We start from the raw sequence: 206,892 nt of genomic DNA, 5'->3' as shown, positions 1-206,892 counted from the left end.
TTTCCACCTCAGGGGTGGAGATGGAGAGTGACCGCATTTCAGCCATGCGTAATTGGCCGACTCCCACCACGGTAAAGGAGGTGCAGAGGTTCATAGGGTTTGCCAACTACTACCGGAGGTTTATCCGGGTGTTGGTTAGGTAGCGGCTCCCATTACCTCACTGCTGAAGGGGGGCCCAGTACGTTTGCAGTGGTAGGCTGAGGCGGACAGAGTTTTGGTCACCTGAGGGCTCTGTTTACCTCGGCTCCCGTGCTGGCCCATCCAGATCCCTCTTTGGCTTTCATAGTGGAGGTGGATGCGTCCGACGCTGGGATAGGAGCTGTGCTCTCTCAGCCCTTGGGGACGCCACCGAAGCTCCGCCCCTGTGCCTTCTTCTCGAAGATGCTCAGCCCTGCGGAGTGAATCTATAACGTGTGGGACCGGGAGCCATTGGCTGTCGTCAAGGCCTTGAAGGAAGTGGAGACATTGGCTTGAGGGGGCTAAACACCCTTTTCTCATCTGGACTGACCACCGCAATCTGGAGTACATCTGGCCAGCGAGGAGACTGAACCTTCGCCAGGCAAGGTGGGCCATGTTTTTCCACCCATTTTGTGTTCACCCTTTCCTACAGAGGTAGTGGTGGCCTACCTTGGCTAAGGACGTGAGGGTTTATGTTTCCTCCTGCTCGGTGTGCGCCCAGTGCAAGGCTCCTAGGCACCTGCCCAGAGGGAAGCTACACCCCTTACCCATTCAACAACGGCCTTGGTCGCACCTGTCGGTGGAATTTCTTACCAATCTCCCCCCTCACAGGGTAACACCACGATCCTGGTCATTGTGGATTGCTTCTCTAAGTCCTGTTGTCTCCTCCCTCTGTCCGGTCTCCCTACAGCCCTACAGACTGCGGAGGTCATGTTTACGCACGTCTTCCGGCACTACGGGGTGCCTGAGGATATAGTGTCTGGTCGAGGTCCCCAGTTCACTTTGAGGGTCTGGAAGGCGTTCATGGAACATCTGGGGGTCTCAATCAGCCTTCACCCCGAAAGTAATGGGAAGGTGGAGAGAGTTAACCAGGATGTGGGCAGGACCGGCCGGGGGTGTGGGTGGCGTTCGTGCCCTGGACTGAGATGGCACAGAACTCGCTTCGCCACTCCTCCACTAACCTCTCTCCCTTCCAGTGCGTACTGGGGTATCAGCTGGTTCTGGCGCCTTGGCATCAGAGTCAGACCGAGGCTCCTGCGGTGGACGACTGGTTCAGGCTCTCGACCCGAAACCTGCCACTCCGCCTGCCCTGTCGGAAGCTGGGTCCGTGGTTGGTTTGGCCATTTAAAGTCCTGAGGAGAGTGAACGAGATTTGTTATAGGCTTCCCCCCGATTACCGTATTAACCCCTCGTTCCATGTGACTCTCCTCAGGCCGGTGGTGGCTGGCCCGCTCCAGGAGTCTGAGGTGTGGGAGGTTCCTCCGCCCCCTCTGGACATCGAGGGGGCCCCGGCGTACTCCATTCTCTCCATACTGGATTCGAGGCATCGGGCGAGGGGCCTTCAGTATCTCCTGGAGTGGGAGGGGTACGGTCCGGAGGAAAGGTGCTGGGTTCCGGTCGAGGACATGTCGGACCCTTCAGTGCTGCAGGAGTTCCAACGTCTTCGTCCGGATCGCCCTGCGCCTCGCCCTTTGGGTCGTCCCCGAGGCCGGTGTCGGCACTGCTGGAGCCGTGCATCAAGGGGGGTACTGTCACGTCTTCCGCCGAAGTTGGATCCTCTTCTTGTTCGGATGGCTTTCGGCGTCGCCGGTCTTCTAGCCATCATCGATCCACTTCTCATTTTCCATTTGTTTGGTCTTGTTTCCCACACACCTGGTTTCAATTCCATCATTACATGTTGTGTATTTAACCCTCTGTTCCCCCCATGTCCTTGTCTGGAATTGTTTATTGTAAGTGCTTATGCACGTTATTCTGGTGTGCGTCGGGTTTTGTAACCATTGTATTGATCGTTCTGTTTATGGTGATATTCATTTTTAAACTGCCCCGTTGTAACACAGTTTTGCTCTCCTGCGCCTGACTTCTCTGCCGCCAGTACGCACCACTTACAGGTATAAATCATTTCACATTCCTTATATTAAGCAAACCAGACAGCACAATTTTTTTATTTTTTTTATTTATTTATGGATCCAACATTTACACACCAACACTCAGACATAATTTACAAACGAAGCATTTGTGTTTAGTGAGTCCACCAGATCATAGGCAGTAGGGATGACGAGGGATATTCTCTTGATAAGTGTGTGAATTTGACCATTTTCTTGTTCCTGTCCTCAGACTCCTGGAGCGGGCCAGCCATTTAAAATATAACAAGTACTTTTGATTGTCAGGGAAAATGTATGGAGCAAAAAGTGCATTATTTTCTTTCGGAATGTAGTGGAGTAGTAGTAAAAGTTGTCAAAAATAGAAATATTAAAGTGCAAAAAAAACATCAACTTAAAAATTATTTTTACTGAAGTACTTTACTCGACTGGCGTGTGTGTGTGTGTGTGAGAGAGAGATAGAACGTTGTGGTGTGGTGTGTTGGTTGAGTACTGTGAAAGCAGAAAATAAAGAATGGCCATGCAAATATGAACATAGATATATTATATTCTGATGGATTCCCCCTACCCTTATCCCTACATTCCCTACAACACTATAAAACAAGTATTGCTACTGAAGGTGTGGACGTATTTGATATACCTAAAACAACAGACACCCTGCCTGTCCTCTGTTTGGGTTACAACCATAAAGCAGTCAGCTGCATTTTCCCCTCCATCCAATCAGCACAGCCCGAACAAGAGTCATGTTTCCTCGTTCCTCTGTCCTTATATGGCAGGAAGTAGGCTGGGACTCCAGGAAAATGGTGGCTTGGAAACACTGACAGCTTGTGTGAAGAGAAGTATAACAATAGCTTGAATTCAGGTAAAAATAAGAAATGTAGTAATACATTTGGCTTTGTATTATCTTTTGGGGGTTTATCTGAAAAGGAACACTGTTTAGATATATTTAATTCAAAAGGGAAATCAGTGGTTCATGATACACGTTTGTGGTTGGAGATACAGGAAATGAATTTAGTTAGACCAAAATGAATGTGATTTACTAATGGCAAAAGAATCTCTGAATTGATGAAAATTGGCATGGGCCTTCATCATTTTGTTAATCTTTAGAAAAACTTGCACTGTAATAGGAGATCAATGATCGTACTTAACGTACCCTAGAGACACCCACTGATCTTCCTGATTTTTTTTCTGCATTGCCGGCTTGGGCATGATGAGTAAGAGCTAAGCTATGAACTATGATTATAAATGTTTTGTGTGTTTGGCCACAGCCACACATATCAGTTGGTGTACATGAACAGGACAGCAGCCACTCCCTTTAAACCAGTTACCCAAATGGATGTCTGTGTGGGGTTTTGAATTTAGAAGCATTCTATGCCCTGTATTTGAATGAAATACTCTACTTGATTAGAACTGATCATTCATAGACATAAATATGAAATTACTTTTTGCCCTGGCCTATAGACGTGTTGCTTGCTACACAACTAGGGGCTTTATGAGTGGTGTCACTCAGGAGTATTACGACTGTAACTTGATACCTGAAGCTAAAAGACACAGTGACATAATGCATATATAGAATGTAACTTGAACTAAGATGCCTGATTTTGCCTGCAGCATTAAAAGTAATAAGATTTGAATTCTACTGAAACATTGGTCAATCCCCCATCTACAAGAAAAACAGAAACAGTTCAGTTCATTGTCTACTCTTACAACAGCCTGACAGTGTCTGCTCTGCTCTGCTCTGTCTGTCTGTCTGTCTGTCTGTCTGTCTTGCTCACTGTTTGTCAGAGTCAGAAGCTCACAGCGATGGCGGATGCCGGGCAAATCAGAAAGACAGCGGTCAAGGTGCTGGGCTGCGTGGAGAAAGTATCCTCTTTCGCCTCGTCCATCAACCCCCTCTTCGGCATCGTCTCCTCCCTGGTGGGGGTGGTGCGCATAGGCCTGGTGGGCGATGAGGCGCACGCCCTGGACAAGGACTTCCAGGTGGTGCACGGCAAGCTGGAGAGCATCTCTGCGAAGAACCGCCAGTGCCTGCGGCAGATTCGTGTGGACGAGGTCAATGAGACATTTGGTAAGTATGAGGAGTACATCAAGCACCAGTACGCCGCCTTCAGCTCCATGGTGGCATTGGTGAGGAAGGACCCAGAGGGAGCGCGGCGCCACATGGCAAACTTCGAGTGGGTCTATGAGAGGGACAAGAGCGACCTGAGCCTGGACGTGTACTACCGGGGAGTAATGGGCACCGGGTCGGTGTTCGGAAGGCCCCTGCTGAAGGTGTACCTGGAGCACTGCAACGGAGACCGCAGGGTCATGGAGCACTGGTGCTCCCAGGTGGGACACCTGTTCCACATCGGCCTGATCTCCCTCATGGCCTACACAGCGGTGACAGAGGACGACGAGGACGAGGTGCGAGAGAAGTGGACCAAGCGTGTGGAGGACATCCAAGCCAAGATGCAGGAGGTTTTGAGTCAGTGCAAAGAGTAGGAGAGGAGTCTTCCCTAAAGCTTGGAGAAGGGGAGAGGTGGGGGCCCTGTCCAGAAATTACCCTTACTCCCAGTCCTGGAGTGCTACCGGGTGTGTAGTATGTCCTGGGTGTTCCTACCCTGCTCTAATATATCTGATTCTACTAATCAGCTGCTGATAATGGGCCTAATTAGCTAAACCAGGTATGTTAGAGTAGGGATGGAATAAAAGCCTGCAGACCCAGTAGCTATTCAGTAAAAAGTCACCCCTGCTCTAACTCCTTTTTAGAACTGGATAGGTACAAGCAATATCGCTGTAGATCCATCTTGCTCTATGAGAGGCAAGGTGGAATTTTTTGCCAAACATTTCTTTGACCTGTCCAATTTACTGTGATCAACACAAGTGCCAAGGGGTAGGGGCTAGGGGTTGATTCTTGACAGGGTCAACGATTTGAGGGGAGGTTAGGTGGGTGAGAAGTGGAGTTTGGTCGTTAAAACTGTGGAGAAGAGGTTCGTTCCCACTTTCTCAGCAACCAGACTCATACAAGTGGACCAAGTAAAGCAAGGAAATCATGTATTATGAATAGATGGGAAACTAAATTCACAGTAAAAGCAATCAAATGTATTGTCATTTATTTGGGTCAACTGAACTCTGTTGTTGTGGCAATAGTTCCAAATTTGAACTTGTGATCATACTGCCTTATATTAGCCTACCTGTCAATACATTCTCTGACTGTCCGTTAATGTTTTATACACTGTCTTCAATAAACAAGTCTATATTATGACCCATATTACAGTATGCACAATAATCATTTGACTGAAACACTAGTATCTATCTCTCGCTCTGTTTGCTCTGTTTGCTATGTGGCCAATGATGTCACCATACATCAGGGGTTTCCAACCTAGGGACTTTCCTTCATTTTAGGGGTACAATTCATAATTGTTTATACCGATCTAAAACGACACAGAAATCTGTGATGCTTTATGCTAGAAACAATGGGTACAATGTCAGATGACGACTGATGCACATGGGAATATCAATCAATCAAATGTAGGCTTTTACAAAGGCCTTTTATAACATTTGGGGCCGGCAGGTAGCCTAGTGGTTAGAGCACTGGGCCAGTAACCGAAAGGTTGCTGGATCGAATCCCTGAGCTGACAAGGGAATAATCTGTCGTTCTGGCCCTGAACAAGGCAGCTAACCCAGTGTTCCCCGGTAGGCTGTCATTGTAAATAAGAATTTGTTCTTAACTGACTTGCCTAGTTCAATAAAGGTAAAAAATAAAAAATAACAGTGAGCAATGCAGATGTAGAAGCATGGTGCCTAGGAATAGCTCCCTAGAAAGCCAGAAACCTAGAGAGGAACCAGGCTGTGAGGGGTGGCCAGGCTGTGCCGGGTGGATATTATAAGAGTGGATGGCCATTAAGGCCAGATCAATGTTCAAATGTTCATAGATGACAAGCAGGGTCAAATAATAATCACAGTGGTTGTAGATGGTGCAACAGGTCAGCAACTCAGGAGTAAATGTCAGTTGGTTTTTCATAGCTGAGCATTCAGAGGTTGAGACAGCAGGTGAGGGAGAGAGAGGGTCAAATACAGCAGGCCTGGCACAAGGTAGCAACATTTCACCAGATAGGACAGACTGACCCTAGCCCCCTGGCACATAGACTATAGCAGGATAACTACTGGAGGCTGAGACGGGGTCAGGGGACACTGTGGCCCTGTCCGATGATATCCCTGGACAGGGCCAACCAGGCAGAATATAAACCCTCCCACTTTGCCAAAGTACAGCCCCCACACCACTAGAAGGATATCAACGGACCACCAATTTACTGCCCTGAGACTAGACGAGGCTGAGTATAGTCCACAAAGTTCTCCTCCACCGCACGACCCGAGGGGGTGCAAAACCAGACAGGAAGATCATGTCAGTGACTCATCCCACTCAAGTCGAGTATAGCGGAAAAAAGCCTGACATGACGCACCCCTCCTAGGGACGGCATGGAAGAGCACTAGTAAGCCAGTGAATCAGCCTCCGTAATAGGGTCTGAGGCAGAGATATACTTGATATGTTTGGCAAAAGAAAGATCAGGGTCCAGAGTAACGCAGAGGTTCTTCACAGTTTTATTTTAGACGACTGAAGCATCAAGATTAATTGTCAGATCAATCAGCATATCTCTTTGATTCTTGGGACCTAGAACTAACATTTCTGTTTTGTCTGAGTTTAAAAGTAAAACATTTGCCGCCATTCACTATTCTCTTTTGTTTGTCTCTGATATTCAGAAACGGAGCTACGACCTAAAGTCGAGGAGTCAAAGAAATTAGACTTTGGGAAGTAATCTTGCACAATAGGTGACTATTAATTGATCAATGCACTTTCTGTAAGAGAATATGTATAATTAAGTTGATGGTTCATGTAAATTATCATACTAAAACACTTGGTAGCAGAATAAGATTTCTGGAAATCGGGTCTAGACTTTATTTTCCTTATCTATTAACATCATTATTATCACCAAATAGCCTACCTAATATATATAATGCGTCTTGTTTAACTTGGTATAATTGCAGGAAATGAGTCTTTAAAAAAAATCATAGGTCCCTCAAATTAAACAAAATCAACCTGGTGTTTGATTCAAATGTGAAAAGGGTGCCCTGTGTAAAAAAGGTTTGGAACACCTGCCATACATAATCTGAAACTAGCAAAAGTGTACCTGGAATTGACTATTTAATATACAAATATTTGGAAACATGCCCGTTCTCACAATTTATACCAGGATTGCCTGAATGCAATCAAATGAATTCAGAACAAAAGTTATGAGTCAAAAGTCACTTGGCCTTATTTCATACCAAAACAAATTACTTTCACATCCAATTTGATTTCTGGATCATTTATTTACATCTGTCTACATTTTCAGAAGAAAAAATATGCGCACTAAGTCCACCCGACCAGCAGAGTTCCCTGTTGTCAAAAGTAGTCAGTATAAGCGCAATGTGACTCTCTTCCATTTCACTTGCTGTGGTCGGCAACCGATGTTATGCTTTTAGGAAATACACAAATATCTGTTTAGAAGTTTGCCGAGCTTATTGTTACTGCGTGTCTATGCCTTATTACACCCGGGAAAATGAAAACACCGACAATTTATACTTTTTGAAGTTTGTGATAGCTCATAATTTCAGGTATGTTTGAAAGCGTTTCTCAAAATGTAACAGTGCGATACCCAAGCCTTCAAGTTATCTGACGTAAAGCTTCACATTTACTTCAAAGGACACAATGAAGCTCAAATGAAAATTCGTGCCGCATAGTACTTTTCATGTTGTATTTTATACTGTATGTGATATCAGCAGTCTTCTAGAGGAAGGCAAAAGTATGCTTGGTTTCCGGGGCGTGACTGTTGTTGTGACAACTTTTGACTTTTGAACGCAATCAAATTTGCCTTTTGAAAAGATTTTCGCCATAATTGTGTTACTATCATTATGCTATTTCATTTTAATGCGTTAAAGTAACAGCCTATGTGATCGTAGATATTACGTAATTAATTTCAAGTTAACAATTTAAAAGTCTTGTCTTTTCAAGATTGATCAGTGATGAGAACCATATCATGTGTAATAGCCTATTTTTAAATAATTAAAAGACACTCTACAATAGAATAGAATATAGATTATTTATGGAATAATCACGTTTTGCTATCTCCCAAATAGATTCTGATGTATTATTTGTAACATTTCAGGCATGGTGCTTCTCACATTCCTCATAAATCAGTCCTTATGTAGGATGCTTGAAAGGGATTGAAGGCAAGTCAACGCCATGGGCAACCAAGACAACTTGGAAGATGTGTTTGTTGCTGTCATTCGTCCAAAGAATCAAGTCAGTCTGAGCTCTAAGGAATATCGGGCTAAAGCCTATGAGGTAAGACTACAGTATATTTCATATGATACAGTAGCGACCATGCAACATCGAGCAACCTCATCCAGAGGTTAGGATCTCTTTGCATAACAGCAAGGGTTTGGAATGACAGTCGCAGAGTACTGTGTTTGTGTCCCAGTCTGGGCTACCTCCTGAATTTGTTACATTGTTTTCAGAAGTGGGATACACATTTCATATACAGTTTAAGTTACACTGCGAGTAGCAGACTATGGTTAATGCAAAGTGTCAATGCCTTTATTAGTACATTTAGTGTAAGGAGGCTCAGTTTTGCAAAGCTCCTTGGAAGTTCATAGTTCTGGAGTGTGGCTTGATCCTGAGTGGCGCAGTGGTCTAAGGCAGTGCTACAGGCATCACTACAGACCCGGGTTTGATCCCGGGCTGTATTACAACCGGCCGTGATCGGGAGTCCCATAGGGCAGCGCACAATTGGTCCAGCGTCAGCTGGGTTAGGGGAGGGTTTGGCCCGTGTAGCCCTTCATTGTTAAGAAGAATTTGCTATTAACTGACTTACCTAGTTAAATAAAGGTTAAATAAGAAATATACAAATATTACCATATCATCAACCCCAAATCTGCTTCAATATAATATAATAATAATATATGCCATTTAGCTGACGCTTTTATCCAAAGCGACTTACAGTCATGTGTGCATACATTTTACGTATGGGTGGTCCCGGGAATCGAACCCACTACCCTGGCGTTACAAGCGCCATGCTCTACCAACTGAGCCACAGAAGGACCATCATTTTACTTTAACCCAAATATTGTTCATGGCCAATTACACTTTTTTTAGCTTATGGTTTGATTTCAGAAATGTATTTCTCGTTCAGTTTATGTTCCCCATCCTCATGGGTAACCTATTACCCATCCTTTAGATCCTGTTGATAGAAGTTCCTTTGGAAGGAAAAGAGAAGAAACGGAAGAAAGTCTTACTGGCGACCAAAATCCAAGCGAGTGGGGACACAGCCAGATCCATTTTGGATTATGTAGACGAAATGACTAAACCCATATCTAACAACCAGGGTTTTATTGGTAAATAAATACATCTTTGCTACTTTTCTGTAATTATGGTATCTTTCCAGGTTTGGATGTGAATCGTTTGTTAATGTAAAATATTTATGAAGAGTAGAAAGACATTTGAAATAACAAATTGTGTCAGAGCACTGATCCTGTTGTTCATCACAGGAAAGCGTGTGGTGCACATGAAGAAATTCCCTCTCGATGTTGACAAAGAAGGGAAAGATGTCTCCCTCTTTATTGTGCCAGTCAATGTCAAAGGTAAGACTTGCCACTAACTTGGCAGCACATAACACATAAAGGCGTACAATGATTATAAATGTTAGAAATGCTCTTTAATTATATACAGTAGGGTCCTGAGTTATTGGATCCCTTGATAAAGATTAGCAAAAAAAAAAGACTGTATAAAATGAATTATGCAAATACTGAGCTACAGTGGGGCAAAAAAGTATTTAGTCAGCCACCAATTGTGCAAGTTCTCCCACTTAAAAAAATGAGAGAGGCCTGTAATTTTCATCATAGGTACACTTCAACTATGACAGACAAAATGAGGGAAAAAAATCCAGAAAATCACATTGTAGGATTTTTAATGAATTTATTTGCAAATTATGGTGGAAAATAACTATTTGGTCACCTACAAACAAGCAAGATTTCTGGCTCTCACAGACCTGTAACTTCTTCTTTAAGAGGCTCCTCTGTCCTCCACCTGTTACCTGTATTAATGGCACCTGTTTGAACTTGTTATCAGTATAAAAGACACCTGTCCACAACCTCAAACAGTCACACTCCAAACTCCACTATGGCCAAGACCAAAGAGCTGTCAAAGGATACCAGAAACAAAATTGTAGACCTGCACCAGGCTGGGAAGACTGAATCTGCAATAGGTAAGCAGCTTGGTTTGAAGAAATCAAGTGTGGGAGCAATTATTAGGAAATGGAAGACATACAAGACCACTGGTAATCACCCTCGATCTGGGGCTCCACGCAAAATCTTACCCCGTGGGGTCCAAATGATCACAAGAAGGGTGAGCTAAAATCCCAGAACCACACGGGAGGACCTAGTGAATGACCTGCAGAGAGTTGGGACCAAAGTAACAAAGCCTACCATCAGTAACACACTACGCCGCCAGGGTGTAAAATCCTGCAGTGCCAGACGTGTCCCCCTGCAAAAGCCAGTACATGTCCAGGCCCGTCTGAAGTTTGATTGAGAGCATTTGGATGATCCAGAAGAAGATTGGGAGAATGTCATATGGTCAGATGAAACCAAAATAGAACTGTTTGGTAAAAACTCAACTCGTCGTGTTTGGAGGACAAAGAATGCTGAGTTGCATCCAAAGAACACCATACCTACTGTGAAGCATGGGGGTGGAAACATCATGCTTTGGGGGTGTTTTTCTGCAAAGGGACCAGGACAACTGAAAGAATGAATGGGGCCATGTATCGTGAGATTTTGAGTGAAAACCTCCTTCCATCAGCAAGGGCATTGAAGATGAAACGTGGCTGGGTCTTTCAGCATGACAATGATCCCAAACACACCGCCCGGGCAATGAAGGAGTGGCTTCGTAAGAAGCCTTTCAAGGTCCTGGAGTGGCCTAGCCAGTCTCCAGATCTCAACCCCATAGAAAATCTTTGGAGGGAGTTGAAAGTCCGTGTTGCCCAGCAACAGCCCCAAAACATCACTGCTCTAGAGGAGATCTGCATGGAGGAATGGGCCAAAATACCAGCAACCGTGTGTGAAAAGCTTGTGAAGACTTACAGAAAACGTTTGACCTCTGTCATTGCCAACAAAGGGTATATAACAAAGTATTGAGATAAACTTTTGTTATTGACCAAATACTTATTTTCCACCATAATTTGCAAATAAATTCATAAAAAATCCTACAATGTGATTTTCTGGATTTTTTTACTTCTCATTTTGTCTGTCATAGTTGAAGTGTACCTATGATGAAAATTACAGGCCTCTCATCTTTTTAAGTGGGAGAACTTGCACAATTGGTGGCTGACTAAATACTTTTTTGCCCACTGTATATGTATGCTAAAAAAAGGAAACATTTTATTATTTTATACTAATACAAATTACTCAGATAAATAGATTTTGTTTAAGAAGTAATAATAAAAATTTAAAAAATATCAAAGATGGGGTCAGAATTATTGGATCTGCTGTTTTCTATACCCCAGCACCCGCCCCTTGCGAGGACCATGACACTGGGCCTTTTTCTAAAATGTTTTTTTTTTTAAATTGGAGAAGACATTTGGAGGGATCTTAGATCCTTCCTCCATGCAGAATCTTTCCAGATTCTAGATATCCTTCGCCTGCGCTTATGGACTGCCTTCTTTAATTCAAAAGAAAGGTTTTCAATGGGGTTCAATTCTGGAGAATAGGATTGCCATTGCAAAAGTTTGACTTTGTGATCAATTGACCATTTCTTTGTGGATTTTGATGTGTGCTTGGGGTTATTGTCTTGCTGGAAGATCCACTTGTGGCCAAGTTTCAGCCTACTGGGAGAGGCAACCAGGTTTTTGGCTCAAATGTCCTGGTACTTGGTAGTTCACGATGCCGTTGACCTTAACAAGTGCAAAATAGCCCCATGACATCAAAGATCATCCACCATATTTAACATTTAGGATGAGGAATCTTCTGTCTATGCATTGTTCTTTCAAAGGCCAAATGCACCGCTGGTGTGTGTGGCCAAAGACCTTTATTTTCGTGTCATATGACCAGGTTCAGGAGGCTGAAACTTGTCTGCAAGTTGATTTTCCAGCAAGACGATAACCCCAAGCACGCATCAAAAACCAATAATTTTGACGTATCTTTTTATTATTTGTTAAACAAATATTGTATTAGCAATTGTATTAGTATAAAATTATATATATATATATATATATATATATATATATATATATATATATATATATTGCATACAATATAGCTCAGTATTTGTATTATTTAATACTATATAAAAAAAACTTATTTTTTGCTCCTTTATTGAGGGATACAATAATTCCGGACCCCACTGTAAGTGAAAGTGTTATTCCACTTTTGTCTGGTGTACTTTTTAAACCATTCCTAATAATATAGTTTAGCTAGCAATGTTTTTTTTATTGTTGTGTGCTGCTTACTGGTCTTTCTGAACAGATAACAGCAAGCCTATCTACAGCCCTGGTAGCCCCAGTTTTTACTGCCTGCAGGATATCATACGTGTGTGTAGCGAGACCAGTGCTCACTTCTCCCCCATCACCTCAAAGATGCTCCTGGCCTTGGACAAGTAAGTCTTTGTCTATGATTTCATATTGAAGTCATGTAGCAGGCACCCTGATCCAGTGTGACTTACTGTTTCTGGTGTGTATCAGAGAGCTGAAAATCAGTGTATATGGTAGCATCACTTACTGTACCATCTGCATGTCTGTTGTATTTAGGCCACTTCAGGGTCGGTAGGTAGCTCAGAGGTAAGAGAGGTGGACCGGTAACAGGAAGGTTGTAGGTTTAATTCTCGGGCCGGTCGATGAAAAAAGTGGGGAACTAGATTGGTTACTGAAGGGCTGCTGGTTTCAGATCATTAATACTATCCACTACTGTTGTGCCCTTGAGCAAGGCACTTAACCCCACTGCACTGTGACTGTCGTTGTGCTGCTTCCAGCCTCCTGTGAGTTTGTGGTGTCTGGGGAGTTGGGATTGGGAATAACAAAATATATTTAAAGCGATTTACAATGCAGTGAGTGGCACATAGTAGATAATTCACCCACCACAGAGACATTGGTGAACCTTACCAGAACGTCACCTACTAAACCTTGACCTTTGAACTTGTCCACCTGCCTTATCCAGGTGGCTGGCAGAGCAGCACACCATGCCTCACGCCGTTCCAGCTCTGTTCCGGCCCACGCCGGCGGACCGAGTCAAGACCAACGTGAGTAACCCTGCCTACATCAGAGAGGGCAAACCCAGTGACGGGGGTTTGCACATGGGTTACACTGCCTTGGAAATCAAGAGCAAGATGCTGTCACTGGAGAAGGCTGACATGTGCATTCAGAACCCTCTCTACGGCTCAGACCTGCAGTATACCAACCGGGTGAGTGCCCTTTGCCCACATATGTTTATTTTTATTTTTAGGGGGTAGATCAGCTTTACAGATAGATTGTAGCTTCCATCAATGTAATTGTCTACATCATTTTCAATCCCCCATATATATATATGTATACGGTGACTTGCGAAAGTATTCGGCCCCCTTGAACTTTGCGACCTTTTGCCACATTTCAGGCTTCAAACATAGAGATATAAAACTGTATTTTTTTGTGAAGAATCAACAACAAGTGGGACACAATCATGAAGTGGAACGACATTTATTGGATATTTCAAACTTTTTTAACAAATCAAAAACTGAAGAATTGGGCGTGCAAATACTTTCGAATACTTTCGCAAGGCACTGTATATATATTTACTTATTTATTCTATTTATTTATAAATATATACAGTACCAGTCAGAAGTTTGGACTCATTCAAGGGTTTTTCTTTATTTGTACTATTTTCTAAATTGTAGAATAATAGTGAAGTCATCAAAACTATGAAATAACACATGTGGAATCATGTAGAAACCAAAAAAGTCTTAAACAAATCAAAATATTTTATATTTGAGATTCTTTAAAGTAGCCACCCTTTGCCTTGATTACAGCTTTGCACACTCTTGGCACACTCTTCTCTCAACATATATAAACTCAGCAAAAAAAGAAACGTCCCTTTTTCAGAACCCTGTCTTTCAAAGATAATTTGTAAAAATCCAAATAACTTCACAGATCTTCATTTAAAGGATTTGAACTCTGTTTCCCATGCTTGTTCAATGACCCATACACAATTAATGAACATGCACCTGTGGAACGGTCTTTCAGACACTAACAGCTTACAGATGGTAGGCAATTAAGGTCACAAGGACTCTGAAAAATACCAAAAGAAAGATGCTCAGGATCCCTGCTCATCTGCGTGCATGTGTCTTAGGCATGCTGCAAGGAGGCATGAGGACTGCAGATGTGGCCAGGGCAGTAAATTGCAATGTCCATAATGTGAGACACCTAAGACAGCGCTACACAGACACAGGACGGACAGCTGATCATCCTCACAGTGGCAGACCACGTGTAGCAACACCTGCCCAGGATCGGTACATCTGAACATCACACCTGCGGGACAGGTACAGGATGGCAACAACAACTGCCCGAGTTACACCAGGAACGCACAATCCCTCCATCAGTGCTCAGACTATCTGTAATAGGCTGAGAGAGGCTGGACTGAGGGCTTGTAGGCCTGTTGTAAGGCAGGTCCTCACCAGACATCACAGGCAACAACATCGCCTATGGGCACAAACCCACTGTCAATGGACCAGACAGGTCTGGCAAAAAGTGCTCTTCACTGATGAGTTGCCGTTTTGTCTTATCAGGGGTGATGGTCGGATTCGTGTTTATCGTCAAAGGAATGAGGCCTGTACTCTGGAGCGGGATCGATTTGGAGGTGGAGGGTCTGTCATGGTCTGGGCCGGTGTGTCACAGCATCATCGGACTGAGCTCGTTGTCATTGCAGGCAATCTCAACGCTGTGCGTTACAGGGAAGACATCCTCCTCCCTCATGTGGTACCCTTCCTGCAGGCTCATCCTGACATGACCCTCCAGCAAGCCACCAGACAATGCAATCTGCTCGTTCTGTTCGTGATTTCCTGTAAGACAGGAATGTCAGTGTTCTGCCATGGTCAGCGAAGAGCCCGGATCTCAATCCCATTGAGCACGTGTGCGACCTTGTTGGATTGGCAGGTGAGGGCTAGGGCTAGGGCTAGGGCCATTCCTGGACCTGTGACCAAAAACAAGCTACATATGGACATTACCAAAATAAATGATCTAATGACTCTTTGCAGCAAAATCTGCAGAGCTGGGAAGGTTGTATCCCCCATATATATAACATTCTATAGGTTGCAAGAATTTTGTATAATAATTTAAAGTTTTGAAAACAGCTTCGTTTTACGTATCAGTTCATAATCCATGTGCTGTGGAATCGGTACGTCAAAACAATCTCTTCCCCACTATTTTGCAATCTATATGGCACAGCTGTAATTTTTTTGGTCTTTAAATGAAACTGGTATATATATGTTTTATTCATCACAATTTACTTGAACCAATTTGTCTTTAATGATAGCGTTTTTTCCAATCCTTATCCTCTCCGGAGAGATGACTTACAAGACAGTTCACATTTTTGTTTTAGCCCTGCACTGATATACTTTTATTTTACACAGTAATACTTTGTATCATCATCAAAATATTTGAACATAAACTAGTGTTTACGTATCCTCTCTATTTTTGCCATTTCTAGGTGGACAAAGTTATCATCAACCCTTACTTTGGCCTTGGTGCTCCGGATTACTCTAAAATCCAGATCCCTAAGAGAGAAAAGTGGCAGCACGGCTCTAACAGTGTGACAGAGGACAAGTGAGTGAGCATCCCAAAATTTTACTTCAAAACAACTTCATGCATTTTCCAGAACAGGGTTCAAATAGTATATGTTTTCCTTCAAATAGTTTGAGCATGTCTGGAGTGCCAAATGGGCAACATTTGCACATTTGGGACAATTCCATCTGTTCCATTGCACCAGGCAACCTCAATCAAGCCCAATTCTGTCTGGCATTCTCTGGATTTTGGGCCTTTTCAAATACTTCATGACATTGTGAAGTCAGTGATTTGAACGGGCCTATTCTCTGTCTCCTCCCTAGGGAGCGTCAGTGGGTGGATGACTTCCCCCTCCACCGCAGTGCCTGTGAAGGCGACACAGAGCTGCTCACCAAGCTCCTGGAAAGTGGCTTCTCAGTCAAACAGCTGGACAGCGACCACTGGGCCCCCATCCATTACGCCTGCTGGTACGTCTCATACGAGGGATGTTGTGTTTTAGCACAGCTGTAGACCAAAACAAGTGGCGGGGCTGCCATTTTGCTGAAAAACAAATCCCAGATTGTAAACCAAGTCCCTAAAGTAAATGTTAAGTCCTCTACGGACAATAACGTTTCTATTTATCTTTTTTTTTAATCGAACAGCTATCGTCAAATAAGAGTCAAACTTTGGTGTTGTTTTGAATGTAGGTATGGTAAAGTGGAGGCGACCAAGCTACTGCTGGAGAAGGGAAACTGTAACCCCAACCTGCTGAATGGCCAGCTGAGCTCCCCTCTGCACTTTGCTGCTGGAGGGGGCCACTCACAGATAGTACAGCTTCTGCTCCAGCATCCTGAGATAGACCGGGTAAGACTGAGACGGGGGTTGCTAAACCTAACCCTTTTCTTAATGTTAACCTCATACTCCTAACCTGCTACGTTAGTTATCCTAACCTGCTGCCTAAGTTTTGCTAACTTATGAAAAAGTAACTTCGGTATCGAATTGGCGTGAAAATAGTCTTTCTCTTATGGCTAAGTTTATGACTAGGGTTAGACTTCAGCCAGGGTGTGGACATGATGCTAGGGTTAGGGTTACGGCAGGGTGTGGACATGATGCTAGGGTTAGACTTCAGCCAGGGTGTGGACATGATGCTAGGGTTAGGGTTACGGCAGGGTGTGGACATGATGCTAGGGTTAGGGTTACGGAAGGGTGTGGACATGATGCTAGGGTTAGACTTCAGCCAGGGTGTGGACATGATGCTAGGGTTAGACTTCAGCCAGGGTGTGGACATGATGCTAGGGTTAGGGTTACATGATGTTAGGGTTACAGGGTGTGGACATGATGCTGTGGGTTAGGGTTACGGAAGGGTGTGGACATGATGCTAGGGTTAGACTTCAGCCAGGGTGTGGACATGATGCTAGGGTTAGACTTCAGCCAGGGTGTGGACATGATGTTAGGGTTACGGCAGGGTGTGGACATGATGCTAGGGTTAGGGTTACGGCAGGGTGTGGACATGATGCTAGGGTTAGACTTCAGCCAGGGTGTGGACATGATGCTAGGGTTAGGGTTACGGCAGGGTGTGGACATGATGCTAGGGTTAGACTTCAGCCAGGGTGTGGACATGATGCTAGGGTTAGGGTTACGGCAGGGTGTGGACATGATGCTAGGGTTAGGGTTACGGCAGGGTGTGGACATGATGCTAGGGTTAGGGTTACGGCAGGGTGTGGACATGATGCTAGGGTTAGACTTCAGCCAGGGTGTGGACATGATGCTAGGGTTAGACTTCAGCCAGGGTGTGGACATGATGCTAGGGTTAGGGTTACGGCAGGGTGTGGACATGATGCTAGGGTTAGGGTTACGGCAGGGTGTGGACATGATGCTAGGGTTAGGGGGTTGGACGATGCAGGGTGTGGAAATGATGCTAGGGTTAGGGTTGGACGGCAGGGTGTGGACATGATGCTAGGGTTAGGGTGTGGACATGATGCTAGGGTTAGGGTTACGGCAGGGTGTGGACATGATGCTAGGGTTAGGGTTACGGCAGGGTGTGGACGTGATGCTAGGGTTAGGGTTACGGCAGGGTGTGGACATGATGCTAGGGTTAGGGTTACGGCAGGGTGTGGACATGATGCTAGGGTTAGACTTCAGCCAGGGTGTGGACATGATGCTAGGGTTAGGGTTACGGCAGGGTGTGGACATGATGCTAGGGTTAGGGTTACGGCAGGGTGTGGACATGATGCTAGGGTTAGACTTCAGCCAGGGTGTGGACATGATGCTAGGGTTAGGGTTACGGCAGGGTGTGGACATGATGCTAGGGTTAGACTTCAGCCAGGGTGTGGACATGATGCTAGGGTTGGACGATGCTAGGGTTAGGTTACGTGTGGACATGATGCTAGGGTTAGGGTTACGGCAGGGTGTGGACATGATGCTAGGGTTAGGGTTACGGCAGGGTGTGGACATGATGCTAGGGTTAGGGTTACGGCAGGGTGTGGACATGATGCTAGGGTTAGGGTTACGGCAGGGTGTGGACATGATGCTAGGGTTAGGGTTACGGCAGGGTGTGGACATGATGCTAGGGTTAGGGTTACGGCAGGGTGTGGACATGATGCTAGGGTTAGGGTTACGATGCAGGGTTAGACTTCAGTGTGGACATGATGCTAGGGGGTTAGGGGGTGTGGACATGATGCTAGGGTTAGACTTCAGCCAGGGTGTGGACATGATGCTAGGGTTAGGGGGTGTGGACGCTAGGGTTAGGGTTACGGCAGGGTGTGGAAGCTAGGGTTAGACTTCAGGGTGTGGAGATGCTAGGGTTAGGGTTACGGCAGGGTGTGGACGTGAAGCTAGGGTTAGAGCCAGGGTGTGGACATGATGCGGTTAGAAGCTAGGGTGTGGACATGATGCTAGGGTTAGGGTTACGGCAGGGTGTGGACGTGATGCTAGGGTTGAGCCGGGTGTGGACGTGACGCTGGGTTAGACTAGGGGGTGTGGACATGATGCCGGGTTAGACTTCAGATGTGATGCTAGGGTTAGGGTTGAGCCGGGGTGTGGACATGATGCTGTGGGTGTGGACGTGATGCTAGGGGGTTGAGGGTGTGGACATGATGCTAGGGTTAGGGTTATGGACGTGAATGATGCTAGGGTTGAGCCGGGGTATGGACGTGAAGCTAGGGTTGAGCCGGGGACATGTGGACGTGAAGCTAGGGTTAGAGCCGGGGTGTGGACGTGAAGCTAGGGTTGAGCCGATGCTAGGGTTAGGCCAGGGTATGGACGTGAAGCTAGGGTTGACATGATGCCGGGGTATGGACGTGAAGCTAGGGTTAGGTTGAGCCAGGGTGTGGACATGATGCTAGGGTTGAGCCGGGTGTGGACGTGATGCTAGGGTTGAGCCGGGGTATGGACGTGATGCTAGGGTTAGGGTTGAGCCAGGGTGTGGACATGAAGCTAGGATTAGGGTTGAGCCGGGTGTGGACGTGAAGCTAGGGTTGAGCCGGGGGTGTGGACATGATGAAGCTAGGGTTGAGCCGGGGTGTGGACGTGAAGCTAGGGTTGAGCTGGGGGTTACGGCAGGTGTGGACGTGAAGCTAGGGTTGAGCCGGGGTATGGACGTGAAGCTAGGGTTAGGGTTGAGCTTAGGGGTGTGGACGTAAAGCTAGGGTTGAGCCGGGATGTGGACGTGAAGCTAGGGTTGAGCTGGGGTGTGGACGTGAAGCTAGGGTTGAGCCGGGGACATGTGTGGGTTACGGCAGGGTGTGGACGTGAAGCTAGGGTTAGGGTTGAGCTGGGGTGTGGACGTGAAGCTAGGGTTGAGCCGGGGTGTGGACGTGAAGCTAGGGTTAGGGTTAGGGTTGAGCTGGGGTGTGGACGTGAAGCTAGGGTTAGGGTTAGGGTTGAGCTGGGGTGTGGACGTGAAGCTTGGGTTGAGCTGGGGTGTGGACAAGAGCAAAGGGTGGAGAGACAGCAGAAGGCCGTCAGCATGGTTTAAACCTATTTCTAACACAGTTGAATTCCCAATTCAACACCTTAATTTATTTGACCTTTATTTAACTAGGCAAGTCAGTTAAGATCAAAGTCTTATTTTCAATGACAGCCTAGGAACAATGGGTTAACTGCCTGTTCAGGGGTAGAACGACAGATTTGTGCCTCAGGGGTTTGAACTTGCAACCTTCCAGTTACTAGGCTACCCTGCCGTGCTGGAATAAAAGCCTGCACACCCAGTATCTCTCCAAGACCTGAACTGGAGAAGCCTGGTTGAAAACAGTATATCCTCCATCCTATTTGCATGATGGCCACATACTGTGCTGGTACCAGTGGAATATCGTAGTTTAGGACTTCAATATGTTTCCAGTAGTAAGTAGCAGTTAGAAAGTAACTTTGTTTGCTTGTATTTATTAGCACATAGAGGATCAGCAAAAGAGATCGCCCATGCAAATCTGTGAAGAGAACAAGCAGAACGAATGGGAGGAGACAGTGAAACTCCTACAGCAAGCCAATAACAAACCAGTGAGTGTGAAGTGTGTGTGCATGTATGCTACTCCAACAGACTTGTCAAAGGCTTTAATTAAGTTTAGAAATGTATACAAAAAACAGTGCTCTCCTTCTGCAGTACGAGAAGGTGCGCATCTACCGCATGGATGGCTCGTACCGCTCGGTGGAGCTGAAGCACGGCAACAACACATCAGTGCAGCAGATCATGGAGGGCATGCGGCTCTCCAAGGACACCCAGCAGTACTTCACCATCTGGATTTGCTCCGAGAATCTCAGTGAGTCACACATACACAGATTCAAAATGGCCGCCCAATATCTAGGCTTAGGTAGTATATGCTTGTATTTGTAGTATCTCATTTCCAGGCTACCTGTGCTTATTATACCCTTTGTGTGTTTCTGTGTCTTGTCTTCTGTCAGACCTGCAGCTGAAGCCCTACCACAAGCCCCTGCAGCACCTGCGTATCTGGACCGAGATCGTCACTGACCTCACTGTCCTGGACCCCCAGAGGGAGAACCCACAGCTCTTCCTCCGTAGAGATGTCCGTCTGCCCCTCGACATTGAGAAAAAGGTTTGTAACCAATTTGATTTTGATAAACCTTATTACCCCCTTGAGGAAATTCTGCATCTGTAAAGCAAGGATTTGGGATATTGAATATATCAGTGTTTCTCAACTCTGGTTAAGTGAGACCCAGAGGTTGTGCATGCTTTTGTTCCAGCCCAGTAATAATACACCTGATTAAACCGATCAAGGGTTTGGTGTTCAAGTTAATCCATCCATGATTGGCTTTAATCTTCTCCCCCAGATTGAGGACCCCCTGTCCATCCTGATCCTGTTTGACGAGGCCAGACACTGCCTCCTCAAGGGCTTCTTCCCCTCCCCAGACAGCAAGCTGATCACCCTGGCCAGTCTTCTGCTGCAGATCATCTATGGAAACTATGAGAGCAAGAAGCACAAGCAGGGTTTCCTTAAGTAAATATCTTAAATCGGTACCTGAATTGAATCAATTTAGCATAATACTCTTCTTTAAAACTGGTGAAATCTTGGTATGGTATTTGAAGATAAGGTACAGTACATAAACCTGTGATAATATGATATACTATTGACATAACCGTAAATGTTTTGTTTTCAACAGTGAGGAAAACCTGAAATCTATTGTCCCGATATCCAAGGTGAAAAGCAAAGCGCATCATTGGACAAACAGGATTCTTCATGAGTATAAGGTCAGGTTTATTTTCATTATTTAGTTTTTGTGTAATATACATTTATCTGTGGGGTCAAACTCTTACCCTTACTTAATCTTTTCTGCCACAGAACCTCAGTATGAGTGAGGGTGTGAGCAAAGAGATGCACCACCTCCAGAGGCTCTTCCTGCAGAACTGCTGGGACATCCCAACATATGGTGCTGCCTTCTTCACGGGCCAGGTCTTCACCAAGGCTAGCTCCAGCAACCACAAAGTCATCCGCGTCTTCGTGGGTGTCAACACCAAGGGCCTGCACCTCATGAACATGGAGACCAAGGTGCCCCGGGGCTATTTGTTTGTTGGGACCAGAGTATATGTATATAGAGAAAACCAATGGTGGAAAAAGTAAAGGTACCTTAATAGAAAATGACTGAAGTAAAAGTGAAAGTCACCCAGTAAAATACTACTTGAGTAAAAGTCTAAAAGTATTTGGTTTTAAACATACTTAAGTATCAAAAGTAAAAGTATAAATCATTGCAAACCAGACAGCACCATTTTCTTGTTTATATTTTTATTTTTAATTTATGGATAGCCAGGGTCATGCTGCAACCCTCAGACATAATTTACAAACAAAGCATGTTTTTCGTGAGTCTGCCAGGCAGTAGGGATGATCAGCAATAGTCTCTTGATAATTGTGTGAATTAGACCATTTTCCTGTCCCTCTAAGCGTTCAAAATGTAACGAGTACTTTTGGGTGTCAGGCAAAATGTATGGAGTAAAAGTAGATACTTTTCTTTAGGAATGTAGTGAAGTAGCCAAAAATAGAATAGTAAAGTACCCCAAAAGATGACTGAAGTAGTACTTTCAAGTTATTTTACTTTATTATTTTACATCACTGGAGAGAACCTTGTTTAACCATGCAGTATACAGAATACAATAGTATACTAAAACGCATGAAACATACTTCAGAAACATACTTAAGCTGAATGCATTGAGCTGTCTGTTTAATCTATTAGCACACAGCTCAGACAACCATGCATACCCCACAATACATACCACCAGAGGTCTCTTCACAATCCCCAAGTCGGGGAATAGACGATGGGAGGCGCACAGTACAACATAGAGCCATGACTACATGGAACTCTATTCCACATCAGGTAACTGATGCAAGCAGTAGAATAGGATTTTAAAAAACATATAAAAATACCTTATAGAACATATTCATATTCATATGTAATGCAAGTGCATTAATGTGTTTGGACCCCAGGAAGAGTAGCTGCTGCCTTGGGATCCCTAATAAATACAAATACATTCTTATCTACTGGTCACAAAGTAAGCATGGATGTAAATATCTAAATATAGAAAGAGGGCCTCAAAAGTATTGATTTTAAAAGCTTTGTATATTTTTTACATGTTCATGTAAAATGCCCTCTTTTACTGATACTTGTGCATATGTTCTACTGTGTAGGTCCTTCTTATCAGTCTGGGGTATGGCTCTTTCATGTGGCAGCTCGGGCACGCTGATCAGTACTTCCAGATTCACAGTCTGGAAAACAAGATGAACTTCATTGTGCACACCAAACAGGTAACTGTAGGACCTTTCCCAAGTCATTCCAATGGATGTACCTGTGATTATCTTCAATCATGTGTTGTAGCCTGGAAAACAGTGCAGATTGTACGATTTGTAAGAAAATGTTAACCGTAGAGCTGTACGCTAACTTTAGAGTTCAATCTGGGCAATATTACATGAAATGTGTTATTCATGTGCTTCTCTTTTTCTCAATAGGCTGGCCTTATTGTTAAACTGTTAATGAAGTTGAGTGGACAAATGACTCCAAATGACAGAAGTTTAACAGACAAGTATGCATATGGTTGACTCACCTTCGAAGACGATATTATTCCTATGTACTTTATTTGTCGATTGCTTTGCTTTCTTGTATTGGACCATTGCTTTTTTTGTTTCACATTTTGTTTTGTTTCACATTTTGTTTATTTGATATTAAGATTTCTGTAACATTTCATGGTTGTAAATAATGTGTATTTAATGGTTCATCTTAATAAAATGAATAATATGAGTGCAAGTAATTCCTTGTTTTTCTGAAAATACAAGTCCGTCTTATGAACAGATTTTATTTTTTTTATCTGTGTGCATGCAGTGCAGTGCAAAGAAACATTAATTATGCCTAATAAATTAGTCAATCAAAATAGTGTGGTGCCAGGACAATAACCTCTCTCCCTCAACATGGGCGAGACAAAGGAGCTTTATCGTGGAATAGAGGAAATGGAGGGCTGAACACACCCCCATTCACATTGACAGGGCTGTTGTGGATTTGACATAGGCCCTCAGATCCTCAAATAGTTATACAGCTGCACCATTGAGAGCATCTTCACTGGCTACATCACCGCTTGGTATGGCAACTGCTCGGCATCTGATTGCAAGGCGCTACAGGGGTAGTGTGTACGGCCCAGTACATCACTAGGGCATAACTCCCTGCCATCCAGGACCTCTATACCACACATTGTCAGAGGAAGCCCCTTAAAATGATCAAAGTCTTGAGCCACCCAAGCCATTGATTGTTTTCTCTGCTACCGCATGGCAAGCGGTACCGGAACGCCAAGTCTGGGACCAAAAGGCTTCTGAACAACTTCTACCCCCAAGCCACAAGACTGCTGAACTGTTAATATAATGGCAGTGTGGACTATTTACATTGAATCCATTTAGAGAGAGAGTGTGTCTGTGTGTACACACAGTACCAGTCAAAAGTTTGCACACCTACTCATTCAAGTTACTGCACTTTTACGACAGTTTCAAAACCGCATTTTTTGTAAGGTGAGGGTGAATGGGCAAGACAAAAGATTTAAGTGCCTTTGAACAGGGTATGGTAGTGTGAAGAACTACTGTTGGGTTTTGCACGCTCAACAGTTTCCTGTGTGTATCAAGAATTGTCAACCACCCAAAGGACATTCAGCCAACTTGACAACTTTGGGATGCCAGCACCATACCACTGCTGGCTTGCTTCTGAAGCTAAGTAGGGTTGGTCCTGGTCAGTTCCTGGATGGGAGACCAGATACTGCTGGGAGTGGTGTTGGAGGGCCAGTAGGAGGCACTCTTTCCTCTGGTCTAAAATATTGCAATGCCCAGGGCAGTGATTGGGGACACTGCCACCTGTGTAGGGTGCTGTCTTTGAGACGGGATGTTAAACGGGTGTCCTGTCTCTGAGGTCATTAAAGATCCCATGGCACTTATCGTAGGGGTGTTAACCCCGGTGTCCTGGCTAAATTCCCAATCTGGCCCTCAAACCATCACGGTCACCTAATAATCCCCAGTTTACAATTGGCTCATTAATCCCCCTCCTCTCCCCTGTAACTATTCCCCAGGCCATTGCTGCAAATGAGAACATGTTCTCAGTCAATTTACCTGGTAAAATAACAGATAAATAAAATTAATTTGCCAGCATCCCCGTGGAACATTTTCAACAACTTGTGGAGTTAATGACCCAACGAATTCAGGCTGGGCAATACTGAGCGCACTCAATATTAGGAAGGTGTTATTAATGTTTTGTAAACTAAGATCCTGATTGCCTAGTCACTTTTACCCCTACCAACATGTACATGCTGAATTACCTCGTATCTCTGCACATTGACTCAATACTGGTACTCCTTGTATATAGCCTCGTTATTGTGTTACTGTTTCCTTTTTTATTTAGCAAATATTTGTCAAACCTTTTAACTCAGCATTGTTGGGCTTGCAGGTAAGCATTTCACAGTAAAGTCTACACATGTTGTATTTGGCGCATGTGACCAAAACAATTCAAATTGTCTTGAAAATGTCAAAAATCAGACCAAGGACTGGCAAGGTGGAGAAAACTATAACAGTGTGAAAAGCTGTCAAAGGCAAAGCGTGGCTACTTTGAAGAATCTAAAATCTATTTTATTTCATAGTTTTGATGTCTTAACTATTATTCTACAAAGTATATTTTTTATTTTAGAAAAACCCTGGAATGAGTAGCTGTATTTAAACTTTTGACTGGTACTGTACATTTACCAAGGGAAGTCCATAACGAAATATTGGTTATTGTTTGACCATGTGAATAAATTCAATTGGATATGTATCAACATTGTATGAGAGTGGGTATTGATGGATTATGAAATAAATTATAATATAGATTTAATCCAGACACTGTATATCCGTGTAAACGACATTAACATAGCCTAGCCTACATCTAGGAATATTGCTTTGAACCGTTCACTGGTATAACAATTTTGATTTCCATTTGACCATATTGTTTGAAATGTCAAGTTTCATGATTTCACAACGGTTTTAGTAGACTACAGTAGCCAATGAACTTTGAGACATCCAGACCTATACTAGTCTGTTTAACCAATGTGATTCTCCTCTTGAGGTATTCTGCTCCACTCGGGCATCTGTAAAATAAAAAAATAAAAAACATAATTTTCAGTGGTGTAAGGTACTTATTAAGGGAAATACTTTAAAAGTACTTTTTACTCCATACATTTCCCTGACACTCAAAAGTACTCGTTACATTTGGACAGCAAAATGGTCCAATTCACACACTTATCAAGAGGACATCCCTGGTCATCCGTACTGCCTCTGATCTGGCGGACTCACTAAACACAAATGAATGTTGGAGTGTGCCCCTGGCTATCCGCCAATACATTTTAAAAATAAAATTGTGCTGTCTGGTTTGCTTAATATAAGGAATTTGAAATGGTTTATACTTTTAACTTTTGATACATTAGTAGATTTTAGCAATTCCATTTACTTTTGATACGTAATTATATTTAAAACCATTTACTTTCACTAAAGTACTATTTTACTGGGTGACTTTCACGAGTAATTTTCTATTAAAGTATCTTTACTTTTACTCGAGTATGACTATTGAGTACTTTTTCCAACACTGTATATTTTGTCTCTGTTTTTTAATATTTTTCCTTCATTTCGCAAGACGCTGAATGTAATCTCACTGGAAAAAGCATCCCAGTGAGCGAAACAGAGCCCCTCTATCTCTGTATGTGTAGGTATCTATCTGATGCTGTCTGGTCAAAAAGAGTATTACATTGTGCTGCCTGCGCCTGTAGCATTGATTGCAAGGGAAGTCAGTGAACATTTGCCCTCCTTTGATTAAAAAAAAAGTATAAAATAATAACCAATCAGTGTTTAGCTAAACTGAGTGAGATCAATTGTGAATGGTCCTGGCGCACCAAAAAAAAGTTCAAGGGAAGGCAATTTGGATTTGTCTTCACACCAATTACATTAAAAGCAAAACGTCATTGACAGAAACACTTGAATTGTTGCATCTCGGTTGTGTCGTTGTCCTGTGGACAGCTAGCTAAAATTGTCCCTTTCCTAAATTAACCATGGATGGAGATTGGGATTTGGATTTGTGATTTTACTTAACTCTCCGTACTGGCCCTGGAATATAATGGTGATTCTGATCCAACCATGAGTGTATACATTGTGCCCCTGGACTGAGAGGATGGAAGTTCTCATTGTGCCCCTGGACTCGCGGTAGGTAAATCTCCATGGTTCTAAATCAATCCTCGTTTAGTAGTCTGAAAATGTCAGAAACATCAACTTGCATGCTGTAGGTCATGTATCTGTTTAATGTTTTTTGCTTTGTGGTGGTTGCCATGGAAGCAAAGAAGGGGAGCGAGGTGTGTATGTTCTCAAACACACATGCATGTGGGGGTCTGGGAGAGTAAGTGTGTCCATCTGATGAATGGAACTCAATTTGATACACTAATTGTAGTCTCGCCCATTCATTTCTATTGACGTCATTTTTGACCGGGAACACCACAGGTGTACAAAAATTCAATAAAACACAACATTTTATGAAAATAATTTAAAAAATGTATTTTGTGTGTTCAGGTGCCCTGTGTGGACAAAGTTATGGAACATTATGACAATCAGATTAAATGAACTACATTTTTCAGAGAGAACTTGTAAATCGCTCCAATTCGACCAGAACACAGCAGGAGGATAAAACATGCATCGCTACTGGACGCAAGCTGATTTGTTGGATAGTTAGCAATCGAAACATTCGTTTTGATACTCTCTAGCATCGCACTGTTTTGAGAAGAAAATAAACTATTTCGGGGGAGGGTCTCTTCGGCACCGTTGAACCAATCCGGTAAATGTGGAGGAGGAGTTAAAATGTGTCGACTGGTCCTCTGCGATGACATCATATAGCCAGACATCAGTCCAGGTTGTGATAGCCAACCAGAGTTCAGGAAGGTAGCCGCGGAGCTGATGGACACACAGCGAATAGCCAATGAAATGCCTTTATTTGTCAGGCGGGGGCAGGACTAATTTAATATCGACAGGTAGAGATGCTGGGTTACAGTACTAGCCGTCACTTATCATTTAGCGTTATAGTGGAATAAACTATGATATTGGAATCAAGAAGGATTTGACTGTGCTTTTGGGAACACTATTTTCCGTTTATACAAGGCCTCGTGCCTTGTAGAAAACCGATTTAGATGGTGTAGAAGTGACAATTGTTTTTATTTGTTTCAAACGCAAGGAGTCTGTCGCAGTGGCCTATAATATTTTACAACGGATTGAAACCAACAGAAGACGTGACAATGGCTATGCATTTATATCAAGTTAGTAGTATGCTACTAGAAAATACCGTCGGGAAAATTAGTGACAACGTGACATCGGTGGTTCTTGCAGTGTTTGTGATCACCCTAACTTTGGGATATATTTCTAAACTGGTGCTCAAACAGTCGCAATCTTCTTCCGACGAAGACAAGGTACGTTATGTGCATAAGCAACACATCAGTTGAGATATATTACATTATTATTAGGGCTGCGACAGTGAATGTTATAGTTTCATGCCGCATTCATAGACTATTGCATATTGTGCATAATCATTTGCCTTGTGTATTTTATTCTCTCAGAAATACCCACCATACATACCTTCTAGCATTCCATTTCTGGGTCATGCCATAGCATTCGGGAAAAGTCCCATTGAATTTCTGGAGGATGCATATGAAAAGGTAAGACTACAGCACTGCTGAAAATAATACCGTTAGTGCTCTAAGTGCTACTTACTTTTGTTTACAAAATGTTACAGTAACGTTTCCTATCATACAGCTTCTGAACCTTACTGGTGTATAGTGCCATTTGAAAGTGTCTGTTATCGTAGGTACTAAAACAAGGTTTATTGTCTTTATATTCACAGTATGGGCCCGTTGTCAGCTTTACCATGGTGGGCAAAACCTTTACCTACCTTCTGGGTAGTGAGGCTGCCACACTGATGTTCAACAGCAAGAACGAAGATCTCAATGCAGAGGATGTCTATTCTCGATTGACCACACCAGTTTTTGGCAAAGGGGTTGCATACGATGTACCTAACCATGTAAGCAAATAAATACTTACTCAGATACTCCCATTTACACTCACAAATATAGAGAATTCCCCCCCACATAATGAAGTCTTGCCAGAAGTTTATGATAGGTTTATGAGCTGAAACAAAGTATTGATTTAGTGAATTCAGTTAATATTTTGCCACTCATTTTCTTTTGTAGATTTTCCTGGAACAGAAGAAGATGTTTAAGACAGGACTGAACATTGCCCATTTCAAACAGCACGTTGAAATCATTGAGGAGGAAACTAAAGAGTACTTTTCAAGATGGGGAGACAGCGGGGAAGAAAGTAAGATGCCAGACATTACAACCGGTCTGATCTTTTCACATGGAATACTGTAGAAACTAAATCCAAATGCCCAGCTCCAAATCGACTTCTAGTCCCTACTGTAGCCACTTAATGTAGACCTAAAAGGATTGAAAAGATGTTAGCAGAATTACACATTTTCCACTTGGCCTATCAGATTGCAGAGCGGAATTATTAGTACAGTATACTTATCTAATCCGTTCAGACCTATAAGAGCTCACGGGGTAGGGACTTTGGTGAAGTACAATGTCAACTGTTAAGACAATTCAGCACAATTTCCCATCAACAAGTTCTCAAGTATATTATAACAAAATCAAATTAAAGTGTATTAGTCGCCTACACAGACTTGCAGATGTTATCGCAGGTGCAGCGAAATGCTTGTTTTTTTTAGCACCAACAGTTCAGTAATACTTAGCAATACAAAACAACACACATGTAATCAATGTGTTGTAACTCCTGAATACAGTTTGAACCTTGCCATCCATTTTAAGATAGTTCCTTTTTTCCCTGTAAAGGTAAGGTAGCGATATGACATTACCAAAAGTAGTGTTTAACAGAGCGACTTCTGACATGAGTAAGAAGCAAGAGGCTAATCTAGTCAAAATTTGTTGTCACGTACTGTAGCTATTACGTGGCTCAAGAGTGCATTGATCACCCATGCACAGATGCTTAATGGGTTGCTAATGACTGCAGTCTTTTGCTTCACACTCTTGCTAGAATCTGTTTGCGAGGCGTTGCTGTTTATGAAGACGTCATATCACTTGTTACACGTCATAACATTTGAGCCGTACTGCACAGTCAAAGTTATCCAGTCCGCAATTCTGACCTCTTTTCTCTTTCTCTCACTCATTCCATCTCTTCCACTCCTTCCTGTCTTTCCATCTCTTCCACTCCTCCCTCTCTCAGACCTGTTTGAGGCCCTGTCGGAGCTGATCATCCTGACAGCCAGTGCCTGTCTGCATGGGAAGGAGATCCGCAGCATGTTGGACGAGAAGGTGGCCCAGCTCTACGCAGACCTGGACGGGGGCTTCAGCCATGCTGCCTGGCTGCTGCCCGGCTGGCTGCCGCTGCCTAGTTTCAGGTAAGAGAAAGACTTCATTCATACTGTCCTCTCAACCAAGGGTCAATTCAAACTGTTCCACCTTCAGGTTAGGTTTTTTGTGTGAAAGACCAAGTTAGACTAAGTTACCAGAATGATTGCTGGAAATTAAAACTCTTGAAACTTCATTTATACGGTCTTATTCTTCTATCCTCAGGTTAGGGTTCTGGGTGATAGACTGAGTTGGAATGAATTCTACTGTATTCATTCTGTAATAGCAATACGAGAATGTCTTATTTCGTTAATTAAGGCAGGAAAAAACAAGTTGTCATTTCTGTACAGACGAAGGGATAGAGCACACAGGGAGATCAAGAACATCTTCTACAAAGTCACCCAGAAACGCAGAAGCTCTGGAGAGAAAGTGGACGACATGCTGCAGACCCTCATAGATGCCACCTACAAGTAAGACATAAGTGGGACAGATGCCAGTAGTAATACATATGGGACAAGCATCTATGCCTCCCCACAGGACTGAAGTGAATGAGCGTTTGGTTTAAAGGTGTTCTACAACTGTTTAACCATTTTAGACTGATTCCTCATTTCATGCCTAACTATTTCTGCCTTTTTTTAAGGGATGGTCGGCCCCTGAATGATGATGAGATAGCAGGTATGCTGATTGGTCTACTCCTGGCTGGACAGCACACATCCTCTACCACTAGTTCCTGGTTGGGCTTCTTTCTGGGCAAAGATAAGGCCCTACAGGACCGCTGCTACGCTGAACAGAAAACAGCATGCGGAGAAGACCTGCCCCCACTCAACTTTGACCAGGTCAGAATCCATAACTGACATTTTGCCAACTGCACATAAATGGCCATAGATTACACTAGAACTTTGTTGTTGAAAATATGAATAATGTTTTTACATTGGCTTACAAATGTACATTAATTTTTATAAATTATTTTGTTAAAACTTATTAAGATCATAGAATATGGTCAAAAAATAAACTATTTAAAACTGGGTAATTGGATATCGTATGTGAGCAACTTCAGTTTAGAACCGTTTTTATAGACTGCTAAACCATACGTTCAGCTATTCATTTGGACGGTTTTGATCGTCTAAATATTTGACATGCTCTTTACTTACCTGGTCTCTTGTTCATTCATCAGCTGAAGGACCTGACTTTGTTGGACCGCTGTTTGAAAGAGACCCTCCGACTACGTCCACCCATCATGACCATGATGAGAATGGCACGCTCTCCTCAGGTAAGATCGATGTCATTATTTGTTGGGCGGTTAAGAATGCCCATTAAATTATTCCTACTACCTTCATAGACATTTTTTCAATTCCCTTATACCAGTAAATAAAAATTAAAAAACAAACATTTTGGGACACTGAATTAGAGAGAGAAATGGCCACAATGTAAATGGTTCATATATATATTTTTTGTTGCATTGAAATGGAATGGAGCCCCAACCCAGATAAATGCATGTGTATAATAGGTGAGTGACCATTGAACAACCCTCACCCTTTACTTCCATCCACCCCCAGACTGCAGCAGGCTACACCATCCCAGCCGGCCACCAGGTGTGCGTGTCCCCGACGGTCAACCACCGTCTGCAGGACACCTGGACAGAGAGGATGGAGTTCCGGCCTGACCGCTACCTCAATGATAACCCTGCCGCAGTTGAGAAATTTGCCTATGTGCCCTTTGGAGCCGGTAAGAATATTTTCTTGTTATTTCCTCCCTTTTAACAGCATGTAATAAGTTAGGTGATCTGCCATCTTTAAGAAAAAACAGAAGTGTCAAAGCATATACACAATGGTAGGGGAAACAGCTGTCATACAGTGTGTTTTCATGTGTAAATAAGTATTTTGTCAGTAGGTGGGGCTCTTGCTCAATATATACAAATATGCACTTTACTACCATACAAAGCTGTCTCATGCAACAAAGTATCACCTGATTTTACCCTCATTACCACGACTCATTAAAAAACACTGACGTTCTCTGTCTTCTAGGCCGTCACCGCTGCATTGGGGAGAACTTTGCCTACGTTCAGATCAAGACCATCTGGTCTACCATGCTGCGCCTTTACGAGTTCGACCTGGTCGATGGCTACTTCCCCACAATCAACTACACAACCATGATCCACACCCCACACAACCCCATCATCAGATACAAGAGGAGGCAACACTAAGAGACACTGAGCGCAAAACAGAGCAGAGAAAAGAGGTTACACGCAGGAGAAGAGCAAGGCTTTGTCCAAAATGGCGTCCTATTCTATAGTGTACTCATTTTTGTCCAGAGTGTCATAGAGCTGCGACCAAAAGTAGTGCACTATATTGGAAATAGGGAGCCATTTCAGTTTTCCCCCAACAAACAACCTAATTTACCTTAAATGGTTTGATTTAGAGGAAATTATTGTACTTGAATTTAGGAACTGTGCAAGTTAATAATGCACAGAGTTCTGGCTGGAAATTAAACAACTTTACTTTGTGTTGCCCCCCACCTTATCTGTGCCTTGTTGTTTAGTTGTTAGAATGTACACGGAATCAGTTTTTCTTCACTAACGGCTTCTCTGTAGTAGTCTAATCCCAAATTAGATCTGTTTGTGCAGTCATGCCAATGGCCATAGGATTTGGCTACAGTATACAGCACAAACAGATCTGGCCAAAAGCTTAATCTTTTGTCCATTCTATTTCAACTGTCATGGTAATACATATACAGTGAGCTCCAAAAGTATTGGGACAGTGACAATTTTTTGTTGTTGTTTTGGCTCTGTACTCCAGCACTTTGGATTTGAAACACTACAATAACTATGATATTTATTCCTCGGTAACTTTGAGGTTGAAGTGCAGACTTCCAGCTTTAATTTGGTCCCCCCAATTTTAGGGGACCAAAAGTATTGGGAGAAATTCTCTTGTGTGTTTTAAAGTAGTCGAAAGTTTAGTATTAGCATGCAAAGATTACATTAACCTTGTGACTGCAAACTTGTTAGATGCACTTGCTAATAATTCTGGTTGTGTTTCAGATAATTTTGTGCCCAATAGAAATGAATGGTAGATAATGTATTGTCATTTTGGAGTCACATTTATTGTATATAAAAACAATGTTTCTAAACACTTATACATTAATGTGGATGCTAACATGATTACAGATAATACTGAATCAATCGTGAATAATCAGTGAGAAAGTTAAGAGGCATAAATATCATAGTATCATTTCAAATCCAAAGTGCAGAGCCAAAACAACAAATGTGTCACTGTCCCAATACTTTTGGTGCTTAGCGTAGGCTTTCAATCTTCCACTGTGTGAAATGTGATATTCTCCTGTGTGTATGAGTGACACTATTACAGTAAGGATGGATATTACTGGAGTAAAAAGCACTGCCTTTTACAGAGCAGTGAGAAATAGTAAAAACCACTGATCCTTATCCATTGATTCAGAGATCAGTGATCAAACTGACGAGCACTGACTTTGTATGTACTACTGTCCATTCATATTATGTACTACTGTCCATTCATATAATTGTACAAAGATAGAGAACCTGGGCTGGGTCAAACAAAGAAAACGGACTTCAAACATGGAGGGACAACCTGCACTTGCTCAATGAGACAAATGTCAGTTTTCTGTTGTGTGCCCTGATAAACACGACTAAGTGTATTGAGTGGGAATGTTAGACGGTCAGGGTAATATGGGTCAGTTTGACCCATGTAGTGCCTTGACAATGGAAAAGTATTCGTCCATTTTGTTTTTGATTGATTTGACTATTTGAAGCCTAGTGTTGTGAACATTGGTCCTTTATATATATATATATATATTTAAAAAAAATCTAAATATCATGTTCAATTTGTCTTCACACCATAATTTTATTGACTGTACATTTCCCCCATACCAGATTCACATTTTAGCTCATTAGAACTAATTAAACGTGTACCTGTAAAATCAAATTGTTGTGTCAGTGGAATTGGAGAAAAAAAACAGTGCGACCACATCTTTCAAGTGTTAAAATTCATATTTATTTCAGTTTTGACAAAATACCCAGAAAATTCAAAGCTCCTACCTTTACAAAAATATGTCTTCTACAAATTGTCCTCTGTCGTCTGTCCAAGAAACCATTCTAATAAAACACAGTGTGGTGTATATAGATCATGTAGCAGCCTCAACAGTAAAGTCAAATTCTCCATGGCAGAGTTCTCCCAATTCCCGTCCTGGAGAGCTACTGGGTGTGCAGGCTTTTGTTCCAGCCCGGCACTAACCAACATTTCCAATAATTCATCAATCATGGACTTCCATTTAAGAAACCAGTTACTTTAATCAGGCATGTTAGTGCTGGGCTTGCGCAAAGACCTGCACGCCCACCCGGTTCCTATCCAGGGCTGGAGTTCTCCGGAGAAGCCTGCTCAACGTAGTCTTCCACCCACACAAAGTAACATACACAGTATAAATTAAATTATTCCAGGTTTTTCGTTTAAATTAGCATTCCACAAATATACATTTAACGCGATTCTGTTCACCCACAACAAAGAGGCAGACCAAAGTTTACAAACATAGAAGCTGTTTCAAGTGCTGGCGACAAAAAGCCTGATTATAAGATGTCTACACACAACAAAATGTTTTTTGGTCCCCACGTAATATACTGTACACAGCAGAATGATACAAAATACCGAAGCTCAGCACAAGAAAAGGCAACTGAGTTTCTTCAAGCCAGTTCCAAAGTAATTTATGGACTTCTATCTTTTTATTCCAAAGTGCAATTGAGCATATGAAGAAGAACCTAGGAAGGGCAAAATGAAGTGGTTTAGATCCCAAGACTGAACTCTTGACAATAACATTTCAAGCATCATCTGCACATATTTTCTTGGGTGATTGAATGAGAGGGCAATTTCTGCTTTTGCATTACATTATTTAACTCTAGATGGTGTGAAGTAGTACAGTTGGAAGTGTGTGTGTGTCTGTTACCTGACTGCACGCTCCCCAGTCTCCTCTGCAGGGCCTCCAGTCTGGAGATGTAGTCGGTGAGCGCTCGGTCAGGGTCGTAGTTCTGGAGGTGGGAGCAGGTCAGAGGGCCAGAGTCCCCAGCCATGTGGAACCTGTGTTGTGCAGAGGAGAGGGCGGACCTGGGGGAGGCCCCACTCCTCTCTCCGTACACCTCCACACTCCCCGGTTGCAGGTAGGGCGAGTCTGTCCTCACCTCATTACCTGAAGAGGAAGAGACAGTTGTCAGTCCTCTGTTTTCTCTCACAAAACAGGATCAATGAGCCAGTCAACGAAAAGGTAATTATACATTTCTGCTTTGCATTGAACCTGGCATTTTAGAATATTCAGGTTATTTATTTAGGTTAGCTAACATTGTGGACCACCTGATCAATCAGCACTTCATTGACTACAAGTGTGTAAGTCTAGGTTAGCCTAGCTTGGTTCTTTACAATTTAACTCAACCAGTCCATTCATTCCATGTGATTCTCCCAGTATATTTTCCTGTTGTTGGGATAGTGTGAGGAAATGTGATTTCCATACCCGTTGACTGCCCCAGGCCATTTCTGTTCACGTTGACAGATGTTATGGAGCTCATCCCCGTAGTTTTATGCCATCGCTTGACCAGGAAACGCATTCTGGAAGAACAGAACAGTCTGATTCAAAGATGTGCTACAGCACGTGTCAAACTCGTTCCACGGAGGGCCGAGTGTATGTGAGATTTCGCTCCTCCCTTATACTAGATTGATTTATTAAGGTCACTGATTAGTAAGAAACTCCTCTCCCTGGTTGTCTAGGTCCTTATCGAAATGAAGACACAGTCCCTCCCTAGAATGAGTTTAACAACTGCATTACAGAGGACCATTAGCCTACAGTACAATCAGAACAATCCATCTGTGTTTATTAAAATAACTACTGATATTATATGATGCTGTATGAACTCATAATAACAGGCGTTCACAATCCAGCACCTGTTTTGAAGTATTAACTAATCAGCTATAAACTTAAATAAACCTAAAGTATAATTTAGCCATAAGCTCCTCATAAAGGTCTTTAAAATGCAGAGCATTATAATTTATCAGCTATAGCCTCACAACAACAACAGTCTACGCTGCTCAGGAGAGGGCGACAGGAGAGGGCGACAGGAGAGAGCGACAGGAGAGGGCGACAGGAGAGGGCGACAGGAGAGGGCGACAGGAGAGGGCGACAGGAGAGGGCGACATGCTAACAATAAAACCCATATGATCATAAGCAACCAGCTATCCTATAGCCTTCTAACAGGTGCAACGCTATCCTACCACTCCAGTTCCAATTGTTTACCTGGAGATGGCGACGGAGACGTGGACGGCCGAGCGGAAGCGCGTAAGCCCCCGGCGGCTTTGTGTCAGGGACTCCAGGCTGCAGTTGGAGGGCCGGCTGCCCATGCGTGCGATGATCGACAGCGTGGCTTCCTCGCACTCCTGGAAGCCGCCGAGCAGCAGCAGCAGGTACTTCTTCTGGTAGATGAGGGCCTTGCGGAAACTCTCAGAGCGTAGGTACTTGCCATATATCTTCTGGAGAAGGGGAATAAGAGAGAGAGAAAGGAGGGTTGAAAAGGTGTGATAGTTAAGTGGGTTGTATAGATGTGCAACAACGTATTTGCTATTCAACTTTGACAAAGAGTGGAAAAGCGGTAGCTTTGAAAGAGGTAAGTGTCATGGAGAAATGCAGGGCAGATTTGAGCTCACCGTCAGTGTGGATTTGTCTGTCTCCGGTCCGGTCATGTCTCTGAGGGACTCTGTCCTGATCTCTCCTCTAAGTCGGGTCACCTCTGCCTGGGCTAGACGTAGGACCTTCTCCAGCCGGCTCCTCTCCCTGGTCCAGGCTTCGCGCTCCGACGAGAACAGAATGCTGGCCGGCTCCTGCTGCTTGTCCGCGCCACCTCTCCTGGACTGGAGGGAATGAGGTAGAGAGGGGTCGTGTTAGGTTGGTGTAAATTAAAGCAATGTCTCCACAAGCTACTTCTCTGCCATTTCTAGGTGCCTCCACAATCTAGCATTGTACTCTGTCCCATGTCCCTAAATTCCTGACCTGCCACTGGCCTTGTATAGTATTTGACTAGTGTTGTACTGATCCCAGACCCGTCACTAGCCCTTAGCTGCGTTAGTTATAGTATTGTAACTCACGCTGCCCCCTGATCCCAGACCAGCCTGGCGGTAACGTCGAAGCTCATCCTCCAGGCAGAGGGTCTGGTTGCGCAGATCGTTCTTCTCCTCTGTTAGACGGCTGACGAAGCCTGTGAGCTCAGCATTCTGCCTCAGCAGCCGCTCTGTCAGGGAGCTGGACTGGCCTCCCGCCACTAGTGCGGTGCTCTGTGGACACAGCAGAGAACAAATACCAGTGCTCACTAGCCACTGAAGTCATACAAATACTATATACATCAAGTAGAGTAGCTTCCTCCTACATGTGCAGGTGATGGGCAGGGGGTGACTATTTAAGTTTGACTAAAACTTTTGTTTGTTTCCTGTTGGGTTTTCTATGTGGTTAATGTATAATGTGTGAGCTGTGCTAAGATATTTTTGTCGGACAATAAACATCAATCTAATCTAAGTAGTCTGAAATGAAAAGTGTCAATTCACCAAGGGGACCAAGGGGAGAGCTGGAGACTGCTGCAGCATAGTGATGATCTCATCAATGTTCGACTGCAGCCACGACAGTCCTTCACTGTCCACCTCCGTAGTCAGCCTGCACACACAAGCATCAATCCACACAACCACAACATAAATCTACACCTGCACATATATTTACCAGTCACTACAACAGTTCACATCAATCAAATGTTGAAGTTGTGAATATATGTACAAATGTTTTGAGAAACTTGTTAAGAAACTGTGACAAACCTGCCAGAGCCCTTGCTGACCATGGTTCGGATCTTGGCTGCGATGAGCTGCAGTTTGCCCAAGACCTTGTCTGAGTGTTTGGGGTCATGGTGGGGGGCGAGGTTGCCCCCTGTCCCAGTGACTTTGAGGAGGGAAGGTGTGCTGGGGTTGACAGTCAGTGTGTCGCCAGACTTCTGCTTGAACACCCAGTCTCTGGTCCGGTCTGTGGGCTCGCCTTGCCACACAGCCTGCTACAGTCACAGACACAGGACAGAAATGTCATTATGATCACTTACCATTCAGAGCCTGAAGGTTATAAAAAATTATAAACTGGGTGGTTCGAGCCCTGAATGCTGATTGGCTGACAGCCGTGGTATATCAGACCATATTCCCGGCTATGACAAAACATTTATCTGTACTGCTCTAATTACGTTGGTAACCGGTTTATAATAGGATTAAGGCACCTCAGTGGAATATGGCCAATATACGACAGCTTTTAGCCGTCGTATATTGGCCATATACCACACCCCCTCGGGCCTTGTTTAAATATACAGACATTCTGAAAGTATTCAGATCCCTTAAATGTTTCCATTTTATTACGTTACAGCCTTCTTCTAAAATTGATTACATCTACAAACAATACCTCATAATGACAAAGCAAAAACAGGTTTATTGACATTTTTGCATATATATATATATATATATATATATATATATATATATATATATAATAAATAAATAAATAAATGAAATATAACATTTACATAAGTATTCAGACCCTTCACTCCGTACTTTGTCGAAGCACCTTTGGCAGTGATTATAGCCTCGAATCTTCTTGGGTATGACGCTACAAGCTTGGCAAACCTGTATTTGGGGAGTTAATCACATTCTTCTTTGCAGATCCTCGAAACCTGTCAGCTTGGATGGGGAGCGTTGCTGCACAGCTATTTTCAGGTCTCACCAGAGATGTTTGATCGGGTTCAAGTCTTGGGTTTGGCTGGGCCACTCAAGGACATTCAGAGACTTGTCCCGAAGTCACTCCTGAGTTGTCTTGGCTTTGTGCTTAGTGTCATTGCCCTGTTGGAAGGTGAACATTTGCCCCAGTCTGAGGTCCTGAGCACCTTGGAGAAGGTTCATCTAGGATCTCTCTGTACTTTGCTCCGTTCATCTTTCATTTGATCCTGACTATTCTTCCAGTCCCTGCAGCTGAAAAACATTCCCACAGCATGATGCTGCCATCACCATGCTTCACTGTAGAGATGGTGCCAGGTTTCCTCCAGACGTGACATTTGGCTTCAGGCCAAAGAGTTCAATCTTGGTTTCATTAGACCAGATAATATTGTTTCTCATGGTCTAGGAGTCCTTTCGGTGCCTTTTGGCAAACTCCAAGCTGTCATGTGCCTTTTACTGAGGAGTGGCTTCCGTCTGGCCACTCCACCATAAAGGCCTGATCGGTGGAGTGCTGCAGAGATGGTTGTCCTTCTGGAAGGTGTGAAGGTTCTCTATCTCCACAGAGGAACTCTGGAGCTCTGTCAGAGTGACCATCAGGTTCTCACTCACCTCTCTGACCAAGGCCCTTCTCCCCAGATTGCTCAGTCTGGCCAGGCGGCCAGCTCTAGGAAGAGTCTTGGTGGTTTCAAACTTCTTCCATTTAAGAATGGTGGAGGCCTGTGTGTTCTTTGGGAACTTCCACGCTGCAGACATTTTTTGGTACCCTTTCCCAGATCTGTGCCTTGACACAATCATGTCTCGGGACCCAAGACAATTCCTTCGACCTCAAGCCTTGGTATTTGCTCTGACATGCACTGTCAACTGTGGGTCCTTTTATAGAGAGGTGTGTGCTTTTCCAAATCATGTCCAATCAATTGAATTTACCACAGGTGGACTCGAATCAAGTTGTAGAAACATCTCAAGGATGATCAATGGAAACAGGATGCACCTGAGCTCAAGTTTGAGTCTCCTAGTAAAGGGTCTGAAAAGGTATCGGTTTTGTATTTTTAATACATTTGCAAAAAAATTCAAAAAACCTGTTTTCGCTTTGTCATTATGGGGCATTGTGTGTAGATTGGTGAAGGAAGAAATGTCAAGGGGTCTGAATACTTTCCGAATGCACTGTATGCTTGATTGTCATACATGGATAGGTGCAGTTTTACATGTGTTGTTTTACAGGGTCAGCAATAGAGCAACACAGCACAACAGAGTTAACAAGGCTATGTACTATAGAATATTTTATCATCATACATAGCTGGGTTCTAACAACAAGACAGGCTAATAGACGCAATATCGTAGTATCAATAGCTAAAACATATTTTCTCTAAAGCATAATTAAATTGTACTATCTGACACTAAAGCGCTGTATTTGGTTCATTCAATGTGTATGAATGTAGGATATATAAATGTGACCTACATTTTGGTTATCAGGCTGCTGCAGCGTCCCGCTCCTCTCCCCCTCTCTCGTCTCTCCCAGCTGGACCACTCTCTCCTGGAGCCTCTCCTTCTCTTGCTCCAGCCGCATCCCCTGCTGGACCTCTCTCTTCAGCTGCTCCATGGCCTCTCGTGCCTGCTTCCCCAGGCTTTCCAGCTGGCCCTTGGCCTCCCGCAGAGCCTCCTGGTCCTTGCATGACCTCTGAGCTGCAGAGATTAGCTCCTCCTCCCGTTGCACCGCCGCCAGCTTCTGGGCCTCCACCTCGTCCAGCAGACTAACCACCTGAAGAGGGAATAGATGGTCACAGGATTTAGTGGGAATGCAGAAGTAGTAAAGGTAAATATAGTCACTATAGCAGTAATGCCTATGTAATGTCGTCATGACAATTTGGAGAAAGCATATGCACCATATGATGAGTCACTTTGTCATGCAATTTAGTGGGGGTGCAGAATCACATCACATAACTAGTCACACTGCCAACACTATATTTTCACTAGCACTTTATGTGAATCTCCTGTGTGCAGGGCATTGATAGCAGACTGGCTGACGAGATCCACGTAGCCACACAGCAAGGAAGAGCTGTGACTCACTGGTCGGGAAGGGAGGCTGTTTGTTAATGCAATATTTGCTCAGAAATTCTGCACTGAAATTCTGACTCATTGATTGGTTCTCTCAAATGTTAATTTGAGACCTCGTTTGGATTTGAAAATCCAACAGTTGTAATGGAAGGGGGGCAATGTGTGGCCCTGCCTGTGAGTGTTGGAGTGAGAAAGACAGAGGAGGAACCAACCAGGATAAACACAGCCCCCTTCATTATCGACACATCGTAACAACATCAAAACAGCCATTCCAGACTAAAGTCAGGTGGACTGAGTTAGGCGTTAGCCAGACTATATTGATAGTTAGTGCCTTGTATCACATACCCATAGAGCATCATACGACTTGCTGTAACTAGTGTGTATGTAGGTGTGCGTCTGCTTCATCTACAAACAAACAGTCCACCTGAGCATGCTTCTTGTCCAGCTCCCTCTGCAGACCCTCCAGCAGACCTTCGGATGACATCGCGCCTCCCACCACTTCATCTTCCCCCTTCTCAGCCACCTTCCCCTCTGGGTTTTCTCTCCAGGAGGAGCCGTAGTGGCGATGCTCCTTCTCTCTCCCCAGGGCGTCACTCAGCTCCTGGGCCCGGGCTCGCTCCGACACTAACTGGACGTGGAGCTGCGAGGCCTGGGTCTGCAGCCTGGAGCGCTCCTGTTCGGCCTGGAGGGACAGCTGGGAGGAGGACTGGCGCTCCTGGCCTAGGGTTGAGGTCAGCTGGGCTACGAGACTCTGCTGCTCCTCCAGGGCCAGTTTGAGATCCTGGAGGGAAGGGGTGTAAAGACAGAGATACTTGTGAAACACACTTGAGTAGATAATATCCCAGTGACTAAGGTAAACATATCAGTAAATCACTACATTCAAGTAAACCCACACTAAAGTGAAGACATGTGGAAACAAGTAGGCAATTATACCTGAACACACTGGGACAGTAGTCTTCTACCTTCACTACAAACTGTCTTACCTCCAGCTCCTCTCTCTCCAGCTCCTCTTTCTTGTCTGATTTACACTTCTCCTTCTCGAAGGCCCACTGCAGCTCTCTGGCCTTCTTCTGTTCGTCTGCCAGTCTGTCCGTCAGGTTGTCCACCTCAGCAGCCTTGTGTGACATCTCCGTTCTAGAAACAAAGACAATGACACTGGGCTGGATCCATCCAACAGCAACTAGAAAGGTAAACTACACGTGTGTAATACCGAGGCTGGGAAGGAGAGTCGATGTTTGTTTCTGTATCCCTAAATAGTCATACCTGACAATGTTCTGCTCTTTCATGCGTCAAACTGTGTGTGAGCGTGCATTAAAACCTTACCTGACTGTGTCCAGCTCCTTCAGGTGTTTGTACTGGGCCTTGAGTGTTGTCTCCAGCTCTAGTTTGGTCTGGGCCAGCTCACCCTTCAGCTCCTCCAGGGCCCTGTCAGCCTGCAGCTCTGGAACACCACCTCTCTCCCTCTGCTGCTCAACACCTGAGGGGGACGAACAGCCAGACAATATCAAATCAAATGTATTCATATAGCCCTTCGTACATCAGCTGATATCTCAAAGTGCTGTACAGAAACCCAGCCTAAAACCCCAAACAGCAAGCAATGCAGGTGTAGAAGCACGGTGGCTAGGAAAAACTCCCTAGAAAGGCCAAAACCTAGGAAGAAACCTAGAGAGGAACCAGGCTATGTGGGGTGGCCAGTCCTCTTCTGGCTGTGCCGGGTGGAGATTATAACAGAACATGGCCAAGATGTTCAAATGTTCATAAATGACCAGCATGGTCGTATAATAATAAGGCAGAACAGTTGAAACTGGAGTAGCAGCACGGTCAGGTGGACTGGGGACAGCAAGGAGTCATCATGTCAGGTAGTACAACATGCAAGGCATTAGAATCAGCTGCTGTTTATCTTTTCTTTTTTCTTACATTTTCTTAAATGAAAATCGGTTGCACTGAGTTGAATAACTGTGACCTTGTCTATTTACTATAGACATTAGTCAATAAATCAATGAATTTATCCATCCATCCAGCCTCCACTCATTCAGCCCCCCCAGCCATTCATCCATCATCCCTATGTGTCCTTACAACTAACACACAAATGGCAGAAGAAACCACTGGAGAGCCAGACTACAGACCATGATTGGATCTGCCTCTCCTGCCAGGCTCCTGGCCTTGGATTTGTTCTAGCTGGGCCCGGAGCTGCCGGACCTCTGTCAGCAAACTGCTTCTGTCTGCAGTCTGGAGCATCCCCATGGCATCTCTGTGATGGGTGTCCTATAGATACACACAGCCACAGTTTAGCCTTGGAACTTAAAAACAAATGTACACAAATACATATGACCAAGTTTTTCTACAAGTGGAGAAACAGGCACTACACTAAAATGGCTCAATATTTTTTCTGTTACCTGTTGGCTATTTCCCCCTCTCCAGCTAGTTAATATGCTAATAATAACATAAGCAGGTAACGCTAACTTGAGTTTCAAATGTTTGTTGCTACCTGCTTGGCTAGCCTGTGCTCCAGCTAGTTGAGGCTAATGCTAAGGTTAGCCAGCAGTTAGGCTAAAGTATAATTCGTTTTTCAGTGACCTGCTCGGCTAGCCTGTGCTCCAGCTGGTTGAGGTGGATGATTGCGTCGCTAGTGTCCAGCAGGTCCAGTCGGGCATAGGTAGCACTCTTCAGCACACTCCGCTCCCTCACAAACACCTGCTGCACTGCCCCCAGCAGCTCTCCACGCCAGTCCGCCCTACCTGGGGTCTGAACATACACAAGCACATAGACATGCCTTAAAAGCTATGTTTAATTTAAACTGCAACCAACAAAATCTCTACTGTATTTAAGAAAGGCTACCAGCACAAAGTATCCATGCTACAATGTACAGATGCTACCAGTCCTGTACCTGTGTTTCCCTGCTGTGTGCCTGAATCTGGGTTATGAGGGCCTTGAGGGACTCCACGGTCGCTAGCAAGGCCTCTCTCTCGTTGGGCCAGCCCTGGGAATGGTCGAACAGGCTGGCTAGGTCAGCCTCGCCCTCTGGGATTGGAAGCGACGACAGGGACAGCACCTGCATGCCCTCCTGGTGCACTTCGCGCAGCAGGTTCTGGAGTGGACACACATGTACAGACATTCATCTCATGAACATTAAACCACGTGCAAACTAGACATCTTCACCAATACACTCAAATTGCCATTTAAAGACATTAAGGTTTTACTTCTAACCTACAAAGCATTACATGGGCTTGCTCCTAGCCATCTCTCCGATTTGGTCTTGCCGTACATACCTACACGTACGCTACAGTCGCAAGACACTCCTTATTGTCCCTTATTTCTAAGCAAACAGCTGGAGGCAGGGCTTTTTATGGAACGGTCTGCCTATCTATGTGAGAGACACAGACTCGATCTCGACCTTTACAGTGGCTTGCGAATGTCTTCACCCCCCTTGGCATTTTTCATATTTTGTTGCCTTACAACCTGGAATCAAATTTGATTTTGGGGGGGTTTGTATCATTTCATTTACACAACATGCCTACTACTTTGAAGATGGAAAATATATATATATATATTTTTATTGTGAAAACCCAAGAAATAGAAACCTTGAACGTGCATACCCCCCCAAGTCAAGCCTTCGTAGACACCTTTTGAAGCAATTACAGCTGCGCGTCTCTTGGGGTATGTCTCTATAAGCTTGGCACATCTAAACACTGGGATTTCTGCCAATTCCTGAAGGCAAAACTGCTCCAGCTCCTTCAAGTTGGATGGGTTCCGCAGGTGTACAGCAATCTTTAAGTCATACCACAGATTCTCAATTGGATTGAGGTCTGGGCGTTGACTAGGCCATTCCAACACATTTAAATGTTTCCCCTTAAACCACTCGAGTGTTGCTTTATCAGTATGCTTAGTGTCATTGTCCTGCTGGAAGGTGAACCTCCGTCCCAGTCTCAAATCTCTGAAAGACTGAAACAAGTTTCCCTTAAGAATTTCCCTGTATTTACCACCACCCATCATTCCTTCAATTCTGACCAGTTTCCCAGTCCCTGCCGAAGAATAACATCCCACAGCATGATGCTGCTTCCCTATGGGGATGGTATTCTCGGGGTGATAAGAGGTGTTGGGTTTGAGGCAGACATAGCATTTCCCTTGATGGACAAAAAGCTACATTTTAGTCTCATCTGACCAGAGTACCTTCTTCCATATGTTTGGGGAGTCTCCCACATGCCTTTTGGGGCTTAAGCAATGGCTTTTTTTCTGGCCACTCTTCCATAAAGCCCAGCTCTGTGGAGTGTACAGCTTAAAGTGGTCCTATGGACAGATACTCCAATTTTCTTTGCAGCTTTATCTTTGGTCCCTTTGCTGCCGCTCTGATTAATGTCGTTCTTGCCTGGTCCGTGAGTTTTGGTGGGTCGCCCTATCTTGACTGGTTTGTTGTGGTGCCATATTCTTTCCATTTGATTTATAAATGAATTTAATGGTACTCCATGAGTTGTTAAAAGTTTTGGATATTTTTTAAACCCCCAACCCTGATCTGATCTGTACTTCTGCACAACTTTGTCCCTGACCTGTTTGGAGAGCTCCTTGGTCATCATGGTGCTGCTTGCTTGGTGGTGCCCCTTGCTTAGTGGTGTTGCAGACTCTGGGGCCTCTCAGAACAGGTTTATATATACTGAGATCATGTGACACTTAAATAACGTCCACCTGTGTGATATATACATTTTGTGACTTCTGAAGGTAATTGGTTGCACCAGATCTTATTTAAGGGCTTCATAGCAAAGGGGGTGAATACATATGCACGCACCAGTTATTTTTTTCATTTCACTTCACTAATTTGGACTATTTTGTGCAGGTCCGTTACATGATATCCAAATAAAAATCAATTTAAATTACAGGTTGTAATGCAACAAAATAGGAAAAATGCAAAGGGTGATGAATACTTAAGCAAGACACTAAGTCTTTATTGAAGACGCATCTCTTCAGTAGGTCCTATGAGTGCAGTCTGGCCCAGGGGTGTGAGGGTGAAGGGCACTGGAGCGATGACCCGCCCTTGGTGTCTCTGCCTGGCTGGTTCCTCTCTCTACTGGGATTCTCTGACTCTAACCCTGAGTCACTGGTGCTCTTCCAAGCCGTCCCTAGGAGGGGTGCGTCACTTGAGTGGGTTGAGTCACTGACGTGATGTTCCTGTCCGGGTTGGCGCACCCCTTGTCTTCATGCCATAGGGGAGATATTTGTGGGCTACACTCAGCCTTGTCTCAGGGTAGTAAAATTGGTGGTTTGAAGATATCCCTCTAGTGGTGTGGGGGCTGTGCTTCGGCAAAGTGGGTGGGGTTATAACATGCCTGTTTGGCCCTGTCCGGGGGAATCGCCCTGGGACCATGCTTCAGGACTACCTGGCCTGATGACTCCTTGCTGTCCCCAGTCCACGTGGTCATGCTGCTGCTAAAGTTTCAACTGTTCTGCCTGCAGCTACAGCACCCTGACCTGTTCACCGGACATGCTACCTTGTAGGCTAGTTGAGAACAAGTTCTCATTTGCAACTGCGACCTGGCCAAGATAAAGCATAGCAGTGTGAACAGACAACACAGAGTTACACATGGAGTAAACAATTAACAAGTCAATAACACAGTAGAAAAAAAGGGGGAGTCTATATACAATGTGTGCAAAAGGCATGAGGTAGGCGAATAATTACAATTTTGCAGATTAACACTGGAGTGATAAATGATCAGATGGTCATGTACAGGTAGAGATAGTGGTGTGCAAAAGAGCAGAAAAGTAAATAAATAAAACAGTATGGGGATGAGGTAGGTGAAAATGGGTGGGCTATTAACCAATAGACTATGTACAGCTGCAGCGATCGGTTAGCTGCTCAGATAGCTGATGTTTGAAGTTGGTGAGGGAGATAAAAGTCTCCAACTTCAGTGATTTTTGCAATTCGTTCCAGTCACAGGCAGCAGAGTACTGGAACGAAAGGCGGCCAAATGAGGTGTTGGCTTTAGGGATGATCAATGAGATACACCTGCTGGAGCGCGTGCTACGGATGGGTGTTGCCATCGTGACCAGTGAACTGAGATAAGGCGGAGCTTTACCTAGCATGGACTTGTAGATGACCTGGAGCCAGTGGGTCTGGCGACGAATATGTAGCGAGGGCCAGCTGACTAGAGCATACAAGTCGCAGTGGTGGGTGGTATAAGGTGATTTCGTGACAAAACGGATGGCACTGTGATAGACTGCATCCAGTTTCCTGAGTAGAGTGTTGGAAGCCATTTTGTAGATGACATCGCCGAAGTCGAGGATCGGTAGGATAGTCAGTTTTACTAGGGTAAGCTTGGCGGCGTGAGTGAAGGAGGCTTTGTTGCGGAATAGAAAGCCGACTCTTGATTTGATTTTCGATTGGAGATGTTTGATATGAGTCTGGAAGGAGAGTTTGCAGTCTAGCCAGACACCTAGGTACTTATAGATGTCCACATATTCAAGGTCGGAACCATCCAGGGTGGTGATGCTAGTCGGGCATGCGGGTGCAGGCAGCGATCGGTTGAAAAGCATGCATTTGGTTTTTACTAGCGTTTAAGAGCAGTTGGAGGCCACGGAAGGAGTGTTGTATGGCATTGAAGCTCATTTGGAGGTTAGATAGCACAGTGTCCAATGACGGGCCGAAAGTATATAGAATGGTGTCGTCTGCGTAGAGGTGGATCAGGGAATCGCCCGCAGCAAGAGCAACATCATTGATATATACAGAGAAAAGAGTCGGCCCGAGAATTGAACCCTGTGGCACCCCATAGAGACTGCCAGAGGACCGGACAGCATGCCCTCCGATTTGACACACTGAACTCTGTCTGCAAAGTAATTGGTGAACCAGGCAAGGCAGTCATCCGAAAAACCGAGGCTACAGAGTCTGCCGATAAGAATATGGTGATTGACAGAGTCGAAGGCCTTGGCAAGGTCGATGAAGACGGCTGCACAGTACTGTCTTTTATCGATGGCGGTTATGATATCGTTTAGTACCTTGAGTGTGGCTGAGGTGCACCCGTGACCGGCTCGGAAACCAGATTGCACAGAGGAGAAGGTACGGTGGGATTTGAGATGGTCAGTGACCTGTTTGTTGACTTGGCTTTCGAAGACCTTAGATAGGCAGGGCAGGATGGATATAGGTCTGTAACAGTTTGGGTCCAGGGTGTCTCCCCCTTTGAAGAGGGGGATGACTGCGGCAGCTTTCCAATCCTTGGGGATCTCGGACGATATGAAAGAGAGGTTGAACAGGCTGGTAATAGGGGTTGCGACAATGGCGGCGGATAGTTTCAGAAATAGAGGGTCCAGATTGTCAAGCCCAGCTGATTTGTACGGGTCCAGGTTTTGGAGCTCTTTCAGAACATCTGCTATCTGGATTTGGGTAAAGGAGAACCTGGAGAGGCTTGGGCGCGGAGCTGTTGGCCGAGGTTGGAGTAGCCAGGCGGAAGGCATGGCCAGCCGTTGAGAAATGCTTATTGAAGTTTTCGATAATCATGGATTTATCGGTGGTGACCGTGTTACCTAGCCTCAGTGCAGTGGGCAGCTGGGAGGAGGTGCTCTTGTTCTCCATGGACTTCACAGTGTCCCAGGACTTTTTGGAGTTGGAGCTACAGGATGCAAACTTCTGCCTGAAGAAGCTGGCCTTAGCTTTCCTGACTGACTGCGTGTATTGGTTCCTGACTTCCCTGAACAGTTGCATATCACGGGGACTATTCGATGCTATTGCAGTCCGCCACAGGATGTTTTTGTGCTGGTCGAGGGCAGTCAGGTCTGGAGTGAACCAAGGGCTGTATCTGTTCTTAGTTCTGCATGCTTATCTAAAATGGAGAGGAAGTTACTTTTAAAGAATGACCAGGCATCCTCAACTGACGGGATGAGGTCAATGTCCTTCCAGGATACCCGGGCCAGGTCGATTAGGAAGGCCTGCTCACAGAAGTGTTTTAGGGAGCGTTTGACAGTGATGAGGGGTGGTCGTTTGACTGCAGCTCCGTAGCGGATACAGGCAATGAGGCAGTGATCGCTGAGATCCTGGTTGAAGACAGTGGAGGTGTATTTGGAGGGCCAGTTGGTTAGGATGACGTCTATGAGGGTGCCCTTGTTTACAGAGTTAGGGTTGTACCTGGTGGGTTCCTTGATGATTTGTGTGAGATTGAGGGCATCTAGCTTAGAATGTAGGACTGCCGGGATGTTAAGCATATCCCAGTTTAGGTCACCTAACAGAACAAACTCTGAAGCTAGATGAGGGGCGATCAATTCACAAATGGTGTCCAGGGCACAGCTGGGAGCTGAGGGGGGTCGGTAGCAGGCGGCAACAGTGAGAGACTTATTTCTGGAGAGAGTAATTTTCAAAATTAGTAGTTCGAACTGTTTGGGTATGGACCTGGAAAGTATGACATTACTTTGCAGGCTCTCTCTGCAGTAGACTGCAACTCCTCCCACTTTGGCAGTTCTATCTCGCTGTCTCTAATTTTGAATGATTGTCTATGAAAAGTCAACTGACATTTACTCCTGAGGTGCTGACCTGTTGCACCCTCTACAACCACTGTGATTATTATTTGACCCTGCTGGTCATTTATGAACGTTTGAACATCTTGGCCATGCTCTGTTATAATCTCAACCCGGCACAGCCAGAAGAGGACTGGCCTCCCCTCAGAGCCTGGTTCCTCTCTCGGTTTCTTCCAAGGTTACTGCCTTTCTAGGGAGTTTTTACTATCCACCGTGTTTCTACATCTGCATTGCTTGCTGATTGGGGTTTTAGGTTGGGTTTCTGTATAGCACTTTGTGACATCGTCACTTTGTGACATGTAAAAAGGGCTTTATAAATTAATTTGATTGCTTAACTTTACATTGCCAAGTGCAGTTCTTGTACCTTAATTCTGTCAGGCAGTGCATCGTCTGTCTCTTTTCTGGCTCCCTCTGGTGTGGTCCTGAACTCCTGCTGCAGGTTAGGCAGGTCGTAGCCTGTCCGCTGACTCCATTCAGAACTGCTGTCTGCAATAGGTTACACACAAGATTAACATTGCATATCAATGGAAGCAAAACACTTTCTTTGAATGGGCAAAGCATCAATCATTATGAACAGCAGAAAACATGTGCATCAACTCAAAAGAGTCATGCCATGACTAACAAATTCTGTGTTTGTTGAAACAGTATGGTATATACACTATATGACAAAAAAAGTATGTGGACACCTGCTTGTCGAACATCTCATCTCATGGGCATTAATATGGAGTTGGTCCCTCCTTTGCTGCTATAACAGCCTCCACTCTTCTGAGAAGGCTTTCCACTAGATGTTGGAACATTGCTACAGGGACAGCCACAAGAGCATTAGTGAGGTCAGGCACGGATGTTGAGTGACTAAGTCTGGCTCGCAGTCTGCATTCCAATTCATCCCACAGGTGTTCGATGGGGTTGAGTTCAGGGCTCTGTGCATGCCAGTCAAGTTCTTCCACATCGATCGCGACAAACTACTTCTGGACCTCGCTTAGTCATGCTGAAACAGGAAAGGGAATTCCCAAAACTGTTGGCACAAAGTTGGAAGCGCAGAATTGTCTAAATGTCACTGTATGCTGTAGTGTTAAGATTCCCCTTTAGTGGAACGAAGGGGCCTAGCCCAAACCATGAAAGACCCAGACCATTATTTATCATCCACCAAACTTTACAGTTGGCACTATTCATAGGGGCAGGTAGCAGGTAGCGGTCACCTGGCATCCGCCAAATCCAGATTCGTCCATCACACTGCCAGATGGTGAAGCGTGATTCATCACTCCAGAGAACGTGTTTCCACTGGTAGCAAGCCAACACTTGGCATTGTGCATGGTGATCTTAGGCTTGTGTGCAGCTGCTTGGCCATGGAAACCCATTTCATGAAGCAACCGACGAACAGTTCTCATGCTGATGTTGCTTCCAGGGGAAGACTAGAACTCGGTAGTGAGTGTTGCAACCGAGGACAAACAATATTTACGTGCTACGCGTCGGTCCCATACTGTGAGCTTGTGTGGCCTGCCATGTCGCTGCTGAGCCGTTGTTGCTCCTAGACGCATCCACTTCACAATAACCGCACTTACAGTTGACCGGTGCAGCTCTAGCAGGGTGTAAATTTGACGAATTGACTTGTTGGAAAGGTGACATCCTGAGCTCTTCAGTAAGGCCATTCTCCTGCCAATGTTTGTCTATGGAGATTGCAAGGCTGTGTGTTTGATTTTATACACTTGTCAGCAACGGGTGTGGCTGAAATAGCCAAATCCACAAATTTGAAGGTGTGTCCACATACTTTTCTATAATCAATCGTCAACATTTTTACAACACCTTACTCATTCAAGGATTTTTCTTTACTTTTACTATTTTCTACATTGTAGAATAATAGGGAAGACATCAAAACTACATTGCTCAACAAAAATAAAGGGAACACTAAAATAACACATCCTAGATCTGAATGAATGAAATATTCTTATTAAATACTTTTTTCTTGACATAGTTGAATGTGCTGACAAAATCACACAAAATTGATCAATGGAAATCAAATTTATCAACCCATGGAGGTCTGGATTTGGAGTCACACTCAAAATCAAAGTGGAAAACCACACTACAGGCTGATCCAACTTTGATGTAATGTCCTTAAAACAAGTCAAAATGAGGTTCAGTAGTGTGTGTGACCTCCACGTGCCTGTATGACCTCCCTACAACGCCCGGGCATGCTCCTGATGAGGTGGCGGATGGTCTCCTGAGGGATCTCCTCCCAGACCTGGACTAAAGCATCTGCCAACTCCTGGACAGTCTGTGGTGCAACGTGGCATTGGTGGATGGAGCGAGACATGTCCCAGATGTGCTCAATTGGATTCAGGTCTGGGGAACGGGCGGGCCAGTCCATAGCATCAATGCCTTCCTCTTGCAGGAACTGCTGACACACTCCAGCCACATGTCTCACATGCATCGTCTTGCAGTAGGAGGAACCCAGGGCCAACCACACCAACATATCTCACAAGGGGTCTGAGGATCTCATCTCGGTACCTAATGGCAGTCAGTCTACCTCTGGCGAGCACATGGAGGGCTGTGCGGCCCCCCAAAGAAATGCAACCCCACACCATGACTGACCCACCGCCAAACCGGTCATGCTGGAGGATGTTGCAGGCAGCAGAACGTTCTCCATGGCGTCTCCAGACCGTCACATCTGTCACATGTGCTCAGTGTGAACCTGCTTTCATCTGTGAAGAGCACAGGGCGCCAGTGGCGAATTTGTGTTCTCTGGAAAATGCCAAATGTCCTGCACGGTGTGGGGCTGTAAGCACAACCCCCACCTGTGGACGTCGGACCCTCATACCACCCTGATGGAGTCTGTTTCTGACTGTTTGAGCAGACACATGCACATTTGTGGCCTGCTGGAGGTCATTTTGCAGGGCTCTGGCAGTGCTCCTCCTTGCACAAAGGTGGAGGTAGCGGTCCTGCTGCTGGGTTGTTGCCCTCCTACGGCCTCCTCCACGTCTCCTGATGTACTGGCCTGTCTCCTGGTAGCGCCTCCATGCTCTGGACACTACGCTGACAGACACAGCAAACCTTCTTGCCACAGCTCGCATTGATGTGCCATCCTGGATGAGCTGCACTACCTGAGCCACTTGTGTGGGTTGTAGACTCCGTCTCATGCTACGACTAGAGTGAAAGCACCGCCAGCATTCAAAATGGACCAAAACATCAGCCAGGAACCATAGGAACTGAGAAGTGGTCTGTGGTCCCCACCTGCAGAACCATTCCTTTATTGGGGGTGTCTTGCTAAATGCCTATAATTTCCACCTGTTGTCTATTCCATTTGCACAACAGCATGTGAAATGTATTGTCAATCAGGGTTGCTTCCTAAGTGGACAGTTTGATTTCACAGAAGTGTGATTGACTTAGAGTTACATTATGTTGTTTAAGTGTTCCCTTTATTTTTTTGAGCAGTGTATAAAATAACACATATGGAATCATGTGGTAACCAAAAAAGTGTTACACAAATCAAAATATATATTTTATATTCTTCAAATAGCCACCCTTTGCCTTGATGACAGCTTTGCACACTCTTGGCATTCTCTCAACCAGCTTCACCTGGAATGGTTTTCCAACTATGTTGAAGGAGTTCCCACATGTGATGAGCACTTGTTGGCTGCTTTTCCTTCACTCTGCGCTCCGACTCATCCCAAACCATCTCAATATGGTTTAGGTCGGGTGATTGTGGAGGCCAGGTTATCTGGTGCAGCACCATCGCTCTCCTCCTTGGTAAAATAGCCCTTACAGAACCTGGAGGTGTGTTGGATCATTGTCTTGTTGGAAAAACAATTGATAGTCCCACTAAGCCCAAACCAGATGGGATGGCGAATCGCTGAAGATTTCTGTGGTAGGCATGCTGGTTAAGTGTGCCTTGAATTCTAAATAAATCACAGTGTCATAAGCAAAGCACCCCCACACCATAACACCTCCCCCTCCATACTTTACGGTGGGAAATAGACATGCGGAGATCATCCGTTCACCCACACCGCTGATCACAGACACGGCTGTTGGAACCAAAAATCTCTAAATGGACTCCAGACCAAAAGGACAAATTTCCACCTGTCTAATGTCCATTGCTCATGTTTCTTGGTCCAAGCAAGTCTCTTCTTCTTATTGGTGTCCTTTAGTAGAGATTTTATTCAGCAATTCGACCATGAAGGTCTGATTCACACAGTCTCCTCTGAACAGCTGATGTTGAGATGCGTCTGTTATTTGAACTCTGTGAAGCATTTATTTGGGCTGCAATTTCTGAGGCTGGTAACCCTAATGAACTTATCCTCTGCGGAAGAAGTAACTCTGGGTCTTCCATTCCTGTGGAGGTCCTCATGAGAGCCAGTTTCATCATAGTGCTTTATGGTTTTTGCGACTGCACTTGAAGAAACTTGAAATTTTCAGTATTGACTGACCTTCATGTCATAAAGTAGTGATAGACTGTCGTTTCTCTTTACTTATTTGAGCTGTTCTTGCCATAATATGGACTTGGTCTTTTACCAAATAGGGCTATCTTCTGTATATCCCCCTACCTTGTCACAACACAACTGATTGGCTCAAACGCATTAAGGAAAATAAATTCCACAAATTAACTTAACAAGGCACACATTGCAATGCATTCCAGGTGACTACCTCATGAAGCTGGTTGAAAGAATGCCAAGAGTGTTGTGATAAAAACATTACGTATTTACCTGTTTTTAATATTAATGGTTAACAATGAATATTTAACCATTTCTGTCCTGTTAGCGTTCGTTTTCATGGGTGCCATTCTAGTTTCTTGCAGCTAATCAGGGCGTATGGTCACTGGAGATGGCTTGAGCTGACAAATTAGTTAAATTCTGCATTACATAGCCAAGAATGTGTTTTACTAGAGAAAGCTTAGGAGTAGAAAAATCCCTCATTGTCTCAAAATCATCCTTGCATCTGGGAAACTAAGCCAGGGTGGGGTTAAGACAACAGCCCACGTGCAGATAATGACAGGATGAAGCCAGGGTGGCTTATGATGCTCCTTGGTTTGCATGAGGGGGGTTGACGCAACCATGACTGAGCGTAAGCTATATATATTACTCTGCATTTGAGTAAAGGTTAGGTTACTCGGTCCAAAAATGGTGAAAGTGTTATATAGGCTAGGGCAGGGTTCCCCAACTGGGGGCGAATTTAGCTAACGGGTGGTTTTATACTGTTCCCAAGTATTCCTACGCATAACAGGGAGACACATGATCGTATACAAATGTAAGCAAGGTTTGAAATTATTATGTTTTTTGTCAAACATATCTGTTTGGGCTACTTGAGGTCAATTTGCAGTCAACAAATTATGTTCCGGACCCCTGACCATCCGCTTCAGAAAACATTGTCCTGCAGCTGAATCTAGTTGATGATCCCTGGCCTAGGGTATTGTGATTACTAGGGAAAACACGTGACCTCAAGAACAATTCGGCATGGAGGTGGGATATGTGACACTACATTAACTTACCACTGGTGTAGCCGTCTTTGAATTGCGATCCTGCGAGATGCTCTGGTCTCGATGAGGGGGCCTAGAGGGCATGAAACCAGGTCAGTATACAGAAGAGTTTGAGTTCCAAAACGGCTTACTCCCCCATAAAAATGTCAAGCTCATCATGTTAAATCATGTGGGTCATGTTAAATTAGGCACCAAACAGAAGAAAACAGACTGAAACCGGGTTTCTGCTGGGATGTTGTGAAGAGTGCACGACAACACCTTTTTCCCCTCAGGAGACTGAAAAGATTTGGCATGGGTCCCAAGATCCTCAAAAAGTTCTACAGCTGCACTATCGAGAACATCCTGACCGGTTGCATCACCGCCTGGTATGGTAACTGCTCGGCAACTGACCGTAAGACGCTACAGAGGGTAGTATGTACGGCCCAGTACATCACTGGGGCCAAGCTTCCTGCCATCCAGGACCTATATACTAGGCGTGTCAGAGGAAAGCCCAAAAAATTGTAAAAGACTCCAGTCACCCAAGTCATAGACTGTTTTCTTTGCTACCGCATGGCAAGCGGTACCGGAGCGCCAAGTCTAGGACCAAAAGGCTCCTTAACAGCTTCTACCTCCAAACCATAAGACTGCTGAACAATTAACCAAATGGCCATCAGATTATTTACATTGACACCCCCTCTATTAGTTTTTTTACACTGCTGCAACTCGCTGTTTATTATCTATTCATAGTCACTTCACCCCTACTTACATGTACAAATTACCTTGACTAACCTGTACCCCTGCACATTGACTCTGTACCAGTATCCCCTGCATATAGCCTCGATGTTAATTAATTGTGTTACTTTCTTATAATCTTTTACTTTAGTTTACTTGGTAAATGTTTTCTTAACTCTTTCTTGAATTGCACTGTTGGTTTAGGGCTTACACATGTTGCATTCGGCGCATGTGACAAAAGGTTTGATTTGATGTTGTCCAATGGACTTACTTCGTGGGAGCGTTGCAGCTTATCGATGACGGTCTTGAGAGCCTTGCACTCCTCCTCCAGTATTTGATTGTCCCGCTTCAGGGCCTCGCTCTCTGCGATGTGCCGGGCCTCCATGTCCAGGATCTCTGCCGCATGCAGCTCCTGCATCTGTACGATCTTCTCCCGGTACTCCCCGATCATCTCCTCCACCTCTTCCTCCTCTGAAACAGATCTGGGCTGGCCAGATGTCTGGGAGGAAAATGTCTCCGTCTGGGTGCCAGCGTCTGTATGTGGAGGACGTTGAGATCCACTAAGATCAGACGATTGACCGGACAATTTGTCGGAAGACTTTTGGTTTGTCGCGGCAGAGTTCTTCCTGGAGAGCGATGGTTTGTCTTTGGCAGCCATTTTTCCCTTGGACCCCTGGCGTTGGTTTTGCGGTTTGCTGCCTTTCTTTTTCGGATGGGAGGGTGGTGCTTGCTGCTGCTGATCGAGTGAGGGAGACTGAGATGGTGATACTGGGGATAGTGTTGACAGTGACTCCGCGGATTTCGCCAAGGCTACTCTGAGCTGTTGTTGCTCCTCTTTGAGCTGAGCGATTGACAGGTCACGGACTTGGAGTTCGGCCTTGAGTTTCTCGCTGCACTCTTTGAAGCTGTTCAGGTGTCCTTTGGTAGCGGCTGCCTCGTCTCGGACCTCCTGGAGCTCATGGAGAAGCTCGGATGTGGAGGCACCGTCACCTTCCAATGAGGCCTGGGAGGTGAAAGGACAGAGATTTATCAAAGATGAATTTAGGGGACACCCAAACAAGTGAAGACATGTCAATAGTCAGATCTTTTTCCATATTGCTGAGTAAAGTTGGAATATTCTGCTTTGCAGCAAGATGTACAGTAGAAGTCGAATGTTTATTGAAGCAACATCTCACGACATCAGTCAAGAAGTTAAAGCTTGGTCACAAATGGGTATTCCAAATGGACAATGACCCCAAGCATACTTCCAAAGTTGTGGCAAAATGGCTTAAGGACAACAAAGTCAAGGTATTGGACAAAGCCCTGACATCAATCCTATAGAAAATGTGTGGGCAGAACTGAAAAAGCGTGTGCGAGCAAGGAGGCCTACAAACCTGACTCAGTTACACCAGCTCTGTCAGGAGGAATGGACCAAAATTCACCCAGCTTATTTTGGGAAGCTTGTGGAAGGCTACCCAAAACGTTTGACCCAAGTTAAACAATTTAAAGGCAATGCTACCAAATACTAATTGAGTGTATGTAAACTTCTGACCCACTGGAAATGTGATGAAATAAATAAAAAGCTGAAATAAATCATTCTCTCTACTATTATTCGGACATTTCACATTCTTAAAATAAAGTGGTGATCCTAAGACTAAGATTATTTTCAAAGATGGTGTAGCAATCAGATGTCCCTTGTCCTCGTCTTGTCCCGTGTATATATATATATTTTATGTATTTTTCTTCACGTAACTTTCTATATATTTTTCTCTAAAAACTCAACTTCAAAACACTCTCCTGCAACCCGCCTCACCAAATGTGGTGCGGATGTTTTTTTTGTTGCTGTTCTGGTTAGCATTTATTGGCTTATTTCACTGTAGAGCCTCTTGCCCTTCTCATTATACCTTATCCAGGCCCTCACTCCCCAAAGCCTTAAACATGGGCACCCTCATTGATATCATCCTAACCAACTTGCCCTCTAAATTCACCTCTGTTGTTTTCAACCAAGATCTCAGCGATCACTGCCTCATTGCCTGCATCCGTAATGGGTCAGCGATCAAACGACCTCCACTCATCAATATCAAACGCTCCCTGAAACATTTCAGCGAGCAGGCCTTTCTAATTGACCTGGCCCGGGTATCCTGGAAGGATATTGACCTCATCCCGTCAGTAGAGGAAGCCTGGTTTTTCTTTAAAAATGCCTTCATCACCATCTTAAATAAGCATGCCCCATTCAAGAAATTTAGAACCAGGAACAGATACAGTCCTTGGTTCTCTCCAGACCGGACTGCCCTTAACCAACACAAAAACATCCTGTGTTGTTCTGCATTAGCATCGAACAGCCCCCGTGAAATGCAACTTCTCAGGGAAGTTAGAAACCAATATACACAGGTAGTTAGAAAAGCCAAGGCTAGCTATTTCAAGCAGGAATGTGCTTCCTGCAACACAAACTCAAAAACGTTCTGGGACATTTTAAAGTCCATGGAGAATAAGAGCACCTCCTCCCAGTTGCCCACTGCACTGAGGATAGGGAACACTGTCACCACCGATAAATCCACTATAATTGAGAATTTCAATAAGCATTTTTCTACGGCTGGCCATGCTTTCCACCTGGCTACCCCTACCCCCGTCAACAGCACTGCACCCCCCACAGCAACTTGCCCAAGCCTTCCCCATTTCTCCTTCTCCCAAATCCAGTCAGCTGATGTTCTGAAAGAGCTGCAAAATCTGGACCCCACAAATCAGCCGGGCTAGACAATCTGGACTCTTTCTTTCTAAAATGATCTGCAGAAATTGTTGCAGGTGTCTGGTTAGATTGTAAACTCTCCTTCCAGACTCACATAAAACATCTCCAATCCAAAGTTAAATCTAGAATTGGCTTCCTATTTCGCAACAAAGCATCCTTCACCCATGTTGCCAAACATACCCTCGTAAAACTGACCATCATACCGATCCTAGACTTCGGCGATATCATTTACAAAATAGCCTCCAACACCCTACTGAACAAATTGGATGCAGTCTATCACAGTGCCATCCGGCCATCCGTTTTTTCCACCAAAGCCCCATATACCACCCACCACTTCGACCTGTATGCTCTTGTTGGCTGGCCCTCGTCACCAAACCCACTAGCTCCAGGTCATCTAAAAGACCCTGCTAGGTAAAGTCCAGCCTTATCTCTGCTCGCTGGTCACCATAGCAGCACCCACCCGTAGCACGCGTTCCAGCAGGTATATCTCACTTGTCACCCCCAAAGCCAATTCCTCCTTTGGCCGCCTCTCCTTCTAGTTCTCTGCTGCCATTGACTGGAACGAACTACAAAAATCTCTGAAACTGAAAACACTTCTCTCCCTCACTGGCTTTAAGCACCAGCTGTCAGAGCAGCTCACAGATCACTGCACCTGTACATGGCCCATCTAGAAATAGGCCAAACTACCACCTCTTCCCCTACAGTATTTATTTATTTTGTTCCTTTGCACCCCAGTATTTCTACTTTGCACACTCATCTACTGTCAAATCTTCCATTCCAGGGTTTTAATTGCTATATTGTATTTACTTCGCCACCATGGCCTATTTATTGCCTTTACCTCCCTTATCTCACCTCATTTGCTCACATTGTATATATTATTTTTCTACTGTATGTTTGTTTTACTCTGTGTTGTTATATGTTTAAAACTGCTTTGCTTTATCTTGGCCAGGTTGCAGTTGTAAATGAGAACTTGTTCTCAACTTGGTTAAATAAATAAAGGTGAAATATATATATATATTTTTTTAAAGACTGGGAATTTTTTAAATTGTAATGAATTTTTCTCAGTTTGCTCCCCAATTTCGTGGTATCTTGTCTCATCGCTACAACTCCCGTACGGGCTTGGGAGAGACGAAGGTTGAAAGTCATGCGTCCTCCGATACACAACCCAACCAAGCCGCACCAACACGGCGCGCATCCAACCCGGAAGCCAGCCGCACAAATGTGTCAGAGGAAACACCGTGCACCTGGCAACCTTGGTTGAAACACCGTGCACCCGGCCCGCCACAGGAGTCGCTGGTGCGAGATGAGACAAGGATATCTTGTCCCTACCCGCCAACCTCTCCCTAACCCGGACGACGCTAGGCCAATTGTGCGCCACCCCACGGACCTCCCGGTCTCGGCCAGTTACGACAGAGCCTGGGCGCGAACCCAGAGTCTCTGGTGGTACAGCTGGCGCTGCAGTACAGCACCCTTAACCACTGCACCACCCGGGAGGCCCCAAGACAGGGAATTATTACTAGGATTAAAATGTCAGGAATTGTGAAAAACTGAGTTTAAATGTATTTGGCTAAGGTGTATGTAAACTTCTGACTTCAACTGTACTTACCCGGTAGAGTTCTCCCTTGAGATGTGTTATGGTCATCTCTCCCTCCTTTGGTACAATTTTTAAAAAATTGTCAGATTGGTTAATCACTAAAATGGTCAACATTTTCAAAATGTACTGTTATCCACACAAAATGTACAATTAATAAATCAACAAATGAAGTTCAGCACTGGAAGACTGCGACTCCCATAGTTCTTTCCTTTGCTGAACACTGGTTGAATGTGACTGTTCATACCCGTAGAAGCTCCTGTAGCTTGTCACAGCTTTCCCTGTAGCTGCTGAGCTCCTCTTTGACCTCCTTCAGCTCCCGATGGAGCTCAGACATCTTCGCCTCACTGCCTCCCGATGACACCTGGGGAATAGTTAGATGTTAGAAATTCTAAAACTTGGATTTCAAGACAATGGATTTAAGATAATGTCAAGAACAAGAAAGTATTGCAATACTTTAGCAAATCTGAGGCAAAGTAGAATTGTACTGTGTCTGGCAATCGGAGGAAATCCCTTTCACATTAGTTAATTACCCTTTGAAGGTCTTCTTGAAGGTTGGTTATTGCGACCTCTTTTGCCTAAAAAAGTAAAACGTGACAATTGTAACACCCTCTCATGCAATAATAACAGAGGATTAATCTAACATGGTTGTTGAGTGTGATATTATATACCTTGAGCTCCTGCTGGAGTTTATTGCTGCTCTCCTTGTAACTGCTGAGCTGTTCTTTGGTGGCTGAAGCCTCGTCCCTGACCTTCTGTAGCTCCTGTAGAATCTCAGACACAGCCAGCTCGTTGCCTCCAGAAGATGCAGTCTGGTTCAGAGTTCAAAGAGACAGCAGCTTGTCAGCATTTAACCTGTGAAAAACGTCTCTAGGCAGTGTAGGTGTAAGCAAATGTATTCATCCATGGAAACTAGAGCAGGCTAACTCTACCCCACAAAAACTAATTCATAGGATGCAGGCTACAGCTAACTTAACCCCAGAGACAATAGTCAAGGCTAAAGTTAACTACCTCTGTGGCTGGAAATGTTCTCTGGCGTCCAACAGGCTTGGTCGTCCTCATCTGATTGAGCAGGTCCATGAGCAAGACCAGCCTCCTCTCGTACTCCAGCACCTCCTCCTCGGAGGTGGAGAGTAACTGCTTCTGCAGCTCTTGGTCCTTCTGCATGCCGCTCAGGCCTACCTCCAGCTCGCGGAGCTTCTCTGTCAGGAGGACCACCTTCCCAGTGGGGCCATGTTTGGCTCCTTGGATCTCCACTGCTCGGGACATTCCTGCAAACCCAAAGTCTGGTATCTCCATCTGTCCCCTGGGATCCTGGTGGACGGATTCTTTGGCTCTCTGGTCCTTGGACTGCTGCGATTGATGCAGCTGTTGCTGGATGGCGCCCAGTTGGGCCTGGCTGACAAGTGCGGTGGCCACCCTCTCCCTCAGCTTGTCCTCCAGGTCCTGGACCTTGCGCTGGAGGTCGTCAGCGTCCTCCTGGGCCCGCTCCACCAGGAACCGGCAGCGGGTCAGTTCAGAGTCTCTCTCTGTGACACAGGCCTCAAGTTTCTGGACGCTAAGGCTCAGCTCCTTCACCCTGGAGGTGGCATTCTGCTCAAGTGCCTGGATCTGAGCCTGCACCACTACAAACGCCGCCGTCTTATCCCTCAGGGCATCTTGCAGCTCCATCGCCATGTCAACCGACAGCTCCTTTTCCGACTCGGCTAATGCTAGTCTACTCTCCTGCAAGCATCGGTACCTCTCCAGGAGCGAGCAGTGCTCGGCTTTGATGGTGTCCAGCTCTTGTGTGGCCAGGTCCATCTTTTGCTTCATTTCGTCATACTCCTCCTTGCTGGGACCTCCGACTTGGCTCTCCAACTGGCGCCTGAGCTCTTCTTCCATTTCCGAGAACTGCTTCCGCTCAATGTTGGCCAGCTCCTCCTGGAGCTTGTCGATAACGGCGTTGAGCTGTTCCAACTCCTCCTCGCTGTTCCTCTTCAGGCGCTGCTGCTCGCTCCGCATGCACTCCACCTGGGACTCCAGATCTCGCAGTAGCTCATCCCTCGCATTGATTTCCTGAAGGGAAGGACAGAGCAGTGAATGTAGGAATAAGGACGAAGGTGAGGAGGAAAAATAAAGGCTCATGCTTTCTGTTAAACCTCTGAGACACAGTTGTGCCACGGCATTATAGTTATTGATAATATTTATGTGATAGATAATATATATGAGTCTCAGCCAATCAGGTAAAATGTTTGGTTGAGACAACTGTAATAATGGTACTTCAGGTACCAATTATGATTTGTTGGACAATTCTAGGGTGTTCCAAGTGTCTCTTCAGTAAGCCAACTTAAAGAAAATGCACAACACAACAGAGGCCTACTTACCAAAGCCTAAAATGAAATGGTGGGTTACGCCACAACAAAAATACTAAATAAAGGGAACGGCTGTTACACAACACAAACACTTATCCACTATCACAAAGATACACATATATGTGAACAGAAGAACAAGTGGTCTGTCTAACGTATATGTATATGGGGTTACCTTGTTGTCAGGGGCTGTTTCCGTGTGTTGAAGCTTAGCCATCTGCTCATTAAGAAGAGCTATTTCCCTGTGTTTCTCCTCCATCACCTTCAAAAGTTTATCATATGTCGGAGATTATAATCTGCAGGCTCTCAACACACAAAAAATATCACCCTTAAACTGGGACTAAAACAGATGGGAACATTAAAAGGGGGGTTCTTTATCTTCGGGTGGGGATACTACCTATCCCTACAATATTAGCCCAACAGGTACCACATTTGGTGCTTTGGCTAATGTGGCATATATATAGCATTTGCTTGTAAATGACTTCTGTAGCATCTATACAGGCAGTATAACGGGTTTATGAAAGCTACATTAAATCTTAAAAGTATATTTTTCATTTAAAATTGCGACTGAAATGTCTATGTAATATACTGTAGCTAGAGGAGTCCATATTAGCCATTTTTAAAGTTGGGTTGTCTTTTAGAATGGACTATGTTAGTGTCACAGTGGACTATTCACTTGATTAGGGCCAGTTTGCACCGGTGCAGTCTGTTAACACTTGTTATTTCCAAAAGGTTAAAAAGGAAAGACTGAAAGGTAAGTTATACATTTAAAAAAAGGTTAAATGTAATGTTATTATCACTTAACACTCTTTTTAATCTATTAACTAGCTACAAACATTGCCCAGGTGCAGACCTATCAGTTTGACCAAAAGAGAAGTCTACATGAACCATTCTACATAAAATGATTGGTCTTAATCTACTAGCAGGTTTTTCAGTATCGATAAACATCGTAATATGTTTTTGTAGTGTAGCAACGCTTAATAGCACACTTGTTTTATCCTTTGATACATCATTTGAATGGTCTGTCTTTATGTAGCTTTGTTTAGCAGATGGATACCACGTGTCAACCTTGCTGCTTTAAGGATTACCTATAGTACAGGGATTCCCAAACTTTTTCGACTCCATTTTGACATCTGAAAATTCTCACAACCCCACCCATGTGAATAAAATCACAGCCAATGTTAACGTTTATCATTTGGGGCTATGGCAGTCAATTGAAAAACATTCTAACAGTATTTCTGATTGTCCTCAACTCACCATCACATACTTTTAATGTGAGGCAGTCAATTGCAAATTAGTCTGACATAATGTCTCTTATCTCACCACCACTAGAGATGGGTGCGCTTGACGCATGTCGTGTCGGAGCTTCTCCAAGTCAGGGGGCGTGGTTGAAAGTGAGCACGCATCTCTGCTGTCTCATCCAACCTGGATCGACAGGCCCATTTGGTTTAAATGCAAATGAGAGCACTAAATCCAGCATCACACAGACATTAGCTAACAAAAAGGGCAGCCAACGATGAGTTTTATGATGCTTTAAAAACAACTAGGAAATCTGAAGGATAGGAGGTCAAATCATGATGCAAGTGATCTTTAGGTCGGAAAGTCAGAGCTCTAGAAAGAGGCCAGAGTTGGAATTCCAATTTTTTCCCAGTCGGAGCTCGTTCTTTCCGAGTTCCCAGTTGTCTTGAACGTACTGAAGTCTGATATGAGTTCCGAGCTCCCGGTTGTTTTGAACCCAGCATTAATGCTCAGCGGGAGACGTCAAGGTATTCCCTTGACCTGTGAATGAGTTAAGTCTGCAGCATTCGGTCACGACAGCTTGATCAGCTATTCGATTTCACTTAACGGCATGTCAACTGATCCAGGATCACATTCATTGGGAAGGAGGTCTAATAGAGTGTATGTTAACTTCTGACCCACTGGAAATGTGATGAAAGAAATAAAAGCCGAAATAAATCTTTCTATCTACTATTATTCTGACATTTTGTATGCTTTGGTACAACTTATATATTTTTTTAAAGAATTGCAGATTTTTTTGTCCATTAAAATAACATTGATCAGAAATACAGTGTAGTCATAGTTAGTGTTGTAAATGACTATTGTAGCTGGAAACGGCTGATTTTTAATAGAATATCTGCATAGGTGTAGAGGCCCATTATCAGCAACCATCTCTCCTGTGTTCCAATGGCACGTTGTGTTAGCCAATCCAAGTTTATAATTTTAAAAGGCTAATTGATCATTAGAAAACCTTTTTGAAATTATGTTAGCACAGCTGAAAACTGTTTTTAGTTTTAGCTAACACAACGTGCCATTGGAACATGGGCCTCTGTACGCCTATGTAGATTTTCCAGAAAAAAGTCTGCAGTTTCCAGCTACAAAAGTCATATACAACATTACCAATGTTAACACTGTATTTATGATCAATTTTATGTTATTTTAATGGACAAAAAAATGCTTTTCTTTCACAAACAAGTACATTACATATATATATAATAATATATATATATATATATTTATGGAATAAGATTCTAAAAACATAGTTTCCTTTGTCATTATGGGGTATGGTGTGTAGATCGATGAGGGATTTATTTTTTAAGAATAAGGCTGCAACATAACAAAATGTGTGAAATGTCAATGAGTCTGAATACTTTCCGATGCACTGTTCTAGCCTGGCTGTGTGGTGGCTAAGGCTACCTACATGCTAGCCTAGCTGTGTGGGGGCTAAGGCTACCTAAACTAAGCAACAAAAAAAGAAATGTCCCCTTTTCAGGACCCTGTCTTTCAAAAATAATTTGTAAAAATCTAAATAACTTCACAGATCTTCATTGTAAAGGGTTTAAACACAGTTTCCCATGCTTGTTCAATGAACATAATAAATTAATGAATATGCACCTGTGGAACGGTCATTAAGACACAAACAGCTTTCAGACGGTAGGCAATTAAGGTCACAGTTATGAAAACATAGGACACTAAAGAGGCCTTTCTACTGACTCTGAAAAACACCTAAAGAAAGATGCCCAGGGTCCCTGCTCATCTGAGTGAACGTGCCTTAGGCATGCTGCGAGGAGGCATGAGGACTGCAGATGTGGCCAGGGCAATAAATTCCAATGTCCGTACTGTGAGACACCTAAGACAGCGCTACAGGGAGACCAGACGGACAGCTGATTGTCCTCGCAGTGGCAGACCACGTGTAACAACACCTGCACAGGATCGGTACTTCCGAACATCACACCAGCGGGACAGGTGCAGGACAGCAACAACTGCCCAAGTTACACCAGGGACGTACAATCCCTCCATCAGTGCTCAGACTATCCGCAACAGGCTGAGAAATGCTGGACTGAGGGCTTGTAGGCCTGTTGTAAAGGCAGGTCCTCACCAGACATCACTGGCAACAACTTCACCTATGGGAACAAACCCACTGTCGCTGGACCAGACAGTACTGGCAAAAGGTGCTCTTCACTGACGAGTCGCGGTTTTGTCTCACCAGGGGTGATGGTCGGATTCACATTTATCGTTGAAGAAAAGAGCGTTACACCGAGCCCTGTACTCTATTTGTGGCTGGAGGGTCCGTCACAGTCTGGGGCGGTGTGTCACAGCATCATCCGGCTAAGCTTGTTGTCATTGCAGGCAATCTCAACGCTGTGCGTTACAGGGAAGATATCCTCCTCCCTCAAGTTGTACTCTTCCTGCAGGCTCATCCTGACATGACCCTCTAGCATGACAATGCCACCAGCCATACTGCTCATTCTGTGCGTGATTTCCTGCAAGACAGGAATGTCAGTGTTCTGCCATGGCCAGCAAAGAGCCTGATCTCAATCCCATTGAGCACGCCTGGGACCTGTTGGATCGGAGGGTGAGGGCTAGGGCCATTCCCCCCAGAAATGTCCGGGAACTTGCAGGTGCCTTGGTGGAAGAGTGGGGAAACATCTCACAGCTAGAACTGGCAAATCTGGTGCAGTCCATGAGGTGATGCACTGCAGTACTTAATGCAGCTGGTGGCCACACCAGATACTGACTGTTAATTTAGATTTTGACCCCCCTTTGTTCAGGGACACATTATTACATTTCTGTTAGTCATATGTCTGTGGAACTTGTTCAGTTTATGTCACAGTCGTTGAATCTTGTTAAGTTCATACAAATATTTACACCTGTTAAGTTTGCTGAAAATAAATGCAGTTCACAGCGAGAGGACGTTTCTTTTTTTGCTGAGTTTACATGCTAGCCTAGCTGTATGGGGACAAAGGCTAGCCTTGCTATGTGCTGGCCGGTTACCTGGAGCATGCTGTCCTTGGTCTCCAGGTCTTGCTGCTGGGTGCTCAGCTCCTTCCTCTGGATCTCCAGCTGCATGTGGAGCTGCTGCACCTCCTCACTCTTGTTCTCCAGCTCTTCCCGGAACTGCTCAAGCTGCTCCTCCAGGTTACTGATCTGGAGGGGAGGAGTGGGAAGGGGGGAGTCAGGCTGGCGTGTTGTTTGTTCTTGTCTAACTGAGGACCAAGGCATCGACACATGAACAGGGGACTTGAAATCCAAGTTGGGACCTGTCTTGTGTACATCATTGGTAATTGAAGGAGTGTGATTTGAGGCGAGGTGAAAGATGGCAGGCAAAGGGATGCAACAAGCAGAGGAATGGCCCATTTTGTGTAAATCATTGGGGGCGTGATAACCAATCAAGATTTTTGCTGGCTAGCTTTGACACTTTGCTGGATTGGCTACTTATATATTCCCTTCCAAACATGTGAAAGAAAGAAACCCCCCATAAGTCTAATACATTACTTCTTTCTCTTTCCTGTCCAGTGCCTCTCTTTCAGTCTGTAGCTGAGCCTCCAGTGAGGAGTCACCAGGCCCACTAACAGACACATCCTGCCTTTTATCCTCCACCTGAAACACACATGCACGCAACGCCACAATATTATTATTTAGCAACCAGGTCATGCGTGGCGAACACACACAATAATACACGCAAGCACACACACAACTGCACAGCCATACATCATATACAGTAGCTGCGATCTCATACACTTAATCATCTGTGTAGTAGCAAGTTATGGGGACATTTCTTTCACTGCTCAGTGTTTCAGCCTGCCAACAGTGATATTGGTTGCGGTACTTCAGGGGTGTCAAACTCATTCCATGGAGGGTCGAGTGTCTGCGGTGAGGAGAGTTCCTTAGTAATTAGTGAACTTAATTAATCAATGAAGTACAAGGGTAGAGCGAAAACCAGCAAACACTGGGCACTCCGTGGAATGAGTTTGATATGTGCAGTACTTGGGTGCAGTACTCATTATTATGGGCGCACACACACATTCTCAGCCCGGACATCAGGGACTGTCTGTACAGTCTCCTTTCTTACTAGTGTACACACACAAACACCCATATACACATGTAGCTTCACGCTGTCATTCTCTCACACTCGACCAGAACATACAAACTCTCATTCTGAAACAGTCACACACTCCATCTTCTCTCACTCACACACCCCCGCTAACATTAACACAGCATCATTAACTATTCCCACTCCATTGTTCCTCTCCTCTCTTTTTCATCTTCCTCCCCTGTCTCTCTCCACCCCTCCCCCCCTTCGTCTCTTTCACCGTCTCTGTGCTGGCCAGCAGAGCCTGCTCCAGCTCGCGGATCCGGCCCTCCAGCTTGTCGATCTCCTCGTTGCGCTCGCCCGCCTCGCGCTGCAGCTGCTCAGACGCCAGTAGCAGCTCGCTGCACCAGTCCGCCTTCTCCCTCAGCTGCTGGGTCAGCTGATCCACCTGGGAGAGGATAGGGTTGAGGAGGAGAAAGGAGCGGGAGGAGAGAAGGAGGGAAAGAGGGGTTTTCAGTGAGGATCGTACAGTCTGTAGCTTCAATGTATCAATGTGGCTAGCTAGTAGCAACACAATACAGTAACTGGGAGGTCAGCTGATCCACCTGCCGTTTGGAAAAGAGGGAGGGAAAGAGGGGGTAGTAGGGCTGGGAATTGCCAGGGACCTCACGGTACAATATTATCAGATACTTAGGTGCCGATACGATATATATTGCAATTCTCATGATTCTATTTGTATTGCTATTCGATACTGCAATCAAATTGCAATTTGATGTTCCAAACATATTGCTCAAAGACCGCATGAGAAAATGTTGATTTTGATTGTTCATGGAAATAAAAGTGCTGGAACCATGTTGGCTCACTATTTTGAAAGATGCAGAGTTTTGGCACAGGTAGAGCCAAATAGCGCTAGCTAATGCTAAGTAACAAAATAAATAAAAAAATAAAAAAATAAAAAATGCGTATTTTACCAATCGATACTTGGAGTCTAAGCATTGATAAAAAAAATTATACTACGATAATTAAATGTAGCGATTTTCCCCCTCCATCACTAGGGGTAGAGGGAATGAGGAGAGCTTCAGCGAGGATGGAAAAGAAAGTCTACCTGTCATTTGCCTTTTGGTAGGCCGTCATTGTAAATAAGAATTTGTTCTTAACTGGCTTGCCTAGTTAGATAAGAAAATTAATCTAAATGCAGAATAGATTATATGCTTCAATATGAGAGAAGCTACATTTCAGTATATGTTAGCTACTAGCAATAGCTACTAGCAATAGCTGTTAGATTAGCTGAGCCACCTGCCGTGTGGGAGAGGGGAGGAGCAGAAGGGAAGGAGAAACAAGGATGGCTTGACTATGGTGCGGCTGAACAACGGCAGTATTAATGTAAGCGGGAGCAATTCTATGAGGTCAGAGGATCCACACCTGCTACATGGTAGAGAAAGGGAGAAAAATAGGGGAAGAGGGAGGGAGAGGTGGGGTTTTAGTGCAGCTAATGATATTTATTAGTAGAGCCTTTTCAATGATGCTAGCAGCACTAATAGCTGGGAGGGCAACGGATCCACCTGCTATGGTGGACAGAGGAATATTTAAAGGGACAAAAAGGAGAAAGAGAGCAGAGGAAGGGAAAATGGGGGGATCTGACGTGGTTTACAATGACAGGTTGCTACCATGCAACTGATGGAGTTTCGCTAATGAGAGAGGCTGTTTCAATGCAACTAATAGCAATACCTGGGAGGTCAGCTGATCCACCTGCCATAGGAGAGGCAAAGAGAGGGAGAGAGGAGGGAAGAGGAGGAAAGGAGAGAGAATGGCCTTTAATGAGCATAGCAGTGACTAATAGGAGAAGGTGGAGGGAGAAGGAATGGCGCTAAGATTATGATAGCAGAGAAAGGCTGCTGTGATAAAGCTAAATGCATTTAGCTTAGCAAAAACAGGCCAGTGCAGTATCTACAATGATGTTTAAAAAGAGACAACTATAATTCAATTCAACTAACTCTGAGTGACTTTTAGTGAAACGTTTCCACAACACATGTCACTATAATACAGCTGAAGACTCTGAACACGAACAGCAGCATGGTAACTAATGTAAAACACAGCTGATGGCAACAGCAAGCAGAGCCACTGCCACAGCATGTCAAAGAAACGTGGAGCTATGATGATAATGACTTTTAGCTGAAACAAGCCACAACAACTCAATTGACGTACAACAAACCAGAGACAAGCAGTATGTCACCGCTGTTATGACAGCAGATGCCATGATAATGCAAAGACAGACCTCCATGGTCAAGATCACGATGATGCTCAGCAGAAATATCATACTGTAATACAGTGGGGGAAGTATTTAGTCAGCCTCCAATTGTGCAAGTTCTCCCACTTAAAAAGATGAGGCCTGTAATTTTCATCATAGGTAGACTTCAACTATGACAGACAAAATTAGGGGGAAAAATCCAGAAAATCACATTGTAGGATTTTAAATGAATTTATTTGCAAATTATGGTGGAAAATAAGTATTTGGTCACCTACAAACAAGCAAGATTTCTGGCTCTCACAGACATGTAACTTCTTTAAGAGGCTCCTCTGTCCTCCACTCGGTACCTGTATTAATGGCACCTGTTTGAACTTGTTATCAGTATAAAAGACACCTGTCCAAAACCTCAAACAGTCACACTCCAAACTCTATGGCCAAGACCAAAGAGCTGTCAAAGGACAACAGAAACAAAATTGTAGACCTGCACCAGGCTGGGAAGACTGAATCTGCAATAGGTAAGCAGCTTGGTTTGAAGAAATCAACTGTGGGAGCAATTATTAGGAAATGGAAGGCATACAAGACCACTGATAATCTCCCTCGATCTGGGGCTCCATGCAAGATCTCACCCCGTGGGGTCAAAATGATCACAAGAACGGTGAGCAAAAATCCCAGAACCACACGGGGGTACCTAGTGAATGACCTGCAGAGAGCTGGGACCAAAGTAACAAAGCCTAAAATCAGTAACACACTACGTGCCAGGGACTCAAATCCTGCAGTGCCAGACGTGTCCCCCTGCTTAAGCCAGTACATGTCCAGGCCCGTCTGAAGTTTGCTAGAGAGCATTTGGATGATCCAGAAGAAGATTGGGAGAATGTCATATGGTCAGATGTCATATGGTCAGATGAAACCAAAATATAACTTTTGGGTAAAAACTCAACTCGTCGTGTTTGGAGGACAAAGAACGCCGAGTTGCATCCAAAGAACACCATACCTACTGTGAAGCATGGGGGTGGAAACATCATGCGTTGGGGCTGTTTTTCTGCAAAGGGACCAGGACGACTGATCCGTGTAAAGGAAAGAATGAATGGGGCCATGTATCGTGAGATTTTGAGTGAAAACCTCCTTCCATCAGCAAGGGCATTGAAGATGAAACGTGGCTGGGTCTTTCAGCATGACAATGATCCTAAACACACCGCCCGGACAACGAAAGAGTGGCTTCGTAAGAAGCATTTTAAGGTCCTGGAGTGGCCTAGCCAGTCTCCAGATCTCAACCCCATAGAAAATCTTTGGAGGGAGTTGGAAGTCCGTGTTACCCAGCAACAGCCCCAAAACATCACTGCTCTAGAGGAGATCTGCATGGAGGAATGGACCAAAATACCAGCAACAGTGTGTGAAACCTTGTGAAGACTTACAGAAAACGTTTGACCTCTGTCATTGCCAACAAAGAGTATATAACAAAGTATTGAGATAAACTTTTGTTATTGACCAAATATTTATTTTCCACCATAATTTGCAAATAAATTCATAAAAATTCCTACAATGTGATTTTCTGGATTTTTTTTCTCATTTTGTCTGTCATAGTTGAAGTGTACCCATGATGAAAATTACAGGCGTCTCATCTTTTTAAGTGGGAGAACTTGCACAATTGGTGGCTGACTAAATACTTTTTTGCCCCACTGTAACTAATGATATTTACTTGAGAAAGGTAGCTTACAACACGGTGTGAGAGTAACCTCGCCATGAAATCTGCTTTTTCGAAAGACTCAAAATATATTAAGTGTTTAGTGACACGGACAAAACCACTTAAAACCTATTATGTCCAGTAAAATATTAAATTAAAAAGCCTTAAATACTACAGTTCTACAAAATGCATTACAAATCACATCATATCCCCCTTACAGTTCAATATAAATCACCATGGTGATGATCGACAAATCAACCCTCGCCTGGAAAAAAACACAACAAAAACAACCCCATCCAGCAAATATTATACGTACATTTTCCTTCACAATACATGTTGATGCAACAGTTCCAGTTGAACTAGTCTGGGATCATATTCTGGTAACCATAGGAAATTATACCTCCCCATTGTCCTGGAAGACACTGAGTCCTCATGTAAAAACCTACAACAGTCCACTTTTACAAGCTGAGCATCTACATTACTGCCTTTCCCATTGTGACAGAACAAAAGGAGGGAGAAACTGACTGTGGAGTCCCACAGGGCTCAATGCTGGGGCCATTGCGGAACTGAATTGTTACCTCTCTGCTTCTTTGTTCAGAGCCGGGCTGCTGCTTCTGGCTGTTCTTTAGCTGCTGCTCCAGTTTCAAGATCTCCTGCTGGAAGACATCCCTCTCGTGTTCCCGGTCGATGGCTTGCTCCTGGGGATCAGATTTTAAGACCAAGCCTTTAAAGGAGAGTGCCTAAGGGAAATACCTTATGCACTGCCTAATCCCCAATAACCAACATGCACATTCATGTAACATGTGTAAATCTGTATACTTTAAAACAACATAGTTCCTAAGGTCCTCCCCCATCCACCCCTCCCCATTCATCCATCTCTCCCATCTCTCTATCCATATTCATCCATCCAGTCATGCATCCATCCCCCCTCCCTCATCTCTCCCTTCCCCTCTTTCTCTTACATCCAGGAACCTCCGGTTCTTCTCCAGTTGTTTCTCCAGGGCCTGGATCTGCTGCAGCAGGTCGCCAGTCTCCGTCTTGCGGGCATGCTCCAGCTCGATGACCCGGTTGACCTGCTCCTCCAGCTCAGCCTCCAGTGTTTTCACCTGGTGCAGGAGGCCCAGACTCTCCTTCTCTGCCTGCCGCTGCACCTCTACCTTCTCAGCCATCAGCTTCTCCGTCTCCTCCAGGAGGTCTGGGGGGAAGGGAGGGAGAGAGGGAGGGAAGGACAGAAGGCGTCACACATAAGGTCGCTTTAGAAGGGAGGAGTCAATGATTTTGGACATAGAGGTTTCATTCGATCAATGGACAGGACAGGATGCTGAGATGGAGTTCTTGTGGACTCAGTTACAGCCTATTAATGTAAAACCTAAGTATATTCAGCGGTTTTTGTCTCAGAAGTTCTAAAATTGTGTTTTATTAATTTTAAAATTATTACATTATTGAGATGGCCGCTTTTAACAAAATGCCCCAAAAACAGTCTGCCATTTCAGCATCACGTATAACATATCTAACAATCTTACTCCCAGTATCTTCCCAACATATACTAATCCGATGCTATCATTTAACCAACATTAAACCAGGAGATCAAAACCCCCATTGTATTAGTTCAACAGATAAAAGGGTAAGAGAGTGCAAACCACAGACCAAGCACATAGACAGTGCTGAGACATTGCAATATCCATGCCTCATATGCAATTGCAGGCAAGGGGTGGGACAAATTCCTAATTGAGCAATCATCTTAACTCCAAAGGTAGTGGACATTGTCACGATGTTAGCATAGATACTGTGAAGTAAGGTTAGGGTGAGCTCAACTCTAGGAGCAAAGATGATTGCCAATGAGGAAATACTTAAGCTTGCAGTATCTTCGTATCAAAATATAGCTTATCCGATTCCTTCAATCATGCTCAATCATAAATCAAATGAGAATGATCACATTGACCCATAAGACATTAACATGACAAACCATGACGTAGAAAAGTGAATCAAAAAAGAAAAAGCGTAAGCAAGGGTTAGTGATTGAGTGAGTGAGCCCATAGCAAGCGCCAACATTGTTTTGTGAGTTGCTGTATTTGGGGGTTAAAAAATATATTTGTGAAGTGCCAATCGACTAGAGACTAAAAGGTAACATAGATAGACTGGCCATGCTCTGATGTGGGACACACCTGCTTCAGGTGCTGCATCGACTGCAGCTTCAACTAGGCCTATGGGAGGAATAAGAAAGCACAGTATTTCAACATGCACTTGTTTTGTCATAAAAAGGAGGAAGACTAGAGGAGAAAGGATGCGAGAGGTGAAAACAAGAGGGCGGTGCCTCCCTGCATGTGCTGTCATGGTATTGGTTAAAGCTGTGTCGGAAGAGGATGGATAAGCCAATGCAGTGAGGTGAGAGCAGGAGTGAGGTGTTATTGAAATGGCTCCCTGTACATTGAATTCATGTCCTTGCTGTATACTTGCCATTTCCTTATGGATTGTTCATTAACCTATGGAATACCGTGAAATTGTACTGGAAAGAGGTAATGCATCGGAAAATGCTTCAAAAATATTTTGCAATGGAAAACAAGTGTGTCATTGGTCAAATCAAGGTAGTTCCTCCCAGTTTCAGTCCACTTCATTACGTTTGGTGCCTAATGAACACAACCCAGGTGAGACTTTTGTCAGATACAGTACATGTGTTCCAGGATTCCGTTTTATCCCAGAGGATTTCCATCAAAAACAATGATCAATTGCAAACTTCATTACAACATGAATGAATCACCACGGTCACCGTTTCTATAGGAATTCAGTAAAGCACAGTAATAACAGAGTATATAAATTAAAATGACAAGGATTTCGTTAAAAAGTTATTGAGTGATAAGATGATAACAATGAGTGGCTTCTCTTAAGCTGACACAGTGTGTGATGATAATGACAATGAGTCACACAAAGAATCAAATGTAGATATAATCAAGAAAATACACCAACCTTCTGTATGCAAAATAACATGGGCCTGTTTTATCTTTGTCATAGGACCCACAGAAATATAATTACTAGAACGGACAATGTCAAATTGCCATGGCCTGAGGGGTTTCTCTCAGTAATGCTAGTATTTCTATTTCAATGATACAACCCCCACTTCACTCTGCCCACTCTTTGGAGTAGTGATGTCATATAAATATGTAGCCATAGCTCTTTAGTATCACCAACTGCATGTTTTTCAGCATCTCTATTGGAATAGGCATTGCGCATATCCAATACACTTTACATGATATGAAGGTAACATTCTCGCCATTATTTCACGGTCTAGAAAACCAATAAAATCAAAGTGTGTCACTTGTGTCAAATACAGACCTTGTGAAATGCTTACTTACAGACTCTAACCAACATTGCAAAAAAGGTATTAGGTGAACACAAGCAATATTTGACTGTTTGTCAAACTGTATATTTTGTTCCATTCAGATCCAACAAGAAAATAAGTGGTGGGGTACATACGTAACTCGCGCGGGCCGGCATGCTCCCTCATGGCATCCTGTTGCCGTGACAGTATCTCTCGCTCCTCCTGCATCTGCAGCCTCTCCTGCTCCAGTTCGTGTAGACGGCTGCTTGTCACCTGCAGGAGCCAATGACATTTAGTTAGAGGCAGGTTGACAATGTGGCTAGCCAATTAAAAACACTAACTCAGACACACAAAAACTGCCCTTGCAGTGTGCGAAGTTGCTCGACATACCGGTAACATTTTAAACAGATGGGAAACAATTTGAAACATAATTGTCCAACGTTTTCTTTAAATCTGCATAGTGGTTGAGATATATTGGACACAAAATATTTACCTAGTATTAGGGTTGCAAAGGGAGGGTATATTAATGGAAACCTACCAGTAAACTACCAGAATTTTGGTATCTTTCAAGGATTTTATGTAATCCATCACAGGACATCTAGTGGCCCTTTTGGGTACTTCATATTGTTACAGGTTTCTAATTATCTCTGGCCCACGGTGTGTCTTTATCACATGTACAATATATTAAATTAAATACGATGATTTTCAAATAAAAACTATAATGAAAGCTGTAAAATATCATCCTAAATCTAAAACCATCAACTTAATATTACAGTTTCAGTGAAAAAAGTAAATAGTTGGAAGAGTTGCAGAGTTAATTGAAAATAATGCCATTGCTGATTAGAAGCTATTTTCAATAAATTATGTTATTTTCTCTTCAACCATATGATCTATCTATTAGAAACTCATGGACAATATGGAGGATGATATAAAAAAAGAACACTATAAATAAATACATAAAAAAAAAGTTAAAGTATAAATTACCAAAGTTTACTGAAGATTACGGTAACTTTGGTAAACTACCAGTAGCATTGCAATCCTAGCTAGCAGGCATTACTGGTTGAAATTTTATCATTATGACAAAGACTGCTAGCTGGGTAGTGGACAGAGCATGTCCCCCTCAACGGTTATAAAACACAGTGATAGGGTGGTTGTAGACTGGACCTGTGACTCACCTGCAGCTCCTGCGCCAGGCTTAGCTGTAGCTCCTCCTTCTGATGCAACTCCAACTCCAGCGCGGCCCGTTCACCCGTGTAGCCATCGATCAGTCCTAAGGGGGAGAGAGAGAGGTGTGGGAGTATTAATATATAGATTTAGCGATCGTTGAATGACACGTTAACACGTCACTCACAGTTAGAGCCCAACCAATATATCGGTTCACCGGTACTATCGGACGATATTGACCTCTACCAATATTCAATAAATAGAATGAAAAAAGGGAACCTCATAATTATCTGAATACTTGCAGCCATTCTCATGATGCATCATTTTTGTCACAAAGTAAGAAATCAACAATTGATGTATATTTCTTGGACAATTGCTATTTTGAGAACTCTGTGAAACAATTTAACTTTTACATTTTTCTCACTGTAAATATCAGATATCAGTAAGATAAGTACAAACTACGGCTGGGCGATACGGCCTAAAAATCCTATAAAATTACAGGCCTCATCTTTTTAAGTGTGAGAACTTGCACAATTGGTGGCTGACTAAATACTTAATTATATAAATTTAACACAGGTCTCAAACAATCTCTCAAGCACAAGCCAACTGCAAGTGAGTAGCCAGCTAATCTTTATATTTAAAGTCTAGCCAATTCAGATCTATTTGCTTGCTAACAAAGTAGAACAGATGAATTGTTATGAATACACCCTCCTGTCCATCTCCAACTGTTTTAACAACATAGCTTGTTTAAATGTTGAAATAAAGTTGCCTCCCTGGATAAGAACATCTGTTGTTTCAACCACTGCCCGTCACCAAGTGAGTACCACCAGGCTCGATCCTTGGCCCCACGCTCTTCTCAATTTACATCAACCACATAGCTCAAGCAGTAGAAAGCTCTCTCATCCATTTATATGCAGATTATACAGTCTTATACTCAGCTGGCCCCTCCCAGGATTTTGTGTTAAACGCTCTACAACAAAGCTTTCTTAGTGTCCAACAAGCTTTCTCTGCCCTTAACCTTGTTCTGAACACGTGAACAACTCCTAAACAAAGTTAATGTGGTTTGGTAAGAAGAATGCCCCTCTCCCCACTGGTGTGTTTACTACCTCTGAGGGTTTAGAGCTTGAGGTAGTCACCTCATACAAGTACTTGGGAGTATGGTTAGACGGTACACTGTCCTTCTCTCAGCACATATCAAAGCTGCAGGCTGAGGTTAAAATCTAGACTTGGTTTCCTCTATTGTAATCGCTCCTCTTTGACCCCAGCTGCCAAACTATCCCTGATTCAGATGACCATCCTACCAATGCTAGATTACAGAGACACAATTTATAGATCGGCAGGTAAGGGTGCTCTCGAGCAGCTAGATGCTCTTTACCATTCAGACATCAGATTTGGCACCAATTCTCCTTATAGGACACATCACTGCACTCTACACTACTCTATAAACTGGCCATCTCTGTATACTCGTCGCAAGATCCACTGGTTAGGCCTCACTCCCCCTTATCTATCTGAGACACCTACTGCAGCCCTCATCCTCCACATACAACACCCATTCTGCCAGTCACATGACATCGTGTCATTGCTACCATGTTGTTGTCATGTTGTGTTGTTGTTTTAGGTCTCTCTTAATGTAGTGTTGTCTCTTGTCGTGAGGTGTGTTTTGTCCTATATTTTTATTTATTTTTTAATCCCAGACCCATCCCCGCAGGAGGCCTTTAATAAAAATTAGTTCTTAACTGACTTGCCTAGTTAAATAATGGTTTAATCATTTATTTTAAAAACATGTTCAACTAAGAAAAAGATTCTCTCATTGCACATTTATAAAACAAAAACTAGACAACTGCGTGCAACAGAAACCGAGCATGAATTTTCCACAATCATGTTAATACTCCTGTCCAAGTAGGGTCTGTACTGTTCAACATTAGAGTTGACACCTAAAAAGGATATTGTTATTAAGGGTAAGTTCTCCTCTAATACAGTAAAATGTCTCAATGTTTTTCGGTGTACATATGACCGATTATGTTGGACCAAACCTCAACTACAAATAGAGAGTTGAAACTGCTTGTTGTCAGAGAAAGAAATGATCTTTAATCTCTTGTTGTTGTGAGTGACAGGGGGAGGGGTGTCTGTGTGCGAGTGGGAAGGTGCACAGTGCACACAACACAGAAGGAGTGAAAGAGACGAGACCAAAAACACACACTCAAAAATACAAACTTTAAAAAAAGTAAAACCTCAATTCTTGCGATACAGGCATTTGGAACAAGACGCTAAATAAAACATACATTAGAACTAATCAAATGAATTTGATATCATCGCCAAGCCCTAACGCAAACAAATATTCAGACAAACAAACAAACACAGGCAGAATGTCCTGACCCATTTTGCTTGACAGAGTGTACTATAGAGGGCTATGCTGCCAACAAACACATTTAAAAATTCTATTATTACCCTTGTTACAGGTCACTAGATAAATGCACTACTGGCATGTAAATTCAGCTGATGATAAATCTGTTTGGAAAACATGACTGCACACTAGCAATGTTCCCAAAGATCTGATAGGTTTTCATTAGTAATCTCTATCTAGTACTAGTATGTAGCAGCTAGACTAAATAGGTGAAGTGAATACGCTTAATCATAGATGACTGTCTGATGTTCTTCCAAGAACATTGTTGTGCTGATGTGTGTTAAGCTTGCTGTGCCTCATTCTGATCTCTTTGTTTACCGTAAACTCAACAAATCATTTGAATGGGTGGCTCTACCCTTGTGTCTTTGTGAATGATGTTATTACTACAAAAGTATACGAGTCCACGTTATAGTGGTAAACACATTTTCACAACAAATTAATGTACCTTAGTACCATCCCCCAAATTCATAATTTGCAGTGGATGAGACCCCTCCCAAGAAAGCCTTCTGCATAATGCTGTCACTAACCAGGTTTCCATCAAACCTTTTATGTGAGTAAAGTACATATTGAATAAACAGCCCTTATGGAAACAACACATTTGTCCGTAAACTTTATAAATGTTGACAAAACAAAATACTTTTTTTTTTTTTCCATTGAACCTTAATCCAGGCGAGTCATTTAAGACCACATTCTTACTTATAATGACTATTTAAGTTCTGATTATTACATGCCAAGACAAATGCAACATTTTTAGTGACAAAACCATGGTGGAAACTCACTTAACCTATATATATATATTTTTTTAATTCGGTAAATGGAAATTTAACCGTATAAAGTTATTATTATGCCCACTACCTCATCACGCACAGCCTTTTATCCGCAACAATTCAATTTGATGGAACATCTCTGGTGGGAAAATGTGCATATTGTTTTTTATGTATATTCGCATGCAAATCTGTTGCCAATTGGATGGAAACCTAGCTAGCGTCATCTTTATAAATGTTGTTTGCGTGTTAAATTGTCAAGTTTTACAAGCACAACAACAGTATATTAATTGATCACTTGTAACTATGCTCCATGTCAGCAACCAGAACTAAAACCACATCAGAGTAGTTCAAACAATAACTCATAATAACTAACTCATACGCTGAAACTTGGAATGCTGCTGCTCGTGGCAAGATGAGAACTTGGGCGTTCACCAGAAACTCAGCACTCTTGGATCTGCATTCCGATGGTCATAAGAGGTTGATTGTCAGAATCAATCCACCAACCATCAATTCACTCTCTCAAGGAAGTTATATTTTATAATAAATCTTGACAAAAATAAAAGGTGATATTAGACGACTGATGAGATGGCTCCGGTCTTAAGCATCGTGTCATTGTATTAAGCCACAGTCATGAACCCTTTACACATCTTGATAATATCCGATTATGTCTGATATAGCCTAACACTGGAAGCTTGTGATGGCCTCCTGGCTTCACCCTCCTACCTGGTACAGCAACAGTCAAAGCTGGTTGACGTGATCTCATTACAACTAGAAATGGCAGTTTTGCCCACTGGATAGTGATGGGGGGGGGGATGTCATCAGCACACATTTCGCAATATTATTTTGGACCATATATATTACTTTGACTCAAATTATAATTATTTGTTTTGTTGCAAGGTAGCGTTAGCTAGCGCTAGTCGTCTGTACCGGCGCCAAAACTCAGCTATTTGTCATTCTATAACTTGTTTTCCATCTTCTTTTTAAATAGTGAGCCAACACGTTTTTAGCACTTATTTCCTTGACTGATCAAATCTCATTTTCTCACCTTTGGGATGGAATCCCTTAAGAATGAAAAGCACAAGGCTCTAGGGGCGGCAGGTAGCCTAGCAGTTAAGAGTGTTGGGCCAGTAACCTAAAAATCACAGGTTCAAATCCCAGAGCCAGTGGTGGAGGGTGGAAACATCTGGCATTCTGCCCTTAAGCAAGGCAGTCAACCCCCAACTACAACTGCTCCCCGGGCGCCAATGACGTGGATGTTGATTAAGGCAGCCCCCTGCACCTCTGATTCAGAGGGGTTGGGTTGAACGCAGAAGACACATTTCGGTTGAATGCATTCAGTTGTGCAACTGACTAGGTATCCCCTTTCCTTTCCTCGTCTCATGAGAGAATCTGTTGTCTCTGTCTCATGGAAACCGATTGAGTACAATTAGGTGCAAACAGAACACCATCAATCAAGCTGCAAAACAAACTAACCACAGTGCTGACCCTGCCACACACACACACACAACACACATCACCTTTCTTGCATTAAAGACAATTTTATAAAAGGCCAACACTCTCTTACCAAATAGGTAATCTTTGCTCAGAATTGTATCAACACACCCCTCTTGCTACAATTGTCCACAATGGCATCACGATGCCATTATATTTCCTATAGGCCTACGTCTCCCTCTAATGCTCTACGATAAACCTATCCTCTGCAAAACATAATACAGAAATACATCCTAACTCCCCCTGAGAGACTTGAGTGGCCTCAGAGCCTGGCTAATGGTTTCTGCCAGAATGGAACATTATTCAGAATTCAAGCAAAAGCAAGCCTGTTCCTCCATCTTCATTGAAACCAGTTTTCCACACCACACCAGGAGCTAGGTATTACAGAGTGAATTAGACAGGACAAAAGGAGGGCATTATTTCGGCTTGACATTAACAATGTTTGAATACGTGGATGGAAGAGCAAACACAACGGAGGAAGACAAGGCATCATTTGGGTTGGAGGCATCTTCGAAAGCTTTTAAGCGCCTGAAATGCATGTTGAAATATGTAGGCTAATACCGCAGGTCACGTGAAATCTGGGTGATGTTTTGTTTGTGTACGAGTCCGTTAATGAGAATGTCCTTCTACCCTGTGTGTGAGTCAAGAAAAAAAGCAAATGCAAACCAAATGTGGAGGCAGCAACATTTATCTTATTTGGCCAGCTACATTTGACTGTGTCTTTAATATTTTTTTTTACTGCGAGTCGCATGTCAAATGAAGACGTATCAGATGTTTTTTCCTTGTTTTACTATCCTTGAGGGGACTTTTGGGGATTGAACAAACTCACCCACCCACACACACACACCCCATCTCCATATATTCACTTTCCCTTTCACCCACAGATTCCCTAGCCACCTGACTCACCAAAACACACCATCCCCCACAAACACCCCAGACACACACTTTCACTGCCCTCCACACACCCACCCACCCAAATTTAAAAACAACCCCCCCCCACTCACCCTCTGCCCTGTGGAGCTCCAGGGCCAGCTGCTCACGGGCACGCCCCTCCTCCCCCAGCCTTTCCTGCAGATCCTCCTGCCGCCGCAGAAGATCACCAATCTCCTGGTTGTGATGGAAGGACTCGCGCATCAGCTCCGTCTGGGTGATCTGCGCATGTTCCAGCTGATCAGGGTTGGGAAGATAGGTGGCGAGACAAAGACTATTACTTTAGTGATCAAAGAGCATTTGAGGAAATACATGAGGTGGAGAATAATTCTGAATAAAACATTGAGATACACAAAGCTTTAAAGTAAGTTTGTCCACACAGACTGACTCAGTTTGTAAGAGTGTGGCACTAGCAACACCAGGGTTGTGGGTTCAAATGCTCCTGGGATCACATGTACAAACAAATGTATATACTCAGTGCACTATAAACTGCTTTGGATAAAATAATCTGCTAAAATGGCATATGGCATATTATTAAATCAAATCCAATGTCATGAATGAATGAATACTCTGCTGTCATTTACGGACATAACCTCCCTCTACGGACAATATGCTGAGCCTTGTGACAGTAGGTATAATGGGAATATTTTATGATCACCAGTCATGGTTTCCAGTTAGTGTCCAAAGTGAAAGTCAAAAATGAGGACCAATCAATCAAAGCAGTAGGCCCACTTAAGGATAATGGGTGGAACAAAACTACACTAGCACATAAGATACACAGAGGGTTCACAACACACACACGGCCTGTGTGGCTATGCTTAAATGAGAAGGGAATCCCAAAAACAACTACAGGGCAATGCACAAAGAGGTGTGGAGAAGGTTAGCCGTATACAGTTCAGTGGTAAGTCCCGAGTTGTACAGTGGCACATCATGACAGTGTAAATATTTTCTCACTCGCTTCAAATACTCACATACAGAACCTGCATAGCTAAAATGAGTAAACCTACACCCCAGTTTGACATTCATCAAGGAACTAACAACATGTATGACCCGTCATTTAATTCTTAGCCCTTTAACTTTGATAACAGATGACAGGTCTATTAGACGTTGCACAATGACGTGTTCACAAAAGCCTTCTATCCTGGCTGAATTAGCATGGAATTGCTCTTCTGCAATAAACCACTGACTTGCACAATATATACACACACGTATGTGGACACCCCTTCAAATTAGTGGCTTCGGCAATTTTAGCCACTGCAGTTGCTGACAGGTGTATAAAAATCAATCACACAGCCATGCAATCTACATAGACAAACATTGGCCTCACTGAAGAGCTCAGTGACTTTCGGAGTGGCATCGTCATAGGATGCCACCTTTCCAACAAGTCAGTTTGTCAAATTTCTGCCCTGCTAGAGCTGCCCCGGTCAACTGTAGGTGCTGTTATTGTGAAGTGGAAACGTCTAGGACCAACATCGGAAACGTCTAGGACCAACAAGCTCACAGAAAAGGGACCGACGAGCAGGTGTCCACATACTTTTGGTGTATACGCACCACAATTCACATGCAGTTGGTTTTACATAGCGAGACTTCCATATCTCCCACAGCACCAAAAGACATACTGCAACATTACGACAGCCAGGAAGTAGTCAGGCGATCATGCCACCCCAAAATCTTGGAGTAATATTTTGCTCACGTCACATGATTACCTGCTCAGATGAAAGCAGAGTAGGGAGATGTGTAACCTTCATTTTAACTAGGCAAGTCAGCTGACAACGATGGCCTACCCCGGACGACGCTGGGCCAATTGAGCGCCGCCCTATCTTGGACTGTATAGGCTACTCACTGTGTTTTTCACTGTATAAGTTGCCCAGTCAAAAAATACTGCTGTCAAGCAAGTTCGCTGTATAACGCACTAGTGTAGACTCTTATATAGGAGGGGTTGTATGTAGGTCATGTTATGAACTGTATACAATAATGGCCAAAATTGCTGTTTAGAACATCAAGTTAGCCAAATGAAAGACACTTTCAGATTAATGAGAAAGAGTAACTGTCCTGACTGAGTCATATTTACTTCACTAGCTATACAGTTCCATATAGGTTACATGGAAGATCAGCAGCTGAACGTAAACTTACTGTATAGGGTGGCGTGGGCAGGGAGATCTTAGAGATCACCTTAAGGAGGTGACCATTGGTCCTGTGGTTGACATGCGAGATTTGCGTCTGTACCACCACAGAGTTTTTCTCATTGAGGACGCTGGAGAGGGGGAAAGGTCGGGGCAGGGGCACGCGAGATTCCACCTCGTACACATCCTGATCTTCCCCTTCCACCCACATTGCCTGGTGGCTCGAATTCCAGTACGAGCGGTAGGAATCCATTGTGGTGGACAATTTAAGGGTTTTCAATTACCAACTAGTGTATCCTTGTAGCGCCCTCCCTTCCCTACAAATTTCCACGGATTGTATGAATTCGCCGGTGATCCTTTCAGCATCTACAGTGCACCTGCTGCGATGGATGGAGTCTTCAGCTGAGACTAGCAAAGCAGGGGGAGAGCTCAAGAGGGAAGAGCATCGGAGGGCAGATGAGTCCCGACTATGTAGCCGGGCTCTAGACAACAGTCTCTACAGAGCTGCCAGGCACAGAGCCTTGGGGAAACACACTGGCGTCTCAGTTCAGAATCAGAACCACACGCATAGCGTGCTGAAGAGACAATAAAAGGTCCCAAGTAAATACTGAGAACTAGGTCCTCCCTTGAAACAAAGTTTCAAGTCATAAAAGAAAAGATACCGGTAGTGCTTCTCCTTGTGTAGGAGAAAAGTAATCCTTTGTGGGGTAGAAAGTCCAAAGTCACATATTGTACCTGGGACAAAAAGGCATTCCTGAATCCTGGCAGTGATTGAGGGGGGTAAAATAAAGCAAGACCTAGCTTTAATATCCTGTGCACCTCTGACAGACTTTTCTCTCTGTCTGTTTTCCTCACTATCTCAGAGCACAGCGTGACCTTGCCCCTCAGCAGCACTCACTCCCACTCCCTCGCTCTCTTTCTCCCTCGGGAAGCTCATTAACAATTCCATGCCGCCACGGCAACGCAACACCGACCCGCAGGGAAGGGAAGCCTCCCGTTCCCCCCTTAATTGCTTTACACATGGAGCAGCCAACCAAGTGTTAACTCTGAAGCCGCCCGATCCAGTGGGGCTCTCGCTGCCCTTCTCCTTTCAGTATCTCTCCCCCTCTTTCGGTCACCCTCTCATTCTTGATCTATCCCTGTAGCCCCCTCTAAGTCTCTGTCACCACACTTTTCTAGCTCATTCTAGTTCCATGTCCCTCCCTCTCTCTCTCTCCCGGTCTCTCCTTATACACCAGCCTACATGTCAATGTCTATCTCGGTCTCGCTCTATCCCTCTCGAAACAGACATAAAAGAAGGTTGTGGTCTAAATTGTTCTCCCAGTGTGTTTTGCAGCAGGCAGGCCGAGTCTCTCCCTCTTCACTTCCGGATTGATAGCATGGGCAGGATATTGTTCAGCGAAAAGGGGGAGGGAATAGTTAGCGTAATTTCAACCCCCCCGGGCTAATAGGGCAGGTATAGCTTTGCAAATACACACACTCCCTCTCCCACACACACATATCCTTTTTGGAGGAGCTTGTCAAACAGGATTGATAATCCGTCAGTGTAGATGAACTGACTGAGACAGGTTTCCTAAAAATATCGCCGTAGCCGCCCTGGTCTCGCGAGCAAGTGAACCGTAAATCATGGAATTACACAATCAACACATTGGCCTTAAATGTCACTCACTGATCTATGTATAATACAAGGGTAAGTGAGCAACACCTGCTACAGCAAATTATTTCCAAAGCCAACCGACAAGACACTTAACATTCCAGAAAAACACATTACAATCAAGCATAATTCACACGACCAGGCCCTACAGACAGGAAACAACGATCCACGATCATTCACTCACAAATAACTAATTAGTCAATTCTGTCAGGAAAGAAACCATTAAATGGGTAGTTCGGGATTTTCTCCAGTTATATGAACACGTATAAATTTTTTATGCATCTGTGACCAGTATGAAGGAAGTTAAGAGGTAGTTTTGTGAGCCAATACTTGAGAAATTCTAGGAGAGCCACACACTCTAGAAGCTCAGATGCAATATTTTAATAACCTACGTTTCGACAAACAAGCTGTCATCATCAGGTTAAAATGACAAACACTACAGGGTGACTAGTTTATATAGTGTCAAAGGACAAACACAGGTGTCTGTTATCATTGCCGGGTGTGGCCTGATATCATTGGTTCATTATCAGATATAAAATAACATACCACAAACACGAAAGGAAAGCATACGATCATAGATACAATTTGGCAACATAGGCCTACAAACATTTACAATAGCAAAATCACAATAATCACAAGAATGGCTTCAGATCAAAGTCTACGTTGAGACCGAAGGGGGCAAGTGTCTTTAAATGAAAGATCCAGGCAGCCTCACATATTAACAATAAATTGTCAAGGTTATCAATTTGTTCGATGCCGATATAATGTAGGGACGAAGTGGTTTGCTTCTAAAAAGAGGGCTGCAACTGGATAAGTCGAGTTTTTGCACCTAATGGTGCTACGATGCTCCGAGATTCATACTTTTAAATTGCTCTTTGTTTACCCATATAATTTACACCACAAGGACAAGTTATAAGGTTAACAACGGCCTTAGTGGAGCACATGATAACACCTTTGATTGGGATCGGTTTCCCTGTTTGGCGGTGTTTGAAGGCTCTACATTTATAAGTGCCATTGGATTGAGCACAGCCATTACACTTGTAGTTTTCATCCGGTAGGGGCGCAAATATACATTGTGCAGGGATATCTTGGGGTGGTAAATCATAGTTTACCAATTGATCTCTGAGATTTCTGACCCACAAGAACACGACCAAGGGAGGGTCAGAAAACACATTACCGATACGGTCATCGGATCTTAGAATGTGCGAATGTTTGTGAACAAGTCCCTTAATTTGTTCAGAGCACTTTGAATAGCGGGTAGTTAGAACACAAGAAAACTTCCTTCAAACTGAACACAGAGGCATACAAATGGTATCCAAAGGTTCATCGGATTCTGGGGAAGTAGATAAAGGGCATCATTGCCCAAATTCCCAATATCCCTTTAAATTAACCAGTAACGTTAGGTCTTGTGAGCTTAGCTTCCCATCACTAGGCAGTAATCCCCAGTTTGAAGTGACAGTGTTTGACATGTAGTTGAGTATACCCTGGTCAACATTCCAAATATAAAATAGGCTTTTTATTGATTTAAGGTTGGACCGTTAGCAACTTTACACTCACCCACTGATTCAGAGTACACAAACCGGTGACTTTTATTGGGCTGTCCGGGGTAGGGAGCAAGAGATATTGCATTGACCTCCACACACAGACACTCAGTTTTTTTTATTTTATACAGACCGATAAGGTTACAAGTGGCTTGTTAGGTCTTTAAAACGTCTGATAGATGCAATCACCTCTTTTACATGTGTATTGGAATAGGCCTACCGTATATCATACAACATGCTTCAATAGAAGTTCTCACACACAGGTTGCATGCAAAGTTCAGCCTTTGCATGAGGAAACAGTCAAGGGGCCCGAATACTTTCCGAATGCACTGTATATACAGTTCCAGTCAAAGGTTCAGACACACCGACTCATTCAAGGGGTTTTCTTTATTTTTTACATTGTAGAACAATAGCGAAGACAACAAAACTATGAAAGTACACACATAGGATCATGAACTAACCAAAAAAAGTGTTAAACAAATCAAAAAATATTTTATAATTGAGATTCTTCAAAGGAGCCACCCTTTGCCTTGATGACAGCTTTGCACACTTGGCATTCTCTCAACCACCTTCATGTGGTTGTCACCTATTATTCTACAATGTAGACAATAGTAAAAAGGAAAGAAAAACCCTTGAATGAGTAGGTGTCCAGACTTTTGACTGGTACTGTATATATAAACACTGGATTGGCTGACGCTATGTATAGGCCATTGAAGGGTTATGAAGGCACCCGTCGGCCATATTGGCACTCTCCAGTGGGAGCATTCCTAAGAATGAATGGAATTCTACAGTATTTCAATTAAATGTTTCAAGAACAAAATTACAACTATTGCTTGTTGTAGCGGGGACAGTAACATAAGCACTAACATTAGCACTAAAATATGTTATATTTTAATAGAAATGTTACATTTGTATGTTTATCTCACATAATATAATTAAAACATATGCATCAAAGTGTCAGTAATAGAAGAAATGTTTCAAAAACAAAAAGGTAGACATTAAGAAATGCATTTCATTAACTTTAAAAATCTTTTTTTTACAATCTTTTTTTTTTACAAGCTTTTTTGCCAAGCTGGCTGTGCGGTGGCTACAATACAGTGCCTCCTGTCAGTCATCCAGGGTTTATACACATCATTGTGTGGGTGTCTACTGTGTGTGTTCGTAGGTGGGAAGAGTTAGCCAAATTATTTTGCCAATTAGCTTCTGCCGGCTGGTGTGCCGACCATGTCGAGTTGGTTTGACTTTGGAAAGCCTATCTCCGGGGCAAGTTAGTGACCGTCAAATTACACAATGTAATGAGAATATTTTCATGTTGCACACCTTTTCATTATCATTAAATGCTTTCAAAAAGCGTATATGAATTTATCCAACTTGGTTGGTTTAAGGCTTTTAAGTTATGGAAATTTGGAGCTATTTGAATCTTTATATTGTCTCATGAACAATTGAAGTCGGAAGTTTACATACAGGTTGGAGTAATTAAAACTCGTTTTTCAACCACTCCACAAATTTCTTGTTAAAATATAGTTCTGGCCAGTCGGTTAGGGACATCTACTTTGTGCATGACAGAAGCCATTTTTCCAACAATTGTTTACAGACAGATTATTTCACTGCATCACAATTTCAGTGGGTCAGAAGTTGACTGTGCCTTTAAACAGCTTGGAAAATTCCAGAAAATTATGTAATGGCTTTAGAAGCTTCTGTTAGGCTAATTGAGATCATTTGAGTCAATTGGAGGTGTACCTGTGGATGTATTTCAAGGCCTACCTTCAAACTCAGTGCCACTTTGCTTGACTTCATGGGAAATTCAAAAGAAATCAGACAAGATCTAAGAAAAAAAAATGTAAACCTCCGCAAATCTGGTTCATCCTTGGGAGCAATTTCCAAATGCCTGAAGGTACCACGTTCATCTGTACAAACAATAGCACGCCATTATAAACACCATAGGAACACACAACCGTCATACTGCTCAGCGAGGAAGAAGCCACTGCTCCAAAACCATCATAACAAAAGCCAGACTATGGTTTGTAACTGCACATGGGGACAAAGATCGTACTTTTTGGAGAAATGTCCTCTGGTCTGATGAAACAAAAAGGGAATTGTTTGGCTATTAATGACCATTAATGTTTGGAGGGAAAAGGGGGAGGCTTGAAGAACACCATCCCATCAGTGAAGTACGGGGTTGTCAGTATAATGTTGTGGCGGTGCTTTGCTACAAGAGGGACTGGTGCACTTCACAAAATAGATGGCATCACGAAGGAGGAAAATTCTGTGGATATATTGAAGGACCATCTCAAGACATCTGCCAGGAAGTTTAAGCTTGGCCACAAATGGATCTTCCAAATGGACAATGATCCCAAGCATACTTCCTAAGTTGTGGCAAAATGGCTTAAGGACAACAAAGTCAAGGTATTGGAGTGGCCATCACAAAGCCCTGACCTCAATCATATTGAACATTTGTGGGCAAAACTGAAAAAGCGTGTGCGAGAAAGGAGGCCTACAAACCTGACTCTCTTACACCAGCTCTGTCAGGAGTAATGGGCCAAAAATCACCCAACTTATTATGGGCGCTTGTGGAAGGCTACCCAAAACGTTTGACCCAAGTTAAACAGTTTAAAGGCAATGCTACCAAATACTAATTGAGTGTATTGTAAACCATTCTCTACTATTATTCTGACATTTCACATTCTTAAAATAAACTAGTGATCCTAACTGACCTAAAACAGGGATGTTTTACTAGGATTAAATGTCAGGAATTGTGAAAAACTGAGTTTAAATGTATTTGGCTAAGGTGTATGTAAACTTCTGACTTCAACTGTACATTGTGTAATTTACAGATGCTCCCAACTAGCCACATAGGGATATTTAAAAGTCAGTGCATTTCCTTGAATCTCTTCTGAGCTATTTTTACATGCACAACCACAACACCATGAGTAATGCTTGAATATAGGACAAACAGAACAGAAGATGCAGTATGATGCAGAAACTGTACCACATTTTAATGATGTATAAAGTATCTCTAGGCTGGCAGAGGGCACACACACAGTGAATGGGTAGTAGTAGTCTTTAGTTTTTATTTAACCTTTATTTAACTAGGCAAGTCAGTTAAGAACAAATTCTAATTTACAATGACTGTCTACCCCGGTCAAAACCTCCCCTAACATGGACGATGCTGAGCCAATTACGTGCCACCCTATGGTACTTCCGATCACAGCCGGTTATGATACAGCCCGGGATCGAACCCAGGTCAACAGTGACACCTCTAGCACTGCGATGCAGTAGCCTGAGGGGTAGGAGTCATCGGAGTCCAGCTGGATTATAATAGGCTAGGGGGAGGAAGAGAGACAACGCTCTATGCAAATCCACGTTTATCTGTAGGCAACCGCTGGGATTGAACCAGCCCTATTGTGTGGTGAATTCATTCTAGCTCCGGCTATCTAATAGTGAATAGGATTCTGCAATCTCATCTCTAAAGGGACTAGGTGTGAATAGACTAAAAAAACCACAGGGGGTTATGATTGTGTAAAATACAGTGTATTATCAGTGAGTGGATGTAATTTATGTATTTGACAAAGAGCTTATGTAGCCCATGTCATTGTAACTTCAAAAACTTTACAGCAACAAGCAACAATACGGGACTGTCAACAAGAGAATGTTTAGGTGATTAATCAATTTCCAACCGTTGTATTGCACTGGTATTTCGCTCACACACAGTTCACGGAATGGTGTATTTATAGTATGTAGCCTACCGCTAGATACAGCAGAGGCTTTAGTTTGCGCCACAATGCTTTAATCAACAGCAGCCTTTTAAATGACGATCAACTTGAAAAAGATAATACAAAATTATAGAACAGATTCATTTCCTGTGTGGTCCACAACCTTTGTGCTGAGCACACCACGCTCTTACTAAGTGAACCTTGCTGTGACGTACCTGATTGGTCGTGTCTGTGATGGCCACCAGCAGTTTCTCTACGGCGGCCTGGAGGCGGGAGCTAATATTCATGAGGTACTCCTCATTCTCCAGCTGAAGCTCCGCTCCTGGCAACAGGATGTGGCAGTCAGTCATCATCTGCTGGGACAACTCCAGGTCCTCGTCCATCGCTGTCTCACCCGACCACACGCTCACGTCACCAGCCCCAGTCTCGCTGCCATGGCAACTCTCAGTGGTTGACGCATCTGGGCAGGAAAAATGGAGGGCAAAGTTAATTGTCAACAGAGTACACTTCATTGGAAAAAAATATTGTTTTCAATGTCACCAATATCAACCAGTCATTAATTTAATAATTTTCATCCAATGAGTCATTTTTTGGCAAAGCATTCATCAACAATTATAATATAAGGCATGGTATCCCAGGTCTTAATCACACAAGGCTTCCGAGGAGTTGCCCATCCCTTCCTTGGCATAGTAGTATGAGCACTGTCCTTATGTTTATTGGTCACATACATGTATTTTTCAAATTAAATTGTATTTGTCACAAGGTGTAGACCTTAGTGGAATGCTTACTTACAAGCCCTTAACCAACAATGTAGTTAAAAATAACTATATTTCCCACAAAAAAATAAGAATAAGAGATAAAAGTAAAAAATTGCAAAGGCCCTCTTTGCCATGCAAATGAACTGAATCCCCCCAAAAATGTCCACTGCATGGAAGCTTCAAAAGGAGGGTGGTGCTTGGAATCATTGTTCTGTCAACCATTTTCACCTGAAGGAAACACGTGCCATCATTGCTTTGCACAAAAAGGGCTTCACAGGCAAGGATATTGCCAACAGTAAAATTGCACCTAAAATCAACCATTTGTCTACTCATCAAGAACTTCAAGGAGAGCGGTTTAATTGTGGCGAAGAAGGCTTCAGGGTGCCCAAAAAAGTCCAGCAAGCGCCAGGACCGTCTCCTAAAGTATTCAGCTGCGGGATCAGGGCACCACCAGTAAAGAGCTTGCTCAGGAATGGCAGCAGGCAGGTGTGAGTGCATCTGCAGGCACAGTGAGACAAAGACTTTTGGAGGATGGCCTGGTGTCAAGAAGGGCAGCAAAGAAGACACTTCTCAGCAGGAAAAATATCAGGGACAGACTGATATTCTGCAAAAAGTACAGGGATTGGGACTGCTGAGGACTGGGGTAAAGTCATTTTCTCTGACCTTTCCGATTGTTTAGAGCATCCGGAAAACAACTTGTCCGGAGAAGACAAGGTGAGAGCAACCATCAGTCCTGTGTCATGCCAACAATAAAGCATCCAGAGACCATTCATGTGTGGGGTTGCTTCTCAGCCAAGGGAGCTGGCTCACTCACAATTTTGCCTAAGAACACTGCCATGAATAAAGAATGGTACCAACACATCAAGAGAAGATCAACTTCTACTAACCATCAAGGAACAGTTCGGTGACGAACAATGCCTTTTCCAGTATCATAAGGCAAAAGTGATAACTAAGTGGCTCTGGGAACAAAACATCGATATTTTGGGTCCATGGCCAGGAAACTCCCCAGACCTTAAACCCATTGAGAACTTGTGGTCATACCACAAGAGGCGGGCAAGACAAAAAAAACCCCACAAATTCTGACAAACTCCAAGCATTGATTATGCAAGAATGGGCTGCCATCAGTCAGGATGTGGCCCAAAGTTAATTGACAGCATGCCAGGGCAGATTGCAGAGGTCTTGAAAACGAAGGGTCAACACTGCAAATATTGACTCTTTGCATCAACTCCATGTAATTGTCAATAAAAGCCTTTCACACTTGTGAAATGCTTGTAATTAAAACTTCAGTATTCAATAGTAACATCTGACGAAAATATCTAAAGACACTGAAGTAGAAACTTTGTGGAAATTGATATTTGTGTCATTCTCAAAACTTTTGCCCACGACTGTACATTGGTACCGGTACAGAGTCAATGTGCGGGGGCACCGGTTAGTCGAGGTAATATGTACATATAGATTGAGTTAGTAAAGTGACTATGCATAGATAATAACAGAGTAGCAGCAGTGTAAAACAGGGGGCGCGGGGGCAATGCAAATCGCCTGGGTAGCCATTTGATTAGATGTTCAGGAGTTATGGCTTGGGGGTAGAAGCTGTTTCGAAGCCTCTTGGACCTAGACTTGGCGCTCTGGTTCCGCTTGCCGTGCAGTAGCAGAGAGAACAGTCTATGACTAGGATGGCTGGAGTCGTTGACAATTTTTAAGGCCTTCCTCTGACACAGCTTAGTATAGAGTTCCTAGATGGCAAGAAGCTTGGCCACAGCGATGTACTGGGCCGTACGCACTACCTTCTGTAGTGCCTTGTGGTCGGAGGCCAAGCAGTTGCCATACCAGGCAGTACAACCAGTCAGGATGCTCTTGATGGTGTTGCTGTAGAACCTTTTGAGAATTTGAGGACCCATGCCAAATCTTTTCAGTCTCCTGAGGGGGAATAGGATTTGTCGTGCACTCTTCACAACTGTCTTGGTGTGCTTGGACCATGTTAGTTTGTTGGTGATGTGGACACCAAGGAACTTGAAGCTCTCAACCTGCTCCACTAAAGCCCTGTCGATGAGAATGGGGGCGTGCTCTGTCCTCCTTTTCCTGTAGTCCATAATCATCTCCTTTGTCCTGATCACATTGACGGAGAGGTTCTTGTCCTGGCACCACATGGCCAGGTCTTTGACCTCCTCCCTATTGGCTGTCTTGTCGTTGTCGGTGATCAGGCCTACCACTATTGTACGATTGGAAAACTGAATTATGGTGTTGGAGTCGGGCCTGGTCGTGCAGTCATGAGTGAACAGGGAGTACAGGAAGGGACTGAGCACCCACCACTGAGGGGCCCCCATGTTGAGGATCAGTGTGGCGGATGTGTTGTTCCCTACCCTTACCACCTGGGGGTGGCCCGTCAGGAACTCCAGGATTCAGTTGCAGAGGGAGGTGTTTAGTCCCAGGGTCCTACGCTGGGTGATGAACTTTGAGGGCACTATGGTGTTTAACACTGAGCTGTAGTCAATGAATACCATTCTCACACAGGTGGGAAAGGGGCAGTGTGGAGTGCAATAGAGATTGCATCATCTGTTATTGATGTTATTGCGGTTTAGCGAAATGCTTGTGTGCCTAGCTCCAACAGTCCAGTAGTATCTAACAAGTCACAAATCTAAAGAATGGAATAAAGAAATATTAGGATGAGCAATGTCGGGGGTGGCATTGACTAAAATATATTAGAATTATGTATATACATATGAAATGAGTAAAACAGCATCTAAACTTTATTAAAGTGACCAGTGATTCCATGTCTATGTACATGTAATTACTGGTGCATGGTTGATCAACCGGGTGGTAGCCGGCTAGTGATGGCTATTTAACAGTCTGATGGCCTTGAGATACAAGCTGTTTCAGTCTCTCGGTCCATGCTTTGATGCACCTGTACTGACCTCACCTTCTGGATGAAAGTGGGGTGAACCTTCCTGTAACATTGGGTGCGTTGGGCAGCCTGCACCATCCTCTGGAGAGCCTTGCGGTTGAAGGGCAGTGCAGTTGCCGTATTAGGCGGTGATGCAGCCCAACAAGATGCTCTCTATTGTGTATCTGTAAATGTTTTATGAGTGTCTTAGGGGCCAAGCTGCATTTCTTCAGCCTCCTGAGGTTGAAGAAGCGCTGTTGCACTTTCTTCACCACACTGTCTTTGTGGGTGGACCATTTCAGACAGTGATGTGTACGCCGAGGAACTTGAAGCTTTTCACCTACTCCACTGCAGTTTCGTCAATGTGGATAGGGGCGTGCTTCCTCTGCTGTCTCTGGAAGTCCACGATCAGCTCCTTCATTTTGTTGACGTTGAGGTTATTTTCCTGGCACCACTCCGCCAGGGCCCTCACCTCCTCCCTGTAGGCTGTCTCGCCATTGTTGGTATCAGGCCTACCACTGTTGTGTCGTCTGCAAACTTGATTGAGTTGGAGGCATGCATGGCCACGCAGTCATGGGTGAACATGGAGTACAGGAGGAGGCTGAGCACTCACCCTTGTGGGGCCCGTGTTGAGGATCAGCGAAGTGGAGGTGTGGTTTCCTCCCTTCACTACCTGGGGGGGTGGCCCGTAATGAAGTCCAGGACCCAGTTGCACAGGACGAGTTTCAGACCCAGGGCCCCAAGCTTAATGATGAACTTGGAGGGTACTATGGTGTTAAATTCTGAGCTGTAGTCAATGAATAGCATTCTTACATAGGTATCCCTCTTGTCCAGATGGGACAAGGCAGTGTGCAGTGTGATGCATCGTCTGTGGACCTATTGGGGCAGTAAGCAAATTGAAGTGGGTCTAGGGTGGCAGGTAAGGTGGAGGTGATATGATTGTTAACTAGCCTCTCAAAGCACTTCATGATGAAAGAAGTGAGTGCTACGGGGCGATAGTCATTTAGTTCAGTTACCTTCGCTTTCTTGGGTACAGGAACAATTGTGGACATCTTGAATGCATGTGGGGATAGCAGACTGGGATAAGGAGAGATTGAATATGTCCGTAAACACTCCAGCCAACTGGTCAAATGTGTCTTCAGCATAGAATGGAGTCGTGACCTGATTTGCGGAAGGGAGGGTGGGGGAGGGCCTTGTAGCCATCCCGGAAGGGAGAGTAACAATGGTTGAGCGTTTTTGAAGCGTGAGTACTACAGGTAATGTGTTGATAGAACTCCAGTAGCGTTATCCTTAATTTGCTTTGTTAAAATCCCCAGCTGCAATATCACATGAAACAGGGCGTTACAGTCTCAATCCTAGCTGACTGGTAGTACCACCCCAGACACAACCACACACAGAACTAAACAGGAAAGAACAGACATTATGTTACTGAATGATCCACAATTGCATCTTTATTCCCAGGAGGGACACACATCTCTTTTGAGTGCATTGGTACACATTTTTCTAGCAAGAGAATGCAGAGGGAGAGAGGATGGATCAGTGGGCATCTTCTATCATGACTGCTAACCGAATTTAAATGCAAATACACATGCCACAGGATATGTGTGGTTGATACAAGAGTATGAGGTGATGGTGAAGGGGGAAGAGGAGAACCCTGAATGTCATGTACTTTGTGAAAACAACATCTCAATAAGGAGTCAGTACTATTGTGCACATTGATTATTTTTCAGTTCACGTCACAGTCAAATAAGCCGTCAACAGCTATACTTCGTTGATAAAATACCAGAGCATTTGAAAAAGGTAACAAACAAAAAAGTCAAGCGGTTGGTTAACTAACTAGTTCTCTGAACTGTAAAATCTAACCACAATAATTAACCCTAGTTATGCAAGCACGCATGTGTGTGTGTGTGTGTGTGTGTGTCTGTCGCATGTGTGTACAGAGGGCAGGCAGATGTTTAAATTGGGGGAGATGTTCCCACACTAGAGCAGACTTTACCACTTAAAGGGATACTGCAAGATTCTGCATATTGTTAAGCTTGGCAGGGCATTGTGTCTTAAACACACTTGTCATGTTTGGGGACTCCGCCTTCAGGCCACATATCAAGAGATGAGATGAGTATACAGACGCTAAGGAGTGTAATGGTATTACCACTATTGTCTGATAGTTAGGGAGTGGTTGGTGGAATGGGTGGACCATAAAATTGTCCAGGGTAGGGTATACTGCTGTTGTGCCCTTGAGCAAGTACACCTGACTTCAATAGCTTAATTCAGCTATCTCGTTGTGTAATTCTATGATGTGTGAAATAAAGTTTATGAGCAAGTATTGTCGGGAGGCAATTATACTTTCTGTTAATACCAGGTAGTCGTATGGGGCAGCGAACTGGAAAAACTCTGAGCCCTACAATACGAGTCTGGTTAAAAGGTATTGGCTAAGGATTGCTACGTCACCTCCAGAGTTACATTAATTCCTATGATTCATGAGTTTCAGCACGTGATTCTGAAACACTGCCTACTATTGACAGGAGTGTCAGTCTGGCTGGACTGATTTTCCTCTGGTAACTGTGGGAACTTGACTTTTAATAATGTTTGGCGCTGGGATGAAATTGCCATGAATGCTACAGTCCCTGGGGATATTATTATGTATTGCTCTCTCAGTCTTCACACTGAAACGGATTCTTGTGTATATATAGATGAGATCAATTTTGCAAGTTTTGGTCACCCTGACGAGGGTAGTTTGACGGAAAGCTTGGTACAATAAAGATACATTTGCATTGATATTGAATGTACACTGAACAAAAATATAAATGCAAAGTGTTGGTCCCATGTTTAATAAGCTGAAAAAAAAATATATATATACAGTGCCTTGCGAAAGTATTCGGCCCCCTTGAACTTTGCGACCTTTTGCCACATTTCAGGCTTCAAAAATAAAGATATAAAACTGTATTTTTTTGTGAAGAATCAACAATAAGTGGGACACAATCATGAAGTGGAACGACATTTATTGGATATTTCAAACTTTTTTAACAAATCAAAAACTGAAAAATTGGGCGTGGAGGGGATGCTGAGGAGTATTTCTGTCGGGAAAAACGTATTCTGATTGGCGGCTCCCCTCATCAGCCATTTGAAATTAATAGATAAGGGATTAATTTATTTATTTCAATTGATTTATTTCCTTATATGAACCGTAACTCTGTAAAATCTTAATAATTGTTGCGTTTATATTGTTGTTCAGTATAGGAATTTTCCCCCTGTATCTTTTGCAGCTTGGTTGGGTATGCAGCTCACTCATTCATATATCCTTATGTACATATTCTTTATCCCCTTACACTGTGTATAAGACAGTAGTTTAGGAATTGTTAGTTAGATTACTTGTTGGTTATTACTGCATTGTCGGAACTAGAAGCACAAGCATTTCGCTACACTCGCATTAACATCTGCTAACCATGTGTATGTGACAAATAAAAATTGGATTTGATTTGATTTGAATATTTGGGGCATGGAAATGTTGCTCAATTGGTATCAAGGGCCCTAACGAGTGCAAGGAAAACATTTCCCACACCAGCAGCATGTACCATTGACAGCAGGCAGGATGGGGCCATGTACTCATTCTGCTTACGCCAAATCCTTACTCTTGTCATCAGCATGACGCAACAGGAACCAGGATTTATCGGACCAGGCAATGTTTTTCCACTCCTCAATTGTCTACTGTTGGTGATCGCGTGCCCACTGGAGCAGTTTCCTCTTGTTTTTAGCTGATAGGAGTGGAACCCGGCATGGTCATCTGCTGCAATAGCCCAGCCGTGACAAGGACCAACAAGAGATGCCATTCTGCACATCCCTGTTGTACTGCAACGTTATTTGCCTGTTTGTGGCCCCGCTGTTAGCTTGCACGATTCTTGCCATTCTCCTTCGACCTCTCATCAACAAGCGGTTTCCACCCACAGGACTACCGCTGACCAGAAGTTTTTTGTTTGTCACACAACTCTCGGTAAACCCTAGACACTGTCGTGTGTGAAAAGTCCAAGAGGCTGACCATTTCTGAGATACTGGGAGTGGCACGCCTGACACAGATGATCACACTACGCTCAAAGTCACTTAGGTCACTCGCTTTGCTCATTCTAACATTCAATCGAACAAGAACTGAATGCCTCACTGCCCGTCTGCCTGCTTTATACAGCAAGCCTCGGCCATGTGACTCTCTGTCTATAAGAGCTAACAAATTTCATGAACGGGGTGAGTGTACATCAACAATTAATTCAACGTGATGCATAGGTCCCAGAAAAAGGTTCCATAAAGAAAGGCAGCAGGTAACCAGTCAGGCAGGACCTCTTTAGACTGGCAATAGTGGTTAGAAACTGGCAGGACTTCATTAATTATGATATTCATCATGGGCATTTTTGGCAATAAGTATTCTGTCTCCATCTTTCTTTCCTCTACTGTGTATATTTCTGTCACACACCCAGACCTCAACCCTTGCACCTCTTCTTCTCTCCCTTACTTCATTGTATGTTTAGGTTTTGTCTGGCTCTATTTAATGAAATCTAAATCATCTTGATGGAGTGCTATTGTGCTTTTCCAAGACTCCGATCCCCAAGGGGGCTTGACGGGGTGCCAGGTAGCCTACTGTTCAGAGCGTTGGGCCAGTAACTGAAAGGTTGCTATATCAAATCCCCAAGCTGACAAGGTAAAAACCTGTCGTTCTGCCCCTGAACAAGGCAGTTAACCCACTGTTCCTAGGCCGTCATTGTAAATAAGAATTTGTTCTTAACTGACTTTCCTGGTTAAATACATTTTAAATAAAATAATAATTGGTGTCACACGTTTGTCGCAGCCCTAGCTACTAATCATGGAATTCAGTTAAGTGTAATCAGATGTGTTTGTTAGAGATGTAGCTTAACTGTGACACCAGTAAGGCCTGGAGGAGCAATATTGCTGACCCCATTTGACTCCTCATAACATGCATAGGTGGTAGGGGTTGATTTGAAATTGACTGCTCAACGAACCTTCAGCTGCCCCTGTGGCAGGCCTAAAGGGCTCGCCAGCTGCTCTTTGCCAGGTGGGTCTCTGTGAGGAGGAGGGGGGTACCAGTAGCCCTTCCACATGGCATCCGATGGTTTCCTCAGCGGCCGCTGTGGTCTTGAGCACATCACTCAGCACCTGTCGGAGGCTCTCGTTAGCCTTACGCAGAAGATTCCTGTGGAAAGAAGAAAATAAACAAAAATATGAAATGTTGGTGGGAGCAAAAATTATGATCTTTCATTCACTTAAAACAAATATTTTTGTTACGGGTGAGGTTGGCAAGACGCATACCGCACAAGTGCTTTGGTTAACTACATATGTACAGTGGCAAGAAAAAGTATGTGAACCCTTTGGAAATACCTGGATTTCTGCATAAATTGATCATAAAATTTGATCTGATCTTTATCTAAGTCACAATAGACAGTCTGCTTAAACTAATAACACACAAACAATTATACGTTTTCATGTCTTTGAGCACACCATGTAAACATTCACAATGCAGGGTGGAAAGAGTATGTGAAACCTTGGATTTAAAAACCCTCCTTTGGCAGCAATAACCTCAACCAAACGTTTTCTGTAGTTGCTGATCACAACGGTCAGGAGGCATTTTGGACCATTCCTCATTACAAAACTGTTTCAGTTCAGAAATATTCTTGGGGTGTCTGGTGTGAACTGCTCTCTTGGGGTCATGCCACAGCATCTCAATTGGGTTGAGGTCAGGAATCTGACTAGGCCACTCCAGAAGGCGTATTTTCTTCTGTGTTTTGGGTTGTTGTCCTGTTGCATCACCCAACTTCTGTTGAGCTTCAATTGGCGGACAGATATCAAGACATTTTGCAGGAGAATGTAAGGCTGAACTTGGGAATTCATCTTACCGTGGACTGATGACCATCAAGGCTTTTAGAGATACTTTTGCAACCCTTTCCAGCTTTATGCCAGTCAACAATTCTTAATCTTAGGTCTTCTGAGATCTCCGTTGTCCGAGGCATGGTTCAAATCAGGAAATGCTTCTTGTGAATAGAGGTTCTTGTGGTTCCGACTTAGGTATTTATAGTTGTCCACATATTCTAGGTGTCTGGCTAGACTGTAAACTCACCTTCCAGACTCACATTAAGCATCTCCAATCCAAAATTAAATCTAGAATCGGCTTCCTATTTCGCAACAAAGCCTTCTTCACTCATGCTGCCAAACATACCCTTGTAAAACTGACTATCCTACCGATCCTGGTCTTCGGCGATGTCATTTACAAAATAGCCTCCAACACTACTCAGCAAATTGTATGCAGTCCATCACAGTGCCATCCGTTTTGTCACCAAAGCCCCATATACTGCGACTTGTATGCTCTCGTTGGCTGGTCCTCGCTACAAATTCGTCGCCAAACTCACTGGCTCCAAGTCACCGATGTCTTTGCTAGGTACAGCTCCGCCTTATCTCAGCTCACTGGTCACCATAGCAACACCCACCCGTAGCACACGCTCCAGCAGGCATATTTCACTTGTCTTCCCCAAAGCCAACACCTCCTTTGGCCGCCTTTCCTTCCAGTTCTCTGCTGCCAATGACTGGAACAAATTGAAAAATAAATCACTGAAGTTGGAGACTTATCTCACTAAATTTAAGTGTCAGCTGTCAGAGCAGCTTGCCGATCGCTGCAGCTGTTCACAGCCCATCTGTAAATAGCCCATCCAACCAACTACCTACCTACCTCATCCCCATATTTGTTTTTCTGCTCTTTTGCACACCAGTATTTCTACCTGCACATCCTCATCTGCACATATATAACTCCAGTGTAAATTGCAATTACTTTGCCTCTATTGGCATATTTATTGCCTTACCTCCCCATTTCATTTGCACACATTGTATACACATTTTTCTATTTTGTTATTGACTAAGTTTGTTTATCCCATGTGGTAACTGTTTTTGTAACACTGTTTTTGCTTTATCTTGGCCAGGTCGCAGTTGTAAATGAGAACTTGTTCTCAACTGGCTTACCTGGTTAAATAAAGGTGCATTTTCTATTTAAAAATATCTAAAGAATAGCAACATTTTGGGAGTGTTTTCTATAGGGCAACATCTCCAATCTCATTGATTGGACTCCAGGTTAGCTGACTCCCGACTCCAATTAGCTTTTGGAGTAGTCATTAGCCTCGGGGTTCACATACTTTTTCCAACCTACAATGTGAATGTTTAAATTATGTAATCAATATAGACAAGAAAAATACAATAATTTGTGTGTTATTAGTTTCAGCACACTCTGTCTATTGGTGTGACTTAGATGAAGATCAGATCAAATTTTATGACAAATATATGCCGAAATCCAAAACTTTTTCTTGAAACGTGGTGCGTGGTCATATTCACTGCATACATTTCTTTTTGAATACATTTGTGTGTCGAACAATACAAATAAAGTAGCTAAAATATTTTACATTTGCTCTAAGAGCACCTGCTGAATTAACCCACTTATATAAAAGTATTACATTGTCATAGTCAGTCAAAAACACATCTTATAGTTAAGACATCTTAGTATAGAACGGGTCCCTTGTCCATCTCACCTTTTATCTGTTTATACAGTGCTTTCGGAAAGTATTCAAACGGACGCCACTCCACTCCACATTTTGTTAAATTACAGCCTTATTCTAAAATTGATTAAATCGTTCCCCTCATCAATCACCACACAATACCCCACAAGAACAATGCAAAAGCAGGTTTAGTATTTTTTGCAAATTCATAAAAAATACAACATTTACTGAAATATCACTTACATAAGTATTCAGACCGTTGACGCATTACTTTGTTGAAATATCTTTGGCAGCGATTACAGCCTCGAGAAGGTTTTCATCAAGGATCTCTTTGTACTTTGTGCCATTCCTCTTTCACTTGATCCTGACTATTCTCCCAGTTGCTGCCGATGAAAAACATGCCCATAGCATGATGCTGCCACCACCATGCTTCACTGGAGGGATGGTGCCAGGTTTCCTCCAGAAGTGACGCTTGGCATTCAGGCCAAAGAGTCTTGGTTTCATCAGACCAGAGAATCTTGCTTCTCATGGTCAGAGTCCTTTGGGTGCCAAGCTGGCTGTCATGTGCCTTTAACTGAGGAGTGGCGTCCATCTGGCCGCTCTACCATAAAGTCCTGATTGGTGGAGTGCTGCAGAGATGGTTGTGCTTCTGGAAGGTTTTCCCATCTCCACATAGAAAGTCAAGAGTTATGTTAGAATGACCAAGTTTTTGGTCAGCACCCTGATTGCTCAGTTTTGATGGGCGGCCAGCTTTTGGAAGAGTCTTGGACAGGTGTGTGCCTTTCCAAATCTTGTCCAATCAATTGAATTTACCAAAGGTGGATTTTTATTTGATTTATTTCACCTTTATTTAACCAGGCAGGCTAGTTCAGAACAAGTTCTCATTTGCAACTGCGACCTGGCCAAGATAAAGCATAGCAGTTCGACACATACAACAACAGAGTTACACATGGAATAAACGAATATGCAGTCAATATTACAGTAGAAAAAAAAGGAAAACAAAAAGTCTATATACAGTGAGTGCAAATGAGGTAGAATAAGGGAGTTAAGGCAATAAATAGGCCATAGTGGCGAAGAAATTACAATATAGAAATTAAACACTGGAATGGTGGATGTGCAGAAGATGAATGTGCAATTAGAGGTACTGGGGTGGAAAGGAGCAAGATAAATAAATACAGTATGGGGATGAGGTAGTTGGATGGGTTGTTCACAGATTGGCTATGTACAGGGATCTCTGTGAGCTGCTCTAACAGCCGGTGCTTAAAGCTAGTGAGGGAGGTAAGAGTCTCCAGCTTCAGTGATTTTTGCAGTTCATTCCAGTCTTTGGCAGCAGAGAACTGGATGGAAAGACAGCCAAAGGATGAATTGGCTTCGGGGGTGACCAGTGAGATGTACCTGCTGGAGAGTGTGCTATGGGTGGGTGTTGCTATGGTGACCAGTGAGCTGAGAAAAGGCGGGGCTTGACCTAGCAGAGACTTGTCGATGAACTGGAGCCAGTGGGTTTGGCGACGAGGGTGAAGTGAGGGCCAGCCAACGAGAGCGTACAGGTCGCAGTGGTGGGTAGTATATGGGGCTTTGGTGACAAAACGGATGGCACTGTGATAGACTTCATCCAAATTGCCGAGTAGCGTGTTGGAGGCTACTTTGTAAAAGACATCGCCAAAGTCAAGGATCGGTAGGATAGTCAGTTTTACAAGGGTATGTTTGGCAGCATGAGTGAAGGATGCTTTGTTGCGAAATAGGAAGCCGATTCTAGATTTAATTTTGGATTGGAGATGCTTAATGCGAGTCTGGAAGGAGAGTTTACAGTCTAACCAGACACCTAAGTCAGAGCCATCCAGAGTAGTGATGCTGGACGGGTGGGCAGGTGCGGGCAGTGATCGGTTGAAGAGCATGCATTTAGTTTTACTTGCATTTAAGAGCAGTTGGAGGCCACGGAAGGAGAGCTGTATGGCATTGAAGCTCGTCTGGAGGTTAGTTAACACAGTGTCCAACGAAGGGCCAGAAGTATACAAAATAGTGTAATCTGCGTAGAGGTGGATCAGAGAATCACCAGCAGCAAGAGCGACATCATTGATGTATACAGAGAAAAGTGTCGGCCTGAGAATTTAACCATGTGGCACCCCCATAGAGACTACCAGAGGTCCGGACAACAGGCCCTCCGATTTGACACCTGGTAAACCAGGTGAGGCAATCATTTGGAGGATGATCAATGGAAACAGGATGCATCTGAGCTCAATTCCGAGTCTCGTAACAAAGGGTCTGAATACTTAAGTAAATAATGTGTTTTTTAAATTTTTTAATACATTTGGAAAAAAATCTAAAAAACTGTTTTTGCTTTGTCATTATGGGGTAGTGTGTGTAGATTGCTAAGGATAAAAAAAATGTAAATCATTTTTAGATTAAGGTTGTAACGTAACAAAATATGGACAAAGTCAAGGGGTCTGAATACTTTCCAAGGGCACTGAATGTGGGTATAAAAAAATAAAACAATTCTCTGGTAAAGAATATACAATAAATGTGCAGAGGTAAAATCATGACACGTGCAGAGGAGTTAATTATATTATCTACAATATAAATTAAACTGAAAGTACAGAACATTTCTATCATTCTCTAGTCATACCTCTCAGTAGTGATGACTTGATGATCTGGACAAGAAGAGTCATCCTCTCGATCTTGTGACGAGATATTTCCACCCATGGCCCTCTTCCTCCTGACCTCTTCATCTTTCTCACCTTCCTCTTCTCCCCTCTTCTTCAGTGGATGGACCGGCAGGAGGGAGAAGAATGACAACAGCCCTGTCATTATCACCCATTTACAGACAAGCACAGACTTTCACACTGTGTTGACGATTCCTGGAAACATGAGACGGCGACGGCCAGGCGAGCTGAAGACATGATCATTACATGGAAAGTGGATTCAAATCAGACGAGAGTCGCAGCGCGCACCAGTACACACACTTACACAAATCCATAGAAGCTAGGGAAACACTAGTATCTTTGTGCTGTTATGGCAACAGGTGCACCAGAGTCCAGGGCTGATGCAGGAAGTAGAGTGGCTCCCTCTCATGGTGAGGGAACAGAAATGCTGCTCATTCAGATAGAATACTAATCTAAAGATGTTCATGTTGATTCATAAATGACCACATTGTGTGTACTGGTGAAGGCTGATGAGGTTTCTGCCACAATCTCTTTACCTTTGAGCTTCAATCTTTATATTTCATCATTTGGTTGAGATTTAACAGTTTGACATTTAAATTAGAAACGAAAAGAGTAGGTACTCTTCATGTCATAATAAGTTAGGCTATTATGCAAAGAGCACATAGTCCCAACTGAACATCAGTAAACGCAGTCAATAGATTAACAGGATTTAATGTACTGAGGGTATAACATATTAATAACTACATACATCAAGGTGCCAAAAGCAACAGCCATCATGGGCATTCGGGGGCTGGTTGCATAAAAATAGCCTGAAGACATTTCAATTCACACTACTGAAAGTGAGTTTCCATTCATCAAACACGGAATAACATTTTGGAATTCTGAAAACAACTCCGAAGAAATTCCAACTAGCACTCCTGAGAGTAAGTCTCCATCAAACACTGAAAAACTGCATCATCACTATGGATTCTGATGTCTGGTGTCTTTTACACTGAGGTGGAAAGTAGCAGAGGTGCAACTGAACTGTAAAATAAAAACATTACCTTTTCTTTCTGTGAGACTCCGCTTTTCACTTGCACTTTTTCACTTTCCTTCTTTCTATTTGCTTTCCTCTCACTCTCTCCCTCAGAGGAATATCCCATCTGCAATAAAAAAGCAAGTAGCCTTAATTTATTCAATGACCAAAATGATAACATTCACAATAACATAAAATGGCTGTTTGATGCTTCGACTCAAAATGTTAAAACACTTGTGATGCAGTGGCGTGAACACTATGTGGTAGCTAAGCAAACCCCTACCATCGCCTGTGCACGTTTGTCAACTTGGTGGTGAATGTCTCTATACATGCAACCTCTTCCCCACACACACACACAAGGGGGAAAAGTAGCCTAAATGCATGCAAACTCCAGCTATGAACAATAAGGCAATTGCAGTTACAGTTGAAGTCTGAAGTTTACATACACTTCGTTTGGAGTCATTAAAACTTATTTTTCAACCACAAGTCATTTTTCAAACAACTGTTTACAGACAGATTATTTCACTGTATCACAATTCCAGTGGGTTAGAAGTTTACATACACCAAGTTGACTGTGCCTTTAAACAGCTTGGAAATTTCCAGAAAATTGTGTCATGGCTTTAGAAGCTTCTGATATTCTGATAGGCTAATCGACAACATTTGACTCAATTGGAGGTGTACCTGTGGATGTATTTCAAGGCCGACTTTCAAACTCAGTGCCGCTTTGCTTGACATCATGGGAATATCTAATGAAATCAGCCAAGACCTCAGAAAAAAAATGGTATATCTATCTCCACAAGTCTGGTTCATACTTGGGAGCAATTTCCAAATGCCTGAAAGTACCACGTTCATCTGTACAAACAATAGTACGCAAGTACACAAGATTCATGCCGCCAAAAAACTGAACACCGTCACATAATGTGACGTAAAATCGAGCGCGCTCAAACTTCCCATCATTCTGATTATGGTAGTAATTTTGTCATCCTCATCACGGCAAAGACACGGAGAAATGCATATGATGCAGCTTTCAAGTTGAAGGCGATCGATCTGGCTGTTGGAAAAGGAAAGAGAGCTGCTGCACGGGAGCTTGGCCTTAATGAGTCGATGATAAGAGGTTGGAAACAGCAGCGTGAGGAACTGGCTTTCAGAGGGAAGAAAAGCAGATGGCCCAAAGTATTTGCAGCCACTCGACATCCGTGTAAATCGTGCATTGAAGGTGGCGCTCCTTGTTCAGTGGGAGTCTTGGATGACAAGTGGGGAGAAATCCTTCACTATAAAACGGGCTGCATGATAAGAGCAACTTATGGTCAAGTCTGCCAGTGGGTCCTGACAGCGTGGAACATGGTCATAAAATCCACTATCATCAACGGGTTTCGAAAGGATGGACTGCTGCGTGTTGAAAGGGCAGCATGAGCTCAGCGGGGTATTTGCCTCCGGATGAAAGTGACGAGAGCGACAATGAAAACGATCCAACATCGGATGAAGCAATTCTGAGGCTATTCATCTCTGCACAGGAAGAGGAAGATAGTGACCAAGTTCATTTGTTTCAATGTACCGGTAGGCACCTGTGGCTTATAGACATGTGCAGCGTATTTATGTACAAAATACATATTTTTAAATAATTCAGTGGGTGCGGTTTATATTCAGGTGTGCTTAATAGTCCAGCAATTACGGTATATCCACAGTAAAACAAGTCCTATTTCAAATTAACCTGAAAGGCCGCTCAGCAAGGAAGAAGTCACTGCTCCAAAACCACCATAAAAAAGCCAGACTACGGTTTGCAACTGCACATGGGGACAAAGACCGTACTTTTTGGAGAAATGTCCTCTGGTCTGATGAAACAAAAATAGAATTGTTTGGCCATAATGACCATCGTTATGTTTGGAGGAAAAAGGGGGAGGCTTGCAAGCCGAAGAACACCATCCCAACCGTGAAGCACGGGGGTGGCAGCATCATGTTGTGGGGGTGCTTTGCTGCAGGAGGGTTTGGTGCACTTCACAAAATAGATGGCATCATGAGGTAGGAATGGTATGTGGATATATTGAAGCAACATCTCCAGACATCAGTCAGGAAGTTAAAGCTTGGTTGCAAATGGGTCTTCCAAATGTACAATGACCCCAAGCATAATTCCAAAGTTGTGGCAAAATGGCTTAAGGACAACAAAGTCAAGGTATTGGAGTGGCCATCACAAAGCCCTGACCTCAATCATATAGAAAATTTGTGGGCAGAACTGAAAAAGCGTGTGGGAGCATGGAGGCCTACAAACCTGACTCCGTTACACCAGCTCTATCAGAAGGAATGGGCCACAATTCACCCAACATTTTGTGGGAAGCTTGTGGAAGGCTACCCATACTTTCTACAAGGATTAAGTGTCAGGAATTGTTAAATGAGTTTAAATGTAGTTGGCTAAGGTGTATTTAAACTTCCGACTTCAACTGTAAACAACTAATTTTCCAAGTTGTCTTCAACATTACAGGATTAGTCTTTAGTGTGTGTTAGGAGGACTCTCGTCACATTATGAACAACCCGGCATCCAATGTCATCATGCAAGTAATGACTAATCATGCAATAAATGTTTTTTGAAAAGCCTGGCGTTGCAAGGTGTGTGTGTGTGTGTGTGTGTGTGTGTGTGTGTGTGTGTGTGTGTGTGTGTGTGTGTGTGTGTGTGTGTGTGTGTGTCAGCAGCACACCATGATTGTGGGCAGGACATCCACACAGTGAGCTTTCAAAATAAATGAATATAAATACTGTATCTCAAGCGTGTAAAACACAGGGCTCGAATGACAGCTCAAGTACTCAGATCATACCACAACGGTGCTTATATTTTCTCCCACACTTATCACTTATGAGGACATAGAATTATCTACTGTAAGCTTTCAGGGAAAGTATTTATTTTACCTTTATTTAACTAGGCAAGTCAGTTAAGAACAAATTATTATTTTCAATGACGGCCTAGGAACAGTGGGCTAACTGCCTTGTTCAGGGGCAGAACAACAGATTTGTACCTTGTCAGCTCGAGATTTGAACTTGCAATATTTTGGTTACTAGTCCAACACTAACCACTAAGCTACGCTGCCGCCCCGACCCAAGCACCATTACATTGAGGCTTGCTAGGCCCTTTAGCAATGCCAAAAATCTAAACTAAAAGTTACTATGGCATATACTTTTTGGCGTTGCGTTTGGCGTTGCGTTTATGTCTCATACATACTTTTGGTGACAATGCTAGCAAACAGGCTACGGTCTTCCGAATGAAAATAAGCGCCCTGTGGGTGTAGCCAATATTGCAGCCGAGTGAAGCATCTTTGGTTTGACGTCACAGCCTCTTCGAATAGGAACACTTTGGACATGACGTGATAGTAGGCTATGGCTTAGGCTAAAAAAGTATTGAGAAAAAGATCTAGAAGGAGAAGGAGCGAGGGAGACAACAAGTGTAAGGACACAGTGTTATCCTTCAAAAGGCCCCTGAAGGGTTTGTAAAAAGCAAACCACACCATGTGAGGTATAATAATATCCCTCCCTAGGCGATCAAGTGGTTTAACCCACTAAGTGCTTCTCAATATGAGGAGCAATGGGTTAGACGAGACAATACTTGGCTGGTGAATGAAAATCACTCCACTTTCAAACTTGTCATTTAACACAGAACTACATTCAGCTTCTACGGAGAGTGGTTTTATGTGGTTAGATTGCATGTTTCGAAGAGCATAAAAACTCATCCAAGTCCTAAGCCTGTGCATCTTAGAAACTAATGCCAACCTCGGTATCATAACCTCAAATACAAACAATGAACACATGCTACTGTGCAAATCAAATACTATCCAGAAATCACCCAATGCTAACCTGCTCAGATCCTGGACCTCTACGGCGAAGCTGCTCTTTAATCCCATGGAGTTCCGCAGTCCTCTCCTCCAGCTCTATCTCCAGCCTTTCTTTTTCCTCCACGATCCTCCTCTGCACCTCCTCCAGAGAGATGCCCTTGGTGAGTGAGCTCCTAGGGGTCTGCTGCTCCTCTTCCACCCCTGCCTCGTCCTCCTCGGACTGAGTCTGCATGGCTGAGGTGGTCTCGCGGGCGTTCTTCGTGATTCGGGCCAATTCGCTTTGCTGAGCAAACTCCACCGACATCTGAACTATGACCTAGGAGATATGCGTATGAGCCAATCATAGTGGAATGGTTTAAATGTAATGTTGACAAGTGAAAGGCAAAACATTTTAAAATGTATATTTTCAAATAAATTTAAAAATAAATACTGAGCTTCTACAGATGATTATTTTTCATTTAAACATTTGTGCTAAAATAATTGTTATTGATTGTTTGATTATGGCTTTTCAAATCCTCCAGTATTGCTATCTGCAGCGTTAGCTCTAGGCAAATATTGCAATTCTTCAGCCATTCCTGGATCTGTGACCAAAAACGAGCTACATATGAACAATACCAAAATAAATTATCTAATGACTGCCTCCTCACAGCAAAATCTGCCGAGCTGGGAAGATTGTATCCCCCATATATATAACATTCCAGTGGTTGCAAGAATTTTGTATAGTAATTTAAATTGAAAAATGTTAAGTTTTGAATCAGTCGTTGTTTTGCATATCAATTCATAAACCATGTGCCATGGAATGGGTACATTGAAAATCTCTTCCCAACTATTTTACAATTTATACGGCACAGCTGTCAGTTTTTGGTCCTTAAATTAATTTGGTAAATGTTTTTATTTATCACACTTTTCTTTAACCATTTATGTTATTTAATACAGGCCTGACAAAAGTTCCTTACTTTTTTCCCCTTCTACTTGCCTCTTCCATTATTGTGGTAATGCTGCAATTATTTGGTTGTAATTTTGGGTAGAGCAGACATTCCCATATGTCCGTGTTAGCTGCATGTGTGACATAACTCCACCAGTCCTATTTATGATATAATTCACAAAAATGTTAATCAATTAGTATATCTGAGTTTAACCACAATATTTGTTGCATTATTTTTTTCTTTATTTTCAGGTGGATTAAACTGAAATTGCAACCAACTTTCTCAGGCTTGTTTTAAAAAATTACGATATTGGAGATGATTTCCTTTTCAAACAACCGAAAATGAGCAGGTGTAATCTGAATAAAGGGAAAAGGCCATTCTTGAACATAGGATGAGACATTCCTACAAATTTTCTAGAGAACCAGTTTGGATTAAATATAACTTTTCTATGACTGATGCCTTAAGTGAGAGGTCTAATGCTTTAATAATTTCTGCCCTCCGAATTCATATTCGTTATATAAATAGGCCCTTTTAATTTTGTCTGGCTTGCCATTCCAAATAAAATTGAATATTTTTTGTTCATATAATTTAAAAAGCAGGTCAATAGGTGTAGGCAAAACTATAAGCAAACAGGTAAACTGTGATATGACTAAAGAGTTCATCAGGGGTGGCCAGAAGAGGACTGGCCACCCCACATAGCCTGGTTCCTCTCTAAGTTTCTTGCTAGGTTTTGGCTTTTCTAGGGAGTTTTTCCAAGCCACCGTGCTTCTACACCTGCATTGCTTGCTGTTTGGGGTTTTAGGCTGGGTTTCTGTAAAGCACTTTGAGATATCAGATGATGTACGAAGGGCTATATAAATACATTTGATTTGATTTGATGATTTTTCCACAAAGAGACAGGTATTTTCCTTTCCACGGTTGCAAGATCTTATCTATTTTTGCTAACTTTCTATAAACATTTCCTGGAGTAAGATAATTTCTTTATTTTGGGATTTGTAAACCGAGTATTAACACATCTCCGTCAGACCATTTAATTGGTAAACTACACGGAAATGTAAAATTTGCTAGCAAAAGTATCTAGATACTTTATAATACCTGTTTTTCGGGGGGGTTTACAATTGTCCCTGTTCGCAAGTTAACTTCTTACCTTAGCTATCTCCTCCTCCACCCTCTCCTGGTGTCTCCTCTCCTGCACGCCTTGGTCCTCCGTGCTGGGTCCCTCGATATAGCATTTGCTCCCGTTGATGCCCTCCGGGTCCGGCTTCACCTGCAACCGCACGTCCTCCTCTCCTTCCTCCCTCACTCTCTCGCTCTTTTCCTGCACCCTCTCTTCTCTGAGTCTGCTGAGCTCAGCACAGTGTTGTTCCTTCAGCGCTGCCACCTCCTGGTGGTACTTGTGGTAGAGAGCTGTCCTCAGCGTCTGCAGCAGCGCCATCATGCCCATAGACTTGGCTGGCCCGCGTAGCTCCGTGTCCAGACCCACCAACAACGCATCCTCCTCCACCAGCTAGAGACGAGGGGGAGGAGTGGACAAGGAATAGGATGGGGAAAGCATAGACACAGACATAAAAATAAATTAACCAGAGGGAAACGTATATGGAAGAAAAATAGGAGAGGAGGCGAGAAAAATATAGGAATTGAGCAAAAGTCAGGAGAAAAGAGGGAAAGATCCAGAGGCTTTTCAGAGTGTGTGCCCCCTCCCCTCCTCCTCAGCCACCCGCTGGAGAGAAATTCAATGATTCTACTTCCTATGCCTTCAAGGCTGAAAGATGCACTGATAAATAGAAGTCAGACATCCCATAGAGGAGAGTTTCAGTTCGGCTAGAGCACCACTACGTCAAGCTACAATGGTAAGTCTTTCCCTTTTCTCTTTTTTTCAGCTATGCCTCTCAATTAGTGAATCGTTATTGTGCTATAATAGCGCCTGGTGTTGGTTGCTCTGGATTACTCATTTTCTATCACTCTCCATCTACTTCCCCCTTTCCCTCCAACTTTCAGTCTACTCCATGATTTCTACATCTTTCTCTCTCTCACCAGACAGCTCTCCATTTTTCCTCCCTCTCTCACCCTTTATTTCTGTCTTTTCTTTCTGTCTCCCTCAATCTCTAAGCTCCTCTATTCTCCGGCTTTCTTCTCTGATGTGAGAATCAGCGTCTCACGCTGCTAGACCGGAAAGCAAGGGAGGTAGCGAGAGCAAGTGAACAAGCGGGAGGTGGATTGATCATGAGACTTGACTGAAACGGACCGGGTCACTCATGTAGAGAGAATCGTCCTTTAATGCAGGCGAAGACTTGATTACCGTAATAGTATATACAGTTGAAGTCGGAGGTTTACATACACCTTAGCCAAATACATTTAAACTCAGTTAACAATTATTGACATTTAATCCTAGTAAAAATTCCCTGTCTTAGGTCAGTTAGGATCACCACTTCATTTTAAGAATGTGAAATGTCAGAATAATAGTAGAGAAAATGACTTATTTCAGTTTGTATTTCTTTCATCACATTCCCAGTGGGTCAGAAGTTTACATACATACACTCAATTAGTATTTGGTAGCATTGCCTTTAAATTTTTTAACATGGGTCAAACGTTTCAGGTAGCCTTCCACAACCTTCCCACAATAAGTTGGGTGAATTGTGGCCCATTCCTCCTGATAGAGCTAGTGTAACTGAGTCAGGTTTGTAGGCCTACATGCTCCCACACGCTTTTTCAGTTCTGCCCACAAATTTCCTATAGGATTGAGGTCAGGGCTTTGTGATTGCCATGCCAATACCTTGACTTTGTTGTCCATAAGCCATTTTGCCACAACTTTGGAAGTATGCTTGAGGTCATTGTCATTTGCGACCAAGCTTTAACTTCCTGACTGATGTCTGGAGATGTTGCTTCAATATATCCACATAAATTTCCTCCCTCATGATGCCATCTATTTTCTGAAGCGCACCAGTCCCTCCTGCAGCAAAGCACCCCCACAACATGACACCGTGCTTCACGGTTGGGATGGGTTTTTTCGGCTTGCAAGACTCCCCCTTTTTTCTACCAAACATAACGATGGTCATTATGGCCAAACAATTACATTTTTGTTACATCAGACCAGAGGACATTTCTCCAAAAAGTAGATTCTCTGTCCCCATGTGCAGTTGCAAACCGTAGTCTGGCTTTTTTTATGGCGGTTTTGGAGCAGTGGCGTCTTCCTTGCTGAGCGGCCTTTCAGATTATGTTGATATAGGACTCGTTCTGTGGATATAGATACTTTTGTACCGGTTTCCATCTTCACAAGGACCTTTGCTGTTGTTCTGGGATTGATTTGCACTTTTTGCACCAAAGTACGTTCACCTCTAGGAGAGAACGTGTCTCCTTCCTGAGCGGTATGACGGCTGCGTGGTACCATGGCGTTTATACTTGCGTACTATTGTTTGTACAGATGAACGTGGTACCTTCAGGCATTTGGAAATTGCTCCCAAGAATGAACCAGACTTCGAGGTTTACAATTTTTTTCTGAGGTCTTGGCTGATTTCATTAGATTTTCCCATGATGTCAAGCAAAGAGGCACTGAGTTTGAAGGTAGGCCTTGAAATACATCCACAGGTACACCTCCAATTGACTCAAATTATGTCATTTATCCTATCAGAAGCATGATATAATTTTCTGTAATTTTCCAAGCTGTCTAAAGGCACAGTCAACTTAGCGTACGTTAACTTCTGACCCACTGGAATTGTGATGCAGTGAATTATTAGTGAAATTATCTGCATGTAAACCATTGTTGGAAAAATGACTTGTGTCATGCACAAAGTAGATGTCCAAACAGACTTGCCATTTGTGGAGTGGTTGAAAAACAAGTTAATGACTCCAACTTAAGTCTATGTAAACTTCGGACTTCAACTGGAGCTAACGCTAGCATCCACGCTATGCTAACCGCTTACATAACCGGCGCCTCGACTCTTCAACTTCCCCTCGGATAAAAATCAGTTTAAACGCGTGGCGTTTCACTGCAGCCTGCCACCCAGGGATCTGGGGAAGATTTTAGCCAAAGGCAGCACTCCATTCATCCCCCTCCTCCATCGCTCGTAGTGACGGCTAATGGAGTGTCTTAGTTCAAATCAGGGTTTTTGCCTCGAGAAGAGATGGTGTGTGACAGGAGAAGATTTGGCTAAGTGAGAAGGGAGCAAACCTGTAGTTCCTCTCTGTCCTCTTCCTCGGTCCGCAAGCCAAGCTGGGCAGCACTGGACAGGCTGAAAGACAAGGCAGAATTAAATACAAAGACCGAAGACATTAGTGAATGGTAAAGGGTAAACAAACATCCACCATACTGAAGACAGCGTACTTGTGAATCTACAGGTATTATTTTTCAACATCTGATTTTTTTTTTTTAGGAGATTGAAAGTCATGATTTACTTTAAGTCTGAAGTTCAGTTAATTTTCAACCACCCACTGTGTGTGAAAGTGCCCTGTCTAAATTCCCCTTTGGGATTAGCTAACTGGCACCATTCTATCAATCAATGTCATCATGGGGCATGTACAGTGGGCTGTAATATTTGAAACTTTGCGGATAGAAATGTAATGCATAGAACAGACATACAATTCCCTATTATTCAACATGACAGAAGTACTCTGAGGGTTATTCAGATAAGCAATCATTTTTGTACATGATACATTTCTATCTGAACGTTAGGTAAACGAGCCCTGCCCTGAATAAGTCCTCAGGCTTCGATATCAAAAGGCTCAAAGTATTAATATAATTTAACAGCAGGGTGCAGTAGTATCAGTTAATCATACCCATTAGATTAGAAGATGGTTTATCATAGCATAACCTAACGTAGCATGCATAGAAAGTCACTTGAGAAGAGTCCTTACTTCCATTTTTCAGGGGAAAACGTTGAAAATAGTGTATCCCTAAAAGCCAGAAAGATCCTTTTTATGACAATGCCGCTAAGGGTGATCATAGTGAGACTGTCCTCTACAGTAGCTGGTTAGCAAGACTACTCACCAGTGGAAGTCAAAATACTCCAAATTAACATGCAACAACCCCAAAGTGTGAAGACAGCAGTCTGTGTCCATAGACTACTTAACAGGGTAAACAAATATCATTATCAAATTTGGGAGAATTATCCCTTCAATTTTCTATTGATATGGAAACACCTTGAGGATGGCCAAATGGGGAGACGGATGTTTTTGCTCTTTGCCTAGAGATGTCGGGCAAGAGAAAGCGTACTTTGTGGGTTAGTAATTAACATGCTTTTAAACACCATGTAAATATTTCATAAACTGGGCTGTGCTGCTGGCAGATAAGCTATCATTGCTTCACTAGACCCTCCCAGTGTTTTGCATGTGAAGAACTATAGTGGGGCAAAAAAGTATTTAGTCAGCCACCAATTGTGCAAGTTCTCCCACTTAAAAAGATGAGGCCTGTAATTTTCAAAGGTACACTTCAACTATGACATCACATTGTAGGCTTTTTAATGAATTTATTTGCAAATTATGGTGGAAAATAAGTATTTGGTCACCTACAAACAAGCAAGATTTCTGACTCTCACAGACCTGTAACTTCTTCTTTAAGAGGCTCCTCTGTCCTCCACTCGTTACCTGTATTAATGGCACTTGTTTGAACGTGTTATCAGTATAAAAAAGACACCTGTCCACAACCTCAAACAGTCACACTCCAAAGTCCACTATGGCCAAGACTAAAGAGCTGTCAAAGGACACCAGAAACAAAATTGTAGACCTGCACCAGGCTGAGAAGACTGAATCTGCAATAGGTAAGCAGCTTGGACTTTCTTGGGCGCCCTGAAGCCTTCTTCACAACATTTGAACCACTCTCCTTGAAGTTCTTGATGATCCAATAAATGGTGGATTTAGGTGCAATCTTACTGGCAACAATAGCCCTTTTTGTGCAAAGCAATGATGACAGCACATGTTTCCTTGCAGGTAACCATGGTTGATAGAGGAAGAACAATGATTCCAAGCACCACCCTCCTTTTGAAGCTTCCAGTCTGTTATTCGAACTCAATCAGCATGACCGAGTGATCTCCAGCCTTGTCCTCGTCAACACTCACACCTGTGTTAACTAGAGAATCACTGACATGATGTCAGCTGGTCCTTTTGTGGCAGGGCTGAGATGCAGTGGAAATTTTGGGGGGAATTCAGTTCATTTGCATGGCAAAGAGGGACTTTACAATTAGTTGCAATTCATCTGATTACTCTTCATGACATTCTGGAGTATATGCAAATTGCCATCATACAACTGCAGCAGCAGACTTTGTGAAAAGTAATATTTGTGTTATTCTCAACTTTTGGCTACGACTGTAGTAACCCAACAAATGTTAAACACATTTAAATATATTTTAGATTCTTCAAAGTAGCCACCCTTTGCCTTGATGACAGCTTTGTATACTCTTGCATTCTCTCAACAAGCTTCACGAGGAATGCTTTTCCAACAGTCTGGAATGAGTTCCCACACATGCTGAGCACTTGTTGGCTGCTTTTCCTTCACTCTGCGGTCCAACTCCTCCCAAACCATCTCAAATGGGCTGAGGTCAGGTGATTGTGGAGGCACGATCATCTGATGCAGCACATCATCACTCCCCTTCTTGGTCAAATAGCCCTTACACAGCCTGGAGGTGTGTCATTGTCCTGTTGAAAAACAAATTATCATCCATTCTGGTTTGCGCTCAGTGGGACTGTGTATCTCTGCAGAATGCTGTGGTAGCCATGCTGGTAAAGTGTGCCTTGAATTCGAAATAAATCACAGTGTCACCAGCAAAGCACCCCCGCACTATCACACCTCCTCCTCCATGCTTCACGGTGGGAGCCACACATGCGGAGATCATCCGTTCACCTACTCTGCATCTCAAAGAGACACGGTAGCAATCTCAAATTTCGACTCCAGACGACAGGACAGATATCCACCGGTCTAAAGTCCATTGCTCGTGTTTCGAGGCCCAAGCAAGACTCTTCTTCTTATTGGTGTCCTTTAGTAGTGGTTTCTTTGCAGCAATTCGACCATGAAGGCCTGAACAGCTGATGTTGAGATGCATCTGTAACTTGAACTCTATTGAAGCATTTATTTGGGCTGCAATTTCAGGTGCAGTTAACGCTAATGTACTTATCCTCTGCAGTAGAGGTGCGGTCCTCATGAGAGCCAATTCCATCATAGCGCTTGATGGTTTTTGAAGTTTTCTGGATGGACTGACCTTCATGTCTTAAAGTAATGATGGACTGTCATTTCTCTTTGCTGTTTTGAGCTGTTCTTGCCATAATATAGACTTGGTCTTTAACTAAATAGGGCGATCTTCAAAATACCAACCCTACCTTGTCGCAACACAACTGTCTCAAACGCATTAAGGAAAGAAATTCCACAAATTGACTTTTAACAAGGCACGCCTGTTCATTGAAATGCATGGTTGAGAGAATGTCAAGCGTGTGCAAAGTTGTCATCAAGGCTTTGAAGATGTAGACAATTGTACAACAAAAAAAGCCTGGAATGAGGAGGTGTGTCCAAATGTTTGACTGGTACTGTACATCCTGTTTGCAACAAGGCACTAAAGTAATACTTCAAAAAATGTGTCAAAGCAATGAACACTTTGTATTAAGGACAAAAATTTGTTTGGGGCACATCCAACACAACACATTACTGAGTACCACTCTCCATATTTTCAAGCACAGTGGAAACTGCATCATGTTACAGGTATGCTTGTAATAGTCAATGACTGGGGAGTTTTTCAGGATGAAAAATAAATGGAATGAAGCAACATCCTAGTAAAAGTAAAACCTGGTTCAGTGTGGTTTCCACCCGACATGGAGATTAATTCACTTTTCAGCAGGACAACAGCATTGGTTTCCCTAATGACTGTCTCACCTGGTTCAACAACTACTTCTCAGAGTTCAAGGTGTCTGATCGGAAGTTCTGTTGTCCGCACCTCTGGCAGTTTATGAGGGTGCCACAGGGTTCAATTCTCGAGCCAACTCTTTTCTCCGTATACATCAATGATATCGCTCATGCTGCGGGTGATTCTTTGATCCACCTCTATGCAGACGACACCATTCTGCATACATCTGGCCCTTCTTTGGACACTGTGTTAACAAACCTCCAAACGAGCTTCAACGCCATACAACACTCCTTCCGTGGCCTCCAACTGCTCTTAAATGCAAGAAAAACTAAATGCATGCTCTTCAACCGATTGCTGCCCGCACCCACCAACCCGACCAGCATCACTACTCTGGACGGTTCTGACTTAGAATATGTGGACAACTTTAAAAACCTAGGTGTCTGGTTAGACTGTAAACTCTCCTTCCAGACTCACATTAAGCATCTCCAATCCAAAATTAAATCTAGAATCGGCTTCCTATTTCGCAAACAAAGCATCCTTCACTCATGCTGTCAAACATACCCACGTAAAACTGACTATCCTACCGATCCTGGTCTTCGGCGATGTCATTTACAAAATAGCCTCCAACACTACTCAGCAAACTGGATGCAGTCTATCACGGTGCCATCCGTTTTGTCACCAAAGCCTCATATACTACCCACCACTGCGACTAGTATGCTCTCGTTGGCTGGGCCTCGCTACATATTCGTCGCCAAACCCACTGGCTCCAGGTCATCTATAAGTCCTTGCTAGGTAAAGTGCCGCCTTATCTCAGCTCATTGGTCACCATAGCAACACCCACCCGTAGCATGCGCTCCAGCAGGTATATTTCACTGGTCATCCCCAAAGCCAACACCTCCTTTGACCGCCTTTCCTTCCAGTTCTCTGCTGCAATGAATTGCAAAAATCACTGAAGTTTGAGACTTATAGCTTCCTCACTAACTTAAGGCATCAGCTGTCAGCGCAGCTTACCAATCGCTGCAGCTGTACACAGCCCATAAATAGCCCATCCAACCAACTACCTACCTCATCCCCACATTTCTTTTTCTGCTCTTTTGCACACCAGTATTTCTACCTGCACATCCTCATCTGCACATATATCACTCCATCATAAATGGCTAAATTGTAATTACTTTGCCACTACTGGCCTATTTATTGCCTTACCTCCTTACTTAATTTGCACACACTGTGTACAGATTTTGTCTATTGTGTTATTGACTGTACAATTGTTAATCCCATGTGTAACTCTAGGTTGTTGTTTTTGTCGCACTGCTTTGTTTCATCTTGGCCAGGTCGCAGTTGTAAATGAGAACTTGTTTTCAACTGGCCTATTTGTTTAAATAAAGGTGAAATAAAAAAATAAAACTTAAAACACTGACGGCCTAAAACCAAGGCGATATTGAATGTTCTTGAGAGGCCTAGTTAAAGTTTGGACATAAATCGGCTTGAAAATCTAATGTCAGGACTTTAAAATGGCTGTCTAGCAATGATCAACAACCAACTTGACAGAGCTTGAAGAATTTAAAAAAGAATGGGAAAATATTGTACAATCCAGGTGTGCAAAGCTCTTAAAGACGTACCCAGAAAGACTCACAGCTGTAATCCCTGCCAAAGGTGATTCAAACATGTATTGATTGGAATACAATATGTAAATAGGTACTTTTGTAAAGAATTGCAAAAATGTATAAAAACATGTTTTTAGTGTCATTATGGGGCATTGTGCGAACATAGGTCAGAAAAAAATCACTGCAAAATGTGGAAAAAGTCAAGGGGTATGAGTACTTTCTGAAGGCACAAACTAAAAATTACCACATACACTGATTGATTGTTCACAGCAAAATTATCAAAACTATTGCTGATGGTGAACCTGATCAAAATAAAATCTATTGTAAGCCCTGTTTAGCAGGTATATAGCCACACAAGAGTGGTCTCCAGTAGCTTGCTTTTATTTTGGTAAAGCACAACTTTTCAACAGAGCATTTGATAAAAACAACCTAGCAAATTACATTGGTAGTCACTCAACTAATAAAGCCTAATATTGCAGAAGCCATTTTAAAAACATTTGAATGGTGACGCGCAGATGTGTCAGATCAGGAATAGGCTTACCTCTCGTTGGTCAGGCGCGAAGCTGTGCACAATTTGTCTAGCCTACTGGTATTACCTGGGGTTGTCCGGCATGCAAAATGATTTGTAGAGCAATGACTCAACACAGTTACATGCAGTTCAACACTGAAGGAAAGGACGCATAAGTTGTCACAAAAGACGAGATATAATACATTCTTTCTAAATTCTGAAAATACAAGTCCAAACAAACTGTGAAAGCTATTTATAACTTTTGAATAGATTTTCTGACGGATGCATGCTAGATTTGGATTGGTTTGGTTCCGAAAACCGACATTTAATTGGGATGGATGCGTGAATTTTACATCCCTTTTATATAGTGAAAATAATTTAGATATCAGGAGATGATACATTTATTTTTTTCAATTTGTGATATCCAAATTGGTAGTTACAGTCTTGTCCCATCGCTGCAACTCCAGTACAGACCCGGGACAGGGGAAGGTCGAGAGCCATGCATCCTCCTAAACCCGACCCTGTCAAGCCGCACTGCTTCTTCACTAACTGCCAACTTACCCTGGAAGCCAGCCGCACTAATGTGTCAGAGGAAACACCATACAGCTGGCGACCAAAGTCAGCGTGCATGCGCCCGGCTGCCACAAGGAGTCACAAGAGTGAGATTAGACAAGCCGGCCAAACCCTCTCCTAACCCGGACGACGCTGGGCCAATTGTGCGCTGCCCATGCGTCTCCCGGTAGCTCCAGGAAGTGACACAGCCCGGGATCAAACCCGGATCTGTAGTGACGCTTCTAGTACTTCGATGCAGTGCCTTAGACTGCTGTGCCACTGGGGGAGAGATATCAGGAGATTAAAGCCATGCTAATAATAATGGACCCAGGAGGGATTGAATAAAACTGAAATCTACTTTCAAAGGAATAAGGAGTTTGCTAATGCCTTGGCAATTAAAGTGGGCCTGAATGGCAGCTGTAGAATTTCATACCCAGTGGTATCGGGTCACAGTGATCTGAGAAGTGCTGCTGCACTCTCTATGCGCACGCACACACAGGAGTAGGATCCTTCTCATGACTGTTTCAAAAACTCCCATGGGGGAGGGGAAAATGTACTTTCTCACTTGTGCACCGGTGGCTATGTTTCTTCGATAATATGTATTACCTATGATGTGCTTGTGGACTAACCAATTCATATGTTGAGTTGGATTCATGAGTTGGATTTAGTTTGAGTTTAAAATTCGTGTCAAGATTACATGCCATGTGAAAGGGTTGATGATGGGGTTTTCCTCTTGCCTGGCTACCCAGACTCCTTGCTCTAGCCAAACATTACCCCACACCCACTAACATTAGTTTCTCCTCTGCAATGAGTCTGGATCTGAGTACCTCCCCAATCCTACACCGAATGCGAACACAGTCTGATTGGTCCAGAAATCGATAGGTTGTAGTGTCTAGTATAAACACATTTATGTAGGGCCACTTCTACACCTTAGTCATGATCATCATCATCACTATTACCTGAACTGGGCCTCGGTGCCCGTGACCTCATCGAGGTGCTGCTGTAGCATGATGAGCTCGGTAGCATAGTGCTCCTCAGTCGCTTTGGCCTGCTGCTGGTAGTAGGCCCTGAGGCGCTCCACTTCCATTCTGTGGCATTCCTCCAGCTGGGCCCGCTGCTGATGGACGTCAGCCCTCAGCTTCTGGATATCCTCAGCAGTGTGGGAGGAGGGCGAGGCCGCGGTCGGCTCCCTCAGATCTGGGTAGAGAGCGATGGTGTTAGCATTAGCATGACTATGTAGATGGTGGTAGACAGTGCCCATCTTTCCCATTCATTTTGGGATTGAGGCTCGCAGACTTTCCAAATGCACAACAGATTGTGTAGAAGATGGACACCACATAACCCAGCACCATTTTGGTTTAGACATACAGTATATATCTAAATGTACCCTTGAGATTGTGTGTAGAGATGCTGGAGCTTTCGATGTGCCTGCGCAGGCTGGCGATCTTCTCCTCACTGCTGCGCTTCAGCTCATCGTACATCAGCTGCATCACCTCAATCTAAGAATGACAATAAGAGTTTGACAGCAGTGTTTGTTGGCGTTATCATTAAAGCCAATTAGCTTTCATTCGTCATATCATTATTAACTAGCAGAGTTAAAAATGTAAAAGCTGAGTGCTAGTGTCCTAGCAATTACTGTAGCCAAATAAAATGATTGTTGCTTTTCATCCCCGTCATAATACTGTTATTACATTTCAAACAATAACGAGGTTGGTGTCGTGACATCTAAACATATCCAATGAAATAAATAACTTATATGTTTTTTCCCCCACCAATTCATAAACTCTTGGCCTAAACCCCTTAAAGCAGGTGTGTCAAACTCATTCCAAGGAGGGCCTAATTAATGTCAGATGGTTTTGGGATTTTACTTTTCAATTAAGACCTCAAAAACCATGTTTTGTTTACTAATTAGTGACCTTAATTCATCAATCAAGTACAAGGGAGGAGCAAAAACCTGCAGACACCCGGCCCTCCGTGGAATGAGTTTGACACAAAGAGCTAACTAAATAAACAGTTTTACACACACAGTATGTAGCAGTCCATCCTACCTTATTGCCATCTGCCTTCAGTAAGGACTGGAGCTGTAGGAGACGACCGTGCTCCTGTTCAATCCTCTGTTTCACCTGCTGAAGGTCTCTATACATTTCTATAGAAACCAGACAGAAGAAATGTCCTTTACAAATATATCCTCATGCAGTCTCAGTTTGTGAAGTATCTTCACTACTATAAGAGATCCCATTTATCATTGATGTAGTTGGAGTTGATGTGCGTACGCAAAGTAAACTGGAAGAAAACACAAAACACAATATGTACTAATGTCATTTTATCATGCAGCAGTCAAGATCGGTGTGTGACTTATTTAGACGTTTTCATTAGTCAGCCACTCATTTCATAGGCTGCGTGTTCTTTATATAGTATTGCTGTCATTTGGTAGACATCACAACCAATAAAGCACCTTTCGCCTCCTGTAAAACAGCACTGGGATCCCTGGTTTCTTCCTTCTCAAACCAATGAATCTTCCAGTCCTCGACATCAGTGGGGTGGAGATACTCCAAGAACTCCTCCCCGAAGAGTTTAGCAAAGGACTGTATAAAGAGAACAGCAAAATAGCTCTCAAACAAAACACTCATTCGAGTAGTAAGAATCAATGTCTGAATCTGAAATAATTCTGTCTAATAACGTTCTCATATCAAAAGTAATTGACAGTGCAAAGGAACATTAATCAATACTTGTTTTCTTTTGTGTGTGTGTGTGTGTGTGAGATGAATGTTAACTACCAGGATGAGTTGCTTGCACTCTTCAGACACAACTTGCACCACATTCTGGTACTTAGAGCTTCTGAGATCATCTGTGAAGTCAGAGAAAAACAACAAAAGCATACATTATTATTGGCTTATATTGAGCACACATGGTACACAAACATTAGATTAATAAAATAGGATGAATGCAAAAGAGACTGAATAACTTCCATGTGAGTCTCCTGTTTTCTATCTACAGTTTGTAGCATGGATGACATCACGAATGATAGATAAAAATAAACCAATTCAACATGGCCCGTCTAACCCCACACGCCCAGATACACATACATAATTAAATATACATGTGCACAGTGCACACACATTGAAACATATACACACACACCTCTAACCAACACAAGGTTTCCTACCACACAAACACACTTGCCATATCCCTATCTCAACCCCACCACCAGACAACAACTCATCCATACATCGACCTGCACTCAAAACCACACACATACCTTTGTCCCATGTTTTTTTCAAGAAACCCAGCTCCTGCTCAAGTGTGTTGACACGGGCATCTGTCTGCTCCCGGAGCAGCTCCAGCTGTGCAGCGTGCATCTGAGACAGGCTGATCCGCTGGGCCTCCAGCTGCAGCCTGCACTCCACCTGCACAAAGAGAGAGAGAAAAGAAAGCATAGAATTACATAAACCAAAATGGACATAATCCCTCAGTCCACCTATGGTTGCACAATAGAGATTGTTTCAGGAGTAAGACACACAAATTCCAAAGAATAGAATGTGCTCGTTGCAATTTACACATGATGAATTTAAGGTATTCTTAGCAATGACATCATACACATATCAACAAGATGATTGTCAACCACTATTGGCCCCTCCAAATGTACTTTAGGCTTGCCAGTTGTTGTTTATCTGTAAGCAGGAAGTCTGCCTGCTGTATGATGCCATATTTTTGAGTGTATATTTAAACATACATTCCAAAAGGTGCAACCCCAAATATGTTGGCCAGTCCACCCACCACAGGACATTGTTTTGAATGGAAATGGGGAATGCCTGTTGCCCTAATTTTATAAAAGAAACCGGGTGGAGCACCTGGGCTTCAACACAACAAACGAGGGGCCAGCTGTTATCTATTCTACAGCCAAAATAATGGGGATACGGCAGGGCTTTCCTCTAATCCTTGGATGGATGTGGAAACGCAGATGTGTTGCAGCTACACTCGTGAAATCATGATTTTTTTCTTTGATGACAGTTCTATTTGCTGTGTGCAATGCATTTTTGTGTGGAATGGTAATAACACTGTTACTTTCATAACGCTTTGTTTGATTGCAATTTATCCAGCCCACTCAAGCACTATACATATTACAGTAGGACATGTAGCAAATTGATGTCAAGCACATGCTTAGTAGCCTAATGCATGTAGCTACGTAGAATGACACTGCAAATACTGCAAAGATGAATAACTGCATACTGAAACTTCCTAAACAGATTCATAGTTCTTACTTTGGTTATTTCACACTAATTATTGGCAGAGTGGGCAGTATAACACTTGATGACACAACAACCAAGCATTACTCATAATAATACAAATGGGTGACAAAAGGAAGGTTTGCCTTTCATCACGGTCTTACTACTGGGTGCCCATAGTTCTGTATGAAGTTTTTCCACTGGTTGATTGACCTTCCAAACCCACTGTACTAAGACAGCAACTCAGGCCAGAGTGAAAAGCACAGGCAGATTTGAGCTCAGGTGACATTTACATGCTCTGTGGTTTCGCTGTCCCTGTCCTCCTCTTGCTTCGCTACAGAGTCCACCCAACACTCCATCCCATCTACGCTCTTCCCCTGAAAAGAGGAGAAAAAAGTAGCCATTGTAACAGCAGAGATTAAAAGTTAATAAAAAAACGATGTTGACGGGGTCTGGCGACAACAGTACAGTAAGTACGTATGGCATAAAACACAATGAAACACTTACTGAGAAAGCCACACTGTAAAGACTAAGACCGCTTCGGAAGCATTTCATATTTATTAGCAATTTATTCATAGCAATGAATGCTTATGTAATTCACTTGCACATATTATTGATACGAAGAACAAGATGCAATAGCAATATTTTCTTGTTTTTTTATATAAGCATTTATAAATGTGGGTATTTTTATAAACCACGCTACCAGTGAGGATTTCCTACGCTGGACAAGTTGTCACAAATATGAATAAGTCATTGATAATATGCACATTTTTAAAAATGTAATTACATTAAGGGGGAAACATACCATAGCTTAGCTATATTCAATAAAATGTATGAGTTGATTTAAAATTCATGTTTAACCCTTTCTCATGGTTGGTGTCTTGACGGATTTGTCCAAAATAGTGTGACATAAAACATTTTTCTGTCGATGCATTTATGGCAGTTTAAATTGTCGTTTTATCATATCTTAAGCATATATGATATATATTATTATATCATATATTAAGCAGGTAGCCTAGTGGTTAGAGTGTTGAACTAGTAACCGAAAGGTTGCAAGATCGAATCCCGGAGCTGACAAGGTAAAAATCTGTCGTTCTGCCACTGAACAAAGCAGTTAGCCTAGGAACAGTGGGTTGTCATTGAAAATTTGAATTTGTTCTTAACTGACTTGCCTAGTTAAATAAAAGGTCAAATAAAAATATGTAATCAGTTCAATTAGACATTGAACTTGAACCCTGTACATACCCGGGTCTAGCTGTTGGAAAGTTTTTTGTAAAGAGATGTCAGAAATGCAGTTTGACTACATAACATTCCATGTCTCCTTATGTTATGCGGTGAAAACAGTTCATGGGCAAACAAATCCCCCAAAAACCATGTAATTGCAAAATCGAATGCTTCTAAACAAAAGTCACCTTACCTTTATACTTAAAACCTAAATCAATACTGTCATTAACGTGGTTCTTCAATATTTATGGATAATACTTGTTGGATGTGCATTTGGTGTCAAGTTGTAATTACACCATGATATTTTCACACATCATCATCTGATTCAAGAAGGAATTTTCTGAATGACAGTCAAGTGACAAAAAGCTGTTGTGATAAGCTGTTGCATGTGCCAGGTGTTGGGAAACAAAGTTGTTCGTGAAGAAAGTCCTTAAAATGTTTGTGTCTTCACGCCGGTGAAGACAGTTGTGTTTAAATGTAAAATCCCTAGTGAATCGATGTTGATCATCTGTTGTGGTCTGCTTACTTTACAGCAGATTTAACAGAAGAAGCATCAAGTTAATGAGTTCATGTTTTTGTGCCTCGGATTAGACACAGTCTACTGTGAGCAATTATGTATTGAACAACACCAAACGCTATTCCAATTCATTATTCTAGATATAAAGACAACACATGACATATTCTGAAGAACCTCATTAGGCTATGATCTGGGAATGAAATAACATGACAAATACATTTTGGTTTCCATGTTACACCTGCATTTATAAACAATACAAATGGGGCTTAAAATAGCCCACTTGAACACAAATGTTTTACCTCAGAAATCCAAGTACTGGAATAGGCCTACCTTGAAAATCATAAATTTAATCAATTTGTTATGTGAAAAGTACTTGTAATTATTGTAGCCAATTTATAAGATCTTCTGATCCCTTATAATTATCAGTGATTTTCTTTGAGCCGTTTCTGTAAGCGATGTGGCCACTTTTGTATGTTTCCCACCGCTTCAATTGACGGGTGTTGCGCTACTCTGAGGTAAAACCATGTGTGGTTATTATGGAGGACAACAACATCTAATGCTGGCTTCAACTTGGCTTTCCATGAAAACTGTTCCCTCACAAAATGAACCTGGTTATTGGTTGCTTTCTCAGTATGAAAACAACGATGGTAAGATTAACGCTGCCACTACTCATGGCTTTATTAAAGTATGTGTGCCTGCGTTGGTCACATTGGCATCCATGAATACACACCACTGCTGTTGCCTAGGGGAAGCCAGGCTTCCCCAAAAATAAAAAATAAAATAATAATAATCTTTCTTCCCGCTGTGGTTCATAAACTTCCTTAAATTCGCAAGAGTGGAGAAAGCATCCGAGCAAGCGAAACATTTGGCCCCCCCTGACGAAAATAAATGAAATTATAGCCAATCAGCATTCAGCAAAACTGAGTGAGCACAACTGTGAATGATCCTGGCGCACCAAAGAAAAGTGTTACGTTTCGATTTGGCTTCAGACCAATCACATCACCCCAAAAGCAAAATGTAATTTAGAGAAAAAAAAACTTGAATATGAACTAACGTTTTATAGAGCAAACAACGCAATGCATGCATCTAATTTATTTAGTAAGACAAGTCCGTATTATTCTCACATATTTTAGAACGTAATAACATTCATTGGAATATCAATGCATTATTCTTATTCTTAATTATATAAATTATACAAATGTATAACATTGACATCCCCTGAAAAACACAATTAAGTACTTGAAAAAGTCCCTGAAAGTCTTTGAATTTGACTTGCCAATGTCTGTATGAACCCTGCTTGAAGGACATACAGTCCTAGGCCTAATTTATAGAAAGACTCATGTAAGCTATTAAGGGGTCCTTCCCAGTAAGTGAAAGTTAACATACTGTAGTGCACTGATGCGAGATGAGGGCAAAATTCTATGCATCCTTGACATTGCTCTACTGATGTGAAGCCTTGGACATATACATCCATTTTGATTTGTTGAACACTTTTTTGGTTACCACATGATTCAATATGTGTTATTTCATAGTTTTGTTGTCTTCACTATTATTCTACAATGTTAAACAAGTAAAAATAAAGAAAAACCCTTGAATGAGTAGGTGTGTCAAAACTTTTGACTGGTACTGGCAATGACACAAAATGGCTTCTCAACTTTGAGCACTTACTCCCTGCAGAACGGAAAGAAACTATAATGTATACGTTTCTCTACATAAAAGCAAAGACGTTCCTTAGCTAGAAAAGGATATTCATGAGAGATAACAACATACGTCTTTTCATGGATCGTTTTAGCTTTGAAGATAAGAGCCTAGTCAATGAAGGCTGATTCTAATTCTTACATAACTGCTTGAGTAAAGCTTTTTTAATGGTGATTTCAACTTAATAATTTAAATGCTCTGTGTGTTCATGCAACAGCCTCTCCTAGTCTTCAGAATCTCTGTGCATTGATCCAATTGATACCTCCCATTCAGCCTCTCCTGCTTTAAAATGAGTGGTATGCGTGGCCTGACAATCAAAGACAAAATATTGAATATTTTTACCTAAGGATGTACTTCTGTTATTCACTGCCTATGAGAGCCAGCCTCTGTCGGGCACTTTGTAATCAAGCCCATCAGTCATTAGAGATTGGCTGAATATTTTTTTTAACTGTTTTTATTTTTTATTTTTTTTAACTGTTTAGTGCTAAACAGGCAAACCTCACCTCAGCCAGGTTTTTAAATAAGCCTTTGATTCAGTCTATGTAGTGTATGAACACAAATTCCATTCACCTGCATCGAGTAATGATCAACAGTTGTAAGATTTAACAAGGGAGTAATGATACATCGTTACATAGTACTGGTTATGATCATGATCAATTGTTTGCTGGTTATTTCAACAATAGTCAATTAGTGCATTAACATAAGACCAAAATGAAAATACTCTATTAAACATTTTAACAGTTCAATCAGAAAGATAATTTCAGACTTATGAAAATGCAGGGATTGAGAGAGCTAGTGAGAGTGAAAGAGGAAAAAATAAAAGGCATGGCAATTATCGTTTCCATAGCAGGGGCTATTCCAGCTAAGAGACTGCAGCAGCAGCTGTGTGTGAATGCCTACCTGCTTCCCAACGCAGTCTCTCTCTCCGTCACCGTGGTACCCGTCTGTGGCGTCATCTTTCCCGGTCCTCTGCTGCGAGATCGACGGAACCTGGCTCTCCATCCGAGCCCGTGCCTCCCACTCTGCTGCAGCAGTAGCACCTCCAGCTTTGTTTCTCTCCGCCACCTCCTCCTTCTCCCTCTTCTCTTTTGTCTGGGCAGAGCTCTGGCGCTTCTTCTTTCCTCGTCGCTGCTGTGTCTTGCGCCTGTGTGACCCAGAGGCTGAAGGCTCCAAAGCGGAGCTACACTCAACAGGTCCCTCTCCAACAGTTGAGACCTGAGATGGGGCTGCAGATAGAGTTAGCGTTTGGCTCTGGTGCCAAGCCTCCGGGGTGTGTCGGAGGCAGTCTCGCTCTATTTCGGCGGCCTGTATGGAGGAGGGGAGAACCACTACCTCCCCTTGGAGAGATTCGATTTGGAGGTGATGATCCTCGATGGAGCAAGCTGGGGCTGCAGACTGAACAGGCTGCCCTCTCTGTTGGAGCTTCGCTTGGCTCTGAGCAGCTCTCCCTCCCTCCTCTCTCTGCAGTTCTATCTCTCCCTTTCTCTCCTTCAGAGTCTCCCGCTCTCTTTCGAGCTCTTCCTCCAGGTTTTCATTTTGGGCGATTATCTCCTTGTTTTCTCTCCTGACCTGACTCAGCTCTACTTCCAGCTCATCCAATTCACCTTCTGTAACAGTCAGCTGCTCAGTAACTTTAGACAGCCTCATAGCCAGTTCCTCCTTCTCTGCCAGAGCTACCTTCAGCTTCTCCGTCAGCTCAGTAGTGTATTTTTCTATCGACGCACCGCAGTTGTCTTTGGACTTGTCCTCCATTTTGTTAGTTTCCTTGTTCTCCCTCAGCTCCTGAATCTGCGACTGGAGGCTAGCGAGTTTAGACTCATACACAAGTGTCTCCTTGAGAATCCTCTCCTCCAACTGCGCCTTTACCTCAACAAGGCACATGTACTCCTCCTTGAGCTCCTGATAGTTCACCTCAAAGTTCTTTTCTGCAAAAGAAAATGTATTCCTCTGCTTTTCAATCTCCTCTTGCAACTCCACTACTTGTCTCTGCTTTTGTTCATTTTCTATCATGAAGGATTGGATTTTTTCCATTTTGGACTCCACTTCCTCTTTCATGGCGTTGTTGGTTTCCATCAAAATCCTCTTTTCAGATTCCTGCTTCCTCCACTTATTGTCCCAGCTCTTTTCTTGCTCTTTGGACTGGTTTTCTAGCAGCTCATTCTTTTTCAGCAGCATTTGGATTTCCCTCTCCATTCTGACCCTTTCTTCTCCACCCTTTCTAAATTCCTCAACTTGAACATCCTTGAGTTGCACCACCAGCTCTTCGGCTTTCGAGCTGTGCAGCGCCATCTTCAAGTCATCTTTCAGTGCAAAGATTTGGTGCAACAGCTCATCCCGCTCGTCCTTGTACACGTTTCGCAACTCCTCCAGAGCCCGGCCATGCCGGATGGACGCCTCGTTAAGGAGATTCTCGGTGTTGAGCTGGCTCTCCCTTTGGAGGTCTTCCCGAAGGAGAATGAGCTCTTCCTCGTGGCTGAAGAGGAGCTGTGTCCTCAGCCTCTCTAGTTCTGCCTCCTGTGACTCAGCCATGCGGTCCAGCACTGCGTCCTTTTCCCGCTCCATCATCTCCAGTTTGATCTTGTAGTTGGTTGTCTCCGACTCATGCTTGGCCTCGATCTCTACTGCCGACTCCGCAGCGGTGGCTAGCTGGGCCTTCAGGTCATCGATGGTTTCCTGGAGGAGCTGCAGCTCGCCCTGAAGACTCTCACGGACAGCGATGTTCTTGGAGGCCTGCTCCACCTTGGACCGGGCTGAGCGGAGGTCATGGAGGTGGTCAACCACCTGACCCTGGAGGTTGAGCTTCTCCTGTGCCACTTGGGACAGCTCCTGTCTGGTCTTCTCACGGAGCACCTGGGCCTCTTGGAGCCTCTGCTGAAGCACTACGATCTTGCCCTTGAGCTCGATCACCACCTCGGGACTAGGTCTGGTCACGGATTGCTGGGATTTCAGAAGCTCTAGCTCCTTGCGATGCTGCGCCGTGACCCGCTCCAGAGCCGCAGAGTGCTGCAAGCGAAGCTCCTGCTTCATCTGGACTATCTGCTCACCGTACATCTCGTCTAGCTCCGTCCTGAGATGATCCAGCCTGCGGGCTGAGTCCTCCTCCATCCTCTGGAGGGTGTCACACTCTGACAGGCTGCCCTGGTGGCATCGCTTCTGGAGGTCTTCCACGGTACCCATCAGCTGCTGGATCTCGCTGGAGGACATCCGCTCCTTCTGCCTGGAGGCTGAGAGTTCGCCCCTGCAGGACTCCAGCTCTACCCTACAGCTCTCAAGCTCACCCTTACTGCTCTCCAGCTCAACCCTACAACTAACCAACTCACCCTTACTGCTCTCCAGCTCAAACCTAAAGCTATCCAGCTCACCCTTACTGCTCTCCAGCTCAATCCTACAGCTATACAACTCACCCTTACTGCCCTCCAGCTCAACCCTACAGCTATTCAACTGATTCGTAGTGCTCTCTAAGTCCCTCTTACAGTTATCCAAGTTACTCTTACAGCTCTCCAGCTCTTGGGTCTTTGCAGTAATTTGCTGGTTGAGGTCGTTTAAGCATTTCTCAGAGGTCGTCAACTCATCCTTTAACTGGTGGAGGGAGGAGTCATGTTCTGACATGACTCTCTCTTGCTCAGCGATCAGCAGTTCTTTCTCGTTCAACTTTTGTGCAAAAGTCTCCTCAGTCATTCTTCCCACCTGTGCAAGCTCCACCTTGAGCATGGTCAGTGTACGCTCATGTTCTGTTATTATTGCAGTTTGCTCCGAAATCAGCAGATCTTTTTCATTTACCCTTTGGGCAAGTGACTCCTCAGCCCCTCTGCCCACATGTGTGAGATCTTTTCTAAGTTGCATTAGGGAACGCTCATGCTCTGCCATAATTCTCTCCTGTTTAGCAATCAGCAAGTCTTTCTCATTTAACCTTTGTGCAAATGACTCTTCTGTTCTTCTTTCCACCTATGAGGAAAAGTAATTATTAGACATAAATGTAAAATGTAATTAAAGCCTCATATTTAAACGGCTGAAATAATTCTACAAACAGCCTTTAAAATAAATTGTGTTTTTGTAAGGTAATAATAATAGGAAATCTAAATCAGATTTTAAAACACACCTGGTAATCAACCACCTTTAAAACAGATCCATTAAATAGATCAATACAAGCAGACGTTTTCACATGAATGACAGGCACTGACTAACACCAACTAGGCAGCCGCCTCACCATCTCAGCCTCCTTGAGCCGGTGCTGGAGCTGGCTGATCTGCAGCAGCTGCTCCTCGTTCAACTCATGGTGCCCTCTGACCTGGCTGTCCATCTCCTCCAGCTGCTGCTGGTATTGGACAAGCTGCTGCTTGGCCTGCAGGAGGTCCTGCGCTGTGCTGCTGTGGCTGGTGTTCCTCAGCGTCTCACCTGCCTGCAGCTGTCAATTAAACCAGAGGGCGTTCATGTTCCCATGGAAATGACAGAAAACAACATCCCCACCATAAAATATATGAAAATGTTGATAGAGCAGGGAAAAGCTTCCGAGACAATAAGATGACATAGGAAAAATACGATATAATAGGACTGGTACAGGTATGTCTAACCTAGGGTTGGAAAATTCCTGTAACTTTCCCAAAATTCCCAGGTTTTCCAGAAATTCCAGATGGTGGATATCCAGATTTCCTGCTTTTTCACACCCGTTTATGGGAATCTTCCAACCAAGTTCTCTGGAAAACCTGGGAATTATGGGAAAGTTACAACTAACCCTACGCTTGTCATGGGTTTCTACCTCACCTGCCTAATGTATTTTTCTTACTATATTATAGACTAGGGTGGGATAATATGTTATAGGGTAGTGTTATAGCCTATGCAAGAATGTCTTACCTGCTGGAACTGAATGTGCAGTTTCTGGCTCTGCTCAGTCATCTCCAGGAACTCCCTCATGACCTCATCCTTCTCTTTACGAGACTGCTGCAGATTGGCTGTGAGTTGTGTGATGATGCCGTCGCGCTGCTTCAAGGCAGCCTCGAAGTCCTGCAGCTGGAGAATCAAAAAGAAAACATTGTGTATACCTTGCATAATCAACGGCAGTGATTCACAAGTCACACTTTACTATGAGAAAGAAAATCGTACACTGGCTTGACAAAGTGTGGTCTCAACAATGGAAGTAGTTAATTTGGGATATTTGAGGGTAAAGGAGTATGGGTGGTAATACGATCACAGATCAATGTTTTTAAACCAAACAAGAAAAGTGATGTATTCCATTGAAAAGGGAAATACCAACAATAGTTTATATGCACGTTACATGTGTGATATATTTCACTTGATATTTACAGAGTTCTCTCATATATTTGAGTAGTATTCTGAATATCAGAACATAAGAGAGCTCTCATATTGCTAATAACTTCGCTACCCTAACCATTTCTAAGCTGCATCCTCAACCAAAGGTCTTATGCAATCTGCTTGATGAATTAGACTCAAACATTTTTAATGTTATATGAACTTTTGCAGTTAACGGGGGAAGCAGGTTATTTACTTTTTTCTTTAACTACCAATTTGAATTCCTTCATATATACACAGAGCGCACATTACCTGTTGCACGCCCTCTGTGCCAAAGGCCGCTCTAAATTCCTCCAGCTGTCGGCTCAGCTCCTCCACCACCAGAGTCTTGGCAGCCAGCTCTTCCTCCATGACCTGTACCCTTCCGCCCCTCGCCTCCTGCTGCACAGGGTCCACTTCCTCCTGTCGTGTGGGGGGGGGGGGTGACAATGGCTAGATGAGAAATATTCTAACATCCAAAATAGCCACAGAACAGAGGGGGGAAATGGTACCTGTAGCTTGCTTTGCAAAAATTAGCATCCAAGACTGCCACAGAGCTGAGGGCGAAATGGTAGCTAGCTTAGCAAATAGCTCATCTCAAAAACCACCACTGAAGCAATTAGTTAGCATCCAAGACCGTCACAGAACTGAGGGGAATTATATAAATTTACTAGTCAACATCAAAACTGCCAAAGAACTGGCAGCCATTAAAGAGCACAGTGCTGGCAATGGTTCCCTCTTTCGCATTAGCTCTGTATTTCACTACTGTTACCTTATCTGTCACACTTCCCTTTTTCTTTCTACCTAGTTCTCTTCTTTTCGTTCTCAGAATGGTTTTAACTTCTTAACTCTCAAACAAAATCACACACAGTCAATCACTTAATTTGCTGTTTTTCTCAGCCTCTAACCCCTCTTTCTCACCATCCCTCGCTCTTCCTACCTGAAAATGGCAAGATTACGTGTGATTTAGCAAATGAGCAGCTCTTGTATAATTGTCCCCCCTCTCTAGCCACTTCACCACTCCATCCCCAATCTCTTTTTCTACTTCTCTTCCTCCCCGTTTTCCTCTTTCTCTTCTGACTTCCAGAGTAATTTGCACCTCTGAAATGTCAATTTCCCTACTCCCCATCCCTGCTGTTAAACTGGGGAGTGGAAGTTAAAGGATGACAGCAGCAGCCCGCCGACAATGCTGCTGTTGCTGCTCTGCAGTCCTTCGCCTTCAAATTAAAACCACTTCACAAGCTGAGGATCCCAGAAGCAGAGAATAAAAGGGACTTGGTTAGTGAGTTAGTCTGGGGAAAATCTCAGGGTTAGAAGGTCAGAATGCAGTGCGGAGACAGAGAAAACATGTTACATTTTAAAAAAAGAGTGCAGTCAGTGCAGAGGTGAGTTGGCTTGTTAACGAAAAACAGTGGCTCGTTGTCTAGTCAATTGTCGTACTGTACCCAGATAAACTCCTTGGAAGTCTCCATTGGGATCTCGGTCATCTCAAGGCAGCCATTCACCTGTTAATTCACAATACTGTTTGGTAAAGCAGGAGGATTTCTTGGTTCAGCTTCCCATTGTTCACTCATGTACAAAGCACAGAGTGAAGGATGTAATTAAATGTGGTATTTTGGTTCCGTCGTACATGTCAGACTTAATAGAATGACTGCCGCCTTCTTCAAACCATTAAACTCGGTGTCAGAGGCAGAGCTTTTAATGGCGGCCATGTAGAAGAGGGGGAGGTGAGAGGTGCGCCATGACTACTTTGACTTGTCAAGTTCAGATAAATGACAGAAGGAGACTTGGAGAGCTGAGAGTGCCTGGCAACAAGCTAGCCGAGTCACGTGGTCTGTTCCAAGAGGAAACCTGGGAAAAGGCAGGACCTAAGCCCCTAATCCTCAACAGCAGAAGCCCTCAGTAACAGATCTATGGTCAGTTTACCCTTTGTCAAATCTGAACCAAATACTTAAGATGAGGAAATAAATAAGACATTTTGCAATTTGGGTGAACTATCCCTACAAGTACAGTATATTAACACCAATAAAAAGAGTGTTCTATGTTTGTTGTAAACTATGACAAAAGTAACTCACCTCGGAGGAGTAGTCTTCGGCTGTGGTGGACACTTCACTATCTGGCTGCCATAGGAAACAACAGGAGGATTCATCAGACTCACCATAATAGGCCCACCGTGTGTCACCAGAACAAGTGGCCCACACAAACACAGCCCCACCAGCGGAGCAGAGTGCATTACAATTTAACAAGAAGAAGGAAAAACAAAGCTTGAAAGTGCATTAAAACTGAAGGACCATAACTACATGAGTCAGCAGTTTTAGCTAAAACAAGCCCATCCTAGGTCAACATTGTGTGTACAGTTAGTATTCTGCTTGACAGTCCCATTACTTCAAGAGTGAAAGTACAGTGAGAGAGGGACATTCTGGGGGAGCAGTTCATGATATGACAAGCCTATTGTTCTCTCATTTCCGTTCTTGTCAGTTTCTGGAGAAGAATAAGTCAATAATGGCGATGTCAAATGCTGTCTGCCCCTTTGACCTAGATCCAATGGGGCATTTTGGAAGCATGCTGTGCCACATTCAATTACGGGCCGCAACCTACTTTTTATTCAATTGAATAATGGCAGATCATTAGAGCCTTTTCTATAAAGGGGCTAATTTCACTTTAACAAGATAAAAAGTTAGAACACTATGGGGCAAGACGAGGAGAAATTAAATGAGAGGTTTTATTGTCCGAGTTAAATGGCACATTAGGCCAATAGTTCCTTTTCATTGAGGATCGAGAATGGCTTTGGTATCGGCAACAGTCTAGCCTATATTGCTTGGACTGCTTGTTGAATTCTGGTGATTCTGGGGAAGGTAGAATAGGAAACGGCATTGGATGTGAACAATTTGACACTTCTCTTTAAGAAATCACATGTCCAAGATCCTGTGGGGGATTGGAATAACATTTATCTAGGTTAGGCCTATCACTTGACAATTATGAAATCGGAAACGTGAATATGAATTTCAAAGATCGTCAAGCAGCTTATCATGGATTTGACTGTATCAGGACGTCAAAACATCAGATAATCAGCCTCTATTATACCACTTGTGTCAGATGGGAAATGCGGTTCATCCGTTTAAGATATGCGCAGGTGAGAGACAATACAACAGGTTAGTGCTCACACAGATCTCTGTGAAGCCATCTATCTATACAAGTGCTCTGGAGGGGAACACTTTGAAGCTGGTGTTTCCACAGCAACCCCTCACTGCAAGGGAAGTTGCATGGCTACTAGGAACGTCGGTGTTAATTCAATGGTGCGACCTGGGCCAATTACACCCTTTGTCTTGGGTACGAAAACAAATTGTGAGAAGACAGACAAAAAAAATGTAAAAGTGTCAACTAAATGTTTGAACCGTTTATCAGTCTCATTATGACAAATATGGATTCAGATGAGTCCGAATTCAACGGCATGAGTCCAAACTCATGAGCACCTTGGACATATGAACATTCTACCATTAAAATGACAGAAGTGGCCATTCGTGACAAACAGTTAGGCACGGTGCTGATCAAAATGTCTGCATGCCGACAGAAATACATTACGATGGAAAAAGTGCTGAGCTATACCTCAAGAATACTGACCACCAAAAGAAAAGACCGGCAGCAGCCACTCTATTCAATCACCTCCAGGTCCGTTTTGTGCTACAAGGCCACAAAGCTTTCCAACACTACAATGAGGCGGCTCAACCTGTTTAAAGGCAAATGTATGTTGCCATGGCAACCCATCATTTCCCAGTCACATTCGGGCGACAAGGGGAGGAAAAAAATGTGGTGTGGTTTTTCAGCAACAGAGGGAATGAAAATTATTAATGCTGTTCGTGACACAAGTGCTACAAAAGAACAGAAGGGAGGGAGGAAAGGGGAGTTTGCATTGTTCGGCGTAGGTGGAGTGCGGAATTGGGGGTGGCATGGTACATGCACCTTGTTCGACACCTGCGGATAAGCTCAAGGTTGTGAGGGGCTTCCCGATTGTCTGTGAAACGCATTAAATATTTCACATTGACGATGTAACGGCGAGTCGAGTTAAATTAATAACGGCAGACTAAGGCGGTCATTTGAAAGAGGGAGAGATTGATTGAGCGAGCGAGCTTGCAATGAAGCAATTAAAAACAAATGTCTGAAAAGCTGGGAAAAGCAGCCTGAACAATTATTATTTTGCTCATTATCTAACCAGAGTTGAAGAAAAACAAAACACACTAAATAATACTTTAACCCAGCACAATAACAATATTCACAAATAGAAAGAAATGCAGTTTGCCAGCTGTAACTTCAAATTCTGCTAAAAGGTGTTGTGATTCAGCAAATCAAGAGCTTACAGGGACACTTATTGGCTACTCCACTGTTTAATATTGAACCATTGAAAATCGGCACACACAAAAGTAGCTCATGGCAACTGCATAGGTTACTTCAGGGGACTGTTGTTTGATATCTGCTCAAATGGATTCAGACAATGGCTTTGATGCAACAGGGTCTACGTCATTGAATATCTCTCTGTATGCGTTATAACCAAAAATCTTTTTATGTCATGTCTGTAATATTCTATTTAACATTGACATGTTAGTAAATTAGCAGACACTCTATCCGGAGCATCTTACAGCACCTTAAAACTGTAGAAATGCTTTAGAAATAAAATAGTATATTTAGCATTAATTCATATTTGTGATTGAAGTTACCATGATATTTTACTAGGTGATCAGTATGGGACAATACAGGAAGCCACAGAAATATCGGGCCAATACTGCTTACAATACTTCTCTACCATAGTATCAGCAAAAGAAAGATCATAGCACTAACGTACATGATTCAACTAATCTAAGTCTTGAGCGGTAAATTAGCTCGAATCAGTCCAGTGATTTTTGGCCTTACCTCTATGGTGTACGTCTGGTCGTGTTTGACAGGCTCACCACAACGCAGGGTCCTAGCGAAGGTAAACTCTGTGGTGGGGGGGTCCGGTTCACCTCTTCCTCCTCCTACCACCCCCCTATTCCCCGACACCTCTTCCCCTACCGACTGATCCAACTCCTGCTCGGCCTCCCCTCTCCCCGGTCCATCTCCACCTGGGTCGTCGTCTGTTTCTCTCCTCTTTTTCTTCTTCTGCTTCTTCTGTCTGTCTGCGTGAGCTTTCCTCTGCCGGTACTCAGCCAACTGGGGTCACACAGGGAGAACAGGGAAGAAGGACAGACAAAAAGGCAAGGCAGGGTCAGTGAGGTTAAATACAGAGATTACAGTGTGTCTGCGCTGTTTAAGAGGCAGCCCAACAAACTTGGCTAAATTCTAGGTTTAAGGCCAGATGCTATGCTACACTGAACACTGACTATTTACCAAAACAAACTACGCTAAATGCTACACTTTACATTCCTTCAAAAAAGCAAGCACAATCAACTTCAAATGATCTTTGATGATTAGTTCAATTAGCCTTTTCTGTAAGATTAGGCCTACCCAAGAATCAACTACTACTCAAATTCAATAATTGTCAGGGGGTAAAAAAATTGCAAAGCAGAATAATACTTACAGTAGTGCTACATAACTTGGTAAACCTGGTGTGAAACATTGCGTGTGTCCCGGAGCTATCAACCTCCGATGCGAATGTGAATCCTTGCCGTACATAGGCCCCTAATAAACAACAGTTTGCTTCCTGTTGTGGCTCCCCCTGATCTTTTAAATACCCATTAAAAGGACCATTTTTTAAAACTTCCTAGACGTCAAACATCTAATGACTGAAACGCATGGGTAATTGGGTGTATGGATGAGCCGCAGTTTTCACCCACCGTAAAGCTTTTACCGTTTCAAATGATCCTCCCTTTCCTAAATATTAGTGTGCAAAGTGATGTCTTTAGGAACAAAGGGAAGGAAAACTGTTTGGCTCGGCAAGGTTGAACACGTCTGCATCTATGAAAGTCTCGAAAGATGGCCAATCGCTAATTGAGTGAATGGCGGTTTTGGGATTATCTAAATGATCCCCAGTTTACAATTGGTTTATTCATCCTACTCCTCTGTAACTATTCCCTAGGTTGCTGTAAATGAGAATGTTTTCTCAGTCAACTTACCTGGTAAAATAAGGGTTAAATAAATTGTATTTAACCATATATATTTCACACACACACACTACCAGGCAACAGTTTGGACAGACCTACTCATTCAAGTTTATTTTTGATCATTTCCTATATTGTAGAATAATAGTGAGGACTTTGAAAAAACACATCTGGAATCAAGTAATAACCAAACAAGTATTAAACAAATCCAAATATATTTTATATTTGAGATTCTTCAAAGAGCCACCCTTTGCCTTGATGACAGCTTTGCACACTTTTGGCCTTCTCTCAACCAGCTTCATGAGATAGTCACCTGGTATGCATTTCAATTAACAGGTATGCCTTGCTAAAAGTGCATTTGTGGAAGTTATTCCCTTAATGCGTTTGAGCCAATCAGTTGTGTTGTGACAAGGCAGTGGTAGTATACAGAAGATATCCCTATTTGGGAAAAGGCCAAGTCCATATTATAGAAAGAACAGCTCAAATAAGCAAAGAGAAACGACAGACCATCGTTACTTTAAGACATGAAGGTCAGTCCATCCCGAAAATGTCAAGAAATTTCTTCAAATTCAATCTCAAAAACCATCAAGCGCTATGATGAATCTGGCTCTCATGAGGACGGCCACAGGGAAGGAAGACCTAGAGTTCTCTGCTGCAGAGGAAAAGTTCATTAGAGATACCAGCCTCAGAAATTGCAGCCCAAATAAATCCTTCAGAACTCAAGTAACAGACATCTCAACATCAACTGTTCAGAGGAGACTGCGTGAATCAGGCCTTTATGGTAAAATTTATGTTAAGAAACAACTACTAAAGGATACCAATAATAAGAAGAGACTTGCTTGGGCCAAGAAACACAAGCAATGGACATTAAGACCGGTGGATATCTGTCCTTTTGTCTGATGAGTCCCAATTTGAGCTATTTGGTTACAACAAATACAGCTGTGTCTTTGGACGCAGAGTCGGTGAACGGATGATCTCTGCATGTGTGTTTACCACCGTGAAGCATGAAGGTGGTGTGATGGTGCTTTGCTTGTGACACTGTGTGATTTATCCAGTCTGGTTTGCGCTTAGAGGGACTATCATTTGTTTTTCAACAGGACAATAAACCAAAACACACCTCCAGGCTGTGTACGGTCTATTTAACCATGGAGAGTGACGGATTGCTGCATCAGATGACCTGGCCTCCACAATCACCCGAACTCAACCCAATTTGAGATGGTGAGTTGGACCACAGAGTGAAACAAAATCAGCCAACAAGTGCTCAACATATGTGGGAACTCCTTCCAGACAGTTGGAAAAGCATTCCAGGTGATCAAGGCAAAGGATGGCTACTTTGAATAATCTAAAATATATTCTTTTTTGGAGACTACATGTGTCATATTATGTTTTGATGTCTTCACTATTATTCTACAATTTAGAAAATAGTAAAAATAAAGAAAAACCCTTGAATGAGTAGGTGTCCAAACTTTTGACTGGTACTAATGTGTATGTATGTTATGCACAGTGGGGCAAAAAAAGTATTTAGTCAGCCACCAATTGTGCAAGTTCTCCCACTTAAAAAGATGAGACGCCTGTAATTGTCATCATAGGTACACTTCAACTATGACAGACAAAATGAGAAAAAAAATCCAGAAAATCACATTGTAGGATTTTTTATGAATTTATTTGCAAATTATGGTGGAAAATACGTTTTTGCCCCACTGTATGTATGTTATGTAATGTATGTATACACTCTCTCTCTAGACTAAAATCCAATTAATACTTGATCCGGAAATGTGGTTGGAGGCTCCATATGGAGGGTGTGTTGCAATTGCAGAGGCCAAATCGACCTCCGTACTGCATCTCCATGTACCTCACAAATTTTGGAACAATGCGGAGGGCTCTGTATAGCTCTGCATTGACATGATTGGTTGAAGGTAGGTGGAGGCAGTAGGTCCTGCAGAAAGCACAAACTCACTTCCTTGACAACAACTCTGCACTGCTCAGTAAGCGCAAGAAGTATGAATGACCTGACTTCCGTTGAGGCCATATCACATTAAATGCTGCCATTGGAAAGACCATGCGCCCAGATGCACACAATCTCTCCAGAATGCATTCTCCCGCCAATTTGTGCACATTCATTGTTTCATAACTTCATTGTGTGAATTGTTTGCATTTGATTGTTAGTGTATATCAACTCCCCATTACATATATCACCAGCAGTACATTTACAATGAATTCCTAACCTACAATGTTTGTTAATTTGGTTATGGTCATTTCTGTTAATTCATTCAATATTATTATTCCAGTCTTCCCCTTATCATTGTCAGAGTGGACACATTCTTTGCAGAGCGCACAACCTATGCTACACTTATGAGGAACAAGTTAAGGCTTATTTCATTCCATTTAAGAGTTTTGTCAATTTAGTCAGTGCCTTTTGTTTGGAGCACTCCTGTCAGGAGTTAGGACAAGCACTCATTGAAATAGGCCTACAAGCTACCGTGGCTGCGCGCAAATGTAGGCATACAAATGTGCCCATTTGGTGTTTCTGATAGGCTTTATTAACGCACCACCACTAATGAATGACCTGTGGAGCTTCTCAAAGGAATGTTTTCTTCACTTCAAACAGCAAGCACACAAAGTATCTCTCTACATCCATTGAGAATGACAATAGTTCCTCAACGTGTTTGAAAAATCTTTCCAGCTCTCTCCCTTTCGATAACAACTCAGCATGAAAGGGAAAAAATGTCATGCTCTGATCCAGTGGAAATGTCATAAAATAGGACTACTTGATTACTTATCAGTGCTCGACTGAAATAGGTTCTGGTACCCATTTTGGGTGCTGGTACTGTTTATATTTAGGTGCAGGTGCTCCACAAGTCTTTTGAGCTAATTGTCTATAAAAGGAACAGGAGCTCTAGCAGTAGAACATTTAAGGGGCCGATGGTTAGCTCTGGTAAACTCCTGCCAACTCAAGCACTGCTTCTTATCCCCTGCACAAATAGCCTACAGCTGTGTCTGTTCCGAGCTCACTGGCACAGGACTCTGTGGGCCCAGAATATTTTACACAATGTTGCAAGTTTGCTAGTGCACGCTTCAGCCGGACCCAAGTTAATAGTTGATAGCAGACAGGCCATGTGTAGCCAATGTGATTTATAGGATATTTATTTTTAAAATCAGGATATTTTCTACCTACAGGCTGCAATGTTTTTATTTGTTGGCTTTATGTAGGCTATTTTTACATAGTTGGTAATGGCAATAGAAGTTCCTTTTTAGGTTTGTATCATTTTCATTTGGTTACAATTTTGATGAACCACATGACAATGATTTTGAGATATGAAGACGTTATTATAAATTAAATTAAACTCACGAAAATGTGCATATGAAAACCATAACTGGCACGCAGATCGGTAGAAATGGTAAGATAAATTGCCATTCCACATGAGAAAGGTTGCCGACTCCTTGTGTAGCCTATTAGCGGCAACGTCAGGAGAGCAAAGGCAGAATCTGTGAAAGCCAGCAGGAGCGGGAGGAGAAAAGTTGGGTCAGGTTAAGTTACTTTTCATTCTGGATATCTAGATCTCTGGCGCCCTCAAGACATTTGTCTTATTTAATCAAACCATAAGCTTAAAGCATCAGACAAGCTCAATGCATATAGTTGATTTTATTAAAAACACATATTTTTTTATTTTTTTAACATATGTTAAAAACAAATATTTAAAAAAAATATATATATATTTTTAAAAAACACGTTTAAACATTTCGACCAATGGATAGGTCGAAAGAACAGATGACTTACGGTCGACCAAGATATATACACTGCTCAAAAAAATTAAGGGAACACTAAAATAACATCCTAGATCTGAATGAATGAAATATTATTAAATACTTAAAAAAAAAAAAATCTTTACATAGTTGAATGTGCTAACAACAAAATCACACAAATTATCAATGGAAATCAAATGTATCAACCCATGGAGGTCTGGATTTGGAGTCCCACTCAAAATGAAAGTGCAACTTTTCCATTTAAGATATCATCTCAGTTGGTGGATGGAGCGAGACATGATTACCCAGATGTGCTCAATTGGATTCAGATCTGGGGAATGGGCGGGCCAGTCCATAGCATCAATGCCTTCCTCTTGCAGGAACTGCTGACACACTCCAGCCACATGAGGTCCAGCATTGTCTTGCATTAGGAGGAACCCAGGGCCAACCACACCAGCATATGGTCTCACAAGGGGTCTGAGGATCTCATCTCGGTACCTAATGGCAGTCAGGCTACCTCTGGCGAGCACATGGAGGGCTGTCCAGCCCCCCAAAGAAATGCCACCCCACACCATGACTGACCCACCGCCAAACCGGTCATGCTGGAGGATGTTGCAGGCAGCAGAACGTTCTCCACGGTGTCTCCAGACTCTGTCACGTCTGTCACATGTGCTCATTGTGAACCTACTTTCATCTGTGAAGAGCACAGGGCGCCAGTGGCGAATTTGCCAATCTTGGTGTTCTCTGGCAAATGCTAAACGTCCTGCACGGTGTTGGGCTGTAAGCACAAACCCCACCTGTGGATGTCGGGACCTCATACCACCCTCATGGATTCTTTTTCTGACCGTTTGAGCAGACACATGCACATTTGTGGCCTGCTGGAGGTCATTTTGCAGGGCTCTGGCAGTGCGCCTCCTGCTCCTCCTTTCACAAAGGTGGAGGTAGCGGTCCTGCTGCTGGGTTGTTGCCCTCCTACGGCCTTCTCCACATCTCCTGATGCACTGGCCTGTCTCCTGGTAGCGCCTCCATGCTCTGGACACTACGCTGACAGACACAGCAACCCTTGCCACAGCTCGCATTGATGTTCCATCTTGGATGAGCTGCACTACCTGAGCCACTTGTGTGGGTTGTAGACTCCGTCTCATGCTACCACTAGAGTGAAAGCACCGCCAGCATTCAAAATTGACCAAAACATCAGCCAGGAAGCATAGGAACTGAGAAGTGGTCTGTGGTCACCACCTGCAGAACCACTCCTTTATTGGGGGTGTCTTGCTAATTGCCTATAATTTCCACCTGTCTATTCCATTTGCACAACAAATTTATTGTCAATCAGTGTTGCTTCCTAATCGGACAGTTTGATTTCACAGAAGTGTGATTGACTTGGAGTTACATTGTGTTGTTTAAGTGTTCCCTTTATTTTTTTGAGCAGTATATATATATATATATATATATATATATATATATATTTTTTTTTTCCCCGGGGACAGTCCGACATAGAATAAACAAATCAGCTCTCAGAGCATGCGCGACTGTGTGTGTACACACACACACACACAAAAACTTCCCTCAGTGTGCAGTCCGCACCCACAAACGTAATTTCCCTCTGTGCACCAACAGCAGGGGGTCTGTACAGTTAATCGCCATAAGTGAATGCTGGCACTAATTACATGACTTGGACAGTAAAAGCCCTGATATCCATTATGGATGAAGGACTGGTGACAGCCACTGAGTGGGGTGAAGTGAGTGAGTGAGTTCAGTCAGTGAACTGAATGGCCGGCTATTGGAGCTGGGTGAAAGCAGGGGAGCTCACACAGCAGGCTATTATGGGCAGCAGATGTCACACGGCATGGCGAGCAACAGGTAGCCCCTGTTGCCAAGGATACTACACCCCACTTACCTGGGGGGCTGACTGCACCGTCAGACAACGTAGCTTAAAAGAGGGCACATTTCCAGACTGAGGTTATCCTAAAGCACTAGACCTCAATGCAGCTCTACCTAGTGCATGCAGCTATATACAGTGGGGAGAACAAGTATTTGATACACTGCCGATTTTGCAGGTTTTCCCACTTACAAAGCATGTAGAGGTCTGTCATTTTTATCATAGGTACACTAACTGTGAGAGGTGGAATCTAAAACAAAAATCCAGAAAATCACATTGTATGATTTTTAAGTAATTAATTTGCATTTTATTGCATGGCATAAGTATTTGATCACCTTGTTTGCTACATTTTTAAAGATTTTATATGGTCTATAATTGGTTTCTCTTTTTATTGTCCGTATCCTTTTTCAGCGTTATGATGTAACGGTCGGATATCCTCTTCAGAAACGTGCATTAACTACATTGTATGTGCTTTTTCTGATATGCATTCTTTAGACTTTTACTGAAGCCATTGTTGACATATTGAAAATGATGTGAAACCTTAGAAATATATGCAGAAATGCATTCCTCACACATGGCAGTAGGGTGTTTTTTGATAGAAAGATCAGAAGCTTGTTTATCCACAATCTGTGACTACATGTAGGTAGAGTTATTAAAGTGACTATGGCCACATAACATCAGATAGTAGCAGCGGTGTAAAAGAGGGGGGATGAAATGCAAATAGTCTGGGTAGCCATTTGATTAGATGTTCAGGAGTCTTATCGCTTGGGGTTAGAAGCTGTTTAGAAGCCACTTGGACCTAGTGCCCCAAGTCTAAGACCAAAAGGCTCCTTGACAGCTTCTACCTCCAAGCCATAAGACTGCTGAACAATTAATCAACTGGCCACCGGACTATTTACATTGACACCCTCCTCCATTTGTTTTGTACACTGCTGCTACTCGTTTATTATGCATAGTCACGTCACCCCTACCTACATGTACAAATTACCTCAACTGAAATTACCTACACACTGACTCAGTACCGGTACACCCTTGTTATTGTGTTACTTTTTATCATTTTTTACGGTAGTTTATTTGGTCAATATTTTCTTAACGCTTCTTGAACAGCACTGTTGGTTAAGGGCTTGTAAGTAAGCATTTCACGTTAAAATTGGGGAGAAAAAGGGGTAAAAATTCAAACAAAAAATATTTTATACACTTGTTGTATTCGACACGTTGATTTGAAAAACATCAAGCGGTATGATGAAACTGGCTCTCATGAGGACGGCCACAGGAAAGGAAGATCCAGAGTTAACTCTGCTGCAGAGGATAAATTCATTATAATAACTGCACCTCAGATTGCAGCCCAAATAAATGCTTCACGGAGTTCAAGTAACATCTCAACATCAACTGTTCAGAGGAGACTTCAAGAAATCAGGTCTTGATGGTTGAATTGCTGCAAAGAAACCACTATTAAAGGACACCAATAATAAGACTTGCTTGGTCTAAGAAACGTGAGCAATGGCCATAAGACCGGTGTAAATATGTCCTTCCAGGTGAAGCTGGTTGAGAGATTATCAAGCGTGTGCAAAGAAAGCTGTCAAGCTGGCTACTTTGAATATAAAATGTATTTTGATTAACACTTTTTTGGTGTCTTCACTATTATTCTACATTGAAGAAAAAAAGTAAGAATAAAGAAAAAAGTAGTAGGTGTCCAAACTTTTGACTGGTACTACATATAAAAGACAAAAATGTACTTGTGTAGTTTATGCCCTTAGCCTTTGCATATACCATTATGTACAGTGGCTTCAGAAAGTATTCATACCCCTTAACTTATTCCACATTCTGTTATGTTACAGCCTGATTTCAAAATGAATTAATTTTTTAAAATCCCCCCCTCGCCCATTTACAGACAATACCCCATTAAGATAAAGTGAGAACATGTTTTCAGAATTGTTATCAAACGTATTAAAAAATAAAAAATATATAATCTAGATAAGTATTTACACCTGAGTGAATACTTCGTAGAAGCACCTTTGGCAGTGATTAAAGCTGTGCGTATTTCTTTCAGTTGTGAGACTAAGAGCTTTGCCCACCTGGAATGTACAATATTTGCACATTCTTTGCTAGATAAACATTCAGGTTTTGCCATCGATTTGCAAGTAAATTTAAGTCAAAACTGTAACTCGGCCAGGAACATTCACTTTCTTCTTGGTAAGCAACTCCAGCGTAGACTTGGCCTTGTGTTTTAGGTTACTGTCCTGCTGAAATGTGAACTCATCTCCCAGTGTCTGGAAAAACTCCTCATTCCTTAACGATTTCAATCATATCCATTAAATGTTGCAGCGACCACTATGCTTCAAAATATGGAGAGTTGTACCCTTGTAATGTCTAGTATTGTATTTGCCCCAAACGTAACACTTTGTATTCAGGACAACAGTTAATTGCTTTTCCACATTTTTTTGCAGTATTACTTTAGTGCCTTGTTGCAAACAGGATGCAAGTTTAAAACATTGTTTTTAAAATTTGTACATGCTTCCTTTTTACATTTTTTCCCCCTTTTTCTCCCCAATTTCAATCAAATTACGATCTTGTCTCATTGCTGCAACTCCAACAGGCTCGGGAGAGGCAAAGGTCGAGTCATGCGTCCTCCGAAACATGACACGCCAAGCCGTGCTTCTCAACACCCGCTCGCTTAACCTGGAAGCCAGCCACACCAATGTGTCGGAGGATTAACAGTTCAATTGACAACCAAAGTCAGCTTGCAGGCACCAAGCCCGCCACAAGGAGTCACTAGAACGCAATGAACGAAGTAAAGCCCTCCCGGCCAAACCCTCACCTAACCGGGCTGACTGTGAGCCACCCTATGGTACCTCCGGTCACGGCCGGTTGTGACACAGCCTGGAATCAAATCAAATCTAATTTTATTTGTCACATACACATGGTTAGCAGATGTTAATGCGAGTGTAGCGAAATGCTTGTGCTTCTAGTTCCGACAATGCAGTAATAACCAACAAGTAATCTAACTAACAATTCCAAAACTACTGTCTTATACACAGTGTAAGGGGATAAAGAATATGTACATAAAGATATATGAATGAGTGATGGTACAGAGCAGCATAGGCAAGATACAGTAGATGGTATCGAGTACAGTATATACATATGAGATGAGTATGTAAACAAAGTGGCTAGTGATACATGTATTACATAAGGATGCAGTAGATGATATAGAGTACAGTATATACGTATACATATGAGATGAATAAGGATGCTCTCGATTGTGCATCTGTAGAAGTTTGTGAGTGCTTTTGGTGACAAGCCAAATTTCTTCCGCCTCCTGAGGTGGAAGAGGCGCTGCTGCGCCTTCTTCACGACGCTGTCTGTGTGAGTGGACCAATTCAGTTTGTCTGTAATGTGTATGCCGAGGAACTGAAAACTTATTACCCTCTCCACTACTGTTCCATCGATGTGGATAGGGGGGTGTTCCCTCTGCTGTTTCCTGAAGTCCACAATCATCTCCTTAGTTTTGTTGACGTTGAGTGTGAGGTTATTTTCCTGACACCACACTCCGAGGGCCCTCACCTCCTCCCTGTAGGCCGTCTCGTCGTTGTTGGTAATCAAGCCTACCACTGTTGTGTCGTCCGCAAACTTGATGATTGAGTTGGAGGCGTGCGTGGCCACGCAGTCGTGGGTGAACAGGGAGTACAGGAGAGGGCTCAGACCGCACCCTTGTGGGGCCCCAGTGTTGAGGATCAGCAGGGTGGAGATGTTGTTGCCTACCCTCACCACCTGGGGGCGGCCCGTCAGGAAGTCCAGTACCCAGTTGCACAGGGCGGGGTCGAGACCCAGGGTCTCGAGCTTGATGACGAGCTTGGAGGGTACTATGGTGTTGAATGCCGAGCTGTAGTCGATGAACAGCATTCTCACATAGGTATTCCTCTTGTCCAGATGGGTTAGGGCAGTGTGCAGTGTGGTTGAGATTGCATCGACTGTGGACCTATTTGGGCGGTAAGCAAATTGGAGTGGGTCTAGGGTGTCAGGTAGGGTGGAAGTGATATGGTCCTTGACTAGTCTCTCAAAGCACTTCATGATGACGGAAGTGAGTGCTACGGGGCGGTAGTCGTTTAGCTCAGTTACCTTAGCTTTCTTGGGAACAGGAACAATGGTGGCCCTCTTGAAGCATGTGGGAACAGCAGACTGGTATAGGGATTGATTGAATATGTCCGTAAACACACCGGCCAGCTGGTCTGCGCATGCTCTGAGGGCGCGGCTGGGGATGCCGTCTGGTCCTGCAGCCTTGCGAGGGTTAACACGTTTAAATGTTTTACTCACCTCGGCTGCAGTGAAGGAGAGTCTGCATGTTTTCGTTGCAGGCCGTGTCAGTGGCACTGTATTGTCCTCAAAGCGGGCAAAAAAGTTATTTAAGTTATTTGACCTGCGTAGGTGGTGTATAATGCCATCTGCAGTCTCAAAGATGGAGTAACTTTGATATTGTTTTGCAAACATTCTTTATCTAGGACAGACAGGTAATTAAGTCTTCAGTGCTTATTCCTATGCTACTCCAAGCACTTCAAAGCAAAACATTGGCTTGTTGGATAATAATTCTAGAGATTTCTGCATCAAGCATTCCATCATTGAGTTGTTTCACAAAAGGTCTAGGTTAGCTAATTCAGCCGCTGGCACCGTTACAAGAGAGCGATTATCTGTTACTCAGTGTCACTGCTTATCCCCCACTGATACCAACAATAGATAAACACAATTAACATCGAACACCGTACCATACTAGGTTCAGTGTTTTGAGGCTTTCTATTTGATCAATTATGGCACATTGAGTAATGTTTGCTGTATGTGAGTAATGATTGTTCACTTAAGACAGATCACACTATAGATAGCTTGTTTTCTGTGCCCACTAGGCTACTGTGAATTTTTTGTTGTTGTAACAAGCACTGATTGAAAGACAATGAATAACGATCAACAGCAGATTCAATTAGGCGGTAGTGTAGTTATAGGCCTAAATACATGGGACCCTTATCACAATTGTAACACCCGTCTTCAATGCCAAGATGAATACTAGAATGACTTAGGCTATAGCATTAGATTCTCTAAGGCAAAACGCAGAACAACACACTAAACACAGCTGGGTGTACAAACAGAAAATGTATAGGTAGCCTAAAAGTTTTGTACCTCTAAATGGTCATGAATATGTTCAGTTGGCTGTGGTTGAACTAAGGGCACTTGGCTCTGGAGATTAGACCATTACACAAGATAGCTTTAGACCGAAATGGAGTCATTAGCAGAGTCAAGACTGATTAATTACCCAAAGGCTCCGAACGTACGCTCAATATGGACTAAACAGAGTGTGACCACCATACGGGGTATTAAAACTTGATTCAAACTTGTAATTGCTTGCGAATTGGAAGTAGCAGACAGTTTTACTATAGGAATTGCAGGATTGATTCAAAGTGCCACCTCCAAGAGCAGAATAAAATGTCATACACCCACAAAGTAAAGATAGGTCTATTACTTTAAGGATCTTGCTGAAAGGAGCTTAAGTGGTAGGTGTTTAGAGGCCCTTATCTTGGTGGAGTAGAGACATTTTTGCATTTTTCATCAAATTTCCTGCAATTCAAAAAAAATCTCCATGGAGCTAAGAGTAAATGTTGCCGTTTGAAAGCAAATTTCATGCAATTCTATGCATTTTGCCATGGCTAATGCTGTGTTCATTTGCTCAAACAGAATCAATACATTGTATTTTTTTGTGGGGGGGGGGCAGGGGTTCACCCTGTCTAGCTTTTATTTTGGTGAATGTAAATTCTCAAAGATAATATTATTAAAAGTGCAATTTGCTGAAATCGCGCTGTCTATTGATGGATGCCGAAATTCTAATAGTTGGAACTAATTTCAGTTTGTGACAAAAAAACAAAACAATGTATAGTGTAGAGAGTTTTACAGTAACATCTAAACAGTTGTAAAATATATTTTCAATTTCTAAAAATATTGTATTTTCAGCTAATTGAAACATGTGTACAAAACTCAAAAGTAAGATGCAAAAACAAAACTTAAGAACAGGAGACATAGAATTAGTGCCCATAAAACAGATCTACCACTTACACTTGCATTTAATGAGTGACAGATCTATAACTCTCATTTCTATGTGAATTTGATCAAGTCATCCAAAAAGTGACATATTGCAGCTTTAAAAAATATATATCAGGTATTTTCTATGTACTTTATATATGGTTGTAGTCATTTAAAAGCATTTTTCCAACACGGAAAATATATACACTACCATTCAAAAGTTTGGGGTAACTTAAAAATGTCCCTGTTTTTTGGGTCAACTTTAAAATGTCGTTTTTGAAAGAAAAGCTAATTTTGTCCTTTAAAATTACACTAAATTGATCAGAAATACAGTGTAGACATCGTTAATGTTGTAAATTACTATTGGAGCTACATAGGCCCATTATTAGCAACCATCACTCCTGTGTTCCAATGGCACGTTGTGTTAGCTAATCCAAGTTGATCATTTAAAAAAAGGCTTTTGCAATTATGCTGTACTGTGAAGGGAGTAGTTCACAGTGTTGTACGAGATCTTCAGTTTCTTGGCAGTTTCTCGCATTGAATTGCCTTAATTTCTCAGAACAAGAATAGGCTGACGAGTTTCAGAAGAAACTCTGTTTCTGGCCAATTTGAGCCTGCAATCGAACCCACAAATGCTGATGCTCCAGATACTCCACTAGTACAAAGGAGGCCAGTTTTATTGTTTCTTTAATCAGCACCACAGTTTTCAGCTATGCTAACATAATTGCAACAGGGTTTTCTAATGATCAATTAGCCTTTTAAAATGATAAACTTGGATTAGCTAACACAAGGTGCCATTGGAACACAGGAGTGATGGTTGCTGATAATGGGCCTCTGAACACATATGTAAACTTAGCAACAAAAAAATACATTTTTCAGGACCCTGTCTTTCAAAGATAATTCTTAAAAATCCAAATAACTTCATAGATCTTCATTGTAAAGGGTTTAAACACCGTTTGCCATGCTTGTTCAATGAACCATAAACAATTACTGAACATACACCTGTGGAACAGTCTTTCAGACACCAACAGCTTACAGACAGTAGATAATTAAGGTCACAATTATGAAAACTAAAGAGGCCTTTCTACTGACTCTGAAAAACACCAAAAGAAAGATACCCAGGGTCCCTGCTCATCTGCGTGAACGTGCTGCAAGGAGACATGAGGACTGCAGATGTGGCCAGGGCAATAAATTGCAATGTCCATACTGTGAGACACCTAAGACAGCGCTACACGGAGACTGCGTCCTCGCAGTGGCAGACCACGTGTATCAACACCTGCACAGGATTGGTACATCCAAACATCACACCTGCGGGACAGGTACAGGACGGCGTCAACAACTGCCTGAGTTACACCAGGAACACACAATCCCTCCATCAGTACTCAGACTGTCTGCAATAGGCTGAACTGAGCGCTTGTAGGCCTGTTGTAAGGCAGTTTCTCAACAGACATCACCGGCAACAACGTCGCCTATGGTCACAAACCCACCATCGCTGGACCAGACAGGACTGGCAAAAAGTGCTCTTCACTGACGAGTCGAGGTTGTCTCACCAGGGGTGATGGTCGGATTCACGTTTATCATCAAAGGAATGAGCAATACACCGAGGCCTCTACTCTAGAGCGGGATCAGTTTGGAGGTGGAGGGTCTGTCATGGTCTGGGGCGGCGTGTCACAGCATCATCGGACTGAGCTTGCTGTTATTGCAGGCAATCTCAACGCTGTGCATTACAGGAAAGACATCCTCCTCCCTCATGTGGTACCCTTCCTGCAGAATCATCCCGACATGACCCTCCAGCATGACAATGCCACCAGCCATACTGCTCGTTCTGTGCATGATTTCCTGCAACACAGGAATGTCAGTGTTCTGCCATGGTCAGCAAAGAGCCCGGATCTCAATCCCATTGAGCACGTCTGGGACCTGTTGGATAAAAGGGTTAGGGCCATTCCCCTCAGAAATGTCCGGGAACTTGCAGGTGCCTTGGTGGAAGACTGGGGTAACATTTCACAGCAAGAACTGGCAAATCTGGTGCAGTCCATGAGGAGTTGCTGCAGTACTTAATGCAGCTGGTGACCACTCCATATACTGACTGTTACTTTTGATTTAGACCCCACCCCTTTGCTCAAGGACACATTACTCCATTTCTATTAGTGACATGTCTGTGGAACTTGTTCAATTTATGTCTCGGTTGTTGAATCTTATGTTCATACAAATATTTACACATGTTAAGTCTACTTTAAATAAACGCAGTTGACAGTGAGAGGGTGTTTTTTTTGGATGAGTTTAGAAATTCAATTAAAAACCAGCCGTTTTCAGCTCCAATAGTCATTTACGACATTAACAATGTCTACATTGTATTTCTGATCAATTTGATGTTATTTTAAATGGACTTTTTTTTTTGCTTCTCTTTGAAAAACAAAAAAAAAATTAAGTGACCCCAAACTTTTGAACAGTAGTGTATATATATATATTTTTTTTCACAGTTTGGAATTAGGACATGCAAAAAAAAAACGCTTAGGCGGCTCACCCAAGGATTTCAATGGCAGAAAAATCACTGATGAATAAAATCAAATAGCCCTAAACTCCATTTCCGTGATCAGTGAAATGGGCTGTGTCAAAGTTCTAAAGCACTATTAGTGTCCTTCCAGTGATGAGGAAAGCCACTTGCTGTTGCTGGCACAATGCCTGACAGCCATCTTGACTGGTGCTGCGACAATCAAAAGTCGGCATATCAACACAGTCATGACACAGTGATTCCGACACCATCAAAAAAAAGCATAGGCTACAGGCAGCAAAATCTAATAGGGGCGAAAAATAAAACATGTCAATGATCTAAAAAGGCCAGTATTGCAATTGAAATAAAATAAATGAGACATCTCATGTTTCCAACAGTTCTCCATTGCAGACTGTTGAGAGGCTCCTCTGTATTATTTTTAAGCGAGAGCCTTTTGGGCCTCTGTGCTCCAGAGAACATGGTGGGTTTTATGATTCTCCTCAGCCACAAACTTACTACATGATGGCTCCAGTCCTTTAAATATTTAGCATAATATTAGGACGCGCAAAAAAATGGTGAAAGGAGAAGCTATTGAGGCACAATTACAACACCATGGAGCAGAGGGTTTGACTTGACTGTAGAATAGGCTATATACTCAGTAAAACACATGAGGTTTGATAAAGCCACCTGGGTGAATGGGAAATAGGAAAAGTAAGGCACTTGCAATGTTTTCCCTAAAAACAAAATGTTGATGGCGGGGTGCAGAGGAACCTGTAACAGCCACCATGGAAGCCAACTTCAAAACATTTCTATTGAAGTCAATGGAGGTCAAATTCCTTCAGGTGAGACAACATAACTGTGAGGGATAGCATTGGTAAGGAAATCACTGTATTATTATTTTCATACACAGACCAAAATCGCACTAATTTACCATGCCTGCTTTTTTATACTAGCTTTTTCATATATCTGAAAAGGTTAGGGGGTTATGGCAAATTCAAAGCCACCTTATGACCTATATGCCTTTCATATCAAGATGTTTTTCTGCCAACTTTACCATAATGTTAACATTTTCCATCTTTACTTTATGTCTGAAAGGTTAGGCAAATTGTTGCTTACTGAATCTCCCAAAGTCACCCAATCCTTGTAATAAATTTGAAGCAATAGCCTACCCGCAAGTGGTCAACTTGATCATTTCAGCACTGTTTTAATTGGGACAGTGCCGTTGCGCTGCTTTGAGACAAGGGTGGGGATTCGTCTTGATAAATCAATAAGGTCAGATTTGAGTTTTCACTGAATCTCCGTTTAGATATTGGTTAGGCTACAATTAGGTTGGGGAAATGTTAGCTAAGTTCAGGGGAGTGCTGCTCATGATCATCTTGTCTAGTTGGCTCATGTATTAGAAAATTGTGCCAGCATGTTCAGCACTCGCAGTTGCTTGGTCGCCGAGGGCTACTCCCGACCAAGAGCCTGTGAATTCACTGACTTGTCTGATAATCAATCAATGTGAATTTGTTTCACTGAATCTGTCTGTATAGGCTATTTGGTTAATTGGTTTCTGACTGGGCAAATAAGTGGAGGTGGTATAAGCTAATCTATTGTTTGCTCATTTATGACTGATCAGAAACATTTAGCATGCAATAATATAGCATAAATCAAGTGTAGGCCTATTATTTTGCCCGATCTCGTATCGGCAACTACAAAAGTCTGCAGAGGACGTGATATATGAACACGAGAGACACATGCTTGTGAAAAAAGGATTTGGATTTTCTATCGGTATCATGCTGAAAACACTACGGCTGCTAACAAACTAGAGAGGGTAGGGAAAGACGAAACGTGGATCAAAAAAGCATGAGCTTGGATTTGTATATTTGGATCCCCATTAGCTTTTGCAGAAGCTGTAAATACTCTTCCTGGGGTTCACAAAAAACAAGAAAAACACATACACAAGGACAGTCACAAGTTTATAATACAACTATATACTGTACAAACAATACAACTAAAGAATAATGTGTGTGTTAAGAGTGTCTGGTCTGTACACGTGTGTATGTGCTTGGGCTCCGTTTCAAAATATGACTTATATATATATATATATGCTACCAACAGAGTAAATGTGACATGTGGTGGTCCCACCTAGCTATCTTAAGATGAATGCACAAACTGTAAATTGCTCTGGATAAGAGCGTCGGCTAAATTAATAAAAATGTAAATGTAAAATGGATTCAAAATGTTTGCCCTCTGCTGGTGATTTGTTACATTGCCTACTATGCCAATGGCAAACATGCATAAAGCTACCACAAATCCTTCGTTTGCTAAATTCGGCAGATTGTAAATTGCTCTACATTACTTTTTGTATCGGCATTAGCATAATCACAATTCTAGCTCGAAGATGTCAGCAATTTGAAAAACTGAGAAAGTAGATTGTGCTGATTTATTGGTGCATTGAACCATGTCATTTTTAAAAAATGTGGATACTGCTAAAACAATGTAATTATCTGTACTCTGCCATCTTTATGGACATTTTATGGACATTTTATTGTATAAAATGTCATATCAAAATACTACTCATAATACAGAGAAAGCGGTAAAGCTTCATATCACACCAATTATTGCTTTGTAGCACCTACAGAATAAACATTATAGTCTTAAAGGAGGCCTGCGTAAAGCCAGAATGTTGCAAATATTCAACTTCAACTATTTATTAAGATACAAATATGTGTCAAAAATCCTTCCACCAAAAGGACCCTCCTATGGATTATATTTTGTGAAAATAATTGTTTGTTATTGTTGTTGTTGAGGAATCATTCAATTTGTGGCTATGTGCAGATTAACTGATTTAACTGATTTCTAAATAGCTAATACAAAACCATTTTCAGTCTTTCTTACCCCTGGTCCATCAAATTCCAAATCAACCTAGCAGTCCTTTTTTAACGTTAATATAGCAGAGAATCTGAGCTGGGGGAGAGCTCTATGAAAGATAAAAAACTATCAAAGTTTAAGATAAGTGTTGAAAGAAACACGGCTTAAGATGTTTTGTTCTATAATATAGCCTATAGTTAGATGAGTGAGGTTAAGCCATATGGAAGATATTTGAGCCTCCACTTAGGTTGATTACCATACATTTTGATTTGATGGAATTCAAGGTCTTGGAGTTTAGTGCTTTCCCTATATTAATTTAGATGTTTTTTTTATTTTTTATGTAAACAATTATATATTTCTGCTGAGACACGCTTTTAAATAGTCTCAATTACTCAATGACTGAAAGTCTATGGGAACAGATAGCACTAACATTAGTAGCAATGCCTCCCTTTCCATAGAAAATAATTCAATCTGATTGTGGGGCCTGCTAAATCCCCACACTCAGAGGAGGACAAAGGAGTCGAGGAGAGGACGGACTTTACCCAATTGAGAATCTCCCATAGAATCAGTACATGTTTTTGACTCCTAGATGGCCTAGACCTATACTTTTGCAACCACTCTGAAGTAGTTTAACATATTTTCTCCCATTGCTAGTTACAACCTTGTCTCATCACTGAAACTTCAATGGGCTTGGGAGAGGCAAAGGTCTAGGCAAGAGACTGCTCGCTTAACCCGTAAGTCAGCCGCACCAATGAGTCAGGGGAAACATTGTTCACAAGGAGACGCTAGAGCATGATGATCCAAGGAAAGCCCCCCTCTGGCCAAACCCTCCCTTAACCCGGACGGCGCCGGCCCAATTGTGCACCCCCCTATGGGGCTCCCAGTCATGGTCGGTTGTGACAGCCTGGGATCGAACCCCAGGCTGTAGTGCAACAACACTGCAATGTAGTGGTGCCTTACTGCTATCGTTACTGAGCATTTAAATATAGCCTTGCTAATTGATTATTGAGACAGTCTAGTTTAAATTTGCACGTTCCAAAAGAGTTTCAGGTGTGGTGACACAAAGTGTTTTCCCTTTCAATAGATCTAGCCTTCAAATACTGAATAAATACTGCTGGCTCAAAATAGATAGATTCATGACTCAAAATAAACTTCATTAGGGCGTAAGCTCATTAAGGGACTTAGGCAGGGGAATGACACTGCAAAGGTCGGTAACCTCAAATTCTGAAAGGACTTTCAGTTTGTCCAAACATTCGACTGTTACCATGCTTTCTCCATGGATATCAGTCTGAAAGAAGTCACTGTAAAAATAATGCAATCGTCTCTACAAGCCAGAAGGTTGAATACAATAATTTTTAAATGCACATTACCAATTGTCCATGCTGTTGGTCCTTTTGGCAGTAGGAAGTAGAGATAGGGTAACCACAGGAAAGTGTTGTTTACTCAACTTTTTTGCAGCGCTGGTCGGTTCCGTTGCTTGTATTTTCCATCTCCCGATGAATTTCACGTGATGCACAATATGTAAACAAATAGCCGAATATTGTTGACCAAAGCACGTTACCTCGCAATCAGCTGGAAGGGCTTGTGAAATTTGCTAGCCCATTGCATGGGACAAATGTTGGTCTGTGCTTCAGTTAAACTCTGCCATTGTTGACATATGCAAATCTCGTGCGTATTATGTCAGAATTGAAAATACAAACCGACATACAGACCAGCGTACAGAAAGTTGTGTTAATAACACTACTCTGTGGATATTGTCTCAGATTACCTCCTACATATGGACAAAATCAGCAGACAACAGGTGAAGTATGTTCAAATGAAGTTTATTCAATAGTCTGACTTGTGACTTGACTGTTCACAAAAAGTGAGCCTACATGTAAGAGATGAGGGAGGAGTCTTCCACTCTCGGATTTGTAGAGGCTAACCTGCATTAACAGTCCAGTCTACTTTCTTTCCATCTGCCTACAAGCACCCTTTTATATATTTTGGGGACTCCAGCAGGGAAGTGACTATTCTATTTTTACACTATCATCATCATCATCATCATCCTTCTCAGTTAACTATGAGGGTGGGTTATCATATCATCATAAAGTAGGCTATTGTGCCTGTTCACTGGATATTTCAAAATTGTATTAAATTCTGATTAAAATAAATCATACATTGAAATAGTATGTGAGAGGTCATTTAGAGCACATGTTGCATTGACAAGTGGAACAGTTACAATTGATTGATTTTATTTCAGGTATTCCTTAAAGGAGCACATGTTGCATTGCAAAGTTAGATTGATTGATATCATGGAGAGCAGAGCTTGTGTGACCTCGCCTTCTGCATGAGATTAGCAGTTAGCACCTTTTTTTTCATATCATTCAACAGGGTTGTTATGACCTCATTTGTAGCACTGGTGGTTACAGCAACGTTAGCGTGCATAAAAAAGGAAGCCAAGAATCCGTGACGTATGGAACATGTGAGTTTACTCAAACTAACTAGGGGCATGTCCTGAACCTGTCACACAAGAATCTCAAGATTTCAATCACGTGGTGTTAATCACGTTGTCAGGAAAGGATGAATTGGTTCGCTAAGTTCAAATGAATACTTCTCTTCAAAACTGGTAGCTACATTTTAGGAGGAAACAGCACGTTTCTATGAGATACCGATGGCTAACACAGACACTTAAAACCCCCGGGCTGTCATCCATGCCATGGGGGTGCATGTTTTCTAGTAGTGACAGCTGACAGGGAGGGGAACACGGAAGGGGCTCCCGAAACAGCTCCTAAATAAAACGATGTAAGCCCATGTATAACGGGAACCACGTGCAGCAATGAATGTGGTTCCCAAGCCAGACTAGCAGAAACTTTGAAACGCAAATAAATAATTGACCTCGGCTAGATAGCTAGTAATAGGCTATCATACCTTTGCCTTGCCGGCCTCGAGCTTCTTTTGCCTCTCTTCGTCTTCCATTACCGTTGTATGTAGCTGAGAAAAGAGGAAAAGGGCTTCATGCGAAGAGTTAGCGAATTAGCCCAGAGTCTGTGGGGAAAGTTTCTGTTTGTTGACATTCACTTTGTTTAGTAATGGTTTCATATCACTGCGACAGGCTTGCATTAGGAGAAGACATAGTCCTTGCTACAACCACATCTCCGCCGCCATGTTATCCACGTAAACACGATTGCGTTGACGTCACGTAGGTGGCTGTTTTCTGCTGCTACGCCCCTTTAGGATCGTACTGCAGGAAATGTCAAAACGTGTCATTGGATTAAAACAGATTACAGAGGGAAACATACTGTATACAAATTAAATATACATTGATTGAAATAATATGCGTGAGTAAATCAAAATAATTTCTGTGGAGGTGCAAACAAGGTCACTGTGTTGCACAATTGCTAATCGTGATTCATTTCACACTGCCCAGTTAAGAACAGATCTAAAACATTCACAATATTGTTCAAACTGAGTTTAGAGGTTTTTTTTAAATAAAGTTTTCGTATTCTAATAAAAATATCATGACGAATTTATAGTGGTCTCTCAAAATGATTATTTCTGCAATTTTGGTATTAAAACGTATAATAAATGAGAGCACAATTTACACATAATCATAGAATATGTCCATCTGACATTTACAGTCAATGCTTCCAACCCAACCTCATCACAAATTATACCACTTATAGCATTTAGGAACATTCTCTGGATTCTCCATTGCGCTGGAAAACCATGCAGACCCTGATAATCAGCATTGGAAATGTGATTTAGGTCAAGAAAGCTCACAGAAAAGAAACATCAAACCTTTGAAGCTTCTACACAGACAGTGACACCTACATACCGGCAGCAGCAGGAGAAGGGGGTCTGTGTCTTCGACTGATGGGAGCTATGTAGCTTATGGTCTGGCAGATCTTGAATTCCACCCATCTTCTCTTCGACATCCTTAGCTCAGATCCCACCTGTGAACGTGTGTTGTTTGTGCAGCACCTTCAGCAAGACCTGCTGCCCATCTGAAAGTTTTAGGCTTTTAATAATGGATGGCTCTGAGGAGTACTATGTCAGTGGCACTGTAACCCAAGCACCACCACGATTGCAGGGCATCAACAAATGGATCAGGAAACAGATCTAGATTATGTCAACACAGTGGCAGTTTTCATAGAGTCCACATAGACATTTAAAATATAGGAGTTCGGTTGTTTTGGTAGAGGTTGTTTGTTTCCAGTTCGTCTTGAAAGAAACAACGAGGGCTGAGAAGAGCCTGAAAATAGGCTTTGGTACATTACTGTTGGTCAATATCTATTTCCCTATTGATTTAGTCTTGAGGATCACAATCCTGCTAAAAGCCATTATCAGAGAGACCAATCCAGGGGCAGCTATAGCATAGGAGGTTGGCAGAACCTTAATTGGGGAGGACAGGCTCGTGGTAATGGCTGGAGCGGAATTAGTGAATCCATTCATGCCGTTCCAGACATTATTATGAGTCGTTCTCCCCCCAGCAGCTTCCTGTGGGTTTTAGGATTATAGGATATGCACAGTCATATCAGATACCGCTGCTGCCCTATGAGGTCTCAACAGAATCCCTTAACAAATACGTTTGAGGAAAAAATGCTACAAGACCATGATTTGCACTATAACAAAACAAGCATTCAAGGCTTGAATAAATAACCATATGATACAATAATAAACAAATGTATTGGTTATAGGTGCCTTTCTGAATCACCAATAGAGTAGGCCTACGTCGAGTAAAAATAAAGAAACTCTTTATGCTCTCTATAAATTGAATTCCACCGATTTTCACTGGGGTGGCAGACAGCCTAGTTGTAAAGAGTGTTTGGCTAGTAACCAAAAGGTCTCTGGTTCAAATCCCTGAGCCAATTAGGTGAAAATTGATTGATGTAGGCTTGAGCAAGGCACTTAACCCTAATTGCTCCTGTAAATCGTTCTAGATAAGAGTGTCTGATAAAATATGAATAAGCTCGCTTTTTAAGCGTGTGCATACAAATAAAGCAGTCACATTTCAGCAGGAGACTTAGGCAATACCATAAGGTATGGAGAAAGTTACTGATTTTAAGTGTATGTGCACTGGGATGAACATAACAACAACAAGCAAACTAAAGAAAAGTGTAAGCCAACACAATAACTGTTCATCACATCAGTAACGAGACACAGATGAGACTCTCTTTATGAGCTGTGGATCGAGTGGGAGAATAAGGAAGCGAGGGCGATCATAATGAAAAACATACTGCACTGCTGATTATGTGTACAGAACGGTAATATTGAGCCTCTCTCACGCCAGACATGACTTAAATTAGGAGAGAGACTGGCGCCTTGACAAAGCATTATCTTTCCTTTAACATCCGAGCGGTGGAAGAAAAACCATTTGAATAATAAAGATAGCTCTATGTGCCATATTAAAATATGTATGAGCGCAGGGGCTCATCAAGGAAGAGATGGAGGATGATACTTCTTCCCGCAGTCGCGCTCTTGAGCTGCAAGGATTGCAACTGAAGTGGACAGCTGACAGAGGTGCACAGAGTCAGCTGGCTGCTGGGGCATTGAAAACGAAAGCCATTTCACTGTACTTGTGCACCTGGCAATAACAACTTGAAACTTATATGGATGGCATGAATAAAGTATAAGGGCCTTTGTGTCTCATTGTGCAATGCCAAACAACACCTTGATAGTTCTCCGTCTCCAGCCTTGAGATGGGCTGATTGGAGGAGCCCATGGTCATGATGGCCTTCAATACACAAGAAGTTGCTGCAATTTACCAGAGATATTCTTCTAACAATAATTATGTGATTAGGTGACCATCCCAAGTGCATTTCAGTCATTGTACTAGAGTTTAATATTTTCCCGGTATTTTACAAATGTTCCATCCCGAGAATTAATGACTTTTGTCCCGGGTAACCAGGTATTTCCCGCTAAACAGGAAGTGTCATTCAAAAGCATTATAAAGCAAATAAATTTCTGGATTTGATCAGAGCTTTGATCCGCATTAAAATTAAAACCTGATCCTAATGAGCCATATATTAAATACATTTTATGAGCCCTACATTAATGACATTTAATGAAGCCCAAAAATGGCCAAAAGATTTTGCCGTTATTCAATACATATAGACTACTGTATGATATAGGCTATTGCACATTATGCATGAAAGAAAAACATAAAAGCCCATAGAAGTAGCTAGCTATATCATCTCTTGGGTAAATAAATGAAACTAGCTCCAGTAGGCTAATCTTTTTGAGTGTGAACTGTATTACTGTACTGTATTGTATTATACTTAAGTGATAATGACCAAATAGTCTTACTGTACTGTATTGTATTATACTTCAGTGATAATGACCAAATAGTCTTACTGTACTGTATTGTATTATACTTCAGTGATAATGACCAAGAGGTCAGTGTTTGGAGGATATATTTGCATGGGTGTTGTTAGGCCTGAGACCAAGTCGAGGGCTAGCAAACCATGCCAATATATCCTCCAAACACCGATTTCAAGGGCATTATCACTTTTATACAACATATTACCAACATATTCAAATAATGATTTAAATATTTTAATTAAAAACATTATTTTGATGGATTTATTCATACTATTTAATCCTTCCACAAGATATAGTCCAGCCACAAATATAGGGTCGCTACCCAGGCCTGCTGGTAGTCCCTTTTTATCGGTTTGGTTGCCAGAAACCCGACCCAGTCTTCAGTATTTTTGTACTGTATCTATAATGTTCTTATCTCTTGCGTGCTAGTTAGCCAACTACGGCTAACTCCCAGTCACGTCAAAACGTGCACCAGAATAACAGCAAAGTTGCTGCATTTGCATTTGTTGAAGCTGTTTTCATTGTGACATTCATTTGGACACATCCATAACAATGAGGCGCGATTTTGCCTGGCATAGACAATGTACTCACTCGTCAGGAGCGTTTTTTTAAAGAGAGGCCAGACGATCACAGGGCAGGTGAGGCAGAAACTATTTAGCAAAAAAAAAATGACACAAATTAAAAATACATATTTGTATTGTTATTGTTGCCTGTTTTGCATGTTATTTTGGCATTAATACGTGTCACATATCAGTTTGCAAACAATGTAATAAAAATAACAATTTGAGTTAATAAAGCCACGTACAAACAGGGGTTGCTTTCTTGAGTAAGGCAGCTCCAAAATGCAGGTGTTTCAGCCTAGCTCAGTGCTTTCTGTGGTGGTCGGGTAGCAAACTGAAAATGCGGAGTGTAGGGGTTAGCAGTGTTCTCTAGTTGCACCGTGACTGCCTGAGTGTTCTGTCACTCATGGGGACACCATGTCACCGCAAAATCTATGGGGAAAGCTCGAAAACTCAAGCCTTGGGTGTTGCCATAGAACTACATTAAAAGAGCCCTTCCAAGAAGGCTCAAGGTCATTGGCCACAGATGAAATTAAGTCTAATCACGTTATAGCTTTGATTGGACTGATCATGTCAACATCATACTTTCAAAATCTTAGCTAGCAAACTAGACAAGCAGTCACCATCATGAATGAAGTCGACAATCTACTGGCAAATCCTTTTCCATCCTTGTCATAGGAAGAGAAATAATGAAGGGAAATTATAGATAAAACGTATCGCTGCTCATTGGCGATTGGACATAAATGTTACACAACAAGTTGGAAGTTGCAAATTCAACAATGAGTGGTTTGGAAGGAATCAGTGGCTAACTGCAAGAGTTGCAAAGCAATCACTATTCTGCTATTCAGTGGAGTGGGTGTATGGTCCAAGTCTGAGTTCTATTTTCTAAGCTTAAAAGGATAAACAATCACATGCAACACAATGGGCCAGAAAATGTTGAATACATTTGCCATGCCGTCAATCCAGCATGACTACTGCCACGTTCAAAACAACTGGAAACTTGGAACTGGGAAATCTCAGACTTCAGTGAGTTCAAGACAACTGGGAACTCGGAAATAAACGTTTTGAACGGTCATCCAACTCAGAATTCTAAGTCGGGATCTCGGGCCTCTTTCTAGAGCTCCAACCTGAAGATCACTGACGTCATGATTCAACCTTGTTTTTTTCAGTTTCCAGTCTTCTAGTCTTGAAAGCACCATAAATCCAGAGAATGCCAGACTTTGATGACAAAGAAGGACCAGGGAGAATACTGTAAGAACGGCCCATGTTCTGAATTCTGTCGCTGTACATTTCAGAAATAAAACAAATAGTTATATTGACTACGTCCATCCTAGCTCGCTCATTAATGTCTTAATCAAAATTACGGATTGCCTCTTATCCGCCCGCCATCCCCTTATGCCATAGTTTGTACATCTCAATTGTCAGTAGCAAGTCAGCCATATCAGCTATGTTTTTTTTAAAGGTAGAAAGCAAATGAACTGTTTCGCTGCCAGACAAGGCTCTGCTGATAGACAGGTGTAGCAGTGGTAAGGATTCACTCCATGGTGCTGTTTGTGGGCATCGTTTGTCAATGTAATAGTGCTAGTAATGTATTGTGTTGTCTAGTGGCTTTGCTGGCAAGCATAAACAAACAAAAATATTTACATGCTAAAATCGCCACTGGCTAGGACATCTATATATAGGGCTATAGATCAATCTAGAAAAGGATTATCAATTTTGGATGCAATTTGAATGGAGTTGATGGAGAGAGAGAAAGACTGCGAGAGAGTGCTCGCCAGTGCACTGATTTAAAGCAACAGCATTCGAGTGATAGGCTGTTTTAATACTCTGCTGCTGCAATAAAAACAAGGTGAAGCCAGATGGATATGGGTAAATTAGAAGCGCATTTGGTATTTATATTACTGTAGCACAAAATACGCTAGCAGCAAATGTATGCCTACCTGTCACAAGAAAAAAAGTCACCATGATGAGATGATAGGTCTAGATGCTTTGTGAACTGCGCTCCATACTGAGATGGGTCTGTCCCTAACCCGAGCGTTGATTCATTGTGTAGAGGCCATAAATAAGCCAGATTTAGACATTGCATATCATTTAACAGTTCCATTTCACGCCATGCTGTTCATATAAAGAACTTATTATAATTTATTGGTTGCTCGCAGTAATTTATCCCGGGAAAAGGGAGTGGTTTTGGATGATAAATCCTGGTAAATCTCAGAAACCGGGTTCCCGCCATTCAACCCAACATTGTACCCCATGAGAACCATGATCAACAGTAAAACACTCTTGAATCATTCTGACACGGAATTGGGAACTTGGTATATAGGCTTGTTTCCCATATGAATCTTCTCTTTGTACCGGACTGGATTAAAATGCCTTCTGTTTCTTTTTTCTGTATTTATTTATCTGTATACAGTTGAAGACGGACGTTTTCATACACCTTAACCAAATACATTTAAACACAGTTTAAACCTGGTAAAAATTCCCTGTCTTAGGTCAGTTAGGATCACCACTTTATTTTAAGAATGTGAAATGTCAGAATAATAGTAGAGAGAATGCTTTTTTTTGAGCTTTTATTTCTTTCATCACATTCCCAATAGGTCAGAAGTTTACATACATACACCCAATTAGTATTTGGTAGCATTGCCTTTAAATGGTTTAACTTGGGTCAAACGTTTCAGGTAGCCTTCCACAAGCTTCCCACAATAAGTTGGGTGAATTTTGGCTCATTCCTCCTGATAGAGCTGGTGTAACTGAGTCAGGTTTGTTGGCCTCCTTGCTCGCGCATGCTTTTTCAGTTCTGCCCACACATTTTCGATGGGATTGAGGTCGGGGGTTGGGATGGCCACTCCAATACCTTGACTTTGTTGTCCTTAAGCGATTTTGCCACAACTTTGGAAGTATGCTTGGGGTCATTGTCCATTTGGAAGACCCATTTGCGACCAAGCTTTAACTTCCTGACTGATGTCTTCAGATGTTGCTTCAATATATCCACATCATTTTCCTATCTCATGATGCCATCTATTTTGTGAAGTGCACCAGACACTCCTGCAGCAAAGCACCCCCACAACATGATGCTGCCACCCCTGTGCTTCACGGTTGGGATGGCGTTCTTCGGCTTGCAAGCATCCCCCTTTCTCCTACAAAGTTAACGATGGTCATTATGGCCAAACAGCTCTGTTTTTGTTTCATCAGACCAGAGGACATTTCTCCAAAAGTATGACCATTGTCCCCAGGTGTCTGGCTAGACTGCAAACTCTCCTTCCAGACTCATATCAAACATCTCCAATCAAAAATCAAATCAAGAGTCGGCTTTCTATTCCGCAACAAAGCCTCCTTCACTCACGCCGCCAAGCTTACCCTAGTAAAACTGACTATCCTACCGATCCTCGACTTCGGCGATGTCATCTACAAAACGGCTTCCAACACTCTACTCAGCAAACTGGATGCAGTTTATCACAGTGCCATCCGTTTTGTCACTAAAGCACCTTATACCACCCACCACTGCGACTTCTATGCTCTAGTCGGCTGGCCCTCGCTACATATTCGTCGCCAGACCCACTGGCTCCAGGTCATCTACAAGTCCATGCTAGGTAAAGCTCCGCCTTATCTCAGTTCACTGGTCACGATGGCAACACCCATCCGTAGCACGCGCTCCAGCAGGTGTATCTCACTGATCATCCCTAAAGCCAACACCTCATTTGGCCGCCTTTCGTTCCAGTTCTCTGCTGCCTGTGACTGGAACGAATTGCAAAAAATCGCTGAAGTTGGAGACTTTTATCTCCCTCACCAACTTCAAACATCAGCTATCTGAGCAGCTAACCGATCGCTGCAGCTGTACATAATCTATTGGTAAATAGCCCACCCATTTTCACCTACCTCATCCCCATACTGTTTTTATTTATTTACTTTTCTGCTCTTTTGCACACCTGTACATGACCATCTGATCATTTATCACTCCAGTGTTAATCTGCAAAATTGTAATTATTCGCCTACCTCCTCATGCCTTTTGCACACATTGTATATAGACTCCCCTTTTTTTCTACTGTGTTATTGACTTGTTAATTGTTTACTCCATGTGTAACTCTGTGTTGTCTGTTCACACTGCTATGCTTTATCTTGGCCAGGTCGCAGTTGCAAATGAGAACTTGTTCTCAACTAGCCTACCTGGTTAAATATATATATATTTTTTAAATGTGCAGTTGCAAACCGTAGTCTGGCTTTTTTATGGCGGTTTTGGAGCAGTGGCTTCTTCCTTGCTGAGCGGCCTTTCAGGTTATGTCGTGCAGCCATGGGTGGGCCTGGGATGGCATAGGCCCACCCACTTGGCAGCCAGAACCACCCACTGGGGAGCCAGGCCCAGCCAATCAGAATGAGTTTTTCCCCACAAAAGGGCTTTATTACAGACATAAATATTCTTCAGCAACACCTCCACCCTAGTCAGACAACTCCGCAGGTGAAGAAGCCGAATGTGGAGATCCTGGGCTGGTGTGGTTACACATGGTCTGCGGTTGTGAAGCCGGTTGGGCGTACTGCCAAATTCTGTAAAATGACGTTGGTGGCAGTTTACGGAAGATAATGTTAATTTAAATTCTCTGGCAGCAGCTTTGGTGGACATTCCTGCAGTCAGCATGCCAATTGCACACACCCTAAAAAATGGAGACATCTGTGGCATTGTGTCGTGTGACAAAACTGCACATTTTAAAGTGGCCTTTTATTGTCCCCAGCACAAGGTGCACCTGTGTAATGTAATGATTATGCTGTTTAATCAGCTTTTTTATATGTCACTCTTGTCAGGTAGATGGATTCTCTTGGAAAATTATAAATTCTCGTTAACAGGGATGTAAAGCTAACTCTCTCTCCTCTGCTCTCATCCTTCTAGACCTATCGGCTGCCTTCGATACTGTGAACCATCAGATCCTCCTCTCCACCCTCTCCGAGTTGGGCATCTCCGGCGCGGCCCACGCTTGGATTGCGTCCTATCTGACAGGTCGCTCCTACCAGGTGGCGTGGCGAGAATCTGTCTCCTCACCACGCGCTCTCACCACTGGTGTCCCCCAGGGCTCTGTTCTAGGCCCTCTCCTATTCTCGCTATACACCAAGTCACTTGGCTCTGTCATAACCTCACATGGTCTCTCCTATCATTGCTATGCAGACGACACACAATTAATCTTCTCCTTTCCCCCTTCTGATGACCAGGTGGCGAATCGCATCTCTGCATGTCTGGCAGACATATCCGTGTGGATGACGGATCACCACCTCAAGCTGAACCTCGGCAAGACGGAGCTGCTCTTCCTCCCGGGGAAGGACTGCTCAGCTCCATGATCTCGCCATCACGGTTGACAACTCCATTGTGTCCTCCTCCCAGAGCGCTAAGAACCTTTGATCCTGGACAACACCCTGTCGTTCTCAACTAACATCAAGGCGGTGGCCCGTTCCTGTAGGTTCATGCTCTACAACATCCGCAGAGTACGACCCTGCCTCACACAGGAAGCGGCGCAGGTCCTAATCCAGGCACTTGTCATCTCCCGTCTGGATTACTGCAACTCGCTGTTGGCTGGGCTCCCTGCCTGTGCCATTAAACCCCTACAACTCATCCAGAACGCCGCAGCCCGTCTGGTGTTCAACCTTCCCAAGTTCTCTCCACGTCACCCCGCTCCTCCGCTCTCTCCACTGGCTTCCAGTTGAAGCTCGCATCCGCTACAAGACCATGGTGCTTGCCTACGGAGCTGTGAGGGAACGGCACCTCAGTACCTCCAGGCTCTGATCAGGCCCTACACCCAAACAATGGCACTGCGTTCATCCACCTCTGGCCTGCTCGCCTCCCTACCACTGAGGAAGTACAGTTCCCGCTCAGCCCAGTCAAAACTGTTCGCTGCTCTGGCTCCCCAATGGTGGAACACACTCCCTCACGACGCCAGGACAGCGGAGTCAATCACCACCTTCCAGAGACACCTGAAACCCCACCTCTTTAAGGAATACCTAGGATAGGATAAAGTAATCCTTCTCACCCCCTTAAAAGATTTAGATGCACTATTGTAAAGTGGCTGTTCCACTGGATGTCATAAGGTGAATGCACCAATTTGTAAGTGGCTCTGGATAAGAGCGTCTGCTAAATGACTTAAATGTAAATGTAAATGTAAACAAATTTGTGCACAAACTTTGAGAGATATAAGCTATTTGTGCATATGGAACATTTCTGGGAATTTTATTTCAGCTCATGAAACATGGGACCAACACTTTACATGTTGTTTATATTTTTTTTCATTTTATTTTATTTAACCTTTATTTAACCTTATTTAACTAGGGAAATCAGTTAAGAACAAATTCTTATTTACAATGACGGCCTACCCTGGCCAAAGCCCTTTCAGTGGCGTATAACAATTTTGACTACACTGGGCCTGTAAACATACAGTAGCACAACGTTGTGCCTATATAACTCTGTCATATGGTAAAGAAAGCCAATTATATAAATATGATAGCAAATGCAGAATTACAGGAGGCAGGAATAACAAATATTATGTTTATTCCGATACACCTCTTACAGAAATTGAATAGCGCCATCCAAGGACTTCTGGCGCCCTCTAGCGTATTGCTATATATTGCTATATATTGCATGGCATTACAAACTGCACGTCCACCCCCGCAGCAAGAGAGCGCTAAAGGCTTGACCGGAAATGAATGTAAACAAACTACCTGCTTGTTCCTCGTTTGTTGGTCAATGGGAAACGGTATGCAGTGTGTGGTAGAGGAGAAACCAAACAAAAGAAGGGTGAGCAGTTATTAAGACAAATAGCTAACTTTCAATAAGGATTTGTTTAGGTAGCTAGCTAATGTTAGTTACTGTAATAGTACACAAGCAAATTCATGTATTTAAAAGCATTTTCAATGTGGCACAAAGCGTGCACTGTCAATGGGAGAGTAGACCAAATATGTCCGGTTGGTATTGCATAAATTCTTAAGGATCAGTAGTGCATAATTTACAGTAGCTAATGACTAACGTAAGTAAGTAACTGCTTTTAGCAGCGCTTAGTATTTACACACTATCGTTGGAATTAGCTTACAAAAAAACGGATAGTCTGTCAGAAGTTAAGGAACATTCAATTTAAACATTGCCGATTGTCCGTAGGGTTGGTCCTTATTCAGGGGGAAATTGAGAAAAAGAATCTAATAGAACATAAATTAAACGTTCCAAACGTGGGTCTGTTGTAGATTTACCTCCTCTCTGCCTACGTTTGGTAATGAAGTTCCATTAGATGTTTGTCCCCTCCAATGCATATGGATCAAGCTTATAGACAATCGACCGAGTAAGTTGAAATATAATTGTATTTAGCTCCGTTTTTTGCAAGCTAATTCCCAGCAACGTCAGCTAGCATGCAGGCTAAATGCTTGCTTACATTTAGCTAGCTAGGCTGTTATAACTAGCTACTTATCTCCATGAAACACTTACAATAGATTGTTAACACTGATAGCTTGTATATGTGGGACTGGTATTAATTATAGCTAGAAGCTACTGCCGTGCTGCTGAATGGTGCACAAACTGAGGGCCTATAAAATGACTATTCTTTGCACAGCTGTTTGGAGAAACCTTTTTTATAATATCTCGTCCTGCTTCGAGAATGCACAAAGTAGCTTGACTTTGATCAGTATCATTAATGATTTCAGTAGACTTTAAATGTCTACTATAATTTCACTGGAGGTAGAATTTATTGATAATATTATCTTGTATTTTTATCTTCTAGGTCTGATGTCATGTTTCAACAGTGTTGAATATGACATTAATGCCAGGAGTCCAGGGTCTGCTAGGCCTTCACAGAACCCTTGTACCAGCTTTTCGCCGCTTTGTCTTATCTCCCGCCCAGCTGACATCTGTCGGTCTTCCCAGGGGGCTTTGCACTGTCACTGCACCCCTCAGCGACTCAAAGCCTTCAGTGGGGCCTGAGAATGAGTCCTTGCTGGAGAGCTTGACCTTCATGGGGGTGGACGTGAAGATGGTGCGCCAGCGCCAACCGGGAGTGCTTCGCAAGATCATCACCAATGAGCAAGGTCTGGCTCACTTTCTCCATGGCAAAGGCGCCAGCCGCAAAGTGGTGGCCGGCATCATCTCCCGGTACCCACGAGCCATCACTCGCTCGGGTGAGCACTTGGAGCAACGCTGGGCGATGTGGCGCAGTGTCTTCAAGAGCGACAGCGAAATCGTCAGCATTCTGGACCGCTCGCCCGAGTCCTTCTTCCGTTCGAGCGACAACGACAACCTGGAGAAGAACATCGTGTTCCTGGGCTCGCTGGGCCTCAACGCCAAGGACCTCCACCGCCTGCTGACCACGGCGCCACGGACCTTCTCCAACAGTGTCGAGCTCAACCGTCAGATGGTGGAGTTCCTGGAAGATGTGTGCGCCGAGTTGGGTGGAGAGGACCCTGGGCAGTTCGCCAAGGTAGTGATTTCCCGAAACCTCTATATCCTCATCCGCAGCACCAAGAGGGTGAAGGCAAACATTGACTTCCTCAAGGCGACTTTCAAGATGAGTGATCCGGAGCTGCTAGCTCTGCTGCAGGGTGCTGGGGCAGAAATCCTGGACCTCTCTAACGAGTACCTGAAGAGAAACCTCAAGATACTTCAGGAGAAGCTGGCGTCTCTCGGCTGTCGGAAAGTCGACGTCAAGAAACTGATCGTCTGCTACCCCACTGTGCTGTTCATCGGGTCGGATACGCTGAGTTCAAAACTGGACTGTCTATTAAAGGGAGGGATCACTATGAGGCAGATACTGGAGAAACCTAAAGTCCTGGAGTACAGCACGCAGAACATCACAGGGCGACTGGAGGAGCTGCATAAACTCCGGTATGACTTTGAAAAGAACGGCATCAACATTCTGGACTCTAGCCGAAAACGTTTCGACGCCAAGTTGGAAAGACTGGCTCTCTCGTCAGAGGAATGAGTTGTATCAACATTTGGGTTATGCTTAGAATGAATCAGACATTTTTTTTTGCACTAGATTTTTTCATTGCTGCCGGAAGCATAACCTCTACATATCACTGTCCTCCTCCTAAACTATAGGATTTGATTGTGCATAGCTGTAATAAGCTAGGTATACATACGGTAGGTAAAAACAAGTCAATGATAAAGAGAATCATGTCAGTATCAGGAAACATTTATTTTAATTTGAACCAAAAAGAGTATGTAAAGTAGTGTCATGATATTTGAACTATGATTTAGATTTTTACGTAAGCTAACAAACTGTATTGTAATACTGTGTCAATGTATTTCTCATGATTGATTCTGAGGCACCTTATTGAACTTACCAATGGTTTTACAGAACTGTAAACTACCAAGAGGCATCATCAGTACACTGTTTTCACTGACAGATTCTCAAACTTATTTTTTGCCAGATGAGCTGTCTGATGAGAAATCAGCCAAACTCCTTTCTTCCTAGCTTACTGTGCATTCGGAAAGTGTTCAGACTCCTAGACTTTTTACACATTTTGTTACGTTACAGCCTTATTCTAAAATTGATTAAATAAATACAAATCCTCATCGATCTACACACAATAGCCAATCATGACAACGCAAAACAGGTTTTTAGTTGTATTACAAATGATTGACATAAGTATTCAGACACTTTACTATGAGACTTGAAATTGAGCTCAGGGGCATCTTGTTTCCATTGATCATCCATGAGATGTTACTACAACTTGATTGGAGTTCACCTGTGGAAATTCAATTGATTGGATATGATTTGGAAAGGCACACACCTGTCTATATAAGGTCCCACAGTTGACAGTGCATGTCAGAGCATAAACCAAGCCTTGAGGTCGAAGGAATTGTCCGTAGACCTCCGAGACAGTATTGTGTCGAGGCACAGATCTGGGGAAGGGTACCAAAACATTTCTGCAGAATTGAAGGGCCCCAAGAACACATTAACCACCATCATTCTTAAATGGAAGAAGTTTCGAACCACCAAGAGTCTTCCTAGAGCAATTTGGGGAGAAGGGACTTGGTCAGGTAGGTTACCAAGAACCCAATGGTCACTCTGAAAGAGCTCCAGAGTTCTTCTGCGGAGATTGGAGAACCTTCCAGAAGGACAACCATCACTGCAGCTCTCCACCAATCAGGCAGTTATGGTAGAATGGCCAGACAGAAGCCACTCCTCAATAAAATGCACATGACAGCCCGCTAGAAGCTTGCCAAAAGGCTTCTAAAGACTCTCAAACCATGAGAAACAAGATTCTCTGGTCTGATGAAACCAAGATTGAACTCTTTGACTTGAATGCCAAGCATCACGTCTGGAGGAAACCTGGCACCGTCCCTTTGATGAAGCATGGTGGTGGCAGGGATGCTTTTCAACGGCGGGGACTGGGAGACTGGTCAGGATCAAGGGAATGATGAATGGGGCAAAGTACAGAGATCATTAATGAGTACCTGCTCTGGAGCGCTCAGAACCTCAGACTGGGGCGAAGGTTCACCTTCCAACAGGACAATACAGGAGTGGCTTTGGGACAAGTCTCAATGTCCTTGAGTGGCCCAGCCAGATCTGCGGAGATGAACGGGAGAAACTCCCCAAATACAGGTGTGCCAAACTTGTACCATCATACCCAAGAAGACTCAAGGCTGTAATTGCTGCCAAAGGTGCTTTAACAAAGTAAAGGGTCTGAATACTTAGAAAATGTGATATTTCATATTTCAAAATGTCTAAAAACCTGTTGCTCCTTTGTCTTTATGGGGTATTGTGTGTAGATTAGTGAGGGGGGGGGACTATTGAATCCATTTTATAATAAGGCTGTAACGTAACAAAATGTGGAACAAGTCAATGTGTCTGAATTCTTTGAATGCACTGAATCTGGCTGAATGAATGAATGTGTGAAAAATCAAGGTTGTTTGAATTGCATCACAAAATATGATGCATTCGGTTTACTATAAGTAATAGTCATGTATGTTCTCTGTTTGATGCAAATATATGCCAATAAACTGTAATAAAATGACAGTTAACCTTAATTAACCTTATGGATTTAAAATGTCATTTTCTGTATTTTGAAAGTTATATATCTTGAATTGAGTGCGTTTATCTGAAAACCTGCAGAGAGAGGCTCCCTGCAATTAATGGTATTCAATATAACTTTATCCATGTTCTACAGTGAAAAGCTACAGTGCAATTTTCATTGAACTAAGGAATGGATGGCATTCTGCTAACACAAGAGAATGAAAGAGGGAGATGATCGTTTCGGTAAAACCAATAAGTGTTTGAGGAGTGTTTCAATTTGTTGGTAGGTGGAAAAAGTACCCAATTGTCATACTTGAATGAAAGTAAAGATACCTTAATAGATAATGACTTGAGTAAAATTGAAAGTCAACCAATAAAATACTACTTGAGTAAAAGTCTTCACTTATTTGGTTTTAAATATACTTAAGTATCAAAAGTAAATGTAATTGCAAAAATATACATAAGTAATAATAATAATAATAATAATAATATATGCCATTTAGCAGACGCTTTTATCCAAAGCGACTTAAGTATTAAAAGATAAAGTATAAATCATTTAAAATTCCTTAATAAACAAACCAGACGGCACCATTTTCTTGTTTTTTACATTTACGGATAGCCAGTGGCAGACTAACACTCGGATATCACTTTCAAATTAAGCATTTGTGTTTAGAGTCTGCCAGATCAGAGGCAGTAGGGATGACCTCATGTTAAGTGCGTAACTTTGACAATTTTCCTGTCCTGCTAATCATTCAAAATGTAACGAGTACTTTTGGGTGTCAGGGAAAATGTACTGAGGAAAAAGTTGATTATTTTCATTAGGAATGTAGTAATGTAAAAGTTACTCTCCAGCACCATAGCCAACTTTCATTGACTATTGTTAGGTTCTTGTTTTTCAGAGTAAATAACTCGCGGACACTAGAGAAGCTTTAACCAAGTTGAATTATTCCTAAAAGTTCTGGACAGCTGTAATCAGAAAACCCAACATTTGCCCCATCCAGATATTTATATCCCACTTAAAACACTCCTCCTTCTCTCCAATCCTTACATTTTATGGCTCTACAGGAAGATAATAAAGAGGGTAACAGGATAACAAACATTTATTACTTCCTTAAGAGAATCTGTCCTCACCTCCTGACCTTAACCCCTCCTTCATCTAATCCACAGAGGTCCATCTGTCTCCCCTGTATCAGCACATCGCTCTCTTCTTGTCTCCCAACACATTCCACAGCTATCTGTCTTTCTACAGAGACCCAGTCTCTTTCACCCCTTAATAAACTATGCGTCTGATCTATCATGTCTTTAATGGCTCAATGTTCAAAATGTCGAATCCAACACTATACACTTGTATGCAGACGTTTTTAAATCAGACACACCCACTTTGAATCAGCTTTTGTTTTGTCAGAGGAGAAAAATATGCACACGTTTAAAAAAAAAATGGAACTTATTGTTTTATCTAAAAAATTAACATTTGTTTTTATCACTTTACACATTTATTTTGGGATCCACCCCTTTAAACGTAATTTGCCTAATGACTTGCGAGTTTGAGAAGGACTGTCTCGTTTTCAAGCAATCAGATTTCCATCCACGTTCACTCTCCTCGCAGACTCTCTTCGATTCATTTGGACCTTTTTCAAAAGGAGGCGAGAGAGGACGCAGGAGGTGAGCAAATCTAATTCATAGTAGAATAGGAAATTTTTTATTCCAATGATGGACAGGCCCCCTCTGGTGTTAGAATCCGGTACTACAATAACTCAAATCAGATTATGTCAACCCAAAGCTTTATTATGCTTGCTTTCATAAATGTGTTACTATTTCCTTACGTATACATCCTCCTTTCTGAGAACACAAGGAAGAATTGGATCAAGAAAAGGTTACAATAACTTTACCGCTACGTGTCAAAAGCTTTACAGCTAAAAGCTGAGCTGGGTACAAGAGTCAATCATTACCCACAGCAATTTAATTATTACATTTTAATAATTGATTTAAGGGTTTTATAACATGCCCTTTTGATTGTCATTAAAGTAGATTAGATTGTCATTCAAGTTGAATTAGCAGACTAATATGACACCAACTCTGTATATTTGAATATCCACATGTTCATGATATATTCCTCAATGACTCTAAATTATGTATTTGTTGAATTTCTACTAAATATGAAACACTACCTTTCATGAACATTTATATTCAGTCTACAAGGAATGACGTACCATATCCCACTATAAAGGCTTTCTACGATGCCTTTATCTATGAAAAATTCCTCGTTAAATTTACGATGACACCACTTTTAGAGACACCTTTGAGGGGCAGATCTGGATGAATCCAGGTTCACTGGCATCTTTACATTTTCCAATAGAGAAGTATGGGAAGAGTCTCTCATTAAATGTGTCTTTGTGAGTGTAGATTCTTGACATGTCACGGGGGTCATAGAAGGACAATTCCCCTCCGCTGTAGTCCAGTTGCACCATAACCCTTTGGGGTCTCCTCTTCAGAGCAAGAAGCCTAGCCTCTGGATCTGTATACTCACTGTTTTCTAAACCTATTGCCCAGATTCCATATTTAGGATTTGCGAATGTCCTATCTTTTCTGTTGATTGAATCTTTTGCCACACCCAAATTCCAGCTGGGGTGGTTCCTCACCTCCACCTCCCAGCTGTGCTTTCCTGAGGTGAACCCTTCAGAACCCAACATTTTTGCGTTAAACGTGCATCGCTCTGGATTATCTGGCAGCATCTGCTGCATGCCTGAGTTTCGCACACTGGTCAAATCATCAGACAAAGTGAGAAAGCTGGGAGCTGTGTTGGGGTCCATAATCACAGGAGCTTGAAGATAAGGAGATACTCTGTTAGTTCTATACAGTGTATACCTTTTCTTTGGTATAGCTACATCATGAAAACTGACTATAAAGACAAGTTTTACAACAAATAAAATGTTATGTTAAACCTACTCTATCATCTACAATACATATTAATCACAAACATATTCTATTTGAACTCTTACTCACTGTGGTTAGCAATCACCAGCATCTTCTCCCAGACTCTGAACTTGAGGTTACCCAGGTGTTTGGCCACATCTATGAGCACTCCCGATAATATTTTAGGATCTTGTGGTGTGCACTGCAGCTGGGCCCTACAACTGTAAATCATAATAATGGGTGAGTGTTCTCCTTAGCTTGTAAGGAGTCTATGGACAAGGAATGTGTCCTCCTAACCGCTAATGTTAGCATAAAAAAAAACTGGAAATCAATGAACCTGATATCAAAATGTTTTAAATTAATGCCCAAACAATCTGAGATGCTTCAAACCAAGTCTGTCTCTAAGGTTTTTGGTCAAGTTAGAAGTAGCACATCAATTAAGAGTATGCTTTGATTTATTGCTAATCCAATATGGCAGCTTGATTCCATATTTCTGCTTGATCATTGCATGCATTGATGATGCACATTGGTGTGTTCCAGTACAATTGTACTGGGGTTGAGTTTGACACCAAGGATCTTCCAGCAATCCATGAACACCATCCATTCAAATATTGAGATGTGATTTTTAGGCCATATCGTTTATGTGTAAGAGGAGTAATTTCTCTATATCAGTAACAAGCAGATACCGTATAATATTGAGAAAGAAAATATATTGGACGTACCTCATTTGGATGTTTTTGTAGCTCTAGCAATGATAAGACAGAGAAAAACTGAATGTTAATCATATTATGCTAGAATATAGTCAAGAACACATTGGAATATCCTGTGCAGAAAACAACCGATTAAACCTTAGACAAGGAATCAAAGCCATCACCATAATGGATACCTTCCCAAAAGCTGCAGCAATGTCTCTTTATTCTTATCAGCAACAGCACCTTGGGGAGTATACGTCACTCACAATCACATTGATTGCACTGCAATATTGTGGTGGTGATACTGTAAAATTATCTTATCTAATCTCAAGCTAAACCGCTAGCATTGCATGTCCGTTATCCTAACTAACAGATGCAACATGCAATGTTTGCCGTCTAGTTTTGGGATTCACTTTGTTCATACCTTCAGAAAGCGCAAATCCTGCTTCTTTAAGTCTTGTTCCAAAGCAGTGATACCCGTTGTAAGAGATGAGATTTGGTCGTGAATGATCTTAATTTCTGTGGTCATAGTATCTCTCTTCTGCTGCTCTTCCTTCCTCAGCTCACCTAGTCTGGCCTTTTCTTCATCTCTCAGAAACTGGTGAAGCTTCTCAAAAGCCTCCTTTATCTGCCTCTCAGTGTCCACCAACTGTGTCTATGACAATGAAGCATCATAATTAGCAAAAATAACTGTTTGGGGCTAATGATGTCGTGATTTTGTTAGAAAGGTAGAAAAATTGAAGAATAGTTAGAACATTTCAGAACAATTAATAGAAAACACAAATGAACCAATTTAAAAAGTATAAAGTAAAAAAGTCTGTTCAATTTAATTCAGATAAAATTCTATATTTGTATTTTATTTTGTTGCTTCCATTGCCAATACACTTACCTTTGTGTGTTGAACAATATGCTTGTATTTTCTCTCAGTCTCAGTACATTTCTTCAGATTGTCCTGCATAGGCTTCATGTACAGCTTCAGCTTTTCCTGTGTGACATTGTACAGGTTGTTAATATAGCCCAACCTGGTCTCAGAGTATTTCATATTATTCTGTAGGTAAATCCAGGACACTCCATTTAGTATATGTTCTGTTTCATATGGTATGTATTTATTCATGGATGTGAAATGGAAATGGATCACCCATTTCGTATGATATGTTACGAATTACAATCCGTATTATATGTTAAGAATTTGAAAAACGTATATATTATGAATTTGCTAAATGTATGGCATGTTACGAATTCTAGCTAGGTGGCTACTGTTAGAAAGACAAGGGGTTAGGGTTAAGTTTAGGAGATAGGTTCAAGGGTTAGGTGAGGGGTTAGCTAAAAGGACTTTTCCTGTGCTTAGCTGCAATGGTTCCTCAAAAACAAATGTAGGCACTGAACACATTTCAAGGCTGCTGAGCGCAAAATATAAGGTTGTGAAAATTCTGTGCAACTTCCAGCACAGGTTTACTGTGAACACTGAGGCTGTACCCGTTTTAAGTTGCCGTTTCAGTGGTAAAGTAGGCTATTGTGGCTATTTGGTCATAAGTAGGCCTACCATAAAAAACAATGGAGTAAATGCATCCCATAACATTTCAACATGGAAATAGCTGTTCTATCATTCAGCCTACAGTAGCAGCCAATGTGTGGTGTTCAATGTAGGCCTACATTCCACGAGACCTTTCAAAAAAAACATGCTGGGCTTGACATTAACCCGATAATCCACTTGTCCTTCAGACAAAGAGGTGTTGTTTGATGCAAGAAACCACTTTACAAAATAAAATGCACACTGTACCATTATTACAGAGAATCAGACAAATGATGCTACCCTCTGCCCATTGGCTACTTAGCTTATTCAAGCCTGTCTCAAAATACAACACTGCCCCCCAAAGCTCTTTGCTTGACTCCCTTTTCAAAGATGTCTAGAAATGTGCACATTTTGTGCTCTTGTAGGAAGCAGTCACTCCCCCAGTGCTGACAACAAATTATCTATAGCTGGGTTAATAACTCACTAACTAGCAAAGGATATGAACAAATGTGCACACGTGGATCTCAAAACAAGTGCATCTGCAGTTGAAGTCGGAAGTTTCCATGCACCTTAGACAAATACATTAACTCAGTTTTTACAATCCCTGACATTTAATCCTTGTAAAAAAGTGGAGTGCTGCATCAGATGACCTGGCTTCCACAATCACCCATCTTCAACCCAATTGTTGAAATTTACATACACTCAATTAGTATTTGGTAGCATTGCCTTTAAATTGTTTAACTTGTGTCAAACGTTTTGGGTAGCCTTCCACAAGCTTCCCACAATAAATTGGGTGAATTTTGGCCCATTCCTCCTGACAGAGCTGGTGTAACTGAGTCAGGTTTGTAGGCCTCCTTGCTCATACACGCTTGTTCAGTTCTGCCCACAAATTTTCTATAGGATTGAGGTCAGTTTTTCTGTGATGGCCACTCCAATACCTTGACTTTGTTGTCCAGTACCTTAACATTGTTGTTCATTTTGACACAACTTTGGAAGTATGCTTGGGGTCATTGTCCATTTGGAAGACCCATTTGCCCCAAGCTTTAAATTCCAGACTGATGTCTTGAGATGTTGCTTCAATATATCCACATCATTTTCCTACCTCATGATGCCATCTATTTTGTGAAGTGCACCAGACCCTCCTGCTGCAAAGCACCCCCAAAACATGATGCTGCCACCCCCGTGCTTCACATTTGGGATGGAGTTCTTCGGCTTGCAAGCATCCCCCTTTTTCCTCCAAACTTAATGATGGTCATTATGGCCTTACAGTACTCTTTTTGTTTCATCAGACCAGAGGACATTTCTCCAAAAAGTATGATCTTTGCCCCCATTTGCAGTTGCAAATCGTAGTCTGAATTCTTTATGGCGGGTTTGGAGCAGTTACTTCTTCCTTGCTGAGCGGCCTTTCAGGTTATGTCGATATAGGACTCGTTTTACTGTGGATATTGTTTCGCTCGTCGATGGAAGGATCGGACCAAGGTGCAGCGTGGTAGGCGTGCATCTTATTTTATTCAATAAACACCGAAAAAAAAATACAAATGAAACGTAAAGCTTAGTAGGGCTAAACAGCACAGTACCAAAACAAGATCCCACAAACTACAGGTGGAAAAAGGCTGCCTAAGTATGATCCCCAATCAGAGACGAGAGACAGCTGCCTCTGATTGGGAACCATACCGGGCCAACAAAGAAATAGAAAACATAGATTGCCCACCCGAGTCACACCCCCTGACCTAACCAAATTGAGAATGAAAAGGATCTCTAAGGTCAGGGCGTGACAGATATAGATACTTTTGTACCTGTTTCCTCAAGCATCTTCACAAGGTGCTTTGCTATTGTTCTGGGATTGATTTGCACTTTTCGTACCAAAGTACGTTCATCTCTAGGAGACAGAACGCGTCTCCTTCCTGAGCGGTATGACTACTGCGTGGTTCCATGGTGTTTATACTGGTGTGCTATTGTTTGTACAGATGGATGTGGTACCTTCAGGCGTTTGGAAATTGCTCCCTAGGTTGAACCAGACTTGTGGAGGTCGACAATGTTTTTCTGAGGTCTTGGCTGACTTCTTTTGATTAACTCAAATGATGTCAATTAGCCTATCAGAAGCTTTTAAAGCCATGACATCATTTCTGGAATTTCCCAAGCTGTTTAAAGGCACAGTCAATTTAGTGGATGTAAAACTTCTGACCCACTGGAATTGTGATACAGTGAATTATAAGTGAAATAATCTGTCTGTAAAATGTCTTGTGTCATGCACAAAGTAGATGTCCTAACCGACTTGCCAAAACTATAGTTTGTTAACAAGAAATGTGTGGAGTGATTGAAAAACTAGTTTTAATGAATCCAACCGAAGTGCATATAAACTTTCAACTTCAACTGTACTTATGACCTTTCATGCCAACACAATCTCACACTCAATTCGTGCAAATATGTACAAAAGTTTTTCTGCAGATTTTGTGCGTTTTTGTGTGTTATATCACCTTAAAAAGGGTTTATTTACAGCCTATGGGGTATAAGATGTTAGGAAAAAGTGGCATAGGAGAGTCAGTACCCTAACCCTAAGCTATGTTCAATTTCAGCAGCAATTTCCAGTAAGAAATGCTCAGTTTGAAGCCATTCAACTATGGATTTCACAGCGCTATAAAAAGGATACAAGTTATCTACTTTAAAAGGGTTTATTTACAACCTCTGGGGTATAACATGTTGGGCAAAGTGGAATAGGAGTGTCTGACATACAACCCCTAACTTGAATTCAGTCTTTGCCAATGAGAACTAAGATGGGCCTAGCTTCGTCTTTCATGACTGGGAAAGGCCTTGATTCTAGGCCGGTGAAAATCCTACATCCACTTCATTAGATCAGAACAGGATGGATCAACAGTGATTCATATTATTGGTTTGCATCCTAAAAAAAGGATAGTTGTGTTTTGCTGCATAACACACATTATTTGTCTAGCTAAATGATGTGGATGGACCAATGTCAGGTTATTAGATATATAAGCTTCAGTAACAATAACACCATGGTTGTAATAACACTTTTAACAGGTAGTTTGTAAATGTGTAGAATGTGTTTTGTTTTTGGTCCCTTCTTAATAAATTATGTAAATTTGTCAGTCAGAGGATTTTCTTCTGAATAACTGGTCAGGGCATAGCACTTTCGTTTCAGCTTCAGGCAACTTTCACGTAAGTCTTGATCACACCTACTTATATCTGTCACACCCATTGTTGCTTATCCATTGTTCACTAGATATATCAATGTAATTACACCCAACACATTGTTGAAAAACATCTCACCACTAGATCACATAACTAGCCTTGAGCAGGAAGTGGTCCCAATGCTGCCACCAATGTAGGGACAAAGTCAACTCTAATGGTCGTTGCCATGAAAGCCAAGTAGGTCTCTGGGCAGAGGCGGTAGCATATGCCTTGTTACATTAGCATAAGTATATTCAGTGCAGTCGGGAAGTATTCAGATGCCTTGACTTTTTCCAAATTTTGTTACATTACAGCCTTATTCTAAAATATATATTTTTTAAAGCTTGTAGCATCATACCCAAGAAGCCTCAAGGCTGTAATCGCTGCCAAAGGTGCGTCAACAACGGGCGGCAGGGTAGCCTAGTGTTTAGAGCATTGGACTAGTAACCGAAAGGTTGCAAGTTCAAATCCCCGAGCTGACAAGGTACAAAATCTGTCATTCTGCCCCTGAACAGGCAGTTAACTCACTGTTCATAGGCCGTCATTGAAAATAAGAATTTGTTCTTAACTGACTTGTCTAGTAAAATAAAGGTAAAAAAAAAAACTAAGCACTGAGGGTCTCAATACTTAAGCACATAAGGTATCTGTTTTTAGTCTTAATACATTTGCAAAATATTGATAAACCTGTTTTTGCTTTGTCATTATCGGGTAGTGTATGTAGATTGCTGAAGATTTTTATTTATTTAATCCATTTTAGAATAAGGCTGAAATGTAATAAAATGTGGAAAAAGTCAAGGGGTCTAAATACTTTCCGAAGGCACCTTAACATGATTGACACGACCATAATAATAATCATTAAACTGCCTTGGTGTTTAGTGTATAAGCCAACATAATTCATTATTTTACATTAACCTGTTGAACTGTATTGGAATGGCTTAATTGATCATAGTCCAGACTCGTTCTAGATGCAAATACTGTTGCAGTTGCACCAGGGGAATTTAAACCAAACACATTTTTTTTTTATGTAAGGCTTGATCATCATGAACATGTATCCCCATTCCCCAATCAAATACCTTCATCGATTTCACACAAAAAAAGAGAAAGACAGATTTTATTCCAATCTGGCAAACCTCATAAATTCCGACATAATACTTTGGGATATGGGTGCTAAGTGAAAACAAGCATAGAAAATAGCATTGGCAAGCCAGCTGTGCCACCAGAGACCCTGGGTTCGCGCCCAGGCTCTGTCGTAACCGGCCGCGACCGGGAGGTCCGTGGGGATTGGCCGGTAGGGATATCCTTGTCTCATCGCGCACCAGCGACTCCTGTGGCGGGCCGGGCGCGCAGGCCCGATTCCCGTGAACCTCTATGCAATGCAGTCAGTCAGGCTAAAGCTAAGGCCAGCACAGAAGTAACCAAGGTTGCCAGGTGCACGGTGTTTCCTCCGACACATTGGTGCGGCTGGCTTCCCATCTCGAATCCCACCGGGTTGGAAGCGCGCTGTGTTAAGAAGCAGTGCGGCTTGGTTGGGTTGTGTATCGGAGGACGCATGACTTTCAACCTTCATCGAGCCTGTACGGGAGTTGTAGCGATGAGACAAGATAGTAGCTACTAAAAAACAATTGGATACCACGAAATTGGGGAGAAAAATGGGTAAAAAATATTAAATAAAAAAATTAAATACATTTCGTTGTGGTATCTAATTGTTTTTTAGTAGCCACTATCTTGTCTCATCGCTACAACTCCCGTACGGGCTCAACTACCCCATTGGCATTAATAATAAATAAAAAGTTGTAAGGCTACTAGTATATTATATGTACAGTGCCTTGCGAAAGTATTCGGCCCCCTTGAACTTTGCGACCTTTTGCCACATTTCAAGCTTCAAACATAAAAATATAAAACTGTATTTTTTTGTGAAGAATCATCTACAAGTACTCTCAGTTTTCATCCCTAGCCAACACCATAGTACTACTGGAACGAATGTTTTAACCGATACAACTTTTCTGCTCTTTTGCACACCAATATCTCTACCTGTACATGCCCATCTGATCATTTATCACTCCAGTGTTAATCTGCAAAATTGTAAGTGGGACACAATCATGAAGTGGAACAACATTTATTGGATATTTCAAACTTTTTAACAAATCAAAAACTGAAAAATTGGGCGTGCAAAATTATTCAGCCCCTTTACTTTCAGTGCAGCAAACTCTCTCCAGAAGTTCAGTGAGGATCTCTGAATGATCCAATGTTGACCTAAATGACTAATGATGATAAATACAATCCACCTGTGTGTAATCAAGTCTCCGCATAAATGCACCTGCACTGTGATAGTCTCAGAGGTCCGTTAAAAGCGCAGAGAGCATCATGAAGAACAAGGAACACACCAGGCAGGTCCGAGATACTGTTGTGAAGAAGTGTAAAGCCGGATTTGGATACAAAAAGATTTCCCAAGCTTTAAACATCCCAAGGAGCACTGTGCAAGCGATAATATTGAAATGGAAGGAGTATCAGACCACTGCAAATCTACCAAGACCTGGCCGTCCCTTTAAACTTTCAGCTCATACAAGGAGAAGACTGATCAGAGATGCAGCCAAGAGGCCCATGATCACTCTGGATGAACTGCAGAGATCTACAGCTGAGGTGGGAGACTCTGTCCATAGGACAACAATCAGTCGTATATTGCACAAATCTGGCCTTTATGGAAGAGTGGCAAGAAGAAAGCCATTTCTTAAAGATATCCATAAAAAGTGTCGTTTAAAGTTTGCCACAAGCCACCTGGGAGACACACCAAACATGTGGAAGAAGGTGCTCTGGTCAGATGAAACCAAAATTTAACTTTTTGGCAACAATGCAAAATCTTATGTTTGGCGTAAAAGCAACACAGCTCATCACCCTGAACACAACATCCCCACTGTCAAACAAGGTGGTGGCAGCATCATGGTTTGGGCCTGCTTTTCTTCAGCAGGGACAGGGAAGATGGTTAAAATTAATGGGAAGATGGGTGGAGCCAAATACAGGACCATTCTGGAAGAAAACCTGATGGAGTCTGCAAAAGACCTGAGACTGGGACGGAGATTTGTCTTCCAACAAGACAATGATCCAAAGCATAAAGCAAAATCTACAATGGAATGGTTAAAAAATAAACATATCCAGGTGTTAGAATGGCCAAGTCAAAGTCCAGACCTGAATCCAATCGAGAATCTGTGGAAAGAACTGAAAACTGCTGTTCACAAATGCTCTCCATCCAACCTCACTGAGCTCGAGCTGTTTTGCAAGGAGGAATGGGAAAACATTTCAGTCTCTCGATGTGCAAAACTGATAGAGACATACCCCAAGCGACTTACAGCTGTAATCGCAGCAAAAGGTGGCGCTACAAAGTATTAACTTAAGGGGGCTGAATAATTTTGCACGCCCAATTTTTCAGTTTTTGATTTGTTAAAAAAGTTTGAAATATCCAATAAATGTCGTTCCACTTCATGATTGTGTCCCACTTGTTGTTGATTCTTCACAAAAAAATACAGTTTTATATCTTTATGTTTGAAGCCTGAAATGTGGCAAAAGGTCGCAAAGTTCAAGGGGGCCGAATACTTTCGCAAGGCACTGTACTTTCTTATAATGCACTGTACTGTAGCTCATCCTAATATACCTACTACTGTACATACCATTTTCTTCTCCAAATGATAGATGTTCAATACATACTACATTTGAATATTCTGTATTCAGACACTGCTCAGTTGCACTGTTGGAGCTAGTAATATAACCATTTTGCTGCACAACCATAATACCTGCAAATCTGTGTAGGCAACCAATAAACTTATATTTGATTTCATAAAAGCCAGCTAAGGTGGCATTGGCAAGCAACACCAGGTTACACCAGGTGAGGTTAGAGGGGATGTGACTTAATCTAACCATGTCAAAATTATACCAGTAACATGTAGAAATTTGAAACAGATGCACACATTTACCTTGAGGTCAACTACAGCCTTTTCTATATCAATGACCTTGTGTCCAGAGTGTTGAGTTGGATTTTCACAGACGTTACACACAGCTTTCCCCTCGTCCATACAAAACCACTTATGCTTCTCTGCATGTTTACTGCACAACACCTGTCCAGCCAGGTCAGGAAAAACTTGCTTTTCTTCAGTTCTTGAATCTGTGGACCCCCTTATTTCTTCCCTCCTCGAGCCTGTGGAACCCCTCTTTTTTCCCACACCTGATTCTATGGGCTCCCTTTTTTCTTCCATCCGTAAATCTTTGGACGCCCTCATTTCTTCCTTCTCTGAGCTGGTGGACCCTCTCTCCTCTTCCTTCCCACAGCCTGTAGATCCGATCACTTCATCGGTCATTGAGTCAATGACGTATACCCCTTTCTCCTTCTTTGTGTATGAGTCTGCCAGGTCCTTCAGGGCAAAGTTAGGCATCCACCCTTTGGAAGATGTTCTCTTACAGATCGGACAGTTACTATTTTTTGTTTCATCCCAGAACTTGGAAATACAGCCGAAACAAAAGTTGTGGAGGCAACTAAGAGACACAGGGTCTGTATAAATCTCAGAACACACATGGCAGCAAAGATATTTCTCAAGGAGAGAGTCTGCCATGTCTACACCTTGAAATGGCGTTTCTTCTCGGAACAATTTGAGATGATCAAATGTTTATTGCAATATCACTTGCACATCAGCTCAAAGGTTCATCTATAAAAGGCCATCACGTCCGGGTTCAATAGTGCAGATGACTGAAATACTGTCAGACTTTAACCGTAACAAATATGAAGATATACTGTTTACGTGGTTTAGGAGTCTATTTAGTCAAGCAAATTCTGAATTATATCACAATTAAATTGATCATTCCCTTATTTGACATGAGTAGTGTTAAATGTCACTATAGCAGACTTGGGCAAAATTTGTAAAGTTACAGACAAGGTCACTTTAAATTCACTGTTACTGTGAATACTATGAATTGAGTGCATGGACACAGCAGATACACTGCCTGTATTCACACCCCTTGACTTTTCCACATTTTATTGTGTTACAGACTGAATTTAAAATGGACCGGGATTGTCTGAGACCAGCCACCCGGACAGCTGACGAAACTGTGGGTTTGCACAACCAAAGAATTTCTGCACTAACTGTCAGAAATTGTCTCAGGGAAGTTCATCTGTGTGCTCTTCATCCTCACCACGGTCTTGACCTGACTGCAGTTTGGCATCGTAACCGACTTCAATTGGCAAATGCTCACCTTCGATGGCCACTGGCACGCCAGAGAATTGTCCCCTTCACGGATAAATCCCGGTTTCAACTTTCCCGGGCGGATGGCAGACAGTGTAGCGTGTATGACGTCTTGTGTGCGAGTGGTTTGCGGATGTCAACGTTGTGAACAGAATTCCCCATGGTGGCGGTGGGGTTATGGTATGGGCAGACGTAAGCTACGAACAACGAATATAATTGCATTTTATCAATGGCAATTTGAATGCACAGAGATACCGTGACGAGATCCTGAGGCCCATTGTTGTGCCATTCATCCGCCGCCATCACCTCATCTTTCAGCATGATAATGCACACAGCCTCATGTCACAAGGATCTGTATACAATTCCTGGAAGCTGAAAATGTCCCAGTTCTCCCATGGCCTGCATACTGTCGTGGCATTTTTCTGCTTTACCAAATGAGGAGAGAGTTACAAACTTCACACACTAGTCAGAGTTATACTTAAACTACATATTGTTTAATAAGAGCTTTGCAATATCCATTGACTTTCAATGATGCACCATCTCTAATGAACCATTTAAAAGTGCCAACAGAAATGTACAAAGATCTTTTATAGCCAAGATACGCCCCTCTCAACTTACATGACGAATCACAGATCTTAGGAACTGTTCACAAAGAAATACTTTTTCTTGAGAAAGGAGTATCCCTTAGCCAGATAACATTCACTATTAATTATCATTAAGTTTGGTCCCTCAGACGAGGTTCTAATCTCGTTCCGGGTACTTAGCACAGAACCATTACCTCATCCAAGGCATAACTCAATTGTCAACTCTAGAAAACCCCATCTAAAGTAGACTCCCTCTTGACCCCACTCCTGAACAAGCTCACTGAGGGGAGTGAGCCTCTAGGTCATACACTATCCCAGCATAAGTGCAGCATCAAAGAGGACATACAATATTTCCAGACACTGCCATATTTCCCACAATGGGAAAAGGAGGGAGTGACTGGTGCACAGACATTGTGGAGACAAGTAATTGGTTCCCCATTAATCACACCATCCCTTCACATGGTTGAAGAATAGGTAAAGACACATTCACATATGAAGACAATGTTCCATTCTGTCCTCTTCCCTTTCTGATATTCTGCATAGCACCAGGGACATGTGAAAGACAAATTTGACCTCTCCCCTTTCTGGGCCCCAAGTGACTGAGCCCTAGCTGAGGGAAAAGTGCAACTGCCAACACTATAGTTCAAAAGGATACATTCTAATGACAAGTATCTCACATAAGCATATTATGCAAATAAAACATCTTAATTATCTATGTTTCCCAACTAATTCTGATTCATCCGCCACAATACTCACCAGACATGTCACCCATTGAGCCCTGTTTGGGATGCTCTGGATCGACATGTACGACAGAGTGCTCCAGTTCCCGCCAATATCCAGCAACTTCACACAGTCATTGAAGTGGTGTGGGACAACATTCCACAGGCCACAATCAACAGCCTAATCAACTCTATGCAAAGGAGATGTGTCACGCTGCATGAGGAAAATGGTGGTCACACTGGATACTTACTGGGTTTCTGATCCACGCCCTACCTTTCTTTTAAGGTACCTGTGGCCAACAGATGCATAGCTGTATTTTCAGTCATGTGAAATCCATAGATTACGGCCTAATGACGGATTTCCTTCTTGGAACTGTAACTCAGTAAAACCTTTGAAATTGTTGCATTTATTTTTTTGTTCAGTGTAAATGACAGAGTGAAAAAAGGAGCTTGTACATAATACAAATATTCCAAAGCATGTATCCTGATTGCAATAAGGCACTAAAGTAAAACTGCAAAAAATGTGGTAAAGATGTGGTAAAGAAATGAACTTTATGTTTGGGGCAAATCCAACACAACACATCATTGAGTACCACTCTTCATATTTTCAAGCATTGTGATGGCTGCATCATGTTATGGGTTTGCTTGTTATCAGCAAGGACTAGTGAGTTTTTGTGGGAGGATTAAAAGAAACGGAATAGAGCTAAGCACAGGCAAAATCCTACAGGAAAACCTGGTTCAGTCTGCTTTCCAACAGACACTGGGAGACAAATTCACCTTTCAGCAGGGCAATAACCTAAAATGCTTACCAAGACGACATTGAATATTCCTGAGTGGCCTAGTTACAGGTTTGACTTAAATCAGCTTGAAAAGATATGGCATGACTTGAAAATGGCTGAATAGCAATGATCAACAGCCAACTTGACAGAGCTTCAAGAATTTAAAAAATAATACATTTTCAAATATTATACAATCAAGGTGTGCAAAGTTCTTAGAGACTTACCCGGAAAGACAGTTGTTATCACTGCCAAAGGTGATTGTAACATGTATTGACTCAGGAGTGTGAATACTTATGTAAATATATTTAATTTTCAATAGATTTGCAAACATTTCTAAAACAAGTTTTCACTTTTCATTATGGGGTATTGTGTGTAGATAAATACACCTTCTGCGTCCAAAATAAAACTGATATTAATAATCTGTTAATAGAAATTATGGGGCTTATATATTTCCTGGTAACTTTATTTTATCCTCTCTGTGTGTGTGTTTGTGTATTCCAGGAAGTACTGCTCCCTATTTGCCGTCCTCTCCTGTGGTCTTACATTTTTTAAATTCAAGATTGACAATTTAAATCAATCTTATTAGACTTTTTTTTTATTACCTTGTGACGCAGCTATTTGTTATTCTATATCTGACATGTACATGGCTTTATTATGAATCATATCATGTTGTCCACTACTACTATTCATTCCTGAACACAGGCCCATACTGCACATGAAAAAGTAATGTGTAAAGCATTATCCGTCATGATTTGTTGATTCAATGTGCAGAATCACCACCATCATGTAAGTCTTAGAACAATGTGTGCAAAAGCATGTGTTTAACAGGCTCCAAGTTGTTGCTGTACAGACGTTCCAAACCTGGTGTTCTGAAATGTGTCATAACTCAGGTTAGGATTGCAACTGGTTCATAAGGAATATTCTCAATACCTACTTCAATTCAAATAACCTTTAACCTGTAATATAACTTTTTTTGTGGGTATGGTTACTTCCATTTAGCTCTCTAGGATGTTTGTCTTCTGTGCCCAGTAGGGGGCAGCATGTTACAATCTCTCTGTTATTTCATCAATTCAAATGCTGGAGTTGACAGATGATGGAGACATGGGAATTCTAAATCCCGATTTTTGTCCAAGACAGCAGTGTGTAGCTGTCTTGTCTAGAGGGAGCACAATCCAACATTATAGAGAGAGAGAGAGAGAATGCCTCAGGTATGTTGGTGAAGAATCCCATGGTTCATTGGCATTGATACAGTAGGAAAACAGGAAATCATTCAGTATGCACAGTCAATAAATGATTAAACATTATCATTTGCAGTGCTGTTTATATCATTTTCCCTATGCTATCAAAACCAATAACTGTGAATCTGACAGAGGAAAGTGCATAACTAGTTTTGCATAAATGCACATTATTATCTTCTGACAAAAAGTTATTATACTAAGTCACATGTCATAAGGAGACATCAATTGGGATGATTGATGCCACCTGGAATGTCACATTCAGGTAAACAAACATATATATAGAGAGAGAGAGAGAGCTGATTGGTGTTCCAGAGTGTTAGATGTACGGTGGCAGTGTTATAGACCAACCATGGCAACACAAACACCCCTTATACATTGCACTAATTCATCAGTAGCACAAGTAGTAAATGAATGGGAAAGATCTATGGAAATCTATGGAAATGTACACACACACACACACACACACACACACACACACACACACACACACACACACACACACACACACACACACACACACACACACACACACACACACACACACACACACACACACACACAGGGACAATAAAATCCATAAACTACAAGATTATAACAAACCTAATCTACTAACATCATGTTATGTAAAAATGTATGTTTTGCTGGGCTCTCAAAAAAAAGTCACATCTGATCAGGAACTGTCTGTTCCTTGTTCTCTCCAGGTCATGGTCACAATAACAGTTATGGCTAATAGGCATAGGCTTGGTGTGTAGGAGTAGGCCTATATGAAGCAACCAGTAACATTTCTAAGTATGAAGATGTACGTGGAACTTTCTGTGAACCATGCTTAGTTATCCCCATATCTATATGAAAAATGTAACGTGTGATATGTCTTCTTGTTCAGAACACATGGGACCCACCAAAAAGTTAACAAAAATGCCTTCAACTTTCAGTTTCAAAACATGTAGTAAACAAAACCTGAAAACACATCTCTCATGGCTCTGTATCGATTTATTTGTCTGAAAAAAGCTTTACAGAGTATTTCCTCTCTTAGTTTAGTCTCTGGCGTCAATGCTGTTTAAGGGAGAAGTTTTAAATAGAGACAAAACATTCAAGTTACATAAAAGTGCAATAATACTCATTTAAATATGCAAAGTGAAAACAAATTGTAACAGATATCCTTTGGGCAGTAGCGGTGCATGTGTAAAATCACGGGGTAAGCCAAGCCAGGAAACAAATTCCATATTACAGCCTATGTGTTATGATAATTGCGTTGTTTGCTCTATAACCAGATAGTTCATATGCCTTTGCCACCATGGTATATAGGCATAAGGCCGAGACAATAAGAAGACACAGTGGCAGAATAAATTCAACCACACCTTTGTTTCATCACAAAACCGGAGAGCAACATCTGTCTGGTGAAGTCCACAAAACATATTGTACGTAACAAACAGTTAGTTACATGATGTATGTTGCAAGTGAATCCTTCCACCATTTTCGGACCACTAAACAACTATTGATTTTGAACCACAGAGCAAGTCGCAAAGAAAACAGGAGCTGCCTCCTCAATTCTAGCTCTATTTCAACATCATCTAATCCCCTATGCTTCGTCCAATACAGTGACTAAAGAGAGCAAAAACAACTTAGTCCAATAAACGTAAGCTAAATATGATGTAGCTGTCCATGGTACTGATTTCCGTGTCTGCTTGCAAGTAGAAAATAACACTCACTTGTAGACACTCACTTGTAGAGAATAGCCAATGCCATCCTCCTCTTTCATGTTGCCTAAACGGTCTATGACTGTCATAGAGTACACACTTTTAGTTTTTGTTGTCCTAAACTACCTGGCTAAAATGCTTGCTCGCTAGCCTAACTTACTTTCATGGGCAACAATGATTTAGATGGTAGAACGATTGTGACAAAACAAGCAAACTGAAATTAGGCAAACTATTAGAATTTCTGCATATTGCACCTTTAAATCCACTTCAATCGGGGAGGAGACAGGATAAAGCATGATTTTACTTGGCACCGGTTTGTGTCAAGTACTGCAAACACAGCAGAGTTTCACGCTTAACAGTTTCCCATATCAAGAATGGTCCACCACCCAAAGGATGTCCAGTCAGCTTGACACAACTTTTGGAAGCATTGAAGTCAACATGGGCCAGCATCCCTGAGGAATGCTTTTGACACCTTGTAGAGTCCATGCCCCAACAAATTGAGGCTGTTCTGGTGGAAAAAGGGGCCCTAATGTCTGGTATAGTCAGTGTAGATACAAGGCCATTATTGCACTCAGTATTTACAAGCATGACAGTGGTCTTTAGTATAGGCCAGGGGTTCCTAACGTTCTTCTGCACATAACCCCAAATTGACACTAGAACCTAGTTAATACTGTGTGTTTCATATCCACTCAATTTTAGGTCCAGCAGGCTGTTTCAACACACTAAACGTTTGTATTCTATACTAATTTTAAGAGAAGAAAGTTCTTACATTTTGTTTGAAAATATAAACAGATTTTCTCAGGGGACACCATTTCAATTTCACCCCAAGTTTGGGAACCACTGGTCTAGGCCGTATACTTTATTACCTTCTTTCAATGTATACTTTTCTGTTCAGTAACACCAGGGTTGTGTTCATTAGGGCACACAACAGCGAACAGTTAACGTTTTGCAACATAAAATGAAAAGTCTTGGTTTTGCCTCCCTGTTTCAGCCTATTTTCTTCCATTTAGTATCTAATGAACACGACCCAATAGTAAATCCACTAGACTGTCAGCGGTTACAAATAGTCTAATAGCTTTGAGTTACCTTTGTTGGCTTACATTTAATAGATTAGTGATACACTAGCTACAGTACTAAAAAGACAACCAGGATCTGCAGCAAAGGAGAAAGCACTATACTGCACACTTCCACATTGGCAATATTTTAGCGGAAACTCTTCGAAATCTAAAAAGGTTCGTAACTCTCACCACAAAGGAAGATTATGTCCAAACAACAATTATAGTGAATACATTGGAGGTAGCTTTTATTTTCATTTAAATGATGGTAAGCTAGTATTATCTGTTTAATATACACATTGGTAGACAGAAAAGGGGTGTTAGAAAGTCATATGCAATATAAAAACATTGGTCGGCATACAAACAACATTGACCTCAATACAAACATAGTGCTATAAAAAAATGAATGGCTCTGATTAAGAAAATGTAATCCCTGGGTAAGAAAATATACCACAGCGCTAAAACAGAAAGATCAATATCAACATTGATGCCTTTGACAAAAATGCATAAATGGAGTGAAGCAATGCATAATATGAAGAATCATCAAGAACAAGTGTACAACATGGTCGTGTTCATTAGGCCATGCAACAGAGAATATTTTGCAAAGGATAATTGGACAAGTCCATATATTCCCTCCCGGTTTGTCTGTTTTCTTCTGTTTGGTGCCTACTGAACGCAACCCTCCATGTGCATTAGGGCAACAAAAGCTTAATGACTGATCTCTGTCAAAGAAATTATAAAATTAATCAGTATTTTTCATTGAGATTCAAAATACCATCCATTATAGAGCTGTGACTCTAAAAAAATTCAGATGCAAGCTTTGTTTTGTATTACTAACCCGGGAAGTTTGGATCCTGGATGCCGATTGGCTGAAAGCTGTGGTATATCAGACCGTATATCACGGGTATGACCCAAACATATAATTTTTACTGTTCTATGTAAGTTGGTAACCAGTTTATAATAACAATAAGGTACCTCACGAGTTTTGCGCTATATGGCCAACATACCATAGCTAAGGCCTGTACCCAGAAAGAAAAGCCTTTAGCCGTGGTATATTAGCCATACACCCCCCGTGCCTTATTCCTTAATTATAGAATAATGAATATGACATTATGCGCAACATGCACTACAGTGTGACAGATGTTTTTCATTCAAATCAGATCAAATCAAATCAAATCAAATCAAATCAAATTTTATTTGTCACATACACATGGTTAGCAGATGTTAAATGCGAGTGTAGCGAAATGCTTGTGCTTCTAGTTCCGACAATGCAGTGATAACCAACAAGTAATCTAACTAACAATTCCAAAACTACTGTCTTATACACAGTGTAAGGGGATAAGGAACATGTACATAAGGATATATGAATGAGTGATGGTACAGAGCAGCATACAGTAGATGGTATCGAGTACAGTATATACATATGAGATGAGTGTGTAGACAAAGTAAACAAAGTGGCATAGTTAAAGTGGCTAGTGATACATGTGTTACATAAGGATGCAGTCGATGATGTAGAGTACAGTATATACATATGCATATGAGATGAATAATGTAGGGTAAGTAACATTATATAAGGTAGCATTGTTTAAAGTGGCTAGTGATATATTTACATAATTTCCCATCAATTCCCATTATTAAAATGGCTGGAGTTGGGTCAGTGTCAATGACAGTGTGTTGGCAGCAGCCACTCAATGTTAGTGGTGGCTGTTTAACAGTCTGATGGCCTTGAGATAGAAGCTGTTTTTCAGTCTCTCGGTCCCAGCTTTGATGCACCTGTACTGACCTCGCCTTCTGGATGATAGCGGGGTGAACAGGCAGTGGTTCGGTGGTTGATGTCCTTGATGATCTTTATGGCCTTCCTGTAACAACGGGTGGTGTAGGTGTCCTGGAGGGCAGGTAGTTTGCCCCCGGTGATGCGTTGTGCAGTCCTCACTACCCTCTGGAGAGCCTTACGGTTGAGGGCGGAGCAGTTGCCGTACCAGGCGGTGATACAGCCCGCCAGGATGCTCTCGATTGTGCATCTGTAGAAGTTTGTGAGTGCTTTTGGTGACAAGCCGAATTTCTTCAGCCTCCTGAGGTTGAATAGGCGCTGCTGCGCCTTCTTCACGACGCTGTCAGTGTGAGTGGACCAATTCAGTTTGTCTGTGATGTGTATGCCGAACTAGCTACCCTCTCCACTACTGTTCCATCGATGTGGATAGGGGGTGTTCCCTCTGCTGTTTCCTGAAGTCCACAATCATCTCCTTAGTTTTGTTGACGTTGAGTGTGAGGTTATTTTCCTGACACCACACTCCGAGGGCCCTCACCTCCTCCCTGTAGGCCGTCTCGTCGTTGTTGGTAATCAAGCCTACCACTGTTGTGTCGTCCGCAAACTTGATGATTGAGTTGGAGCGTGCGTGGCCACGCAGTCGTGGGTGAACAGGGAGTACAGGAGAGGGCTCAGAACGCACCCTTGTGGGGCCCCCGTGTTGAGGATCAGCGGGGAGGAGATGTTGTTGCCTACCCTCACCACCTGGGGCGGCCCGTCAGGAAGTCCAGTACCCAGTTGCACAGGGCGGGGTGAGACCCAGGGTCTCGAGCTTGATGACGAGCTTGGAGGGTACTATGGTGTTGAATGCCGAGCTGTAGTCGATGAACAGCATTCTCACATAGGTATTCCTCTTGTCCAGGTGGGTTAGGGCAGTGTGCAGTGTGGTTGAGATTGCATCGTCTGTGGACCTATTTGGGCGGTAAGCAAATTGGAGTGGGTCTAGGGTGTCAGGTAGGGTGGAGGTGATATGGTCCTTGACTAGTCTCTCAAAGCACTTCATGATGACGGAAGTGAGTGCTACGGGGCGGTAGTCGTTTAGCTCAGTTACCTTAGCTTTCTTGGGAACAGGAACAATGGTGGCCCTCTTGAAGCATGTGGGAACAGCAGACTGGTATAGGGATTGATTGAATATGTCCGTAAACACACCGGCCAGCTGGTCTGCGCATGCTCTGAGGGCGCGGCTGGGGATGCCGTCTGGGCCTGCAGCCTTGCGAGGGTTAACACGTTTAAATGTCTTACTCACCTCGGCTGCAGTGAAGGAGAGACCGCATGTTTCCGTTGCAGGCCGTGTCAGTGGCACTGTATTGTCCTCAAAGCGGGCAAAAAGTTATTTAGTCTGCCTGGGAGCAAGACATCCTGGTCCGTGACTGGGCTGGATTTCATCTTGTAGTCCGTGATTGACTGTAGACCCTGCCACATGCCTCTTGTGTCTGAGCCATTGAATTGAGATTCCACTTTGTCTCTGTACTGACGCTTAGCTTGTTTAATAGCCTTGCGGAGGGAATAGCTGCACTGTTTGTATTCAGTCATGTTGCCAGACACCTTGCCCTGATTAAAAGCAGTGGTTCGCGCTTTCAGTTTCACGCGAATGCTGCCATCAATCCACGGTTTCTGGTTAGGGAATGTTTTTATCGTTGCTATGGGAACGACATCTTCGATGCATGTTCTAATGAACTCGCACACCGAATCAGCGTATTCGTCAATATTCCCATCTGACGCAATACAATAAACATGTCCCAGTCCACGTGATGGAAGCAGTCTTGGAGTGTAGAGTCAGCTTGGTCTGACCAGCGTTGGACAGACCTCAGCGTGGGAGCCTCTTGTTTTAATTTCTGCCTGTAGGCAGGGATCAACAAAATGGAGTCGTGGTCAGCTTTTCCGAAAGGGGCGGGGCAGGGCCTTATATGCGTCGCGGAAGTTAGAGTAACAATGATCCAAGGTTTTACCACCCCTGGTTGCGCAATCGATATGCTGATAAAATTTAGGGAGTCTTGTTTTCAGATTGGCTTTGTTAAAATCCCCAGCTACAATGAATGCAGCCTCCGGATAAATTGAAGTGTTGTGCGGTATTACTACATTTTTCACCCATTTAAGCACAATCATGTGCTTAGAGTCAGCAGAAAACAATCTCTTGGTGACTAGAAAGAGGATGGATAGTTGTGTAGAAGGCTGGATAGCTGGATTATTGGACTTCGACGACAATAACTCCACCCATACTCTCTTAAAACAAAGGCACTGGACTGAGCATTCCATTATTGTCAAAGTCAATTCCAGTCATATAGCTTGTGTGTGCAGAAAGTAATCATTTTGGATCTATCCCCGTAAGTAGAAGGCCTTTGAATGAGCGCTAAATTCAAAGTAGTTCAATAGCGACAGGCTTTTGTTTACACATAGGGGTATTGATCTCATCTGCTAATCTAATATTTCTTTGGAGAAGTCTGCATTCACTTTAATGGTAAAATATCCCCAAATCACAAAATACACATGGCGAAAGAAAAATGAATGCTCAGACATCCCATAAAAACACATGGTAAAACAAATACATCAATAGAAACGAGAATAAACTATGAAGTGGCCTGTAACCAGGTTTGAAATAGTGGTCTATGGAATGATTGTGAAAAAGGTTATTGTAACGGTTTTCTAGGTGTGGTGAAGGAGAGTCGGACCAAACTGCAGCGTGTAGATTGCGATCCATGTTTAATGAACAAAAAACGTAACACGAATCTAAAACACAAACACTACAAAACAAAGAACGTAACGAAAACCAAAACAGCCCATACTAGTGAACACTAACACAGCCAGTAGCAAGGACACGAAGGACAATCACCCACGACAAACTGAAAGAATATGGCTGCCTAAATATGGTTCCCAATCAGAGACAACGATAAACACCTGCCTGATTGAGAACCACTCCAGACAGCCATAGACTTTGCTAGATCACCCCACTAGCTACAATCCGAATACATACACACCAAAACCCCAAGACAAAACACACCACAATACAAAAACCCCATGCCACACCCTGGCCTGACCCAATACATGAAGATAAACACAAAATACTTCGACCAGGGCGTGACAATTATGACCCATAAAATACAGCAAAAGTCCAACAGAACCTTGATGACTGTTTCTCAAATACAGGGAAGATCTAAATTGCACAGGGGAGTGTACACTGGCTCTCATCCTATTCATTTTTGAGAAGGAGATGAGGATGCGAGGAGTACGCAATTGAGATCGTCCCATAGTTCACATGAAACACCCCTAAAAGGATGACATGAAAAAGTTCAATGGAGCACAAATATAATTAATGAAAAAGTTCAGACAGTCTAATTCTCCTCATTGAACTAGATAAGAGCTTTCCTTCTTTTTACATCAAAGTGTGATGGATTAGAATCAGATGTGTGGGCTATTTTCAATACAAATATGTAAAAATGTCTCCCCAAAAAAGCTTATTTAGAACTTTTTTTAAAAACTGTGTCACAGTAGCTTTTTCTTCAGTTCATGCATCTGTGTGTGTGTGTGTGTGTTCAGGGGACAACAAACAGTATTAGGTCTTACACTGTTGTCTCACCCTGTTTATTGCTCGCCAGTCTCGTATAAAATCTCCTCCACGAATTCAGCGTCTTACTCGACCAAATCCAGAAGCCAGAGGTGATACCCACAATCAACATCATCAGGTACTTGATCATGAAGACGGTAAAGTCTGGCGACATCTGCGGGTGGTGGTGCCCAGGGCATGGCACGGCGTAGTTCTTACACGTCCGACTCACCCAACTCTTCTCCCACTGTTCCCTGAACGCCTGCTCATAGAAGTAGCACGCGATGACGACGGTGGCGGGCACCGTGTAGAGCACGCTGAAGATGCCGATGCGCACCATGAGCTTCTCCAGCTTCTCCGTCTTGATGCCGTCATGCTTCATGATGGTCCGGATGCGGAAGAGCGACACAAAGCCGGCCAGAAGGAATGAGGTCCCCAGGAAGAGGTAGATGAAGAGCGGCGCCAGAACGAAGCCTCTGAGAGCGTACACGCTGTTAATGCCCACGTAGCACACGCCACTCAGAACGTCTCCGTCCACCTGCCCCACCGCCAGGATGGTGACGGTCTTGATGGCGGGTACCACCCATGCCGCCAGGTGGAAGTACTGCGAGTTGGCTTCGATGGCCTCGTGACCCCACTTCATCCCGGCTGACAAGAACCACGTCAAGGCCAGGATGACCCACCAGATGGAGCTGGCCATGCTGAAAAAGTAGAGCATCATGAACAAAATGGTGCAGCCCTCCTTTTTGGTGCCTTGGGTGACTGTTTTGACGTCGCTGTCAAAGCGGTTGTTGCATACCACCTTGTCCCCCAACAAGAAGCCAGCAATGTAGGCTAATGATACTATGGAGTAGCAGCCCGATAGGAAAATGATGGGTCGCTCTGGGTAGCTGAACCTCTGCATGTCCACCAAGTAGGTCAAAACTGTGAACAGAGTGGACCCGCAGCATAACACAGACCATATTCCAATCCAGATCTTGGCGAACTTCAACTCGTCCTCATTGAAGTACATCATTCCATGTGGTTTTGAGGGCTCACAAGGTGCACCACAATCCTCCTCCCCAAGAAAACGGTAGTTCAAATAGGGGGGTACTCTCAATGCAACTGGGCATCGAAACTGTCCCTTTACAGCCCTACGCTGCCCATAAGGTGATTCTGTTACATCCGAGGTAGGATTAATAGGAGTGCTTCTACCAGACATGTTTTGACCGATGCACAACTCACCCGCTCCATGAACAGGGAAAGATTCACAGGAGAGGCTGTCAGGCCACTGGAAACCGAATTTATTCATCAGTGCCTCACAGCCCTGCCTCGCTCTCTCGCAGAGCAAGCGACATGGAGGCAGTGCTTGTTCCAGCACCGTACAAACGGGGGCATACATGGAGCAGAGGAAAAACTTCAGGTCAGGAGAGCATTGAACTTTCACAAGCGGATAGAACTGGTGCACTTCAAGCCCAGCGTCCTCTTGGTTCATGTGCCCTAATAAATTTGGCATGATAGTCTCGTTATAGGCAATATCCATACAGAGAGGAATGGAAATAGGTTGGCAAAAGCCATTTTCAGGAACGGACATTCCACTGAGGCCATGCTGACCATCTGCTCCCCGTAGAAGTGCAAGAATAATCAGAACCAGCAAATGGGAAGATATTATACAAACTTGGTTGTTCCCCATTCCAAATTAATTCTAACACGCGACTTTATGTCCGCGCGTAAACACGCAGGCTCGAGACCACGAGATTATTTTCCCGGATAAAACAAAATCATAAATGACAAGACTTTTCTGACAGGCTACATACATTACTTTATATCCTTGCGTGGTCGCTTCCACAATTTACCTCGGATACTCGGAAGAGGTTTTAAATCCATCTGTTGTCAGTGTGTAGCCATTTTCTGTCTCCTCCAACTGTCTGTGAGGGTTGCGGTCCGGTTTCTAGATTCCCCCACTATTCACGGAGGGAGGAGCCTTGAAACAGACTGTAGGTTACTTTTTAGAATAATCTCAATTTTACAAGATTGTTAATATTTGGTCCAAAAATGTGAATATTCTTTTGGTGTATTCTATTTTATTTGGCATTTTTCGAGAGAAAACTACATCTATGTATCTACTCTACCATCACCATGTCATTATCGTATCGTATGGGTACTGAAAGTTGCACCCTCCCTCTTCCTCGGAGGCTGGGAGAGTAGACTGCTGTGCACCACACCACTGTCCCTGGTCGGATTAACGCCTGATGGAGAGAAGGTGTGAAATTAAAGCCGATTGTGGAGTGACAGATTCACAGCTGGCCCCAGTAACTCTGCAGGCTGCTGGTGGAAGGGAGGTTTAGGGAGACTTTAGTTATGCCAGCCAAGGAATATTAAAAGTGGAGAAAGCGAAATATTGCAGCACATGTTAGCATACACTTAACACGCACACACACACACACACCAAAAGCACACACTAATGAATATTAGCAAAAAAGCACTATCCTTCTATGTTTGTCACTGCAGTCCCAGCAGCAGTCCGGATCTGGCCACATTATCTTGCCTTAATGGGCTGACCTCATGGCTCCTCCTACTGAATTATGCATCGTTTCCAGTCCCCCCTCCCAGTCCTGGCTTTGGAAGTCAGCACTTCCCAACAGATGTGGGTCTTAAAAAGCCCGAAATTTGCACTTTTTTAACAATGAGTAATTTTCTGCACTACAGATAAGAACACATCTTTTGTTTTGTAATGGGCAGCAGTGTAAAACGGATAATGTACAGGCAGTACTTCGAATGCTGCTTTTTGCTAAAGGTGATCTTTTAATTAACCATTTTCAAACCTCACAGCTTCATTGTGCAATTATGTCATACTGTTCACCTTTACCACTAGCATATTACTCAAATAGGATTTCACAGGGTATCATAATGTTTATGAAAACAACTGTCTTGATTATGATTGCGTCATTGCTACTGTAGTACATCTCCAGACTTGACTACGAAGTATCAATGCCCAGTAAGCCTACTTCATGTCCTATTAACACCACTTTTGATGGACATTGTTTATCCCCAGTGTTCCTCATGGGTGACCATTCAAAAGCTCACTCCTCGTGAGAGAGGAGCAAAAACTAGACTTGTATCTTGTGTCTCTTGAACTCACTCTGAAATGGACACATTATACTCGGTCTCCACACTAAGCTACAGTATCTTTTAATTACACAAACAAAATAAAATCTAAATGTATTTGTCACGTGGGCCGAATTAAACAGGTGTAGACTATACAGTGAAATGATTACTTTACATACAAGCCCTTAACCAACAATGCAGTTCAAGAGTTAGAGTTAAGAAAATATTTACTGAATTAACTAAAGTAATAAAATAAAATAAAAAAGTAACACAAGAAAACTGCATAACAATAACGAGGCTACAGTATATACAGGGGACACCTGTACCTAGTCAATGTGCGGGGGTACAGGTTAGTCCCGCTGCACTGGCAATGCCAGTGTGCAAACACAGCTTGTCCCGGCTATCGGCCTTGACCCGGCAAGCAAAATGCCACAAACTAAGGAAATGAACACAGGTTCAGCTCCCGGCATTTTCTGCTGTGAAAGGATTAGTTCCTAATTCAATTTGAGTTGAAATGCAGAGAGAATGGCATTTCAAAATTAGAGGGTACATGCTGGTAAAATGTTGAGAATCATTATTTGGGTGCCTGTAGGGAATGTTTGAATACATTTTCATAGCTACGCTGGTGGTGGTACCAAACCAAATATACAATTCTAACAGTTCCTCTGATTGGCAAGCTCCCCTCCGTACTATTTTAGGTTGCTGCAAGGGAAAGGGAAAGGGAAAGGGGGAAACCTAGTCAGTTGTACAACTGAATGCCTTCAACTGAAATGTGTCTTCCGCATTTAACCCAACCCCTCTGAATCAGAGTGGTGCGGAGGGCTTCCTTAATCGACATCCACGTCTTCGGCGCACGGGGAACAGTGCTCCCCCCGCCATATACCATCTGTGCTATTGAACCTGTTGGGTCATTGCCCATGTAGGGGTTAAAGGTCAGGGGTAATTCTGGGGCGTGTTCATTAGGGTGCATTCAACATAATAAGAACGTTTGAATTTGTCATTGGACAAGTCCAGGTAATTCCCCATTTTACTCAGTTTTATTCTGTTTGCTGCCTATTGAACACAACCATGTAGTCTCCCAGTCTGCATTCTGCGTGTGAAGTGTAGTCCCCCAGTCTGCATTCTGCGTGTGAAGTGTAGTCCCCCAGTCTGCATTCTGCGTGTGAAGTGTAGTCCCCCAGTTTGCATTCTGCGTGTGAAGTGTAGTCTCCCAGTCTGCATTCTGCGTGTGAAGTGTAGTCTCCCAGTCTGCATTCTGCGTGTGAAGTGTAGTCCCCCAGTGAGCGCCACTTCCACCAACGCTGCATGGGAAAGGTATTTTAGCTCATTCATACCTGGAGCAACAAGCTGACAGACAAGAATGAAAACTCTTCCCCTCCGTCCTCTCCTCTCCCCCATTGCGATATTTTCAACAAATAGAGCTCTAAAGAACACAGCGTATCAAGTTGAATGTCCTCAGGTCTTTGAGGACACTGGTTAAGGAGAGCTGCAGTACAGCAGAATCATGGGGTTGCTGTTCTAAATCAGAGTTAATGAGTGTGAACAAGAGCATAGTAGTTTTCATCAGTGTATTGTATATAAGGTTTTGAGCTGGCAGTGCATTTTTGACTGTACCCCTGTTCAGTCTACTAACTAGTGTACAGAAAAGTGTTTGAGACAATCTACTGTTTCTGGTTTCACCTCTTGACTATGTCAGAAAGGCAATGGGAATACTGTAACTACTGTATCTCATACCCTGTAGAGGAGATGTACTGCAGTTCTAACTGAGAAATATTTACAATCAAGAATTGCCATATTTACAGAAAACATATAGTGTCTACTCAGACTCCAAGCATATGGAATTATGAGAGAGGGTTAATGAAATGTTCAAAGGCTCCCCTTATATTCAACTAGGTCATGTCCTGGGGGAGAAGGTAGGAAAAGGACCCAGAGATTCATTGGAAGAGGGGATATTTTTCTGGTTGAATTTAAAATGCCAAGATAGATGGTAGCAATTACTGTGTAGGGTCTGTTTCCTATGCACAGTATCTTATGTTTATGCCTGTGCCTTGGTTTGAAGTTACTTAAGGAGACATTTTACTCCTTGTATCCTTATACCTCAGCTGTGAGATTTAGATTAATTCAGACGATGTCGAACAACGTAGAATAGATGCTGCAATGCAGGTCCAGTTGAATTGAGTGTGTTACAGTAGCCGAGGTATAAGCCATGGGTTTATTTAAAGTATCAAACATTATTCGTTCACCCTATTGTTGGAACTAGGAAGAAAAATCTATTATTTATTTCGTAGTCAACCTTTAGTTAATACTACTATGACTCTAGCAGAGGAGGCTGGTGGAATGAGTTATAGGAGGACGGCCTCATTGTAATGACTGGAATGGGATTAATGGAATGGAGTCAAACACTGTGGTATTAATGGAACGGTATGTGGTATTAATGGGACGGTATGTTCCATTAATTCCGTCCCAGCCATTGAAATGAACCCGGCCTCCTATAGCTCCTCCCACCAGCCTCCATTGGAGACAAGAGTACCGTACATTTATAAATTGTCTCTAGTGTATAAATTAGGTTACTCAGTGCTTGTCTAATTACCCAGTCAGTTTAATGAATGTATGTGTGTGCATAACAATTAAAGAGACTTGAAAAGTATATCAGCTCTGAAATGTGCTTGCATGCATTTACAGACCACTGAGACAGGATGGAAATAGGCTAAGATTGGAAATATATATTCATTTAGTATTCTTGTGGTAAGTTGCCAAAATACTTGGTTTTAAGTTGGCTACTTCTCTCATTCCAGGTGGAAAATTAAGTAAAACATGTTGTGGTGTGCACACACAGTGTGTGTGTGTGTGTGTGTGTGTGTGTGTGTGTGTGTGTGTGTGTGAGATAGTTGAGAGAAAAAGAGAAAAGATGTTTGTGAGTGTGCATTTGTATGCATGCTTTTTCCTTGCGTGCCTTCACTGAACCCCCATGTTTCAAATTAAAACCTAATTACTCCGGACACGTTTTACATCCCTCACTTTTCCTCTCACTCTTCTCCATGACTTATGTTCCTGATATCTATGCCACGTAACCCATGGGGCTCCAAACTGAGTAATCCGTGGATCAGACTGGGATGGAACAGCGCCTCTTTCCTCCTTTTCCTGATCCCAATCTGGATCCACAGCCTCACTGCCAAGCAGATCTACTTAGCCAAACAATTAGGGTATATTTTTGGGGCCTGGAAATTCATCCTCTAATGATCCATGTCGGGAGCATGCGGTTTGTTGAACGTCGGTTCCCTCAGACCCTCACAGCAAGTCTTCTTACAGGGATATATCATCAAAATCCCACACACACCATCCTCGAATCAGGACTGGGTTAACAAGTTAGCAGTATATGGCCCCTATAAGTTTGCCTTGCTCCATGTTGGTATAACCTATTCGCCATGTGAATAGTGGGTTTAGTCCTCATTTCAGATCTGTCCTTCACCTGCTGGGAGGAAACAATCCCCCTCACCAATAGGAGGCCTGCAACCATTCAGGCGGTCTCCGCAGCAACCTTAGTTGCCTCATTTTAGCCCGTAGCTCTTGCAAATCAGACAGAATTTAATTGAGAATTGCTTGTGCACGGAGTCTCGTTAGCCAACAACCAAGCGTAAAATTGCCATCCTTCTATGCCGGCATGATGAGTCAATCGATCTCAAAACATTTATTTTGTTAAAAGGATGTCACCTGAAGGACTGTCGGTAAACACACACACCATTTTGTAGAGAAAAACATTGCAGATCATACTGGGAGTTTCTGTGTTTTTATTTTTTTATAAGCAGGAAATGCATCTCCTGTTCTTTTTAAGTTCTGGCTGGCTATGTTGAAAGGGGATTCTGAAATTATTTAAGATTTTTTTTAAATAAAAATATTATAAAAAGCAATAAATATTTTGTAAGGATAGAAAAACTTGATCGATGTCATTGTGTAAACACAATGTATGCCTACATGCATACTTATATTTAGTAAATTCTGTCCAAAACACTTTTTTTGTGCCATTCACTGTGTATTCTCTTCAGTGGGGGTTAACCCCACTAATTTATACTTTAAAAAAAAGAAAGATATATGTTTGCCTGTTTTGCATGTTATTTTGGCATTAATAC

The 206,892-nt window shown here is 42.7% G+C and overlaps 7 protein-coding genes across 13 annotated transcripts; 4 read left to right on the top strand and 3 right to left on the bottom strand.

The window, feature by feature from the left end:
• The first annotated feature begins 2,760 nt into the window (after positions 1-2,760).
• On the top strand, positions 2,761-5,307 carry LOC118399425 (protein rapunzel-like). The gene is made up of 2 exons (XM_035795485.2): positions 2,761-2,919; positions 3,843-5,307. The coding sequence occupies exon 2, from the start codon at positions 3,861-3,863 to the stop codon at positions 4,536-4,538; it is 678 nt and encodes a 225-aa protein (XP_035651378.1). The 5' UTR covers positions 2,761-2,919; positions 3,843-3,860; the 3' UTR covers positions 4,539-5,307.
• A 2,186-nt stretch (positions 5,308-7,493) lies between these two features.
• Positions 7,494-23,593, top strand: LOC118399424 (krev interaction trapped protein 1). The gene is made up of 17 exons (XM_035795484.1): positions 7,494-7,691; positions 8,243-8,421; positions 9,314-9,470; positions 9,624-9,716; positions 12,591-12,720; positions 13,278-13,521; positions 15,798-15,913; positions 16,195-16,338; positions 16,558-16,714; positions 20,237-20,344; positions 20,448-20,604; positions 20,747-20,898; positions 21,134-21,300; positions 21,464-21,551; positions 21,643-21,849; positions 22,981-23,097; positions 23,299-23,593. The coding sequence occupies exons 2-17, from the start codon at positions 8,320-8,322 to the stop codon at positions 23,386-23,388; spliced, it is 2,229 nt and encodes a 742-aa protein (XP_035651377.1). The 5' UTR covers positions 7,494-7,691; positions 8,243-8,319; the 3' UTR covers positions 23,389-23,593.
• Positions 23,594-27,851: 4,258 nt separating this feature from the next.
• On the top strand, positions 27,852-34,400 carry LOC118399422 (lanosterol 14-alpha demethylase-like). Its single transcript, XM_035795482.2, has 10 exons — positions 27,852-28,289; positions 28,437-28,535; positions 28,721-28,897; positions 29,067-29,193; positions 30,118-30,292; positions 30,593-30,712; positions 30,883-31,078; positions 31,417-31,512; positions 31,799-31,967; positions 32,267-34,400. The coding sequence occupies exons 1-10, from the start codon at positions 28,119-28,121 to the stop codon at positions 32,443-32,445; spliced, it is 1,509 nt and encodes a 502-aa protein (XP_035651375.1). The 5' UTR covers positions 27,852-28,118; the 3' UTR covers positions 32,446-34,400.
• On the bottom strand, positions 34,245-160,068 carry LOC118399423 (A-kinase anchor protein 9-like). 7 transcript variants are annotated; one of them, XM_052472082.1, is made up of 55 exons: positions 159,801-160,068; positions 138,698-138,976; positions 135,868-135,912; positions 135,238-135,297; positions 134,066-134,215; positions 133,358-133,513; positions 132,714-132,911; positions 129,407-132,451; positions 125,361-125,444; positions 124,101-124,248; positions 123,619-123,689; positions 123,297-123,426; positions 122,890-122,987; positions 122,229-122,340; positions 121,801-122,038; positions 114,523-114,583; positions 111,502-111,861; positions 109,451-109,744; positions 105,642-105,740; positions 104,562-104,692; positions 99,407-99,597; positions 90,980-91,224; positions 81,808-81,970; positions 76,153-76,247; positions 75,133-75,250; positions 73,827-73,865; positions 72,624-72,856; positions 72,240-72,359; positions 68,013-68,180; positions 67,195-67,299; positions 66,694-66,846; positions 62,597-62,683; positions 61,082-62,128; positions 60,742-60,882; positions 60,604-60,648; positions 60,318-60,434; positions 60,086-60,130; positions 56,026-56,757; positions 55,056-55,116; positions 49,941-50,062; positions 43,974-44,174; positions 43,664-43,831; positions 43,213-43,351; positions 42,410-42,563; positions 42,070-42,220; positions 41,511-41,867; positions 40,491-40,790; positions 38,105-38,334; positions 37,844-37,949; positions 37,391-37,576; positions 36,953-37,156; positions 36,546-36,778; positions 35,769-35,863; positions 35,211-35,450; positions 34,245-35,025 (listed from the first exon to the last, which is right to left on the bottom strand). In XM_052472082.1, the coding sequence occupies exons 1-55, from the start codon at positions 159,846-159,848 to the stop codon at positions 34,982-34,984; spliced, it is 12,642 nt and encodes a 4,213-aa protein (XP_052328042.1). In that variant the 5' UTR covers positions 159,849-160,068; the 3' UTR covers positions 34,245-34,981. The 7 variants fall into 7 exon arrangements, with proteins under 7 accessions (XP_052328042.1, XP_052328044.1, XP_052328043.1 ...); XM_052472084.1 differs by having other exon boundaries at positions 38,105-38,331; XM_052472083.1 differs by having other exon boundaries at positions 104,562-104,689.
• A 10,324-nt stretch (positions 160,069-170,392) lies between these two features.
• Positions 170,393-174,729, top strand: LOC118399421 (transcription termination factor 1, mitochondrial). Its single transcript, XM_035795480.2, has 2 exons — positions 170,393-170,522; positions 171,493-174,729. Exon 2 carries the CDS (start codon positions 171,523-171,525, stop codon positions 172,684-172,686), a length of 1,164 nt encoding a protein of 387 aa, XP_035651373.1. The 5' UTR covers positions 170,393-170,522; positions 171,493-171,522; the 3' UTR covers positions 172,687-174,729.
• Positions 174,730-175,808: 1,079 nt separating this feature from the next.
• LOC118399420 (E3 ubiquitin-protein ligase TRIM35-like) lies at positions 175,809-187,668 on the bottom strand. The gene is made up of 6 exons (XM_035795479.2): positions 186,999-187,668; positions 179,221-179,316; positions 178,756-178,986; positions 178,362-178,384; positions 177,730-177,860; positions 175,809-177,547 (listed from the first exon to the last, which is right to left on the bottom strand). Exons 1-6 carry the CDS (start codon positions 187,629-187,631, stop codon positions 176,997-176,999), a joined length of 1,665 nt encoding a protein of 554 aa, XP_035651372.1. The 5' UTR covers positions 187,632-187,668; the 3' UTR covers positions 175,809-176,996.
• Positions 187,669-198,196: 10,528 nt separating this feature from the next.
• Positions 198,197-201,503, bottom strand: LOC118399060 (frizzled-1-like). The gene has a single exon (XM_035794815.2). It carries the CDS (start codon positions 201,348-201,350, stop codon positions 199,695-199,697), a length of 1,656 nt encoding a protein of 551 aa, XP_035650708.1. The 5' UTR covers positions 201,351-201,503; the 3' UTR covers positions 198,197-199,694.
• Between the last annotated feature and the right edge of the window lie 5,389 nt (positions 201,504-206,892).

This window comes from Oncorhynchus keta, chromosome 20, assembly GCF_023373465.1.
Source record: "Oncorhynchus keta strain PuntledgeMale-10-30-2019 chromosome 20, Oket_V2, whole genome shotgun sequence".
NCBI classification, from domain to species: domain Eukaryota; kingdom Metazoa; phylum Chordata; class Actinopteri; order Salmoniformes; family Salmonidae; genus Oncorhynchus; species Oncorhynchus keta.
This window is presented reverse-complemented; position numbering and strand designations above follow the sequence as displayed.

Excerpts from the sequence above, each read along its gene's own strand:
- LOC118399421 (XM_035795480.2), top strand. The coding sequence starts at position 171,523 with ATGACATTAATGCCAGGAGTCCAGGGTCTGCTAGGCCTTCACAGAACC.
- LOC118399423 (XM_052472082.1), bottom strand. The coding sequence starts at position 159,848 with ATGGAAGACGAAGAGAGGCAAAAGAAGCTCGAGGCCGGCAAGGCAAAG. Across the intron at positions 62,129-62,596 it reads AAACAGCCCCTGACAACAAG|GAAATCAATGCGAGGGATGA; the intron begins GTAACCCCATAT and ends CCTTCCCTTCAG. Across the intron at positions 36,779-36,952 it reads CAGACAAATCCACACTGACG|AAGATATATGGCAAGTACCT; the intron begins GTGAGCTCAAAT and ends CCCCTTCTCCAG.
- LOC118399420 (XM_035795479.2), bottom strand. The coding sequence starts at position 187,631 with ATGGCAGACTCTCTCCTTGAGAAATATCTTTGCTGCCATGTGTGTTCT. Across the intron at positions 178,385-178,755 it reads AGGATTTGCGCTTTCTGAAG|AGCTACAAAAACATCCAAAT; the intron begins GTATGAACAAAG and ends TATCATTGCTAG. Across the intron at positions 177,548-177,729 it reads GCTGGTGATTGCTAACCACA|CTCCTGTGATTATGGACCCC; the intron begins GTGAGTAAGAGT and ends CTTATCTTCAAG.
- LOC118399425 (XM_035795485.2), top strand. The coding sequence starts at position 3,861 with ATGGCGGATGCCGGGCAAATCAGAAAGACAGCGGTCAAGGTGCTGGGC.
- LOC118399422 (XM_035795482.2), top strand. The coding sequence starts at position 28,119 with ATGGCTATGCATTTATATCAAGTTAGTAGTATGCTACTAGAAAATACC. Across the intron at positions 30,713-30,882 it reads CTCATAGATGCCACCTACAA|GGATGGTCGGCCCCTGAATG; the intron begins GTAAGACATAAG and ends CCTTTTTTTAAG. Across the intron at positions 31,079-31,416 it reads CCCCACTCAACTTTGACCAG|CTGAAGGACCTGACTTTGTT; the intron begins GTCAGAATCCAT and ends TTCATTCATCAG.
- LOC118399060 (XM_035794815.2), bottom strand. The coding sequence starts at position 201,350 with ATGGGGAACAACCAAGTTTGTATAATATCTTCCCATTTGCTGGTTCTG.
- LOC118399424 (XM_035795484.1), top strand. The coding sequence starts at position 8,320 with ATGGGCAACCAAGACAACTTGGAAGATGTGTTTGTTGCTGTCATTCGT. Across the intron at positions 15,914-16,194 it reads AACAGTGTGACAGAGGACAA|GGAGCGTCAGTGGGTGGATG; the intron begins GTGAGTGAGCAT and ends TCTCCTCCCTAG. Across the intron at positions 21,301-21,463 it reads CACAAGCAGGGTTTCCTTAA|TGAGGAAAACCTGAAATCTA; the intron begins GTAAATATCTTA and ends TGTTTTCAACAG.